Source organism: Pongo abelii, chromosome 1, assembly GCF_028885655.2.
Source record: "Pongo abelii isolate AG06213 chromosome 1, NHGRI_mPonAbe1-v2.0_pri, whole genome shotgun sequence".
In the NCBI taxonomy this organism is placed as follows: domain Eukaryota; kingdom Metazoa; phylum Chordata; class Mammalia; order Primates; family Hominidae; genus Pongo; species Pongo abelii.
The window spans coordinates 51,296,558-51,584,915 of record NC_071985.2 but is presented as its reverse complement, the minus strand read 5'-3'; the positions used below and the strand labels follow the sequence as shown (position 1 = coordinate 51,584,915).

The following is a 288,358-nucleotide window of genomic DNA, read 5'->3' as shown; positions in this document are numbered from 1 at the left end:
GTGGTACCCTTTTGGGAAGGAAGTTATAAATTATCTCTGAAAGCAAAGTGCATATAAGACAAAATTTCCAGTGTAATTTGGAGTAGTGATAGTGACTCAGAACATGCTGTTCAGAAGAGAGTTCTGAGGACAAACATGGAAATGATGTTATAAGTAAATTTAGGAAATGGAGAATCTAAAGGATATCTGAGAAGAGTCTAATGTAATGTTCGCATACAATGAATTTTAGGTGGCATCTTCTTTGTTAACAGAACGCTATCATAGTAGTTATACTGTTAGCTATAATTTTAAGTTTAGAGGAGAATTGAAGTTTATTTAATGAGTCCCAAGCCTATGAGACCTAAAGCAATTTCCCCAATTCACATTAAGTAGAAAGTTTATATGATACTGTTGAGATTAGAACCTGTGTCTCTTGTCTCTTAGTGTGTTGCTTTCCTCAATATTATTTTTTATACATATAGGGAGGTGTGCGCTATTTATTAGCTTTTGTCTTGTTTCTCCTTAGTACATTTATCTAAATTCTCAAGAATTTAGATAAATTCTTGAGACCAGTACTAAATTCTCAAGAATTTAGATAAATTCTAAGACCAGTACTAAATTCTCGAGAATTTAGTACTGGTCTGACATAGTCCAAATTGATCTCTTTAATGATCTATATAGTAGAGTGGCTAAAAATGATGACCTTCAAGTAAGACAGATCTAAATTTTAATTCTCTCTGTGCTATTTCTTAGCTATGCAACCCTGAGTGAGTTAATTTCCCTCTCTATACTTCATTTTTCACATCTGTAAAATGCAGCTAGGAAGAGGTACCTTGTGTATAGGATTGTCTCATAGTAGCATCTACTACATGCTTTAATGCATTTAAAGTGTTCAGTGCATTGTCTGGCCCTTACTATGTGACTCAGTATCATTGTTGTTGTTGCAGTTATGGTTCATGTCACATTATTGCGTGAATTATTTCTTAAGTAGGAATTGAAAGCAAAAATAATAAAGTTTGATTACGATTTAAAAATCTGCTGTCAAACCTTAAATTGCCAATGGAAATCTGTCCTGATGCATTTGAGTGTAAGGAGAGCTACTGCCGAGAAGGCAACAGGGATCCAAAACCTCATGAAGTCCGTTAGCCCATGAAGTCTCCAAAGAGGTGGACTAAGAGAGGACTCCTGATGGTGTCCTAGAGAAGCAGACTCAAATAACAAATCCCTGTGTAACTGCAAAGGTTTATACAAAGTGGCATTCCATGCAGAGTAGAGAATATGATGTAAAGAGCCATCAAACATTATGAGATCCCTCCCCTGCAACACATAAACAAAGTGAGGTGGAAAACAAAACAGAAAGTCTGCATGATAATCCTCAGCAATACACCGCTTCATGAAAGGGCATTTTAGTTCAAATGTGGGAAGCTGTGCCAAAAAAGCTGAAGGCAGGCAGGCCGAGCCAAATTAGAACAGAGTAAAAAATTTGTCATACCTTTGTAATTCACACAGCAGCATATTCAGCTCAACTACAAGCTGTCCAGATGTTGGCCATCTGACTCTTTATAGCTGTGGTCTGTTTTTTCTTTAAAGCCCCCTTTCCTCCTCTGAGTTCCCAGACACTTGGCATTTCTCTTGAAGTGGAACCAAAGTTGAATAAAGAATTAGTCTTCTTTTCAATTTTCAGTCCAATTTATCTTTTTAAGAGAAATATTTTGAAACCAACAAAGTCCTTGATTAAATTTACCTCATAGCAAGAAAATTTTGCCAAGTGATTGCTTAAATTGATAGCCTTGGAGCCAAATAGAACTAGAGTAGAATCTTGGATCAATCATTTACAGGTTGTATAAGTTTAGGCAAGTGATTTAATCTGTCTATGCCTTAGTTTTTTCCACAGTAAAATGAAGATAATAGCAATAATACCTACCTCATTGCCTATGATTAAATGAGATAATGTATTAAAACATGAGCCATAGTGCTTGGCACATAACAAGGTCTCAATGAATGGCAGTTGTTTCTGTTACAGTATATTTTAAAATCTGTTTTCTTCCTAAGATCATTACTTCCTATGAATTCTGCAGACAAAAGCTTCCAAGACAGAGAGAGTAAAGGAAGAATCATTTTGTATCAATTTATTGGTAACTTTGTAATTTAATAAGTATTGACTTCAAAAGAGGATGTAGCTCTACTTTTGAGATGTAAAAATTATGCGTGTGTGTACATATGTATCTTAGCACTAGAATTAGTCACTCGAGAATTCATCACTGTCATATGGCAAAGTGAATATTTACTGCCATGCAGAAGTCAGTTTTCACCATTTGATCAGGGATTAGCCTTGTCCATCCTCCTTTAAGAAAATGGCTTGGAGGCTGTAAGGAAAGACCTGTAACTAAACTCTTTCTATTGATTAGAGGCATGAGGTTAGGGCAAAAAGTTGGGCTGATACTTAGAGGCACAGTCAGAATTTGTTTACGTAGAACAGGTCATTTGATAATTTTGAGCTTGTTTTTATTCTTTTAAAATAATGAGGCCAAGTGCAGTGCCTCACACCTGTAATCCCAGCCCTTTGAGAGGCTGAAGCATGTGGATTTCTTGGGTCCAGGAGGTCAAGATAAGCCTGGGCAACAAAGTGAGATACCATCTCTACAAAAGATACCAAATTAGCCAGGCATGGTGGTACATGCGCCTGTAGTCCCAGCTACTCAGGAGGCTGAGGCAGGAGGATCTTTTGAGCCCAGGAGGAGATTGTAGTGAGCCAAGTTTGTGGGACTGCACTCCAGCCTGGGTGACAGAGTGAGACTTTGTCTCAAAAAATAAAAATAAAATGAAACAAAATAATGAAAGTAAATCATAAAACTCAACTATTTCTTAGAACAAAATTCCTCTTTATCAAAGAAAATGGAGCTCACCCTAAATGCAATGTACCAATGTTAGGTACCTATGTAATTTACGGAAAGCTAGAGAGAAAACTGGAGATGTCTTTTGTGCAGTAAAATAGAACCTTCCCCTTTGATGATGTTAAATGCCATCACATTTCAATGGATAGCATAAGGTCTGACAGCATACAAAATGAGCTCATCCAGTGATATGTGTGTCAAAACAACAGCTGTGATTGTTTTAGGTAATAGAAAAATAATTAATGTATAATACACAATGCTGAGAAGCCTTGCATTTGATCACAAACAAAAATATAACATTCCTTCTGAAGTTTTTAAATATATGAGCAAAGAAAAACAAGTGGTTCTCAAATCCAACTGATCATCAGCATTCCTTAGGGCTCCTCTAAAAAATTCTGGCTCTCAGGCACTGGCTCTGCAAGTGGTTATTCTGAAGGTCTACAGAGAAGCCCAGGGTATCTTTTGTGAAACTCTTCAGGGGATGTGATAATCGTATAGTTAGGAAACCACTCCCTGAACTATACTGTGCTGTCTGCTTAATAGGTCTTACATCTTTTTCTGACCTGTTTCATGGTGTCTTAAACCAAGAGATTTGTGAGTTAAGATGTATGTGTGTTGTCAAAATGGATAATAATTGAAATTTTAAAGTCAGAATATGATGATAACCACTGTGGAACACTTGTTCTCCTCAGTTTGTGTGAAATAACTGGTTAATCAAGTTCGTTCAATAAATAGTTACTGAGCAGTCATCTTTCAGATGTCGTCTATGTGTTAGTGATATACGGTGAATACAAGTGAAAAATACCCCTGTTCTCATAGGCTTAACATTCCAGTAGAGGGAAACAGAAAAGTAAATAAATACATAGGCTATTTAAGAAATAATAACATGTAAAATGTTAAGGGAGAAGGTGAGTGCCAGAATGTGTGTATAAGTGTGAGTATATGATATGGATTTTAAATAGAGTAGCTAGAAAATGCCTCTCCGAAATTATATTTGTTCAAAGACTTGAATGAAGTAGGTGAGGTAGCAATACTGATATCTGGTGGAAAGAAATTCTTCACAGAGGGAATAGCAAGAGATGAGTGTGTTAGTTTCCTGTTTCTGCTGTAAAATTAGCTACAAACAACAGAAATGTATTCTCTCAGTTATGGAGGGTAGAATTCCAAAATCAGTATCATTGGGCTGAGATCATTGGCAGTATCACTGGCAGGGCTGTGCTCCTTCTGAAGTCTGTAGGAGAGAATTCATTCCTCTGGTGGCTACTGGCCTTCCTTGGTTTATGGCCACATCACTCTAATCTTCAAGTCTAGCATCTTCAAATCTCTCTCTCCCCCATCTTCATTGTGTGTGTGTGTGTGTGTGTGTGTGTGTGTGAGCATGCAAGTGTGTGTAATCTTTCTCTTTCTCCCTCTTAGAAGAATATATGTGATTGCATTTAAGGTCCACCCAGATAATCCAGTATAAAATTTTCACCTCAAGATTATTAATTCAATCACTTATACAATGGCTTTGCCATATAAAATGGCATTCACAGATTCCAGGGATTAGGACATGGATATCTTTTGAAGGCCATTTTGCAGCCTACCACAATGAGGATATGTTTGATGTATTTGAGGAATAGCAAGAAGGTCAACTGTGGACAGGGAAGAATAAGAAAGAAGAGTATAAGGAGATCAGATGGAGAGGGAATGATGAGGAGATCCTTAAGGGTCCTTGCAGATCATTTTAAGAATTTGGCCTTTTACTTCAAATGAGACAGAGATACACAAGATGGTTTCAACAAAGAAGTGACATGATATATGATTTATGTTTTAACAGAATTATTATTTTGGTTGCTGAGTTAAGGCTAGTCTGTAGGGGGCAAAGACAGGAGCAGGAAGGTTGGTTAGATGGTTTTAAGAATAACCCAGGCAAGAGATGATGGCAGCTTGGATTAGACTGGTGAGAAAGGGTTGGATTCTGGATATCTTTTAAAGGTAGAACCCGCAGGATTTGCTGATGGATCATATGTGGGGTATGAGTCAACAAGAGATCAAGGATGACTTCACAGTTCTTCGCCTGAGAAAATTTAAGGATGAAATAGCCATTAACCAAGATGAGAAAGGCTGTGGGAGAGCTGGTTTGGGAGATATCAGGAGTTCAGCTTTGCACATGTTAAATTTGAGAAACTCATTGATTTCTTAGAGGAAGCTTAAGGGAGAAAATCAGGCTAAAGACATAAATTTTGAAATCATCAGCATGTGTGTAATATTATAGACTAGGAGACTAACTATATTCCCAAGTTGGTGAGTGTCAGGCCTCTGAGCCCAAGCTAAGCCATCATATCCCCTGTGACCTGCATGTACACATCCAGATGGCCGGTTCCTGCCTTAACTGATGACATTGTCTTGTGAAATTCCTTCTCCTGGCTCAAAAGTTCCGCTACTGAGCACCTTGTGACCCCCACTCTGCCCGCCAGAGAACAACCCCCCTTTGACTGTAATTTTCCTTTACCTACCCAAATCCTATAAAATGGCCCCACCCCTATCTGCCTTCACTGACTCTCTTTTCGGACTCAGCCTGCCTGCACCCAGGTGATTAAAAGCTTTATTGCTCACACAAAGCCTGTTTGGTGGTCTCTTTACACGGACGTGCATGAAATTTGGTGCCGTGACTTGGATCGGGGGACCTCCCTTGGGAGATCAATCCCCTGTCCTCCTGCTCTTTGCTTCGTGAGAAAGATCCACCTATGACTTCAGGTCCTCAGACCAACCAGCCCAAGAAACATCTCACCAATTTCAAATCCGGTAAGTGGCCTCTTTTTACTCTCTTCTCCAACCTCCTTCACTATCCCTCAACCTCTTTCTCCTTTCAATCTTGGCACCACACTTCAATCTCTCCCTTCTCTTAATTTCAATTCCTTTCATTTTCTGGTAGAGACAAAAGAGACACGTTTTATCCCAAAACTCCGACGCCAGTCACAGACTAGGGAAGGCAGCCTTCCCTTGGTGTTTAATCATTTCAGGGACACCTCTCTGATTATTCACCCAGGTTTCAGAGGTGTCAGACCACGCAGGGATGCCTGCCTTGGTCCTTCACCCTTAGTGGCAAGTCCTGCTTTTCTGGGGAAGGGGCAAGTACCCCAACCCCTCCTCTCCGTGTCTCTACCCCTTCTTTGCCTTTCTGGGGGGCAAGAAACCCCCAACCCCTTCTCCTTCACCCTTAGAGGCAAGTCCCGCTTTTCTAGGGGAGGAGCAAGTACCCCAACCCCTTATATCTCTGCACCCCGATCCCTTATTTCTACACCCTAACTCCTTATATCTCTGTGCCCCATCCCTTATTTCCATGCCCCAACCTCTTATATCTCTGTGCCCCAATCCCTTATTTCCACACCCCAACCCCTTATATCTCTGCACCCCATCCCTTATTTCTGTGCCCCAACCTCTTATATCTCTGCACCCTGATCCCTTATTTCCACGCCCCAAACTCATATCTCTGCGCCCTGATCCCTTATTTCCGTGCCACAACCTCTTATATCTCTGCACCCTAATCCCTTATTTCCTCACCCTGACCTTGTATCTCTGTGCCCCAATCCCTTTTCCGCTTTTCTGGAGGGTAAGGACCCCCGAACCCCTTCCCTCCATGTCTCTACTCTCTCTTTGCTCTGGGCTTGCCTCCTTCACTACGGGCAACCTTCCACCCTCCATTCCTCCTTCTTCTCCCTTAGCCTGTGTTCTTAAGAACTTAAAACCTCTTCAACTGTCACCTGACCTAAAATCTAAGCATCTTATTTTCTTCTGCAATGCCGCTTGACCCCAATACAAACTCGACAGTAGTTCAAAATAGCCAGAAAATGGCACTTTCAATTTTTCCATCCTGCAAGATCTAAATAATTCCTGTTGTAAAATGGGCAAATGGTCTGAGATGCCTGATGTCCAGGCATTGTTTTACACATCAGTCCCTCCCTAGTCTCTGTGCCCAGTGCAACTCGTCCCAAATCTTCCTTCTTTCCCTCCCACCTATCCCCTCAGTCCCAACCCCAAGCATCGCTGAGTCTTTCTAATCTTCCTTTTCTACAGACCCATCTGACCTCTCCCCTTCTCCCCAGGCTGCTCCTCGCCAGGCCGAGCTAGGTCCCAATTCTTCCTCAGCCTCTGCTCCTCCACCCTATAATCCTTTTATCACCTCCCCTCCTCACACCTGGTCCGGCTTACAGTTTCGTTCTGTGACGAGCCCTCCCCCACCTGCCCAGCAATTTACTCTTAAAAAGGTGGCTGGAGCTAAAGGCATAGTCAAGGTTAATGCTCCTTTTTCTTTATCCCAAATCAGATAGCATTTAGGCTCTTTTTCACCAAATCTAAAAATCCAGCCTAGTTCATGACTCGTTTGGCAGCAACCCTGAGACACTTTACAGCCCTAGACCCTAAAAGGTCAAAAGGCCGTCTTATTCTCAAAATACATTTTATTACCCAATCTGCTCCCGACATTAAATAAAACTCCAAAAATTATATTCTGGCCCTCAAACCCCACAACAGGATTTAATTAACCTCGCCTTCAAGGTGTACAATAATAGAAAAAAGTTGCAATTCCTTGCCTCCACTGTTAGACAAACCCCAGCCACATCTCCAGCACACAAGAACTTCCAAACGCCTGAACCACAGCGGCCAGGCATTCCTCCAGAACCTCCTCCCCCAGGAGCTTGCTACAAGTGCCAGAAATCTGACCACCAGGCCAAGGAATGCCTGCAGCCCAGGATTCCTCCTAAGCTGTGTCCCATCTGTGCGGGACCCCACTGGAAATCGGACTGTTCAACTTACCTGGCAGCCACTCCCAGAGCCCCTGGAACTCTGGCCCAAGGCTGTCTGACTGACTCCTTCTTGGCTTAGCAGCTGAAGATGGACGCTGCCTGATCGCCTCGGAAACCCCATAGACCATCACGGATGCCGAGCTTTGGGTAACTCTCACAGTGGAAGGTAAGTCCATCCCCTTAGTCAATACGGAGGCTACTCACTCCACATTACCTTCTTTTCAAGGGCCTGTTTCCCTTGCCTCCATAACTGTTGTGGGTATTGACGACCAGGTTTCTAAACCCCTGAAAACTCCCCCACTCTGGTGCCAACTTGGACAACACTCTTTTATGCACTCTTTTTTAGTTATCCCCACCTGCCCAGTTCCCTTATTAGGCTGAGATATTTTAACCAAATTATCTGCTTCCCTGACTATTCCTGGACTACAGCTGCATCTCATTGCCGCCCTTCTCCCCAACCCAAAGTCTCCTTTGCATCTTCCTCTCGTATCCCCCCACCTTAACCCACAAGTATGGGACATCTCTACTCCTTCCCTGGCAACCGATCACATGCCCATTACCATTCCATTAAAACCTAATCACCTTACCCTGCTCAACGCCAATATCCTATCCCACAGCATGCTTTAAAAGGATTGAAGCCTGTTATCACTCACCTACTACAACATGGGTTTCTAAAACCTATAAACGCTCCTTACAATTTCCCCCATTTTACCTGTCCAAAAACCGGACAAGTCTTACAGATTAGTTCAGGATCTGCGCCTTATCAACCAAATTGTTTTGCCTATCCACCCTGTGGTGCCCAACCCGTACACTCTTTTGTCCTCAATACCTTCCTCCACAACTCACTATTCCGTTCTCAATCTTAAAGATGCTTTTTTCACTATTCCCCTGCACCCCTCGTCCCAGCCTCTCTTTGCTTTCACTTAGACTGACCCTGACACCCATTAGGCTCAGCAAATTACTTGGGCTGTGCTGCTGCAAGCCTTCACAGACAGCCCCCATTACTTCAGTCAAGCCCAAATTTCATCCTCATCTGTTACCTATCTCGGCATAATTCTCATAAAAACACACGTGCTTTGCCTGCTGATCGTGTCCACTTAATCTCCCAAACCTCAATCCGTTACAAAACAACAACTCCTTTCCTTCCTAGGCATGGTTAGTGCAGTCAGAATTCTTACACAAGAGCCAGGACCGCACCCTGTAGCCTTTCTGTCCAAACAACTTGACCTTACTGTTTTAGCCTAGCCATCACGTCTCCGTGCAGCGGCTGCTGCCGCCCTAATACTTTTAGAGGCCCTCAAAATCACAAACTACGCTCAACTTACTCTCTACATTTCTCATAACTTCCAAAATCTATTTTCTTCCTCATACCTGACGCATATACTTTCTGCTCCCCGGCTCTTTCAGCTGTACTCACTCTTTGTTAAGTCCCACATTATTCCGGATACCACACCTGACCCTCATGACTGCCTCTCTCTGATCCACCTGACATTCACCTCGTTTCCCCACATTTCCTTCATCTCTGCTTCTCACCCTGATCACACTTGGTTTATTGATGGCAGTTACACCAGCCTTAATTGCCACTCACCAGCAAAGGCAGGCTATGCTATAGTATCTTCCACATCTATCACTGAGGCTACCGCTCTGCCCCCCTCCACTACCTCTCAGCAAGCCGAACTAGTTGCCTTAACTCAAGCCCTCACTCTTGCAAAAGGACTACGTGTCAATATCTATACTGATTCTAAATATGCCTTTCATATTCTGCACCACCATGCAGTCATATGGGCTGAAAGAGGTTTTCTCACTACACAAGGGTCCTCCATCATTAATGCCTCTTTAATAAAAACTCTACGCAAGGCCGCTTTACTTCCAAAGTAAGCTGGGGTCATTCACTGCAAGGGGAATCAAAAGGCATCAGATCCCATTGCTCTAGGCAACACTTATGCTGATAAGGTGGCTAGACAAGCAGCTAGCTCTCCAACTTCTGTCCCTTACGGCAAGTTTTTCTCCTTCACATTGGTCACTCCCACCTACTCCCCTGCTGAAACTTCCACCTATCAATCTCTTCCCACACAAGGCAAATGGTTCTTAGACCAAGGAAAATGTCTCCTTCCAGCCTCACAGGCCCATTCTATTCTGTCATCATTTCATAACCTCTTCCATTGTAGGTTACAAGCCGCTAGCCCGTCTCTTAGAACCTCTCATTTCCTTTCCATCATGGAAATCTATCCTCAAAGAGATCACTTCTCAGTGTTCCATCTGCTATTCTACTACCCCTCAGGGATTGTTCAGGCCTCCTCCCTTTCCTACACATCAAGCTCGGGGATTTGCCCCTGCCCAGGACTGGCAAATTGACTTTACTCACATGCCTCGAGTCAGAAAACTAAAATATCTCCTAGTCTGGGTAGACACTTTCACTGGATGGGTAGAGGCCTATCCCACAGGGTCTGAGAAGGCCACCACGGTCATTTTTTCCCTTCTGTCAGACATAATTCCTCGGTTTGGCCTTCCTACCTCTATACAGTCTGATAACAGACCAGCCTTTATTAGTCAAATCAGCCAAGCAGTTTTTCAGGCTCTTAGTATTCAGTGAAATGTTTATATCCCTTACAGTCCTCAGTCTTCAGGAAAAGTAGAACAGACTAATGGTCTTTTAAAAACACATCTCACCAAGCTCAGCCACCAACTTAAAAAGGACTAGACAATACTTTTGCCACTTTCCCTTCTCAGAAGTCAGACCTGTCCTCAGAATGCTACAGGGTACAGCCCATTTGAGCTCCTGTATAGATGCTCCTTTTTATTAGGCCCCAGTCTCATTCCAGACACCAGACTAACTTAGACTGTGCCTCCAAAAAACTTGTCATCCCTACTGTCTTCTGTCTAGTCATACTCCTATTCACCGTCCTCAACTACTCATACATGCCCTGCTCTTGTTTACACTGCCAGTTTACACTGTTTCTCCAAGCCATCACAGCTGATATCTCCTGGTGCTATCCCCAAACTGCCACTCTTAACACTTGAAGTAAATAAATAATCTTTGCTGACAGGACTATGCTGAATTTCCTTAGGCACTCTAATTAGATGTCCTAGGTCCTCCCAATTCTTAGACCTTTAATGTCTGTTTTTCTCTTTCTCTTATTACGTTTAGTTTTTCAATTCATACAAAACTGTATCCAGGCCATCACCAATAATTCTAAATGACAAATGTTTCTTCTAACAGTCCCACAGTATCACCCCTTACCACAACATCTTCCTTCAGCTTAATCTCTCCCACTCTAGGTTCCCATGCCGCCCCTAATCCCGCTCGAAGCAACTCTGAGAAACATCGCCCATTATCTCTCCCTACCACCCCCAAAATTTTCACCGTCCCAACACTTTGCCACTATTTCATTTTATTTTTCTTATTAATATAAGAAGACAGGAATGTCAGGCCTCTGAGCCCAAGCTAAGCCATCATATCCCCTGTGACCTGCACGTACACATCCAGATGGCTGGTTCCTGCCTTAACTGATGACATTCCACCACAAAAGCAGTGAAAATGGCCTGTTTCTGCCTTAACTGATGACATTGTCTTGTGAAATTCCTTCTCCTGGCTCATCCTGACTCAAAAGCTCCCCTACTGAGCACCTTGTGACCACCCCCTCTGCCCGCCAGAGAACAACCACCCTTTGACTGTAATTTTCCTTTACCTACCCAAATCCTATAAAATGGCCCCACCCCTATCTGCCTTCGCTGATTCTCTTTTCGGACTCAGCCTGCCTGCACCCAGGTGATTAAAAGCTTTATTGCTCACACAAAGCCTGTTTTGTGGTCTCTTCACATGGAGGCGCATGAAAGTGAGGGTAGACAGTGAAGAAAACTGTTGCAAAGACTGAGCCCTGGGGGCATCCCATGTCTGAAAGTTTGCAGAAAAAAGCAACTAGCAAATGAGGCTGAAAGGGGGCCACATATGTAATAGAAAGGACAAGAAGGAAGTGGTGTCCAGGCAGAGAAGTGTAAAAAAGGTTTGAAAAAGGAAATGATAATTATGAAAAATGCTCCTTATAGGTGAAGAAAGATGAGAGCCTGACTGCAGTCAGTGACTGTAAAAGAGAAATGGAGGACAGGAACTGGAGAGATGGAGAAACCAGACAAGACTTTTGAGAATTTGCTATAAAGAGGAGAGAAGACACAGTGGGGTCATTGGAGGGGGAAGTGAGGTTCTTTGAAGCTTTTTTTTTAAAAGATATTTATTGCTAAAAGGAATGATGAGTATAGAAGGAAAACACATGATGTAGGAAAGATAAAAGAGAATGGAATCTAGTGCAGAAGTGGATGGGTTTGGCCTTCCCAGGAGAAGGGCAGTCCATCTCCAGTAGCACGAGGAGACAGATGGTGAGAGGTGGCAGACGAGGTGTGGGAGTGTGCAAGAGTTCTCCTCTCAGTGCTTACATTTTCTCTCTGAAATATGAAACAGGTTACCAACTGAGAGTGAGCACAGCAGAGCCAGTGTTGCAGGTTTGAGAAGAGAGAAGGTATGACATAATTCTCTGGGAGATATGAGAGTAATGTGCTGCGGAAGTGAAGAGTGAATGTCAGCAGTATTATGGACATACGTGAGGTTCCTGGCCTTGACTCTGAAGTCAGACAAGCCAGTGTGATTGTGTGGTTGTTCTCCAGCTACTTTCAGCAACAGCAATACAGGTATGGAGTTGACAGACAGGTACATTGAACCAGAGCTGTGATTTAGACAAGCCAGTTTTATAACTTAAAAGAATGACATGGAGTTGAGGATGAATGTGAGGACATGATGATAATGATTGATCATTGAATTTAAGCTAGGTAGGAGGGAATTGAGGACATGTGAGAGTGTGGTCACATTGGAAAGGTGAGATTGATAGATTGTAGGCCTGGTGTTGTGAAAGGATGTAAAATCAGGTTTACAGAGGGATGTGATAGACTGATTGCAAAAAAAAAAAAAAAAAAAATGGCCCTATTATCAATTCCTCCTTAGACCCACACCTCTCCTCCCATCAAGAGGTGAAGTCTGTGTTTAATTCTCTTATATCTAGGCTGGCCTTGTGACTTTCCTTCACTGATAGAATAGAGCATAAGGCCTTAAGCACTTCTACGTATTCCCTTGGGCATTTGGCTCTGCTGTGAGAACTGAGAGCCAAGCCTAGGAGCAAGGAGATCACATGAAGCAGAACCCAATCATCCTAACTGAAGCCAGCCATGCTAGCCCACAGCCTACATACCAGCTGAACACATATGAACAAGACAATGGGAGATTAGCTAAGCCTAGACCCGCTCAGCAGCCCAGCTCGGGAGAACTGTCCAACCAACTCATAGACTCATGATAAATAATAAAGGACTGTTACCTCAAGTGGCTAAATTTTGGAGTTATATGATTATAAAACAATAGCTAACTGATAAAAAGGAGGAGCTAGAAAGAAAAACTGTAGTAATTAGAAAGTTACAACACTTTCTAAAATTGAGATGATGAAAGCATTTCAGTCTTTGGTAGAAACAAGGTCTAGGGTATAACTATGGGATGAGTGGTTGAGGTAAAGTAGAACATGAGATCAGGGGAGGAGAAGAGCTCAAGAAACTGATCTTCTATGTGTATTGAAATCACCAAAAATCAAGGGAAGAGTAGTGTTAGAGAGTGTTATAACAAATCTGGAGCTAAAATCTTCAAGAAATGAGACAACCTGACCAGACTCTAGCAGACTGATACAAAGGGTAGGAGTGGATGGCAGTCTGGTGATATAAGATTCAAAGCAGGAGTATTTTTTCTGGAAAATGGAGGGAGAAGTTTCTAGAAGTAACAATGAGCAACAAGGAAAACTCTTAACTCATCTCCTGGCCTAGTGGCATATGGTCTATGGAACTAAAAACAGCCACCACTTGAGAAGGCTGCAGGGGAAGCTGTGTCCTTAAAGAAATGTAAGAAAATGAAGAAGACAATCAGAAAAGAGAGACAATAGAGGAGATTTTGCTGATGATGGAATGTTCAATCCAGAGGGCACAATGAATGGGTTTTAGGGGTTGGATATGGGTGGGAGATGGTAGCATAACAGAGAATGTAGAGAGCTTTATGAAGACCGAAGTTTGGGAGGTGAGGAGTTCCTAAAGTTTGTGTGGTAACTGACATACACCAGGTAAATAGGGAGTCCATACATCCTATTTTCCCTCAGTAGTCTTGGTTTACGTTGATTATCACAGTCATGGCCAATTTAGCACTGACCTGGGCAAGTGCTCTGATTATGACAATTTATGTGGGTATTTCACAGATAAAGGGCATGACATCAGTCCTGATAGGCATGACTGCGGTGATGGTGATGGTGAAAGAGTTAGGCTTGTGGGTAGGGAAGAGTGAATTTTCAGCTCTACTAGATGGAGCTATGGAGGACAGAGGGGGTCTTACTCCAAGCATGAGGGGGTTCATACTTAACAAAAGCTAGGAGAGGGATCAAAGGTTAAAAATGAACTTGGAGAAGTTTATGCATATAACAGTATGTATTTATATTTTGCATGAGATTGGAGTTCCTTAATTGAAATGAACTAAGAATGAATAACTTAAGCTTAATTTTGGAAAAACCTTGACATATGCTGAGTCAAATGTAGAACACAAACTCTTCTCTCCCACAGTCAGTAAATGGTACCACCATTCATCCAATTATATAATCCTGAAGCTTCAGAGTCACTCTCGGTTCTTCTCATTATCTCCCTTCCCTCACCCAGTTCATCAGCAAATTTTATAGGCCCTATCTTCAAAATATATCCTGGATCTGGTCACTGTCCACTACCTCTACCACCTCTACCACCACCACCCTAGCCTAAGCCACTGTTATCTCTTGCCTGGGGTTTGGCAAATGTGTCCTAATAAGACCTCTTATTTTCAGATTATGTCACTCCCTTGTTGAAAATCCCCCTAAAGCTTCTTGTCACTCTTAGAACAGAAATCAAAAGTCATTATTATATGCAAGGACGGGGTCAACAAGCTGTAACCTTCAGGCCAAATCCAGCCCACAGCTTGTTCACATTTAAAATGCAAGCTAACATTTTAAATGATTTTTTAAAAGTAAAAAAATAATAATTTTATTGACTCTTGAAAATAATAAGCTATTCTCATTTCACTGCCCATGAAAAAAGTTTTATTGGAACAGTCATGCTCATTCATTTATGTATTCTCTTTCACACTGTAGTGGCAGAGTGAGCAGCTTCAGCTGAGCCCATATGGAGGCAAAGCCTAAGGTATTTCTCAATACTGCCTGGTGTTTTATAGAAAAGTTTGCCACCCACTGCCCTATGAGATGCCTATATTATCTGGATCCTGTAACCTCATCTTCTACCACTTTCCCTTGTTTCTTAAACATATTTTGCCTTAAGCTCTTTGTATTTGATCTTTCTTCTATGCAGTTGGTGTTTCCCCAATGGTTGCGTAGCTTCTAGGTTCTATCATAGTTAAATCTATTACTGTGCTTAGCCTCACCTTGCAAGGAGAAGCCATGGAAAACAAAGTCTGGGGAAACCCATTCTTCATTCAAAACATAGCCTTCAGAGAAAATCAGTTTTCTGTTATGGTTGTTAATAAACAACCCAATCAAATTAAGTAGAAACTTATAGGGAAAAAATGTGATGCTCCCTATGTTAAATACTTTTTAAAATCCAAGTTCAGGTTTTACAAATTTATGATACAATGTGCTACTATCAAAGACACCTAGTGTTTAATGGTGAAGGTCAAGTCCTTAGCCATTGTTTTTCTTAGAATTATTTAGAAATTTAAATTTTAAGTTGGATCCTATAACTTAATCCTAGAGATCCTCAGTGTCTGATGTGAGACATGAACAGACTGACCTAAAATGATCTTTAGGTTTTGCTTCTGACAAAAATTCTGTAAATGTCGGATGTATTGTTTTTAGAGGAAAGAGGTTAGAAAGAAGTTTGTTTTAACATAATAAAAACTTTTTTAATATAAAGAGGAATATACACAATAGTAATTAATGAACAATAAAAGAATCTCTGTCCCAATGATTATTATATATCTTTTCTGCTGGGTCCCAACTGCACTTAAACAAGAAAAGATTCTTGTTTTCCTTATTTGAGGTTTAGTTGACATGCAAGAAACTATTTGCACATTTTAATATGTACAGTTTGATAAGTTTTGACCTAGGCATACATCTGTGAAACCATCACCACAATCAAGATAATGAACATATCAATTATCCCTAAAAGGGTCCTCATGCCCCTGGGTATTTTCTCCATCCTGTCACTCCCTGTATTCCCTTTACCTGTTCCCAGGCAACCATTGATTTGCTTTCTCTAACTGTAGATTAATTTGCATTTTAAAGAATTTTATAACAAGGAAATAATATGATATATACTTTATATTCTGGCTTCTAAATTATTTGCACAGCATAATTATTTTGAATTGCACTCGTGTATATCAGTAGTTCATTCCATTATTATTCAACTGACTTATATAGATTATATGGATACATCACAATTTTTCCATTTTCTGTTGACATTTGGCTTGTTTCCAATAGTTGGCTACAACAAAGCAAGTTATTATGAATATTCATATACAGGTCTTTGTATAAACACATGCTTTTATTTCTTAAAAAAAGTAAATTGATTCATAATATTTGTACATGTTTATGGGGTACATGCGATGTTTTGTTAGATGCATAAAATGAGTAATTATTGAGTCAGGATATTTGGGGTATCCATTACCTTGAGTATTTATCATTTCTATGTGTTGGGAACATTTCAAGTACTCTCTTCTAGCTGTTTCAAAATATACAATACATTGTTAACTATAGTCACCCTACTCTGCTATCAAACATTAGAACTTATTCCATCTAACTGTGTGCTTGTACCCATTAACCAACCTCTTTTTATACCCACTCCCACACACACTCTTGCCAGCCTCTGGTATTTATCATTCTAATCTCTATCTCTATTAGAACAACTTATTTATCTCCTACATATGAGTGAGAACATGTAATATTTGTCTTTCTGTTCCTGTCTTATTTCACTTAATGTAATGATCTCCAGTTCCACCCATGTTGCTGTAAATTACATGACTTCATTCTTTTTTATGGCCCAGTAATATTCCATTGTGTGTGTGTGTGTGTGTGCGCATAGAATACACACAATGGAATGAAATATTGTGTGTGTATACACACACACACTATCTATCTATCTATCTATCTATCTATCTATAGATAGATATATATATATATAGTGGATAAATGGATGAACAAATTTATCCATGGATGGACGAATGGATGAATGGATTTAAAAATGTGATATCATTTAAATAAAATCATCTTAAATAATTTTAAAAAATTAAATCATTTTTTAAATGTGAGATATATTATGCCCTTTATCTGTAAAATATTCCTGTAAATTGTCCTAATCAGAGCACTTGTCCAGGTCTATGTTGAATTGGCCAGGACTCTGTGACAATCGACATAAACCAGGACTACTGAGGGGAAATGGGGATATATGGACTCCCTATTTACCTGGTTTATGTCAGTAACCACACAACTTTTGGCACCCCTCACCTCCAAAACTATGGTCCTCATGAAGCTCTATCTGTTCTCTATTATGCTACCATCTCCCACCCACTTCTACCCCCTAAAACCCATCCATTGTGTTCTCTGTATTGAACATCCCATCGTCAACAAAATCTCCTCTATTGTCTACCTCTTTTCTGATTGTTTTCATCCTTTTCTTGCACTCTTTTGAGGACACAGCCTCCCCTGCAGCCATCTCAAGTGTTGGCTGTTTTTAGTTCCATAGTTCATATGTCACTGAGCCAGGAGATGAGTTAAGATTTCCCCTTGTTCTTGATTGTTACTTCTGGAGCTTTTGACTTTAAGAAATCTTGGAGACTTTTTTTGTGTCCTAACACATGGTCTATCCTGAAGAACATTTCATGTGCTGATGAAAATAATGTATGTTCTATAGCTGTTGGGTGAAATATTCTGTAAATGTCTGTTAGGCTCATTTGGTCTAATGCACAGTTTAAGTCTAATGTTTCTTTGTTAACTTTCTTTCTACATGTTCTGTCTAATACTGAGAGTGGGATGTTGAAGTTCCCAACTATTATTGTATTGAAGTCTACCTCTCTTTTTAGACTTAATAATATTTATATATCTGGGTGCTCTAGTGGTGGGAGTGTATTTGTTCAGAATTGTTATATTTCCTTGCTGAATTTATCCCTTTATCATTATATAATGAGCATTTTTATCTCTTTCTACTGTTTTTTTTTGACCTAAAGTCTGTTTTATATAATATGAGTATGGCCACTTCTGCTCACTTTTGGTTTCCAATTGCATGAAATATTATTTTCCATCTCTTTACTTTTGGCCTTTATGTGCCTTTCAGGTGAGATGAGTTTCTTGTGGGCAGCACATGGTTGGGTCATTTTAAAAATCTATTCTTCCAATCCATATCTTCTAAGTGGAAAGCTTATCCATTTGCATTCAAGGTTATAACTGATATGTGAGGGCTTATTTCTGTCATCTCTGGTTATTTTATATATCCTTTGTTCATTTCTTTCTCTCTTATTGTTTGTCAATGTGATTTGTTGGTTTTCTGTAGTAGTAACATTTGAATCCCTTCCCTTTCTTATTTGTATGTTTGTTCTACCAGTGAGTTTTATACTTTCACATTTTTTTAATGGTAGATATCATATTTTCACTTCGAGATTGAGGACTCCCTTGAGAATTTCTTGTAGGACCAGTGTAGTGGTGATAAATTCCCTCATTTCTGCTTGTCTTGGAAAGACTATATGTCTCTTTCCTTTGTAAAGGATAACTTTGCAGGGTACAATATTCTTGGTACTTTAAATATATCATCCCATTGTCTCTTGGCCTATAAATTTTCTACTGAGAAATCCATTGTAAGTGTGATGTAAGTTCCCTTATAAGTAAAAGCCACTTATAAGGGAAACTGCTAGAGGAAACTGTAGTGAAGTTTTTCTGGGTACTAGGATGCCAAGTGGGCCAGTCCTTTTTTCCCTAGATGCTATCCCCTTGTTGGTTTTAGAATTCTCTCTTCGTCTTTGATTTTTGACAGTTTGACTGTAAAGTGCTGTGGAGAAGACATTTTTGAATTGTATCTGTTTCAAGATCTCTGAGCTTTCTGTATCTGGATGCTTAAATCTCTTGCTAGACCTGGAAAGTTTTCAGCTAGTATTTTGTTAAATAGTTTCTCCAACCCTTTTGTTTTCTTTTTGCATTCTGAGACACCAAAAGTTCAAATATTTAGTCACATAATTGTGTCTCATGGATTCTTCATTAAAATTTTTTTAATTTTTAATTTTTGTGGATACATATAATAGGTGTATATATTTATGATATACATAAGATATTTGGTACAGGCATGCAATGTGTAATAATAACACCATGGGAAATTAGGTATCCATTCTTACAAGCATTTATCTTTTGTGTTGCAAACAATCCAATTGTACTCTTTTAGTTATTTATTATTATTATCATTTTTTAGATGAAGTCACACTGTCACTCAGGCTGGAGTGCAGTGGTGCAATCTCAGCTTACTGCAACCTCCACCTCCTGGGTTCGAGCAATTCCCGTGCCTCAGCCTCCCAAGTAGCTGGGACTACAGACATGCACCACCATGCCCAGCTAATTTTTTGTATTTTTAGTAGAGACAGGGTTTCACCATGACGGTCAGGCTGGTCAGAAACTCCTGACCTCAGATTACATGCCCACCTCAGCCTACCAAAGTGCTGGGATAACAGGCATAAGCCACCACGCCTAGCCTCTTTTAGTTATTTTTAAATGTCCAATTAAATTATTATTGACTACAGTACTTCTGTTGTGCTATCAAACACTAGGTTTTATTCACTCTTAATATGCTTTTTGATACCCTTTATGCATCCCCACCTACCACCCTGGGATCCCACTACCCTCCCTAGACTCTGGTAACCATCCTTCCATTCTCTATTTCCATGAATTGTAGTGTTTTGCTTTTTAGATCCCACCAACAAAAGAGAACTTGCAATGTTTGTCTTTCTGTGCTGGGCTTATTTCACTTAATATAGTGACCTCCAGTTCCATCCATGTTGCTGCAAATAAAAGACTCTCATTCTTTTTTATGGCTGAATACTCCATTGTGTGTAAGTATTACATTTTCTTTATCCATTTATCTGTTGATGGGACACAGGTTGCTTCCAAATCTTGGCTATTGTGAACAGTGCTGCAACAAACATGAGAGTACAGCTATCTCTTCAATATACTGATTTCCTTTCTTTTGGGAATATACCCAGCAATGAGATTGTTAGATCATAAGATAGCTCTATTTTTAATTTTTTGAGGAACCTCTGAACTATTCTTCATAGTGGTTGTACTACTTTATATACCCACCAAAAGTGTACAAGGATTCCCTTCTCTCCACATTCTTGCCAACATTTGTTAGTGACTGACATTTGGATAAAAACCATTTTAACTGGGGTGGGATGATATCTTATTGCAGTTTTGGTTTGCATTTCTCTGATGAACAGTGATGTTAACCACCTTTTCATATGCCTGTTTGTAATTTGTTTGTCTTCTTTTGATATTTTTTCAAATCTTTTGACCATTTTTAAATCAAATTGTTAGATTTTTTTCCCATAAAGTTGTTTGAATGCCTTATATATTCTGGTTACTAATCCCTTGTCAGATGGGTAGTCTGAAAATATTTTCTCCAATTCTGTAGGTTGTCTCTTCACTTTGTTGATTGTTTGCTTTGTTTTGTAGAAGCTCTTTAACTTGATGTGATCTTATTTGTCTATTTTGCTTTTCATTGCCTGTGCTTGTGGGGTATTACTCAAGAAATTTTTGCCAAGACTAATGTCCTGAGCTCCTCAATGTTTTCTTATAGTAGTTTCATAGTTTGAGGTCTTCAATTTAAATCTTTAATTCATTTACATTTGATTTTTGTATACAGTGATAGAGAAGGGTCAAATTTTATTCTTTTGCATATGGATATCTAGTTTTCCCAGCATCATTTATTGAAGAGACTGTCTTTTCCCCAATATATGTTCATGGCATCTTTGTTGAAAATGAGTTCACTATAGGAGTATGGATTTGTTTCTGGGTTCTCTATTCTCTTCCATTGGTCTATGTGTCTATTTTTATGCCAGCGCCATGTTGTTTTGGTTACTATAGCTCTGTAGTATAATTTGAAGTCAGGTAATGTGATTCTTCTAGTTTTCTTCCTTTTGCTCAGGATGGCTTTGGCTATTCTGGGTCTTTTGTAATTCCATACAAATTTTAGGATTTTTTTTTTCTATTTCTGTGAAGAATGTCATTGGTATTTTGATAGGGATTGTATTAAATCTGTAGATTGCTTTGGGTAGTATAGACATTTTAACAATATTGATTCTTCCAATTCATGAACATGGACTTACTTTCCAATTTTTTGTGTCCTCTTAAATGTCTTTCACCAGTATTTTAAAGTTTTCATTATAGACATCTTTCACCTCTTTGGTCAATTCCTAGGTATTTAATTTTATTTGTGGCTATTGTAAATCAGATTAATTTCTTGATTTCTTTTTCAGATTGTTCACTGTTGGTATATAGAAATGCTACTGATTTTTGTATATTGATTTTGTATCCTGGAAGTTTACTGAATTTGTTTGTAAGTTCTAATAAGTTTTTGGTGGAGTTTTTAGGTTTTTCCAAATATAAGATCACAGCATCTGAAAGCAAGGATAATTTGACTTCTTCCTTCTCAATTTGGATACTCTTTATTTCTTTCTCTTGTCTGATTGCTGTAGCTAGGACTTCCAGTACTGTGTTAAATAACAGTGTGACAGTGAGCATCCTTGTTGTGTTCCAGATCTAAGAGGAAAGGCTTTCAGTTTTTCCCCATTCAGTATGATGCTGTATTAGTCCATTATCACATTGCTATAAAAATACCTGCGACTGGATAATTTATAAAGCAAAGAAGTTTAATTGGCTCATGGCTCTGCAGGCTGTACAGGAGGCATAGTTTTGGAGGCCTCAGGTAGCTTTCATTCATGGTGTAAGGCAAAGCTGGAGCAGACATCTTCACATAGCCAGAGCAGAAAGAAGGTGGGGGTAAATGCCCCATCCTTTTAAACAACCAGATCTTATGAGAACTCTATCATGAGAACGGCACCAAAGGGGGAAACCCATCCCATGATCCAATTGCCTCCCATCAGGCCTCACTTCCAACATTGGGGATTACAATTTAACATGAGATTTGGGAAGGGACACAGATCCAAAACATATCAGATGCTACTTGTGGGTCTGTCTTACATGGCTTTTGTTATGTTGTGGTACGTTCCTTCTATATCCAGTTTTTTGAGGTTTTCTTTTATCATGAAAAGATGTTGAATGTTATCAAATGCTTTTTCAGAATCAATTGAAATGATCATATGGTTTGGACCCTCATTCTGTTAATAAGATGTATCACACTACTTGCATACATTGAATCATTCTTACATTCTTGGGATAGATCTCACTTGGTCATGATGAATGATCTTTTAAATATATTGCTAAATTCTGTTTGCTAGTATTTTGTTGAGGACTTTGCATCAATGTTCATCAGAGATATTGGTCTGAAGTTCTTGATGTGTCTGTCTGGTTTTGCTATCAGTGTAATACTGGCCTTGTAAAATGAGTTTGGAAGTATTGCCTCCTCCTCTCTTTTTCTGAATAGTTTAAGTAGGATTGGTATTAGTTCATTAGAAGTTTGGTAGAGTTCAGTTTTGCAGCCGTTGGGTGCTGGGATTTTCATTACTGGGAGACTTTGTATTGTTGCTTCAATCTCATTACTTCTTACTGTTCTTTTCAAGTTTTGGATTTCTTCATGATTAAATCTTAGTAGGTTTTATGTGTCTAGGCATTTATTAATTCCTTCTAGATTTTCCAATTCATTGGCATATGGTTGCTCATAATAGGTACTGATTATCCTTTAAATTTTTGTAGTATCAGTTGGAATGCATCCCTTTGTATCTATGATTTTTAAATTTGGATCTTATCTCTTTTTTCTTAGTCTGGCTAAAGGTTTGGCAATTTTGTTTATCTTTTCAAAAAAACACCTTTTTTTCATTGATCTTTTTTATTGTTTTCTTTATTTGAAATTCATTTATTTCTGCTCTGATATTTACTATTTCTATATGCTAATTTTGCATTCAGTTTGCTCTTGATTTTCTGGTTCTTTAAGATGCATCATTAGGTTACTTATTTGAAACTTTTCTTCTTTTTGGATGTAGGCTTAAGCTATAAATTTCCCTCCGAGTACTACTTTTGCTGTACTCCTTAAGTTGTGGTATGTTGTGTTTTCATTGTCATTTGTTTCAAGACATTTTTCAATTTTCTTCTTAATTTCTTCATTGACCCACTGGTCATTTAGGAGCATATAGTTTAATTTCCATGTGTTTGTATAGTTTCCAAATTTTCTTTTGTTATTGATTTGTAGTTTTATTCCATTGTGGTTTAGCATTTTTTTGTAGGACAGGTTTGGTGTTGATGAAATCCCTCAGCTTTTATTTGTTTGGGAAGGTCTTTATTTCTCCTTCAGGCTTAAAAGATATTTTCATTGGATGTACTATTCTAGGATAAAAGTTATTTATTTATTTATTTATTTATTTATTTATTTATTTATTTATTTATTTTTTCCTTTAGGGCTTTAAATATTTCATAGCACTCTCTCCTGGCCTATAATGTTTCCATGGAAAAGTCTGCTTCCAGGCTTATTGAAGCTGCATTGTACGTTATTTCTTTCTTTTCTCTTGTGCTTTAGGATCCTTTCTTTATCCTTGACTTTGGAAGTTTGACTGTTAGTTGCCTTGAGGTAGTCTTCCTTGGGTTAAATCTGCTTGGTGTTCTATAACCTTCCTGGAGTTAACTGTTAATATTTTTCTCTAGGTTTGGGAAGTTCTTTGATATTATCCCTTGAAATAAACTTTCTACCCCATCTCTTTCTCTACCTCCTCTTTAAGGCCAGTTACTCAGATTTGCCCCTTTGAGGCTATTTTCAAGATCCTGTAGGTGAGCTTCATTGTTTTTTATTCTTTTTCCTTTTCTTTCCTCTGACTGTATTTTCAAGTAGCCTGTCTTTAGGCTCACTAATGCATTCTTCTACTTGATCAGTTCTAATGTTAAGAGACTCTGATGCATTCTTCAGCATGTCAATTACATTTTCAACTCTAGAATGTCTGCTTGATTTTTAACATTATTTCAATCTCTATTAAATTTATCTGATTGAGTTCTGAATTCCTTCTCAGTGTATCTTGATGGATGCTCCCCTATGACAACCACTACTGGGACTCCACTGGGTCAGACCTGAAGCCATTATAGCACTGGGCCTTGCCCAAGGCCCTTCTGTTGAGGGTGGCAACTTCCTCCAGTTCTAGGTGTGTCCAGATGCCACACCCTGGGAACCAGGGTTTGGGGTTAAAACCCTTAGCTGTTTACCTGATATTCTATACTACTGCCACTAAGCTGGCACTCAAAACCACAATACAAAATCCTTCCCATTCTTCCTGCCCCTGTTGACAGGCAAAGGAGCTTCTCCCTGTGGCCAGCACAACCACCAGTCCACAAGGGGTTCTTCTAAGCCACCATCTATGTTCACTTAAAGTCCAAAGTCTCTTCGTTAAGCTTGTGGTGAATGCTGCCAGGCAAGCAACTCACCCTTCAGGGCAGTGGGCTCCCCTCTGGCCCAAGGCAAGAGTAGAAATGCTATCCAAGAGCCTAGGCCTGGACTTGGGGACCCCAATATCCTGCTTGTTGCTCTACCCAACTGTGACCTCACTGGTACCTAGGGTGCAACACAAAGGTACTTTTCCTTTGTGTTGCACCCTTTTGCTTTTCCCTCTGCTTTTCTCAAACAGAAGGAGTCTTTCACCATAGCCACCACAGCTGCAAATGTGCTGGGTCACCCCTGAAGTCTGCATGTCTCAGGGCCCAAGGCCCACAGTGTACTCCATGGGTATCACTGCTGGTTATTTAGAGCCCATGGGTTCTTCAGTCAGCAGATGATGAATCCTACTAGGACTGGTTACTTTCCTTAAAGGTAGCAGGTTCCCTTTTGGCCCAGGGTGTGTCTAGAAAAGTTGTCTGGGAACTAGGGCCTGGAATGCGGGCCTCACAACTCTACCTCATGCCCTATCCTACTGTGGGTGAGCTGGTATCCAAGATGCAAGACAAAGTCCTCCTTACTCTTTGCTCTCCTTTCCTTAAAGAGAAAGTTTGGTTGCTCTGAGCTGTGCTGCCTGGGGTTGAGGGAGGGATGGCTCAAGCACTCCTTTAGCCTCACCAGCTGGTTTCTCCCTAGGTCATGTGTCACCTTAGTTCACTTGCTCTAAGCCCAGGCTAGCACTAAGAATTGCCTAGGAATTGCAGTCCTTGTGTCCTAGACTGCCTTTCAAGTTTACCTAGGACCCTAGAGCTCCTCAGCCCTCAGTTGTAAGGCTTGCCAAGAAACTCAAGTTCTGATTGCTGGGTTGGGCAATTTCCCTCTGGCTAGGACTGGTCCAAATGCTTCCTCTGTGTGCAAGGGTTCTGGCTGAGCCCAGCATGGTTTTGCTCTTCACTGTGACAGGGCAGCACTGAGTTCAATGTAAAGTCCCTCCAAGTGATCCTCCTGAGTAGCTGGGACTACAGATGTGCGCCACCATGCTTGGCTAATTTTTTTGTATTTTTTTTATAGAGACAGGGTTTCACCATGTTGCCAGGCTGGTCTCAAACTTCTGGACTCAAGCAGTCTTCCTGCCTTGACCTCCCAAAATGCTGAGATTACTGGCAAAATGCTGAGCCACTGTGCCTGACCAATATCTATTTCTTTGGTAAATTTCTCACTCATATCCTGAATTGTATTTATTTATTTATTTATTTATATTTTTTATCACCTGCCACTTCAGGAAGGGCTTCTTTATACATCAAGAAAATAAGACATTAAAACAACAACAATGCTTTTCCAAACAACCACAATAAAATTTTCTTTATTCATTTCATTAAGTCCTATTAATTTAATTTTTGTTTTGCTGGACCTTGGGTTAGAAGTCTCATGAATCCTGGGCCTAGTGGTGTGTGCCTGTAATCCCACCTACTCGGGAGGCTGAGTGGGAGGATTTCTTGAATTCGGGAGTTTGAGATCAGCCTGGGCAACATAATATGACCCTGTCTTGTTCTGTGGGCTATACAGGCTGCTGCTTCTGGAGAGGCCTCAGGAAACTTACAATTATGGTGGAAGGCAAAGAGGAAGCAAGCACGTCTTACATGGATGGAGCAGGAGAAAGAGAAAGAGCCTGAATTGTTCTTCTAATTTTTTGTATTTTTTCTATATTCTCTTATATCTCACCAAGCTTCTTTAACATTATCGTTTTGAATTCTTTTTCCAGAATTTCATAAATGTGTTTTTCACTGGGATCTGTTGCTGGAGATTATTATGTTCCTTTGGAGGTATAATATTTCCTTGTTTTTTTTTTCATGTTTCTGTGTCCTTATGTTGATATCTATGCATCTGGTGTAGCAGTGGCTTCTTCCATTTTTTTGAATTTTCTTTCATAGGGGAGGTCTTTTTCCTCAATGTGTATCTATAGTGTTAGTTGGGTAGAGCATTTTGGCTTTGATTCTTAGTGCATGCCATAAGGTAGTCTCTGTATGATTTCTTTGGCTGTAAACAGCATCAGTGGTACTTTTGATTTCCTCAGTGACTTAGGTGTGATTGCTTGTGGCAACTGTGGTGAAGTTTTTCTGGAGACTGGGATGCCAGATGAGCCAGTCCTTGGGCCCTAGTGGTGACAGTGGCGAGCCGGACATGCCAGTAGCTGGGCCTTAGGGTGGTATATGTTGGCAGCAGTGTTAATGTGTCCAACTGGGTTGATTCTTGGGTTTCCAGGCAACTTGCTTGGGTGTCAGTAGTAACAGTGGTGGACAGGGCCAGTGGCTGGGTTCTTGGTCCCCTGGACAGCCTGCATGATGTGAGCAGTGGTAGTAGCAGTGGTAGAACAAGCCTTTGGTTCTGAAGTGGTCTGAACTGGTGTTGGTACTGGTTATGATAAGCAAGGTGGGCTAGTTCCCAGGCCTGCAGATAGTATGTGCAGGTGGGTGTCTGCTATGGTGGTGGTGGCATGAAGTGGTCTGAACTGGTGTTGGTACTGGTTATGACAAGCAAGGTGGGCTAGTTCCCAGGCCTGCAGATAGTATGTGCAGGAGGGTGTCTGCTATGGTGGTGGTGGCAAGGTGGGTGGGCCCAATCTCAGGCCCTGGAAGGAGTGCTTAGGTACCAATGATGATGCACCAGGCTGGACAATCCCCAGACCTCTGAACAGCATGCTTAGGCACTGGAGGGTTGGAGCCAGGTTGCATGAGCCTGTCCTCAGGAACCCCAGTGGTGTGTGCAGGTACTGGCTATGGTAGGCAGGGGAAGGTTAATCCTCATGTCTCTGGCAGAATGCTTGGACAGGGGCAGCAGTGCCTGTGCTGGAGTCCTGCTACTGGGCAGATGGGGTTGCTTCAGTGGCAGCAGTTGTAGACAGGTGGCTGGAAAGCATGCACTTCCCTCATGTTTTGGATCTAGCAGTGGAAGCCCATAGGAGCAGTGGCTGCAGGCAGGTGAGTCTGTTCTCAGGGCAAGTGAAAATGCATGGTGACTCCACTGCTGGGGGAGTCAGGTTAACTGCCAAGGGCTTAAGCTTTGGCACTGGTGGCAGCAGCCAGCCACAGCAGTGGCTGCAGGCAGGAGGTATCAACGGGGCTTCAGGGATGTGGAGACATAGGGGCTTTGGAGCTCCAGGGCAGGATGCAGTTAGGCGGGGCCAGGCTCTCAAAATGACACCTTCCTGTAGCTACTTAGAACTCAGCAGGTGTGTGAGGCCCAGCACAATCTCCCTCTCTGGAGCAATGCTTTTGTGTAGTCTCCACACAGCTTCCCATGTTAGTCTCAGGGCCCAGGAGGATTGAAGGGATCACCTGTGCTAGGATTTCAGGAGTCTATAGTGGGAATGTGGACCACTGGGGATTTCATACCTTTTCCTCACAATGGGCAGCCTCTCAAGGCTCATAGCCAATCCTGGCCAAGCAGGCTGCCTCCCTTTCCACTTCTTTCTTGCTTTAGGTGTTTCCTCTCAGTTCTTTGTGAATTTCAGTGTTCTCTGTTAGATGATCTATTCAAAGAGTGATTGTCTACTCACTATTTTGGTTCTTCTTTGTGGAGAAGATGGGTGCCAGATTCCTCTAGTCAGCCATCTTGAAGACCTCCTCAACATGTGCTTTTATCTCTTGTGAGTATGTACCTAGGAGAGGAATAGCTGGACTGTGTGACTCATTGGTCATATATGTTTTCCTTTTAAGAAACTGACAAACTATCTTCTGAAATGGTTGAACCATTTAACATTCTCATTTGCAGTTTACAAGATTTCCAGTTCCTCCTCATCCTCAACAACACTTGGAATAGCAAATCTTAGTAATTTTTGCTAGCCTAAGGTAGTGTGTAATGGTACCTCATTGTGGTTTTCATTTGAATATTTCTAATGACTAACGATGTTGAGCAACTTTTCATGTGCTTATTTGCCATCTTTTTTGTGAACTCTGTTTAAATCATTTGCTTGTTTCTTAATTGCGGTATCTGTTTTCTCACTTTTAAGTGTTGAGAGCTCTTTATATATTCTAAATGTAAGCCTTTTGTCAGATATATACTTTGAAAATATCTTTTCATGGTTTGTGGCTTTGAAAGTCTGTGGCTTTAAAAATATCTTAAAATAGCAGAAGGTTTCAATTTTGTTAAAGTATAATTTATCAATTTTTTTTCTTTTATGGATTGTGCTTCTGGTGTTCATAGTTAAGAAATATTTGCCTAACCATAGGCCACAAAGATTGTCTTATGTATAATCTTCTGTAATTTGTATAGTTTTAGGATTTACATTTAGGTATATAATGCATTTTCAGTTAAATTTTATATGAAGTGCAAGGCATGGATGGAAGTTTATTTTTGCATATATATATTTTTTTGCATATATATATGCAAAATATATATATATATTGTTCTCTCCAATTGTTCCGGCACCATTGTTAAAAAAAGACTATCCTTTTCCCACTGAATGGACTTTGTGCCTTTCTTGAAAATTAGTTGACCATATATGTGTGGATTTATTTCTAGATTCACAGTTCTGTTCCATTGATGTATTTATTTGCCTTGACACCAATAGCACACTGTCTTGATTATTTTGGCTTTATAATAAATATTGAATCAGGTACTGTTACTCTTCTAACTTTGTTTTTATTTTTCTAAATGATTTGACCTTTCCAGATAATTTGTATTTACATATGAATATTATGATTAGCTTGTTTATTTCAAAAAAAAAATAAAGCTTGCTGGGATTTTGAATGGGATTGGTAAATCTATAGCTCAATTTGGGAAAAGTTGACATATTAACAATATTGACTCTCCTGATCCATGAACAAGGGGTTCATTTATTCAGGTCTTTAAATTTCTCCTAGAAACATTTTTGTAGTTTTCAGTGTATAGGTCTTAACACTTATTAGGCGAATTTATCCCTGAGTATTTCTTATTCTTTTAAGCTACTGTAAATGGTATTGTTTTTTAAAATTTTACTTTCTGATTTTTCATTGCTGGTAGATAGAAGTATAATTGATTTTTGTTTATTGATCTTGTATCCTGCAACCAAGCTAAATTTCTTGGTAACAGTCTTGGGAGATCCCACCAAAATTTTCTGAATAAATATATTGTTTATGAATAAAAACAATTTCAATGTTTTATTTTCCTTTTCTTGCCTTGTTCCACTGGCTAGGACTTTTGGTGGTACAAGTTTAACAAAATGTACAGAGAGCAGACATTCTTTTATTGTCTGCACCTTAAGGAAAGTGTATTTGTATATTTGGTCTTTCGCCATTAAGTGTGATATTAGCTGTAGGTTTTTTGTAGATATGCCCAGCATCAGATTAAGGAAAGTCTTTAGTATTTTTAGTTTAGTGAGAGTTAAAACATTTTCTTTTTTATTTCAGTACTGTTAGGGTAAAGGTGTTTTTTGGTTACATAGATGAATTGTATAATGGTGAAGTCTGAGATTTTACCACACTGGTCACCAGAGTAATGTACATTGTAACCAACATGTAGTTTTTTATCCCTCACCCTCCTCCCACCAAGTGAGAGTTTTTATAAACAATGGATGTTGCCTTTTCTCAAGTGCTTTTTCTGTGTCTATTGATATAATCATATTAAAAATTTAAAAGTTTTTTATTATGCTCAGTTACATTGGTTTATATTTGAACATTAAACCAACTTTGCATTTCTGGGATAAATCATACTTGGTCATAATGTATTACCCATTTTATAGATCGTTGATTTAGATTTGTAAAATTTTGTTTAGACATCTTGCATCTATATACATAAAGAATATTGGTCTATAGTTATTTTTTCTTGTAATGTCTTTGTCAGGTTTTGATATCAGGGTAATACTGACCAGAATAGAGTGAATTGAACAGTATTGATACTGCATATTTTAGAATATAAAATTTAAGCCTTTTTCCATTAAAAGTAATGCAATGGTGTTACAAAAAATGGAACAAGTAAACATAAAGTAAATGAGGCATTCCTCTACAATATAAAGGCATGAGTCACTTTCTTCTGATAGAATTTTAAAAAATAGAGATACTTATGCTTTTTATATATATCACTTATATTTTCTTAAGATATCGTAATCCTTGTTCACATTTCCTTACAATTTTAAAACATCATTTTAAATGTTTGCTTCATATTCTATTGAGTGGATGTAATAAAATTGTACATATTTCCTAATATCAGAATTTCCCTTATTATATTGATAGTATAAATATTCTGTAAAGAATGTCTGAGAGAATATCAGTTTCCCACAATTCGGATTACTCTCTTAGAATAAATACCTAGAAGTAGAATTACAGCACAAAATTTGTGAATATTTGTATGACTTTTACATGTTTTTGTAAAATGTTTTAAAACAAAAATAGGGTGCCAGAGTCCTTGACTCCAATGAAAATGCGTTAAAATATGTAGAATTTAAGGTAGCATTAAATGTTCTATAAGAGCAAATAGAGGGAAATGTTAACAAACTTCCAAAATTCTGTGTATATTTACTGAATAATTTAACTTTGGCTGTATATGTTTTTAAAAATACAATAAATCACTTAATATTCATAAATTTGAAAAACCCAAGAACAGTTTTGGAGGCAAAATTCCCAAACAATAATGGTCCCAATGGATTGATGAACACAAATAAGTAGATGTACGTTATTCAATGCATTAGGCAAGTACGGCAAGCTGTCTTTTGCTAGCTATAGAAGACTTGTTGAAAATTCTTTTTATTATTCTCCAAATTACTTTTAAAAAGAAACTCTGAAAATAGGTCAGTCATCATTAAAGTGTTGGGTAAGATGTCTGAATAAGGTTATTTCTGATTTCTAAAGGTTATTTTCTAGGAATGTCACAGAATTATATGGCATTTAAGTACGTTTATCTTACTTTTAGATATAAAAAGATTCGTACGATTTCTGAAAAGCAAATGGAAATAAGGAGATAACTCATTAAGAGTTTTTTTTAAAAAAAGAATATATTATCTTGATTTCTGTATTAGTCAGGCTTCTCCAGGGAGACACAACCAAAAGGAGATAGATAGATAGATAGATAGATAGATAGATAGATAGATAGATAGATAAAGAGAGGATTTATTAAGAGAATTGGCCTACATGATTATGGAGGCTGTGAAGTCCCACAGCGGACTGTCTGTAAGCTGGAAATCCAGGGATGTTGGTAGTATGCTCGGTCCAAGTTCAAAAGCCTCAGAACCAGGGAAGCTGATGGTGTAACTCTCAGTTTGGGACCAAAGGCCTGCAAACCTGGGGGACCACTGGAGCAAGTCTTGGAGTCGAAAGGCTGAAGAGCCTGGAGTTCTTATGTCCAAGGGCAGGTGGAGAAGAATGTTTCAGCTCCAGGAGAGAAAGAGAGAGAGAGAGAGGGAGAGAGAAAGAGAGAGAGAGAATTTGCCTTTTTACTGCCTCTTTTTTTGCCCCAGGTGATTGGATTGGTGTCTGTCTATATTGAGGGCAGATCTTCTCCACTCAGTCCACTGACTCAAATGCTAGTCTCTTCTGGAAACATTCTCACAGATATACCCAGAAATGATGCTTTGCCAGCTCTCTAGGTATTTCTTAGTGCAGTCAAGTTGACACCTAAAATTAAAGATCACAATTCTACCCCATGTCAAACAGGCACCCATATGCATCTCCTTAAACCACACCTAATCTCAAATAATAATAACAAGGTGATAGTTCCACCTAACATGCAACTATCCTGCATACAACCAGAAATGTACAAGTCTTTTCCCCAGAAAACAAGATGAAGTCCTTGGGCAATGTTTTACTTTTCTCCTGATCTCCGGTAACTTAAATACTATGATCTAAAATTAGCAATATTTAAGTGCTGATATAAAGTCAATAAATTTTATGTTACATGATGAAGGAATAAGAAGATAATAAAAAGAAAGATCTTTGCATAACATATGCATATATTCAAACATATTTCTAACAAAATAAGGAAGAAATGCTTATGATGTTTATAGTCCTCATTTCTGTAACTGGTCACGCAGTTGTAGTTGGTATTTATAACTACTTTATTCCACTCAATCTGTATCTTCCTTGCCTTTAGGCAAGCACCTTAGCTGCTTGTGGTTCTTTACCTGGAATAGTAACCCAACCCTTCATTCCTGGAGGGTCTGGGCCATTCAAAGCCTTGCCTGGATTGTGTTGTTATAATTTCCCATTGATCTTAGTCACAGGACATGATAACACTAAGGGATGCCCTAAGGAAAATCCTGTATTCCAGACATACTCTTCCTTACCTCCATTGCAGAATAGTAGTCCAATTTCCCCTTGGTAGTCTGGATCAATCACCCAGTCCAATGTTGTAACTCCCTGCTTAGCCTATTGATCCAGAGGCATGAGGAACCCAAAGTGGCCAGGTGGCAAAATAATTTCCAGTTCAGGGGAATCATTGTATCTTCTGGTGGAAGCATTCCTCCCTCTGGAACTAACATCTCTAGACCAGCAGAGCATAAAGTTGAGGGAACAGGAAGCAAAAATTTTGCTAGTGGGTCACTAGGGGTAATTGTGAGTGGTGCCATTCGCGTTTCAACCCCATTGATTCTTGGACCTGTGGATCTTCGCTATTGGAGAAATAATACTGTATTATTGGACACTGACACAGGGCATATACAGCCTTCTGGAGAACCTTGCCCCAACCCTGGAAAGTATTGTCATCTAGTTGGTGTCATAACTGTGACTTCAAAAGGCCATTCTACTATTCTATCAAGCCAGCTGCCTCAGGATAATGGGGAACATAGTAAGACCAGTGAATTCCATGAGCGTGTGCCCACTGTCACTTTTCTTTGACTGTAAAGAGAGTTTCTTGGTCAGATGCAATACCCTGTGGAACCCCACGATGATGGATATTTATTGTCTTATCTGTTTTTACAAAACCATTTTCAATACTTAATATTTTAAATTTATATATCATTACCATTCTGTTTTAAATCAAGACACATTTTCTTTAAAGTCAACATGAAAACATTTTAAGTAAAATATGTTATTATAGCATTTAATATCATAATTGATTCAATATAATAACACTAATGGTTTAACAATGACCTTTATTAGAATCTTTATAAGATTTTTTAAAAAATCTGACACTACAAGTTTTTCCCTAATCAAAAAAAAAAAAAAAAAGTAAATGAGGCATTGACGGTTTATGCCTGTAATCTCAGCACCTTGGGAGGCTAAGGTGGGAGGATGGTTTGAAGCCAGGAGTTTGAGACCAGCCTGGGCAACCAAGTGAGACTCTATCTCTGCAAGAAAAAAAATAAGTCACACTGAAAAATTGTTGTAATGATCGTCTTGTCAAAATCATGTATTTCATAACTGTGGAAAAACATTTTTCCCCTTAATGGTATGCATTTATGACAGCCATGAAAATACACCTTGCTGACCTCCAACTATGGGGATTATAATTGACCAAGATTATAACTGACCCTAGCTGCCACCCTTTGAAATCCATTACCATGTTTGCACTGAGGCCACTCTTACCATAGGCTGCTCTAGTTAATGGCTGAGCTTGACAGAGATGTTAAGGCAGACCTGTTATTGAAAGATACTGGGCTCCTCTGATGGCCTGCTTTGGCTCATGCTCCCTAATGTTTTTCATGGAACTTCAGTAGATTACATGGCAGTCTAAGAAGCTGCCTTCCCTTCACCCTTTCCTCTTCCTCTATTCTCCCCTTTCCTTCATCTGTGGGTACACTTGCATCTTGGTTTGACAACTTTTAACTCCTCCCATTTTTTCTCACATGGGATTTTTCCCTAATAAAATTTTTGCATTGTTAATCTCATCTTAATCACTGCTTCTCATTGGAACCAGGCTAACACATCAACATAGAAAAATCTGAATTAAAACCATAAACAACCATAATTGCTATTTGTTTACTTGAAAAATTATACATAGGGTTAAATTTATATTGAACACACACACACACACATATATATATAAATTTTTTTTTTTGAGACAGGGTCTCACTCTGTCGCTCAGGCTGGAGTGCAGTGGCACGATCTCAGCTCACCGCAACCTCCGCCTCCCAGCCTCAGGTGATTCTCTTGCCTCAGCCTCCTGAGTAGCTGGGATTACAGACATGTACCACCATGCCCAGATAATTTTTGTATTTTTAGTTGAGATGGAGTTTGACCATGTTGGCCAGGCTAGTCTTGAACTCCTGACCTCAAGTGATCCTCCCACCTCGGCCTCCCAATATGCTGGGATTACAGGTGTGAGCTACCGTGCCCACCTGAACACATACATTTTTAGATATAGTGCATGTTCCTAAGTCTTGCCTATAGTTTCAGTATGACAGATACATTCATCAAGCATCATCTACCAATTAGATGTCTTATGCTTCTGATTGAAGGTGCATGCTCAATGTCAAGTTCAGCAGAGGGACCTAAACAAAACTTTTTGAAGGGCAAACACATTAACAAAGCCAATGAATATTTTTAAAAACTTTTTTTGTGTCCCAAGATGAAAGAGCCTAGGACTGAGACAGATATGTTCAAATTTTAAACATAAAATAACTTTATGGTGACATACTGCCACTGAAATATAAAGGGATTATATACAAAGGGCTACAACAAGTTACTTGGGAAATAATACTAATTACAAAAAGGGAGCTTTTCTTTCTAATATAGCAATGCTGTGAACTCAGTAGGATTGCTACTCCAAGTTGCTTTTCTGATGATGACTACATTTTGCCCTGGAGCTATTTATCTGGTTTCCTTTAAAACCAGCAATATTGGCTTCCAAGATGGCTGAATAGCATTTGGGTGCAGTCTGTGGTCATGGATCTTTTCTCTTTACACCCCTGTCTTATTCAGTAAGTGCTCAAACTATGACTCACTGTCATTAATAGTGGGCTCTAAGCAGCTAATTAAAAGGCTCACACAAAAGAACTACAAATAGCAAGACCCATAACATTTGTCTGGAAAGTGGGGTGTTTAATGGGCCCACTGTTCCTTCCCTCCAGCCTTTGGCAGGAAAGATTCCTCTTGCACTACCCATCAGAATTTTCTTGGATTTGCCTATAGGCTGTGCAAGGCTTTCAGAGAGAGCAGTAGGTTCAAGGTGATTGTAAAATTAAATTTTAAAAGATTTTTTAAAAGGAACAAAGAGTGATTTTGAGTCGATGGGTCATTTAAATTTTAGAGTTAGTTTCACCATAAAAATTAATCAAACCATCTGGTTTTCACTGAAAGGTATAACATAATACAATTTTAGTTCTGAATTTTAAGTAGCTTGTGTAAATAAACTTTAAAAGCAATGTTACAATTTTACGTCAGGAACTAATTTACTGTTACAATTTTATTGTAGAATTAATATTAATTAACATACCTTAAAGAAATGTCTGGCATTTTCTTAATATATCAAATGTATTAAAAGGTAAAATGGGAGGTTCATTAACCTAGGAGCACCACAAAGATAGTATAAAAAAATCTTTTGTACTAAAAATAATGGAATATGATTTATAATTCTAGGGACAATTCTGAAAATAAAAGCAAATTAAGCATTAAAAGCATCATTTTTTAGCACTTTGGTTGAAGGTCCTCTCACTGCTCCAGTGATACCTGCTTCGCCTTTGTCTCTTTTAATCATCATGTATCTTTCTTCCTCTGGTCCTCAGCATTCAGAGCTGAGAGTGGCATGAGAGGTGTCTCTGAAGCCTCAGGGTGATGTGATAGGAGCTCTGGGTGCCCTCACTGCCAGCACTGCCAGGGGCTTAATTGGCTCAGCTAGTATAACTTAAGACGAACTCTTCTAAAGCTGAGAGTCATGTTACATTAGCCTTAGTGACACCTTTTAATGCATATGGGATTTTTCTCCCTGTATTTCAAAAGTGCTCAGGGATTTGCAGGATTGTGCATAGAACTCAGTTTCAACTACATTCATGTATATACAGACACACACACCACACAAATATGTTTATGTACCTTTCAGAGGAAAATGTAAATTTGGAAATAAAGAATGAAATCAGTATTTTTTAAATGTTTTACATTGTCTTTTTTTCTTAAAAAAAGATTATGAATATAGTTCTATTATTCATTATTGAATTGCTTACTCTCAGTGTCCCCAAAGTTCATGCACGTTGGCTCCAAGAGGCTTGAGGATTCTTTTCTGTTTTTATTACTGTATCTTGAGATTCTGGAATGATGCGTGACACATTTGTTGAATGAATAAATAAATGAATGAAAGAAAGAATGAAGTTTTAAAATGACAGTTATGTAATATCTCAGTTTTCTAATCTTCTAAATGAGGAAAATGATAACTCCCTCACAAAGTTGTGAAGAAGATTAGATGATACAGGACAGGTATGCTCTCAGCCTAATTATTGGAAAAAAAATATTGGTTGCCTTTTCTTTCTTCTAGGGAGTGGTCCTGCAAGTGTTTGACGTCAACCCTGTGGGAGGCATTTTGGAAATTAGTTGGGGAATCCTTGGTTATGAAAGGGAGAAGTCACTGTTAGTGTCAGGGATTCTAGATGTCCTGTACTTCATGGGAGAACTACACACAATAAAAACTGCCCCATGTCATAGATGACTTTTGATTATCTCACTGGACATTCATGTAGGTGAAAAACTTGTTTATACTTATTGAAACTGGGACCTCACTCCATATTACATATAAAAACAAAAATTTGTACTGAATGTAAATTGTCAGAAATGCAACTACCATGTAAGCCAAGCGAAGATTGAACTTCAAAAAAATATTTTCAATGGAGAGCTTAGTATTTGGGGTATTTCAAAATAGTTTTAAAACATTTGAATCATATGAAAGGATCTAAAATGAAAAACAAAAATCTCCCTTCTCTCACTTCTATTCCTAGCTCCAGTCCTAAAGATAATTCTTTTTGAACAGTTTCTGTTTTTTTAGGTCTTTTTGCAATTATAATTGTCATTTCACATAAATGAAACTTAACTGAAATTTCAGTATGAGCTGAAATTTATACTGATATTTCTTAGTTCATCAACCTTCAAACAATATCAGTGTATTTAACACTACTTTCCCTTCCTCTCTTTCTATCTGCTGGTTATCTCTTATTTTTACATTAAAAATTTATAATATACACTCTGTATTGTATGGGTCTTCTATGCTTTTTTTCTGTAGGCCAGTTCTTTAAAATTAAATGAAACTGTTTGAAGTGTAATTTGGATGTAAGTATTCTATATTGCAGGAAAACTGATATGAATGGGCCCATTAAAAAAGGAATGTTATTTTATATTACAATTCTCTGTTTAACAATAATACAGTCTCACAGTCCAATAGAATCCCTTATTTTCCTGTCAGCTTTTCTTGTTCCCACTCATTCTTGTTATCTCATTTTTTTTTTTTTTGTGGGTATTCCTCATGCTTTTCTGGAGTATTTATTCAAGCACTTTTTTCATATGAGTGCATGAAAGGTAATTTTTCTTTAACTTGGCTTTGCATATCCCCAAATATCTTTATATCTTTCTCTCTTAATGTCTTCTCTTACGTTTGATAGTGTTAATTTTGTCTCAAAATGTGGAGAGGAAGTTGCTTCAGAGTGTTCTAGCACTCATTGATGCTAAAGAGAAGACTGATATCTATGAGTTTGTAAGATGTCAGATTTTCTGCTATGAAAGCTTTCTTGATTTTTCTCTTTATTTTTAGAATCTAGATTATTTACAGGTATAGACATTTTCTTCATTTATTATTGGTAGGATCTTGTAATCAGAATATGTATCTATTTTTTAACTCAGAAACTTGGAGTTAAAAATAAGAATTTCTATTTTATTATTTTCTACTTCTATTATTTCTGTTTTCTTATGTCTACAGCTGTTATTACTAGATATTTACACTTTGGAATCTCTATGTTTCTGAACTTTTCTTTTGTCCTTTGGACAAATGAATCATTCTATGTCTCAGTTTCCTTATATATAAAATGGAAATGATAATAATAGTATCTTTTTAGATTGTTCAGTAATGCCAAGTGCTTACAGCAGTGCCTGGCATATATTAGGAGCTAGATAGGTACTCTGTGGCATACAGTAGGCCTATATGTAACTCTGTATTATGGGAGGTTTCCTTGATTTTATCTCCCTGATTAGCTTTACTTGAGAACTGTCCTTTCTACTATTCAAATATTCACTGAATATTATAATAGCAATCACATTAACAAATTCCCAAGTCTCTTATTTTCTTATTGCTATTTTTTGTAGCACCTCTTTTTAAAAAAATTGTTTTGTGATCCCTGTGGACCATATACCTGCACACAGACATATTTAATTAATTAACGTTTACTGTGATTACTGGTATAGATGACTTTAATATAATTTAACAATAATTATTATAATAATTTCAAAATTCATAACAATGTTATTCAATTCCCAACTGCTTCAACTTAGCTTCTTTGTTTTCTTTTCCTGTCTTCTATTAGATTGAGTTACCTCATTCTCTCTTCCTCACACTATTGGTTTGAAGTGACAGATTCCATCCTAGTCTTTTAATTATTACCATGAAATTTTATTATGCATACTTGACATAAAAGTTTAAACTTTATACATTTTGGCCAAGTAGAACAAGGACCTTACAATAATTAAACTCTAAACTTAAATGCTATTTTTGTCTAATTTATTTTTCCTTTTATTTTAAAATTACTCACATGTTTATACATTTCTTTGCTTACTGTTGCTTCTTGCAAACACTTCCCTCTTCTGGGTCCAATTTCCTTCTACTTAAACTATGCTGTTGAGAAGTTCTGCTGCTGCCAGAAAAAGAGGACACCCCAAGAGCGCATTCTTCATTCTTGCACAGGAAGGAATTCAAGGAGAGTTGTGGGGTGCAGTGAGAAGAGGTAGTTTATTGAAAGCTACTCAGTTACAGACAAAGGCGTTCTCGTCTTTGTCTTAAGTTTTTCTTAGATAGGGGTCTTATCTATGTAAAAGCTAAACTAAGCTATATCTACATGCAAGTGGGCTGACGGCATGACAAAATTTACTATTCTTTTGATTTAAAGAAAGCTATCATTGTTTTCTTTTAGTGTATAAATACTTCAAAGCATAACTATAATTATCTTGAAAGCACATACTGTTACGGGTATTAGGACATTTGGGCTTTCTGTTGTTGTAGGAGTGCATCCTTGCAGGTATCTTTAGGCTGTGTCCTCAACTGTAAACATCTTATGACCATAGGTCATGACAGGCAAGGAATGTGCCTTGCTAGTCTCAAGATGGAGCTGAACTTAAAATGGCATTACTCGTCCAGGCGCAGTGGCTCACACCTGTAATCCCAGCACTTTGGGAGGCCGAGATGGGTGGATCATGAGGTCAGGAGTTCAAGACCAGCCTGGCCAAGATGGTGAAACCTCATCTCTACTAAAAATACAAAAAAAAAAAAAAAAAAAAAAAAAATTAATCGGGCATGGTGGCAGGTGCCAGTAATCCCAGCTACTCGGGAGGCTGAGGTAGAAAATTGCTTCAACCTGGGAGACAGAGGTTGCAGCAAGCTGAGATCGCGCCACTGCACTCCAGCCTGGGTGACAGATTGAAATTCCGTCTCAAAAAAAGAAAAAAAAAAAGAAAGGAAAAAAGAAAAGCGGCATTACTCTGGCTCTCCTAGGTGCCTGCTTCCGTAACACTTTCACTGAGAATCTTTTGGCACTAAACTCACTCTTTGAAAGCCTAAAAATGTCTTTATTTTGCTCTTTTTCTTGAAAATGCCCTTGGAGGGTATCAATTTATTGTTTTGGGACCTCTTCTTATTGTCTATTTTTATAGGTAATTTGTCCTTTCTTCTCAACTGAGTTTAAGATTTTCTTTGTCTTTGATATTCTGCAGTTCATCTACAATGAGTCAAGATAGGTACTTCTTTTACAATTGACTTTTGAACAACGTGGGGATTAAGGGTGCTGACCTTCTTGTGTGGTTGAAAATCCACATATCCAAGTATAACTTTCTTTTTTTTTGCTTCAAACTTCTTCTTCTTCCCTTTTTTTTTTGGATTGACAGGGTATATGTCCAGGTTTGTTAGATGGGTATATTGCGTGATGCTGAGGTTTGAGCTTCTAATGATCCTATTGCTCAAGTTGGGAACATAATACCTGATGGGTAGTTTTTCAATCCTTGCCACCCTCCCTCTCTCGCCCATTTTGGACACATATAACTTTTTACTTCCCAATAGTCTACTGTTGACCGGAAGCCTTACTGATAACATAAACAGTCAATTGACACATATTTTGGATGTGTATTATATACTTTATTCTTACAATAAAGTAAGCTATATGAAAAAACTGTTATTAAGAAAGCCATAAGAAGGAGAAAATACATTATAATACTGTACTGTATTTATCAATACCATAAGTTTACATCATCAGCTTTTTGCGGTGATAATGCAATTTACTGGAGAGACACACTGCTCATGTGGAGATGATGAGTATGCCACTGTGTTTTAAACGGATACTTGTAACACCTGAGCTCACTGCAATAGCAAAAAGTGGTGGCTACAAAATTATTACAATAGTACAGTATGTAGTTCAGTTAATTTTATGCAGCTATTATTTAATACTGCATTTTACATTTGTTCACATTTATGTGAACTGTGAATGGCACCATGTATGGTCTATAAGTGTGTGTGTAAATTTTGATAAATTTTAACTTTTTATAATAGATTTGTATGTATTTTACAATAGTAAATAATAAAGGCGACTGGTACCTACATGTATTTTATTCCTCCATGACATACTTAACTTAAAAATTCTTTTTTCAGTATTTCTAGGCAATGGGGTTTGTCTGTGAGGTTTTTCTTTTTTTCAAATTATCACAAATCTCCAAAAAAAAATTTCAATGTATTTTTTTGAAAAAAATCCATGTGTAAAATGGACCCATGCAGTTCAAACCTGTGTTGCACAAGGGTCAACTGTATTTATTTTTCCTTAAGTTTTTGTCTGATTTTATGATTCAAATCATTACAAATTTTGAAAAAAAGTTCAGCAATAATCTTTGAACATTGCCTCTCTTCTTTTTTTTCCTCTTTCTGAAACCCCTCTTAGATACTCATTGGATCTTCACATTTTACTTCCATGCCTTATAACTTCACTATACTATTTTCTATCCTTTCATGTCTCTATTTGAGTATTTTCTAGGTCTGTCTTCTAGTTTACTAATTATATTTCCAACTGTCTAGCATGTTATTTAGCCCATCCATTTGGTTTTAAGTCTCAATCACTATATTGTTCATTTCCAGCTATTACATCCAGTTTATTTTCTAATCTGTTTTTTTTTTAAATACTATCATATGTTTCTTGTAGTTTCTACCTCCTTTTGCCATTTAAATTATTTTAAACTATGTTATGGTCAATTTATGAGCAGTATATTAAGTTCTTGAAATGCTAATCCTTTTGTTTGTTATACCTTCTGACTCTTACTCATGCTCAATCATTTTTGCATGTGTTTTGTAATTTTTGTTCATGAGCTAATCTTCAGTGGATTTTGGGTTTTTTATGACAGTCTCAGGTCCTGTTTGTTGAAGAGTTGAGGCAAAACAGTTTTAGATGTGCTTCTGCCAGGCAAATGGATATGGTGGGACCAGACTGGGGACAACTTTTATGTATTTTTTTTTTTTGCATTGAGGGAGTCTCTCACTAAATAGATTAAATTCTAACTCCAAATTGTCACAGGACTGTGACATGCTTTTTTTCTATATCCCTAAACTCTGGACAAAGATAAATTTTCTTGCTACACACAGGGACTATTGAGGAATATTTTTCTAGTCTTTCATTGAGAAGATAGCCTTTTGAGAAGCCTGGTTTTATATAGGGGACTGAGTTCCAATTACTACATACCTATGCACCAAAGATTTTTTTTTTCTATCCCTGAATGGCTGTTAGAATCCAACTACCTTGATAAGATCCATTTCTTGATGTGACAACATTACTGTATTTCTTTATGGTACTGTTTTTCCCTTCCCTCTTTTGCTTCTGTCACTTGGAAATTTCCCTTTCTTTTCTTTCAAGCCCAATTTTACATTAATTTTTATTGTTGCTGTTTTATTTCATGTAACATTGATATGTATTTTAGCTCCTTTTTATCACTGCCTACCAATTTGCCTCCACAGAAATTCTAATAATTTATACATTTTGAAGTTCATTTCTTTTTTTCTTTAAATTATCCCTGTTTCCTCTGGTGGCATTTTCCCCACTTTCTGTGCTGAGGTATCTGAAATTCTTATTTTTTTGTTTATATTTTTGAATAAAAAATTGGTTGGATTATCATAGGCATTTGATATGGCCTTTCTTTCTTTCTTTTCTTTTCTTTCTTTTTCCTACAGGTTGTCACCTTGTCACTCAGGCTGGTTGGCTCACTGCAGCCCCAAACATCTAAGCTTAGTCAATCCTCCCATTTAAGCCTCCTGAGTAGCTGGGACTACAGCTGTGTGACACCACACCCAGCTAATTTTCTTACTTTTTGTAGAGATGGAGTCTCACTATGTTGCCCAGGGAGATCTCAAACTCCTGGCCTGAAGTGATCCTCCCACCTCAGCCTCCCTAAGTACTGGGATTACAGCTGTGAGCCACCATGCCCAGCCTGGTGTGGGGTTCTTCTGAAGTTTCATAGTTCTGTTTTCTGACATGCCACTCCCTTAAATAGGAAGGCTAATTCTAGACTCCATAATTTTCCCAGACCTGTTGGAACCTTTGTTATTACTACAGCTTTACCATAGGATGGAGTGCTTTAGTGTGTTTTACCACTGGATGGAGCTGCCTTCTCTCTGAATTAATTTCCTCAGTGACTGATGTGATGGTTTATGGTTACCTTTGACTCTATTCTGCTCCTCTTGCAGGCTTTGAAAAATATATTAAATTCTTCTCCAGGTAAAAAAGCAAGTTTGAGTTTATCCTTGAGGGCTAAAACATATACTTCATATACTTTGTGTATGAGGAGGCTATGAGTGAAGGAAAGCTGCCTAAATGATTTGGCTATGCCAACAGTAATTATATATTTAATTGTCACCGTAGTCCACTCCTTCTCTTGGTGGTAGCTGCTTCTGAACTAATAGCTCTCCAGGACCCTTTTGACAAGGGACATTCTTACTTCTGATGTTTTGGAATAAAACTTTTCCTGACTTGTTTTCTTCATCAACTTGAAATTTTCTGGCCCTTCTTCTAACTTTCCAGCCATCTTAGGGTTCCATTCCTCTAAAAACACTGATGTCTTTTCAGTGGGACCTCCTTAATGAGGAGAAGTAGATGCATGTATTCAGTCTGCCATTGTAAATCCAGAGCCCTTATCAATATTTTAGAAGCAAAGCATTTAAATAAAAGAGCAAATGTATTTTAAAGTTTTTATAGTAATTTAAGTAAAGCATACAAATATAAAAGTGAACAAATATAAATGTACAGCTCAATGAATTTTTATGAAGTGAATACCGATGTGTCTAGATCATGAAACAAAATACTGCCAGGATCCTGTTTTGGCAAGGGAGATATATAAGATTTGTTCTCAGAAAAGATCAGACTTCTACAAGTGGATAAGTGACTCTCTCAGCTATCTCTTGGCCAATTTTTGCTCCTTCTCCAGCGGGTAAGTGAACATTTTGAATGTTCTTCCATTTTCTGGTTTTATTGAAAACTATCTTTGCACACTTGCAGGTTGTCACAAGCCATTTCTTCCCTTTAGCCACTGAACCACACTTGCCTGAGAGATTTTGGACTATTTCCTAAAGAGACTATTTTGGTCTTTATAACATATTGTCCTTTTACTGGTCACTGCCATCAGAATGAGTCTAAGTGTCTCTTTCAGTTAGTTCAGAGGTTATAGTAGTTTCATCTTTCTAGTATAGAAATTTGAAAAATTTAGAGATGTATCAGGATTTTATATAAATAAATATGCTGAGTAGTAATACAATAAAATTTTAAATTTCCCCATAATTAGAAAGTTGCAAACATCATAATGCTCTACACGTAGTTGCTAATAACTGTGGAATTCTTTCAGATTTCATTTCCAAATGTTTAGTCGATCCTATCAGCTAGAGATTTCTTCAGGCCCCTTTTCCGCCTAACTCAGTCCATCTTTGGTAACTTAACTATTACATGCATATAAAATCTTTTTTATTGCTCACTGATCAATAACTTGTCATGGCTTTCAAGTTCATTCAGATTATTTGTCATCTTTTTTTAAATAAAAATGTTTTTGGATTATTTTTCATCTTTTAAAGCAAGTGGCTTATGTATAGATTATGATTGAACTTTTCGTTTTCTTCTGAAGTAATTGTCTGCTCTGGGGTTTTCCTTCTTCTCTGCTGCCCATCTTTCTTTTATCCTGGAGGCAAGATTTGTTCATGGATCCAGAAACAATTCCACATAGCAGATGAGAAGGGCATGGAACACAGGGGAAGGGGCAGCAGGAGTTAGCAGTAGAAAAGGGTAGAAAGGCAGGTATTCCAGACCATCATTCAGCTGAAAGCTATGGGACACTACTGAAGGATGTTAAGCAGGGGAGCAGCATGGCATCCCAATTCTTACCCATTCTATATAGAGAAGAGAGAGTCCAAAAACCACAGTTTCCTCCATGCTACACTCTAGTTCAAAAACTTTGAATGCCCTCCTATGGCCTTCTGAATCCACATCAGATTTCCTTCAGATAACTAGGTGGGTGAGGTCACAAATCACTGCAATTAATATGAAAATGTTTTAACAACGCTAAATTATGGTTATAAATAAGATGAACAAGTACTATGACAAGTTTGTGATGTAGATTAAATCAGAATTAGGTCATTATGGGCATGAGCATTCATTAAAGAGATGAAAATTGAGAGTCATATCTTAGCAAATACATGTGTATATATTTATGTGTTTCATTATATTTTGAATAAAGACTGATGTCACTGAGCAGGCAGATATTTCAGGAGGGGAGAATTACATAGACACAAGAGTGGGTGTGAACACCAGATGTGAAGGACAATGAAAACCCTCCCATGATTAGATAGAATTGAACAGACCAGAAGCTGGAGATAGACTGAATGAGAAAAAAGAGGGTCAGTTGATGAAGCCCTTGATCTGAGTGAGTGTACGTTCTTGAAAACAAAATAAAAAATTTTAGAAATTCTTAGAATATATTTTTATTTTGAAATGTAGTGAGGTTCAAGGGAAACTTAAAGGAGAAATCTTGAAGAAAAAGAGATTTAGCCCCTATCAAAAGGCTATATTTTGACAAATGGATACGAAGCTAAAATAATAAATTTTTTCATCAGAGTGTAGGGTACTGAGGTGAAGAGAGGTAGGAAGGGATTGAGAGGAGCTGGGGCAGCTGTAGAGAAGGAGTGCTGATGGAAAAATTGACTCCACTGTAAGTGAGCTCTGAGCAGTGGAGACTACTGGAAAACTAGCGAGGCAGGAATAAAAAAATGTGCAGAACCCAAACAACCCAAACACTGTTTTGGCTAGAACCTTCTCTAAGAGAATTTAACAATGTAACTCATGATGCCTTTAGATTTTCTCAGCTTATAATTCTGAATGTGTCTTTTTTAAAGTCTTTGTTAAAGACATAAAATAAGAAAGTTCAATATTGTCAAAACCAAACAAAAAATAAATCATTCTACTATAGTTATCTGTACCCTCAAACGTGTTTATAATTCACACAGACCTGTGAGAGCCTTATCGTTTATTATATACGAAAGTTCGCCATTGCTCTAGTATTATTTCTCTCTGTTGCTAGTAGAAAAAGACCCATACATACAATTGTTAATAGAAATAAAGGGAACAATATGTAATGACAAAAAAATACAGCTTATGAAGAAAAAAAAACAAAGGACACAAATAGAAATGAGGCATTATCTATACTCTATGGAATGTAATAAACATTTTTAATGGATTTTGTTCAACATCAGTGTTGCTCTTTCTTTTTCCCTCCTCATTGTCCCCTCCCTTCCTCCCTTCCTCCCTTTCCTCCCTCCCTCCCTCCCTCCCTTACTCCCTTCCTTCTTTCCTTCCTTCCTTCCTTCCTATCAAGATAAAAATAATTGACAGTCTTCATCAATGCGAGCTGTTATATCTCCACTCTGAAGAATTAAAAAGAAACCCTAAAGTAGCCTTAAAATTATGCATAGGACACAACTGGGTTGAATAGAATCCTTTGGAGGAAATTATTCATCTGCAAGTCTTGAGAATTTGATGTTTTTGTGCGTGTATGATTTGTGTGTTAGTTGTGTTAATTATACATCATGTTTAGAAAAATACTTTTTTGTTGAACAGTGTAAATGTCAGTCTCATTAGCCATCATTATTACCCATCAGGATGAAGGAACTTTCAATGAATGATAATTTCTCCTCATATTTCTGTGGATGCATACAAATGTAAACTTTGTTTTTTACGTTTGTTCATCTTATTTTCAGCATCAGTAACCCTTCTTTCTTTCAAAGTGTTTTCAAACCAACTTCTAAACTTGAAAAATGAAAATTGGCCTTATAAACTACTAGCTTAAACTAGTTCAGATTAATTCATGGGGAAAAGAGAGAGCAAACTCATGGAAGACCCATTCTTGGGCAACTAAATTCTGATAATGTTAGCAACGTAGTTTGAAAGGTGAATGTTGGGGAGGTACAATTTGATACTGATTATTTAAACTGTCCGGTTTTAGCCTGACCAATGCAAATGACTCTATCTTTACCCCATTTCCAACCTTATTCTCTCTATTTAGACATAGTTGTCAGCGTGCTTTTGCTAAAATATGCTTTCTAAAAGAAACTACCTGGCAGTTAAAAATGATGATATATAAGTTCCTCCAGTCCTCTGGCATTATTATTGAAGCAGGGCTGAAAAAATCTTATGCTTTTCAGGCCAGGAGTGGGCTCATGCCTGTAATCCCAGCACTTTGGGAGGTTGAGCAGGTGGATCACTTGAGGCCAGGAGTTTGAGACCAGCCTGGCCAACATAATGAAATTCCATTTCTACTAAAAGTAGAAAAAATTAGCCAGGTGCAGTGGAGGATGCCTGTAATCCTAGCTGCTGGGGAGACTGAGGCATGAGAATTGCTTTACCCTAGGAGACAGAGGTTACAGTGAGCCGAGGTCATGCCACTGCACTCCAGCCTGGGTGACAGAGTGAGACTCTATCACACACACACACACACACACACACACACACACACACACAATCTTATGCTTTTCAAATAATTTTTGTGTCTGTTTATTTTGACCCCTATAATAACATGCTGAGGTATGATAAGAAACTCTTAGAGAATGTCTCCTAAAATCCTTACCTGTGGTTACACTAAGACCCAAAGAAGGAAAATTATTTGCCCAAGGTTATATTAATAACATTGGCAATTACTAGATACAGTGCATTTATTATGTTGTATATTTGATACCAGGCACATAGGAGATAATAAATATTTGCTAAAGTATGCTGTTCTCATTTAAATATGTGCAAAACTGAAAGACATAAAAAAGTGGTAACTTAAGTGAGGTTTCATAAGTTAATGATAAAACTGGAACTGGAAATTTGAGTCACAGTTCATTTTCTTTTTCTTCTCTATCTCTGGACCTGCCATACAATCGAAGATCTAGATTCATATGACTTTTTTCAAGGCTGGAACTTCTCAAGAGTTATTGAACAACACAAAAAAGGAGATAGGGATCAAACAGCAACAAAATATTGAAAATCAGTTTTCACTGAGGAATATGGCACAACCAGACAAGAGTAGATATTACCTACGAACTGTTCTGTAAGAGCACTGATTCCTGGTCTGGATACCATAATCCAACTGTAATTGTTGGTGTGAATCTACTGAGTTCGGGTTTATCTCCTTAAAAGGTAAAAAAGTCCTTAGGACTTCATCAATGTGACAGAAAGTATTTATCAAGAATGGATGATAAAATGTTCACTAAACAATGAAATGAAATTATATGCTACAAATGTTAAATAATATACAGAAGTGAAGACAGTGAAACTTTAGAGTTAACTTTCAGTCTCTTTTTTCACTGACATACAGGTAAAGAATTTAGCCTGATACATTTAAGAACATTTTTTCTTCTCCTAGTTTATTTTGTAAATTTTTCTATATTTATCATCTCATTCTGCATTCTTGACTGACCTGCCTCATATTGATCTGCAGTATACTGTTGAAACAACCTCGTTGTCTGGGGTGCCACCCAAAGTTCTTTGTCTCATGACTGAGGAAATCAAGGACATGAACACTCCAAGGGTGAGGTTAGAGCAAAAGTTTAATAAGTGGGAGAAAGACAGAAAGCCCTTTGCTGCAGAGAGGGGTCCTGAAAAAGGGTTACCACTTCACAGTGAAATACAAGGATTTTTGTAAACGAGCTAGTGGGGAGGGGTATCTCATCTACATAAGGCACAAGAAAACAGTTAAGACTAGGTGTGTCATTTGCATAGGGCGCGAATCTCCAGCAGCACCCCCACCAACCTTTTATTGCACAGACGGGCCTTTAGCCTAAGTCACTCCATGTTATTTATCTTTATTACTGCACATGTGCTAAGCGGGCAGAACCATCCATGGTGGACATGCCCAGCCCAAGGTAATTCCTCTTACTGGTGCAGCTGCAGACACCCGCATTCTGTGCAAGCTTCCTTTTCTGAGTATGTCCAAAAAAGGAAAGGAATGTGCTCACTAGGGCCCACTGTGCTTACTGGGGGCCACCATATGTACGTGAAGCTTGCTGATTACATAGGAGGCTCCCTCTCTGTGCTGGAACTTGCTTCCTTATCTATATTTGCAGCCTGATCTTCCAGGCTGCTCTTTGTTAGAGAGGGAATTCTGCCAAGGACTCTTTGCCCTCAATATCTGCCTAGCTAGTTTCTTCCTTCTCTCTCACTGTCATTTCCTTGTATAAGGATTTATAAAGTCTTAATTTTTCAAAGTCCATACTACAAATACAAAATATTCAGCAACGGCAGCCAATGGGCATGATTGTGGTTTAGTCTGAGTGTTTTTCCTTTTTCTTTTGGCATCAAACACCCTCAATTCTTCCTTCTGGGCATTTCTTCCCTCTCTCAACTCTACATGGCTCTACCGGGGCTGTGAAGCATCTTCCCTTAACCTCAGCCTTCAAATATTGGCCACAGACTAGACATACGAGTTAGACTTCAGCAAAAAGAGATCTCATCTTATTTGTCAATGGTTTATAAATAAGCATTGATATGGTTTGGCTCTGTGTCTCTGTCCAAATGTCATCTTGTAGCTCCCATAATTCCCACATGTGGGAGAGACCTGGTGGGAGATGACTGAATCTGGGGGCAGGTCTTCCCCATGCTGTTCTTGTAATAGTGAGTAGGTCTCATGAGATCTGATGGTTTTAAAAATGGGAGTTTCCAGCCAGGCGCGGTGGCTCACGCCTGTAATCCCAGCACTTTGGGAGGCCGAGATGGGCGGATCAGGAGGTCAGGAGATCCAGACCATCCTGACTAACAGTGAAACTCCGTCTCTACTAAAAATACAAAAACAAATTAGCCGGGCGTGGTGGCGGGCCCCTGTAGTCGCAGCTACTCGGGAGGCTGAGGCAGGAGAATGGCGTGAACCCGGGAGGCAGAGCTTGCAGTGAACCGAGATCACGCCACTGCACTCCAGCCTGGGCTACAGAGTGAGACTCCGTCTCATACAAAAAAGAAAAAAGAAAAAAAAAAGAAAAAGAAAAAGGGAATTTCCTAGCCAGAGCTCTCCCTTTGCCTGCTGCCATCCATGTAAGATGCGACTTGCTCCTCATGATTGTGAGGTCTCCCCAGCCATGTGGAACTGTAAGTCCAATTAAACCTCTTTCTTTTGTACATTGCCCAGTCTCGGGTGTGTCTTTATCAGCAGCGTGAAAACGGACTAATACAAGCATACAAGCCAAGTTGTAGCCAGGAGTGCTCTTCCTGGGACTTTTCAGGCAGAGTACCCAGGAAAACTGTCCTGCTCACATTTGGGTCATGTAACAAGAAAGTTGTAAATTTGAACATAAGAGAAAATTAGAATATTTAATCACAATAAATAGGAATTCAAAGTTACTATGATATAATAAATTAAAAAGTTACACTTTTCAGTCTTTGGGAAATAAAATTCCCTTTGATGTTTACTTGCTCCAATATTGTGTTTTTCTTGTGATATTGTAGGCATTGTGTAGTTTTTAATATATTTTAACTTTAAAAAGATATATTCTCCACTAGTGTCTGATTTGAGAAAACAATATAAGGTTCTCCTTTTAAATGTCCCAGTAGATACTGGGTCATTAATGGATTTCATGGGAAACTGTTTACATAGTTGCAATAGTTCATGCCATGATTGTTTTCAGTATAGTAAACCTTTCTTTTAAAGGTGATAATTTTATATCCAATGTAAAAATTAATTTTGGCATATAGACTCATTGAGTAGAGGATTTGCAAAATTAGTCTCTTTACTGTTATTAGTCACATTGGATAAGTTGGTATCAGTGTCAAGAGTTTGCAATTTCTTTGCAAAAATAATTATTTATAAACATCCTTGCTTTATCTTTAAAAACGTATTAATCTCTTTGATACTTTCAGGAAAAATGATGTGCAATGAATTTAGTGCTGGCATAACAACTTCAATATCATGCCCAATGAGCAAATAAATTAAAAAAAATTTCAAAAGTGAAACTTTTGTTTGTTTTCTAGACTAGATATGTTTGTTAATATCATTAATTGTTTCTAAAAGTAGTATCCTACCTCCAGTTAATTTTTGGGTGGCATGATATCATCAACTTGACTATCTTGTAGCAGAATCAAAAAAGATTTCAGGATATGTTTGCCCTATACTTTTCTGTTTCATTGAAACTGCAAAGTAGTTGCATAGATCTGGGAAAAGATAAAATGTGGTGGTATCAAAAGGGAACTTATCTGAATTTTTCATTGTCAAATTTACATAACACACACAATAGGAAATGGAGAATGTCTAAATCTTTTTTTTTTTTTTTTTTGAAGATCTCCTTTGTAATCTGTTTCTACACATATTTGTGACACTGTTGAATGCTTGGTTTCTCAAATTAGTTTTATCTAGAAAAAATCTTTAAAAATAGTCCACTAACAATGGCCTCTTTTGGAGCCATGTGTTCTACTGGACCAAATATTTGCACTTTGAAAATCTGCAAATCTAGCAGTAAGTTTTTTTCCAAAAATTCTATATGACCTGTCAGTTTATTAAAAATATTAGGTTATTTTTCTAGATTTTTCGATATTTGTGGTATGTTCACTTTTAAAAATCTGTAATTTGTTATGATTAGTTTCTTATTCTAAATAATTGATTTTATATCTCAAAAAAATAAAAAACTCCAAGAATTCAGCAAAAAAAAAAATTCTACATGGTTTTATATAAGATTGGATCTATAATAATTAAGATCTATTTAATTACTTTGTATCACTCAAAATAATTTCATTCATTGCATCTGCTATAATTTTAATAATTTTGTTTTGTATTTAATTCTCTAAGAGTCATAGTATTATTTGATAATAATATCTGCATTCTTTATAAATGTTCTGCTGTGTCATTATCAGACACTGCTATGGTTTCTGCCAAATGAAGAACATTTCCATTACCAGGCTCATAAAATGTCTTAGATGATTCTCTGGACATCATGGATTGTCTTACCAAAAATGGAATCACATGTGTTATAAATTTGACATTATGCAAATCGTTTCTCTCATTTTTCATGTCGCCTCTTTCTGCAGCATTGTTAGCACACATTTTTCAAATCTGACACTTTTGAATACTTAGCATATTAGTACTGACATGCTAAAATCTGTATTAAATGATGCCTACCACTGCACCCATTCTCATTCTTCAAACTATTACTTTTCATATCCAAACAAGTTTTTTAATGTAAATGAAATGCAGAGTCTTTCGAGGTGGAATAAAGTAACTAGGACATAGGATTATGTGTAATCATCTAGATGGTGCTCGTGTGTGATAAATTCTCTAAAACATCCTCCTTTTAATGTAGTGTCATTTTATAATGTTTAAATTTCTTACTTGAGGTAGATCATTGCCAATCAAATTTTAGTGTTATATAACAGTCAAACTCTATGGTCATATGCCTGTAAACTAAAATACGTTTAGTTTTTAAAAATCTGTGGCTTTTAAAATTTGTGATTTTTTAAAAGAAACCATGTATTTAGTTGACATGGCAGCAGAAGTGAAACTTACCCTTTACTTTTTGGTAGGCAGCATATGTTTATGCTACATTTTGCTCAAAGTGGCAATTATAATGACTTCTCCTTTTATTGTAGATTTACATCTATTTTCACCATATATGTACATATATTGAATATTTCAAATATTTAGAAATTTTCCTTCTGTAATGCTTTCTATGTTCTGTTTTATAATATTAACACTTTAAAATGTAGATTTTTTTTTCTGATACCTGGAGAAAAACAATGTAATGATTAGTATTTTGTTAAAGAATTTTTAACATTTTGAAATAATTATATGTGTGATAAGTTGTTACATTTTAATAGCAGTTTGGTTTCGTATAGATGAATTTTTCCATAACAACAAATAATAGCTGCTGTAATATAATTATTAGATTATCATATAATACTGCCAAATTTATATTCAAATAATACTTTGTGAATTATTATTGCTGATTAATGGTTATTACATAGAGATTTGGAACATAATGACTCTTATAAATTTCTATTTAAATTGGGAATTCAGAAATACTATTCTAGAATAGTAAACAACTGACAGATGATACAAACTGCAATTTGAAACATCTAATTTACCCAGTGCACTCATACACCAAGAGATTTTTTAATTGAGAGATTTACTAATCAATACATTATCCCAAAAAACAATAACATCACTATGTTTAGAAACACAGGTTATTTTAGATGTTGTTAGATCAACTAGGTTTTTAAATTATTTAATTTCATTTTGTAAGTTAAAGTAGAATGACATACATTGATCATATTACAAGATATTTTACTGCCATCTGCCAAAAAATTGTCATAATAAATAAATAGCTTATATTTGGAGTCAATTAAACTGTAATCACAGAAATAAAAGATTCTAATGTAGCTGATGTCCTATTAGATACAGTGCCCTTGTGCAGTACAGAACCTGAGCAATCATACATGGCAGGCTTGTCCCAACCTCATGAAGAAAATCTGTCAGTGCCTGAGCTTTTCAAGCACTGCATGGCAGGTGAGCTAAATTTGACCTCTTTGTCAAGTCCTTCTTCATTGTGGCATAATTTTGCATGACTGAAAAAGACACAGTATTGCCAATATTATGCACTGCCAACTGTGTATATGCAGGACTTTGGGAATACAATGGCCATTGTCTGGCAAATTTTAACTTCAGTCATTCTAGTCTACAGCCATACCACCCTGAACATGCCCGATCTCGTCATTTTAGCCTGAAAAGTTGAAAGGTGTTTTTGCCTGTTTTGAGGGAATCTCTTCCCATTCTTTGCCCATTTGTGAGAAAATTAACTAGAGGGCATTTGGAGCAGAAGAAAAGCCTCCTCTTTGCTTCGGTGTTTCATGGAGACCAACGTTCAAACACTGATCCTCCTGCACATAATCATGGTCTCAGCAGACGGCTTTCTCTTTTCCTCATTAGAGGTCAGTGGTATGGGCAGACAGAATGATATGCAAGAGGACCCGTGGTGGGTGAGGGCCCTGCTTAGGAGGAAATGACTGTGAAGGGAGCTGCCCAGGTCAATTTTTTACTAATGTAACAGTTTGTTGGACACATACTTGTTGCATATAATTTGTTGATCATATATTGCTCAAATTAGATATTACATATATTTATATAAAATATATGTACACGTTGAGAAATATAAAGCAAGAAGGTGTTATTACATTAATTTATGACATACCAGGCCAGGAAAAAAAAATTAGGTATCAGACCAATGGTTCTCATTCACAGCTGTGCATTAAAATCACCTGCACATTAAAGGTAGAGATTCCTAGGCCTTATTCCAGAGATGTTGAATCAAAGGTCTGATATTGTGCCAAGGAGTCTGTATATTTTTAAAACTATAGGGGTGATGCTGACAGACATCCAGGTTACTGGATTTTTCTATTTTTCCCCCAGTATGATTCATCCAACTCTCTTTTATCCTGAAGCACAGAATAGGCCTACCTCTAAAAGCAAGCATTAAAAAAAATTGCCGGCCGGGCACAGTGGCTCACGCCTGTAATCCCAGCACTTTGGGAGGCTTAGGCAGGTGGATCACGAGGTCAGGAGTTCAAGACCAGAACTGGACAAGATGGTGAAATCTTGTCTCTACTAAAAATACAAAAATTAGCCGGCTGTGGTGGTGGGTGCCTGTAATCCCAGCTACTCAGGAAGCTGAGGCAGAGAGTTGCTTGAACCCGGGAGGTGGAGGTTGCAGTGGGCCAAGATTGCACCACTGCACTCCAGCCTGGGCAACGGAGGGAGACTCCACCTCAAAAAGAAAAAGAAAAATTGCCAAAGGTCTATCAAGTACATGGCATTGTCAGCAGTATTATAGAAAATAAAAATATGAATAAGATCCAGTTTTTAAGGAGCTTAGAATCTAGCAGGGAAGAGAAAAGATAACCTGAAAATGGTAAGGCTATGGGTGAAATCATCACATTACATGTTCCATTCTCAAGAAGTCTGAGGTGTTTCTCCAGGTCTTGGTTGTTTTACTCAGTATAGTGTTGTTATTGGGCTTTCTAGCTGACATTCTGAGATAAAGAAGCAAGTGAATTGTTACATGCTAGTTAAGGAAATTCAGCACAACGATCCTTTGTCTTATGGAAAAAGTAGGAATACTTTTTGCTTTATATTAATATAAATAGAGAGCTGTACTTTAGAATTTAAGATTTCATTGAGGCTTAATATGTACCCTTTTATTATTGTTGTGGATATATTGTCTACGTTTATTTAAAAAATAAACATGTCGCTTTCTAAATTGATCTGTAATTTATAAGGACATCATTATAATTACAAATATGGTGTTATTATTCTGCATTCATTGTGTTAGAAGGGTAGCTTAATGCTTATAATTCCTTCCCTATTTTTCCACAACTGATTTATCACTTGTCTGACCCAACTTCCCTCCACTCCATTGTTCTGCTCTCTCCGCACATCCCACTTCGCAGAGGAATGTTAATAATGGAATATGTTATTTACCTTTTCATTTACATGCTTCCAAGCTGCCATTCTCTGTAATTAATCACCGCCATAAATATTCTCATGTGTATGCTTTATATATATACTCTTCTTACTGGGTCACTGAACTAATAAAACGGCTTATTCTAAGCATTGTTGCAAATCACAGCCTATAGTTAGTAAAATGCATAAGGTAAGCATAGATTTGCAAGATATTTTGAGTCAGGTGAAAATGATGAAAATCTTTTGTTTCTCAAATAATACATATTAGTACTATTAGGATTATTATTAGTAGTAGTAGTACTATTAGTACTATTAGGATTATTAGTACTATTAGTACTATTAAAAGTAGCCACTATGTGTTATGTTTAATACCTACTATTGTTTTCACAGCTTTTAAATATTTATAAAATAAAATAGTTCTAAAATAAAATTGAAGATTTTGTGGCTTCTTCTCCATATAAGGAAGTGGGTATGATATTACCTCCAAATAAAAAATTTTACCTGGCCATGGGTCTTTTACTGATGTCAAATAACCTATCAGATATTAATCCATTAAGAGAGCTGTACTTTGAACATTTTATGTGAATTATCTTCCCTCTAACTGCTTTTCTCTTCATCTGCAGAGCAGATCAATTTCTCAAAAGGTGTTGAGCTATAAAGTAAATATATTTTTATTGTCTCTTTGGGGAGAGTTGAATCTAGGGAGCAGCCATATAGATGGGGACCCTCTAATCCTTTCTTCTCTCATGGGTTTAATGGCACTTACCATGATATGGGCAAGAGTTTATTTTCTTCCATTTAAGATGAAAGAACTATCTCTGTGATACTCAGGATACAATCCAGGTCCCAAAATGCCAAAACTAGAGCAAGGATGTAGTAAAAAATCTGTATCAGAGTAAAGTCATCAGATCAGTATCAGAAATATGGGTATCAGAATTTGAGGCTAAGAAAAGGTGACAGAAAAAGTGGTACTAGAAACACAACTTGCTTGAGCGAAGTTAGCTCATCCATTCATTTATTCACTTATTCATTTAACACATATTTATGGATCACCTACACTGTGCAAGGTGCTTCCCTTCATGAAACTTTATTTGGGGGTATGTAGGACATGGTGGTAGAGGTAGACAACATTCAATCATTGTATTAGTCTGTTCCCACACTGCTATAAAGATACTACCAAAGACTGAGTAATTTATGAAAGAAAGAAGTTTAATTGACTCACAGTTTTGCATGGCTGGAGAGACCTCAGGAAACTTACAATCATGACAGAAGGCAAATGAGAAGCAAGTACCTTCTTCATAAGGTGGCTGGAAAGAGAAAGAGTGAAAGAGGAACTGCCAAACACTTATAAAACCATAGATCTTGTGAGAACTCACTCACTACCACGAGGACAGCATGGGAGAAACCACCTCCATGATCCAATCACTTCCCACCAGATCCCTCCCTCAACACATGAGGATTATGGGGATTATAATTCAAGATGAGATTTGGGTGGGGACACAGATCCAAACCCTATCAATCATATATCTTTTTATTTGATTAGAAATGTGATAGGAATAGTAGATAGTACATGGTGCTATATAAAATAGGAACGTAGGAGTTAAGAGAAGGCTGCCTTGAGGAAGCAACAACTAAGATAAACTTAAAGGGTAAACAGGAATTATTAGAACAAAATGCCCAAAAGCATGTGGTCTGGGTCACTTTCCAGTTGGAATCAGTACAATGGGAGGCCAGAGAGTAGGGAGGCATGGGAAGTTAGGTTAACACAGGACAGTGCAGAGTTCAAAGTCTTGGAAATCCAACAGGCAAAATTCAAATCCCTGGTTCACCTTTGTACTAGCTTCTCTGAGCCTCGATTTCTTTAACTCTCATAAATAAATAATACATAGTAAAATAAATACCGAATAATATCTACCTATCAATGGTGTTGGGAGAATTAATTTCACAATTTTTCTACTACTAAGTTATGATTTCATCCACATACCAAGCCACTAATAATCCAGAACTCCTTTGGGCTATTTTTGGAGTTTTTAATGACTTATGCCTTAGTGCTGAAATTGTGGTATTAATTTGCTGTGTAATCGGGACTCTCATTAATAATGTCCATATGAATTCCATAGCACTTTTGATTTTAATCTAAGTTTCATAATCTGGAAAATATTTATCTCCTGCATTTTAGTAAATAATCAAATATGAATACAGAAGTGTTTCAGAAGAAATGAATTGACTTTGTCACTAGGGGGAGACCTAGTCAGGTTTTGAAACTTGCCCCAACTTTCAGAGTGGAGAGAATTTTTTTCTGACAAGTGATGGTGTAGGAAAAGGCACTGAAAAACTTAGCAGTCCTAGCAGGAGGATTGGAGAGTTTCTGTCTCTCTTTTCTTTTAGTGGCTTTTCACTGCGTTATATGCGGTGGAGAATAAACCTTAGGGGATGCAATTAACAACATGCCCAAATGCTGAGACAGTCAGCATGTTTGAATAAATGGTTTGAACATGGTTCTCTAGGCTGAATTTCTGGCAGTGTAGATGCTTGAAAGCATCACACAGGGCCAAGACTTCAGAGGGGAAGCAGGCAAAAGAGAACTGAGTGGCCTGACCTGGCAGCCATCTGAGAGGGTATGTAAGCTTGATAAGCACCATATTTTCTCACTGAACTTTTCAGTAACCATAGTCTGTGTGTACGCATATAAGTACTTTTTTCCATTGCACATTTTTCTAAGTACACTTTTCTGTAATCTTGAATCATAAGTGCTTCTGAAGGAGTAGGAGTAGTTTATCTTGACCATTCTGTAGAAGGAAAAAGTCAAGGAATTGTAGGAGGGGAAATAGCTCTCAAAGGAAATGCTCTACAAATTAATTATCTGAGGAACTAACTCACAGAGGGGTGCTCTGACACAGGCTGTTAGAATTATATTCAGTTAATTATACTTTATCAAAAAGAGATTCAAGCATTAGAACTTTGTTAATAGCAAACGATTTATCTTCTTAGTTCTCTTCAATCTATCAGTGCATATATTTTATTTTATCGAGGACACTTGGAATGAAACTATAGACTTATTTTAAAAATTAAGAATTAATATAAACATGAAGTTAATATAATTGGTCACAAGGCTGTTTTTAAAAATTGTTTCAAGTATACAGTGGATATTAAGTGATTCTAATTATATAATTTATAAACATCAAATGTTAAACCTCTTACCAAGTGTGAATTTATATTTAACAACTTGGCTATTGCCTTACTAAGCATACTTTCTTAATTTGAGTTCCATTAATGTAAAGGTCAGAAGATTCAAATTTCATTAGGTATGGTTGAATTAGGTATCTCTAGAAAACTAATAGAAATACTTTAAAATAGTATTTATTTCTGATTATAAAGATGAATATATAGTAGTGAAATTTAAAATCCTCTATAATTTCTTCACTCAGTGAGAAACACTATTGACATGTTGAGTTATTTTATTCTAGACTTTATTCCACACAATTTTATTACAAGAATTAAATCATGCTATATATGTATTTCAAATTTTGATAATTTACTTTTCCCAAATAACAATGCTGTGTTGTCTCCATAATCTTTCCATTCTACAAATGAAGTACATTTTAATGCTCTCCTTTTAAGCACAAAAGCACTATCTACTGTTTTTTAAACAACATATTTATTTAACCTTTTCTCGTCATTGGATGTCTTCATAAATATAATTTTAAAGGTTACAAGATACTTTATGAGATAGATGAATCACAATTCATTCTACAGTTTTCTTATTATTAGATATTTAGTTGTTTCCAATAAATAACCCTGATGAATATCTCTATTTATAAAATTTTAGCCACATTTCACTGTATTTAATAAGGATCTCTCGCATTGAAACAAAAAACTCTCTTTGACTTTAGCAAGATCAGATTATTGTATTTTTAGTTGAAAACTATAAACCACGAATAGCAGAACTACTAAAAGTGTAAGAATTATGCTGATATAATAATGATATCTTTGAATATTAAAAAACTCATCTTGGGAATTCAATATAGATGTTAGAAGTCCCACAAAATTCTGCCACCTCAGTGATGAGGAGTGTCTTCGTATTGAAGGATACATAATATAGAATCATTATTGCTCTCACTTAAATCTACTTATATGGTGCTAAGCACACTGCTAAGTGTTCTCATTGACATGTGCTCTTTTAATCATTAAAGTAACCCTATGAGATGTATATTTTATTATTACTTAATAAATAATGCCTACTGCACATGGCTGTTATAAGGAGCAAATGAGCTAATACACTTACGAAATGTATCAATACACATAAATATGTATCATGTAACTTTAAATGCAAATAATGCATAGGAAAACATCTGGATGAATATTGCTAATGAAGATTACTGCTGGAGTGAGAGGGGAGGTGAGAAGGAGGGAAACAGGCATGGTGGTATCAGTCCAAGTAGACTTTAGCTTTATCAGTAATATTTATTTTTTCCCAAAAAGAATGTAATTATATATTACTTATTCAAATAAAATCAATTTAAAAAGACATAACTCTGCAATTTACAAGAGAATACTTTTAATTATTAAGTCTTGTCAACCATATTTTAATGATTTGCAGTTCATTACCTCCTTGATAGAGTTGGGGAAAAAGGATGGCAGTAGAAAAATTTAATGCCAAAATTGCAGGAGCCCCTGAAAATTAGTCTCTAAGAAATATGAAGAAAATGAGTCCAAATGGATACTACATATCAAGGGCGAAATAATGTTCTTTGCAACACATTTTACATTCAACTTTTATAGACATTTGTATAAGATTTTATCTTTTCTTTAGTATAAGTTTATTTTTAGGTTATTGCCTGTATCTCCAACACTATATATTGAGAACTCATGCTGTTCCAGAGACTGTTCTAGTGAATAAAACAAAGCCCTGCTTTCACTGAAGTTGGAGAGAGACACAATAAATGAATAAACAAATATGCATGTGTTAGGTTGAGATAAGCTAAAAAGAAAAGTAAGCAGGATAAAAAGATTGAGAAAGGTGAGCTGGGATAAGGTGGAGAGGTGTGGGGGTGAGCTGCTTGAAATTCAGTGGTCAAGAAGATCCCTCTGAAGAGGAGACAGTTGAGCAGTGGCCTGAATGAGGTGAGGGCATGAGCCCTGGGAATATCTGAGTAAGAATGTTCTGGACAGAGGGAATGGTGACTGCAATGGTCCTTAGGCCAGAAGCATTCATGACACTTTGTAGAATGGCAAGGAAGCCAGCCTGACTGGAGTTGAGTGAGCAAAGGAGTGAGCCTGAGAGGAAGCCAGAGGCAAAATAACAGAGGAAACCACAGTGAGAACCAGAGTCAGCCCTTCAGTGGCTCCCTCACTGTAGTTGTGTTTTCTGGCATCATATGCTAAGATTGAGTTTGAGGGTGCAAGATATTGATCAGGGGTCAATATCAATGAAAGGAAGGAGGAAGAAGCAGGATTGAGTAAAGGAAGAACCCAAAGCAGGCTTTACCAAATTTCAGTAGATCCATCAAGAAGCTTATGCTCTGCCCTTGTTCAGTCACCAGCTCTGTGGGACCCTCCTCCGTGGGAGAGGTAACTCTGCTGAGCTGAGGCACACCTTGAAGGAATTGGTAGCTGGCAGTTCTGTTGTGACAGCACTTCTTGCAGCTGGGCAGCAAGGTTTTTCTTGAAGGGAGATATGAATGGTGCATCTCTGTTCTACCATATTAGGAAATTTATTAGTGTATATGCTATAGGAGCAGGTTAGAATTTAGAAAAATATATAAATATTGAAACTTCTTTGATAAAGGCCAGTGGTCATTCTTGATTAATATAGAACCCTAGTAAAATAAGAATTGATTGATATTTTCTTAGTTTGATAAAACTATGTATCTCAAACTAAAATCCAGGGCCATAATTTATAATGATGTATTAGAAGCAATCCTATTAAATTCAGCATGCCCACTACTACCAGAGTTATTTGATAGCTCTCTGGAAAGTCTGATCAATGAAGCCAGAACAGGGAAGGCCTAAAAATTTTCAATAATGGAAAACATGAAGCATAATTACCATTATTTACACATGACTTTTTTTTTTTTTTTTTTTTTTTTTTGAGACGGAGTCTCGCTCTGTCACCCAGGCTGGAGCTGGAGTGCAGTGGTGCGATATTGGCTCACTGCAAGCTCTGCCTCCCAGGGTCACGCCATTCTCCTGCCTCAGCCTCCCGAGTAGCTGGGACTACAGGCTCCCGCCACCACGCCCGGCTAATTTTTTGTATTTTTAGTAGAGACGGGGTTTCACGATGTTAACCAGGATGGTCTTGATGTCCTGACCTCGTGATCCGCCCATCTCAGCCTCCCAAAGTGCTGGGATTACAGGCATGAGCCACCGCCCCCGGCCACATGACATTTTTTTAAATCTAGAAAACCCAAGAAAATTGAAAACGATTAAAAACAGTAAGAAAATTCAGTAGGGAAGTTGCCTATGTTTAAAATATAAAATTCAATAGCTTTTCTGTATATAGGGATTGGTAAACTTTTTTCTGCAGAGGCCCAGAGAGTAAATATTTTAGACTTGTTGTCATACAGTCTTTGTTACAACTTCTTAATTCTGCCATTGTAGCAGAGAATTAACCATAGACAATATGTAAATGAAGAGGCATAGCCGTGTTCCAATAAAACTTTATTTTAAATACAGGCAGCAGACAAGATTTGGCCCATATTGGTAGTTTGCTGATCCCTGCTATATACATTTTAAAATAGAGAAATTATAATGAATAAAAATCTCGTTGAAAACAGCAAGCAAAATGATAAAAATATTACAAAGTTTATTTAAAGAGAATATGTAAGACATAGAGAAGAAATTTACTGGGGGACATGAAAGAAACTTCAAGTGAGTAGAGAATAAAATCTTGCTTTGATTATGAAGGTTCTATATTGTAAAAGTGTCAGATTCTCTTTAATTAATTATAGATTCAAGGGAGTCTCTATTTAAATATTTACATGATTTTTAAAATATCTCTTAGTATTTTTAATTCCTATACATTATTGTCATATGCATATATTATACTTTAGTCAGGCTTCTATTAATAAAAGCTTTGGTGGTGTTACCTTTTTTAGCTACCACTAATAATTTCTGCAATAAATATGCTTGTACGTGCTGGAAAAATCATGAAAGTAAATCCACAGACCAAATCACCAGAAGTGGGATTACTGGATCAAACATTATGTCATTTTTAATGTTGATGAGGTTGTAACAAGCTGCCTAAGAATGTCTTTACTTCACATTTTTTCTAGAACTGCGTGGCATCAGTTTTTAAAAATATTTCTGATGTGTGAAAAATTATATATTTTAGGTTTTTAATTGTTAATATCTGATATTATGAGAGAAGGGAGTTTTCTCCTTATGCTTACTCATTGTCTTAGTCTTTGGGCTGCTATAACACAATACCATAGACTGACTATGTTTATAAACAACAGAAGTTCATTTCAGTTCTAGAGGCAGGATAGTCCATGATCAAAGTGCCAGCAGACGTGATGTCTGATGAGGACCTGTTTCCTGGTTCGTAGATGGTGCCTTCTTGCTGTGTCCTCAGATGTAGAAGAGGTGAATGAGCTTCCTTGGGCTCTTTTATAAAGGCACTAATCCCATTCATGAAGGCTCCACCCTCATGACTTAATCACTTCCCAAAGGCCCCACCTCCTAATATCATCATTTTGGGGGTTAGGATTTCAACATATGAATTTTGTCGGAATACAAATATTCAAGCCATAACATTGATCATAGGTGTTTTTTTCTAAATTGCTTATGTCCTATTTTTGTTTATTTGATTGCTTCTCACTTTCTCGTTGGTTTATGTGATCTCTCTATTAGTTATGAAAACTATCTCTCTGCAATTATCCTTGCAAATGAGGTTATGATTTTCCAGTGTGTATAAAGAAATTACATATTTATTTTCTATATGAGTTTGAAGCTCTGTGTACTTCTTAGAAATATCTAAGTATTTAAATATCCAACCCTTTATATCAATCAGGACTCTGAAAAAAAAAATCATCTTTCATGAGGCTTTTCCTAATCATCTATCTAAAATAGGTAGTATATATTCCAGTAGGTAAACAAGGAAACTGAGTGTCAGGAAGGATAAGTATCTGACTCAAGGTCACACAGCTAGTAGGTAAGAGAACCTGGAGCCAGAATTTAAGTTCAACATTGTCTGACTCCAAAGCCGATTATTGCTATATTATCCTGTCCCATCCTGGCCTTCTCCATCTCACCTGGATAGAAATACAAAATTTTAGGTTTGGAAGAGATTTTTCCATACCGGGTCTTAAAAGATAGATCAGGAGGGGCACACTGATTCTTGGTAATAGATATTTCATGCTCTTCAGTTTAACTGACAGTTACCTCTATTAGAGAAGTTCTCAGAATTATTTGTATGATTATCTATATGATGTATAGAATCTGTTATTTTTACATGCCTTAAGATACTCCTTTTAGTACCATTCCTAGATGTTAAACATTATTATATGCAATTATTATTATTTGCATTAAGCAGGTTATAATTCCTAGCTGGATTTAATAATTAATTCCCATAAGTATAGTATTTATTATTCAGAACATTATGTAGAAGCAGAAGCATCACTTTCAGTAATTAAGAGTTTCTATGAAACTGTTTTGGAATGAATTTTCAGATTTAGTAAAAACAAAAGGCTGATAAATGGCATATTCCTGCTAAATGTCATGAAAACAAAATATATGCTTTCTGTCAGTAAATCAAAATTACTGGCAGCCCAAGAAGAATGCATAATCAGAAGAGCTGGTAACATAATGTTAACTAATTCTTCATATTCGAGTTATTTAAGATGAATTATTAATCTTTACTGACCATAGAAATGATACTATTAGAATTGAAAGGTTGAGGCTTAAAGGTTCTACTTAGCAGGTCTAATTTGTGTTCCCATAATTTAACAGTTAATTGTTGAGTATGGATGAGCATGTTATAACCCTGTATTAGCTCCTATTTTGGATAAAATCATGTGAGATGAGGATTTGCTTAGTTAGGAAAAGGCAAATTATATTTACTGCCGTTACTCATCCAATGTCAGTTTTAAATTCCTTCCTTCAAGTTATTAGGATACAGTTTTTTGTTTTCACAGGTTATTATGACATATAAATTTACTGCATTATTATTCAACAAATATTTATGAACCCCTAAACACTGAAGTAAATGTTGAAGAGAATATGGATGATGAAGAAGACATGGTCCTTGCTCTTGAAGGGAGTGGGAGAGAGCTAATATAACCTGAATGTTATCTGCCATCTCAGTTTCTTGTTCTGCACCCCTAAAATTAATCTGTCCTTTCCCTTCACTATCTGGATACAGAACTCAGAATCTTTTTGCATTCTCCACATAGGAGCAACTTTCACAAAAGTGCTGTGAAAGATGTAGACTTTGCTGATGCTTACAGAACTCAATATAGAATAATAGTTAAGAGCATGATTCCTAGCTGTTGAGTTATTGGGCAAGCAACTTCATGCCTGTGCCTTAGCTTCTCCAACTATAAAGTAGGGATAATAATAGTATTCAACCCACAGGGGTGTGGTAAGGATTAAATAAGTTAATGTGTGTAGAGTAAGCTTCTGTAAATGAGCACTGTAGAAAGAAACATTAGCTATTATGTTCATAGGGGTGACAGACAAGATGGTTTTCGTTACATAGCACAAAGGATGGGGGAAAAAACCTCTAAAATTCCAATTAGATATTTCTGTGCTCTCCAGAAGTAACCTCTGTATCACCTGGCATCGGAGATGGGTTAGGTTCGGAATGAGTCCTCTAATTTATTCTCTCCTAATAGCGTCATCTCGAAGGCTTGGCTAATGAGTTGCACAGGCGCATAGATCACCTAGAGGGAAACTTAAATACAAGTCTGTGGAAAAGGTAAAAAGGTCAGGGCTACATACATTTGTATAGAAAAATTGGACAAATTTCAACAGCAACAGTGAAGAGGAAGGATGAGCAGACAGAAGGAGAAGAGGCTGGGGAAAAATCTTTAAAGAATACTGTTAAAAGTTTTAAACATAAAATGTATACTTCCAACATAAGATGCCAGACTGAGCATGCTCTATATAAGAAACCTCATTAAAATTATAGTAAAAGAAAAAAAGATGTAAACGTACAATGGAAAGAAAGTGTGGTAGATATCAGAGGATGCGGGAAAAGGCAAACTGCTGAAAAAGCGCTGACAAGTGAGGCCGAGTTTAAAATCCCCATAGAGAGGCTACAGTAGAGGAGAGAATAGAGGCCAGCCTGACTAGCAGCACCCTAAGGAGAGGCTGGATTCATCAGATTCCAGATGAATATCAGGCCAGATTCATCAGAGGGTAGGGTGGAGAAGGAGGGCTGAAAATAAGGATTAGTTATGTTTCTATTTGGAACTTTTGACAATGAATCGTAAAAGATAGTGGAGTAATTTCCTCGAAGTGGAGGGAAAATGACATAAGTCCAGAATTCTCTACCTAAATCATTAATCCTTGTTAGAGTTGAGTAAGAACATTTTGTAAATAGGTAAGGGGCCAAAAAGTTCGCCTTTCAATAACTTTTCTAGGAAAGTTATTTGAGCATGTGTCCTAGGAAAGAAAGAAGTAAACCAGGATAGAATAACCTATGGGATTCAGAGAACAGTGTAACAAACTCAGGAAAGCAGTGGAAAGAATTCTTGTTCCAGGATGAGGACTGGGCAGCAAGGCTAGTGGAGTCAGTCTGAATTGACAAAGAGGGCCATAGTGGTTGAGTGTTGGAAGAACTCAAGGATAAGAAAATGGCAGAGTGGGCAAGGGATGAGAAGAGTGATTAGGAACTCCAGGTCAAAATGATAAACTATGCAAGAAAACCATGGCCTGAATATGAAGTAAATGGCCTAGGATGTTGCATGACAATGAATGAAATGGGCGCCTAGGAATTGATAGAGTAAGAAGCTGAAAGACAAAGAAAATCATTTGTAGACAGAGAGATAAAATAATTATACAATAAATTCATGATTCAAAAGTATAACAAACTGAAATGTGACATGATTTTGAATAAATGATGAATAAGAAAGGATAATCCGTTTGAACTTGATCCTGGGAAGATCCCCTCTTGAGAGTGTTCATGAGAGTGGTGTCTTGGAGAGGGGAATTAAGCATACTATAATAGTATGGTGCAATGGTGACACCATCAAATGATAGAACTATTATTAATTGGTTTCAGCCTATGGAATCAAACTAGGCAAACACTGAAGACTTTCTTTGAGTATATAAAAGAATGTAAATGTTATGAACCTTCACAATATAAAAGTAAGAATTTGACCACAACATTGAGAAGTGGAAGGGGAGATGTGAAGTGGAGGGAAGGATACAGGTGATAATATGGTCGCCTTACAAAGGGGGAATAAAGATAACAAGTAGAGGGGTCAATATTAGAGATATAATTCTACTGGGGAGGGAGAGAAAAAGAGAAGCAGTTATAGACGAACTAGTTCTTCATCCGACATGGAAGAAATCAACAGGTAGTATCTGATGCTGATTATTCTAAAAGAGTTGTATAAATGTGGCAGAAGTTTCTAGTTAACTCTTTAATATTTATTCTCATATTCTTTTATACAATAAAAATGAATTGGGGTACATGACCATCCAGGTAAAAACTGTTATTTCCCTTGCAGCTAAGTATGGCTAACAGAGATGTGAGCTGAAGTAAAGTGTGCAATGTTTAGATCAGGTTCTTAAAATAAAAGGAACATGGCCTCCCTTCCTTTCTTGCTCTACCCTCCCCAGGCTGGAATGCAGCTAAAGCAGAGAGCCTGGTAACCATGTGGAAAGAGCTGTATCCTAGGGAATCAAGAATAACAGGATAAAAGAAGCCTGGGTTCCAACACTACCTAAAGTTGCCCTGAATTGCCTACTGAGACTATTATGTGAGAGAAAAATAACTTCTATCTCAATTATACCACTATATTTTTGGGTTTGGTGTTAAGAACAGTCTGACTACTCCAAGAACAGTCCTACTCTTACAAATAATTATGTAGAGACATAAAGGTAAATATGTAAGATTTTTAAAAGAAATGATTGCAAGTTGTTTTCTGGAAAAAGAATTAGTGTGGAGTGGTGGTTGAATAGAAGATATACATTGCTTTTTATTATAAATCTTTCTATGCTATTTAATTTTAAGCATGTGCATGCAGTAGTTTTATAAAATAAAATGAAAGGTAGTTAGGTTAATTAGATAAAAATGGAACATAAACAGTTGCAAAATAAAAAATGGATCACCCACTCTCTTGTCACGTTAGGAAAACATTTTGGTGATTTACTTCAAGCTATTTTTCTATATTCTTTTTTCTTTGATTGAAAGTCTACATATGAGGAATGAACAGAGAAAGAGGACTTCACCCAGGAGACTAAAAAGAAAGATTAGGAGAATTAATGGGTAAACAAAGAGAATTCAGTACCAAGAGAGCCAGGGGAGGGTAGGGATTCAGTAATGACGCATTGGTCAGTGATTTCAAACACCACGGAAAAATCAATAGGTTGAGATCTGGGAGTATGTTAACTGATTTTGATCTTGTAGATCATCAGTTTGGCCATTGATGATCTACAAGAGAGTGAATGTGGTAGAAAAGAGACAAGCTGGCAATGAGTTTAGAGTAATAGAGGAAAAGGAAATAGATCTGCTAGAACTCAGTGTGCAAATAAGAAAATGGTAGGATATGAGTTTGGAGAGGTAGGATGGGTACAAAGTCATGTAGAGCTTGTGAGACATAGGGAGGCTGTAACTTTTATTCTAAATACCAGTTTGAAATATTTATTATTGTACATATATATTATTTTAAATGAACCTGAACTCTTGTGTGGAGAATGAACTCCAGCAAGCAAGATAAAAAGCAACATAACCAGTTAGAAGGCTATTGCAGTTATCCTGGTAGGAATTAATGCTGGCTTGTACTTGGGTAATAATGATGAAAGTAATGAGTGAGTTTGGATTCTGGATACAGTTTGGAGTTTGGTGCCAAAAACTTTGGGCATGCATAGGATGTGGGGTATGAAGAAATGGAAGAGCTAGTGGGTGAATGGGAAGAGAATGATACCCAATAGTAAGAAAGATTTAGGAAGGAGTAGGTTTTAAGTAAGAAATCAAGAATTCCAGTTTCAGATACCTATTACACATTTAAGTGGAGATGTTAAGTAGCAGTTGGATATAATAAGTTTAAAACTTAAGGAGCATTTACTTCAAAATTCAAAACCCTACGGTCATTAATATGTGAGTTGTCCTGAAAGTCAAATGACTGGATGAGATCATGTAGGAAGTGAGGGAGACAAGAAAGAGAAGAATTCCTAGGACCAAGTTCTGGGTCATGTACTATGTAAACATCAAGAATTAAGCTGGATGAAGAGAAAGAGTGGCCAAGACAAGAAGAAAACCAGGAGACCATGTTCTGAAATCTAAGCGAGAAAGTGATTGAAGAACAAAGGAATGCTTGTGTGAAATGCTGCTGTTAGAGTTTGAATGTGTCCCCCAAATTTCATGTATTGGAAATTTAATCCCCAAGTTTGCATGTTGATGGTATTGGAAATGGGGCCTTTTGCAGGTAATTAGGATTAGATAGCATCATCAAGGTAGGGCCCCCATGATGGCACTGGTGGCTTTACAAGAAGAGGAAGAGAGACCTGGGCACACATGCTCTTGCTCTCTCCCCATGTGATGCCCTCCACTGTGTGATGATGCAGTAAGAAGGCCCTCACCAGATGCCAGCATCTTGATATTGGATTTCCCATCCTCTAGAACTATAAAAAATAAATGTATTTTCTTTTTAAATGACTAAGTCTGTGGTATTCTGTTATAGCAACTGAAAACTGACTAAGACAGCTGCTGAGAGGACAAGTGTGATGAAGGCTGAGAGAAGTAGTGATCCATCAAACACCTGACGGGATTACAATAAATTGGTTTGAAAACACAGGTAAAAGTTCTGCCTTGAAAACAGGGTCTTTTCTTCCCTCAAGACCAAAGGAAAGGGAAAACTGGGGGAAATAAGTTGATTTTTTAAAAAATCAATGAAGTAGTTTATAAAATAATATCCTCAAAAAGTGAGACTATGGGGGTTAACAGGAGAAACAGTTTGAGAAGGTTGCCCTGGTGAATTACATTGGAGACAAACTGAGGGCTTGGCAAGTGCACTGTGGCTTGAGGTTATCCATCATGGATATGTAATCAGCTGGATCATGGGACTTTAACCAGTAACTCTCAGTGGCTTGGAAATGAGAGCAGAAATAGATAACTGGGTTAGTCCGTATTATTAAGTTTTAGTAATGTTTGCATGTAAAAATATTTAAGGTAAAAAGTGGTTTTGATGTTCTCAATTATGTAGGTAATTTAGGCATAATGAATATCATATTTACTAGTGGGTCAAATAAATTTGACATGTAGCAATAACAATGTGTTCTCCTTATTACTTATAATTTCTGTTTTTTCCCCATAGAAATTCAGTATTTTTGTATTAATTCTACCAAAGTTATCTGTCTTATGACTTCAGAAAAAAATACTTAAAACTTTTCTTCCACTGATTTATTTGAAAAATCAATAAAACAAAGAAAATAAAATGGGAGACACACATAGACTATATTAAAATGTATATTAAATCTGCTGAGTGATTCTAATTGGACTCATTGACTATTTGTGCTCTGATTATTTTGGACATAAGTTATATGGGCCAGTATTTAGTTTGTAAGATATTAGGGAAAGGAATGGATTGTGATGTTTTTATATTTTCCTCTGACTATGAGGTTGACAAATAGTGACCCTTTATGACAGGAAGTGTTTAGCTAACCCTGTGGCAGCCTTGTAGGGACCAACAGAGGCTGGAGATTTGGTTATAATTATGCTAGAAAATTCTGACATGTTTTCTCTATATCTATGGCATGAAAGGCTAATCTCAGAGACATAACTAGGGCTGCTGAAATGGGGTCAGAATCTGATTAAAAGAAAAATTTTTTAGGCTCCTCACAGCATTTGACTGGGCTTCAGATCCCCTTCCACCCCAGGTTACATTTGTACTGGATTCTCCCAACTTATTCAGCTCTAAACCATACCAAGGAATCTAAGAGTAGTTCAAATAAAGATGTGATTCTGTCATTTCAAGATCACTTGCTACCTTTCTATTATATTCTTCTTTCATACTTTTCCACCTCACTTTGTCTTTTCAAAGCTCTGTAAAGGGCTAAAAAAAAAAAAGTATCGTTTTAAAAAACAGCCAAATGGGTACTAGGTATAGCTACTGCTCAAATAGTCTCTGCAAAACTTCAAGAAACCAAAAGGGTCCTGAACTTATCCATTTGAAAATCACATTACCTACAATTCAAGCTCATGTCAATGTAACGAAGGATTCTGTATCACTGTAAGACAAGTCTTCACACCATATCCTTTCTAGTTGTAAGACATTATTTTAGAGAAACTCCTTGACATCTTTCCTAAGATAATTATCTAAGTGGCTCTGGACTACACAAGGCAAGTGACAGTCCTTCCTTTTCCTTGTCAAAAGTGTTCAACCCATCTGCATAGTGGTCCCCTGCACTACAAAGGTAGCTACAGGTCTCTTTCTACACTTGAGTGGGGCTGTGGGGGAGGTTGTTCCTGATTCTTCATCTTCAGAGGAGGTGATGAGAAGCAGAACCACAGAGAAGCATTGGGTTTCCTTACTCACCACATTGAAGTAATCCTAAATACATCATATGGCTGTAGTACCTAGGATTCTAGAGTTTAAGAACAGTGGCACTATTCTATAAAAAATGAAACAAGGGATTTTATGATATGACAATTTTAAACTAAACCAAACTGACAGCATATAATTGAAGCCTATTTGAGACTTCACCATCTGACTCTGAGCAGAGTACAGAGACCACATATTTGCAGTCTCCCAGGCATGAGTAGTGACTCAATAAGTGTTTGTTTAAATAAACGTTTAAATGAAAATTTATTAATATATTATTTGGGTAATTAGATTTAGTACATTCCCAAATTTTTGAGACTTAGGTCATAAGCCACTAGTTCAACCATTCGTCTGACCCAGTTTCACATTATGGTCTTAAAATTGTGTGCCAGACCTGTTAGTAAAGATAATAAAATTAAACATTTTTTGAGCTAGAGGGGACTTGCAATTTGATTCTAAAATTGAACATTGCTTGACTCATCAAGATATTATAAGCATCTGTGAATTTAGTGACTGATCTCAAAGGAGCTTAAAAATATGTGAAAGGAAAGGTTTAATAGCCTCCTAAGCCCTGAGAATTATTCATGTTGATGAAATTCTGCTTTGGGCTTTGGGCAAATGCTCCATATTCTCTTTTTCTTTCTGATTTACAGGCAATTTTAACACTTCAACCGAAGGCAGTCACACCACACTGTTAACCACATTTCCAAACTGTTAACTTTGCTATAACCTTCAATCGACTCAAACTCAGTAATGCCAGGAAGTAGGAGGGCAGTTTAAAATACTAAGTGTGGCATGGAAATAGATAGTAAAACAGAGAGGCAAAGAAAATGCCTGCTATGTGTTTCAGCTAAGTCAGGCATGCAAACACTTCCGCTGGAAAGATTTAAAAACTGCATTCAGTGCTTCAAAACCATGGGCTCTACTCATCAGTGATCAAATCCATTACACAGTCTTAAGTTTCAAATTCTGCTGCTGAGAATATGGCTTTGTCTATGCATATCGTCTGAATCAAACTGAATCCTGAAGGTTTGCATTATACACTCTGTGGCAGTGGACATGGAGAGTTGGGGTGGGATTGCTATGTGAGGACACATCAAGGCAGCTGTATCAGTGCTGACTTCATTTTACCAGAACAAAGACTCCCAGACTGGAAGAAACCTTTGCGATCATCTAAGATAACTTTCTTACTTGAATATCACTTGCTGAATTCGCGTTGGCTTTTCTATTAAAATTTTGTGTTTGACCATTCCGCATCTAGTTAAGAGTTCTTGTTTCAAGTATTTTAATGCAATGCCACTTGGCAACCAAAAGTCTATGGCATTGGTATGTGAGCTGTAAATTTTATCTTTTAGATGATAACAACCTGTATGATGTAAAAATTAAAAAACAGAGATCCTAAGTAGTTAAATTACCAGCCAGCACCAAAGAGATACAGATACAAAACTAGAAAGAACTTTTCTCTCCTAGCTATAGTCTGGAGCCTTTTATTCTAGTGCCACATCAGTTACTTCTGGTTTTATCTGGCTACCATATGGAAACATTTTATAGGTAGGTATAAGGGTCCTGTATATACTGGCAGGTGAATATGGAGAATTTCTAAGTGCTGTCATCATGTTCTGAGAAATTGAGATTAAACTTCTCATAGGAGAGAAGACAAGACTAACCTTGGTTTCGTGAGAATGGCATAAATGGCATAAACAAATGTGAAAAACTCTTAACAAAAATGCAATCATAGAAGTGTCAATACGGAGCTTGGAGTTAGAAGACCTGGATTCTAGGCCTGGTTCTCCCATTTCTCACAAGCTGGAGTAGCCTGGATAGGTTAAGCCAGGTGTGATAACATTGAGGAACCTAACAGCATACACCCCCTGATCAATGATAATTAGTTTCCCATTATCAACCAGAAGTCCAAGCCCGGTGCCAAGGTTTATAAGAACAAGTTTGATCCTGCTAAACTATCTTAGAAAACCAGTTGTCTCAGGCATTCTTGATGGATTTCAAGTCAGAAATAGGCAGGATTCTTTAAAACAAGCTACTCTTTGTTTCTGGCTATGGGGTTCCAAGAGACTTTGATTATTGTGCTTCATTTTATCCTTCTGTAAAATTCTTATGGAACCATTCCTACTTGTGATAATGACATGCAATGAAGCCTAATTAAAGGGAGGGTAAGAGGAGAAGACCTAATATTTATAGAATAACTAATTTTTCAGCCATTTAAAAAACACTATCTCACTTAAGCTTCAAAAAATTATTGGAAGTAATTATTTTATCTGTTGTATTAATGCAGAAATTAAAACACAAAGAGGTAAACTAACTTGCTAATAAATCGTAGAGGTGAAATTCAAACCATTTCTGTTTGACTTCTAAAATGTAGTCTCTTTTCACTCTGTTCACTTTTCATGCTCTTATACTGTACTATATAGTATCTTGGGCAAAACCTAAGATATTTCATATTTTCACTACTGTATGCAAAAAATAGATTTGGTTGTTAAAGTCTGAAGCATAAGATCACACATAATCACTAAGGAACACAGCAAAGATTAACTCTTTTCTCTTTCAGTTAGAATCTGCTTAGAAATTATTCATTAAGGGTAGGAAAATTAATTTCTTTTTGCATAATGAAAATAAAAATATTAAAATTTTATGGGTATAATTATTAAAAGAAAACCTTGAAGAAGTTCCAAAATACTATATTACATTTAATATTATTATTTTATTATATAATCTCAAAACAGAACACATGAACTAACATATTTTTATAGTAGTCCTCAACTATGTATTTATGTAGTGTTAAAACTCTTCCCATTTTATAGTTGGGAAATATGAGAAAAAGGAAGGGACTTCAATGAGCTTACCAGGTCAGAAATTATCAGGTCAGAAATTAAAGTATTAAACTCTGGTTCTAGCTCAGGGTACACAGATTTTGAGAAAAGACCCCTGTAAACTATACAATACCACACAAATGTTTGATATTTGTGTTATTACCCTCCGATGAGGATGGAGTCCTACGTAGCATATTCAGTTCCTTGTAAGCAGGTGTCCCGCTTGATGACTTGGAAAACTACTGACTTGTCTGTATAGTGTAGAAGGTTATATTTATTATGTGAGTAAACAGTGTTTGGTATATATATTTTTTCTCTTTATAAAATCTCAAAGGGAGCAAAAATAAATAAAAAATAATAATGCACCAAATGGTCATTTCTTATGGCATTCTCTTTTTTTCCCTTTTTTCCTCTCATCAAACTCTCAGCTCCTCCCTTTTTTCTCCTTGTTCTTCCTCTTCAAAGACAGAGATGATATTAGAGATGGGAATGCAGTGGAATTATTTTTAGATTGTAGCTCTTTTGACTTTGTCTCTCCTTGGGTATTCTGGGACCATCATCATTACTGGCTGTGATTTGATGGAGGCTTCTGTGAGCTCTTTTTGGTCAGCCAGTCACCCGGTCAGCTTGGAATTCCAAGTCTGAGAGTGTGACACACACTGCACAAAAGACCCCAGCAGCAAGCTGCTCCCTGTGAATCTTAGATATCACTCATTCTACACAAGCTTTGGTCTTCATTTCCATTAGGGGGCACTTCTGTTTGTAGTTTCAATAAGCCACACTTTTCCTTTTAATTCCTGGGCCCACTACAATTTTAAGACAAATTGACATACAATACAAGATACAATTTGAGTGGTGCTGTAGTTTGATCGTGTCCCCAAAGTTAATGTGTTGGAAACTTGATCCCCAATGCAGCAGCACTGGGATATGGGGCCTAATGAGAGGTGTTGGGGTTATGGGTGCACTGCCCTCCTAAGTGGATTAATGCTATTATCATGGAAGTGGATTCTGAGAGATAAAAATAAAATTCTAAGTCCCCTAACTGATGGAATTGATCCCCTTTCAGCCAAGGGAACCCCAAAGAAACCTTGGAAATTGAATTCATGGCAATTCAGGATGGGAAATCTGGCAGGTTTCATTAGACTCCCTCCCTTGCTTATAGTCATTAGATTTTCTTCCCTAAAGGCTAAGCAGAAACCAGCCATTTCAAAAGCTACTAGTTGATGCTCCCTGGTGGTGTAGTGGTTAGGATTTGGTGCTCTCAAAAGACTACTAGTTTATCTTCCCAGGTACAGAACAAAGACATTAATGATTCCTTCACACCTCACTGAGACATCTGCTTCCTCTATTCCCTTTTCCCCTCAAATGTTCACCTTGTCTTATGTAAAATGTAGATTTACTGGGCACTAACTAAATCTTACAAGTATGTAATCATTTGTCTCACTGCTGACCCCTACAGCCCTTTTTAAGGAAAATGTATAGATACTAAGCCTCCTAAGAACTTCTTGGGAAAAAACAGCCACACATGTTTCTGTGACATGCAATTTTCCTGGGCATACCCTCAGGCTGGTTCAATAAATCTCAGATTTGAGAGTTATGCCCCAAACACTCATTTTGGTTGTCAGTCCTTACAAAAAGATGAGTTTGACCCTCTCCCCCACTCTCTTGCCCATGTGATACATTTGCCCAATAACTTTTTAGTCATTATAAATTATCCTGTCTCACATATTCTGTTATAGCAGCACAAATGGACTAAGACAGAAAACTGGTAGAAAGAAGTGGGGCTGTTGCTATGATAAATACCTGAAAATGTGGAAATGACTTTAGAATTGTGTGATGAGCAGAGGTGGGGAGAGTTTGGAGGCTAAAAAGAGCCTGTATTGCTATGAGCAGAGCTATAAGGGAAATTCTGGAAAGGGCTCAGAAAATAGGAGGGCTGTAGGGAAAGTCTAAAAGTTCTTGGAGAGTATTTAAGTGGTCATGATTAGAATGTTCGTAGAAGTATGGAATGTAAAGGTTATTCTGATGAAGTCTCTGAGAAAAATGAGGAATAAAGTATTGGAAACAGAAGGGAGGGTCATCCTTGTCATAAAGTAGACTAGGACTGAATTGTTTCCATGCTCAACAGCTTTATGGAAGCAGAATTTAAGAGTACCGAACTAGGATTATCTGGCAGAAGAAATTTCTAAGTAAAATATTGAAGGAGATTTTGTATAATCATCTGGCAGATTCTTTTTGCCCACTCCATGGTCAAAACCAATTCATTGAGACCACAGCATTGCTGTATAGAGAGAGTTTAATTGACTTGAGGCCAGCCATGACACATGGAAGACAGAGTTATTACAGAAAACAATCTGAAGACTCAGAGGTTAGGAGTTTTCCAGGATAGTCTGGTGGGTGGAAACTAGGGAATCGGTGTTGCTGATCGGTTGGGATGCCATCATAGGGGTGTGGAAAACAGTCCTTGTGTTCTGAGTCTGCCTCTGTGTGTGAAGGCCACAGAACCGGTTGAGTCATGAGTCATGAGACCAGGTAGAGTTAGCCAATCATCAGGAATGCAAAAGTCTGAAGAGACATCTCAAAGGCCAATCTTAGGTTCTATCATAGTGATGTTATCAACAGGTGTAACTGAGGAAGTTACAAATCTTGTAACCTCCAGAACAATGGCTGGTTAACATTTATCTATGCCTACATCTTAGAGGAATTCAGGCCTCTTTCATAATCCTACTCTTGTGGGCTATCATTAGTTTTACAAAGGTGAATTAGTTTTGGGAAGCACTATTATTGTTCTTGCTTTAAGGTTAAACTATAAACTCAATTTTTTCCCAAAGTTAGCTTTGCCTATGCCCAGGAATGATCAAGGACAGTTTGGAGTTTAAAAGCAAGATGGAGTCAACTCTGTCAGATTTCTCTGTCATAATTTTGCAAAGGTGGTTTTATTGTGTGGATTATTTTAACTGCATATAGTAAAATGGCAGAAGAAATAAATGACCTAAAGATGAAATTTGTAATTAAAAGGAAAATAAAACATAAAAATTTGGAAAACTCACAGCCTGGCCATATAAAGAACAAAAAAGCATGTGTGGATCTGGCAAGTGGCCCTTTGATGAAGGATTAGCATGGATAGAAGGAAGCCAGGTGGTATTCATCAAGACAATGGGAGGATGACTCTGAAGGTATTTTGGAAATCTTCAAGGCTTCTCCTCTCATCTCAGACCCCAAATTCTAGGAGGGCAGAATGGTTTCAGGGGATGGTCCCAGGGTGCCCTCGAGCTTGCTGATCAGGGCAATGCTCCCTGCATTCTGGTGCAGTACTCCTTGGTCACCCCAGCAATGGCTCAAGTAATCCCAAGGAAAGACTTGTCCCAGGAGCAGAGCCACCACAGTGAGTCCCCACTAGAGTAATGCCTAATGAAGCTAAGACTCCAGTACTATACATCCACCGGCATGAAGCCCCAGCCTGGAGGAGCTGCAGGTACAAGACTCCAACCCATTAGAGCTGCTGTGAGAACTGAGGTCAGCAAGGTCACAGAGCGGGGCTGCCTGAAACGTTCGGGGCCTGATCCTCACCTCTGTGTTATGAGAAGGCAGGGCATGGAGTCAAGAAAGATTATTATAAAGTCTTAAGATTTAATATTGTTCACCCTGTTGGGTTTTGGACTTACTCGGGATGAGTTACCTTTCTTTTCTTGCCTATTTCTCCCTTTCGGAATGGGAATGTCTATCCCACGCCTGTCCCACCATTATATTTTAGAAATAGATAACTTGTTTGATTTCTTAGGCTGACAATTGAAGAGGAATTTGCCTCAGTATAATTTATGCCTTGAGTCTCACCCATGTCTGATTAAGACGAGACTCTATACTTAGGGCTTTTTAGTTGGTGCTGAAATGAGTTAAGAGTTTTGGGCTATTGGGATGGAGTGATGATATTTCACATGTACGAAGGACTTAAATCTTGGGGTCCAGGGGTGGAATGTTATGGTTTGAATGCATTTCTCAAAGTTCATGTGTTAGAAACTTGATCCCCAGTGTGGTGGGGTTGGGACATGGGACATAATTGGAGATGTTTGGGTCTTGGGGTCACCATCCCACAAACCTCATAAATGGTTTATGCTGTTTTCATAAGACTGGGTTCATTATAAAAGGATGAGCTCCTCCCCACTTCTTGCCCACATAATGCCTTTTGTCATGGTATAATGCAGCAAGAAGGCCCTCATAGGATGCTGGCACCTTGATCTTGGACATCTCAGGCCCAAGAACCATGAGACAATAAATTTCTGTTCATTATAAATTACCCAATCTCAGGTATTCTATTATAACAGCATAAACAGACTAAGATAAACAGCATGTGAAGAAATCCAAAAAGAGGTATGCATATTTAGAAATTTACTCTCCCATCATCCCTATCAACTTGTGAGACTTTCTACAACCTGTTATTGTGTCACATAGCTGATGATTTCACAGTGAGTAAACAAAATATTCAATACTCGATCTGCACTTGTGAGTTCAGTTTATTTCAGGCTGTGGGATAAAAATGTTCTTACAAGACATTTAGAACTTTCATATTTAACTCTTGGGTAGTTCAGCATTATCAGCCTTGCTGTTGGTGTGGTTCTAATTCTTGGGTCAAGTACTTTGGAACCTGAGTCCCTCCACTGCATGCCTAGTACTTTAGATCCTCTAAAGCTGAAGCCCTACTTCAAGTTTGTCAGGTTTTTACTCTCTTCTCATAAAATTCTAGTATAGCCTGAGGCCCTGCTGTCTCTTGATAAAGCTCCCTAATGCAAAATACCTTCCTATTTTCTGCCATTGTACCACCTGTGGCTACGGTATACCTATGTGGTAGGCAGAACAATGGCTCTCGAAAAGTGTCCACATCCTATTCCATGGAACCTGTGAATATGTTCAGTTACATGTCAAAGAAGAATTAAGGTTGCAGATAAAATTAAGGTTGCAAAACAACTGACCTTAAATAGGGAGATTATCTTGCATTATTATCTAGGCAAATCTAATGTAATTGCAAGGATCCTTCAATGTGTAAGGTAGCAGAAATGTCAATGTTAGTGTAATCCAGAGCGGGAAGGACGTGACTGGCCACTGATGGCTTTGAAGATGGAGGAAGGGGCCCAGGAGCTAAGGAATGCAAGCAGCTTCTTAGAAAGTGGAAAAGGCCAGGAAACAGAATCTTCCCTAGAGCCTTTAGAAGGAATGCATAAACTTTGTTTTAGTTCATTGAAACCCATTTATTACTTTTGACCTTCAGAACTATAAAATGATAAATTTGCATTGATTTAAGACACAAAATTTGTGGTAATTTGCTCCAGCAGCAATAAAACACTCGCACGTCCTGCATGTCCTTCCATGTCTTTTATTTGTGTTTGACCTCCAGTGAATCAGCTACATGGCTGATTGTTTTTGTCTATTATTATTATTGAAAGTGACTATGTCTATTGGTAGGTCTGGGTCACAGTAAGTGTATTCTGTTCTGTTAAGGTTAACCTTCCCATGCCCTTATCATAGCAGTTATGATATGCATAGGCATGCAGTGGAGGGACTCAGGTTCCAAAGTACTTGACCCAAGAATTAGAACCACACCAACAGCAAGGCTGATAATGCTGAACTACCCAAAAGTTAAATATGAAAGTTCTAAATGTCTTGTAAGAACATTTTTATCCCACAGCCTGAAATAAACTGAACTCACAAGTGCAGATCGAGTATTGAATATTTTGTTTACTCATTGTGAAATCATTAGCTATGTGACACAATAACGGGTTGTAGAAAGTTTCACAAGTTGATAGGGATGATGCCCTTATCATAGCAATTAATACTCGAAAGTCCGCCGAATGGAACCCAAGAATCTCAGTCAGGCAGATTATATCTATAGATTCTGATCCATCTAACACCAGCTTCCCCTGTCTGGAATCATGGACAAATAGCTGTGCCTATGTGATCCCAAGTTTTTTCTATAAAATGAATAGTAAATTTCGTTGGAAAGGATTCTTGTGATGATTCAAAGATTATGCTAAAAAAGTGCTTAGCATGGTATAGTACCTGGCACAAAGTAATCTTTCCATACGTATTTCTTTTTATTATTATCATCAACACCTGGCTCATTATTTCTGAACTGGTACAACAGCCATATCTAATTCAACCAAAGACCTTGACTGAATACCATGGAAAACCAGGCATGTGGTTCCCTCTACATCCAAGAACCACTGACTCTGTGTCACTCCAGCATGCGGATCATGGATTATCAAGATGGGGGCCGTGTCTTTGATGATTTAGAAACCAAATTTCAGAAAGACAGGAAGAAATAATTGTGTCATTTTCAACACAGACACTTGAAAACGTGGTGGGAGATGTGGGCTCGAACTCTGGCTCTACCACTTAATAGCTCTGAGTATGGATAGGTCACTTCAGTTGCTGAGCCTTTGTTCTTTTACCTGTAAAATGGAATTAATTCTGTAAGGATTAAATAAAACAACATATATAAACAATGTATATAATTTGTTTAGCCCATGTTTTCCACAAAACATGTAATTAATAAATTATATTTGCATATTTTGTTTTGTTTCATGTATTTGCTATAGTTCTAATAGATTTCTCCAGTACTCTGGTAAAACAATTAAGATTAATTATAAAATTAAAAAACAAAAAACAAAACAATTAAAACAAATTAATTGTGAAATTAAATATACAATTCTCACCTGAAGGTGTCGATTTCATTTTAAGTTCACACTGTCCTCCAAAATCCAAACAGTTTGTGATCCAGTGCAAACAGAAGTGAAATAAATTTTAGTAACACCTGGAGCACATTTTCTTGGACATTATATATTGAAATAAATTTGGTTTTGGTTTGATCCTAAAACTGGTAAGGCAGTTTAGATACAAACTTGGTCAGCAGCTTGCCAGGACTAATTAGAAGACACACTATGGCTTGGGAAATGGAGCCACTGATGGGTTTAAAGAGGCCCACTGTTATGGGTATACCTCTAGTCTAGGAGCCCTGTATTGATACCAAACCACCTAAATATTGTATCTCTTCAATAAACGTGTTTTGGTGGAAAAATAATGTACTGAACACCAATTAGCATGCCAACCAACATCTATCATTGTAAAATATCAAGTGTATTTTCTGGTTTATGTCCATCACACCTGGGTTTTTGTACTGTCAGCCAGTTCTCCCAGAGGTTTATTAACCCTGAAGAAATTAATTATTGAGATTTAAGGTGGAGTGACCAAATATTGACTTACATAAATGTATCAACCATCCCAAGTCCTTTCCCAATGGCAACATTTTTTTCATGATTGTACCACCTGATCCTTTTTCTAGCGCAATTTAGTTAAGAGGCTAGGGTGGGTGTCAGGGGTTTGAGATAACACTGGAACAAATAGAGATGGAGACTATATGTGTATCACATGAGAAAGCCTTGGAGGGTCTGTGAAGACCTTGCTTTCAACCTGAAGTGCTTTGCAGAGCTGAAGAGCCAACATCAGGGATTAATCATTCTGAACCCCTGTCTTGTGACCCTGATGGAATTGTGTCATACGAATGGGAACTGTGATTTCCCGGTGCAAGTCTGAGGTGTACTAACCTTTTGTTTATGAGGAGGAGAAAGCAGACAAAGAAAATGTGCAGCATAACTTCTCCTGGGACCTTGAGATCTAAGTTCCTGACCAAATACAGCACTGCTGAACTGGTGTCATCAGACCAGTCCACTGGCGGCTAGAAAAAAATTTAATCTCTTTTGATATTTTCCAAGATGAAAATCCTATGTATATACCTTAAAAGAGCCTATAAAACAGTGTCCTCATTTTGGCCTTATAATTAAGTAATAATAGAAGGGCTGCACTGTTTTACAAGGCAATATTCTAGTTCCTGAGTGGGTAAGAGATGCAGCTGCTTGCCAAAAATTGTAATTTATTATGACAAGTATCCACCACCCCTACTCCTACCTCATAGCCTGATGAGAGAAAAAGGTCTAGGCATGCTCTGAAAGAGCTAAAATAAAGATACAGAAACTCTTGTGGGTTACCAAAAAAAAAAAAAGCAGGGGCCATTGACTAGAACAAAGTTAAATTGGACTTGCCATTAGTATAGGTGTCTTGATAATGTTGAAAAGGAACTCTGAGGTTAGAAAGTAAAAGGTTTTCTGACTGTTGTCTCTTCTTGTAGATGAGAGACCAAGTAGAAGTAGTGTAGTCCACTTCTGGTCTCTCAGAAACGGCAAGAGCCATGAGAAGGTGCACCATCTTCCAATTAAAAAACAGTAAAATGTGTTTTCATTTTTCCCCCATAACAGTAATTTTTAAAGTATGGTTTGGTTTCCAGACAGTTTTAAGAGCTAAAAGGCTCAGGGGGTGGGGGTAAAGTGAGTTAGGAATGGTAGTAACATTTAAATGTGCAAAAAATTACCTTAACTTGGGTGACTTTCAGGAATAGGATATTTGATACCAACTTTTTTTCAGATCAATAGTTTAATTCTTAAAATATTCATATACTGCAGAGTCCAGATACAACTAAATTATAAAATGAGATATTTGAAAAGCATGTATTTCCAGAAAATATGCTCCCAAAGGCCCACATTTTAGTAAACTTGACTCTAGAAGACCTGCTCTAGGCAATTAAATCTATGTAACTTAACAAAGCCCAGGAGCAAGGCTGCCTTCTGCTATGCTGTTAGAAAAAAATCTCTCTAAAAACTTGCCATTATTCTCTTCTTGAAAATTCTTTGCTTAAACATTATTCAGCATTAAAGATATATAAAGTAAAATTATTCTTAAGTGAGCTCAAATTTATGTAAAAGAAGATGAATTCATCATCTTTGCACCCTTCCCCCTGGAAGGAGGGAAAAGGTAACTTGAATCCATACACACACACACACACACACACAATGTAGTGATTGGCTAAATTCTTTGCTTGGCCCTTCAGAAATTATGTGCATTTCCCAATAGCCTTTTCATTGCCAAAAAGCACAATCCTAAGTCATACATATTTTTTGCATTTGGAAAAAATGGTGCATAATTGAAATGTTTCCAAAAGCAAAATATTTGATTGTATCTTTGGAAGTGACTTTCAGAAAAGGCTAATAAATCTAAAGGTCTCAATGATATGAGAAAGGGATCTAAAAATGTCATTGCATTATTTATGATTTTTCAAGTATTCAAAAATTCCTTTAGACTGAGCAATGATTGGCAGCTCCAGAGACACCCAAACATCTCCTTAGGGTTCCTTTATCAGTCATCTATTGCTGCAAACACCCCCAAACATATGACTTTAAATAGTAGCAATTATTTCTCACAGTTCTTTGGGTTAGCTGAGCAGTTCCTTTGCTGGTTTCCCTAGGTTTATTTATTCTACTCCATCCATTCACTGGACTCAGCTGGGAAAACTGGCCCCTTTTATCCAACTAGTCTCTTGTTCTGGAACGTTCCATGCCGTGGCCATCTAAGGGAGCAGTCCAAGAGGCTCAAGATGGAAACTGTAAGGCCTTTTGATGTTCAGGCTCTAAAATTCAGAGCACCATTTCTGCCACATCCTATTGGTTGTAATAAGTCACAATTAGAGCCCAGGTTCAAAGGTGGTAGAGAAATAGACTCCATCTTTGGATAAGAGAAATGACAAGGTCACATCTCAAAGGAAGGAATTTACTGGGATGGTAAGTTGTGGCTGCTACACCATCTACCAGGGGTGATTTGTAAGACTTGGTGCTCAGGTCAAGCGTAATGAGGGGCCATTTTTTTTTGACTGGGCAAATGCTAATAGACTGCAAAAAAGATGTACTGGTATTTTTACATCCGTGCCCACTGAATATTTGTAATCATTGGATTTGATGAAATATTGAATCTTGGCTCAGAAAGTGGCTGGCACGCTGTAGAACTCAGTAAATATTATATGTGTTGAACGAAGAAAATGTGGATAAAGCATTATTCTTTTTATAAAAATTAATTTGTGAGGAAAGAATGTCATGGTTTTCTTGAAGAGGCAGTGGGCAGAGGTGGAACTGGTTCCACACTTGGAGTCAGATTCAAATTCCCTCCATCACAGTTTCCTGTCATGACACAGTAAAATATGGTGACTGTGTACACAGCAGAAGCTGCTCCTGCTGCACATGCACACACGTGTGTGTTTGTATGTGTGTCAGGGGGCGGTTGGAGTGCATATTTCCTCTTGCCTGAAGACTGGGATCAGTGTCTTTCTGCCTGCTTCTATTTGCACAAACCTGGGTGAAGAAGCTCTAAATTACTGGGTATGTGGCCTTCATCAAATCACTTATTCTATCTCAGGAGCTAAAAGAACAAGGGTAACACCCTTCCCTGATTTCTCACAGGTTTAATGAGGATAGAATAACACTGTAGTGAATTTGGATGAAAATACTCTGCATCTTCTGGAACTGGCACTAGTGAAATACCTTTCTTTTTCTCAGATGAACAAAATTGCTCATAGAATGATAATTGTAATCTATATACCTTAGACAAATATATCTACTATTTTGTAGTTTGTAGCCTCTAAGTCCTGTGTATCTAAAATGATTATTTTCAACAATTGCAGCAATTATTCTCTTGTTTTATAGTATACACTCAATTCCTGAAAGAATAAAAAAGTTTGAATGAAAAAAACAAAGAGCTGAACATTATGAAGACATTCTGCCAAACTAGTAGAATCTTAAATAATAATAATAATTATTTTTTTTGAGACTGAGTCTTGCTCTGTCACCCAAGCTGGAGTGCAGTGGCGCAATCTCGGCTCACTGCAAGATCCATCTCCCAGGTTCACGCCATTCTCCTGCCTCAGCCTCCCGAGTAGCTGGGACTACAGGTGCCCACCACCATGCCTAGCTAATTTTTGTATTTTTAGTAGAGACGGGGTTTCACCATGTTAGCCAGGATGGTCTCAATCTCCTGACCTTGTGATCCACCCGCCTCGGCCTTCCAAAATGCCAAATAATAATTTTTATGAACTAAATGGCTATATGCTATGGAAATAATATCTGTTTTATATTTTATTTTGTTTTACTCGTGACTCCTTTTTCTGATATTATTTTAATAAATATAAGAGGATGAACAGAAAAATACATATTTTCACTGGTGAATACATCCTCCAGGAAAAGTTAAATTTAGCCTGCCGTGCAAATCCTGAGCCTTTCCTTTTATTCTTAGTGATGTGGTCCCCAGACATCACCAGCCTCCATGCTTTCGTGTTCATAGCATTGCTTGGATTCTACTTGCATCAACCCAGATTAAAATACAGTCATTCGCTAGTGGGTATTACAACAAAATAAAACAAAAACTACTTTTACCAATCGCTTCAGAAGTTTAGACATTTTACTAAAGATTTGAAGATTGTAAAAAATGCAGTATTTCCTTAGTTTGCTGTCTTCTTGGTGTTCTTTCTCTATCTCTCATTTTCTACCTTATTCTTCAAAAAATAAAAAAGTAAAAATAGACTAATTGGATTGTATCAAACTGAAAAGCTCCTGCACAGTAAAGGATACAATCAACAGAGTGAAGAGACAACCTAGGGAATGGGAGAAAATAGTTGCAAGCCGTACATCTGATAAGCGGTTAATATCTAAAATATGTAAGAAACTAAAACAACTCAATGGCAAGAAAACAAATAATCCAATTAAAAAATGAGCAAAGGACCTAAATAGATATTTTTCAAAAGAAGACATACAAATGGTCAACAGGTATATGAACAAATGATCAACGTAACTAGTCAGGGAAATGCAAATTAAACCACAATGAGCTATCACTTTACAACTGTTAGAATAGCTGCCATCAAAAAGATGAAAGATAACAAGTATTGGCAAGAACATAGAGAAAAGGGAACTGTTGTACATTGTTGGTGAGAATATAAATTAATATAGCCATTATAGAAAACAGTATGGAGGGTCTTTAAAAAAATTAAAAATAAAACTATCATATGATCCAGAAATCCCACTACTGGGTATATATTCAAAAGAAATGAAATCGGTATGAATATTTCTTTGTAAGTGTTTGTGTGTGTGTGTGTGTGTGTGTGTGTGTATTCAGCCTTAAAAAAGAAGAAAACTCTGTTGTTTGTGAGAACATGGATAAACTTAGAAGAAACGCATTTTGCTAAGCAAAATAAGCCGGGAACAGAAAGACAAATATTGCTTAATCTTACTCCTATGTAGAATCTGAAAAAATTGAACTTGGAGAAAGGGAGAGTAGAATGGTGGTTGCCAGGGACTGGGGATGAAGGGAGTGAGGTGGGAACTCAGGAGATGTTGCTTAACAGGTACAAAAGCTTCATTTAGCAAGATTAAATTCTGGAGATCTATGGTACTGCATGGTGACTACAGTTAATACTAATGTATTTTATACTCAAAAATTGCTAAGAGAGATCTTTAAGTGTTCTCACAACATCGAAAAAGATAATTATGTGAAGTAATGAATGTGTTAATTAGCTTGATTTTGGTAATCATTTCACAATGTATACATATAATCAAAACATCATGTTATTCAATGTTCAATAAAGCTAGAGGAAATAAAGAAACAAAATAATACTTTCCTTGTCTTCTACAGATCAGCTCTCACACGTAGGATTCTAGAGGTCTCTGAGCCCCAAATAAACTTATTAATAAATTTTCCCAACAAAGATTTCTTGCTAAGATAATGCCGATGCTAGACGATAAGTGAATGAAAAATCTTCAATTTTAGTATAATTTAATTTCAAATTTCCACTCTATAAGCTGATATCTATATTCTGTTTTATTCACTGAAATTTCTAATGGCATTAATATTAAAAGATAAAATTATTAAATTGGGAATTTTCTTTAAAATCTAGTGTTATCCAATATTTTGCCTTGCATGTCCAAACTCTCTTATTCTCCAGAAAAACCACTGTACTCCTTCCCCAGCTAACTCCTCTTTCTCAATCTTTGCACATGGCCTTCCTTCCTAAATCATAGATAAAACAGCAGTCATAACATTCCTGAACTTCCTACTCCTTCATCTAAAAACTACTTTATATCTGTATCCAGCCTTACCTCTCCTCATCTGGTCTCAAAGGAAGAGGTATCTCTCCTCCTGCTCAAAGCTAATTCTGCCAACTGTTCTCTTGCTGCAGTCAACTCCTTCTTATCTCAGTAGTTTTTTTTTTATCCATTCCCTTTCCCTCTGACATCTTAAGCTTCCCTGTTTCAGCTGTCTTTTCCTTAAAACTCTCCTTCATTCCTACCCTAGTTAAATTTCACTCTAACTATGGTTCTCTCTTTCTTCTTGCTTCTGCAGCCAAGCTTCCTAAGATGATAGTTCATAATCACCATAATGACTGCTATTTTTGCTGCTAGCTTCCCTTCTGCCTTTTTTTTGTAAATCAGTACCTGATTCTCTCAGAGGAACCATTCCCTCCTGCCTCCTTGTGAGGTAAACCTCATCTAACCAATATGCGATTTACCTAGGCAACAACGATTGATTCAAGGAAGAACAAGTGACCCAAGTCAGATCCATTAGATCCAATCAGACTCAAATTCAGGAATTTTTTTTGAGTTATAAAGAAAGTGCATTTTCACTTGATCTTAGCCAAAAGGCTGAGAAGCAATGAAGAAAGTGTGGATTTTCTTTTCCAAGGGTTTGGAAAATGGAAATACATAGTGCTGGAGCTGCAACAGTCTGTCTGCCAACACAAAGGGGAGGGCCCAGCTGAAAAGGGAGCAAAGAAGAAGGACTAACAGAGCAATGGAGAGAAACTGGATCCTAGTGACGTCACTGGTGCTGCTGAGTCCAGCAGTGATTAAAGCCAGAAATACTCTTGGGTATTTTGGTTACATGAGCCAATGGATAGCTTTTTGCGTAAGTCATTTTAGTTGTATTACTTTTCCTGTCGTTTTCAAACAAAAAAAAAATCTTACGTGATGCCCCTCACAGTTTCCAATTTCTCAGTTCTCATTCATTTCTCAATCCACTGTAAACTGTCCTCCAGTCTCAACACCCCACTAAAAGTTCTGTTGCTAAATTCACCTCCTGTTTGCCAGAGATTATTTCACTTGGCTTTCTGTAGAATTTAAAAATATTGGCTAATCTTTCCTTGTTTGCAATTAACTTACTCCTTGAATGTCTTCATTTTATTATTTATTGGTTTTCTTCCTGCTTTTCTGCATTTTCTTGTTTCATTCCTCAAACCTTAAATCTTATCCTAATCAGAGTTTCATTCTATTCTTATTCTCTAAATATACATTCTTATCTTGTGTGATTGCATCAACTGTCAAAGTTTAAATTATCATTTATATCCTAATAGTTTCCAAGTTTACATCTATAGCTGTAAATCCTCTGAACTATAGACTCATACAGCCAATGCTGTTAAGCATCCTTACCTAAGTGTTCAAAGCTACATTAACATCTTCCCCCCCAAACCTGATTTACCTCTTTCCCGTATTTCCTATCTTTTTCTATGTTCTTGTATTTATTTTGTCAGGCAGTGGCACCACTAACACCACAAATTTACAACTTAGTAACCATCAACTTCTTTCTCTCCTTCCTCCTCTTCTTCTCTGTATCAAATTCATCACCAATTAGTTATATGATTGGGGAAAATGCTCTAGTTTAGTTGTTGCATAACTTCAACAGGTGTTAATAATACTTGTTGAGAAGCCTAAATGAGACAATTCACATAAAGCACTTTGAACAGTGGCACCTGTCACATCTTAAATAAATTTAGCTTTTGTATCATTTACCTATGGAGGTTATAAGCCATTTATCTATTGAGGCCACGCCATAACTTCACAGCTTAAAGCAACAGTGATTTATTTTGCTCATGAATCTGTAAATCAAGCAGGGCAAAGGAGAGGACAGCTCATCTTTGTCCCATGCAACATCAGGCTGGAAGGTACACTTTCAAGATGGCTCACCCAAAAGGTTGGCAAATGGATGTTGGCTATGGCTGACTGAGCTCAGCCTGGGTTGTGGCCCAGAGATCTACATTGTTCTCCATCTGGACTTCTCTGCCAATTGGGTTTCCTCACAGAAGGAGGAATGAGCACCCATGAGGCAGGAAATGAATTCCAAGAACAAGTATCCCACAGGACAGGAAGTGGAAACCATTTACTATATGGCAAATACCGTTCTCGTCCCAGAAACTGGCACACTGTCACTTTCACTATATTCTGCTGTGCAAGCAGTTACAGAAACCAGATTCAAGGAGAGGGGACAAAACACTTCTCAATGGGAAGACTGTCAATTTCCAGCTAAGTTACAAAACCACCCCTGGCCTTTTCCCTCCATACCCCCATCCTCCTTCTCTCCATAACCACCTCCAGGACTTTCCTTTTAGCCTTTATTATATTTCCTGGACTGTTGTCACGAGCTACTAATTTATCTCCTTGCCTTTTTATACTCTCCTCCAATAACTTCCCCACACTGATATTTCTAAGATTATGCTATGTGTACTTCCTTTAAAGCCTTTTAAAGGCTCCCTAAAATATGAGTAATATCCAAATTATTTAGTATAGTACCCACAATTCCCAAACTGTGCACCAAATCGAATCAAACTCACAGTTGTGTGGTAGAATACTTGAAAGTTTCCAGACAAACACAAAGACATCTGTTAGACACTGTGAGTTCTGTTACAGGCTGTCATAGCTCAGGGACATTAACGGTTTCAGTAACAGATCTAGCTACATTTCTTTTGATGACTTTATATCTCTGCAAACCTTGGTTTTGGGTGATTTCTATGGTTAAAAAAAAAAGTACTATGTGAAAATCAGTATGGAACAGGAAATGAGGATGATAGCATCCAGTCTAAATCCAGGATTCTAGAAGTTTCTCAGTGCCCAATAGCCATGCACATTCCATTAATAAATATGATTTAAAATGCAATAAGAATGTTGTTTTTTTCAATTTACATATATTATTTTTCAAACAGCTAGTAAATTGTTAGGACATAACTACTTCGTAAATTGTTTGGGCCTATGTACTTAATGAACAAAACTGTTGAGTAGTATTTTTTATCCTAGGACTACCACGAAAAAATACATGAAGTTACTAAGGTAGATGAGAAAGTTTGGGAAAATTGTGCCATAATATATGAGACAGAAATGTAAGAAAAGATATTTTAAAAACTGTTGGCCGTCTTCTCTTTTTAAAATATCTCCTCCAGCCACTAAGTTACCTAGTGAGGAGGAAAGATGTGTGCTTTAGTCAGGATTACATTACTCTATGCCTCACATACTATTTCTTTCATCTTTACCCAAAATGTCAACCCCTCTGGCCAACTTTATTCTTTCCAGTTCTCAATCTTGTAATGCTTTATGCTTTTCTGTAATCCAGATTGTCCTTCCTCACTTTTCATTGTACCCTCTGGAACTTCCTCCACCATCTAATCACTCTTCCATATCCTGAATTTTTTCACAGCACACATCCTATACTTTAACCAAAATAAATTTCTCCCTAGAGCACATGGCGAGTGGAAGCTCTTGATTTTTTACTATAATGAATATTCCTTCACATATTCTCTTAGTGACTAACTTGCTTTTCATAGACAATAGCAGACCTTTACTTTCTAGTCTTTTGAAACCCTTGTGTTCTGGTGAGACCTGCCATCTCCTCTGCTCACCCCAGCCCCTCTCTGTCATGAAGAGCCTTTTGCTTCTCACTCCTTACAGTACCTTCCCCCATTCATCAGTGACTTTGCCCTCTGGCCCTCAGACCTCTTCTCCACCCTGTCTGGTCTCCATCCTGAGTGACTTCAGCAACCATTTGAATGAGTCACTCCACACCCAGGCCTCCTTGGTCTCCTCATCTCCAATTACCAGCTCTTCCACTCCACATCAGCCAGCCCAGAGTCACAATGTAGCCCAGAGGTTTCAAAGTATGATCATACCCATGCCGTATTGATGGTCTGCTCTTCCACAGTTTCAGCATAATTATTTTTCAGACTGCTCTCATGTCATAACAAGACAAAAGCAGAAAACCTCACTCCCTTGCTCTTACCTCTGTCTCCGGAGCCTAATTTCTTGTAAAAAAAAAAAATCATCTAGCCTTCTTTTCTCACCTCCCACTTTCTCTTTAATTCATGCCAACTTTGTATTTGTCTCAACAACTGCTCGGGCATGGTCTTTACTACAGTCATCAATCACATCATGTGACCAAATCTAGCAGCCATCCTATTGGATCTTCCAGCAGCATTCATACAGTTCATCACTCTTACCTTGTTAATGTCTTTCTTTGCTTCCACCACCCTATCCCCCACCTTTCCTGGCCCCTCCTGTTCTACCTAACTTTAAATGTTGGACTGTCTCAGGTCTCTGTTCTACACATTCTTTCTTCTCATCCACATTATGTTCCTAAGTAATGTCACCTGTTTTCAATTTCCATTTGAGTGTTGATTAAACCACATACTAGGCCAGGCGCGGTGGCTCATGCCTATAATCCCAGCACTTTGAGAGGCCAAGATGGGTAGATCATTTAAGGTCAGGAGTTCGAGACCAGCCTGGCCAATATGGTGAAACCCCACCTCTACTAAAAATACAAAAACTAGCCAGGACCATGGTGGCAGGAACCTGTAGTCCCAGCTACTCGGGAGGCTGAGGCAGGAGAATCGCTTGAACCAGGGAGGCAGAGGTTGTGGTAAGCCTAGATCACGCCACTGCACTCCAGCATGGGTGACAGAGCAAGACTCCATCACAAAACAAACAAACAGACAAACCACATACTAGCTGACACCCTGGGCAAGTCACTAAATTCAATTAATTTTCTAAGGAATATCTACTTTTTAGCAGGCACTATCCTAGGCACAACAAATACAGACTAACCAACGGGCACTTCTTGCACTCAAGAAGATCACAGTCTCTTATTTTTTCTGAATGTTTTTCCTTACTTGGATAACACTGGAAAAATTACTAAAAGGTTAGTAATAGTTCTATAAAAAATACTAATAATATAGTAACAGTAAAACAAATATTAAGTTATTTTATTTCATTTTTTTACTCTGCTAAGTACTTGCTATGTATAATCTCATTTAATCTTACTACCATCCTATAAGGTAGATATCATTACCCTTGATTTACAGTTGAGGGAACTGAGGCTCAGAGACCTAAGAAAATTTTCTCAAGGTCACTAGTGTTAGAAGGTGGCAGAAAAAAGTTTCAAGCCCAGGTCTGTATGACTCCAAAACCCATACCCTTACTTCTATCATAATGATAATTATTATACTTAATTTTACTATTATGCTAAACATTTTTACATTTTATGTTTTTAATACTCATAGTTACTCAAGGAAATAGATCCTAGGCTTATTCCTATTTTACAATGTGAAAACTGGAACTTAGAGAAGGTAAGAAGCTTATCTGACTACAAATGTAGTTCATGGTGGAAGAGATAGCCAGACTGAGTCAGAGCTCTTTGCTGGCAGGGGGTAGGAGGGTACTGCTGCCTCACAATGACCCAAGAGCCTGTGGGTAAGGGATGGGGAAGTTTAGCAGATGAGATTGTCCCTAAGGCCCTAGTTCAATGAGAGCAGCACCACTCCTACCTGCTTTATATATTGATTTGTGTCACAAGATTTCATTTTAAAAATAATAACAATGAAGGAAAAACATTTCATGATCTTAACCATGTGTGATAGACCACTATTATCTCATTTGTCAAGGTCCCTTCATAAAAAGTCACACATAACCCACTTCTCCTGAAGCTAAAACTGGAGGTTAGAAACAGCTTTGTTGATGTGGGGGAAATCTATTCACTTTCTCTTCCTGTCATTGAAAGTTTAAGGCCAAATTCCAACTCAGCAAGAATCTTGTAGCTTACTTATCTAGATTCTTTTCTTTTTGGCATTAACCACCTCATGTTTCCCCTCTGTTGGTCCAGATGCTTTAAATTTTTGTATGCGTTTTCAGTAAGTTGCTTCGGATTTTTTTTTTTTTTTTTGAACAAGATTTGGTACAATCAATGATAATGTATGTGAAACACTTGTGAACCATAACTGTAAATGTATAAACATAGGGAAAGAAATATAAGAGTCATAGTCTTTTTAACAACTGCCTTGTAGCCCAGCTATGTCTTTCTCAGATACGATGAAGTAAAAATTTGAAGAACTAGATAGAGTCCTGCAAGTCCTCACAACATTCTAAGGATGGGAGGACCTACAGAAACTAAGTGTTCATTGTTCAGCAATTCAAGAAAAACAATGGAATGGCTCATTCATTAAGTGCTTGTTCTTTAAAAAATTAATGTACTACTCTTATATAGAAAGAATTTTATTTTGAGGATTTTTCTCCAAATAATCAGCTTCATTTGATGTGTATATAAGTTATTTAAAAATAATATGTGCCTCTGTACAATTGACTGCTCATAATTTTGAAATGACCAAGAGCAGAGTTATATATTTACTTATACAAATTATATAGTCATACAGAAAATCTCCTCAAAGAAAACAGTATAGAATAATACTTTATTTTAAAAAAAGAAATTTAAAGTGGCATTAAATCGACTATCAAATATTTATTGAGTGCCTACACTCTACAGCAGGCACAGTTATAGGCACTGGGGACACACTGATAAAAACACAGGCAAGGTCTCTGTGACCTATAAACTGGATCAACATTTTGCTCAACTCCAAACATATTCCTGTTTTAGAAGGATGTATCCCATTTGAAAATTAGCTTATGTACATAGACTTATGTATTTAAAAAGGATTTGTCTAGTAAGTATGCCTGTGACAAGAAAATGCTATTAATATTATTAAAGAATAATTAATGCCTTTCAGTGACATGTGAGATTCTCTACTAATATTCCTACTGGATAGCTCAGTTTTGCCATATGGATCATTGAGAATTTCCTTCAGTTATTTTTATTTGCTCAAAGGTATACTGGATAAGTTATTGAAATAAATCTGTTTTAAAGAATAAATCAATATTTAAATAGAAAGTATATGAGGCTGTCTTTTTGAAACTGAAGTTTTCTTTTTAAATGATTTATATGAATAAAGGATTGTGTAGCCTTGGAAACACTTGGGAGTGCTGATGTCACACATGACTATAAACTAGCTGCAAGAAGAAAAAAGGGAAGAACTATTGTAAAAAATATTTCAGATGCAAGACAAGAGAACACATTTCCTTTAAATACACAATAAAGAAAACAAGTATGCTTCAGCCACCTTTATCTGAATCACAAGGTTTACTCCTTAGAAGTTTTGCTACTCTATCTCGTTTTTCTAATTTGACTTCACAGTCTTTTCTCTTCTCAATTTTTAGAACTTATTCCCCAACAAAATAAATAATTAAACTATAGATGAACTGTCAAAAGGGAACATTATTTTAATGCAACATTAACATTTTCATAATTAACATGGAAGTTAATGCTTTTAGCAGATGTAACAACATTAGACTTGTAAATTTTAATTAAAGTTAATGGTTCATGATAGCTGTAGGGAGTAGGCATCCTCTCTAGATACTGAAAACATGTCTAATGTGATTAGAAATACTAATTTTAGAAAAAAGGATAGTGCTGGCAATGACTATTCTTTATTTCTTACAAAATCAGTGACTTGAAAACCTTTTAAAATGAGGAACCTGGCAAGCACATAGAAGTTAACAGAAGAGGTGGTAATAATATTTAAGGGACTGAGTAAAAAAGCACACACAAACTGTTCATGTATACTTCCCTTTCTCTATGTTGCTACCTGAGATAATTCCTAGAAAAGCAATGAAGTTATTTCATAATTTTAGATTACGGGCTAATGTTTCATCTTTAATTTTCTCTGGAAAATTTTCTCTGCAAAAATCTTTAATTTTTGGAGGGTTACCTTCCAAAACTGTATGCTCATGGCTCAGTCTAGATTTCTTAAAACAGGAGAGTGAGTTGCTTTGAGCAGCAAACAAACAAACAACTCCTACATAAAAATGTTACTAAAATGTTGAACATGATGGCTTTATAGGGAGCCACACATATTAGCCAGCAGAAAGTATATGGAACATGTAAACTCAGTGCCAATGATAGATGCCTGTTTATTTACAAATGGGCGTCAACATTCTTTTAATATTTTCCCAAGTATCTTCATTTTCATTAAGGCCTTATCAAGGCCACTAATTCGAAACAATTTACTTAAGTTACTGTATTTCTTCAATTCTAAAACACATCTAAGGCACATCTAAGATACATCTATTTGCAAGAATGTAAGCTCCTTATCTAACTTGTTGAAACAGCACTTAAAACAGTATTTGACAAAAGTAGGGACTTAATTAATACAAGCTGAATGGATAAACTTAATTTGATGAAATTAGAATAAATGTATAATTAGTATATACATTTAATAGTGTTTATTAATTACATATTAAATACAGTATATATTTTATATAGAATTAATATTGTCTTGTTGTTTTGTCACCAAATGCTATCTAAAAATCCCTGGTGTCTTACAGTGAGTGGTAGAGTAGATTCAAGAAAATGTAGAAAGGTAAATGTTTCCATCACCTAAATATTTTTTTGAGAATAAACTGAACTCTCCAAATAATAAATTATGCCCTGTATTCAAGTAGTTCTGAGTAAAAGTTTTTCGCAAATCTTCACTGAGAGTACAAAACGCAGGAGACTCAAGCAGGATGAGCTTTAAATACCAGAGACTTTGGATGCTGGCACTCAACCAAAGAAATCACAGAGACATCAGAACTCACTTGTCACTGTCAAATTCCTCATAGTGTAAAGCATGGGACTGGTCATTGCTAAACAAAACAAAACAAAAAAACCCTTTCTCACTCTTTACTCATAACAGTGGTGTGATCTGGACTAAAGAAATTATGGATTAAATAGAGGCCATTTCAACTTATTTTAGCGCACAATTCTTGGCTGGGATTCCAACTTGGATGTAGACAAGCTAATTGGCAGGCCTAGTGAAAAGTGGTAGCCCTGAAGTTTATTGTATATTATAAACCTAATGGAATGTTGAGAATTAAAACTTGCTTCCCAATTGGTTATTCTAGTAAGCTTTCTAATTGGTTACTCTTTAAACTACTTACAAAAAAAAAAATGATGAGAACTACAAGCAGCACAGAATCTGCTGGCAAATGACCATTCAACGTTTCACATTTCAACACATAAAACACTGATTATGTAATATTTTGTTATGAATTTTGAGCTGCTTTCAATAATAACAGTGACCCCTAGGTCAGGCATTTTCTGGTAATTAGTAACTAGCCCAGTTAGGAGTCCAAGCCTCATAAAATATTGTTAAGACGATTTTATGTTTTATAATTTAGAAAGGTCAATCGGTGAAGTTAAGTAGTTCTCTTTTTTCTTCTACTGCTATATATGAACTTATATCTCCATATCACTCTTGTCATTTTATAAAACATGGACTCTTAATGTCACTAGGGACAGAAACATAATTATAGAAATTAGAACTTTAAAACACAGAGAAGGTAAATAATAAATTTACTGGTGAGCAAGAATTTTAATTCAAAACATGATCTGTTGCCTAATCTAGTATAAACATGGTAATTTTTTCCAACCACCAATGTTCAGGTATCTCCTAGCTCTAAAAAGAGTGATAACAATATCTCATCCCAGTGAATAGTTTTACATTCCAGTTGCCAGATTTAGCAAATTAAAAAATAAATGCCCAATTAAATTTGACTTTCAGGCCGAACACGGTGGCTCACACCTGTAATCCTAGCACTTTGGGAGGCCGAGGTGGGAGGATCATTTGAGGCAAGGAGTTCAAGACCATCCTGGCCAACATGGTGAAACCCCGTCTCTATTAAAAATACAAAAATTAGCCAGGCTTATCACAAATGGTGCACATTTGTAATCCCAGCTACTCGGGAGGCTGAGGCACTAGAATCACTTAACCCAGGAGGCAGAGGTCGCAGTGAGCCAAGATCACACACTGTCCAGCCTGGATGACAGAGTGAGACTCTTTCTCAAAAAAAAAAATTGAATTTCAAATAAACAATAAAAAATATTTTAATATAAGTATGTCTTATACAATACTCATATTTTAAAAATTGCTCTTTAACTAAAATTCATATTTAACTAGTCATCCTGTATTTTACATGGCAACCCTACCCCTTTCTCCAGATCCTAGGATTCTTTCTCCACTGATCCTCTCTTCACTTTCTAGTTCCCCAAGTGTTGGAGTTGGGGTAGGGTGGCTTGTGGCAGGTGTGGGAAGGGTGGGAGATGCTGTGTGCATGGCAGTCTCAACACCTTCTCTCCTCCCAGGCCTGCCATACTGTTGTTCACACTTTACTGGTCTGTCCTATGCTAGCACAAAACACTTTGAGGTTCTCTTCCCAGGGCTCCAGACAGGAGGTAAGAACAAGCCCCTGTGCTCTAAGACACAAAATCTATCCAGTGGTCTCTAATAGTACCCCCTCTTAGCATTTGCCACAGTGGGGCAGAAGGCAGTTCAGAATCCCTGATCCTCACGAACATTCTACCTGCCATCCTCTTCCCTCTATCTCCCTTTTCTTCCCCCCTTTATCTCCACTTTATTTCCAGGCTCCCATTTCCAACTCAGGAAGGACGTTTCCCTCTTGTGAGGCAGTGCGTAACTCCCCTTTCAAGATTTGATTCACTCTGTGGCCTAAATTACCTTGCTCTTGAATTGAAAAACCTGGACTTTCCATTTATTGTTCCTGATACGGACTGCAGACATATTTTTAAATGGAAAGACTGAATATTGAGGGTTACTTATTTTCACCTTTAATCTACCCTGAGGCAAAGTTAGTGTGTGGTTAAATGTGGGAGAAAATTACCATACAAAAAAGGACAAAAAAAGAAAAAAATACATTATTGTGCTATTTCACAATATTGTGTAGCTACAATTAGAAGGTCACTGTGACTGAGTGTTTTGAACAAAACTACTCTCGTATTTTCAGACTGAACTAGTGGTTATATCTATGAACTTACAAGTCCTTCAGTTATCTGAATGATCTTGTAAAAAGTAGCTTACCTTTCTAGTTCTGCCTTTTTTCCTTACTCAAAAAATAAGTTATGTTGGGGGAGCGTTTATTTAATATTTAATCGGGTGACCATTATTTGTTAGGTAGTATGAAGTATTTCATTATACACAATACCAAATACAATTATTCCTAATGTACAAAAAACAAAACACTGCAAGATATGTATTTGAAATATAATGAATGGATACAGTATCTCCAAGGTCATTTCTTATTATAAAGTGTATGATTCTATGTGGTGATGTGATCACATTATGTTGTGAATGAATCACAAGGTTTCAGAGTTACAAGCATTCTTAGATTGCTTATTTAGTCAAATTTCCTAATTTCACAAAAGTACAGCTGCCTTTTCCATTAATAGACATGATCAGGAAGTTTTAGAAATAGTTCCACTGTCCTTTGGAAATGTGTAATTTTACATTTCACATTCATCACACTTACCATTTCATATATGTCTCATCAGTAGAATGTGTTACCTTTCAGATTGGTAACTAAATAAAAACATTATTTATCTGAGGTTGAATTTATCTTTATCAGGATACTTACGCATTTTTTCCTCTTAGCTCATAAAAATCTTATAGAACAATTTAATAAGCAGAACTGGAACAGATGATTCTATGGTGAAAATGTATACTAATTATTGATAAACAATATACAATTTTACAAGCAAAGAACTATGAAAACAATCATGATCTTTTTTTCCCTTTTAAACTGGCAAAGATTATAACAATTAGGATATTCTGTGTACATGGAAAAATATTAAAGTGAATCAGAAAAATAAAGCTTGCTCTAAAATGTTGGCATTCTTCAATGGCATTGTCCTATTCCTGCTTCTCTCTTTCCCTTAGCAATGTTATCGACTCTCCTGACTTTATTTACCATCTTTACACCTACGTTTTAAAATCAGTATCACCTCTGTGTTGTTAAACGAAATTTATAGGAGGTCGTTGGTTGGGACTGAGCTTCTGCACTAGGCCCAACTGGTCAAACCAAAATGGCAAAATGGAGTCACTAATGCTGAAATTCCAGGTCCCAAGCTGAAACTAAGTTATCTGACCTTCTAAGAAATCAGGAGAGAGATAATGGCCAAGTCTCCTAACAGATCAGTTTCAGCTAGCATGATAAGGAAGTCCCTTCTGCTTTAACCTTTACAAGGAAAGTAACTTTGAACCAGCCAATCCGCGTTTCATTCCATTTCTGCTTTTTCAGCTCTTTCCTGCCTGTAAAGTGAAGGGGGCCAGCCCCTCCACACCTGTGGGTATTTCTCATCAGGCAGGACGAGAGACTGAGAAAAGAAATAAGACACAGAGACAAAGTATAGAGAAAGAAAAGTGGGTGCAGGGGACTGGCGCTCAGCATTCGGAGGAGCTGCACCGGCACCGGTCTCTGAGTTCCCTCAGTATTTATTAATTACTATTTTCACTGTCTCAGCAAGAGGAATGCGGCAGGAGAGCAGGGTGATAGTGGGGAGAAGGTCAACAAGAAAACATGTGAGCAAAGGAATCTGTGCCACAAATAAGTTCAAGGGAAGGTACTATGCCTGGATGTGCATGTAGGCCAGATTTATGCTTTTCTCCACCCAAACATCTCAGTGGAGTAAAGAGTAACAGAGCAGCATTGCTGCCAACATGTCTCGCCTCCCGCCACACGGAGGCTTTTCTCCTATCTCAGAATTGAACAAATGTACAATTGGGTTTTATACCGAGACATTCAGTTCCCAGGGGCAGACAGGAGACAATGGCCTTCCTCTATCTCAACTGCAAGAGGCCTTCTTCTTTTACTAATCCTCCTCAGCACAGACCCTTCATGGGTGTTGGGCTGGGGGATGGTCAGGTCTTTCCCATCCCACGAGGCCATATTTCAGACTATCACTTGGGGAGAAACCTTGGACAATACCCGGCTTTCCTGGGCAGAGGTCCCTGCGGCTTTCTGCAGTGCGTGCGTTGTGCCCCTGGTTTATCGAGACTGGAGAATGGCGATGACTTTTACCTAGCATACTGCCTGTAAACATTTTGTTAACAAGGCACATCTTGCACAGCCCTAGATCCCTTAAACCTTGATTCCATACAACACATGTTTCTGTGAGCTCAAGGTTGGGGCAAAGTTACAGATTAACAGCATCTCAGGGCAAAGCACTTGTTCAGGGTACAGGTCAAAATGGAGTTTCTTATGTCTTCCCTTTCTACATAGACACAGTAACAGTCTGATCTCTCTTTCTTTTCTCTACAGTAAAGCCCAATCGCCTCCGCTCAGCTCATCAGAAGAATCATGAATAAAAGTCAATTAGATCTTTAAGCTAAATTTGTTGTAATTTTGTCTTTTGACAATATTCAGACCGTATATTCAACTGGTTACTTGATAGCAACTTGGAGAGCTCACAGGTACCTCAAACTCAGAACAACAATGTGTCAGGTCACTGTTCTACAATTTTCTTTAATCTTTTATTGTGTTTTTTCAGGATGTTACATTTATGTCATTAAAAAACTATATCTCAATCTATCCATTTTCTCTCTCCATTCTCACTGTTAATGCTGTAAATGCTCTAGTTCAGGCTGCCATTAAATGTAGCCTGGATTGTTGCTAAGTCTTCCTTACTGGTCTCCTTGTATCCACTCTTGGCTACTTTCAATCTACTTTTTTTTTTCTAATTAGCCAAAGTCATCTTTTAAAAATATGAAATTTAGCTCTTTTAAGTATTAGCTGTATGACCTGCAAGACCTAGTGGTCCCTGGAAAGGAGTTTAAATTTTATTCCAAATGAAAAGGAAAGCCATTAAACAGTCTTGGGGGTAAGGAAGTCACATACAAAGACTCACACTTTCTAAGGTTTCCCTGACTGTTGTGTGGAAAATGGATTGTAGGGGAGCACTAGTGGAATCAGAGACTAATGAGGAGGCTTTAGCGGTAGTGCCAAAGAGAGGTGATGGAGGCTTGGGCTGAGGTAATAGCAGTGATGAGAGGTGGATGAATTCTAGAAATCTCTTGTAGGTTTAATTGACAAGACTTGCTGATGGATTAGATGTAGAAAGTGAAGAAAAGAGAATAATAGAGAATTATGGATGGTGGGGGAAGAAATGAGTTTAAGAAAGCAATCAGAAATTTCATTTTGAGTATGTTAATTTTGAGATGCCCCCAATACATTCAAGTAGAAATTTGTAAGTAGGCACTTGTATAAATAAATCTGGAGCGGGCCGGGTGCGGTGGCTCACGCCTGTAATCCCAGCACTTTGGGAGGCCGAGGTGGGTGGATCACGAGGTCAGGAGATCGAGACTGTCCTGGCTAACACGGTGAAACCCTGTCTCTACTAAAAATACAAAATATTAGCCAGCGTGGTGGTGGGCGCCTGTAGTCCCAGCTACTCGGGAGGCTGAGGCAGGAGAATGGCGTGAACCCAGGAGGCAGAGCTTGTAGAGAGCCGAGATCACGCCACTGCACTCCAGCCTGGGTGACAGAGCAATACTCCATCTCAAAAAAAAAAAAAAAAAAAAAAAAATCTGGAGCTTAGCGAAGGAGTTTACGATAATGAAATAAACTTGAGATTCAGCAGGATGATATTTCTAGCATAAAAATGGAAAAAGGAGATAATATAGGTAGAGAAATGGACACAGGAATGAGTCTAAGGAATGGCTACATTTATAGACTGAGTAACGGAGGAGGAGCCAGCAAAGTAAACTAAGCAGGAATTATCAGGGAAGTAGGAGAAAAACCAGGAGAATGAGGTATTGTAGAAGCCAAGAAATGACAGTGTTTTAAGAAAGAGGAAGTGCTACTAATAGGTTGAGTACACAGGACAGAAAAGTATCTGTTAGACTTGGCAACACAGAGGTCAAGGATAATTTTGATATGAGGTATTATTACTATTATTTACCAATCATACCACATAAGTCTCCTGCCTAAAACCATTCAGTGGCTTCCCTTTGGCCTTATGATGCTGTTCAAAATACTTCCTATGCTTTTTAAACCACTCCACCCTATGCCCAGTGCCTTGTCTCCTGACATCTGTCTCTGCAGAAATACTGGAATTCTTCCCGTTGCAGTTCTGGAAACATGCTATGCTCTCCCTCCTCTCAATGTTCTCACGCAGGTTTGGACCAACAGTAACTTCTAGACTGTATGATATATGAAAAGCAGCACACTGTGGTGGTTAGGAGTGCAGTCTCTAGGGCCAGCCTGCGTGGGTTTGAATTCTTGCTTTTGCTTTTCTGTTTGTACAATCTTAGGCAAGTTCCTTTTCCTGCTTTTACTTTTCTCATTTATAAAATAGGGACATAAGAATACATATTTCGGGCCGAGCGTGGTGGCTCACACCTGTAATCCCAGCAGTGTTGGAGGCCGAGGCGGGCAGATCACGAGGTCAGGAGATCGAGACCATCCTGGCTAACACGGTGAAACCCCGTCTCTACTAAAAATACAAAAAATTAGCCGGGTGGGGTGATGGGAGGCTGTAGTCCCAGCTACTCGGGAGGCAGGAAAATGGCGTGAACCCGGGAGGCGGAGCTTGCAGTGAGCCAAGATCGCGCCACTGCACTCCAGCCTGGGCGTCAAAGCGAGACTCAGTCTCAAAAACAAAAACAAAAAACACAAAAAGGAATACTTATTTCCGCCGGGCGTGGTGGCTCACGCCTGTAATCCCAGCACTTTGGGAGGCCGAGGCAGGCGGATCACAAGGTCAAGAGATCGAGACCATCCTGGCTAACACGGTGAAACCCTGTCTCTACTAAAAATACAAAAACAAAAAATTAGCCGGCGGCAGTCACCTGTAGTCCCGGCTACTCTGGAGGCTGAGGTGGAAGAATGGCGTGAACCAAGGAGGCGGAGCTTGCAGTGAGCCGAGATCACGCTACTGCGCTCCAGCCGGAGCGACAGAGAGAGACTGTCTCAAAAAACAAAAAACAAAAAACAAAACAAAAAAATCTATTTCACAGAATTATTATTATAGGAAAAAAATGTTACATTCAAGAGAATGAAAATGACAAGGTGTCAGACAATAGATGCTAAAAGATAATTGAATAATGCCTTCACAACTATGAAGGAAAATTATTTACCATCTACATTTCTGTCTCCAGAAAAAAATCAGTTCTAAGGGCAAAATAAAAACATCTTTTCAGACATGTAATCATTTAGAAAATTATGTCGCACATTACCTTTCTTAGGAAATTATTTGTGTATGTACTCTTAAAAATAAAGGAATTAAACAAAAAAGGTGGGGCCAAGGAATGCAAGAATTAGTGATTATAACAATGAAAAGTGAAATAGGAAAATCTGAAAAACAGCTGTGTCTTAAATGACAGTTAGTCCTAATTGGAACCAGAGGACAGAAAACTTTGAAAAGTTCCTAGGAAAAAATATGGAATCCAGAGATTTGATCATATTCCTAGACTTAAGGTGTTGGCTGATCATAACAGTGAAATAAATGCTGGTAGTGCAAAAAGTAAACAAGGGTAATGAGATACTCCAGGATAAACATAAAAGGTATATAATATAGTTATGCTACACTAGTTGAATTTGAAATAAATGGGATTTACGTGGTTAAATCATAGTTTAAATTTAAATGACTATTTTTACTTCTAGAATTAATTTACAGACAAAGCATAGAAGGTTTGGTTTTGATTATAGGATTAAATATAAGTGTTATTGTTATGGCCTGAATGTTTGGGTCATGTGTTGAAATCATAACCCCCAATTTGAAGGTATTAGGAGTTGGGGCCTTTGGGAGGTGATTAGGTCAAGAGGGGGTGGGGCTTTCATGAATGGGATTAGTGCCCTTATAAAAGAGGCCCCAGAGACCTCTCTGATATGGTTTGGCTGTGTCCGCACCCAAATCTCATCTTGAATTGTAGCTCTCATTAATTCTTACATGTTGTGGGAAGGACCCAGTGGAAAATAATTTAATCGTGGGGGTGGTTTCCTTCATACTATTCTTGTGGTAGTGAATTAGTCTCACAAAAGCTGATGGTTTTATAAGGGGAAACCCCTTTTGTTTGCCTCTCATTTTCTCTTGCCTGCCGCCATATAAGACATGCCTTTTGCCTTCCACCATGATTGTGAGGCCTCTCCAGCCATGTGGAACTGTGAGTCCATTAAATGTCTTTTTCTTTATAAATTGCCAAGTCTTAGGTATGTCTTTATCAGTAGTGTGAAAATGGACTAATACACTCTCTTTGCTTTCTGCCATTTGAGGGCACAGGAAAGTCTGCAATCTACAACCTGGAAAAAGGTTTTCACCAGACCCAACCATGCTGGCACTTGGATCTCAGACTTCCAGACTCCAGAACTGTGAGAAATAAATTCCTGTTGTTTAAAAGCCACCCAGCTCATGGTATTGTGTTATGGTAGCCTGAGCTAAGACAGAATCAACCATTTATTCTCTAAAATTTCAATTTTAGATGGCTGATGTTGGAAGGGAATAAAACTGATGGGAAAGACAGGGACATCAGCATCATCTGACAAAATGAAGAATAAAGAGATACTGCTATGATTTGAATGTGTCCTCCAAAATTCATGTGTTGGAAAGTTAATCTCCAGTCCAACTGTGTTGGGAGGTAGAGCCTTCTGAAGGGTTTATATTATGAGGGTGCAGTCCTTATGAATTGATTCATGCCACCATTAAAAGGGCTTTCAGGAGTGGGTTGGCTCCTTCTGCTTTTCTGCCATGTGAGGACTCAGCACTCCTCCTCTCCAGAGGTGTGGCGACAAGGTGCCATCTTTCAACCAGAGTCCAAACCTGCTAGCGTCTTGATATTCAACTTCCCAGCTTCCAGAACCATGAGAAATAAATTTCTGTTCCTTATACATTACCCAGTCTGTGGTATTTTGTTATAGTAGCACAAAATGTACTAAGATGGAGACTGTCTCTAGTTGCTGGCATTCAACAAAGGTGTTAGTTGCAAGCAATGGACGGTGACTTCAACTTTATTAAGTAGAAAGACTACCAGAATTAGATTGGAAAGCTAACAATGAGAGAGTTTAGCTCTAGCAGAGCTATGAAAAAAACAAGTTCAAGGCTGATTCTAAGAAAATACCCAAAAGCATGTTGCAGAACAGGTCTGATGATGAAACCCTTGGTGTTTTCCACTGACCACTAGAAGAAATGACCTCTGCTGCCCAAGCAGTTACACTTTTGTGCCAAGAACTTGATCTTACAACACAACACTGGGAAACCACTACTCCTATTGTTGCTACCACCAAAAGTCTCACACCCTGTACAAATGGAATTTCCAGAGAAGCCTGTTTCTTTTCCCTCATATTCATGTATGAATGAAACTTTGCATAGATTGCCAGAAACGAGGTCACATGCTTCTGTTATAGATGAAAGGGAAATGGGACTTGGAGTTTGACTCAAAATGGAGAGGAAGGAGTCACATTAGTTTTTCCCCAAATATGATAATAAGTTAGTTGGAGGCAATGACAGATGTCTACTACATTGCAACAATTCATAAAAGTATATTATTTAAAGTTACAAGAATAATTTAAAGAGAGACTAAAATTATTGCAATATCATTTGCTCCTTCCTCTTTCTGACAACTTGAATCCAATTTATCAGGAAATTCTATTGGCTTTATTTTCAAAATATATTCAGCAAATGACTCTTCAATGCTTCTACTGCTTTCACCTTCATCCAGCTACTGTAGTCTCTGCCCTAAATTATTGCAATAACTTCCTAGCTGGTCTCTCTGCTTCATGTTTTGTCCATTTACAGAATATTCAAACTCAGCAGCCAGAGAGATCTTTCAAGATGTAAGAAAGATCGTGTCATGTCTACCCTCAAAACCATGCAAAGATTTCACAGGCAACTTAGAGTAGAAACCTAAAGCTTTCCAAGAGCTTGCCGTGACTTCATGGTCTGCTGCTCTCTCCTTCTCATCTCATCACTGTAACCTCATCTGCTCCATCATTGGCTGTTCTCACCACTGTGGCCTCTTATTGGTCATCAAATAAGAGTGGCAAAATTTGTCCTTTATATTGGTTGGTTCCTCTGGGGAAGAGCACTCTTCTCCCAGATAGTTGCATGGCTCCTCGCTCATACCTTCAAGAACTCTCTATTTAACACCATTCACATCGCCTTTAGTATTCCCAATCTCACATGCTGTGCTTTATCTTTTTTCTATAGCATGTATCACCCCTCTAACATACTATAATATAATTTACTTAATTATGATGTTTATTTTCTGTCTCAAGAAAGGGAATGATTTTGTCTTTTTTATTAGTTGGCATATCCAGGCACCTAGAAAACCTCCCTGGAATAGGAAAATAATAATTGTTAAATGAATGAGTGGATGGATGAGTGGATAACTGATATAAACATTTTTAGAGAAGAGTGGAGAAAGTTAGTTTACTTAAATCCTTGTTTATTGGAGCAGAAAGCTAATAGGTGGAGTCTAAAATTGATCAATAAATATCAACTTATTATTTAGAATTATAGTAATAACTGCCAGAAGAGCTAAAAACAGAAATATTTTAAGATGATTACATCTGTTTTTAACAGGACTGTGAAGGAATAAGTGGGGCAGAGGACTGAGGATTTTTAGTGTAAACCTTTCTGAACTCTAATTTATAAAACCATGTGTATGCAACACTTTGATGAAAACTTACTGTGTTTTTAATATAATCAATTAGCAAGGAAAATATAAGTGGATTATGTAAATAATTAAAAATACATAATAAATAAATAAAAATACATAATAAAAATTTTATTATATTTTTCCCTATTAGAATTTACAATGAGAAATAGAAATTATGAATAATGAAAATAATAAAATGACTTCAATATTCTTTTTAAAAAACTTGCTAAATTTATTGATTTTTTTGTAATGACAAATTTCAAGCAGAGAATGCATATACACAGGCATACCTCTTAGCTTTGTCAAATCTTAACATTAAACTTATTCTTAGGTTCATATTCTTTGGTTTGCCCTTTGGGTGATGTGACTCCTAAGCATGACACAGTTGATTCCTGAGCTGAGAGGTTTGCTTCTGAAATATTGACAGATGACTCTACACATTCTTTAAAATAAATAAATAAATAAATAAATAAATATTATATATATAATATTATATATAATTATATATAATTATGTATATAATAATATATTATAAATATATTATATAAATATTTATAAATATAAATATAAATATAAATATTACATAAATATATTAAATAAATAAATATAATAAATATATGTATATATGTATATATTTATATATAAATATAAATAAATATAAATATAAATATATAAATATAAATATTTATATATATATAGAGAGAGTATGCTAATTGCTGAACTCTCATAGTACTGGTTTTCACTTTTTAAAAATTATTTTTAAATTTTTATTTTTTATTTTCATAGATTTTTGGGGAACAGGTAGTGTTTGGTTACATGAATTAGTTCTTTAGTAGTGATTTCTGAGATTTTGGTGCACCCATAACCCAAGCAGTATACACTTTACCCAGTGTGCAGTCTTTTGTGCCTCACCACCCTCCCACCCTTTCCTCCGAGTTCCCAAAGTCCATTGTATCATTCTTATGCCTTCACATCTTTATAGCTTAGCTCCCACTTATGATATATATATACACATACATATATATGTATGTATATATATATCACCATCTCTAAGCTTGTAGCTTAGCTCCCCCATATATATACATGAGATTATATACATATGTGTGTCTCACAATTTCTTTATCCACTCGTTGATTGATGGCCATTTGGGCTCGTTCCATATTTTTGCAATTGCAAATTGTGCTGCTATAAACATCTGTGTGCAAGTATCTGTTTTGAATAATGACTCCTTTTCCTCTGGGTAGGTACACAGTAGTGGGATTGCTGGATCAAATGGCAGTTCTACTTTTAGTTCTTTAAGGAATCTCTACACTGTTTTCCATAGTAGTTGTACTAGTTTACATTCCCATTAGGAGTGTAAAAGTGTTCTCTTTTCACTACAGCCCCACCAACATCTATTAGTTTCTGATTTTTGGATTATAGCCATTCTTGCAGGAGTAAGGTTGTATCGCATTGTGCTTTTCATTTGCAATTTCCCTGATCATTAGTGATGTTGAATATTTTTTCATATGTTTGTTGGCCATTTGTATATCTTCTTCTGAGAACTATCTTTTCATGTTCTTATCCCACTTTTTGATGGGATTGGTTTCTTCTTGCTAATTTGCCTGATTTCCTTGTAGATTCTGGATATTAGTCATTTGTGGGATGTATAGACGGTGAAGATTTTCTCCCACTCTGTGGATTGTCTGTTTACTCTGCTGATTGTTTCTTTTGCTGTGCAGAAGCTTTTTAGTTTAATTAAATCCCATCTATTTATCTTTGTTTTTGTTGCCTTTGCTTTTGGGTTCTTGGTCATAAAGCCTTTGCCTAAGCCAATGTCTAGAAGGGATTTTTTCCAAAGTTATCTTCTCGAATTTTTATGGTTTCAGGCCTTAGATTTAAGTCCTTGATCCATCTTGAGTTGATTTTTGTATAAGGTGAGAGATGAGGATCCAGTTTCATTCTCTACATGTGGCTTGCCAATTATCCCAGCACTATTTGTGGAATAGGGTGTTCTTTTCCCACTTTATGTTTTTGTTTGCTTCGTTGAAGATAAGTAGGCTGTAAGTATCTGGCTTTATTTATGGGTTCCCTATTCTGTCCAGTTGGTCTATGTGTCTATTTTTATACCAGTATCGTGGTGTTTTGGTGACTATGGCTTTATAGTATAGTTTAAAGTCAGGTAGTGTGATGCCTCCAGATTTGTTCTTTTTGCTTAGTTTTGCTTTGGCTATGTGGGCTCTTTTTCGGTTCAATATGAGTTTTAGGATTTTTTGTCTAGTTGTGTGAAGAATGATGGTACTAATTTGATGGGAATTGCATTGAATTTGTAGATTGCTCTTGGCAGTATGATCATTTTCACAATATTGTTTCCACCCATTCATGAGCATGGGATGTGTTTCAATTTGTTTGTGTCATCTATGATTTCTTTCAGCAGTGTTTTGTAGTTTTCCTTGTAGAAGTCTTTCACTTCCTTGGTTAGGTGTATTCCTAAGTATTTTATTTTAATTTTTGGCAGCCATTGTAAAAGGGTTTAGCTCTTGATTTGATTCTTTAGTTGCTGTTGGTGTATAGCAGAGCTACTGATTTGTGTACGTTAATTTTGTATTCTGAAACTTTGCTGAATTCATTTATCAGTCCTAGGAGATTTTTGGAGCAGTCTTCAGTGTTTTTTAGGTATACAATCATATCATCAGCAAACAGCAAGTTTGACTTCCTCTTTACCAATTTGGATGCCCTTTCTTTCTTTCTGTTGCCTGACTGCTCTGGCTAGGAATTCTAGTACTATGCTGAATAGAAGCAGTGAGTGGGCATCCTTGTCTTATTCCAGTTCTCAGGGGGAATGCTTTCAATGTTTCCATATTCAGTATTATGATGGCTGTGGGTTTGTCATAGATGGCTTTTATCACATTAAGGTATGTCCCTTCTATGCTGATTTTGCTGAAGGCTTTAAAGAGATTCTGGATTTTGTGAAATGCTTTTTCTGTGTCTATTGAGATGATCATGTGATTTTTGTTTTTAATTCTGTTTATGTGCTGTATCACATTTATTGACTTTCATATGTTAAACCATCCATTCCTGCATCTCTGGTATGAAACTCACTTGATCATGGTGGATTATCTTTTTGATATGCTGTTGGATTTGGTTAGCTGGTATTTTATTGAGGATTTTTGAATCTATGTTCATCAGAGATATTGATCTATAGTTTTCTTTTTTTTTGTCATGTCCTTTCCTGGTTTTGGTATTAGGGTGATACTGGCTTCATAGGATGTTTTAGGGAGGATTCCCTCTTTATCTTTGTGGATTAGTGTCAATAGTATTCGTACCCATTCTTTGAATGTCTGATATAATTCAGCTGTGAATCCGTCTGGTCCCCCCTTTTTAAAATTTTTTTTGGGTGGCAATTTTTAAATTGCCATTTCAATCTCACTGCTTGTTATTGATCTGTTCAGAGTTTCTATTTCTTCCTGGTTTAATCTAGGAGGGTTGTGTATTTCCAGGGTTTTATCCGCCTCCTCCAGGTTTTCTAGTTTATGCATGTAAAGGCATTTATAGTAGCCTTGTATGATCTTTTGTATTTCTGTGGTTTTGGTTGTAACATTTCTCATTTTGTTTCTAATTGAGGTTGTTTGGATCTTCTCTCTTCTTTTTTTGGTTAATCTCACTAATGGTCTATCAATTTTATTTATCTCTTCAAGGAACTAGCTTTTTGTTTCATTTATCTTTTGTATTTTTTTTGTTTCAATTTCATTTAGTTCTGCTCTGATCTTTGTTATTTCTCTTCTGCTGGGTTTGGGTTTGGCTTGTTCTTATTTATATAGTTCCTTGAAGTGTGACCTTAGATTGTCTATTCATGGTCTTTCAGACTTTTTGATGCATGCATTCAAGGCTATGAACTTTCCTCTTAGCAGTGCCTTTGCTGTATCCCAGAGGGTTTGATAGGTTGCATCACTATTATCATTCAGTTCAAAGAAATTTAGATTTCAATCTTGATTTCATTGTTTACCCAATGATAATTCAGAAGTAGGTTACTTAACTTCCATGTATTTACATAAGTTCTGTGGGTTCCTTTTGGAGTTGATTTCCAGTTTTATTCCACCATGGTCTGAGAGAGTACTTGATATAATTTCAATTTTCTTAAATTTATTGAGACTTGTTTTGTGGCCTTTTATGTTCTACCTTGGAGAACATTCCATGTGCTAATGAATAAAATGTGTATTCTGCAGTTGTTGGGTAGAATGTTCTGTAAGTATCTGTTGTCTATTTGTTCTAGGGTATAGTTTAAATCCATTGCTTTTTTGTTGACTTTCTGTCTTGATGACCTGTCTAGTGCTATCAGTGGAGTATTGAATTCCCTACTATTATTGTGTTACTGTCTCTCATTTCTTAGGACTAGTAGTAATTGTTTTATAAATTTAGGAGCTCCAGTGTTAGGTGCATATATATTTAGGATTGTGATATTTTCCTGTTGGACAAGTCCTTTTATCATGATATAATGTTAATATATAATGTCTTTTTATATATAGTGTTTTATATATAATGTTTATTTGTCTTTTTAACTGCTGTGGCCTTAAAGTTTATTTTGTCTGATATAAGAATACCTGCTCTGGCTCACTTTTGGTGTCCATTTGCATGGAATAACTTTTCCCACCCCCTTACCTTAAGTTTATGTAAATCCTTATGTGTTAAATGAGTCTCCTAAAGACAGCAGATACTCGGTTGGTGAATTCTTATCCATTCTGCCATTCTGTATCTTTTAAGTGAAGCACTTAGGCCATTTACATTTAACATTAGTATTGAGATGGTCGCTACACATTCTTGATAGTAAAGGTAACAGCACGTGCTACTCTGGAACGAATCTTATAAATTACAAGTAAACTAATTTTGCTGAATTTGACTAGGCAAAATAATGGTTCATATTTGTATTTCTGGATATTTTAATGTAATAATACATATCAGTCGAATGCTAAAGACAATTTTGTTTTTGGTAACTCAAAAATATGCATAGAATATATAAGACATATATATATACATATGTGAAAGAGTAAGATCTGAACATTCTTTTATAATGCTATGTACTCTTGTACATAACTGAAAGTCAACTTATAACTCTGGAAATCTGTTCTTTACGTGTCGAGTTCATCCTTTGAGTAATAAATCTCAGTTGTTTCCATTGAAATTTGCAACCTTATCTCTAATCTGTGATGTAGAATGCCATTTTGGTAAGAAATGTGTAATAATCCTATTCTCACTTTACTGTAAGGTTCAAATTGCTCTCTAATGATTTTTAGAAACACTTCTCCTACCTGGTTATAATCTACCACTCAGTGAAGACAGTGAGTGTCAGCTGACTGACTTGGGGAACAAGAAAGCCACATTACTCTTGAATCTGTCCTACTCACCAAATTAATGAGCTGTACTACCACCCGCCTCAGGGGAGAGTGTGTGATCAGCTCTCCTACCCCTGATGATGCTGTCATGGTGATGAATGGCTGAGAGATAGATTCTGGGGAAAGAAATCTAGTTTAGTTGAAAAAGAAGAGCACAGCCTGTTTTAATAAGAACAAAATTAGTATTACCACCCTTAACCATTTTGACCAACTGTAATTCTTGAAAATATTAACAGGAAAATCTTAACAAGTTAACTCTTTCTATATGTTTATTGTCCTTGCTAATGACTGATTCAGAGAGACAGCCAGGTTTTAACCTGCCAGTCAAATATAGAATGTGTATGAACAAAGAAGGTAGTTACTAAGCATAGTGGTCCTGTAGACTGTCTAGTGAGCTCTCAGCAGAAAAATATTAACATAAAATTATTGGGAATTATAATATTTGACCCAAGATTTTACTAAAGTTATATGAAGAACCAAAAATTTGGTTACAGAAATGAGAAAATGTTTATTTTCTTCATGTGGAATCCTTAATGCTTAATAATCATGTTAATGCAACTGTAAGATTTTAACATTTACATTTTTTGCCAATTACAAAGCGCAAACTTTAGGAATTATTTTTATTGAAATGGATGTAAGGACTCCATAGACAAAGATCTACAAAAATGTTTTCTTTTCTAAGCTTTTTCATTTCCTGAGGCGAACGCCAAGAAAACCAATCAGAACTAACATGAACTAACACAAGTTTTGCAAATATACATTGGTATAAGAGCACATTTTGCAATACTAGGTTCAAATTTCAACTTGTTAACAATGGTAAATTCTGCTTATTCCATCTCTCTTGTAGTTACACTTACACTCACACACACACACACACACACACTCTCTCTTCCTTATCCTCCTTTTCCTACTCTCCTCCTTCCTCTTCCTCCTCTCCTCCCTCCTGCTTTTGTCATTTTCTTGATAACTCAGTAATTCAAAGTTCAGTTAGAGAATAATGGAGAAAAATAGGAGCGAATGTTTTAAAAAATAAGGCTTTTTTTTTCCTTTTTTTTTTTTTTTGAGATGGAGTCTCGCTCTATGGTCCAGGCTGGAGTGCAGTGGTGTGATCTTGGCTCACTGCAACCTCTGCCTCCTAGGTTCAAGAGATTCTCCTGTCTCAGCCTCCTGAGTAGCTGGGATTACAGGCATTCAGCACCATGCCCTGCTAATTTTTTTGTATTTTTAATGGAGACGTGGTTTCACCATGTTGACCAGGCTGGTCTCCAACTCCTGACCTCAGTCTCCCAAAGTGCTGGGATTACAAACGTGAGCCACCGCACCTGGCCTTTTTTTTTTTTTTTCAATGTTTTTCTTTAGGTCCAAACCTGTCTCACTGACAGAAATCACAATAAAATTTGGAATGGTACAAAACTTTCAGCTAGGAACTTTGACATATTTGTGGGCCTGGATTGTTTCAGTGCCCCCTTGGCATGTATTCACAGTGGCACAGTATTTCTGGCTATTAGGTAAAATATAAAATAATGCTTTCTATAACCACCTAAAATTTCTTATATTAAGTTTTTATCAGTTTACTCAGGTATTTGGAGTCTCCCTGTTTAAAATACTAGAAGTATTATTCAGTTTTTAAAAAAGAAAAAGGAAAAGAAAAAAACTAGTGGAACTTTCCTAAGACTTTATTATCCTGTGGGATAGATTGTTTCCGAAGTTAAATTCTCCTTCCTTGTTTCCCAACACATCTAGTGGGATCTCTCTTAAAGGTGAGGTGACTAATCTTTTACCCTTGGAAAAAAATGATCATGTTAGTGAATGCTGACTCTGCCTTTCCGTTTCTTAGCCACAAATGTCATTTTGCTACGGTTTCTGAAGCCGTTGCTTTGACAGCTTCAAATTGTCTAGTACAGTGCACAGGAAGTTTTCTTGAATTATTGATAAATCTGCATAACTTGGGGCAGTAGAAAATGGCAACTCAGGAGAATTAACTGTTGTTCTAATTCTTTATTCAGGGATATGGCATTTTTCCATGTGTTGCAGAGAAGGAAGATCTCATAACTAAATAGCTTATTTTGTAGAAAGAGTATTTATTTATATAGGGAGATATAAAGGACATTTGGATGGGAAATCTTATTCGTCAGTGTATGCCCTGGATACTCTGTACTTTATAGTGAGTGTTCAACAAATATTTATTGAACACTCACTATAAAGTACATTTGTTGAACAATATGGCTTTCTCTCTCTCTCTCTCTCTCTCTCTCTATATATATATGGCTCTCTCTATATACAAATACTTATTGAACACTCACTATGAAGTACATTTGTTGAACAATATGGCTCTATCTATCCATATATATATATACATATACATATGGCTCTCTCTCTATATATATATAGATAGACAGAGAGCCATATTGCTTGTTCTCAATCTCAGCAGATCCCTAAAATTCAGTTTCAAGATATGATGTCAGCAAAAGGAATGTAGTTTGATCTAATGTTCAAGCTGTAAACTAGCTCAAGGTAGTAGTAGTTCTTAAGATGTCTGAAAAATATTGAGTATTACTGTAATTCCTTCAAATATTTAAAATATTCTTAAATATTCTTACGTGAGGCCCTTTTGGCAATCTCATTCACAGTTTGAACAAATAATGTGTTACCAGCAATAATTAGAATACTGAAGTGTGTTAGTCTGTTTTCACACTACTAGAAAGATACTACTTGAGACTGGGTAATTTATAAAGGAAAGAGGTTTAATTGGCTCATAGTTCCACATGGCTGGGGAGGCCTCAGGAAACTTTCAATCATGGTAGAAGGTGAAGAGGAAGCAATGGCCTTCTTCACATGGACGCAGGAGAGAGAAGAGTGAAAGTGCAGTAAAAACTGCCATTTATAAAACCATCAGATCTCCTGAGAACTCCCTCACTATCGCAAGAACAGCGTGGGGGGAACCAACCCCATGATCCAATCGCCTCCTACCGAGTCCCTCCCTCCACAGGTGAGAATTAAAATTCTAGATGAGATTTGGGTGGGGACACAGAGCCAAACCATATCATGAAGGTACCAATAATTTTCTTAATAGATACATTCAGTTATATTTTAGAATAACATCAAACACTCATTGACTTTTTGATATGTGTTTTTGGAGTTGAAGGAAAAGCAATGGCTATAACAACTAAGGATATAGGAATTGAACATAACCAATGCTTATCTAATCTGTGCCCCGGCATCTGAAAATGACTATCATTCATATGTTTGGTAATTATGACTTAAGGCAATATTTTTATCACAGGCAAAATTTATATATGTGTACATTTCAATATCTGGATATACTGTTACTCCCTTCCCCCCATGTCACAAAGGTGGACATCATCCCCAGAAGGGAAAAAAAATCTGGTCAAGGCAGTGGTTTTGAACCTTTCTATGTATTATAACCACCTGGGAACTCATTAAAAATGTAGATTTCTGGAATCCTAGGACCAATCTCTGAAATTTTATAGTCTTGGAGTTTGGCAATGATAGTTTTAAAAAGCTCTTCAGATGATCTGATATAGACCATCTTTTAAGAAACACTGATACAAGGGACTACTTTTTTGCACAATGAAACAAGTAACAAGATAGATGAGTCTCTTTTATGTATGTCTTATCAATGTGCTGTTTGGCATGTGTGTGCGCATACAGAAGGTTCACATGCATTCTTCCAATATCTAAAGATGATGTTATTCAGCCAATACCAGTTGTACAAGCACTGACCATAATAGTGGTAGAATTTATAGTGGTTCAAAATCATATTATTGAATGTTTTGAATGTTCTTTATATATCTTATTTTTTGTTTTCTTTTGTTTTTTTTTTGAGATGGAGTCTCGCTCTGTCGCCCAGGCTGGAGTGCAGTGATGCCATCTCGGCTCACTGCAAGCTCCGCCTCCCGGGTTCACGCCATTCTCCTGCCTCAGCCTCCCAAGTAGCTGGGAGTACAGGTGCCCACCACCACGCCCAGCTAATTTTTTGTATTTTTAGTAGAGACGGGGTTTCACCGTGTTAGTGAGGATGGTCTCGATCTCTGGACCTCGTGATCTGCCCACCTCAGCCTCCCAAAGTGCTGGAATTACAGGCGTGAACCACCACGCCCAGCCTATATATCTTATTCTTTATAACCCCCAGAGGACTTAACTTTATGTCCCTTAACATTTTATATCACCTGGAGTACGTCATACAAAGTGTTAGCCATAAATAAGAACTCAATAAATATTAATTAGTAATGGTTCTTAATCTAGGTGGAACATTAAGATCACCTGGAAAACACTGAAAAGCTATTAATGTCAAGGACACTCCCCAAACCAATACAATCAGAATATCTGCAGATTGGGGTCTGGTACAGCCAGGGCTGAGAATCACTGAAAATACCCTTTCCCTAGATCTCGAGTGTTACCAATTGCATACATTCCAAATCTATATGATTGGGTTTAGAGTGTATGTGTGTGTATGTACACATGTGTTTGCATGGGTTTTTTTTTCCCAAAATACACAATGACAGATATATAAAACAGTATTTTTTTTCTTTTTCTTGGATGCATGAGGAGAGCTTTCTCCAATTTAGCCAAATATATATTTAAAGTAAAAATTTTGGTCCAGAAACCATGCCTTAGTTAACAGAATCTTAAAAGATCTTTCCTGAAATGCATAAATTGTTTAAAATGAAATATTCACCTTTCAATTTAGCATTTAAGAAATTAGAATTCATTTTCTTTCTTTTTTTTTTTTTTTTTTGAGATGGAGTCTTGCACTGTCACCCAGGCTGGAGTGCAGTGGCGCGATATCGGCTTACTGCAAGCTCCACCTCCCCGGTTCACACCATTCTCCAGCCTCAGCCTCCCAAGTAGCTGGAACTACAGGCACCTGCCACCATGCCCAGCTAATTTTTTGTACTTTTAGTAGAGACAGGGTTTCATTGTGTTAGCCAGGATGGTCTTGACCTCCTGACCTCATGATCCACCCGCCTCAGCCTCCCAAAGTCCTGGGATTACAGGCGTGAGCCACCGCGCCTGGCCAGAATTCATTGTTTTAATAACTGACGTAATAATTGAATGAGATGAGTTTACTGATGAAAATATGATGACTTGAATAAAAATAAATATTAAATTAAAAACACAATGAAATATCACTAGCAAAAATCCTGGGGCTGGCATTCATTAAGCTAGCTTGAATTACAATTGTTTGTTATTCCCATCTGTTCTGGGCACACCCACTAGAGTGGCCAAAAACAAAAAGACTGAAAATATCAAGCATTGGTTTGGATGTGGAGCAACATTGCTGGTAAGAGACACAAAAGTGTACATATTGTAAAATCCAGAATACATAACACTAATTTATGGTGATAGAAACCACGTAGGATGAGGGAATCGGCTGGGAAGAAGCTTTCCAGGCTGATGAAATCTATATTTTGGTTAAACCAGTATACATGTTTGTCAAAAATAATCAGTTATAATCTGCACAATAGTCTGTATAATATTTGTACCTTTTACTGTAAACAATCATATTTCAATATAGTACTCTTAGACATATTACATGAATCAAGTTCTAACTATTTTATAAAGTAAAAAAGTAATAATCTCCAAGATTTTAAGACTGGGGAAACCCAATACGTCCATTTTCTCTTTTATAATAATATTGATTGGGCACTTTACATAATCTCATTTAATACTCTTAGAAATGATTTGTGTTAATTAGGCCTGTTTTAGAGATGAGGAAACTAAGACTTGACGAATGTTCCAGGGGGCCATGAATTGGCTAGAAGGAGGAAGAAACGGAGCCCCTGATTTAACGGTCATGATATTTAGCAGCAGAGGTAGGCAGTAAATGTGATCCCTCGAGTACTCTCAGACAGGCTTAAAAACTTCAGGATATTTTTCTGCTTGGGTCTGCTGCCTAGGCCAGGTGTAAGATGTTGTAGGGCTGTAGGTTCCCTCCGAGGCTTTTGGATTTGGGGAGGGTTCAAGAAACTCTCATCTTGTTCTCACTAGGTCATATTACCAAAGGCTTAAGTCTTAGAACTGATTTTAAGTGTATGAAATTGCCTAAGTACTCCTGCAGAAGCAGCTTTTACATTTCGTTTGAATCTATCTGTTCCAATAGCACACTCACTCTGAAAGCAGAGACTTGCAAGAGGTGCTAAGCATACAGAAGGAACAAGTGGGACAGTCTACCATCTTATTTAAAATGACAAATTAAAGTGGAAAACCAGTGTATTGACTTGTGTAACTGAGAAGTCTACTGAAGTCTCACTTCAGGCATGGTAGAATCAAGGGTCAGGAATCTGTCTTCTTCCAACTTTCAGCTCTTCTTCCTGTGCATCACGTTGTTTTCAGGCAGGCTTCTCTAGTTCTATGGCCAAGAAGGCATTGAGGAGTTCTGGGGTTACAGTCTATTCTTTCTGGATGGTTCTAGCAAAAGTCCTCAGGCTCACATTCATTGAGCTAGCTCAATTGAATGACAATTATTTGTTATTCTCATCTATTTGGGGCATTTACTGTTTTTCTCACTTCATCTGTTGGAAATGTGGAGGTACAGTGTGTCTCACTCCCCACTATTTGCTACCACTTGGAAGAGAGTCTGCTTGGCAATTATTATCATTTTGCTTTTTTCCTGTATACGCTTCCTCATAATTAAGCTGCGCAGCCACTTGGCAGTGAAAGGTGCTTTATTCATAATGACTAAATTACTAGATGTGCTTTATGAAGTGTTATTTTTTCATTAATGTCTTTCCATTATTTCAGATTTTTAAAAATTTACTGAAGCAATGAAATACAGCAAATATTGAGTTGTAAAGTATATAATTCTAAATAGAACAGCTTGTACAAAAATAAGTAGATTCAATTTAGTGCCTTACTCACATAATCCTTATAGAAAATTTACTTACAATTTGCATTTGATACCCAGATTTTGATTAAAATGTTTGTTTCTCTTAAAGTGGATTCATTGTTATGTACCATTGTATCATAGTTCACTGATTCTAGTTCATTGAACATAAAATGCTTTCTAACCTCACAGATGTGAAATGCTAAAAAAAATTGACTTAGAAACGATGAAATGTCGTATTTGCAGATTCCACTGGATTTGTAATGCATGGGAATAACTCAATAAATATGTCTGGGGAAAGAAAGAAGGAAAGAAGGAAGGAAGGAGGAAGGAAAGGAGATTGTGGAGAGGGAGGAGTAGGAAGGAAGGAAAGTAAAACAGAAGGCAGAAAAGAATAAACCATAGGCATAATTCTGAGGCTTTCTTGGTGGAAAATTTTTCCAACTTTTCTTTCCACGGATGGAAACTTTATTAGGTCAACAGCAATTTGGCTGCTCCCAAGTTAATGAAAATGAAGCCACTGAGTAGACATATTTGTATTTCCAGGCCTATGGACTCCTGCATGCTTTTCTTCCATGTGGATGGAAGGAAAAAGAGACGTAGCTGCCTCTGGACTTCAGTGCAGGTGCTGCACCATGCTGGTTCCTTTATACCCTTCAGATATTACTTTAAATGTCACTTCCTCAGAGAAGCATTCGTGGACTGTCCTATCTACAGTATGTTCCTTCTTGTTATTTCCTTTTAGAGAAGCTTATCCTTTGTTCTCTTCAGACTGTCTACTTATCCCCACAGGGGGCTCATTAAGTAGGCTTAGAGTGTAACTCATTTCCAAAAGCATATATAATTTGACAGAGATATCAAAGATCAAAAAACATTTAAGAACCAAAGGAATTAAAGCCTATGTGCAAGTTTCAGATCGAAAAACAAACACATGCACTAAAAGTTATTAACCTTAAAAATAGAAAACTCAAATTGTATCATTACTACATGATAGTAAATGAGAACAAAACTCTGTACCCAGGGCAATGAGAGTGAAGGAAACATGGAAGTCAACTTGACTTACCTACATGTTTCCCTGGTGCTGTACTGCTACTAAGTTATATGTAAGATTATGTGATGCTAGCCCATCTTCTTACTTCTGGACAGGTTACTTTTAAACCAGGGCCAGAGAGATGATCTGTGTTCCTTTTAATATTTTATTAGAGAGGGTGAGAGCCTACCCTGCAAATTTAGGAACTCTTTCTTAGACTAAATTCGAAGCCATAGCTTTTGTAAATTTTTCATGTTTCACTTTAAGACACTTTATTACACTGTCTTTACTGATGAAGGAGAGAGCTGAGTTTATTAGTACACAAGTTTGTTCTCTTGCTATCACAGGACATTATATCTGGGAAAACACCCATGTAGTTTGTGATAGTTGGTACTTCTGTTCTCAGCTTCAGTTCCACCATCTTTTCCTTTGCATCAGTTACAATCTGTCATCCTAGGTAAAACCTAGATGGAAAACACTCCTGAAATTCTACCCCAAAGCTGCACTGCCTTTAGAAGTAATTCATGAGGTACTGCCTTATCATAGTGTGAACATCTGTACATATAGCAACTGATTATCTCAATATGTGTTAAGAAACAAATGGGGTTATTGGCAGTTATTTTTGTATAGTTTATGTAAACATAATTTTAAAGAATCACAAACAAAAAAATACATAGACTAACCATAAAAGGAATTAAAATACTAGGTACTGAAAGTATAGAAGTAGATTCTAGCCCTCAGGGGCTAAACAATCAGCAGCAAAGATTCAGATGATATGATTATTCTGACTTATATAATCTCTCTACATATTTATATTTCAAGACAGCATGATAACCTCCCTAATCATGTATTAATAATAAAGGTTTGGTTATGTAGCAACTATAGGCATATATTTTTTTAAAAAAATTATATAGTAAATTAAAATTAAGCGATACGACTTAGTTCATTTTCATATTTTTTCCAGTCATCTCTATTTACATTATATTCAAACATCCTATTGTAAAATAGTTAAACATACCTGACTATAATCTTAGATAGGAGTCACAGGATGTAGACCTGATAAAACATTAATTTCATTTAATTTAGAACATAAAGAAGTAATATTTTTGTTATTTACTTGTCTTCAGAAAAAAGTTATTTTTTATCTCTCAATTTGAACAAGGAGAGGACAAATAAAAACAGAGGTTTAAACAGTTGCATATTTTGGTTGCTCAAATGGTACATTATATTAATATATATATACATATATATAAAGTATTTTAGAAACCTATATAAACACCTTTATAATAATTTAAAGGTTCTACAGATTAAACATATTTTACATAATAGATAATAATTATGTAGTAATAAATAATACTGATTGGCAAACATAACAATATTGTCCAATTAGGATTGTTTGCAGTTTCCATGAAGTGGCATTCTACTGTTTGTCTTCTACCCCTTGAAAGAACAGATTATCCCATAAGCTTATAGATAAATATTGCCTGGCCTTCTCCAGTGCTTGAAGGCCTTATGAAGTTAAAGGTTCTTGCCCTTACTTTTAAGGAAGAGGTAGCACTTCACGAAGTTTGTAATCATATCTCTTACTTTCCCCCACAGATTATCAAGCTTTGGAAATGACACTGTGTTAATTCTGGAAAATGTTGTTCCAGGTGCTCCTTCCTTTACACAATGCTAACATTTGCATGGAAAAGCTGGATGAGTGATTAAATAATTAAAATATCTCTATAATTTGAATCTTATCTAATGGTGAATTCCATGGCAGAATTATGGAGAATGTCTAGGCTGTTTATGATTAACTAGATTTGTTGTTATAGTGTAGAGCCTGCTTTCAGTATGTCTTTGGATTCGATGTGGCATGATTCCAAATCTGGTTTTACTCACATCCTTCCTGCATTTTCAAATAGACTGAACATTAACACTGCAAGGGAATTGCTGAAGAAATAATTACTGAGGTATTTTAAAGCACACTTCTGCCATTAAGTGGAACAACTGAAAAAAAAAATGGAAGAGATATATGTTTTAAGCAATAAAGGCTTAAGTATGAACAAACAGGGGGGTTCAAAAGATGAAAGCAGTATTAATGCAACTTTTCACTTTTTGTATTTTTTGGGATATTCTTTTGGCTCTGTAGCCAAAGGATAGCCTCTTGATTTAACTATAGGAAATACTAAAAGTAAACAGAAATACTTATAATCTTCTATTTTCTCTCCTATTAAGAAACAGACAATTGTTTCTAATGCTCAGACCTGAGTGGATCTGCTGCAACCCAAGACTGCACTGAGGAGCACAAAAGAGGGTATGTCAGAAGAGAGAGAGAGAGAGAGAGAGAGAGAGAACAGAGAGATGATACAGGACTCTGAAATCTTTACATTTAGCTTTGTGAAATCACAAGATTTTTGTAACATCTCTTCCAGGTAGACACATGCACACATACCAAATATTCCAAAGAAACCTATAATTTAAAAAATTCTCTTTGGGTTTTGATTATTGTATCACCACAGCTCTCTGTTAGCATAGATAATTGAGGGGTGCTTGTGAACACTCGTGACTGAAAATGCCACCATTGTTGAGGAAATTAGGTTCTGCGAAATGGCTTCATGGTTTGGCTCCACATCAAGGATGGGGTGTACAAGAATGAAAAGGGAAATAATTTCTGAATATATTTCCTTCATTGCTGTGACTTACTACTTACTGCATATTGGCCCTTTGGCTTTTATACTATAAAAAAACATAAGTTTGGTTATATTCTGCTGACCAAAGGAAATTATGACATAAACTGCTAGTTGTACTGTTTCTTTCCTGTTTTGCAACCAATATAAAATACTACATTTCTCTACATTAAAAATATACATAGTGAATTGAAATGCTTCCTCAGTTTAATAACTACTATAAAAATAGCCAGGAAAAGCCACTGGTGGTAATGCCACTATTTTTAACCATGAACTGTATTCTCAAAATACCATAACGAGATAATTGGGACATAGGAGAGTTGTCTTTCTGTGATTTTGAATTCTAGGGATTTGATGTGAGAATAAAATTCAGGTCGATTTTATTGTTTTAATGGGAAGTTCGTCTGCATGATCTATTAACAATGAAATGCAAGAGGCCATTAAAGGTGAAAAAGTAACTTCCTACTATTTTTCATGGGTGTTTTCAAAGATAAAGATTTATTTTCTGACTTTGTATAGTGACCACAGCCAGGGCCAGAGAAAAGTGATCTCCCTTGAGTTGTTTGCAGTCTGCACTCTGACTTCCTCCACTTGGCCCAGTTGAGTCCAGACACTTCAACAGCTTGACTAAGCCTCATCACCAGTTAGCTGCCAAATTCAGTGGCTGCCAATACCACTAGTAGCTTTTTAAATACACCTGTTGCCAGCACTATGTTTGAGTCAAGAAGGCTAGAACTTTCTGGTCTACCCCAGTGGCTAAGATCTCTTTCAAAGGAGAATTATTTTTAGTATTACTTCATCATTTTTCCTTAAGAAAATGTTTTTCTAGCAAGCTTCTCTCCTTACAGAGAAATTGCATTTACACTGATCCCAGTTCATAACATCTCGTCTGGGTTGGCCTAGGGAGAAAGAGTAGTTTCAATAATTGATATTACCTCTAATTTTTATTTTTAATTTTGTGGGGCCAGTAAGATATATGAATAACAAAAAAAAACTTGGTGTAACTGAGAGGTTTCAAGTGTAATAATCAAAAACCACTCACAGCAAAGTTAATCTGATAGTTAATGGTATGTATTGCATGGTAATCAGGTATAAACACTAAGTAGTTCATATAAAGGACTATAATTAATGTGTTTCATGAAGCCAAACAAGCATTTTTGGAGCAAGCTTGGTGGGGAGATGAATAGAAAAGCAGTTAAAGCTAGATTCTGCTCTAAAGATCCTGGACCACAGATCCTCTTTGGCCAGGTTTTTCTGCATTTCCATTAGCATTTGCTCACAGCCAGGAGGCCAGTGGCCAGGAACAACTTTCCCTATCCACCACAAAGGTGATAAAAAGCTAAAGAGAAAAAGTGTGGTGGATTCAGTTCTGACAACCTTCCAATCTCTGAAACACTGTATGACTATTTAGCTGTAGCTTAGCAGTACTTTAAGGTGAAGAAATAGGACATATCAGAGTATTTCAATAACTTTGGGCACCATATAGCCACTGATAAGGATTCTTCCTCGACAGTCTTTTCAGCTAGTAGGACTTCACGAGCTCATTTTGATCCATTTGACTATGAGTCAGTGTTCTCAAGGTGTATGTGTTTTGCTTTTACCAACGGAATATTTGATCATGGATAAATCTGTAGTTTATTAAAAAACAAAAAACACCAAACTGGCTGGGCACAGTGGCTCATACCACTTTGGGAGGCTAAGGCGGGCAGACCATTTGAGTTCATGAGTTTGAGGACAGCCTGGCCAACATGGTGAAACCCTGTCTGTACTAAAAACACAAAAATTAGCCAGGTGGGCGGCACATGCCTGTAATCCCAGCTACTCGAGAGGTTGAGGCAGGAGAATCACTTGAACCTGGGAGGTGGAGGTTGCAGTGAGCAGAGATCACACCACTGCACTCCAGCCTGGGTGACAGAGTGAGAGGCTGTCTCAAACAAACAAACAAACAAAAAACCCAAAACAAACAAGAAAACCTCACACATACGTCTGGTCTGAGGTTGACATGTCTTTACCCTAAGGATATCTGGTTATTTTTTTCCTGCAATGTGTGCCTGTGTATGACGCCAGTGACACTGTTTCTATTTGACTGACAGATTTGATTTGGTGTGACGTGATAAAATGATCTGGTTCAAATGCCAATTTCACTGGCTTCGTTCTTGCCTCCTTTCTTACCTGACATTCAATACATCAGCAAATCTTGTTTGCTCTTAGAAATGGAATCTCACCATTTTTACCACCTGCACTCTGGTCTGTCATCAATGTATTTTACCTGGATAATTACAATAGTCTTCTAACATCTAGTTGCTCTTATGCTCAATCTGTTCTCCACAGTGCAGCTCTTCTCTCCCAACCCAAATCAGATTTGGTCACTCCTCCAATGGCTCTCCTTTTCATTCAGAATACATTTTAAAGGTTACAAGGTTCTACAACTATACCCTTCTTGTACCCTACTCCCTCTTCTGATTTAGTCAGCTGCTCTCCCACTGCTCACTGAATTCTAGCCTACACTGACCTCCTGCCTATTTCTCAAACATGCCAAGCCCACTTCCACTTAGGGTCTTTGCATTTGCTGATCCTTCTGTGTAAAATATTCTAACCCTGGGTAGCCAAATGGCTCGTTTTCTCACTTCCTTAGTTCTCTGCTCAAATGTCAGAGAGGCATTCCCAGACAAACATATTTAAAATAGCATCCTCCCTCCCCATGTCTCCTTACCCTGCTTTATTTTTCTATGACTCACTATCTGGCATAGTAGGTACTTATTGGCTTTTTTTTTTTTTTTTTTTTTTTTTTTTGCCTTTCCGACTACAATATAAGCTCTATGACAGCAGGCACTTTATATCTGGGTGAGCTGTTGTATCCTCATTCCTTAGAACATTGCCTAGCCCATTTATGAATATTTGTTGAGCCACATGAATGAAGGCCTCCTCTTGAGATCGTGAACGTTTTCATTTATTTATTTATTTATTTTTGAGACGGATTTTCGCTCTTTCACCCACGCTGGAGTGAAGTAATGCGATCTCTGCTCACTGCAACCTCCGCCCCACCTCGGGTTCAAGCGATTCTTTTGCCTCAGCCTCCCCAGTAGCTGGGATTATAGGCGCCTGCCACCACGCTCAGCTAGTTTTTGTATTTTTAGCAGAGACAGGGTTTCGCCATGTTGGCCACGCTGATCTCGAACTCCTGACCTCACGTGATCCACCCCCTACTTGGCCTCCCAAAATGCTAGGATTACAGCCATGAGCCACTGCGCCCGGCCATTTTTCTTTTTAAAAATAAACTTTCCAGATCTGAATTTCATGGCTTTAACATTTTAAATATTTGAGGTATAATCTACTCATTCTTGGCTCTAATCTTTCTGGCAGGGAAGTTAAACTAGTGGGAGACCTATGAACAACAGCAACAATTTAATGAGCACGTCTTATATGCCAAGCTTTGTGGTTAAACACTTTGCTTTATCTCACTTAATTCTAACTACGGTCCTAGAGGTTGGTATTACAACTAATCTCCTTTTACAGAGAGTTACTGAGACTTGGAGAGGTTAAATAACTTGCAGCCAGGTCACAAAATTAATCACTGAGTTGAGAAGAGAATTTAGGTATGGCCGACTCCATACTGCCTCCTAGCCGTCTCCTCGAGTAGTTCATGCCCTGTTACTGAAGTAGTGAAGCTGCTGGTGTCAAAGCATTCCTTTTGCAGTTTCGTGTACCAGGGTTCTGGGTGATTTTGCACATATTTATTTCAAAGATCCTCCGTACCACACCGGGGAGTTTACATTTTGGAATGTTGTAAAAGCCCCTGTCCTCTATGTTGGGACACTTTCATGCAACGTTTGCTTAGCCAGACTCAGGAAAACGCTTTTTTTCCCCTCATTTCCCTGCACTCCACATTAAACACAGAGGTAGTTTAAATCACCTGGTAAAAGAAGATGGGATCACAAACGCTGTGGTCCAGAAGGGAACATCAGTAAGTCGGTTCACCGCTTGCAAGTGGGGGCACTTACATATAAATGAAGAAAAAACAAGTTCTTAAAAAGCAGCCGACCCTGGGTCCGGTGGGAAGTTGGCCTGAAGCCGGGGAAGAGGGCTCAGGGGACCGGCCGCGGTGCCCCGCACCACGCTAGGCCTGAAAACCGGAAGAGAGGGGCCAGGAGGGGCTCCTCCAGAGCGGCTTCGGCTCCAGTAGGGAAAGCTCCCAGGCTTCCCCAGCTCCAGGGAGCGCCGGGGACGCAGGCGGGAAGCCTCCATCGGGCAGCCGGGAAGCCTCCATCGGGCAGCCGGCCTGGACCCACGGCGCGGGGTGGGGCCGGCGCCCGCCCCGCCCCTCTCCTCGGGGATGCCGGGATGTTTACACTCCTGACAGCGGCGGCAGCAGAAGGAGAATCGGGAGTCGCGGGAGGATGGGCCGCCGCTAGGCTCGCACTCCGGACGCGCCTCGCAGTGCGCAGGGTGGGTGCCCCGCGCCTGCAGCGTCCGCCGGGGCGGCGCGGCGGGAGGTGGCCGACCGGCTCCGGGCCTCGCAGCCTCAGCCCCCGGCCCAGCGCGCTTTCCGACGGCGGCGCCGCGCCGAGCCACCCGCCCGCCCAAGGTCTCTCGCGGACGGGAGAACGGAAAACTCCCAACTTCCTGGTGAGTCGCTGCCCAGGGTTCAGGCGCCCGGACCGGGCAGCTCCTGCCGGGAGGGGCCGCCTGCGGGAGTCGGGCCGGGAGAGGGAGGTCGGGACCGCGCGGGGCGGCCTCCGGGATACCCTCGCTCAGGGTAGGTGGGGCGGGGCGCGCTGCGCTCGAGCCGGATGGAGGTTTCGGTCTTGTTCGTTGGCAGCGGTGGGAGGGGGCGGCAGGAAACTTCATACCTGGCCCCGGCTCTGGAGGCCCGAGGCCGCCAAGGGCGCCGCGGTAACTAAGAAACTTCGCGGCCACGGCGGCGGCGGCAACAGGTCTTTGGTTTCAGGACCCGAGGAACTTAAGCGAAGTCCCGCCTCCCGGCGGATGCTCATTGGCGACGTCGCTTATTTATCTCTCGCGGATTGGTGAAGTCCGTCTGTCAGGATTCGGCAGCAGCCCGACTTAGGAAAGTGAAGTGCGCTGGGAAAGAGTGGGTGGTGGGAGCCGGCAGATAGGGGAGAATCCGAAGTGGCTTCAGAAGTGCAGGGAGCGTGAGAGGTCTTTTGGAGAATGAACTTGGGAGAGACTCGGGATTACAAAATGTCGGAGAGAGGGATTGCGAGGCAATAGCGAACATTGCTGGTGATGGTGGCAATGGAAAAGAAATTGAAAACTGAGGCCAAAGTCAGAGAAGGGGAGCCAAAGGAAAACAGAAAAGTGACAAGACCGTATGACCGCAGAACAGTGTAAGGAAGCGAGCACAACCTAGAGGATGCTGCCTTGAGAGCTAAAGAACTTCTGTTGCCTATTTTACACTGTAGGCCTTCACTCCTAAAACCGCAGCATCCTCTACTTAGTCTTGCACTGGGAGCGTACTGGGGTGGCGGAGAGATGATGTATCAGCCGATGAATCGTGTTCTCGCCTAGCTGTAGTCCTCATTGGGGAGAAATGCTAAAAATATACTTAGTTTACAGTAAGATACATGTTACTGTCCTTGCGCAATTCTGGTAACTGAACTGAAAATCAGAAATACACAGAAATAAAATGATTATTTTCCTTTGAGGTTACTGAGCTCAAGGGTGCAATTGAAAACACCAAATTTCCATAGTTTGTAGAGCCTAATGTACCCATCATAATGGGAACCACTGTTTCTAATTCCTCCTCCAAGGAATTTACAGTTTCAAGGGTATGCACACCCCCGCCAGGCGACAGCAGTATGTCTTGTCAGATTGCATTAGAGAATTAAAGTACAGAGTATGTGTATTATAAATATGTTCTGTTCAGGACCTTGAGCTGCTGGTGGTGTCGTCGAAGAATGGCATAGTCCTTGCACTCAAAAGCTACAGTATGTTTGAGACAACTGGTCAAACCCTGAAAACGGTGAACAGTTAAACAGGAGATACAGTTAACCCTCTAATGCTTTGTGGCAACTCTTGTTGAATGCCCGCTGAGTGTTCTTGGTTTGTAACACTTGGTGATGGCCAAGTGCTCTTGAAACAGTTAACTTAAAATCTCAGCCATTATTTTATTTCCAGAGGAAGGAATCCTCTCTCCCTCGGCGAGATCCATTCCACAGCTTGCTTCACTCCTAGAACAGCGGCATCCTCTATTTGGTCTCGCATGGGGAACTTGCTGGGGTAGGGGAGAGGTGTTAGAGCTTTGAAAAAGCTTTGCCTCTTGGAGGAGTCAAAGGGGCAGTAACTGTATGGGTTGAGAGGAAGGCCTGCGAAATAAAAAGGCAAAGGAACCGTCTGAGGAGGCTAGTTGCCTTCTCGGGGCCGGTGTGTGTGGGGGTAGTGTTAAGGGGGAGGAAGGAGCCCAGGGGACCCTCCCGGAGGTGCGGGCCTGAGATTCCGCTGGGTAGCGGGAGGCTCCGCCCTCCGGAGTACTGACGGCCTTCGCAGCCAATGCGCAGCCAGGACCTCGCGTTCGAGAGGGCGGGTACTTCCTACTCCAGCCCTGGGCTCGGAGAAGGCCGCGTTAGTTATTTCTCCAGGGATGTCTGCGGGAGGGGCGTCAGGCTGAGGGACAGCCTGGAGAAATAAGTAAATAAATAAATAAAGGGGGAAGGGGCTTCAGTTTTCCCTGAGCCATCCTAGGTGTCCCGTTTCGTGAGTCAGCTGCACCTAGAACTTAACTACTTCTACTGAAAGTTTATAGTAGATAAGAAGCGAAGTTGGTCAGCAGACTAAATATAGTCCATGTGACTGAGGCGGGTTTTACTTTGAAATTACCTGAAAATGAAAACTACTAAATGTCGGAATCTAAATCGTTAGGCGTTTTCACAACTTCTTGGGAATCTTTCCATGGTTAAAAATCTTACCAATTTAACAAGACTATTTCCAAGCGTACAGACTCATTTTATAGTCTGAACTAGTATTTAGGTTTATTTATTTAGATAATACATGTAGCACCCACCATTCTTTTCCCCCTTTAATATTTTCCTGTCTGGACAATTTCGAGTTCGTTTCCATCCCAGTAAAACAGCACTTACCCAAAGAATGAGGAAAGCACGTATGGTATGATGGCAGTGTACTGGTGGAGGAGGGGAGATTTGATGCCTCTGTAGCTAACATACCTGATTAATAAATTTTTAAAAAAATTGCATTGTAATGACCAGAAGTCCAGTGCAGTTACAGTTTGTGTAAATAAGTACTTAATCTCATAACGACCTCATCCCCCAAATCTTTCCTGGTGCTTGCAGTTGATAGTTTTGGGCTCTGACTTATTGTAAACATTGAAGTATTCTTTTTTTTTTTTTCCCTCAATTATTGCGCATTTACTGAAATATAGACTTCTTTTTTTCACTTAAATATGTGGTCTGAGATATCATTAGAGACTTTTACAGTGTTTCCAGAACTAAACACTATTTTCCTAGGAACTATCTGATGTTTTAAGAATGTACCTCTGTAGTATTACAAATGTCGCCACCATTCAGGGTACCTGAGAACTGGGCCTGAGAGCAGGGCCCAGTAAGTGTTAGTGATTATGCACTTTTGGGGGAAAAAAAAAGTAGGTAATTCCAAAATTTCTTTCAGGTTTTGTTTCCCTTGATTTTTTTTTTTTTTTTAAATAGGCTTTGGTATTTTAAAAATGCACAGTGTAGTATTTAAAAAATGCACAGTGTAGTATTTAAAAAATGCACAGTGTAGCTGCAGCTGCAGCTGCACAAAACAGCACTCTGTCCTCATTCCCGGTTTCATTCACATTAAAGTATTTACCCCTTCGAATTTTTGTTGGAAAACTACGAGGGTAGGTATTTCAGTGCATCGTCTATAAAACATATCAAACTTAATGTACGACTTAAGGGTGTCTTGGAAATGACATGTATGATTACTGTTTGCTCTGAATTGTTTTATCAGCACTTCATCAGGATTTATATAAATATATAGCAAGATGTTTTAAGACGCATTTCTTTACCCTTTTGAGACTTTTTCAATTTAATTCTCCCCCCTCCACCCATTTTTATAGGGAATATGGATGAGTAACATTTGGTTACATAATTGTAATCAAATATGTGCATTTGTAGAATATAATGGCAGTTCAGAATTTTTAAATTGATACAATTCAATCTCAGAGTTATGAAACTTCTAAACTGCTGAATTCTCCTTTGGTAATTAATAGTTTGATTATTCCTAGGTGTTATGTATTTTCACAAATTTTTTTTTATTGTGAAGAAAACACTTAGTATATTTCATGCTTTTCAGTGGGCAGTGGGAATGAGAAGGACAGATGATCATGAAGCATTCCTTAATTAATATTTTTGAGCAGGATAACTTCTTTTTTAACCTTTGTCAAAATAACTGCTCTGCCATACTGTTTAGGTAATGAGGTTATACAATGAGTGGTTTTGTTGTAATAGCTATCAAAGTGTTAAGCAGAACAATATATAAATGAACAAAACTGATTTTAGTGGTCTATAAAAATTGAGAAATACATGTTTTCTGTTACATAATGGAAATAGGCCTTTTTGTAAATCTTGTTAGTAGTCTTCTGTTGGTAGTAGGTAAGGGCTACTTTTTCAATCCAGTCTGCTTTTTTATAGAATAGTGGTTCACAATTTTTTTCTCTGAAGGATCACATAGTAAATATTTCTGGCTTTGTGAGCCCTGTGATTGCATCTGCTGCCATTGTAGCCAAATACAGTATCTGACCAAGTGGGCATAGGTGTGTTCAAATAAAGCTTTATTTATACAAATAGGTTGGTAGCTTTCCCCCACTCTAGAAAATAATACCAGAGGCCTAAATATGGTGCTATGCCATTGATGTTTGGGTTGATACAGAATTTTCCACAACAGCGTTTTATAATTATTTTTGTCCTTAGACTCTTGTGACAATTTGTTGATCTTCCACAGTTCCCTCAGAATAATGCCCAGCTATCCATTCCCAAATTTTGTGTGTCATTTCAGAGTTTGTCAGCATAAGAACGTCTTTTAGGTTTATCCATGTTTTCAGGTTTCTTCACCATTCTTTGCTTCTGGGGGATCCCACTCCTATCCTGTGACATTGAATGAATGCCTGTCTGTGGCTCCCTGCTTCTTACTAAAGCGACATAGAATCTAATGTCAGTCCTGTGTCTTTACTAAATGAAAACTACTAGACAAAGAAACATACCAAAACTTACTCATATGTTTCTTTGTCTAGTAGTTTTTATTTTAAGCCTACTGGTATGACTACCTTGTCTACTTTAGAGGGAATTTTTGACATAAGCAAGGGGGTGGGCAAATTGTTTTCTTTTTAGGAAACATTAACTTAGTCTTTCAAAAAAGACTCCCCGCCGCCCCAGTAAAAAATATTGGAAAGAGCGTGTGCTTTAGCAGAGGGCCTACAGTCAAGGTATGTTTGGCCTGGGGTAGAGGTACCTCTGACCTTTGCTCTGAAAAGAATTAGCTGTAGACTTAGCTGGGTGTAGCTACTGAGCAGCATACAGCAGAATGGAAAATGCAACAGCTTTGTGAAAATTACACAGTACACTTTCTCAGCTCTAGCCAGGAGTGGGTTTTGTGTGTGCTAGACTTTTGACCCCTTAGCCCTCGGGGAAGCCCAGATAGGACCTGGGACAATCAGAATTCCTGGCTAGTTGCCACCAGCTACAAGCAGTCTCTTCTCTTTATCTGACCCTGCTGCACATATATTATCATTATCTGTGTTTACCATGATGTGGAAAAGACTAGGTAGAAAACTACAGTGTTGTCATTGCCTACTTTATGACCTTGGTTGAGTTGCTTATTTTATTCAGACTGTAGTTGTCCCAACTCATAAAGTTGCCTTGAGGAGTAAATGAAAATATCTTTGTAAATGTATGGTAGCAGGCCCAGTGTTAGTTTCATTTCACTTACTTCTCTATTCTTAGGACCTTCAGGGGTGGGAAACACATCTCCTGTTGTCAGTTTGTTCTGATGACAGGCCCTGTCACCCACTCTGCCTTGGCCCAGTTTTGTCTTAATGGGCTGCTTCCCACTTCTGCCATTTCCACTTCCTCTGCTTGAATTCTCCTTTTCCTTTGCCCTGTGATTTCCATATTCAAAATTTAATGGTTCCTACATTTGAGTTAGTTTTTATGACTTTCTTTGGAGGGTGGGGAGAGCCAGCAATCCATAGTTTCTCTGGCAGAAAAAGGCACAAGAGGCTTGGGGGGTTATATTATGGACTACAAATAATGTGAGTTGCAAAAAGATCTTTAAATACAGATTCGAAAAAATGGCAAAATTAAAAATGTTCTTCCTAGCATGCTTACAATTGTTTTTTTTTAATTGTTGAAATATTTCCCGTATATCCTTATATTTACCTAGGTGAATTACTATACATTTTATTATGGTCATAATCATAACGAAGACATATGTCCTTATATTATGGTTGGAAAAATTGAATAGATGTGTTTATGAAAAATTGTTATACTTCTAAAATGTAATGAATTCCTAATCTTGTATTGCCTTTATATCTAACTGCTGGACCATATAGTAAAATAATATGATACGGGCACAGTGGCTCATACTTGTAATCTCAGCACTTTGGGAGGCCCAGGTGGGAAGATTGCTTGAGGCCTGGAGTTCAAGACCAGCCTGATCAATATAGTGAGACCCTGTCACTACAAAAAATTTTAAAAAAATTAGTTGGGCTTGGTGGCACGCACCTGTAATCCCAGCTACTTGGGAGGCTAAAGCAGGAGTATTGCTTGGGCCTGGAGGATGGCTTGAGCCTAGGATTTCCAGGCTGCAGTGAGCTGTGATGATGCCACCGCAGTCCAGCCTGGTGACAGAGTGAGACCCTGTCTCTAAAAAAATTTAAAAAATTTGAAAAAAAAAAGACACCTAGAATAGGTCATTTGTTTTAGGCAAATAGTATATCTTTATTCCAAACAGTTTATTTCTAGGCATGGTTTGTTAGTCAATAAATACATGTAAATTGAAAGGTCTTATATAGGAAGATTTTTCCGGGGGGAGGATTGGTTTATGGAATGAATTATTTCTTATTTTTCATGGCAACCTACAAATTGACTTCCTTTGTTTTCATCACCATCTTTGTTGTTAGAATATGTTTAGAGTAGTCTGGTGGTAGGTGTGGTATTCAGTGAAAACTGCCATTTTTTTCCATTTTCAAAATGCATTTAAGATAAAGTTTTAATAAGGTATTTACTGTTAAGAAATATTTTTTATTGTTGAATGGCATATTGTTTTCACCTTCACTTTTATGGCTTTGAGTATTTACAATATCAGCTGTTGGCTGGGCACTGTGGCTCACACCTGTAATCCCAGCGCTTTGGAGGCCGAGGCTGAGCGGATTGCTTGAGCCCAGGAGTTTGAGACCAGCCTGGGAAACATGACAAAACCCCATCTCTACTAAAAATACAACAAGAACAACAAATCAGCTGTCAATAAAGATTGTCTTTAGTTACATAGTTCTCCCATTTACTCCTCTAATCTAATCTAATTTTTTTTCTTTAAGTGGAAAGGAATTTGTTACTGAACATTTAATAGTATTTAATGTTTGTGAGGGAGTTTGAGCTTCCAGCAGAGTGTCCCAGTACCAGGCCCCCAAGGGAGTTGCTGCCTCTTCCGTGATCAGAAGGCCACCAGTCTACGGCCATACAGCCACTGCTTTGATCGAGACACAGTTACAGTAAGAAAAATCCTGCTATTTGGGGGACCCTAGAACCATACCCTGCCTATTATGGTCCAGGAAACAATGCTGTGGGCCTTGGCTCTATACAGGCATTATTCAGAGATATTGCAGGTTCTATTCTAGACCACTGCAATAAAGCGAATCTTGCAATAAAGCGAGTCAGATGAATCTTTTGGTTTCCAAGTGCATATGGAAGTTAGAGTTACACTATAGTCTATACAGTTTGCAATAGTATTATGTCTAGAAAATATACATAATTAAAAAATATTTTATTGCCAAAAAATGCTAATGATCATCTGAACCTTCAGCAGTTCATAATATTTTCGCTGGTGGAGGGTCTTGCCCCAGTGTTGATGGCTGCTAAATGATTAGGGTGATGGTCACTGAAGGCTGGTGGCTGTGGCATTTTCTTAAAATTAGACAACCATAAAGCTTGCCACATCAATTGACTCTTTCTTTCATGAAAGATTTCTCTGTAGCATATGATGCTGTTTGATAGCATTTTACCCATAGTAGAACATCTTGTACAATTGGAGTCAATCCTCTCAAACGCTGCTGCTGCTTAAAAGTTTATGGAATATTCTAAATCCTATGTTGTCATTTTAGCCATGTTCACAGCATTTTCATCAGGAGTAGATTCCATCTTAAGACATCATTTTCTTTGCACATTTATAAAAAGCAACTCCTCATCCATTAAAGTTTTATCATGGGATTGTAGCAATCCAGTTACATCTTCAGGCTCACTTTTAATTCTAGTTCTCTTGCTGTTTCCGCCACATTTGTAGTGACTTCCTTCACTGAAATCTTGACTCCCTCAAAGTCGTCCATGAGGGTTGGAATCAACTTCTTCCAAACTCCTGTAGACATTGATATTTTGACTTCCTCCCATGAATGACAATCATTTTTAATGACATCTGGAAGGGTGAATCCTTTTCAGAGGGTTTTCAGTTTACTTTGCCCAGATCTGTCAGAGTGATCAATGTTTATGACAGCTGTGGATTTAAGAAATGTATTTCTTATTCTTAGATAAGAAGACTTGAAAGTGGATTATTCCTTGATCCATGGGCTGTAGAATGGATGTTGTGTCAGTAGGCATGAAAACAACATTAATCGTCTTGTATATTATCCATCAGAGCTCTTGGTGACTAGGTACATTGTCAATTAGTAGTCATATTTTGAAAGAAATCTTTTTCGGAGCAGTCGGTCTCAACAGTGGGCTTAAAATACTCAAAAAACCATGCTATAAACCGATGTGCTGTTGCCCAGGTTTTGTTTTTCCACTTATAGCACACAGGCAGAGTAGATTTAGCATAATTCTTAAGGGCCCTAGGATTTTCAGGGGATGGTAAATGAGCATTGGGTTCACCAGCTGTGTCAGCCCTTAACCAGAGCCTGTTCTTGAAGCTTTGAAGCCAGGCATTGACCTCTGTCTAGCTATAAAAGTCCTAGATGGCATGTTTTTCAAATAGAAGGCTGTTTTATCCATATTAGAAATCTGTTGTTTAGTGTAGCCACCTTTATCAATGATCTTAGCTACATCTTCTGGATAACTTGCTGTAGCTTCTACTTCAGCAATTGCTGCTTCAACTTGCATTTTTATATGATAGAGATGGCATATTTCCTTGGACTTCATGGACCAACCTTTGTTAACTCCATTTTTTCTTCTGCAGCTTCCTCACCACTCTCAGCTTTCACAGAGCTGAAGAGAGTTAGTGCCTTGCCCTGGATTAGGCTTTGATTTAAGGAAATGTGACTGGTTTGATCTTCTATCCAGACCACTAAAACTTTCTTTGTCTCAGCCGTAAGGCTGTTTCACTTTCTTATCATTCATGTGTTCACTGAGTATCACTTTTTTCTTTGTCTTTTTATACAGATGTTTTACTTAATTATAGAAAATTTTAAACACATTCAAAATAAACAAAGTAGTGTAATAGACCAGCTCCGAGCTTCGACAACCACTGATAATGTACCATTTTGGACTAGCACTTTTAATTTCCTTCAAGAACTTCTCTTTTGCATTCACAACTTGGCTGTTTGGCTCCAGAAGCCTAGCTTCTGAGCTACTAGCTTCTGACCTGTCTTGACCTTTGACATGCCTTTCTCACTAAGCTTAATCATTTCCAGCTTTTGATTTAAAGTGAGAGGTGGGTGACTCTTTCTTTCACTCGAACACTTGAAGGCCATTGTAGGGTTATTAATTGGCTTGATTTTCATTATTGTTGTGTCTCAGGGAATAGTGAGGCCCAAGGAGAGGGAGAGAGATGGGAACGGCTGGTGCAGTGAAGCAGTCAGAACATACACACACCATGTATCATTAAGTTTACCGTTTTATTTGGACATGATTCATGGTGTCCCAAAAGAAATACAGTAGCATCAAAGATTGCTGATCACAGACTACCATAAAAGATACAATAATAGTGACATAGTTTGAATTATTGCAAGAATATACAAAATGTGACACAGAGATATGAAGTGAGCACATGCTATTGGAAAAATGACACTAACAGACTAACTTCATATAGGGTTGCCACAAACCTTCAGTTTATAAAAAACACAATGTGTGAAGCACAATAAAATGAGATATACCTTCATTAGTTTCCTGTAACTGCTGTATCAAATTATTACAAACTGGATGGTATAAAACAACAAATTTATTCTGTCACCATTTTGCAGGCCAGAAGTCAGAAGTCAGGGTGTTGACAGTGCCGTGTTCTCTCTGAAGGCTTAAGGGAGAATATGGCTCATGCCTTTCTCTTAGCTTCTGGTTGGTATTGGCAGCAATCCTTGTCTTGGCTTCTGGACATATCACTCCATTCTCTGCCTCTGACATGCAGGTTCTTCCTATGTGTTTTCGCTTGTGTCTCTTCTCTTATAAGGACATCCTCATGACCTCATCTCTGCTGCTTATCACTCTTACACTTAAAATTCAACAAGCAAAATCTATGCTTTTCTATTCAGATTGTTTACTTAGAAAAGATGTTCAAATTTCTGATGTTTTTGGTCTTAACAGCAGATTTTAAGATTGTGCGGGGGTTGCCTCTGAGAGATAAAGGCACCCAAGGCATCTTATATGATATGCACTCATTAACATGATAATGATAATAACAGGAGAGAAAATGCCACTTCAAGCAAGGTGAAAGAAAATAGTACATCTAAGTGTTAGTTTTAGTTCCTTCTCAACCAAACGGTCTCTTGTTACTGGACTGCTTAGGCTGTGTGCTGTTCTCACCATTTTTGGCATTTTTACAAAATTTCTCTCAACTGGGTGTGAAAGCCTACCACTTCCCTTGCTCCTGAGGTGTTTTTTTGCACAGGGGCAAAAGCTCTTTGCCTTGCCACTTAGAGTTTTTGCCTCTAGTTACCATTACCTACCTGTAGTTCTCTATCTTGTTTCACAGCTCCACTGCACCAGACTTTCCTGTCTTGCATGTCTGGCCATGCTGGAAAGTGTTCAAGAACATTATGATGAGTAACCTGTTCCTTTTTCCATGACTGTCTTATTTCCATCTGGGACTTTGATAACAAGTTACAGGTACTTGAGTCCCTTCTAACTTCCCTCCTTGTCAGTAGATACAAGCGTTTGCATTCAAGTGATGCTCTTTATTCAAAAGCCTGTTTGGCAATTTTAAAACTGTTTTCTATCAGCGATTTGTTTTCACCTTTTAAAAAATTTGGAGTTTATAAACAGCACAAGCCCTTGTTGTTTATGACCATTTCCCCTTCTCTTCATTTATTATAAGAAGATGCAGCTTGACATAGAAGGTTTTCAAATCGTGGGTCAAGTCCAGGTGTATTTTTTTATTTTTCAAATGCCAAAGATAGGTTCTGACACTTAATGTGAGCTAAATGTAATATATATGGAACTCAGTTTAAGAGTTGAGTGCCTGGCTTAGGGGAGAGAGTGATTGTGTGGTTAATGATTCAGATAATATAAGAAGCGTGGGCTGTAATGATGTACTAATGGTATCTGGTTAGAAAATGTTGAGACTTTTGTCTCTCAGTGTGTGGTACCTGGCAGGGCAGTACTACCATTCCTAGGCCTTTTTTGTTTGTGTTGTGGGTTGTCATCCCCAGAATGTCAGCATTTCCACATTTTCCAACTTGTGAACTTTGTGGGGTATTTGCATATACATTTTGAGAATGTTTGAAAGATGATCCAGTTGACTGCACAGACTTGGTGTAAAGTCAGTTTCAAATTGAGGTGAGCCTTCTCTGAACTTGGGAGGCATACTTGCCTGAAATTTGAGGATAGACCATGTGATCTTTGGAGCCTTCTGGCAGCTGTAAAATGAGTGACTCTGTGATTACATTCCCTTTATAGTTCATCTTTTTGTTTCTTTTTTTTTCTTCCCATTTTCCAACTTGGTCTTGTCAATCCACAGACCACAGAAAGAGAAATTTGAGAGTTGTTGGTAGGTAGCTGAAAGTGAGTGAAATGATTACAATTAAAAAAGGGACCATAGCGGGAGTGAGAGAGAAAAACCTAGATAGCAGTGGCAATTTTAAGAGAGATGTAATGGCTAGAATAAAGTAGGAGGAAGAAAAGAAACCTTTAAAAACAAAGGAGAGGAGTATGCAGAACATATGGGAAAGGAATATGGGGAAGTAGCTTTCTGTAATGTTTACTCATTTGAAAAGATTATTCTGACATTTCTCTGTATTATAAAATTAGTATATAGGTTGCATAGTTGATTCATGTGCATAATTTATAGTTTAAAAGTAAAGTGGTCAGTACATATGGCTTAGCTTTATATGTTAGTTTTTAAAAAATCTACATTGTTTTGAGTGTTTGGTTATTAATGGTCTATGGATATAACTGCTGCTCAGTAACTCCTTCATCTACTGGAAGGAAGGTCAATTTTTCAATCAATAGAAATAGGTAGCTAAATGAGATGCTTCTTATTTTTGCTTGGAGGTGCCAGGTTTATTTGCCAGCTTTCCACAGTTAGAAAGCACTTTGGATCACCACTGTCAGATATTTAGATTTCTTTTTGAGTCTGGAGGATTGTGTTTCTTATCAAAACAAATATCAAAGTTTATGCTTTAAAAATATTTAAGTTTTTATTAATTGCAGAATATGAGAATAAAGGAACGACCAAATGCCATACCATATTGCCTGACTCACTCTGCCACTAAATGGAGCCCCGCTTGAACCTCACCTGGCTTTCTAGATTATTTATTTCCTGTATATTCCCCTACATTTTAGTCATATCTAACAACTTAGTGGGGTTTTTTTTTTCTTTTTGGAAAATTTTGTACCCTTTCTGGCTTCTCCATGCTATGATTTTCTCACCGCTTTAAATGTCCATTTTCCATATGTCACTGTTCAATCTCAGTGCATTAAAATAATGTTTATCCTTTAAGGCCCTGCTCAAGTATTATACAAAAAAATACAAATAAACCTCTTTCTTCTGCTTCTTTAAGCCTTTAGTATGTATTGAGTCTTGCTGTAGTTATACTTATCTTAGCTTCCTCGCTGGAGCATAAGCTTCTGGAAGGTGTGAATCATGTCCTGTACAGATCTGTGTTTTCTGTAGGGCCTAGGACCATTCTTGTCAGAACTTGCCATTTAAAGAATGGCAGATGACTGCTTCCCAGAGACTACACTTGACAGGAGGTCTAGGCAGGTCCTAGCAGTAAGAGAATGTCCAGAACAATTGAGCTGTTGGTTTCAGGGAAGGTCTAGGATGAATGCCAGGCACATGTCTCTGCAAGGCCCACAGAACATGGTATGAAGGAGGTCTTACCTATTGTTTGAGATAGGTAAAGGTCTAATCTGTGAATGGTCACTGTCAGGATATTCAGGGATCTAGTCTGAGATGCTTGGTTTTGTATCTGAATTTTGAATTCCAAGGTCTGAAAGATCTCAGAGTGGGGTGAGACAGGAATCAGGACTAGGAAAAACGGGTGTGTCAGACATGAACTTGGTGTGAGTGGGGAGGAGTGTGTGGAGACCAGACAGAGACTAGTTTGGCAATTAAGTCTAAGTTAGAGGCTCGAGCAACAGGGAATAAAGTGAGAGATAAGTCCTGGAGTTAAGATATGATGTTAAAACATGACAGGCAGTTAGATTAAATGGACTTGAAGCTGATTTACTAAGCTGTTCACTGCGTATACTTAAATTTCCTTTCCTTAGAGCCCAGTTCATTCCTAGTTCTAGTTAAGTGGTTTGGCTTTCTGTAAAGGGGTAGGAACCTTTTTATTCCTTAAAGGTATGACTATCTATTTGCCAATTAATTCCATGTTCTAAGGATCCCCTCATGGAGAAAATGTTGCATTGAGTTAAATAAGGAAATAACTAGATGAATACTTGAGATTATTCCCTTCATAAGAATAATTACTAATTGTGAATTGATGGTTTGAATACTATGCTAAAACGATTGAACCTCTTTTCTATTGTGAAGTGATTGTGAAGTTACTTGTACCTTTATGTTTTTAAAATTTGATGGTAATAGCAATAAAAGCTTTAGTGCTTTTATGATCTCTTTATTTGGTTGGTAGTTATGGCACATCAGAAACTTGCATCAAAATAGAATCAAGATTATTGTAAAGGGGACCTCAAACGTAGATTTCTTAAAAAAAAATGTTTTTTATTTTCAAGATGGAATCTTGCTGTGTTGCTCAGGCTGGTCTCAAACTCTTGGCCTCAAGCTATCCTTCCCACCTTAACCTCCTGAAGTGTTGAGATTACAGGCATGAGCCACTGCACCTGGCCAAAACATGTATTAAGAAAAGTTTGGTTTATGAGATATATGAAGGAATTAAGTTCAGACTTGAAAGTTCATACGTCAGTGAGACTACAGTGTACTTAAAAATTACCAAGAAAAGGGCTTATGTCTTTTTTTAATAAATAGAACCCTCTGTAATGTCTTCTTTCTTTTTTTCCCTTCAAATTTAAAATTGAGTTGAATTTATTTATGCTTTTTAATTTTTTTAAAGAAATGCTTCTCTAGCCAGTTCTAACTAGGTTTTTTCCTTGCTTAAAGTCCTTCAGTTACTGCTTTCAGAATAATTTCTAACCACTTAGTCTCTTAAAAGTACTTTATGGGCCGGGTGCAGTGGCTCATGCCTGTAATCCCAGCACTTTGGGAGGCTGAGGTGGGCGGATCACGAGGTCAGGAGTTCGAGACCAGCCTGACCAACATGGTGAAACCCCATCTCTACTAAAAATACAAAAATTAGCTGGGCATGGTGGCGCACTCCTGTAATCCCAGCTACTCAAGAGGCTGAGGCAGGAGAATCGCTTGAACCCAGGAGGTGGAGGTTACAGTGAGCTGAGATCATGCCACTGCACTCCAGCCTGGGCAACAGAGTGAGACTCCGTCTGAAAAAAAAAAAAAAAAATCAAAAACCTTTATGATTTTGGCCTTGGCATTTTCCTCTGCTGCATCCCATGTTCCTGTCTTACGGCACTGGTTGTAGTTCCCTAGTTATTCCATGATTGAGTCTGGAATGTCCCTCCTCTTCTCCTTTGCCTGGTTAACTCCCACATGCCTTAAGACTCACCTTGAGTGTCTTCTCTACAAGGCCTGCCTGACCCTGACAGCTTGCTTGGATAACCCTGACATCCTTCGTGTGAACTCTTGTAGTAGCAGTACCCAGTGATGGTGTCTGTCATCATACTTGCTTCCTTATATTGTAAAAGTCTGTTTCTGTATGTCTCCTCTGGGAATAACTTAAGCTATCGGAATTGCCTTAGTTCTTTTTGTATTCCCAGCAGCTCTGTGGTAGACATATCAGTAATGCTGAAAAACAAAACAAACAAAACAAAAACGAGTTAATGAATGAGCTGGAGAAGATAAAGAGACAGGAGTCTAGGTTAGCCCACAGTGTTTTGGCTGGGGTGTGGATTGGTGCTCTGAATAGACCATACCAGCAGTCTTTTCTCCCTCCCCTTCTCTCCGAACTTTGAGTAGCTGTGACTTTTTATTAAAATGAAATGAAATAAAGAAACTAGAAACTTAACTTTCTTGCAGATTCTTTGGACACTTAATTTATGTCTAGGTGTTTCCTGCCTAGTTGAGGACAAGGATGTCTTTTCACCAAAGATAAAGAGCTCTGCTCTCTTCTTCCGTTGGAATATTTTCTAATTCTTTTTCAGTTTTGACCCTGTAGTTTTTCATAAGCAGTAGGAGCATGATCATGAGACTTAGGAGGAACAAACTTTGTCCCAATATAGTTTAAGAAATCTCATATCTTTATACAAAATATGTTTGCAGCTGAACTTTACATACCATCTTGGTGCTAAGACAGTCAGATAGGTCCTCCTGTGTGTATAGTGCCTACAAATCCCAGGAATATGAAAATTGTACAGATTCCTAGTTGCTGGCTAGAGAAGTTAGAGTTGAAATGTTCTAAGATATAAGGAAATGCAGGTTTTGACTTAGTTATATATAAAGTTGTCATCATAGAGCCTAGTGCTGAAGAGCAAAGAAGAAGAAATATTAACCACATCAGCTTAGAATTTAGAGTCCTGTTTAAGCAAAGAGTTTAGAATAACTCCCTCAATTCTTGATTAAATCTATATTGATCATAACTAAGTTAATAATAAGTAACAGTTTCTTTGTGTGGTGGTGAGAAGATGCATCTATGATGCTGAATTTGGAATATCATGGGATATGTAGCTGACACTGTCTAATAGGCAATTGGTTATATATCTCATGCTCAGCAGAGAGGTCTGGCCTGGAGTAGAGCTCTGGTGTCATCAGTAGAGAGACTGATATGTAGCAGCAGAGGAGTCTGTCTAAAGAAGGTGTGTTGGGGGCCTTGTCCATTCTTTCCCACTTAAAAGTGCAGTTTTTCAGATGTGGTGGCTCATGTCTATAATTCTACCACTTTGGGAGGCCGAAGTAGGAGGATTGCTTGAGACTGGGAGTTCAAGACCAGCATGAGCAACATAGGGAGACCCTGTCTCTACAAAAAATTAAAAAATTAGCCAGGTATCATGGTATGCGCCTGTAGTCCCAGCTTCTTGGGAGGCTGAGCTGGGAGGATTGCTTGAGCAAAGGAGTTTGAGGTTATAGTGAGCTATGATTGTGCCACTATACTCTGGCCTGGGAGTCAAAGTGAGACTCTGTCTTTAAAAAAAAAAAAAAAAAAAAAAGGACAGCTTTTTTGAAAGGTAAATAAATGCCCAATGAATACTGGAGGAAAGTAAAATTTAACTTGTTATTTGCTGCCTGACTTAAGTATAATATGTGAGGTATTTTTCTTGTCAACATAAAATACTCATTTCCATTCTTAATAAATCTGTTTTTAAAGCCTCTTAGTATAGACCATCTTTATGACACTTTACCATTCTTTAGTTGGAATATGGATTTTCACAGATTCAGAAGGTTTCTGAAAACAAAATTTAACTGCTGTCAATTATATAATTTCATTTTGAAAGCCTATAGTCAGTATTAATTAGATTTTCATTTATTTGGTCAGAGTCCTTTATAATTAAAGTTTTTTTTTATAGAACATCCTAGATAGCTTTATCAGCATAACATTATATTATTCCTACTTTTAATTTTTCTTATTCTTTGGATAGTATTTCCATAAAATCATAGTTTTACATGTAAGTGTGCCAGAGAAAGTACATTCGTTTCTAGTATATGTTTATGTATGTTAAAAGACATTCACACAGAGTTTGGCATGATTTTATAGTCTGTGCTCAAAAGAGCAAGAGAGAAATTGCAAGATAGTGCAGGTCAGAATTGAAATAATTTGGCAGAGTTTGGTGAGAAAGTTTGCTTAGCAGCTGCCTAGGTTAACTTTGTACCATCCATTCAAAGCATAGTTCAGTTCTGAGGTATAAAAATATATAACCAATTAAATTTAGTTTCCCAGAGGTAAATTTTAAAACATAAAATATAACTTTGATTTACCTTGTAAGTACATTGAAACATCTTGTTATTAAGTACAAGGATAGTTTTATATTTATGAGGCAGTGACTTTTATATACTTCCTTTTTTCCTTCCTTTCTTAATTTTACATTTTTGAAATCTTAATTTGCATTGACGTTTATGCTTGGTAAAAAAAAAAAATCTCAAAGATACAAGTATTATGCTTCTTTGTTTCTTGTGTACGTGGGGAGGTGGGTAGGAGGGGGGGAGGAAGGCAGTGAGTTTTCCAAGAAGTAAAGTAACAGACTAAATTTCTGTTGCTAAACATCAATTGTGTCCTACTAACCCAATTATACATTAAACAGACTCTTGTTATGACTAACTCAGGTCCTAAGAATGCAGTCAGGGCCTAAGTGGGGGTTAGTGAAAAAGTTCATTGCAGAGGACATCAGAAGACCTGAGCTAGAGTCAGTCATTGCTTTACCATTGAGATCAGGGCCTCAGTTTCCTTGTCCGGTTTTTAGCAGCATCAAGAGGAATAATGGATAGGAAAGCATGGGGTTTTTTTTGTTTTTGTTTTTGAGACAGGGTCTTGCTCTGTCACCCAGGCTGGAGCATTGTGGCAGGATCATAGCTCACTGCAGCCTCAACCTCCTGAGCTCAAGTGATCCTCCCACCTTACCTCCTGAGTAGCTAGGACCACAGGTGTGAACCACCATACTGGGCTAATATTTTAATTTTCTGTAGAGATGGGGGTCTCATTGTGTTGTTTCGGCTGGTCTCAAACTCCGAGACTCAAGTGAGCCTCCCACCGTGGCTTCCCAAAGTTCTAGGATTACAGGCATGAGGCACCATACCATGCCTGATAGGAAAGCTTTTAAAACTACTTTATGGTTTGTTGTAAACTGTAGTATGTAAAGAAGAGAGGATTTTGAAAGTTCAGGAATAATCAATGCATAGAACAGTGTCTGTAATAGAGTAGGTATGCAAACAATATTTGTTAAATGAATAAATATGAGCAGTTGATAAGTCTTTCTATAAGGATTAAATGTAAAACCATGTGTTAATTTTGAAAATTCCATTAAATTTTTCTTTTATTTAAATGTGTTTTTCATTTTTGGTGTGTGATTTTTCTGTTATTGAGTACTTGTTACAGACCAAAGGCTTTTAAAAACAAATGACCTTACCATAAATAATTAATACTAATGAAAGTATTTCCAAGTACTAGCCCGTATTCCGTAAGGCCTTATCAACTTCGTTATGATGAAATTCATACTATGAATTATTTAGTACAAGGAATTCAGTAGAATGTTTTTTAAATCTGGTTTTGAAGATGGGGCCAAGCTATTTATCTTGGCTCTTTATGTCAGTTTGGTTGTCATGATTTTTCTAGTATTACAGCTGAATGATTAGCTTAGTGAGCATGTGCTTTTGCCAGACTTTAGTTGTTGCTGTGTGACTAACTGAATGACATATGAAAACGTAAGGGGAATTTGTAATAGCATTCTGTGTCCACAGTTAACCTAAACAAATACAAAGTCTATCAAAAGCTTTTTGGACATACTTTAAAAGGGCTGAATAAGTATCATTTGTCTTTCACATGCTTGTAGGGAAACTCTTCCGTAAAGATAAGCAGAAGAAATAATACTATCTTGCATTTGTGTGCTGCTTAAAACTCTTGAGAACTGTTAATACTTTATTCTTCCAGCCATTCTTTTACAGTAGAAAGTGCCCTGATTCGATTTGTTGTTTCAGAGATAATGATGTGAGACCTTGCTCTGTCTTCTCATGCTATGTACTCATTATGAACCTTCCTTTAGAGGGGAGGGAACTGAGACACAGGGCGGATATGTTGTCTTTAATCGAAAGCAGGTGCTCATGTGAATTTAAACTAAGGTTTCCTGATGGTTAGACCTGTAGTCTTTTAATCTCTCGTTTTGTTTTCTAACTGTGTTTAGTTATTCAACAAAATTTATTGGATCTTCATGTGTGCCGAAGGTATAAAAATGAAGAGCAAACATATTCAGCCCTTGAGTAGTAGTTGCTAATATATAGGTAATGGATAGGGCCTAAGGTGGACAGACAACTGATTCATTTAAATACATGAGACAAATGCTTAAAATAGGTATTTTAAAAAAGGCTACCTGAGTACCAAGCAAGGTTGACCAGGCTGACTAGCTGGGTTGAGTATTTCAGTATGATGCCATTGTCTGTGTCAGAGGCACATAGGTATTAAATAACTTGGCATTTGGAGGAAGTATAAATGGTTCACATTAAGGCCAGAGTATGGTACTTATGTGAGGGAAAGTAGCTGGCAAGTAAGGAGTGAGGTTGAAGAGATTATGTTTTATTCATTAAAGGGTTTTAAGCAGGCTTATGACATAGATTTTCATCTTAGATTTATCATATATATATAATGGGTATGTAGAATAAGAATTTCATTACTAACATCAGGAAGAGCAGTTAGTAGGTTTTAATAGTAGCAAGGATCATGAGGGTCTGGGATAAGCAGAGTGATGATGTTTGTGAGGTAGAATTAGTAGGAGTTGAGGACTTATGTAGAGGTAAGGGAGTAAAAGTTTCTGGTATGACCTAGGGACCATAGGGGATGCCTGGATAACAATGTAGGGGGTGACTGGATGAAAATGCCATTCACTAAGAAAGGAAATACAGAGTAGAAACAGTTTAGAGTGTTCAAGATTTTAGACATGTTGGGTTTAGGATATTAGGCAGAAAGATACAATAGAATTGGAAATGAGATTCTGGAGCTACAGGTTTATAAATCATCAGTATGTAGGAGGCAGGTTATGTCCAGCTGAAAATGTGTGATTATTGATTTAAATAACCAAGGGACTTACCATTAAAGGAAACTTACAAGAGAATCAGCAGACTTGTTTATTGATCACAGAGCAAAAGACACATTTTGTGTAGAAATGATAAAAGTAGATAAAATAATTTCCTTATTATGCTCTTTATGTAGTGATTCACATTGCTAGCTTGATTTACTTCAGGCAAGTACTATATTAAGTAGTAGTAGGTAAACACACGGTTCTGAACCAATAATTGATGAAAGTAAATTACTGTTCTTCAGCCAAGAATTGGAAGGGATCAAAGTGTTCTCTTCAGTACCACAAAATGCCAGAAGTAATGGAACAATTACTTCAGAGACCTAACAAAATCAAAGCAGAGGATTGTGGCTAAAAAAGGGCATACACAGCCAAATTATTGTTCATGTATGATGGCAATAGAATTATATTTTTTTATTTTCAACGTTCAGAGAAAATGTATCACATATGAGCTCTTTAAAAATTATTTGAAAATGTACTAATAAGAGTTTGGGAAAGGGACATGTTTGTACAAAATCGTTGAGAAAAAGCATTGAAATAAATGTAGAAGCAAGACTAAATACTTGTTTTGCAAGATGAGAAATAGTACAAAATGTGAGAATAACTTAAAAAGGGTATGGTTATAAAACTTATAATCTGAGAACTGGGAATGAAATGTTGGGGGAAAGGAAAGAGTGATGGCATGATCAGTTCCTCAGCTAACCTTGGGTTGTGTGCCAGAAGAAGGATTTCAGTTTTACTTTGATAATGAACAAAAGTCTGGTTAAAGGAGGCCTTTAAACAACTTGGAATCACCATTAGTGGAATTAAGATAAGAAAAGATATATGTTTGTTTTCTAAATGGCTAGACAAAATCAAGCAAGCAAACATCATCCATGTGGCAAGAGATGAAAAAAAATAGCACAGAAACATAAGAATTAAGAATATAAAAGACAAGTGTCAACAAAACAATTTGTATACAGTATATTAAATTTCCCTTTAAAAGAAGGACTCAGATTAAAGAGAGATCCTCAACTATGTGCTGCTTTCAAAAGATATTCTTAGAACAAATCAACCTGGAAAGGTTAAAAATAAAAAGGTAGCCAAGATTTATAAGGAAAATACATCAGAAAACACAGAGGAGTAGCAATATAAATTTTAAAGTAGAGTTTAATGAAGAAAATCACTAAATAAGAGAAAGAACAACTTTATAAATTGACTCAAGCCCTAATAACTAATAGACTAATGACTATGGAAGAATTAAAGTAATATTAGCTGCCTTCCCACTTAGACTTATAGTCCTGTTTTTAACATTTTTTACTTTTAAATTGAAATGAATAGGAATCTTTCAGTTCATGCTCTTGAGTTACTACATTAATATCAAAGCCTGCAAAAATTTGGCCCAAAGGATGTTATGTTGGTCAAGTATTGACCAGACTATGTTCAACAGATTACCAGACTTTTCCAAGATAATAGAAATTCTGTAGGAGAATTCTGTGGCTAGACAAGTTTGGAAAAATCTGCATCGGGTACTCTTTTGGGGTTTACAGTGCACTTTAGTGTAATTGGATCCCTGAGAAGTCTTAAAGCTAAGAAACCAACTTGACTTTATTTTGCCCAGTATTTTACAGACTCATTTGTTCATGGACCCTCTCCCTGCCATTTTTTTGTTGTTGTTGTTGTTGTCATGGAATACAGATTAACAACTCCTGGAATTCTAGTGTTTTAAAGAGCAGAGTTTGAAGAGCACTTATGGATGTAGATACACAAAGCTTCAATAAAATTAAAACTAATGGTACAGTTAAAGAGTCATCAGTCATGACTGATGAAGGTTTATCTGAGCATATAAAGATGATATAATGGAAGAGATCTAGCTATTTGATTCATTATCTCATTTGGTTCAGTAAGAAAATTTGTGAGATAAGCTTAATAGAACAGAAAAGCATTTGATATCATTGATACCCCTCCTTTTTTTTTTTTTAAGGAAAAGCCTTTTAGAAAATTGAGACTGTCATTTGATATGGAATATGGTCAATATAAAAACATACTGTAATTTCATATAAGTTTGTCCTTATTTCTTCTCAACTGCTGTAATTTAAACTCATTGAGTATAGGAAATATATTAATCTTTACATTTTCTGTTGCCAATTCTAATATAAGGCCTTGCATTTTTAGGCATTCTATACTATAGTGATTTCTTAAATGAAAACATTATTTGGAAACCTATCCTCATGTAGTTTTCAAGTTACAGTGGATTTTAGGAAATTTGTGTGTTGTGTGTGTGAAACATTTTTTAAAAACGTAAAACATACATGGCTTTTCAAAACTTAAATAGACATTCTTCATTATGGGCCTTTATGTTTGCTTTATTTTTTTATCCAGTAAGCCTTGAATTCTTAAGATGAATTTAAATTTGGTCTAACAGTTAAGTGACAGAGAATTCATACAGATTCTTGAACAGTAAAGTGGTATAATGCTCTAAAAAAAGGATTATTTTTGGTGTAGAGCAAGATGCATGAGGATGGCTCCAACAGAATAGAAGTGTTCATGTAGGAAAATCAAGGGACTTTAGGACCTGAGGCTGGCACAGACTCTCCAGGATGTGGTTGGATTTTGGGCTAAACAGTCTTTCTGTGGTCTTGAGGACTGCCTTTATAGTCTATGAAACCCTAGCCTTCAATTGTGGCTTTACAGAGTTTAAGAAAATTTTGTTTGTATGCAGATTTCTGCAGTCTTCCTGTTGCCAGGAAGAAGCTACAGTTACACAGGAGTGTGTGTGTGTGTGTGTGTGTGTGTGTGTGTATGTGTGTGTATGTGTGCAGACACGTGTGTGTAAACACACAAAGTAGACTGAACTTAAACCTGATTTATAGGAGTCAGGAAACCTGAGTTTCTTTGCTTTCTCCTTGTGTAATTTTGGTTAAGTTGTGTAACTTCTTTCTTTGGAGTTTCTTGTCTCTAATCTGGAAATTATTTCCCACTCACTCCACTGTGATGTTTTCAGAAGATATCTGTGGAAACTTTTGGAAAAGTACAAAATGATAAGTGTAAAATGTCAGTAAAGCATATTGATGCTCATTTTGCTAGAAGAGTACATATAAACATAAAATTTAGAAACCTTAAAAATCACGGCCAGAGAGAATCATGATTTCTAAACCTCCCTTTTTTTGGGGGGGGTGTTTCCAGTTGAAAGTAAGCATTCAGTTTGTACTAATATTTAAAAGCCTTTGCATCATAGAGAAAATTAATCAATAATGAAGTATCATAATTTAGAATCATTATTGTTACTAACATTTTATTCCTTATTCTAAAGTAATTTATTCAGGATGTGTGCTGAGACCTGTTGTTTTAACTGTATAGCTAGATGAAAATATGAGAGAAGAGGTTTGGATGAGGTTTCTTTCCTTTGTAACAGTTTGCTTGAGGAATGGGCAGGCTTTTCCTCACTTGACAGATGGTATAGGAAGGGCATTGAGAAGATTGCATTTGCTTGGTGGTGATAGAGACAGGGCTAGAATTCGTAATTTTTGTTGTTGTTATTTAACACATTTTTCCCCTTTGGGTACAGCATTTTCTTGCTGATAATTTTGACCTTGTACTAATTTTTGATAATTATCATAATCTTTTAGGGAGGTAGTCCAATGATGTGTTGCTTTTGCTTGTGGAAGAATTGCAATGAGAACACACATGGAGTATTTTCAGTAAGAGGACATTTAATTTTTACTTTGAGAAAACAAATTCACAGCCTTATTAAATAAATTATGTTCATATAGTCATTTACTAAAAATAAAAGTGTAAATAAGTAATGGGCTTATAGCTCACACATTTTTTAATGTTGATTTCTAATAGGAAAAACTGTCTATAAAGTGCTTTATAAAATGATGCCTTAAATATACATTCATAATATGATTGACTTATTTTCTAGTGTAAGAGAGATATCTATATGGAAAAGGTCAAAATAGGACCAGTTACCAAACCAAGAAGGTCACCCATTTTCTGTAGTTTTCCTATTAACTTTAAACACATGATAATCACCATGCTACTTTGATGAGATAACTAATTATAAATTGGACTCTTAGACCATAGCATCATCTTTCAATAGTTCAGAAAAACAGCAACAACAAATCCAGCAAACTAAGCATTATCTTAGTTTTTTTGTTAGGTCAACCATATACTTGACATGTAACTCTAAGCAGATAAAAACTTCTTGGTATTTTTGATTTCAGATTAATTGATCATTGACTTCTTTTCAATAGTGCCCTCTTCCATGAAGATTCTTCAGTAAGGGTGTCTTAGGAGTTAATCATGCGTTACTAGTGAGGTTCTGCTCTGGGAGGTAACTAATCCATAGCATCCCAAAGTTCCTGTCAGTAAACTCTCAATGTATACAGCATGACTTGATTATTTATTTCACAAGACTTTAGAATTGAGTGAACTTTTGATACTGGGTATCTATCACGGAATCTAACACCTTCACTTAGTATTTGAAGTAACTAAGACTCAGAGATTGATTACCCATTACACAGAAAGTTATTGGTAAAGTGGGTTAAGACTTTTATCCTCTGTATCATATTCCAGTGCTTTTCCCCCCATGTTATTTATGTTTGTGAGCATCTCCTCAATAACAATCATAAGATTACTGAAGTAAACAACAACAAAAAAATAAACTTCTAAACTTGTGGTGTTGTATGACTTTTAGCTTTCATGTAGTGCCATTACTGAAGAAATGATTATTTGAAAAATTTCACTGGATGATGGACTAATCTATGAACCCAATTTAAAATGTGTTTTGTTAACATTTGACAGAGTAAAGCAAATCAGTTCTTTAAAAATGACATGTGAGGGTAAGTGGTTGAATTGAAGGAGAGACTTCATTAAACTTTGTCAGTTAATGAAATGATTTCATTTGTTAGGATTCTGTTTTTTCTTGTTTTAATAGAAAAAAATGATATATATATAATTTTAAAATGGCTTTATATACTTGATATGTTCAAATATGGGTAGATATTTTCAGGTTTACCTCTGTTGATGGAAATAAAGAGTGAAATAATAAAAAAGGTAGGCAACAGGTAGAAGTGAATAGCAGGGCATCAGAATAATCAACTTCTCAATAGTTGGCTGTAATGAATATTTTTTACTTCAAGATGGTAACTCCAAGAAGAATTAGAGATGTGGATAATGATGGTCAGCTTTCAGTTAGAAAGGTGTTCTTGCACATACATTAATAATGCTTTCACCATTCTTGATTTGTCTCTTTCATTTAGATAATATATTAAATATTAAGTAGTTTGACCTATTTTGGCTTCTGTGTCTAAATGGACAAGGGTGTTTTAATCTCTTAGGCCTTGAACTGGAGAGAGGGAGAATGGATGTGAATAAAAGTGTGTGTATGTGTGTGCGCATGTGAGAGAGAGAGATTGAGCTTTCCTGTTACAGCCCAAAACCATGATTATGGTTCATGACGTGGGGTTGGTTTTCTGGTTTGTATTCTTGCTGCCAGGCCTTTGGCCATTGATTTCTACATGTATTAAAAGTAATTAATCTGGAAAAAAATGCAGGGATTTTGGAATTATTTTTTGGAAACATTACTTCTGTATTCCGGATTTTAGAAACTGTTACTTTCAAACTCTTTGTTCTTTGTTTTATTACGTGCTAACCATCTACTTATAATTTTTTACATACTTTAATGGCTCAGTAAAATATAGTACAACTGATTACAGTTATTTGTTGTACTCGGAGAAGGCTTATTATGGGAAAAAAACTGTGTTGGATATAATGGGAGATTCAGAGGAATCTACTACAGACTTTGTTGTTAAGGACTTTATAATCCCGATTGATAGTAGTCATTAACAATATAAGAAAGGCCCTTAGTGCCACAAGAGTATACCATAGTATAGGCCTTCTACAGGAAGGGGATGTCTCCTTTGGTTTGAATGAGACCTCATGGAAGCATAGGGATTTGTGCTTGGCTTTGAGAGGAGGCCATTGTGGTAGGTGAAATTATAATAGGATTTCTGAAACTCAAAAATGGGCCAGTTTGGCAGAAATAAGTGGGGCATGAGGTTCTGATTCATTCTCTTTATAACTGCCAAAATGGTGGTATTTGTGAAATGAAAAATCAACCCTATAACTCCCATCTGGAAAACCCGTCTTTAGAGGTTGCATTGGTAGCCTGAAACTTCAGATTTTTCTTGATTTTTCATGTGGCGATGTCTCTGGAAGATGTTTTGGAATACTACTACTTCACTAGGCTATGAGCTCTTTAATTGAACCATTCTGAGTACCTGCCTGGTTCAAAGAAGGAGTTTAGTAAATTTCCGTTGAATAGATAGGGGCCTGTAATTCCAGGCTAAGGAATTTATTGTAAAGATTGTGAAGAATCATCAGAAATGTTTTTTTAAAAAAGAATGATACAGTGAAAGATACAATGAAAGAGGTATTCTAGGATGATTTAATTTAATTGCAGCCAATTGAGTATTATGCATGCTGACCCTCTAAATATTATAGTTTGAAATGTTTCTGACTTATAGTAAATAAACATTTTAGTTAATAATGTCCTAAACGTGTGTGTTAGTCAGTTGATACAACAAATGTTCAAATTTCTGCTGCTTTTTTTTTGGACTCTATATTAGCATTTAGAGGCAGCTTTTTACCAATGTTTTTTAAGTTTATCAAGATGAAACAGGGTTAAGCAGGCATTATATTTTCATTCATTCAGCAAGTATTTGCGTGCCTGCTATGTGCCTATGGTGTTCTGAGCATTGGAAACACAGTGGTGATAAATATAGCATGTGACTCTAGGAGACATTTTTAATGGTCTAATGTCATTCATAATTCTGAAGTGGTTCAAGAAACAGGTGAAGAAAACGTAAAAACAATTTTTTTTCTTTCCTTTATTCCGTTTTATCCTAACGAATATTGTAAGTGGATATCTTGGAATGTAGGTGCCTACCCTGGGCTTACTTGAACATTATGTATGTTGGTGGTATCTGGTCCATTTAATAGTTGGATGTTTATTTAACAACAGCTTTCTTTAAAATGATTTTATAATGAGATTTATACATGCCAGATTTTAGAATTTTTGAAGAATGTTTTGTTATTACTGCTGTATAGTGTGAAAATAGTAATTTTTCACACCATATTAGGTACCCTTGTAGTACGCAAGGATTTGACTTTATTCACTGGGCAATTTTCACAAATGACAAACACATTATAAATAAATGTATGGAATCTTTCACCTATTCAGACACAAGAATCCTTTATAAAAATTGGTTTATGACTCAGTGCGATTTTTCTTGAAGGAGTAGATTTACAGTTCTAAATATTATCTCTTCAGTTGATTAGCTTGACTTCCTGTCAATCTGTTTGACAGACAAATTTTACATGGCTATTGTTGGAAAATGTAGAATATATTTTTAATTTTAAATAGTCAGACTGCTTACATATTCATATAACTGTTTCATTTTTCTAGATCATTCAAAGATCTAGGGGATTTGTGACTGATGTTTGATTTAATAATTCTTAAATGAAATTGATTTGTGTTTAAGGCACGTTTACCAACATCAAAACACACATGCACACAATGCAACAACCATGGCAACAACAGTAACAGCAAGATTACCCTTACTTCCATTAATGAAATCACAATATATATATTTTTAAGATGGGATCTTGCTGTGTTGCCCAGGCTGGAGTGCAGTGGTGCCATCATGACTCACTGCAGCTTCAAACTCCAGGGCTAAAGTGGTCCTCTTGCTTCGGCCTCCCAAGTAGCTGGGACCAAAGTTGCACACCACTATGCCTGGCTAATTGAAATTTATTTATTTATTTATTCATTTAGTTAGTTAGTTAGTTAGTAGAGACAAGGTCTCCCTATGTTGCCCAGGCTGCTGTTGCACTTCTGGCTTCAAGTCATTTTCTTCCCTTGGGATCCCCAACAAAATATTTTTAACCAAAATAGAAAGATAGTGGTGATTTTGGGAGTCTTGTGGCAAGACAGTTTTGAAAGGTACTAGGAAAACTTACAGTAAAAACAGTGTCTTACTGTTGTTTTTAGTATACAAGCAAGCATCTAATATAGACACTGAACACATTATTATAGATATCTGCTTTTCCTTTCTGAGGCATTTCTTTTACATAGTAGTCCATGCTCTCTCTATTTTTTTTTTTGGTCAGAAGAGAAGCTTTTTGCTTAGTGATTCTGTGTTTGAACTTTGTTCTTCATAAATAGTGTCCATCAGTTGAGATAAGCCAGATTTTCTGGCAGATATTTGCGTTTTTAAAGAAGGGTTTTCAATGATTGGCGTCTTCTATGGTGTGTTGTCCAAATTTGTGAAATTGAGTAAGAAATATATATATTTTTAACTTTATATTCCTCTAGCAGGGAGCAAGTGAATTATCTCATGTCTAAAAATGCCTCAGTAGAGCTTTATTGGTAGATCTATGAAAGTCTTACTCTGACTTGTAGAACTAGATATCTAATTTAAGTTACAGTGTTCTAATATTTTAAAAATTAGAAATTTGTAAGAAACACCTTATTTTGACATATTGAAAATTGCCAGCCACCTCTGACCATCCATGAAATGTAAGCTTTATAATGAGTGTGAGGACCAAACAGTACCTCCCATCTATAGGTAGTGCTGCCTGGAATGTCCTCTCTGCTCCATTTTCTCTTCTCTCGATTTTATTAAAATTGGGGCAAGGAGTGCTGAGTACCAGGATGGCAAGGACTACTGAGAGCTATGATTTTATTAAAATTGACAGAAGAGGAAATGGGGCAGAGAAGGCATTATTTGTTCAGTTTGATTGGTGATTGGTTGTTGGTTGTCTTCCAGATAAGTTGTCATTTTTATTTCAGTTTCATCAGGCTGTACCAGTCGGCACGTTCTGAAATATTAAAAGTGAAAATGAAAATCTATGAATCATCTTTTTTTGCTAAAACTCATACACATAGTCTTGGATCTAGAAGATAATCATATCTCGAAGGAGTTATGCTGCAGCCCTTAACTAGCTGGAAGATTTATGTTAGCAGATCACCTTTCTAATGGTCATATTACTTAACTTATGGCAAATATGTTTAGAATAGTAAAATGACTAACAGAAATTATTTTTACTTGTGAAAGGATGTATTTGAAATTATTTCTTTAGCTACTGAAATATTTCTGCTTACTTATTTTCTGTTTAGCAATGAATTCAAGTGATGTTAAGGCATATCGGTTGTATGTGATATATGGCAAAATATAATATTGAAACCATTAAAATAAATATTTAGATTTATTGAACTTCCCTTTACCTTTAGAATTTCCTTTAAAGGTTTCAAAGGCCAGGATATTGTGTAAAGAGCAAAAGAGCAAGTTTTTGTTTTGTTTTGTTTTGTATTGTTATTTGCCAGTTATCATACAGGCTGGCAAGGAATGCTGAGACCTACTTTGCAGTTCTTTGACCTACTGGATTGCCTACATAACTAGCTACAGAAGTAGCTCAAAGATAGAGGATGGCTGGTGCATTTGTTGTTTGGCATAGTTGGTAAGGATGTACAAGGATGTTTGGGGCCCATGACAGACAGTCTTTCCTGACAATCTGACCTTTGCCCATACACATTCTTGGTTGAACTCAAGTTTTCATATGAGTATACCACCCCATCAGCAATTCAGATTAGATATGCTGTCAGGTGCTGAGGAAAAATTCATTCAGTTTATCTCATACAACACTTGATGAGGACAATTATCAACAGAATGAGGCCAACCTGCAGTATTCACCTCAACCATGTACCCTAGGATTCTGGACTCAACAAATTGAGTAAAGTCCCAGAGAGTACTAGTAGATATTACTTCAGATAATCATTTAGCTCCCTTCCTTATGGGAAGTATGGATTGTTCCATCTGAGCAGTGGTATTAATTCATACATATCTTGGTCAGCCAGCATGTAGTTTAGGCCAGTATGTTATGCATTATGACTTATGCAAAGGAGTTTTAAGCTGACCTGCTGATTTTCCAGAGTTTGCACAGCCCCGTTGACTGTGGTAACTAAAGTTAAGGATAGATTTCTGACCATTTGCTCTATGGCATGAATTCCACTCTCAGGGAAAAGTACTTGCACTGCTATGTGGAACGAGAAGCCTGCATGTCCTCTGGGTAGTTTAGCCTAGATGAGGCACATGTTGTCTTCAATACCTAAACAGTCCAATTATGTGCCAGGCTTCCTTTTGGTAGGTGGGGGCTGCAGGGTAAGTAATTTTTCCTTTATTGTCTCAGGGCAGTCAGCATTGCTCCTGAGAATTTGACCTCGATGGCTAGTCCCTATATCTCATCAGGATTAATGAACCACCCCTGGACCCTCATGTGAGTCAGCATCTCTTCCAAAGCCATTGCCAAGGGAGAAAGGCTTGTTCCACATCTCAGCATTGATGCAAACAGCAGGAGAATTCAGATACTCCCATGGCTGCTCAGTAAATCTGTTTTGGAATCTGAAAATAAACTGATCTTAATTTTCTGGTACCCAAGGGATTGAGAAAGAGACAGTAGCAATATCCAGGATGGCATACCAGGTGTCATTAGTTTGTGCAGTTGATTCAGTCATGGTCACAATGTCTGGAACACCCAGAGCAACAGGGACAACAACTGAATTCAGTTGGTGAGAATCCACTGTAGGCTGCCAGCTCTCGTTAGTGTCAGTATCTAAAAGAACCATACAAGTTTGGATTGCCCACCTTGACCTTTCTTCCTGAAGTCTTCCCCGTGGGTGGAAAGACTTTGGCTGCATCTCTGGGCCCTTTATCTTTAAAGGATAGCAAATCAGGGTACAAAGGTACAAGGTTATGTAATGGAGGCAATGAAGGAGTAATTTATTCTAAGGTTGCCACTCAGATTCTTAGTTCCTCTAGTAGAGGGGGATTGATTTCTATGGAGGAATCTGACTCTATAGAGGCACTTCTGGTTTTAATCAGACTGCTTTGCTTTCAACCAGCTACCTGCTTCAGGGCTCCCATAGCTCAATTTCTGGCGCCAGTTTTTTGGGTGCTGATCCCATCTATGTTTGCTTAGGGAATCCTTGTTTTAATAGTCATAGTGACATTGCCTTTTGGCTTTCCAAAAAGTCATTGTCTATCTCAGCACACTGCTCGCTCTACCTTTTTTTTTGTTCTTTTGTTTAGGTGAGAACCTGGATTTCATAGAGAATGCAAGGAGTAACACAGTTTTAGAGGAAATGACTAAGTAAGCTGATTGGCTTACCACAACTTCATAGGTGATAAAAGTAGATAAGACTTAGTGATGAAAGCAAGACAATTTTTTAAAGCACAGCAAACAGCAGGAGTATCAGCATAGTAGTACCAGTTTTCTTTCCGATAAGTTCAGTGGAGAGAAGTGATGGCCCTTCATGGTGGTTACGCTTGCATGAGTTGTGTGGCAGCTGAGGAGCCCAGAGCTAAGGGCTCAGTACTTTTTGTAGCAGCTAGCAGGCAAGACTGACACCATTGGCAGGGAGTGAGCAGTTGTACTGAAGTCCCTGTAGTTACCTTGACCTGTGCCACTAGCTATATAGAAAGGGCTCAGGGACAGAAGATACTTAGACCTTGTAGTTTTGTCTGCTTCTTGAGGCTGTGCTGCGAACACTTGGCTCTCCTGATATATTATTATCAATATGAAACACCTAAAATATTATAAGAATAGGTATTTTTCAAATAATGTGCGTGAAATAGTATAGTAATACTGTATTTGAGTTCTGCTTTCAGAGTTAATAAAACACTTGTATAATTTATGTCGCGAAGTCATCCTGACTACTTGGTGAAGTAGGCCAGGAAAGTTGATCATCTCCATTTTTCAGAAAAGAAAACTGATGCTCAGAGAGGGTAAGTGGCACATGGCAGATTATATGTGAAAGTTGTGCAACCAGGCATTGAACCTCATCTGTTTTCTTTTACTATCCTAAATCAAGTGCGCTTGAATGAGTAGAAAGTGATGATTTGTAGGTTATGGATAATATTTACATATCTGAATATTTCAGTAAAATTGTTACTCTCTTGAAACTTCAAAATCCTAAGCTAACAGTTTGCTTAGGAAATACATTGGTGTTAAAATTTAGTTCAGTTTATGTGTGGCATGTTACGTAATTTGAATATAAGTCTGAATTAAGATTTTAATGGTATTAGTATCATATAGGAAAAGAGTGGAAAAGAATGCTATTTGAGAGGATTTTTTAAAAACATTGTTATTTTTGTTTAATTTTCATGTCATAAGTCCCTGGTGGTATGAACTGACATCTTACAATTTGATAAGTTATATTTAAAGCACAATTGAGAGAAAAAGTTGATATTTATTTGCATCTTTCGAGTTAAAAGAACTAAAGATTCATTCTAACTCTGAGTGGTATGAACAGTAAGCAGTAGGATACTACTAAGTAGAAGGTCATAGTAGTCAGGCTAGTGTTAGGTCAGACTTTCCATTATTAATCCTTCTTTTGGTATTTATAACTTTTGGTTGAAAATTCTGAGGAACAATTTGTATACAAATTTTCAGCCTGGGTTGGACAAATATGACCCACTTATAGGCCTCATTAAACATTTGGATTAATGTTAAGGGCTTTTAAGATGAAGGCAAATTTTATGTTTTAGAATATGTTTTCAAAGTATTTGTTCTTTTGGGACAAACAGCTTTAAGTTATTTTATTCATTCCTTCTGGGGCTGCTTTATTTTTAGTATTAAACTCAGAATAGCTACCAAGCTCAAGTGATAAACTTTAAAAACCTATAGATTGTAATCATTATGAATCAAAACAGCGTTTAATCTCAAGAAGCTGTTGGATGTGAATAAAGAATTTGTGTATTAATTGATTAAAAAGTTAAACTTATCTCCAGGTTTCAATGATATTTTTAAAAAGAGAGGAGGGTCATTATTTTGTGGCTACTTAATTATTTAATTTGTATTGCCATATAGGCAAATGTTAAGCATGCAACATCTTGAATAATTCTTTCCTATACTTTGAGTAATTTTATTTTGAAAAATGCTTGCACTTTATTTGAAACACATGAAACAGAAGTATTTTAATGAAAATATTACTGCAACATTAAGTTTTCTGTTCTTGAAGATGTATAAAAAATACCCCATTTTATCTTCCTGACATGATCAGAGTTGCTGTCAAAATCCACTGTGAAAACTTGTCATTTAGTGAATATTAAAGCATTCATCTGGGAACATGTTGTCAGTTTTCAGTCAGTTGCAACAAACAACAGACTTTTAGAGACTCCTCTAAATTTCAGCATGCCTCCATCTTCTTAAATCTATACCTCTGATATTTTCTCACACAACAAGTAAACCAACCTAAACTAGCAGAGAGGTGGAATTTTTTGCCAGTATTTTTCTTTAATGCTTTTGGATGACTTAAGCTTTAATAAAATGAAGATTTATTAAGAGTATACTGTTTTATGGACTTCTAGAATAAAAATACAGTTTTACTAAATAAAATTGAACAGAATTAATCAGATATTATAGAGAAGACATGCTTCTCTGTGTATTTAGAGGATACTCTTTAAAGTCCCTTATAACTCTGAATTTAAAAATCTGTGACTCATTCTGGTCCTAGATCTTTTTTTTTGCATTCTTATAAATTCAAATATATCTGTAATTAAGTAATTGTTAATGGAATTACAAATTGAGAAACTTAGTATCTTTTCCTAGGAATGGTTTGTTTCTTTTTTATTTTTACCTTTATTAGGAGAGTGGCCCTGGAAGAGAAGGATGATAATTTTTTTTGTTTTATTTCCAACAAACATAATTTGTTATAATCTTATTAGAATCTTGGCTTTTCTAGACCAGTAGAAGGATTTTGCTATGCTTCCTATTAGATAAACAGTAAAGAGGTGGTCATGAGTTTTATATAGTATTTTGTTTAGTGCGTTTGCTTTTATTTCATACTTTGATGTATTCATATTATTTATATATTTTTTAGAGTGTTTTGAAACAAGTAGTAACATCAACACTTAAGTTTACAAAATATTTTTTTTTCTAACTCGGTAGATCCAACAGGGAAACTCACACATCAAGGGGTCCTAGGCCTTTACTCCCGCTGGGTCCTGGCAGAAGTGAAATGCTCTTTTCACTATGTGGCTATTATAAACTGTGCTGTCCTGAACGTTTTTGTGTGTCTTTGTGCACATGTTAGAGTTTTTTTGGAGTATATACTAGGAGAAGAATTGGTGGGTTGTAGGTACGTTGTCCTTCAAATATTTCTGCCTGTAGTATATGTGAGTTCCAGCTGTTCCATATCCTTGTTTTATTTTGACAGAATTTAATTTTTTTAGCCTATCTGATGAGTATGAAGTGGTATCCTGTTGTTTAATTTGCATCTCCCTGATTTGTGATGAGATTGAGAATATTTTCATATGCTCTTCTACAAATTACTTGTTAATGTCTTTTGCCAGTTAAAAAAATTAGGTTGACTTTCGCATATTGATTTTTTTCATAAATCCTAGATATGAATTCTAAGTTAACTAACTTACATTGTATGTTAGTTAACATACAATATGTACAACTATGCATTGTACAACTATGCATTGTACATATTCTTTTTATTGATCTGTGACTTTTCTTTGTACTTTTTAAATTACCTCTCTTGATGAACAGATATTTCTAATTTTAACGTAATTGAATTTGTTAGTCGTTTTTTTATAGTTTGTAATACTTGCCCTGAAGTGTATTTTTCTTTACCTAGATGTTGTGAAGAAATACTTGTCTATTTTCTTCAAAAAGTTGTAAAGTTCTACTTTTCATATTTAGTTCTTTAATCTGCTCTGTATAGTACAAGGTGGTAATCCTTTGTTTCTGTGTGTATACATGTGTGTATGTATTTATTGATTCAAAATAATTGATAACCAGCTATCCTGATACCATTGATTGAATAGTCTATACTTCATCCACTTGCTTGTAATGCCACTTGTCGCAAAGGTTTTTTCCTGCATAGTAGTTCCGGTGTTCTCCCTGTCTTTTCCTGCTTCAATTGCACTTTCAATAAGCTTGGATCTCTATTTAGGAAAGGCCCTTTACCTTGGTAAGGGTTTTCAAAAATTTCTTGGCTATTTCTGGCCCCCTTTTTTCATATTTTAGAATTAATTTTTTATATGTACAAATACACATACGTACTTTTTTCAGGAAGTTGTTCATTTTATCTATGTTTTCAGATTTACTGATGTAAAATTTATTTTTTTATATTCTTCCTTTCTTCCCCCCACATTTCTTATTTGGCTGGATTTGTAGTTATGCTGCTCTGTAATTTTTTATTTATTTTTGCTTTCTCCCTTTTTTTTTAATTGATCAGTCTCACCATAGATTTGTCTATTTTTGTCAATTTTTTTTTTAAAGAACCAGCTTTTGGTTTTGTTGAATCTGTCTTTGTTTTCTATTTTCTCTATTTCTGCTGTTTGCTTTTTAATTTATTGGTGTTATGTGGAAATTGATTAGATATGGGTGAGATAGGGTTGAATGAAAGATTACTCCAAGGTTTCTTTGGTAGGGACCAGGTAGATAGTGGTATTTACCAGCTGAAGTGGAAATAGTTGGAGGCAATTTGAGGGGAAGAGGTGTAGTACTTCTCAGCAAATGCAAAAGAACTGAAATCATAATAAACAGTCTCTTAGATCACAGTCCAGTCAAATTAGAATTCAAGATTAAGAAACACACTCAAAACCACAACTACCTGGAAATTGAACAGCCTGCTCCTGAATGACTCCTGGGTAAATAATGAAATTAAGGCAGAAATAAAGAAGTTCTTTGAAACTAATGAGAACAGAGACAACATGTGAGAATCTCTGGGACTCAGCTAAAGCAGTGTTAAGAATGAAATTTATAGCAATAAGTGCCCACATCAAAAAGCTAGAAAGATCTCAAATTGACAACCTAACATGACAACTAAGAGAACTAGATAACCAAGAGCAAACAAACCCCAAAGCTAGCAGAAGACAAGAAATAACCAAGATCAGAGCAGAACTGAAGAAGACAGAGACATGAAAAACCCTTCAAAAAATCAATAAATCCAGGAGCTGTTTTTTTGTTTTGTTTTGTTTTTTTTTTTTGAAAAAACTAATAAAATAGACCGGTAGCTAAACTAATAAAGAAGAAAAGAGAGAAGAATCAAATAGACACAATCAGAAATAATAAGGGGAATATCACCACTGACCCCACAGAAATACAACCAACCATCAGAGAATACTGTAAACACCTCTATGCACATAAACTAGAAAATCTAGAAGAAATGGGTAAGTTGTTGGATGCACACATCCTCCCAAGACTGAACCAGGAAGCAGTTAATCCCTAAATAGACCAATAATGAGTTCTGAAATTGAGGCAGTAATATAAATAGCCTACTAACCAAAAAAAGCCCAGGACCAGACAGTTGAAATCTATGAGAGGTACAAAAAGGAGCTGGTACCATTTCTACTGAAACTATTCCAAACAATTGAAAAGGAGGGACTCTTCCCTAACTCATTTTACGAGGCCAGCATCATCCTGATACCAAAACCTGGCATAAATAAAACAAAAAAAGAAAACTTCAGGCCAATATGCCCGATGAACATCAATGCAAAAGTCCTCAGTGAAATACTGGCAAACCGAATCCAGCAGCACATCAAAAAGCTTATCCACCATGATCAAGTTGGCTTCATCCCTGGGATGCAAGATTGGTTCAACATATGCAAATCAATAAATGTAACCTATAACATAAACAGAACTAAAGACAAAAACCACATGATTATCTTAATAGATGCAGAAAAGGCCTTTGATAAAATTCAGTATCCCTTCATGTTAAAAACTCTCAATCAACTAGGTATTGAAGGAACATACCTCAAAATAAGAGCCATATATGACAAATCCATATATGACAAGCCATATATGACAGCCAATATCATATTGGATGGGCAAAAGCTGAAGCATTCCCCTGGAAAACTGGCACAAGGCAAGGAAGCCCTCTCTCACCACTCCTATTCAACATAGTATTGGAAGTTCTGGCCACGGCAATCAGGCAAGAGAAGGAAATAAAGCGTATTCAAATAGGAAGACAGGAAGTCAAATTATCTTTGTTTGCAGATGACATGATTCTATATCTAGAAAACCCCATAGTCTCAGCCCAAAAGCTTCTTAAGCTGATAACCAACTTCAGCAAAGTTTCAGAATACAAAATCACTTTTGGATACTGAGTTTTATGAACTTTATTGGAAATCTGGATGGAGATGTTTAGGAGAGAGGTTGAACTTGAGATGAAGACTCTATTTTTTATTTTTAAGTTAAATTTGTTTATTTATTTTTTGTCTTCTGGAATTTCTAGCTTTTTGCATTTTCTTTTTCTTTCTTTTTTTTTAAAGTTCGGGGCACATGGCAGATTTCTTATATAGGTAAACTTGTTTCATGGGGGTTTGTTGTATACATTATTTTGTCACCTGGGTATTATGCCTAGTACCCATTAGCTATTTTTTGTGATTCTCTCCCTCCTGCCACCCTTCACCCTCCAATAGGCCCCAGTGTCTGTTGTTTCCCTCTATGTTTCCATGTGTTCTCATCATTTAGGTCCCACTTATAGGGGAGAACATGTGGTATTTGGTTTTCTGTTCCTGAATCAGTTTTCTAAGGTGAGTGGCCTCCAACTCCATCCATATTCCCACAAAGGACATAATCTCCTTCTTTTTTATGACTGCATGGTATTCCATGGTGTATATTTACCACATTTTCTTTATCCAGTCTACCAATAATGGCCGTTTAGGTTGATTCTGTGTCTTCACTGTTGTGAATAGTGCTGCAGGGAACATACAGGTGCATGTGTCTTTATGATAGAACAATTTATATTCCTTTGGGTATATAACCAGTAATGGGATTGCTGGGTTGAATGGTATTTTTGTTTTTAGGTTTGAGGAATGGCCACACTGTTTTCCACAGTCGTTGAACTAATTTACACTCCACCAACAGTGTATAAGTGTTCCTTTTTCTCCACAACCTTGCCAGCACCTGTTATTTTTTGACTTTTTAATAATAGCCTTTTGACTTTTTAATAATAGCCACTTTGGTGTGAGACGAAGATATTGATATTTGATATTGACAGTGGAGAGCAGTTGGAAGAAGGGGGAAGACAAAAGGAGTTTTTTTTGGGAAGCTTTAGTGGGAAGCTTTTCTGGCTTGTCACCATCTGTGTTTCTATTTTATTAAAAAAATTCTGAATTGCTAGGGCACTTGGGCATATATATACAATAACTGACATATAAGTACCTTTCAGTAGACTAAAAAAAAACAGGGAGTTGTCACCTTTGCCTAGGGCCTAGCACAGCTGAAACATTTTAAATGCATTTGTGGAATCAACCCTTGACTCTCCACAAGAGTATACATACTGTTTTGTCATGTACACATGATTTAAATGGAATGTATTATGGATGCTCATTCTAGAGGATTCTAGAAAATTACCATTTAACCATATATCCCCCATTGCCTTGAACTGTTTAATGTAAATAGAGAGCAAAGATTGACTTTTTAAATCAAATTTTAATTTGTCTTTGAAATTTAACCTGAATATGGGCCAGGCACGGTGGCTCATGCCTGTGATCCCAGCACTTTGGGAGGCCGAGGTGGCTGGATCACCTGAGGTCAGGAGTTTGAGACCAGCCTGGCCAACATGGTGAAACCCCATCTCCACTAAAACAAATATACAAAATTGGCCAGGTGTGGTGGTGCACATCTGTAATCCCAGCTACTTGGGAGGCTGAGGCAGGAGCATCGCTTGAACCTGGGAGGCGGAAGTTGCAGTGAGCTGAGATTGCGCCACTGCACTCCAGCCTTGGTGAGTGAGACTCCATCTCAAAAAGAAATTTAACCCGAATATGCACTACTATTTTAAATGTATTATGATTTATATTAATTATAATTTAATAAATAGACATTTATTAATGTATTTAAGGAAGATAAGTAATGTTCTTCCAATGGTCTGAGATATTTCTTTTAATAAAATATATCTTCTGTTATTGTTCCTGCTACCAGAAGACATTTTTCTTCTCAGATTTCGGTCTTAGTATGATGATTAAGATAAAGTTAATAATTTATTAATTGAAAGTGAGTCAGACTCTTATCCATTACTATATTCTAGGAAAATTGGAAAGTTTAATGTTATTAATTCTAAAGCTTAATGCTTCTGAGAAGCTCAAAGGGCATTATTGCTTATAGACCAATGTCTACAAAGCTGTATTTAAAAGTCAGGAAAGGGTTATCACAAGCTTATTTAGTGCAGCAACCAAGTAAAAGATGCACGAAAACAGAGTTCTCAGGTGACTTCTTGATGTTTCTGTAAATTATCTGTCTGGCTTTGGAATAAGCACTTATTTGTGGAAAATGTATTATTTATAGTTTGGAGTAAATGTTCTTAGAAAAGTTACCCAGTTTGATGCTTTGTCGAGAGCTGGATTTAAATTTAAATCTTGGTTCCCCACTTGCTAGCTGTGTGACGTATCTGTTAGGAATGGATTTAGCTTTAAGTAATAACAGTGGCAAAACTACAAAGGGGTTTATTTTTCTCACATAATGAGAAATCTTTTTCAGTGACAGTAATTATAGTAATGTTCAGCGATGCCAGGGCTGGAATCTCTGTGATTCTTTGACCTTTTTCTCATAAAAAAAACCTGGCTGCTTTAGCTTGAGGCATCATATCCACATGGTGGGCTGGGAGAAAGGAGGGAAGGGCAAAGGCAGCTTTTATCAGGACAAGATAATTTTGCTTATGTCTTTGGCCAAATCTAGGTTATGTGGTTAAGTCGAGCTGAAAGACTGGCTGGCAGATGAGTAATTAGCTTTTTAGGGTCTGAGGTAGAGGCATGCAAGGAAGAGTTTGGGAATGGACGTGGGGTTGGTTAGTCTACAGAGTCTGCCACAGTGACTGTGAGTGCCACTGGTAACCTGAATAAGCCTCACTTTTCTCTTGGGTATAGTAATAGAACCACTGGTGGTGGGACTTGGACTTTTTATGTACCACTGAATCTAGCATCTAACACAAGGCCTGGCAGATGTATTTGTTTGGTGAACTAATACATGAAGATTATTATGAGAATTATATGAGGTATATAAGGTACTTGGCCCGGTACTTGGCACATAGTAGTATATAAATGGTATCTACTTTAGTGTTCAAGCTATGTAGAAATATAAATTTCTATAATGTAATTATATTTGTTTTATTAGTCACTTACTGTATAATATTGAAGTTTCATTAGTTTCTTGACAGTTAACGTTTCTAATAAAGAATAGTTTTTGACTGGTGTGGTCTTTGCCTACTATGTAGATGCAGTGACAAAGATAGAGAAATAATTAATGTATGTGAATACCAATATGATAAGATACTGTGAAGTTTCTTAATAAAGCACTTTTCTTTGAAAATGTGGATTGGATATAATTGCTTTTTTAAGAAATTTTTTATCGAAGTGCAACAAACAAATAGTACATTACATATTTAAGTGTACAGCTCAGCAATTTCTTTTCAAACTTGTTTTCAACATTTAGTTCATCATCTTCAGAATTAGCTCCCCTGCTTAACTCATTAGCTGTATGATCTATCCAAGCAGCAAGAAGATGGACATGCCATGGCAATCCTCTTCCCATTTTCCCTAGTCACTCAGGGCTGAACAGCAGGGTTAGGCTCAGGTGGGGGTAGGGGTGGGGAGCACAAGGGCTACTTTCCCCTGGTACGATATGGCATCTGAAGCTCGATGGGAGAACAGAGCTGGTGAGACTTGAGGGAAAGGTCCAGGGCCTGTATTCAGTCAGAGTCACTGATGGAAGAGGAGGAGGAATGCTTGCCATGCTTGTGGTGCTTGTGCATCTTTTTATGAGCTTTCTTCATTTCCTTCTGCATCTTCTCGTCCACTATCACTCCTAGTCCGAACATGCCAGGAGCCAAGGGATTCACAGGAGGCGTCCCAGGGGCAGGCGGTGGGTATGGAGGAGGGTAGGGACCCGAGGATTGGCATCCTGGATACCCTGGCTGTGGCACAGGATGAGGGGGCCCACCTGGGGGGAAAGCTGGATTGCCCTGGGAGAGGAAGAAAGGGGCCTTGGGGAAAGGGTGGATTGATAGGTGGTGGGTGGGCAGGATTGGAACCTCCAGGGTACCCTATGTTGGGGGGATACGGATTTGGCCCTGGCTGGCCAGCATTGGGATTCTACATGTTTAGGTGTGTCCTCCAGCCTTTCCACCATCTCCTGGGCTTGATGCATTCTCCTCAGCTCAATACATTTTTAGAAGGGAACCCCCATGTGACCACACACTAGGTGAAAATGTAGGACATTAAGAGCACCGTGGAAGCTTTCCTTGGGCTTCCTTCCCTTGATCCTGGTTACTAGTCCGGTGGCCAGGAGGTGATAAATCCTGATGGGGCCTGTGTATCCTATGAGGTAGAAGCGTCTGTATTGTCTTCAGGTGAAGGAGGAGTGGGCCTCTTCTGCAGGCCCAGAGAGTTTAAGGTGATCTGGGGTTTCAAGATTTTCAAGCCTGTCGACCCACGTGTCCTTATGTAAAGTCTCAGTCTTGGTTCTTCCGAGACAGGATCCTGTGCTTGGAATAGCAGATTTGCCAGGATTGAGTATTCAGTGTTAAGTATTCAGGGTTTTTTGGCAATTGGTTGCCCTGATAATTAAATCCTTGGCCTGATTCTCAGCTCTTTCTGCTTTCTAACTGTGAGGAAGATGAGAATCTCTTTCCGTTCTCCACAGAGGCTTTTTAACCTTTCACATGTCACCTCAAATGATTCTCAGTTTTTAATTCCCTCTCCCCACAATTTGTCGGTAGCCCCCAGCAAAAGCTGATTCTATAGTCCTTATAATTACTACTTCCTGTCAGCCTTTCAGATGCCTGAGATATTTCACTTCCCAATAAATTTCCTACAGTTGGTATCCTGTCCCACTTCGTGGTTGGTGAAAGTTTTAATAATTGCACTACTGCTTATGCGAGGGGCTATCCATACTTCCACCTACCATCAGTAATGGGACTCCTCATTGCCAACCAGTGATGGAGCTGCAAATTCACATGTTTGAGTCTGCTTTCTGGTCCACTTTAGTAGCAGCTGACATTTAGCTGAATTCTCCAGGAAAGATTCAGAGATGGAGATCTGCATATATGGTGTTTATTGTATAATGCTTTTGGGAAGAGCACCATGAAGGAAGCAAGACTGGATAGAAGAACCTGAACTGCAATATGGTTGCAGTAGAGGTTGCAGCCAGTCCCCTGGGGGCATTCTGCATCTAGAACAGCCCTTCAGGAGGTGGTGTAGACCTTTGTTCAGTCACCTTGACCAGTCATTGGATGCAGCTGCTTAGAGAGAGACACAGGTGCGAGCCATCACTCCCTGCAGCTTGGGGAATGAATGCCTTAGTCCTGGAGGGTGATCTGCACAGCACACCATAGTATCCACTGCAGAAGCTTAGATACTGATTTTCAGATTTTCTTTGTTTTCTAGTGCACACATTTAATTAATTAGTTAATTGTGTGGTTTAACTCCTCTATACTGTACTTTTTTTTTTTATATTGCTTGTTCTGTTTGCTGCTGGAATTGTTTTTATCCCCTTTTAGTACTATTCGTTTTTGCTTTATATATTCTGGCTATGTTATTCAAATGTGGGATTGTTACGTCTTGCTGACGTGTATCTATTATTTTTATGAAATATTCCTCTTTATTTCTAATTCTTTTGGTCTTAAAAGCTACTTTGTCTAATATAAAGTTACGCCAGACTTTTTTTGGCCAGTGTCCACATAGTGTTTCTTTTTCATCTTTCAAAAAATGTTTTTATGTTCTGATATGTAAGACATGTCTTACAAGCAACTTAGAATTAAAAAAAAAGTTAGTTGGATAATTTTTGTTTTTCAATTGGAGCTTTTTGTTCATTCAGTGTCATACTAATATATTTGGATTTGAATCTGTCATTTTATTTGTTTTCTATTGTTCCATCTGCTCTGTGTCCTATTTTGCCTCCTTTCTTGCTCTCCTTAAGATTACTTGAATTTTTTTGCTACCTCTTGCCCCATTACCCTGCTCTTTGTGCATTCATTCATTCTATTGGTGAACACTAGAGACTTCAATGCATCTTTGACTTATTAAAACCAATATTTAATTAGGACTTTTATTGTTTTGTGGACAGTGCATTTTTTTCTTTTATAGATTTCAGATTTCTGAGAAATTCTCTATTTTCATCTAATTTATAGAACATATTAATCATAATTGTTTTAGTTTCTGATTATTCTAAAATCTGGTTCATATATGGGCCTATTTCTGTTCTCCTTATTTTGGTTTCCATATCCAATTTCTTGGCCAGCTTGCATTTTCTTCTAACTGTATACCAGATACGTGTATGAAAACTTGTTGAGGCTTTAAATGGTACCACTATCTCCAGAGAAGATTCAATATTTTTTATTATGAGTATATCCCCTTTAGGTGCAGGCTGGTCTGTCTTCAGAGGTCTTGACTGAATGATGAGGGTGTTTACACAGACCTCTGCTCTTTGGTGCTTTCTTTTCTTCTTTTTCTTTTCTTTTCTTTTTTTTTTTTTTTGGAGATGGGGTCTTGCTCTGTTGCCCAGGCTAGAGTGCAGTGGCATGATCTTGGCTAACTGCAACCTCTGCCACCTGGCTTCAAGTGATTCTCCTGCCTTAGCCTCCTGAGTAGCTGGGACTACAGGCATGTGCTACCAAACCCGGCTAATTTTTGTATTTTTAGTAGAGATGGGGTTTCACCATATTGGCCAGGCTGGTCTCAAACTCCTGACCTCAGATGATCTGCCTGCTTCGGCCTCCCAGAGTGTTGGGATTACAGGCATGAGCCACTGTGCCAGGCCCTTTGGTGCTTTCTATACTGCAGTTTTGTCTCCCTAGCACTGAGTCTGCCAGAATCTTGGCTTTGCTTTTTATCCTGTTAGCAATGCTTTTGCTTTGGTTTCTTGGATTATTTGAGAGATTACAGACTTAATGGGTGCCCACTCTGTGGAGATTATGTGTTTATTCATGTTGGCTTATTGAGATTTATAGGATTTTAGGTAGAGAGTGATTTTTGTGGTACATAATGTGTGGAGTATATTTTCATTATATGTAATTGCTTAATTTCTACTTATGTTTTTTTTAAGTGGAAGAGGGTGCTGTTTTTGTGTGTTGTGTTGACGAGGGGATAACAGAAGCATAAATTAATGAGTCCCACCAGAATTTACTCCATAGGTCATATCTAAATTTATACAGTGGTTGGCTGCAAAGTATTTCAGTTTTATTTTAGGATACACTGAATGGGTCTGTATTCTGTTCTGTCTCTTAGAATTGTTTTATTAGTTTCATTTGAAAAGCCAGGAGTATATAGTGGTTTTTTTTTTAATATATAAAATGTTATGTACTGTGCCTGTTTTTGTAAATAAAGTATTATTGGCACATAGTCACATATGTCCCTTTATATATTTTTATGGCTGCTTTGCCATTAGAGTTGAACAGTTGGAACAGAGAGCATTTGATGCCTGTGAAGCTTAAAATACTTACTGTCTGACCCTTTACCGAAGGGTTGCTAATTCCTGCTTTAGATAGCAAACTAAAGTGATTCAGTTCTTTTTATAGAATCCATCATTAATATTCTAAGGAATTGGCTGTAGCTGAAGGAATATATCTTCTCTCCTTTCCTTTTGTTCTTATATAATTTTTATGCTTTTTTGCTCCCATTTTCTTCTCTTTCTGGAGCCTCACCCTGTTGATAGTCTTTTAGGAAAATCCAGGTGACACCAAGACACACTTGGAGTTTTTGCACCAGAGATTTGTAAGTACAGAGGAGGAGGCATGTCTTCCAACATAGTGACCATAAACAAGAAACACTTGAAGGTCACAGTCAAGCTTTATTTAAAAATATAGCATATATCAAGATTGGTTTGAGAATTGGGGAACCCTTTGTTCAGCAAAGGCTTTTAATAAACTGTGTGGCAATCACAAAGAGCACTGTAGTTTGGATTTAGCACCAAGCTAAAGTTTCGTGTCTTAGGACAGTTTATTACAATCATTCATCTCAGGGCATCTAGTCTGCTGACTCTTTTTGGCTTTACCTAAAAAGTCAGAGGTACTTCAGCCACGTCTATTTCCAAACCAGAAATAACTCAGACGTAGCCTCAGCAGCACTAGAGATCCACATTAGTTACACTGGCTTAGGATTTAAATGTTCACAGGCATCAATCATCATATTAATGTTTCAGTGCTGTTGTAGGTGTTGTCAGGAGTATTAAAAAAAAAAAAAAAAAAGTGACCCAGCCTTTCTTCACAAGGAGGATTGGAGAGGGCTGGTTTGGCGCTTTCCTCACTTTAGCAATCCCCTGTCAATCATTGAGTAACTTGCCCAAAATCCTGTGTGGAAACTCATTACTGTTGAAGGTGTTATTTTTGGATGGAAGCAAATGATTGTAGCACCTCTAATGCTGTATGCACAGCCTCTCAGGCAGGTGGTGTTCCATGTCCATGTTCTCCCTTCCAGTTCACTGGGGAGTGTTACCAGAAATCACAGTGGCTACGCTGGTGCTGCTTTTCCCAGAATCTCTCTGTGTTAGTCTGTTCTGAAAAAAGTCTAATGGAATCACAGTTTCACGTGACTGGGGAGGCCTCACAATTCATGGTGGGAGGTGAAAGGCACGTTTTACATGGCAGCAGACGAGAGAATGAGAGCCAAGCGAAAAGGGAAACCCTTTATAAAACCATCTCACTACCATGAGAGTAACATGGGAGAATCTGCCCCCATGATTCAGTTATTTTCCACTGGGTCCCTCGCACAACACATGGGAATTATGGGAGCTATAACTCAAGGTGAGATTTGGGTGGGGACACAGCCAAACCATATAACTCTCCCTTATCCCAAATGACTCTAGGGTCAGGGATGGGAAGGCTGGAGAAAAAAATGGAAACAATAATACATTGGGAAAACACCTTTCTACCACTTCTTTTTTTTCAGGCTAGAATTGACATATTTGAATTACAAATGTTTTGGAGTAAAATAAAATACTATGACGTTTTCATGAGTTCTCACATGGCGTTTATAACCATCCTTCCCCGCTGCCAGTAATTTCTAAAGTCTGTTAATCTTTGTGATTGGGATGTATTTATATAAAATTGAAGAGGGTGAAATAGATGATACGTCACAAGCCTTCAGATGGAGTGTCACATTAGTTACAGTTCATGTTGGCTTAGGGCTGCATTTCTCAAGCCTGGTGCTTGAAACTATATCTTCCTGGAGCATCAGTTCCACTGAAAATTTTTTTAAAGAAAAATCTTTTGTATAATGAAGAGGAACATAAAAACAACCCATCTTTACAAGAAAAAGTAGATTTTGAATGAATTTCTTACTTACATGGACTTGCTTCTGGTTGCACCCCCAGGTACAGGAATAGACTTTATCTTCATTGCTCATGGAAAAGTTTGAGAAGCAATACATTAAGACAAACACACAAGTACTCTGTTACTTTAATGTCTAGGAGAAGTAGAGATTTCTGTCTGTGGGGTCATTGGTATCTATTCCAGAGAAGGGAAGCTGATTCTGTTGTGACTCAGACAATCTTACTGAATTTTGGAGAATAAAGCCCCTTTTCATCCAGTGAGGACTATGAGAAGTAACATCATGTGTTTGAAAACACTTTCTAGTCAGTAAAAACAGCAGTCATGACAGAAATAATAAAACTAACAAAAGAATGAACCTCACCCCCACATCTAAAGCAGGGGCTGCTAATAATGAGAGCTCAGAAAAAGAGCCATTGGTTTGACCTGTGGCCTAGAAAGTGACAGAGATTGAATTCATTTTTTTTTTTTTTTTTGGTTTCCTTCCTTCCTTCCTTCCTGTTTTCTTTTGTAAAATATTTTTTCATAGATCCTTTTTGGAAAAGTAGTATAGTAGTCTTTGTATTTTGAGGATACAATGGAAAACTTTAGAGATGAGAGCGGCCAGTTGCAGGGGCTCATGCCCATATCCCAGCACTTTGGGAGCCTGATGTGGAAGGATGACTTGAGGCCAGGAGTTTGAGACTGGCCTGGGCAACATAGCGAGATCCTGTCTCTACAAAAAAATTTCTTAAAAATTAGCTGGGCATGTTGGCATGTGCCTGTGAGCCCAGCTACCCGGGAGGCTGGAGCAGGAGGATCTCTGGAGCCCAGGAGTCAGAGGCTGCAATGAGCCGTGATTGCACCACTGCACTGCAGCCCGTGCGACAGAGTAAGAGTCTGATACAAAAGAATAATACAAAAATAAAAAATAAATATGAGAGCAAGTCATAACACTTATTTTTTGCTGTGCTGTAATGTTGTTACATTACCTAAAATGGCATATATTGAGATGCTTGATTTCTTTTTGTTTTTAAAGTTTAATAGGTTAGATCTGTATTTGTTATTTTAAAAATGAAAACTCAGGGCCCGGCGCGGTGGCTTACGCCTGTAATCCCAACCCTGTGGGAGGCCGAGGCAGGTGGATCACGAGGTCAGGAGATGGAGACCATCCTGGCTAACACGGTGAAACCCTGTCTCTACTAAAAATATAAAAAAATTATCCGAGCGAGGTGATGGGCGCCTGTAGTCCCAGCTACTCGGGAGGCTGAGGCAGGAGAATGGTGTGAACCCGGGGGGCGGAGCCTGCAGTGAGCCGAGATCGCGCCACTGCACTCCAGCCTGGGTGACAGCGAGACTCCATCTCGAAAAAAAAAAAAGAAACTCAGGTATTTCATTTACAGATATTGGCTGAAATAACTATTCCAAACATTGCAATTTGAGGAATAAAACACATTTCATATAGATTTGTAACTAATGTGTGACTTGAGATCTGTTTTTTAAAAAAAAGGAATGGGGAGATATTCAAGAGACATCCGCGTGTGCCTGGGAGAGATGTTTGTGCTGCCTCCCAATTTTCCTTCTTCTTTTAAAAGGTAACATGTAATAACACCAATATTAACAACAACTAAAATGCCCCAGGAATAGTCCAGGCCCTTGCTACTGATGCTGCTCCCCTTCCTGCCTTCCTTCTTCTCCTACTTCCACTAAGTAATCATTCAGTGTCTGTGAATAAAAACCCCATTGCTTATTTTTGTTTGGATCCAATTTATACTCAGAAAGGCACTGAGCATGAGCTGCTTCTTTCATGTTCTTTGCCTGAGTCTAAAACAGCTTTATTAGTGGGGCCAAAAACAGCAGCAGTTTTCACAGGCATTGCCAAGTGCGCATCACTTTCAATGATACATCTGAATGCAAAGAACTAAACTGAAAATAGAGTGAACCTCCACTCCTATTAAATGAAAATACTGTGCCAGTCTCAAACCTAACTGTACATGATAATCATCTCTGTACCTTTTTATTTATTTCTAAATACAGAAATGTAGGTCCTACTTCAGACTTATCTAATCATAATCAGGGGTGGAGGTGTTGAGTGGCCCAAGCAGTTATATTTAAAACAAAAAAAGCTCCATGGATGATTCTGATAGCCAAGCAGGGGTGTGAACTACTTGTTCATAGTATGCACTCAGGATTACTTGGCCCAAAATAATTAGGTTTGTATAACTGTATTTGCTCTGGGAGAAACAGATTTAATGTGTAATTAATAAATGAAAAGTATTTACTCATGACATACACTGCACACACATTTTTATTTTTTTGCTTTCTCATACACATCCTAAGGTACAGTCTCAGATTTGAGTTAATCCTTTTGCCTATTTAATAATGGTATGTGGAGTCTATTATTAGGTTCGCAAAGCTACAGAGTAAGAGCGAATAAAAAGATAAGTAAAAAAGCAGCTTACTGTAGCTTTTTTTCCCTTTAAAGTCAGTTTAAAATTTTTTTTTTAATGTTAGGAATATGAAACAAGTTTTTAGAAAGAGGAAAGTACCGCTTCTCTTCCATTGTGTTACAGTGGGTTTAGGGGGAAAGAGGAGGGAAAGAAGAAAGTAAAATTTTAAGGATTTAGTAAGGATGATATATTATTTATTGTCTTATTTCATCAGTATGGGATTTGGGGTTTGCTTAAACAAACAAAAGTAGTACCTTGTGTAATATTTTTGAAGACATCCACATTTTTGTGTTTTTGAGTTCTATTAATATGGCCTACTGGCTTTTGCAGTTTAAGTTAAAAAAAAAAACACTGTAACTTTAGTTTCAGAATTAAGTCTCAGAATTAAGTAATAAGGCAGAATCAAAATAATTAGGTAACAGAGACTTTGAATTAAGTACATTCATTAGGGAGTGAGTTACAGTAATAACCACAACACTGATTTCAGTAAAAATCAGTGAATATGGGAAGTGATTGGCTGATATGTGCTCATTTCGTTTTTGGGTCAGTGGTCCCTTGATTAAAGATTCTGTTTTATGTGCTACAAGCCTTTGTATTTAGAACTGTTAACGTATCAATATGTAGTAAGGAAGAAGATAAAATTGAACCAGCAGGTGTCAGCAAGAACCAAAATAAAAACTATTAATCCTGATTATCTCAACCTTTATTTTATTACTTTTTAGTGATGCTGCAGTGTAAAACAACTTTAAAATGATATTTTAGTGACACATGCCTGCATTCTAATGTAGATTCTTTCTCAGTATATTGCCCTATTGGGAAATGATCAGATATTTTAGAGAATATGTCTGAAATATGGCAACAGCTCCAAAAAGATTTAAAGAAAAAGACAAGTGCTGTGAACTTTTTCTCATTTCAGTGCCTTGAAAAATTTTTTTACATAAATTATCCTATATCAAAAAGCTTATATTTAACAGTTTTAATATTTCTATGGTTATATGTTATGCATTTTTCAGTATTCCATTCCTATTGATTAGTTAATAACCATAGGCATTTTATAGAAATAAGAGTAGCAATTCATAAACAACTGTCCTCATAGTGGGCTTAATTTTCTGATGAAAATATGGCATTTATTTATATGCTTTCAGCATACAATTTAAGATTTCATTTTAAGTCCATTCTAATTCAGTGAATAGTCAGGGGAAGGTAATGTCTGCTTTTCCAAAGAATTGAAAGGTTCATTACATTTCTCAATTTGTCACAATTTTTATTAAAATCCTATTACTTGTTTCTTCTTTCTCACTTGATGAATTGGTGAAAATACAAATTCAGTAGGCAAATATGATATCCAGTATTTTTGATAATCTTATTAGAGTAGTAAGCAATAAAATAATGAGTGACAGGAACATCGCTGAGACCACAAAGAAGGTATGTGGTAATCCAGGCCAGTCTGAAATACTTTCATTCTCTATGTTTTTTATTTCTTGTTATACCAAATAAAGACCTGCTATTTTAGATTTATCCTTAACTTATTAAATCTAATACTACCCAGAAATTTGATTCCTAGGTATTTACCAGAGTGTAGAGTGTATTGAAAACTTATGTGTGGACCGGTATGCAAATATTTATAATGGCTTTATTCATAATTATCCTGAAATGGAAACAATGCAGACCCCCCTCAGTTGGAGAATGAATATTGAGATACGTCCATTCAATGGAGTAGTACTCAGCCATAAAAATGAACAAACTGTGTAACCTTGATGAATCTGAAATGCACCATGCTAAGTGAAAGAAGTCACATTCAAAAGGCTTCATTTATATGATATCCTAGAAAAGATAAAACTATAGGGACAGAATACAGATTAGTAGTTGCCAATGATTGGAGGAAGGTTTGACACTGAAAGGACACAGGGGACTTGTATGGGCTAATGGAAGTGTTCTATATTTTGATTCTAGTGATTGATTTCATTACTGAGTTTGTCAAACTTCTAGAAATTGTACATTAAAATGGCAATTTAATTGTATATAAGTTATACCTTAATTTAAAAAGTTCTAAAAATAAATGTTAAAAAGGGACATAGACTGAAAAATTAAAATGAAATAAAGATAATGTTAATATAGTTTTTCTTTTCCCAGACATCCTAATAGAATCCTTAGAACACTTTAACTTCATTTATCTCTCTATTTATCTGTTGGTTGTCATGTATTTCAATTTTAGATACATTTCTAACATGGCAATCACTTTTATCTGTGGTTTCTTGTAGATGTTTAATTAAATTTGCCCTGTTGCCATGCTCTTCATTTAACATTTCTTCCTATATCTTTATCCTTCTATCTGAGGTCATTTTGATTCTGCCTATTCTCTTTGCTATTTTGTGTTCATGTAGTCTTACTTGCTTGAGTGCCTGGCTATTTTTCATGATGTATTGGATATAGTATGTGCAAAATTGTTTGTACAAATAATCTGGAGTGTAAGATGGTATCCTCCTTGAGATGATTTTTACTTTTTGTCTAGGTAGCTGGGGGCAGTAGCTATCAGAAATCACTTTAATTTTAGGGTTTGAATAAATGTATGAAGTATAATGTGTTTTGTTTGTTTATTTTGGGACGGGGTCTTCCCCTGTCACCCAATCTGAAATGCAGTGGTACGACTGGTGCTGCAACCTTGACCTCCCAAGCTCATGCAGTACTCCCACCTCAGCCTCCTGAGGAGCTGGGACCACAGGCACCTGCTACCACGCCCAGTTAATTATTTTTATTTTTTGTAGAGACCGTGTCTCCCTATGTTGCCCAGGCTGGTAATGCATTTATTAATTAGCTTGATTGAGCTATTGCACAACATGTGCATATTTCAGAATATGTTTGTATGATAAATATATTCAGCTTTTGTCAATTAAGATAATTTTAGTATTTGAGATAATTTAATGCCATGAGAAGGCTTGTTTATGATGTTTAAGGCTTTCGAAGTCCTTAGCCAAATCATGGGGATGTTCACTGTAGTCCCTTTTTGAACTCTAGACTACAATTTCTGTTTCTGTGTTTCCAAGAGACTGTAAGAAATGCCATACAGCCTCTTAGCATCTCAACTGCATTTCCACAGTTTGCATAACAGTCAGTGGAAAAAACATGCTTAGATGTTGGGTTCGCTTTTCTTGGCTTCCTTCAGCCCTCAGATACTCTGGACCGCTAATATGTCTCTATTTCATTAGCTCTATGATGCATTAAAGCATATATGTGTATATACATATACACACACATGCACATATGTATATATGTACACATATATGTATACACACATATGTAATATACATGTATATGACACATATGTATGTGTATATATGTATACTTTTTTTTTTTTGGTAAAACTGTCCTCAGAAGGAGCGCTTGTCTGAACTATTTTGCCACTATGAAAGCAAAGACTGCCTATACTCTTTTTCATACCCATACACACATACAAATGTGCTTTTCTTAAAAACAGTGTTAAGATAATTTGTACATTTTATTATGCAAAGTGATGTTTTTGATTTAATAGATTACAAATTCTTATTAGAATAACTCAGCAAATATTTATTTACTATATGTTTATCCCTGTTCCAAGCACTGTAGGGATAAAGTGATACATAAAAGGATTTCCTAACCTTATTTGGCTTATATTTTGGCAAGGTAGATAGCTTCAACAAATAACTATGCAATTAACTAAATGTAATTTTGATAATGATAAGAATAATATCCTTTGAGTACGTATAACATGGAAATTTGTTTTTGAGTCTTAGTTTTTCATTTCACATTATATTTCATACATTTTAAAATATCACTAAAACATTTAATTTTTCTTTCTTTTTTTTTTTTTTTTTTAAAGATAAAATTGAAAAAAAGTTTATTTCCTGTGGCCTACAACAATTGTACACATTAACCATAATTACAATTGATAACATATGCCAAGACATATCAAATTTTTAGGAATCTCATACAATTTTGGAACACATATTAATAACACATCCACACAAATATATTTAATAAAGAAAGCATGAGGCACATTCTCTTTCTCTTTCTTCCTTTTTTTCTGGCAGTTTATTTAAAAGGTGAACAAAATATCTCTTATTAATACTACATAAAATTCTCGTTTAAACGAGGAAAACTGCAAGGCCTGGTAGCTCATGCCTGTAATCCCAGCACTTTGGGAGGTTGAGGTGGGAGGATTGTTTGAGCCCAGGAGTTCGAAACCAGCCTGGACAACAAAGTGAAACCCCCATCTCTAAAAATAAAGAAATAAGTAAGAAAACCAAATTTTACTTTTATATAAGTGTATTATTAATACTAAAGCTATGTTTATTAAAATCTTACAAACAGATCCATCCAATCTCAATCATCTTTGAACAAACAAAATAAGATTTCCATAAACTTTTATAAACCCTTATATATTTTTTTCTTGTTTTGTTTCTTTCCTCAGGTATTTATATATATTTACTTTTATGTACATGAATCTTTTTTCTTAATTCCTTCAATTTGAAATAACCTTTAAATAACCTCAAAACTTGACAAAATTACTTTTTCTTCAGAAAAAAAATCCCCACATTTCTTTATTAACCTCCCTTACCAAAAACACATTCAATCTCCTTTATATACTCTGCATACGGGACTTTTTTTCTTAGGTCTAGTAGTGTAAAAGAAATAGATTCTTACATTTTTAACTCTTAGTAACCCTAATTTCCCATTGAAAACCTAAAAAGGAAGCAATTTTAATGTTTATGTACTAGATACTGAGCCCACGACAGAGGGCAGAGCTGTATAGACAATGCTTGGAGGATCTGACCCCTCCTAGAATGTCCAGGAGGCAGAGCTGGGCCAGACAGAATGGGGCTATATTGAGCTTGGCTTTGCTCTGCAGCTTGTGGCATGGGTGCTATTGATACACATAAGTCCCCAGGCCTTACCACGGCCACTTGTCTAAGACACCTAATTTTTCTTTCTTTTACTTTCTCTCTCTCTTTTTTTTTTAATGACAAAGATGGAGTCTCGCTATGTTGCCCAGGCTGGTCCTGAATTCCTAGGCTCAAGCGATCCTCCTGCCTTGGCCTTCCAAAGTGTCTGGGATTACAGGTGTGAGCTACCATGCTGGGTCTAATATTTATTTATATTTTTATTTGTTTATTTGGAGATGGAATCTCTCTCTGTCACCCAGGTTGGAGTGCAGGGGCGTGATCTCGACTTACTGTAATCTCTGCCTCCTGGGTTCAAGCAATTCTCATGCATCAGCCTCCCTAATAGCTGGGACTTCCTGGCTATTTTTTGTACTTTAGTAGAGACGGGGTTTCACCATGTTGCCCAGGCTGTTCTTAAACTCCTGAGCTTAGGCAGTCCGCCTGCCTGGGCCTCCCAAGATGCTAGGATTACAGGTGTGAACACTGTGTCTGGCCTATTTTTATTTTTTTAGGGACAGGGACCTACTCTGTCACTTAGGCTAGAGTGCAGTGGTGTTATCATAGCTTACTGTAACTTTAAACTCCGGGCTCAAGTGATCCTTCTGCCTCACCTCCTGAGTATCTATGATTATAGGCACATGCCACCATGCCCAGCTGTTTTGTGTGTGTGATGGGGTCTTGCTATGTTGCTTAGGCAGGTCTTGAACTCCTGGCCCCCCAAGTTTTCCTCCCTTGGGCTCCTGAAGTGCTGAGATTGCAGGAGTAAGTCACTGAACCTGTCCTAAAAATTTTAATAAATATTTTCAATCTAGTGTTCTATTTTATGTATTTGCTGTAATTTATTTGGCCATTCTCATATTGTTAGACTTATACTTTGTTTCCAGTTTTTAAAAACGATAAATGCCTTTTTAATATGTACCTTCTTATATGTAATCCCAAATTTAGTCACTGATTAATTTTTTTAGAAGAGAATTTTGGGATTAAGAGTACTGGGTAAAAGTATATGAAAAAATCTTGATATTTATTGTCTTTTTTTTCTAGAAAGGTTGTATACCTATGTAAGCATTATATATACTTTGTATAATATTTATTATTTTGATAGGCTATCAACTGTATTATATGTCATTGTCCCTTCAATTTGTATTTCTTTATTAGTGACATTCAACATGCTTTATGGTTATTTCCAATATGTATTTCTTTGTGTCTATTAGGTTGTTAATAAAGTTAAGACAAAATTACTCTGCTTTATGAAGAGAAACATGGGGTTAACATTAAAGTAGGATTAGGTCTTCTAATTCTTTTCCAGTTCTGTGGTTTTATTATTTTATATTTGGATTATTATTTTTAACTTATTTCTTTGTTGAGAATACTTTAAAAAAGCTTTTAGCAGTGAGTGACAGGAAACAGATTCCAGAACCTTATTATTACAGGAAATTATGTATTCGATGAAGAATACTACAGTTATCATTGTTACAAAAGAATGAAATATGAAATCCCTATACACAATTCTCTTTTCCATTGATTACACTCACAGATTACGTAGTTTTAAATCTTTGTGAGATCTCAGGCCATTCCAAATGGGTCATTCTGATTTATGATATGTGTGTACACATGTGCTTACTTTTCATTATCTTGAGGTGTTTTAATATTTATAGGGATTTATAGTATCCAAAGTAGCATAAATAATATTTTTAGGAGACAATTTTAGCATAAGATTGAAGAAAGTATAAAAAATAATAGGTTATTGAATTAGAACAGTGATTGAAGAATTTGAAAAATGTTTTATTTTCTGGTATTAATAATATAATTCCAATGGAAAGGAATGCAGTTTTTTTTTTTTTTTGCAAGATGGCGGACTGGAGGCATCGTTAGCATGCCTTTTCCACTTCGAAAGACAAAACTGTGTGTAAAGATTCATGCTGTGAACTTTTTTCCAAGAAGCAACACAGGAACTTAACAGAAAAACTGAAAGAAACCACAGACCTTTTGAAAGACGCAGTGGACAGCAGCACCATGAACTGAATGGAAAACTGTCTTCAGACTGTGACACACACTCCCGCAGGGGAGCGGGACAATCCAGGCCATAGGGGAAGGCCTTAACCCTACCCAGTCCTGGAGCTGATGAACTGAGCAATGAGAAGTCTATGAGAAGGAAAGGCATCCAGATGTGTCTTGCGTGCATTCCCAGACTCCAGTGGGGTGGGAGAGAAGCCATTCCTGATCCTATCTCACAGGGGACCTCACGGAAGTCAGCCAGCTAACTCAGGCTTGGGTCACAGGTTGAGAGAAGCTCCCAACTGAGATTTGTGTAGGGATGAACCTCATTGGCTGTAACCGATGAGCAAACGAAAGGTGTGCTATAGCCACAGGTGCAGGAGCTGGATGCCCCTGTGTCACTGGTGTTGGACCAGGAGAGTCATCGACTAAAGGCCAAAGGGCATGTGGCCTGGGGGCAGTTTTGTGTTCTGAGCACAGGCTGCCTGGAATTCAGCTAGCCGCTGTTAGCAAAACACTGCGGGTGTGAGACCTGCCTTGCCACGTACATGGGAGCAGAGTGGGGCTTACTGCCACCTGCTAATCCCCACTCCCAGTGGGGATTCTTTTGTGCAATAGAGGCAGCTGCACTCCTGCCTTGAACATTACCCTGCCAGCAGCCAGGGAACTGCCCTCTGATCCCCACTGGGGCCACTGCTTGTGCCTGCACGTGGGGAGCCAGAGCATGGACTTGCCTGACCCAGCCCACACCTGGTTTTGCTCCTCTATCTGCCCTTGTAGGGTAACACAATGGACAGGGACATTTGGGAGCTTCATGGCCCAGGCCCATTGCCTGAAATACCAGAGTACCACCCCAACATAAGGCAAGCAGAAAATCTGCTGTTACCACTACAGCTGATCCTCTTTTGCAAGTGCCGCCTCCCGGCTGGAGGCCAACCAGCACAGTCCATTTCAACATCTGCAGGCACAAAAAACACAGCACTTAGGAAGAAGAAAACATTTGCATGACCTCAGCTATCATCATTGCCTGAGTCATTTTGGCTAACCAGGAGATGTTGAGTCTCTCCACCTGCCCAATACCTTACTGTTACAGCTGGTATTTGACAAAGCCAATACACTAAGGCTCTTTCTAACCAAGGAAATCTCAGAGTCTACATCTTCCCGCCCACCCCCATCAGAGCTGGTATGGTACCCACTGCTGGGAGACTAGAGGACAGGTCACACCTCTGGATTCCTTGCAGACATTCCACAGCACCAATCTGGAGTGGGACAGCATCACTTGACCGAGAGTCACAGAAGGATTCACAGTAGTCTGGCCTTTAGGGACTGTTAATCTTAAGGGAAGGGGGAGTGTACCACATTAAGGGAGCACCCTGTGGGACAAAAGAAACCAGATTGCAGGCCTTGAGCCTCTGAACTTTACACTAGTGGAAAGTTTCAGCAGAGGCACAGATGCAGTGCTGGGCTCAGTAGGGAAAGTCTGCGGCTCTACCCCAACAGTCAGGAAGCCCTTGTACTTGTGAAGGGTCTTGGAGAAGGGGGCTTGTTCTCCCCTTTGCCTACCACTGCAGAAACAGCTGGGGCTTCTCCCACAGGAGCTCAGCACGGGTGCATCTGTGGACAGCCTTCCTGGAACACTTCAGGGTTACTCTATCCTCAGAGGAGGAGCACTCTTCTCGTTCAGGCTTGTATGAGAGATAGAGTCACAACCCCTCTCTACATGGAACATCAGCATTCCTGCAGATGAAAAGAGGTGCCTGTCTGATCTCAATAGCCAGAACACTGGGTTAGGAGTGTTACTGGGAGGTGGGTCACTTTCCTGCTGGCCTGGAAGGACAGCTGTGGTGCCTTCCTTCTTTCCCCCTGAAAGATGTCAGTGGATTTCACTGAGCACTTCCCCAGCCACCTCTGTCAAGGGTGGGACCTCTGCCCACCATTGGGATATTGCATTTATCACTGACTTTAGCTACAGCCAGTTTTACCCATGGACATGTCCTACTAGCCTGAAGCCTGAACTGTTCAACCCAGTGTATAAAATATTGGAGAAAAAATTTAAAAAAATGCACATCACTGGGGACTGAAATAAGCTTCATGAGACCTCTGCTATTCCAGCCCCACAGGAGTCAGTGAATCTGCTCATACACCCAGCAGATTGCTACTACAACCACCATCTGAGAAAGCCAGCATCTTGCACAAAGATTCTCTGTAACCAAGGAATTCACACAGTCTTTGCCACTGAAAACCCCCAGAGCTGAAGCTAGATGACAATAAAGTCACATCCTCAAAGGGGAAATAAAACCCAATTGAATAAAAAATAAATACAAAAATAATTAGTAAAAATAGTTTACCCAGATGAGAAGGAACCTGAAAAATAATTCTAGCAATATGAAAAAATAGGGTTCTATAACACCCCTAAAAGATCACAGTAACTTTCCAGCAGTGGATCCAAATCCAGATGAGATCTTCGAAATACCAGGCAAAGAATTCAAAAGCTTGATTATTAAGTTACTCAAGGAGATACAAGAGAGAGATGCAAACCAACATAAGTTTTAAAAACTATTCTGGATGTGGATGAAAATGTTCTAAAGAGATGGATATTTTAATGAAAAATCAATCAGAACTTCTGGAAAAGAAAGACACATTTAGGGAACTACAACATGCAATGGAAAGTTTTAACAATAGACTAGATCAAGTAGAACAAAGAATTTCAGACCTTGAAGCAAGGCTTTCAAATTAACCCAGTCAGACAAAAATAAAGGACAAAGAATTAAAAGAAATGAACAAAGTCTCCAAGAAGTATGGGATTATATAAAATGGCCAAACCTAAGAATTATAGGTATTTCTGAAGGAGAAGAAAAACAAAGTTTGGAAAACCTATTTGAGGGAATAATTGAGGAAAACTTCTCTGGCTTTACTAGAGATTTAGAAATCTAAACACAAGAAGCTCAAAGAACTCTTGGGAGACTTACTACAAGAAGAATATCATCAAGGCATATAGTCATTAGGCTACCTAAAGTCATTGTGAAAGAAAGAATTCTAATAATGGTAAGACAAAAGCATCAGGTAACCTACAATGGAAACCATATTAGATGAACAGCAGAGTTCTCAGCAGAAACCTTATAGGCCAGAAGGGATTGGGGTCCTATCTTTAGTCTCCTGAAAAAGAATAACTGACAGCCAAGAATTTTGTATTGAGCAAAACTAGTTTTTATAAATGAAGGAGAAAGTCTTTCACAGACACACAAATGCTGAAGGAATTTGTCAATACTAGACCAGCCATACAAGAAATTCTAAAAGGAATTCTAAATCTTGAAACAAAAGGTTGATATGCATGAGAATGGAAACCCCTGAAAGCATAAAGTTCACAAGGTTTATAAAACAATAACAAAATGAAGAGAACAAAGTCACTAGGTAACAAGATGATGACTGGAACAGTACCTCACATCTCAATATTTATATTGAATGTAAGTGGTTTAAATGCTTCACATAAAATAAGCTGGTCCAATCCACATCCCATGCACTACATGTGGCCCAGGATGGCTTTGAATGCAGCCCAACACAAATTCTTAAACTTTCTTAGAACATTATATTTTTGCATTTTTATTTTATTTATTTTTATTTTGCTCATCAGCTATCGTTAGTTTATGTGTGGCCCAAGACAATTCTTCTTCTGTTGTGGCCTAAGTAAGCCAAAAGATTGAACACCTCTTACCTAAAAGATACAGATTGGCAGAATGGATAAAAAGTCAAAAGCCAAATAAGTATTGATTTCAGGAGACACACCTAACACATGATATTTCATGCAAATGGAAACTAAAAGCGAGCAGGAATAGTTATTCTTATATCAGATAAAACAGTCTTTAAAGCAATAACAGTAAAAAAAAAGCATCATTATAGGATGATGGAAGGGATCAATTCAACAAGAAGATATAACAGTCCTAAACATATATGTGCGCAACTCTGGAGTTCCCAGATTCATAAAGCAATACCACTAGATTAAAGAAAAGAGATAGCAACACAACAGTAGTGGGGACTTTAACACTCCACTGACAGTGCTAGACAGATCACTGAAGCAGAAATTTAACAAAGAAACACTGGACTTCAACTGCGCTCTAGAACAAATGAACCTGCACTGTAAACAAATGAACCTAATAGATATTCACAGAACATTCTACCCAAGAACTGCAGAATATACATTTTTCTCATCAGCACAAGGTATAACACATTCTCCAGGATAGACCATATGATAGGCCACAAAATGAGTCTCAATAAATTTATAAAAATAGAAATCACATCAATTATATTCTCAGACCACAGCAAAATAAAACTAGAAATCAATTCCAGAAGGAACCATCAAAACTGTATAAATACATGGAAATTAAACAATCTGCTTCTGAATGATTTTTGGGTTAACCATGAGATCAAGATGGAAATTTAAAAATTTTTCAAAATGAATGATAACAGTGGCACAAGTTACAAAATCTCCAGGATACAGCAAAGACAGTGTTAAGAGGAAAGTTTATAGCGCTAAATATCTATATCAAAAAGTCTGAAAGATCACAAATTGGCAACCCAATGTCACACCTTCTTCTTAGAGAAACAAGAACAAACCAAACCCAAGCTAGCAGAAGAAAAGAAGTAACAAAGATCAGGGCAGAACTAAATGAAATTGGAACAAACAAACAAGCAAAAGTACAAAAGATCAGCGAAACAAAAACCTGGTTATTTGAAAAGATAAACAAAATCGATAGGCCACTAGCTAGATTAACCAAGAGAAGAAGAGAGAAGATCCAAATAAGCTCAATTAAAAGTGAAACTGGAGACAATTACAATCAATATCACAGAAATACAAAAGATCATTTGACATTACTATGAACACCTTTATATGCACAAACTAGAAAACATAGAGGAAATTGATAAATTCCTAGAAAAAGACAACCCTTCTAGATTGAATCAGGAAGAAATAGAAATTCTGAACAGGCCAATCACAAGCAGTGAGATTGAATCAGTCATTAAGAAACCAAAAACAACTGCCAAGAAAAGTAAGCCCAGGGCCACATAGATTCACAGCCAAATTCTACCAGACATTCAAGGAAGAATTAGTACAAGTGTACTGAAACTATTTCTAAAGATTGAGAAGGAGGAAATCCTCCTTAACTCATTTTATGAAGCTAGTATCACCCTGATATCAAAGCCAGGAAAGGACATAACTGAAAAAGTAAACTGCGGACCAGTATCTGTAAAACGCAGATGCAAAAATCCTCAACAAAGTGTTAGCAAACCAAACTCAACAGCACATCAAAATAAATAAAAATTCACCATGATCAAGTGGGTTGCAGGGATGGTTCAACAAGTGCAAATCAATAAATGTGATTGATCACATGAACAGAATTGAAAACAAAACCATATAATCATCTCAGTAGATGCAGAAAAAGCATTTGATAAAAGCCAGCATCTCCTTATGATAAAAACCCTCAACAAACTAGGCATAAAGAAACATACCTCAAAATAATAAAAACCATGTATGACAAACCCACAGCCAACATCATATTGAATGGGACAGAGTTGAAAGCATTCCCCCTAAGAACTGGAACAAGATAGGAATGCCTACTTTCACCATTTCTATTCAACGTAGTACTTGAAGACTTAGCCCGAGCTATCAGGCAAGAGAGGGAAATAAAGGACATCCAAATTGGAAAAGAGGAAGCCAAACTATCTCTATATGCTGATTATATGATTTTATACCTAGAAAACCCTAAAGACTCCTCCAAAACACTCCTAGATCTGATAAATGAATTAAGTATCAGGTTACAAAATCAATGTACAGAAATCAGTAACAGTGCTATACACCAACAATGAACAGGTTAATAATCAAATCAAGAACACAATCCCTTTTACAATAGCTACAAAAAAAAAAAAAAAAAGCCCCAAGCCTAGGAATATACTTAACCAAGTAGGTGAAAGATCTCTACAAGGAGAACTACAAAACACTGCTGAAATAAATAAAACATATGGAAATACATCCCATGCTCAGGGATTGAAAGAATCAATATTGTGAAAATGACCATACTGCCCAAAGCAATCCTATGAAATTCCTATGAAAATACCAATATCATTTTCACAGAATTAGGAAAAACAATCTTCAAATTTATATGGAACCAAAAAGCCCAAATAGCTAAAGCAATCCTAAGCAAAAAGCGTAAGTCTGGAAGCATTACATTACCTGACTTCAAATCATACTACAAGGCTATAGTAATCCAAACTGCATGGTACTGGTATAAAAGTAGATGCAAAGACTAATGGAACAGAATAGATAACCTCTTAATAAAGACAGACACTTACAACTAACTGGTCTTTGACAAAGAATACAAAAACATAAAGTGGGAAATAGACACCCTATTTGATAAATGGCGCTGGGAAAATTGGATAGCCACATGTAGAATGAAACTGGATCCCTGTCTCTCGCTATATTACAAAAGTTAACTCAAAGTGGATTAAAGATTTAAATCCAAGACCTGAAACTATAAAAATTCTAGAAGAAAACCTAAGAAAAACTCTTCTGGACATTGATCTAGGCAAAGAATTTATGACAAAGACTCCAAAAACAAATGCAACAAAAACAAAAATAAATAAATGGGACTAAATTAAATTAAAAAGCTTCTACACAGCAAAAGAAATAATCATCAGAATAGACAACCTGTAGAATGGGAGAAAATATTTGCAAATTATGAACCCAGCAAAGGACTGATATGTGGAATATACAAATAAATCAGCAAGAAAAAAATCTAATTAAAAGATTGGCAAAAAAAAAGCATGAATAGACATTTCTCAAAAGAAGATATACAAGTGGCCAACAAATATGAAAAAAATGCTCAACATCACTTATCATCAGGGAAATACAAATTAAAACCACAGTGAGATACCACCTTACCCCAGCCAGAATGACCCTTATTTAAAAAGTCAAAAAGTCACAGATTCTGGCATGGATATGGTGAGAAAGGAACACTTATACACTGCTGGTGGGAATGTAAAGTAATACCACCTCTATGGAAAACAATATGGAAATATTTCAAAGAACTCAAAGTTAATCTACTATTTGATCTAGTAATTCCACTGATGGGTGTCTACCCAAAGGAAAAGAAGTCACTGTATCAAAGAAACACTTGCACATGTATGTTTATTACAGCACAGTTTATAATTGCAAAGAAATGGAATCAACCTAAGTACCCCTCAACTGATGAATGGATACAGAAAATATTGGGGTGTGTGTATATATATGTTTTACATATATCTATTAAAGTTATGTATATTTTACATAAAAAGTTTATATTTAAGTTTCTATTTTTATATATAATTAATAAAATATGTGTATATATATGTGTATGTTTGTGTGTATATATATGTGTGTGTGTGTGTAGAATACTACTCAGCTGTAAAAAAGAATGAAATAATGTCTTTTGCAGCAACTTGGATGGAACTGGAGGGCATTATTCTAAATGAAGTAAATGAGGAATCAAAAACCAAATACTGCACGTTCTTACTTATAATTGGGAGCTAAACTATGGGTACACAAAGGCATACAGTGTGAGTTAATGGACATTGGAGACTCAGAATGGGGAAGGGTGGGAGGGACGTGAGGGATGAAAAACTACTTTTTGGGTACAGTATATACTATTCCGGTGGCAGGTGCATTAAAATCCTAGACTTTACCACTGTACCCACATTTTAAAACATCATTATTGTGTAAAATAAGTATATAGAATTTTTATTTGTCAATTAAAATAAGTTGAAGCAATTCAGGGTTTATATTTTTGGCAGGAATATCACAGAGGTGATGTTTTCTGATAAGTGCATTGTATTTGGAGGCACATATCTGCATGTCCCGTTACTGGTGATGTTAACTTTTGATTATTTGACTAATGTGATGTCTGCCAGGCTCTCTACTATGAAATCACTCTTTTTCCCTTTGTAATTAATATGTGCTTTTTTGGGGTGGGGTGGGGTGGGAAATACTGTGAGACACTGTAAAAACTTTGCTGCACTAATCATCCATTGATGATTCTTGCCCGAATCAGTTATTTCTGTGATGATTGGCAAATATTGATTTTTAAATCCTATTGTTCTTTCTTTATTAGGTGGCATTCTTTTGTAAGAAGTAGGTTCCCCCTTCTCACTATTTATTAATTTATATTGTTATGAACTCATAGGTTCTTACTTTATTCAATGGATTATAATTTGTTACTCTCAAATTGTGCCAAATGTGGCCGATGGGAACCCATTCAAGCTGGCTTTTATGTCTTTTTGACATGTCCGCATTGTTCTTTGAATACTGCCTTGTCTTTGGCACAACAAAATGTTTCAGACTCAGCTTGTACTTTCTCAGCCTGAGTCCTAGAACCAATCATCTCTCCAAAGAGCCCTAATTCCTTTAAATGGAGAAGAGCTTTAAACACCAAGATTGGTACTAGGTTAGTTTAATGTGTTTAACTATAAATGTTGAGACTGGGATACTAGAAACATTCATCGTTCTTTTCAAAGATCTGATAGTTATCCTAGTAGTTCTTAAAAACTCATTCATCATAACACAGAAATGTAAGAATGAACTATCAACTCTAAACACTTATTTTTTTGCATTGTCTGATATAGACATGTCACTTGCTTGATTATGGGAAGTAGTGGATGACTCAGTTAAATGGAGGCAGGAGAGTGAGGTCAGGAATATTCCTGCTGAATGGTGACTTGGGGCCAAGAAAAATATTAGTTCTGGATTTGAGTGTTCAGACTCTGCCAAGTATCAGTCACCATCAAGTTTCCATGATACCCTTTCATTTTTTAGGTATCACATGTACATACAGCTGAGTCAATAATTTTCCTTTGGATGGGAGTAGTGTTGCTACTTAAATATGATTGATCCTCTTTTTTTTTTGTTATTTATGAGCTGTAGTTGTAATCAGTGAAATGTCTTATTAATATTCTCAGAATATTTAAATGGTATATGTAACTAGAAGGAATATTGAAGAGTTTTTGAATAAACTTGAAGATTGAAAAGGCACTTTATTTCAGGAAAAGGAAACTATTAATAAGCTTGGACGAATATGCTTCAACTCTAGAATTCTGAAAAAAATCAGAAAACTAAAAACTTCTGAAGCTCTATTTGAAATCTTGCTTCAAATTGGTAAGCACATAGTTTGATATTTAAGATTTCATACTGTGTCAATAATTCATTTTAGGGAAACTTTGATAGCATCATGGAATTACTTGGAAGCATAAAGAGGAAGTCTATTTAAATAATCTTTGGAAACATAAAGAGGAAGTCCATTTAAACAAATAGAATCTATGGATATTCTTGGTTAAATTGGATTTACATTACATTTTAAATTAAAAGTTGAGTTTGAAAGATTATGAGATTGACCAGTCTTTAAATCTTTCTTCATTAAGTATATACAGAATGAAGTATTTTTCTTTGGTTTAACATTCTTTAATATAATTAATTTTTTTCTGCCTAAAGACCAGTTATGAAGTTTTTTTGACAAAAATTATGATCACAGGTAAAATGCACCAATGATTTTTCTTAAAAACATATTTTTAAGCCTCGTTAAAAAAACCTTTCTATTACACGTTTTAATACTATATAATTGGCCAAGAATCAGATTAATGTTTTGAAATGTATATTGGTTTATTTTAGGTCAATTTCTGCAAAATAAATTTTCAAAGATTAAATTCACTGAAGATGTCTACAGATGTAGATTAAAGCTTCTTATTTTGATTAAGATTTTAGCTAAGGTAAATATGTTAGCTGTAGTTTTTCAATTCAAATGATATTTAGGGAAAAGTGTATACTTAGCATGATTTAATTTGCTGATAATTAGGATTTTAGCTTTAGAAAAATTAACTTATTAAATATGAGACCTAGGAAAGGCATTATTTTCATTTAGGGAACTGTGTTATAATGTTACTTCAGTTTTTAAATGAAGATAGTTATCTAGTATAATGTTATTTAGTATAGTGTCATTGAGAATTATCATTTGTAATATATACAATATATTGTACTTTGTTTAATAGTTTTCTTATCAGGGTCATATGAATTATGAAAATTCAGTCCACTGGCAAGCAGATCTGATGTCTTAAAACTAAATGGTTTTGTCATTTAATTAGCGCTTGTGTCTGATATTCAGATTCCGAATTTTGTTCTTTTATTTTCCATAAAATCTGTGACCATATGCAATAATAGGGTGAGAAGATTGTTTTACTTTAATGTGTATTGGGTTTCTGGATATATGTGAAAATATTTGTAGTACTTAAAAGATTTGGGATTACCATAATATGCTTAAGAGAACTTTTTTCAATCACATTAAAAAGCTTTAGGTGATAAACAACTAATTGGTTTGAGATTTTCAAGACAATATATTGAACTCCCCTTCCCCCAAAGGAATTTTGAATATTATAAAACTGTTCTGTATGGTTTTTCTCCTAATAATTTACAGTTAGGTTTTTCTGTGTGAATCTCATTCTGTACTTTGTCCTTCCTGACACCTGCCCTGTTTTTATTTCCCCTCTATTACCTACTTTCGACGGTGGTACCACCACGTGCTGTTTTCCCCAAGCTAAAATCGTGGAATCATTTATAACTTCCATTTTCCATCACCCACCATATCTAGTCAGTCACAAGTCCTAAAAGTCAAAACAAGCAGTGCTAACATTGATCCTCTATTCTCCATTTCCTTTCATGTTTTATTCATTCAATGATGTTTATCGAGCGTCCATTATATGCCAGGTACTTGCTGATGAATACAGCAGGGAACAAAATGACAGTCTCTCCCTCTGCTACTTACATCATAGCAGAGGAGATAAACGCAATAAAAAAGTAAATAATAAGACAATTACAAATTGTTATAATTGCTGTGTAGAAACTGAAGAGTGAAGACATGAATCAAGTGGGGGGCGGGGGTGGATGGGGGCCGCACACTACTTTGGCAAGGGCAGTTAGGGTAGAGTTGATTTTGAACCAGCCATTCTGGGATTCTGGGCCTAGAGGATAGCAAATACAAAGGCCTGCTGCCAGAAAGGATTTCACAGGTTTCAAGAACAGAAAGGAGTTCAGTGCTGATGGAAGGCATTCATTGAGAGAGACTGGGCTGGAAATGTGGGAGAGGCAGGCAGGAGATTACTTACAGAATTCTACTGTGTTTCAGAAAGGAGTTTGAATTTTATTCTAAGAACAATGAGAGTGTTATAATTTGATTTATGTTTTCAAAATATCACTTTGGAGAGAATAGTAGAAAAAGAGAGATCAATTAGTAGGCTATTATGGTAGTCCCAGGTGGAGACATGGTGATAACTTGTAGGGTAGTATTAGTGGTAATGGAGGAACATGAACAAATTTCAGATATATTTTGGAAGTAGGACAAATGATGCTTACTGATGTGTTGGATGTAGGGAGCAAGTTTCATTTTAAAATGTCCTTGATGAAGTGGTAAAAGAGTATTATTCTTATCAAATGTCAACTTTTGAGTATATGTCTTTTAATATGATGTGTGAAATAGGAAGTATGCTTAAAGTTCTACTGCAGCAAATCAAAGTTGTCTCAAGGAAAAGCATTTGTGCAGTTGTGCAGCAAGGTGAGTAGCTACTGTTTTCGTGGAACACCATGTTTACTTGAAAGCAAGACAATATTCAGACAGGCATTTCATAGATATTTTTAGGAAAACAAACTGCCTATCCTTTAAAGGAAAACAACTGACATTACTTGTTGTTAATGATATTTGAACTTTTAAAGTAAAAATTAGAGTTTTGGGAAACCTGTATTCATCAGTATGACCTTGACATCTTCTTGCTATTTAAAGACTTTTTGGATGAGATTAGTGGTGATGTTGATTAATGTGATTTTTTTAATGGTATAATGAAATAGCCAATATTTAGAAGATTAAATAACTCAGTGGACTAAAAATTTTCAGATGACCAATGTAAAAATCTTGTAGAATAAAGATCTTTGCAAAGGGCAAGATAGACCATTGGATTTTAAGAGTATGAAGGCTCATTGAAATAATTTGAGTCTGCACACTGCAGTTTGGGAACCTGCCACCTGTCAAATTTGGTATAGTATGAAAGAAGAATATCTACAGTGATATGAAATGGTTATTGAAATACTTCTCTTTTTTTCACCTATACATTTGTGGAAGGACATATTTTTTTATTATATAGCCATGTGCCACATAATGATGCTTTATGGACTGCATATAAAACTTATGGTTTCTTAAGATTATAATGAAGATGAAAAATTCCTATTGCCTGGTGATATCATAGGTATTATAATGTTTATAGTGCAATGCATTACCTTTTCCATGTTTAGATACACAAATACCACTGTGTTCGAGTAGTCGATAGTAGTCAGTATAATAACATGCTATACAGGTTTGTAGCCTAAGAGCAATAGGTTATACCATATTGTCTAGGTGTGTAGTAGGCTATACCATCTAGGTTTGTGGAAGTACACTCCATGATGTTCATACAATGACAAAATCAACTAAGAATATATTTCTCAGCACGTCCTCTTCGTTGAGCAACATACGTCTGTACTTCAACCAAAACAATGTGTCTTCAACGATCGAATGCAGAAACTTTTTCTATAAGGATAGACATTAAGTTTGCAAAATGTAAAACAATGCTTCCCTTCTAACTAATTTTTGGAAAATGTAGCTATTTATTTTATATATATATATAAAAATATATAATGGGCTTATGTTATTGGCAAATAAATTAGTATGTATTTTTAAAATTTCTGAGTTTTAATTTCCAAAAATGGAGAATATAGTTGGATATAACCGACATAAACAAAAGGCCTTTAGAGACCTCAGGTAAAGAAATGTGGACACCTAAAAGTTTGAGAATTGTGGAGCTGGGTCAATTGAGTTGACAGTGATACATGTAGAAATAAAAAAAAAACTATTGGAGGAAAAGTAAGTTTTGTAGTGCATGAGAGGTGGAATGCTTTATTCCGGTGGAAACACCAAGTGGACCGTTGGATATAGGTGTTTATAGTTCAGAGCTCAGGATAGATGCCTGTAGTGAAGATACAAATTTCAGAGTAATCATATAACAGTAGTAGTCAAGGCCATGATCCTGGCCAGGCATGGTGGCTCACGGCTGAAATCTCATCACTTTGGGAGGCTGAGGTGGGAGGATCACTTGAGCCCAGGAGTTCAAGACTAGCCTGGGCCACATAGTGAGACCCCATCTCTACAAAAAATAAAAATTAAAAAAAAATTTAAAAGTCATTATTCTGGATGACTTGAGAAGTGTGTAGGTTACAAAAAAAAAAAAAATTCAAGTCTTGGAGCACTCCAGCATATATGTAAGTTAAATAGAAAAGGGAACTTAGAATAGCTAGGAGAGAAAGCAGGAGAATGTGAAAAACAGAACACTTCAGGAAAGTGGGTTAGTTGTGTTGAAAGCTGGTGGGGGATGAGTAAGAGGACCCTCATGATGGCTCTGGTCATCTCTTGTCTGTATTGGTGCAGTAGCCTGTTAACTGGCTTTCTTGCTTGTGGTTGTGCCTCTCTGTCCTATTGCTAAAAAATTGTCTTTCAAAGATAGTGAACGTCTCTCTCTCTCAGCTGCTTAAAACCTAACAATACCTCTCTCATATCAAATGGATATCATAATTTTTTTCCATGAACTGACACTTGTCTATTTTTAGATTAATCTTTTGCTACTAACTCCCCACTCACCATCTCCCACAACTCACCAACTTTAATTTGAAATTACTTATAAAGTGGTGTGTACTATACTTTTTACTGTTTTGATGTGTTCTTTCCTCTTCTCAGAATTCCTCTCTTCCCTAGCTCATCTTTTCCTATTCATTATTTAAAACCCAATTCAGGCAGCACCTTCTTTGGGGAGTGTTTTTTTTTTTTTTGCTCGAAGATTAGTTGCCAGATTTGTTGAATGTGATGATAGTTTTTTCATCATTGATTTTATACTTAATTTGTAGCAATAATTACTTGACTTTTCTTGACATGCATGCATGCATTCATTCATTAAATAAATATTCCTTCAGCCACCTATTTTGTACCAGGTATTGACATAAGCACTGGTGATACAGCTGTGGATGGCACAAATGTGTCCCTGAAACATGGAACTTACAATCTGGAAGATTGAATACATATTAAAATATTTTATATATTAAAATATATTTTTCTTTCATTTATGAAAGGATTAGTGGTACGAGATAAACTATTTGGTGTTCCGAGGACATGATAAGTAATGGTGTTAAATCAGTATGTAAACATTGACATATTCTATAATAACATTAAGGACCCACTGAAGTCTGGGCGTGATGGCTCACCCCTGTAATCCCAGCACTTTGGGAGGCCAAGGCGGGTGGATCACCTGAGGTCAGGAGTTCCAGACCAGCCTGACCAACATGGTAAAACCCTATCTCTACTAAAAATACAAAATTTAGCTAGGCCTGCTGGCACACGCCTGTAATCCTAGCTACTCAAGAGGTTGAGGCAGGAGAATCACTTGAACCCAGGAGGCAGAGGTTGCAGTGAGCCGAGATCACGCCGCTGCACTCCAGCCTGGGCGACAGAGCGAGATTGCGTCTCAAAAAAAAAAAAAAAAAAACCACTTACACATGGAATTATGTTAGATATATTATGCAAATAATTTTTATTCATCGTACTTACTGTAATATGTATATGTTTTCATCCACAGTTCCTGCATCATAACTCCCATAATGCTTGTTATAGCCTTTTGTTCTAATATTGGGGTGCCTCAGGGCTCAGAAGCAGGCTTCAGAAATCAATCTTTCTCTGTGACCTTCTCCTGCCCTTTCACCTCCTTCTTTCTCTCCTGAAGGCAGGAGTCTTCCCCTACCTTTCTGTCTTGGAGATGGCCATAAAGAAATTCTCTGACCTGCTTTGTCTGATTGTAGGTCTTTTTTTTTATTATACTCTAAGTTTTAGGGTACATATGCACAATGTGCAGGTTAGTTACATATGTATACATGTGCCGTGTTGGTGTGCTGCACCCATTAACTTGTCGTTTAACATTAGGTGTATCTCCTAATGCTATCCCTCCCCCCTCCCCCCACCCCACAACAGGCCCCAGTGTGTGATGTTCCCCGTCCTGTGTCCATGTGTTCTCATTGTTCAATTCCCACCTATGAGTGAGAACATGCGGTGTTTGGTTTTTTGTCCTTGTGATAGTTTGCTGAGAATGATGCTTTCCAGTTTCATCCATGTCCCTACAAAGGACATGAACTCATCCTTTTTTATGGCTGCATAGTATTTCATGGTGTATATGTGCCACATTTTCTTAATCCAGTCTATCATTGTTGGACATTTGGGTTGTTTCCAAGTCTTTGCTATTGTGAATAGTGCCGCAATAAACATACGTGTGCATGTGTCTTCATAGCAGCATGATTTATAATCCTTTGGGTATATACCCAGTAATGGGATGGCTGGGTCAAATGGTATTTCTAGTTCTAGATCCCTGAGGAATCGCCACACTGACTTCTACAATGGTTAAACTAGTTTATAGTCCCACCAACAGTGTAAAAGCGTTCCTATTTCTCCACATCCTCTCCAGCACCTGTTGTTTCCTGACTTTTTAATGATTGCCATTGTAACTGGTGTGAGATGGTATCTCATTGTGGTTTTGATTTGCATTTCTCTGATGGCCAGTGATGATGAGCATTTTTTCATGTGTCTTTTGGCTGCATAAATGTCTTCTTTTGAGAAGTGTCTGTTCATATCCTTCACCCACTTTTTGATGGGATTGTTTGTTTTTTTCTTGTTAATTTGTTTGAGTTCGTTATAGATTCTGGATATTAGCCCTTTGTCAGATGTGTAGGTTGCAAAAATTTTCTCCCATTTTGTAGGTTGCCTGTTCACTCTGATGGTAGTTTCTTTTGCTGTGCAGAAGCTCTTTAGTTTAATTAGATCCCATTTGTCAATTTTGGCTTTTGTTGCCATTGCTTTTGGTGTTTTAGACATGAAGTCCTTGCCCATGCCTATGTCCTGAATGGTATTGCCTAGGTTTTCTTCTAGGGTGTTTATGGTTTCAGGTCTAACATTTAAGTCTTTAATCCATCTTGAATTAATTTTTGTATAAGGTGTAAGGAAGGGATCTAGTTTCAGCTTTCTACATACTGCTAGCCAGTTTTCCCAGCACCATTTATTAAATAGGGAATCGTTTCCCCATTTCTTGTTTTTGTCAGGTTTGTCAAAGATCAGATAGTTGTAGATATGTGGCATTATTTCTGAGGGCTCTATTGTGTTCCATTTGTCTATATCTCTGTTTTGGTACCAGCACCATGCTGTTTTGGTTACTGTAGCCTTGTAGTATAGTTTGAAGTCAGGTAGCATGATGCCTCCAGTTTTGTTCTTTTGGCTTAGGATTGACTTGGCAATGCGGGCTCTTTTTTGGTTCCATATGAACTTTAAAGTAGTTTTTTCCAATTCTGTGAAGAAAGTCATTGGTAGCTTGATGGGATGGCATTGAATCTATAAATTACCTTGGACAGTATGGCCATTTTCATGATATTGAGTCTTCCTACCCATGAGCATGGAATGTTCTTCCATTTGTTTGTATCCTCTTTTATTTCCTTGAGCAGTGGTTTGTAGTTCTCCTTGAAGAGGTCCTTCACATCCCTTGTTAGTTGGATTCCTAGGTATTTTATTCTCTTTGAAGCAATTGTGAATGGGAGTTCACTCATGATTTGGCTTTCTGTTTGTCTGTTATTGGTGTATAAGAATGCTTATGATTTTTCACATTGATTTTGTATCCTGACTTTGCTGAAGTTGCTTATCAGCTTAAGGAGAATTTGGGCTGAGACAATGGGGTTTTCTAGATATACAATCATGTCATCTGCAAACAGGGACAATTTGACTTCCTCTTTTCCTAGTTGAATACCCTTTATTTCTTTCTCCTGCCTGATTGCCCTGGCCAGAACTTCCAACACTATGTTGAATAGGAGTGGTGAAAGAGGGCATCCCTGTCTTGTGCCCATTTTCAAAGGGAATGCTTCCAGTTTTTGCCCATTCAGAATGATTGTAGGTCTTAACACCTTCATTTCAGACCGGGTGCTGCCCCATACTCTGGGGGAAGGAATGCTGCACAAAGAGGCCAAGAAGAATCTGAACAGACAGGCCTGGCTGGGTTTCCCCACTCAGTCTGTTAGTATTTGATCATATCTTTTTTGTCCAGTCACATTTCTGTATGGTTGTCAGTCATGCCTAGCCAATGAAATCTCCACAAAAGGCCCAAGCGGCCGGGTTCAGGGCACTTCCGGATATCTGAACACATTGGAGGTTCCTGGAGTGTGGTGTGTCTGGGGAGGGCATGGAAGCTCTGCACCCCTTCCCTCATACTTGCCCAATACATCTCTCCATCCTTATGCTTTGTAATATTCTTTATAATAGACCGGTAAACGTATTTCCCCTCCTGAGGTCTGTGAGCCGCTCTGGCAAGTAAATCAAACCCAGAGAGGGGGTCATGGGAACCCCAACTTGATGCAGGTTGGTCAGAAGTTCCAGAGGCTCGGACTGTGACTGGTGGAAAGGGGGGCGGTGGTCTTGTGGGACTGAGCCCTTAACCTGTGGGATCTGGTGCTATCTCCAGGAAGATAGTGTTGGAATTGAATTGGAGGAAACCCAGCTGGTGTCCACTGCAGAACTGATTATTTGCTTGATGTGTGGAGAGAAACCTCTACACATTTGGTCACAGAAGTCTTATTGTGATTGTTGTGTGAGAGCAGAGGAAAAACACAGTTTGTGGCTTTTTTTTCACTCTTTTTAAGTTTACGTTCAGTATGAGAAATTTATTCAGAATTTTATTTCTGAGCAGAGTCTCCTTGACCTTCTTTATGGGATACCGTAGAAGTGAGTTCTTTATGTAGATTTTTAGAGTAAAACACTTTAAGTTTCTTTGAGTTTTATGTTGCTTTTTTCATGATTTTGTTTGCTTAGACATTGTCACATATCAGTAGCTATAGCAAAACCACTTTATTATAGCCTAGTACAGAATTTCTCAAAATGTCTTCTTTGGATCAGTCAGACTGTGGGATATTTTAAAATGTCACACAAAGAAAGCAAAGCAAAGAAACAAAACTTAAAAAGCTTTTACTAATTGCAGGCCTGCTTGGATCTTTTACTATGCTATTCACTATGAGTCTTCAAGAGAGATTCATATAAAAAATGTTATTTTATAGGGATCTTTGACCAAGAAACTTTTTCTTTTTTTTATGGAATATCTTGTGAAACTGTCTGTGGGACACCAAGTATGAAATGCTGATTTTAATATTGGATTTCATGCTAAAAGATATTTGAATTCGCTGCTAGGATTATCCTTCATCCTCCTCCCCTCCTTGAATCCAATACTGCATAAACATGATTATTTATCATGACCAAGTGGGGTTCGTCCTACAGATGAATACTGCTTTAATATTCAAAATTGAATCAACATAATTCAACATTTTAACAGATTAAAAAAGAAAAAACATGTAATCATTTCAAGAGACACAAATTTTTTTATAAAAATCTAGCATCTATTCTTTGTAAAAACTTCCAGCAAACAATAGAAGGGAATTATCAACCTGATAAATCAGGGCATCTATAAAAAATGTATAGCTAACATAATACTTATTGGTGACAGATTTAATACATTTTTCCTAAGATTAGGAACAAGGAGAGGATGTCTGCTCTCTACTTCTATTCATTGTACTGGATGTTCTATCTATTGCAGTAAGGCAAAAAACTACAGAAAAGCTACTTGGACTAATAAGCAAGTTTAGGAATTTTGCAAGATACAGGGTAAATATACAAAAAATGTTTTATTCCTATATACTAACAATCAGAAAATTGAATTAAAAAAGCCCACCATTTACAGTAGTATCAAAAAATGTAAAACACTTAGGAAATAATCTGAAAAAAGATGTGAAAGACCAGTATAATGAAACTGGAAGCCATTATTGAAAGAAACTTAAATGAGATATTCTGTGTTCATGGGTTTGAAGACCCCATATTATTAAGATGTCAGTTCTCCCCAAATTGATCTTTAAGGTTGACGTAATCCCAATCAAAATCCCAGCAGTCTTTTTTTAGAAAATCGAAATAGGCAGATTGATTTTACAGTTCGTATTAAAATCAGACATGTAATTAAGTAGATATCAAGACTTTATAATAAGCTATAGTAATTAATACTGTAGTTTTATATAGAGTAGTAATAGTACAGTGTAGTAGGTACACTGTAGGGCAGTAGTACACTGTATAGTGTAGTATTGTTGTTAGTGCAAATAAATAGACTAGTGGAACAGCAAAGAAAGTGCAGATACATATATGTGTGTGTGTGTATATACGTCTGTGTGTGTGTGTGTATATATATATATATATATAAACACATGATCATTTGGTATATGACAAAGATGACACGGCAGCAGTGCAGTGTGGTAAAGGATAATCTTTTCAATATGTCATTTGAGGTCAGTTGGATATCCATAAAGAAAAACAAAGATTGACTTTGCCTTATATCATAAAAAAACTTAATTCCAGATGGTTTGTAGATCTAAATATTAAAGGTTAAAAAAAAAAGCTTACATTAGAAAAGAATAGCACTTAGAGTAGAAAAATAATTCATAAATAGTACACAAAGCATTAATCATAAAGAAAAAGTTTAAATACTTAGACCACATTGAAATTATGAATTTCTGTTCATTAGTTCATGGAAAGATACCATTGGGAAGGTTTTAGAAAGACAAGTCACAGGGTAGAGGAAGAAATTTGTAATACAAATGAACCATGCCCAAAATATTTGTATTGGTTTTTAAAGAGTATGATGAAGTGAAGATGTGTTTTAGTTGTTCCATCAGTTAATCCCATTTAAAAGGGATGCTAGTTTTTTGAGTCTTAGATTTTGGTCATAAAATAATATTTACAAAGAACCTAGAAACACGTGGTGTTGAGTAGAATCAGTGCAAATGTAGTTCCTCGAGTGTAAGGGCTGTGTGTCATTAAATATTTCAATTTTTGAGTCTTGTGCGATGCCTGGCATGCAATTACCTTCAGCCTATGTATACTGAAGTAATGGATAAAATGCTTTATAATTACAAAGTATGCATAAAAGAGTAGACACTCATATGAGGACTGGCCTTTTTTAAATTTAAAAAATCACAGTAAGCAGTTGGATAAAAGAAAGTACTAACATTTTTAGACTATAAAGATAAGGTGCATTTTAGGGATGTGAAACATTGAGCATAATTTTAGGGAGCTTACTCTGATACTTAGCTTCTCATGGTGGCAGGGTAGAGGAAAGTATCTTTGATCTAAAAGGCAGAATGCAGAAGAAGGAATGTCATCGCAGGAAACAGGATTTTCTAAGCAAATAATGCTTTTGGAGAAGTGGAAATGGTTGAGACAGTGAATAGTTGTGGGAGCTAACTAGAGCTTGGATTTAGCAAATGGCAAAAGAGTGTGGTATATCTCAGTGAATTTTTGAAGCATCAGGTAAATCTCTAACATTTGAATGCATGTGTCAGGCGTATGATGAATGATGTGAATTGGTAATGATTACATTATTTAAATTTCAACTTTACATTTTTGCAGAGCTCTAAAGTTCCTGTTGCTTCAGACAATGGATGAGCAATCACAAGGAATGCAAGGGCCGCCTGTTCCTCAGTTCCAACCACAGGTAATTTATCCTAATTAAGGTGGGCAGAAGTATATATAATCTGTGTTAAATATGTGTAAGAAAGTTGTACATTTACAGTTCCTTTAGGAAATAAAGTAGCACAAAAGTGCTAATTTTGAATTTCCAAGTTTTAATCAGCATTGTTTTTTTTTGCTTTGTTTTTCAGTTTTGTTTATGGCTTTTGGTATAATTGTTTTAGGTGTAATTAGCACACTTTTTAGGTATAATTATTTGTGTGTAATATATTATTTATTTTTAATTGATACAGTACAATTGCACGTATTTTTGGGGTGCAGTTTGCCATTTTGATAGAAATATTTATTTTAAAATATTGTTTGATAATGCTTAGTTCCCATTTACAAACGTGAAAACAAAAAGGCAGCTTTAGCTTTTAACTTTATTTGAATGACCTGTAAGCTCTGAGCATTAGTATTAGGTTTAGGGAAGGAAGAGGAAAAAAAAAAAAAGGTGAGACTGTGCCTAAGCTTGGGAGTGCCAGTACATTTTGTACTTGCCCCTGCTTTAAGTGGGCTGATCTTGCGTTGCCCACAGCTGCCTTCCATGATGGTTACTTTTCTCTCCCTCTCACTTGTAGTGTATTTCTCCTGTGATAAATTTGCTTGTTTCTTGTATTTAATAACATAAAATTAAGTCAAAAAAATCTTTTAGTAAAAAGTGTACACATATTCATTATTTAGCATCCTGCATTCAATGTGAATACTTGTCATAAAGCTAATGTGTAATGACATGTTTAAAATAACAGTTGCCACCCCATGTCAGGGCAATACCTCATTTTTATTGCTGTTGTTCCTGAAGACTATATTTCTCAGCTTGGTGTTTGAGGCATTCTGCAATATGTCTCATGTATACTCTGCTAACCTTGTCCCAGTTTTGTTTGGATAGTATTTCTGAAAACATTGGGGCAATTGATAAGTGTTCTTTCACAAGAGTTCTGTAGTCAAATAGGTTTGAGAGACTTGGGGAAAACAGTGACTTTGTGGCAGTACTTTCTCAGAGCCTTTCCTACACTAGTGTGCATTGTGAATGAATTTCAAAGAGTGGTATAGGCTGTAGTGTTTTCCAAACTTATTTGTCTATGGAATCCTTTTTTTTTTTTTATTTTTAGTGCATCTATTGACTTCTCGCGGAAGCACTGTTTAGAGAATAACCGTCTACAAAAAACGATCTTTTTTGCTTGTATGACTTTACTGATTTTGTACCCTCCATCTTCCCCTCCAATTTTCTAAATCCTGCCTGTCCTTTAAGGACCAACAACAAAGCCGTCTCTACCATAAAGCTTTGTCTGATCCTCTGAAAGCAGTCTTTCCTTGGAAATGTGGTGGTATCTTCTTTGCATCTCTCTTCTGGTATTTCTGATACTTTGGTGTCATTTTTATCTCTCTTATTAGGTTAAAATCTCCTTGAGGGAAAGGACTGTGTCTTATTTACCTTGGATGCCCTCTGGTACTTCAATTTCTCACCTGTAGCAGGGGCTCAATAAGAATATGTAATTGAAACCAACCAGGGACTCAATGAAATGAGTCCTTTACTTAATTGCACTATTACATTGCTTTTCTTTGTTATACCTGTCTGAATTCTCTATATTGAGTAAAAAGACCCTTTAGCTTAAAGTAAGGCCAATATTTTAATTTCAAGAAGATTGTTTTTTTTTAAAGTCCCCATATATATTTATGTTATGATCATAAATTATGTTATCAAGATTATAATAAACATATGTATTAAACATAGACCTCTTAGGACTCATTTTATACACATACACAAACATTATTGTTTCATATTATTTCCAGCAAAGGCAATAAAAGAACACTTCTAAAAATTAGGTAGTTCATGTTATGATTTTGAGATTCACAGTTTTTAACAACCTTGTGTTTCAAAGAGGAAAAAAAGTAAGCACTTTCATTTTTGCCTCCTACTGACTCACCAACCAGGAAAGGTCGGAGTGGCAGTAGGAGGGAAAAATAAAAGTGATTGTTTTCCTGTGAGACACTGGGCTGCCCCACAGTATAAATTTCAAAATTATAGCAGCGATTCTGCATTTCTTTTCACACTGCTCCTTTCGTTTATGCCTCCTGCTGCTGCTCCTGTGTGGGTGGACTTCTTTCCCTGTTGGAAACAGGCAAGTGTCATCCCAGGTTCTAGCTGCCTTGTGGCAGGTGGGGGAAGGGAGAAGGATTTTTTTTTTTCCCCTCCTCTCTGCATTCACACTGATGGTGTGAGACAGTGAAAGAAAGATTACCTGACAAGAACTTATAGGCATTATTGCTTATTAAGTCTTTGAAAAACGTTACTGCTCTCAGTAGCATTATTTTAGAAGACTGGGAAAGGACAGCCTCTGCTCAGCTTTGACAACCTTTTTTTGTTTTGTTCCACACCACTGGCCTGAGTAATGGGGGTGATATGGCAACATCTGGTTAGCCCAGTGACTTCTTTCACTTTTGTAATAGAAGTCTGGGCATAAACAGAAAACTAAGGATGTCAAGTTTCTGAGTGTCAAATACCAATTCCCTGTTATAATTATAAGTGATGTCTATTCTTGGCATTTCCATTCTTTTTCTTGTTTCAAAATGAATACTCTCACCCCATAATGTATAATATGTGGTCTCATTTTTGGTACAGTATAAGTTCCTTTTGTTTTGTTTTAGAATGTGAAATTTATGTTTCTTTATTAATGTATTTTGAAATTGTTTCTATCAGCTCCACTCCTTCCCACCCTCCCTTCTTTTCCTCCTTTCTTCCTTTCTTGATTCTTTCCACTAACGTCTAGAAGGTACTGAAAGGATATTTTGACTAGATTCTTGTTCTGTATATTTTCATTGCCTTTGGACTCTTGTTTTTGGAACAGTGGATTTAGCTTTTTAAAAATAAAAATAAAAATTCAAACTATATAAAAGGTGGTGGTTGGGAAATAGTAAAATTTTTACTCTTTACTATAAGACTAATTTTAAACAATGGAAGTTTACAATTAACATTTTGTGAGTATTTTGATTTATGGTTATTGGGTGAAGATGGCTATGGTAGAGTCACATTTTTTTCCAAAAAGTTAATTATAAACCAATTATAGTCAGAGTACAATTTTAAGAATTTTTGCGAGTTATTAGAAGGAGGATTAATTTTCATCGTGATATGATCAGAGGCCTAGGTTATTTTTTTTTAAATTTGAAGATAGTGTAATATTTTGGCTACTTATGAAAGAGAAAAGACATGTCACTCAGATCTGTGGGTAGAAAAAACAGATATTCCTTATTCTTACAGTATGGAAAGTATGAAAATCTTATCTTGGAGTCTTGCAACTTAACCAGTAAGGTAGACTGACCATTCCTTTAGGTTTCATGGCAGTTCAGACTGTAATCCATTTACTATTTTGCATCTCTGTGTAGTGACTGTGGAGGGATGAAATAAAGTTTACCTTGAGTAGCATGTTCAGGGTAGTAATCAGGGTTCATTGTAGGCCAGCCGGAAAGTATTCCTCTCTATTGAGTGGGTGTGAATTTTAGACTTGATAACTATATTACCTTCTTTTTTCTCTAGCTTATCTTCTGGAGTTACTTTCTTTGTGAAATAAGTGTCACTTAACTTGTTTCTTTTGATAAACTGATTTTGCCAAGGTGTTTGTCATAGGCATTGAGTAGAGTGCTTCTATTTTTGGAAGTCTTTACAGAAATTTAGATGTTACATTCTCCTAGTAACAGTCTCCTTCATTGAATAACTTTATTGATGGTACAGAAAGAGCAGTAGCTTTTTTGAGGAAAGAAGACTCTTGCTATAGGTTAAATTTATGGCCATGAAACTCAAGCCTAATGCTGCTCAGCAATCATCCTTAGCACATCCACTCCCTACTTTCCTGGCTCCAAACTCTCCCACTTTATATCTTTTCTGTCCTCAAACCCATAACATGTCCTTTCCTCATCCTAGCTCTAAGCTGATGCCCTTGCTCCTATTTTACTGAAGAAACTGAAGCAGTCAGAAGAGAACTTCCACAGACTCCTACCATAGTTATCCTCCTCCCAGAATCTGTATTCACGCCATCTGCCTTTTCTGTTGTTACCAGGTGAACTATCCACACTGCTCTCAAAGGCCAACCCTCCCATGTGCACCCCCCCTACTGGGTCTGTGCTACTATGCTATTATTTCTCCCATCTAGACAACAAAATGAAACAAAAGAAAACCCCTTGAACAGTCTAAGTTACTCTTCCTTCGAGTTGTTAACCTATTTCTCCGCTCCCTTTTATAGCAAAGTTCCCAGAAAGGTTTTTCTGTAATTCAGTCTCCCATTTCTCCTTTCTCTCTAAAGTCTACTCTAATTAAGCTCTCTACCACACTGTGCCACCTAAGCTGCTCCTGTCAAGTTACAGTTACCTCTCCTGCTCCATCCAGTCCAGTTTTCAGGCCTCATTTTACTTAGCAGCTGTATTTGATAGAGTTGATTATGCTCTCTTCTTTGAAACCTGTTCTTCACTTGGCTTCCAGGAATCTTATTGTTCTCTTGTCTTAATGGTCCCTCTATTGATTTCTTCTCACCTTCTGAGAAGGTGACACTTAACAGTGGAGTGCCCCAAGGCTCAGTTCCTTAGATCTGTTTTCTATCTATATCCCTTGCTTAGTGTTCTCTTCCAGTCTCATGATTCTCTGCTGGTGACTCTCTGTATCTCAACCTGGACCTCTGCCCCGAATTCCAAACTCATGTATCCATTTGCCTACTTGGCATCAAATTTGCATGTTTCAACCCTAATGTTGCCCAAACTGAACTCTAAATATTTCCCTCCAGACTGACAATCCACCATCTTCTCCTTCTCAGTGGCAAGTCTATCCTTCCAGTTGCTGAGGTTAAAACTCTTAGAGCCATTCCTAACTTCTTCCTATTTCTCTGGTCTCATATTTAATGTTAGCAGATACTGGAGGCCGAATCTTTAAAATATATTTAGAATTTGAGCACTTCTTTTCTTCTCCACTGCTGCTACTCTGAAGTTACTTAATCTTTCACCTGTCTTATTGCAGTATCTTCCTAATTGATCTCTTTGCTTTCATCCTTGCTCCTTTCCCTTTTAATCTATTCCCAACACAGCAATATTTCAGTCAGTCACATCTGTTTAAAGCCTTTCAGTAGTTTCCCATTGCCTTGCTCATTCATATTCTTCAAGTATATATTTTAATATCACCTTCTCGATCACTCAATGAAAATGGAATCTTCTCACTCACACAGTATGTCAACCCTGCAATATTTTTCTCCATAGAATGTATCACCTTATCACTTATTTTGTTCATTGTTTTTCTTCTCTTAGGGTATAAGCTCTCTCCCTAGTCCCAGAGTGGTACACATAGTAGTCCCAGAGTGGTACACATAGTAGGCATTCAATAAATATTTGTTGAGTGAATACAAACTTGGTACCTGTCCAAACCTGTCCACTTTCTTTATGAGCCCTGTTTTTAAAATGAACATGAAAATACATAAATATCTTCAGAATTTGTCTTTCATTATGCATGTAACCACCTACATTCTCCCTTTCTTACTGAAGTTTTAATTTTTCCCCACCTCCTTGCTTCAATTGGAACACACTTCTCCACCCCAGGACACTGCTTCCCCTGTAACCCTCTCAAGTGGAGGCTACTTATTCTCCCTTGCCCACATACATAGGATCAGGAGGTCAGAACCACAACCTTCTCCATCCACAATGCCTCTTCTAGAACACTACTTCTCCTTTTTCAGAGGGGCAAGGAGCGCGGGGTGGGGTGAGGAACCACAGCTTTGAGGCTTATTCCATTCAACTAAAGGACTTATACGTTCCTCATTGCAGTCATCTTCTGACCTCCTCATTACCTCTCACATGAATTGAAAATTTAACCCCTGACTCACTCTCTTGCCACCTTCATTCTGGACAGTAGTACTGCTGCTACTATCAGTGTTTACTGATTATTGAGCTCTTACAATGTACCTACCATATGCTTACCATTTCGGATAACATTGCCTCATTTAATCCTAACATAAACCATATAAGGCATTATTTTTTACACATTACAAATGAGGAGACTGAGGCTCCGACTAATTAACTAACTTGCCCATGGTCACATAGCTAGTGAGTAGTGAAGCTGGGATTTGACCCAGGTCTGTTTGACTCCAAGCCAATTAGTTTTTAGCTTTCACAGATAAATCTCAAACATTCCTTGAACAGTCTTGTGTCCTCAATTACTGACTCTTGATATTCTTATAGGTACCTTATACTTGTAGTTTTCAAGATGAAATTTATCATATTCTGTTCAAGGTTACACTTTTGCTTGTGATTATTACTTATCTAGAGTTGCCCAACCTAGAAACAAGGGAGTCTTATACTCATGTTTAGGCATTTTCAGTGTTCTCTTGATTTTGCCACTTAAGTAGCTGTTGAATCTGTGAATTCCCTATGTCCTGGCTATAACTCCTCTAGTTTAGAATATTGTCATTTGATGCCTGGATTATTGCAGCAGCTTTGTAACTGGTCTTCTTTCCTCTCATTTTACCATTTCTAGTTCATTCTCTACATTGCAGCAAGAGTTGTCTTTCTAAAGTATACATTTTATTATATTCCTCACCTTATTTCTTCTGGATTCTTATTGCTTTTAAGATGAATTTTACATTGCTTTATATAACTTCAGAGATCTTTATCATCTGGTCTCCTTTGATTCCTCTAGCTGCATTTTGTGCCATTTCGAATTTTGGACTCATTCAGCCATTTCTTGATTATAACTATGCTTTTTATTTTTCATCTCCAAGGTGGTAATTTGATGGATTTAGGTGATATTCAAGGAGATTCAGTCAATAATGAGACATAATGAACATACAGAATCATTATAATATATATTGCCTATAAAAGTGGTTTTATGACAGAGATCCTAAGAAAAATATTTTAGTAGAAGAAACATATAATTTGGAAGACAATAATGAGATTACTTTGAGAAACATAATTATATGGGTGACTATACTAGCATGCTTCTAATAACATGCTTTGTGAGTATTTGTATATCATATTTTATATCAGTGAATACTAGATAAAGGATAATCAGCAAATGTTTTTTAAATGGATAATCTCTAACTGAAAGTTAATTTCTACCTTTTCCACTAAATATTGATTAGTTAACTAAATATTGTTAGTCCCGAGTCACCTAACATCAGCGATTCATTCTGAGAACTGCATTGTCAGGCAAGTTCTTTGTTTTGCAAACACCATAGAGTGCACTTCCACAAACCTCGACAGGATAGCCCACTACACACCTAGGCTATATTGTACAGTCTGTTGCTCCTAGTCTACAAAGCTGCATAGTGTGTTACTATACTGTAGGCAGTTGTAACACAATGATAAGTATTTATGTACCTAATCATATCTAAACCTAGAAAAAGTACAGTAAAAGTATGGTTTTATAATCTTATGGCCAGACATTCCTATACTGCCTGGTGTTGGCTGAAATGTCATTAGATGGCGCATGACTGTATTATTCTTATAGTATGTAGATTTCAGTTATTCTAGAGTTATCTTAGAAAATGACTGTGTGACAATATTGAATACTAAGAAAACTGTCAAATTGGGGAATGACTTCAAAATATTTAAAGTGCATTTGAGTTGTCTTTAAATTTAGATTCATCACACTTATATACTTATGAGTGAGAGTACCTCATATTTTAAGGGAAATGCTTGAGAAATTTACGTGATTTTTGAAAAGAATGAGAACACAGTAAGAATTCTCTTGCCTGCTGCTCTCTTGGAAATTTCTATTTGAATAGTCTGTTCAGAGCGATGGGGCAAAGATGAGGATGAGGCTGATTAATCAAAATAGTCTTCCATCTTCCAACTTTATTTGAAACAGTTTAAGACAGAGTGAGACTCCGTCTCAAAAAAAAAAAAAAAAAGAAATATGCTTTAATAACCACAATGATGAAATCATTCTGTTTTTTTGAAGGTGAATTTGATATTTGGAAATATCGTAAAATTCTTTAGAACCAAGTGTTTACTTGGTTTTGAATAAAGTACATAGTCTTGGTATTCTTTTTTTTGACCAAAATGAGATATATTCTTAGACCAATAATTTTTTTTTTTTTCTTGGTGGTTGTTGTTGTTGTTGTTGAGACGGAGTCTTGCTCTGTCACACAAGCTGGAGTGCAAGTGCAGTGGCACGATGTCGGCTCACTGCAACCTTTGCCACCCGGGTTTAAGCGATTCTCCTGCCTCAGCCTCCTGAGTAGCTGGGATTACAGGTGCGTGCCACACACCTGGCTAATTTTTGTATTTTTAGTACAGATGGGGTTTCAGCATCTTGGCCAGGCTGGTCTTGAACTCCTAACCTTGTGATCCACCCGCCTCAGCCTTCCAAAGCTCTGGGATTACAGGCGTGAGCCACCACTCCCGGCCAAGACCAATAATTTTTATACAATTCACATGCTATTTCTGATTACCATTCTAAAGAAGGAGTTTCAGACATATTTTCAGTAGTGGAAGCCTTCCTGGTGTAAAACCATAGCCTCCCATGGTAGCTGTTTTGAAGAGCAATGTTGAATGTATACATTCTAATGTGTTTGTTAGAGATCAGTGGTATTTACATTTAGGATACCTGTATATTTTGTCTTCCTTTATATTGTTACTATGTGAATATTATGATCTTGTCATATGATTCTTATGTTTCACATAGCTTTCTCACTAAATATTCATAAAACAAACACAAATTTCAAAATTTGATAAGTTTTTCTTGTCACATTCATATAGAATACATTTAATTATGTCTTCTTTTTCTTTAGTAAATTGCATTCAGTGTTGGGGCACAAGTAAATAGAGGAGGAGGATTTTCTACTAGAGTTATGATAGGTGTCCCTTAGGGGGTCAGGGGAGTACCTGGAATTAATTTAATTTTAGAACCAATAAATGGAATGATAAATCAGATTACCTGGAGTGAGTGAGCAAAAATTAGAAAAGAATGCTGAGGATGATACCCTGTGGTGTACCAGCATTTATGGAGAGGAATATGTAGCAGACCTGGAAGGAAACAGAAGGACATAGCTTAGCATGTTGGGTTAGAGCATGAGCTCTGAAGTCATATTGGCTGGGATCAGTTCTTAGTCCCTCATTTCCTAGCTGTGTGATGGAGGGGAAGTTGTTTAGCATCTGTAAACCTCAGTTTTCTTATTAGTAAATGAGATGAATCAAGTTTTTACCTCATAGAGTTGATATGGAGCTTTCAGTATGATGCTTGGCACATGGTTAGCACTCATTAAATGTTAGCAAAAATGATGATGATGACTGCAATGACAACGTGCTGCCAATAATTGTCTTGGCCCACATTTCTCTACCCATTGTTTTCTTCCATATCATATCTTTTATTACATCTTTATTACCTACCTTCTGCCTAGGTGGCTTCTCCTTTAGCCTTGTTTTTACCAGTAAATGGCATCACTATTCATCTGTGTGCTTCAACCAAAAATCTCAATCATCCTTGATTTCTGTCTCTCCCTCACTCCTCATATTCAATTAATTGGCAAGTTTTTTGACTCCATCTCAAGTTATATTCTCATTACATCTACTGTCCTCATCTCTCTAACTCCTCAGGCCACACCTACTACCTCCTGTCCGGTCTCCCTGCTTCCATTCTTGCTCTACTCATCCTCCTTCCCAGTTCTCCATGCAGCATCATGAGTTATTTTTGTAAAATATGTATCAGAACACAGTATGGTGCTACCTTGCTGAAAACCGAGACCTCCTTACTCCTTACTCTTGCTGTCAAAGTGTAATATGATTTTCTCAGTGCTTACCTCTTTTTCTTTCTTTTTTTTTTTTTTTTGAGATAAGGTCTCACTCTGACACCCAGGCTGAAATGCAGTGGTGTGATCTCAGCTCACTTTTTTTTTTTTTTTTTTTGAGACAAGAGTTTCGCTCTGTTGCCCAGGCTGGAGTGCAGTGGCGCGATCTCGGCTCACTGCAAGCTCCACCTCCCGGGTTCAGGCCATTCTCCTGCCTCAGCCTCCCGAGTAGCTGGGACCACAGGCGTGCGCTACTACACCCTGCTAATTTTTTTGTATTTTTAGTAGAGATGGGGTTTCACCATGTTAGCCAGGATGGTCTCGATCTCCTGACCTCGTGATCCACCCGCCTCGGCCCCACAAAGTGCTGGGATTACAGGCGTGAGCCACCGTGCCTGGCCAATCTCAGCTCACTTTTTGTATTTTATTTTTAGTTTTTATATTTTTAAATTTTTTTTGTTTTTAATTTTTTTTTTTTTTTAAGTAGAGATGGATTTTTGCCATGTGCCGTATTTTCCAGGGTGGTCTTGAACTTCCGAGCTCAAGGCCTGTCTTGGCCTCCCAAAGTGCTGGGAGTGTAGGCATGAGCCACCTCGCCAGACTGCTCAGTGCTTACCTCTTTAACTTCATTTCTAACCTTGGTCTCCCTTGCTCACCGTACTCCAGCCACAGTGTCCTTTTTGCTGGTCCTTGAACACATCGAGTTCATTTCTTCCTTAAGACATTTTCTCCAGATGTTTTTCTCTGCTATGGCTTCTTTCCTTTCTTTTTGTTTTTTAGTCTCTGTGTAAATGTTACATCCTTAGCAAGATCATCCCTAAATTAACCAACCTGAAATAACTATCCACTCGTTTTCTGTCACATTCTATATCACATCACTTACTTTGTTTCTCTGCATAGTGCTTCAGTATGCAGAATAAATATTAGATATTATTATGTATTTGTTTATCGCCTGTTTAGTGTCTTTGTGCTATATCCTCCCTCAGTAATACTTGTGGAATAAATGAATAGATTTTTAACAACCACTTTTTACTCTCTGTCTCTGTCTTTCAGTAAAAGGCTTTTTCTCTCCATATTTAACTTTGCCAGGTGTAGCTGGTAGTTTTCATAGGGAAGTAAGGGAGATGGGAGTATCTTTGACATTAATTAATTATCTTGCTCATGATAACAGGAGAGATAATCAGTATTTTTGGTTACATCATTTGGATGTAGTAATTATTATGCTGGTAATATAACTAATGATAATTAAATGCTACAAATACCAGGGTCTTATAAATGTTTAATTAGATGACTGGTTATATTTGGTCACTCATTTTTCTTACACAATAGTAAAATTTCCTCCTTTGATAAAAGGCCGGTTTTAATGATTAATGGCATATTGTCTAAACTGATGTAAGTCTCTGACACTTACGAAACTTTAGGAATAGGTTACATTTGACATTTGACATAGTTAAAAAATTTAGGGAGATAATTTTTCAAATAGGAAGAAACATGAATAATTAGGTCTTGGTGGCACATATGGTGTTTTTTTGTTTATTTGCCTTTTTTGGTTTCCAGTGAAGTCTGTAGAAAATATGACAGAAGGTCTATAGAATACATGATAGAAAGGATATTCTGGTTTGTGTAATTTGGAGGTGGGTAACACCTTTTTAAAGAAAAAAGATAAAAGCATGAGCTTTATTGCTAAATACAATTTGTAAGATATTTTAAAGTTTTGTTTTAAATTTTGGAGAAATCCAACAATATTAATATAAAATGTAAGGTAGTTTATTTAACTAAGTGGCACAGGAAAATCACCAGTAAGAGATGAATTTTCAATAACAATGAAAACCTTATTAATGGTGTTAATTATTGTAATTAATACCAGCTTGTATATTAAATCATTGATAACAATACCTCAAGGAATTATCAGTACATAATTTTCTCTCTGGGGAGACTATTGAGTTCATGCTGTGACTCTTCTAATTTCCCCAGAGAGGATTATCATCATAATGTTATCCTGAATTATCTTATTGCTCAGTAAGTTTCCTTGCCTTCAAATTTAAAGCAAATTAAGAAAGTAATTTAGTCCTGGGAAGTTATTGTTTAAGGAGTCTGCACCTGTGAAAATATGAACCAGTGGCAAACAGAAGGAATTTTATTTTCAAATGAAAAGTATCTATGTGAAGGAAGCTCAGTAAACACAGACCGATATGTAGAAGTTAATCCCAATTAGTTAGTAAGATCTCATGTTAATGTGATTAGAGTGTATCCACATCAAAAAAATGTTTGTTAGTAAGAACCCAGAGCAGTATACTGATTCTCTACTAGATTCTACTTAGAGCTTGTAGATAATTATAGTCATGCTCTATGTATTTTGGGCCTTTTACATTCATTTAGTTCTTTCGAATACATTCACTGAGTTAGTATTTATTCTCTACTTCATGGCATTTTGATAAAAAGCTGAAAAAAAAAACCCACTTTGGTCTCTACCTTTGAGAAACTCAGTGTCTGGAAGGAGAGAAATGTATATACATAATTGACCCTGGAACAACAAGAGAGTAGTTTGTGCAGCTGAAAACCCATATATAACTTTTGACTCCCTAAAAACTTAACTATAAATAGCCTACTGTTGACTAGAGGCCTTACTGATAACAGAAAGTCAATTAACACATGCTTTGTATGTTTTGTGTATTATATAATGTATTCGTACAATAAAATAAACTACAGAAAAGGAAATGTTAATAAGAAAATCATAAGGAAGAAAAATGATATTTAATATTCATTAAGTGGAAAGTAGATCTTCATCTTTATCCTCATTGTCTTTGCATTGGGTAGGCAGGGGAGAAGGAGAAAGAGAAGGAGTTTCTTGCTGTCTCACGGAAGGGAGAAGTAGAAGAAAATCTACATATAAGTGGATCTGCACAGTTCAAACTTGTGTTGTTCAAGAGTCAACTGTATAAACAAGTAATTAAAAGCCTGTGTGATCCAGGACCCAACATGGTGCCTGCGTTTGTATGCCTCTTTATGGAGTTGAATGACTACTGTCAGTTGCTACAGAAACAGAGGTAGAAGCCAATAAAGCTGCCTGAGCAAGCTGAAGATGATTCCTTAGAAGAGCTGAGATGGAACTGAATCCCAAAGATGAGCTGTGGTTTGCTGGGTATGAAAAAGGAAGTTATTCAGAAGGCATGGGAATAAGCAAGTGCAATGCCATGGGCATGAGGCCAAAGTTCACAGTGCACTTGGGAAATACATGGTGCAGCTGATGGAGGGGGCCATAGCGAGGTGCAAAAGTGACTTGAAAAGCCTTCTGTCATAGATAAAGCATCATTATCCTCATTTGACAGTGGAAGAAACAAAGTGGGTTTTTACTTCCATAAAAGTTGAAGGTCCTCTAAGTGACTCACCTCAAATCTAAAAGCCATTTTTTGCAGCTTAGAAAAAAAAACCTGGGTCATTAAGGAACTTCAAGAAACTGAGACTCAGTTTACGCTCCAAATTGAGAACAGCAAAACATCAATTTAAGTGATTTTATTTGGTTTATATTTCATATTGATTTGAATCTCAGTATTTTGCTGAGTTATTTTATTCCCAGTAACTTAAAACATACGGGACATAGAACATCATTCAACCAAGAGAATATAGCTATTTCCTAAAAATAGTTCTTTACTTGAGTGGGAACCCATTTGATGATACTATTTTTTATTTAAAGCACCTAATGTAATGCTACCTACAGTGGAATGTAACTCAGCAAAATGAAGTATGGCATTGAAAACAATATACTATAATCGCTACCGAAGTATATAGATATATTACCTGCCTGATGATCTCCTAAAGGAGACCTCCTCTTACACAAGCTTATTTTTATACAAATTGCAGTGTGGCAAAGAGACCCAAGGGTAGTTGGAGATGTGCAGCTATGCTCCTTCTCATGTCAGCTCTCCACATCTACAGTGGGTGACAGGACATGGGAGCAGATGAGACAAGCTGTCACTCACCCACACTGCCCTTTGAAGAAAGGCCATGGGGGGAAAAAGGTGCCGCAAATGGGCTGTGAAGTTTACATACACTGCCCACTGTTAAACAGATTACGTCTAATGAAGTGTCTAATGCTCAGGCCATATCAACCTAATCCTTGGTGGCAGTTCATCCCTCAACTGCCAAAAAACACCGCCCTCTGGCCCTCTTTCGCCACTCTGGCGGCCAAGCACAGGGAGGTACCCAGTCTTAATAAACCAAGACAGTGTGTGATCTGACATGCAAATGTAGGTCATTGCATATGTAAATGTGTGATTACAAACCTGCATGCCAAAACACATTAGTGAGACTTTGCTCTCAGCATGCGGTTGTCACACTGCCTTAGCAGTTCACGCTAATATTTGTCAAGTTATTGTGCAGACAGAAGATGGAATTCCCAGTCAAATTTAAAGTATCTGAATTGTTTGATAATGTTCCTAATGATGAAGCTGTATTTTGCTGTTGAGATTGACAAATCTTCATTAAGTGAAAGAATGGTCTCTGTGTGTGGGAGAAGGATTTATACTTATTAGATGACACAGACTATTCTAGTGCATCAATATAAACAGTTCTTAGGAAATCACAGACAATTTAAAACGTTTCCTTTTTAAACAAAACCTTTATTTAAAGTTAAAAATGTAAAAAATTGCCAAATATCCATTGGCTATATCTGAGAAGTGGTACTTCGTGAGTTTCTTTGTTACATATATATCATTTTGTCACAGTGACACTTAATTGTAAATTCAATGGCTATGAAAAGAAATCCATTTACAAATGAACATCATGGCAAGTTATCTCCCTTTATTTGATAATTTTATTTTCGTTCTATGTTTCTTATTGTGGAATGCTTTTTCATCTTCATTTTAAACGCGTTTCTATTCCATTTTTGTCTTTATTTTTGTTTTTTTTTTTAGTCAAAAGACTTAACATTGAAAATATCTGTGGATCATCATGTAGGGTCCCATAATGTTGGGTCATATATAAGGTGACTTTGCTTAATAACCTGGCAGTGTGGCATAGGCTATACTTGGGAATCAACTAGACATTTACTTGGTTTGATGACATCTACGTTATGGGATTGGTGAGAGAATTGAATTTGATGGCATTTAAAGTCCTGATATACAGTACCTGTTAAGTTGTGGGGACAAAAATGGGACCTTCTATCATTGTTGTAGTAATTATAACAATTATCTTATGATCCTATACTTATGAAATGAATTTGAGAAATTTGAAAAATTTCTTGTACTCTGGTTATTTTGCGTATTTTAAAGGAAGCATGATCTTTTTCTTGACAGTATTTTGGACTTCTAGAAGAAGAAAACAATGTACAATAACAAATTATTGCTTCTTTTTTTTTAAGAGAAAACATTGGGTTTGAATTATAGTGACTCTTTGGCAGAATTTTACAGTTAGATGTAGTGAATTTTACATGATAGATGTAGTAAAATTAAAAGATAAAGTGTACTAGGTAATGCAAAGTGTTACCCATATATCAAAATAGCCTTCTGCGTAAGTCTAGGATATGGGGTCATCAGCCTTATCAAAGGTTTCTTTGAAGGACTAAGAGTTTAAGCTGAATGTAATATGCTCATGAACCAGTGCCATCTTTGCATTAATAGGTCTTTAATATTCAGTTTCATTAGAGGGTGCGCTAGCCTGGCCCCACAAGAATGTCATGTTTGGCTTGGAGAGTACAGAGGGGACTGCAGGTGTGAGGAGAATGGTAAAAGGCATGGAAGAGTGTGCTCATCAGTACTCCAGGAATCTTGAAAAGGCTCAGGCATGTCTAGCCAAAAAAGAGAAGATATAAGGGCGTGTGATAGTTTTAAATAGGCTTTTTTTGTTATATTTTAAACAGCTAGAGATGCTAAAATGAATGCCATCAGGAATGTAAAAGGTGATATTCCAACTTTAGCAATAGACAGTGTCTGACGGTAGTAGATGTTCAGTTATTGTTTACCCCATAACTGAAGATTGAATGAATAAGTCCATGAACAAAAAGTGAATAAAAGAACTAGGACAATCAGTAAAATTTATAACCTGAATTTTGTCTCAAAATAGGGATGGCCACTGTGCCCCTGCCCCCAATGTCTTATAATTATTTCTCTTATAGCACAGTGAAGAGCCTCTTCTATGTATTTGGGTAAGTCGTTTGAGAGCAGAAAGCATATCTCATTCATCTCTTATTTGCCTAGCAGCCAGCATAGTGCCTGGCATATGGTAAATATCAAAAAAATGTTGTTTAAAAAAAGAAATGTCTTTTTCCATGATAAAAAAACAACAGAGTATTGTTTAAAATGTTATGATGCGGTAGTAAACTTCTTGCCACTGGACATATTCTTTGCAGAAGTTAAATAACTGTCAGAAAGTTAACAAGTGTTTCATGCATTAGTTGAGAGTTTGGACTAAATGATTATGTATTTTTGTAAGGTCCATTTCAACTCAAAGATCTTTTCAAAAGAAAAGAAATAGAGAAATACTAGATTGGGTGGGACAAGTTTATATTCTGTGAACTAAAGACAAGTTACAAGGAGTTCTTATCTAAAAGTTCAAACTCTTCATCCCTATGTTGTATCCTTCTTCCTTAATTAACTTTCTTTTTAGGCTTTCCTATCTCACATACTCTCTCTCTCTATGTATATATATATGTATGTTTTATATATTTATTAAAACATATATGTATGTTTTATATATTTATTAAAACATATATGTATGTTTTATATATTTATTAAAACATATATGTATGTTTCATATATTAAAACATATATGTATGTTTCATATATTTATTAAAACATATATGTATGTTTTATATATTTATTAAAACATATATGTATGTTTTATATATTTATTAAAACGTATATGTGTTTTATATATTTATTAAAACATATATGTGTTTTATATATTTATTAAAACGTATATGTTTTATATATTTATTAAAACGTATATGTGTTTTATATATTTATTAAAACGTATATGTGTTTTATATATTTATTAAAACGTATATGTGTTTTATATATTTATTAAAACGTATATGTATGTTTTATATATTTATTAAAACGCATATGTATGTTTTATATATTTATTAAAACGCATATGTATGTTTTATATATTTATTAAAACGTATATGTATGTTTTATATATTTATTAAAACGTATATGTATGTTTTATATATTTATTAAAACGTATATGTATGTTTTATATATTTATTAAAACGTATATGTATGTTTTATATATTTATTAAAACGTATATGTATGTTTTATATATTTATTAAAACGTATATGTATGTTTTATATATTTATTAAAACGTATATGTATGTTTTATGTATTTATTAAAACGTATATGTATGTTTTATGTATTTATTAAAACGTATATGTATGTTTTATGTATTTATTAAAACGTATATGTATGTTTTATGTATTTATTAAAACGTATATGTATGTTTTATGTATTTATTAAAACGTATATGTATGTTTTATGTATTTATTAAAACGTATATGTATGTTTTATGTATTTTTTAAAACGTATATGTATGCTTTATGTATTTATTAAAACGTATATGTATGCTTTATATATTTATTAAAACGTATATGTATGCTTTATATATTTATTAAAACATACATATATATATATGTATGTTTTAATGTATTCCTTGTTTATTCCTCTCACTAGAATGTAAGTTCCTCAGGTGGAGGGATTATTGTCTCTCTAGTCTGCTACTGTATCATCAGTGTGTAGGACAGTGCCTGGCATAAGTTCAGTAAATATTTGTTGTTGAGTGAATGGATGTTTGCAAACTTACCCTAGGTGTCACCTACGTATATGAAAATGATCAGTGATTGTGTGTATTGCATGTATATTGTGTGATTGAAAATTTTTCTGACATTTTTAATTACAGAAGGCCTTACGACCGGATATGGGCTATAATACATTAGCCAACTTTCGAATAGAAAAGAAAATTGGTCGCGGACAATTTAGTGAAGTTTATAGAGCAGCCTGTCTCTTGGATGGAGTACCAGTAGCTTTAAAAAAAGTGCAGGTAAGATGATTTTAATTATATAAATCAATGTAAAATTATACTATGTGAATTGTAGATGAGAAAAGTATATCCTGAATGATTGGGTACTGATAGCCTTAAGTTGAGAATGCTGGGAAAGAATGAACGTTGTATTTTAAAAGCCAGAATCAAGTGTAGTATGGAGTGGAAGTATTAGTTTTAACACTATTTCTAGGCTTTAAAAATTTAGCTCGTATTGAACCTCAAAAAGCTTTCACAACTCTAGATTTTAAGAGGCAGATTTGAGTCATCACCATTACTTCTACCTGGACATTTAACTAGATGTTGAATACTCACTGAAGTTCTGCAGCTATAGGCACTGTAGTCAGAAACTAGAGTCACAAAATGTACTGCCCGAAGTTAGTAAATGGCAATTAAACTATACCAGCAAAAAAATGAAAGGAAAATGAAGTGAACTTTATTTACTTGGAAATAAAAACAACGAGGCAGATAAAATTAGAACATTGATACCTAACTTTAAAATCTCTTATTGTATTTGTGTCATTCTGGAATCAGATTTGCTCTCTAATCCAGACCCTTTTCTGTCTTCTCGAATTCATTTATCTTGCTCCAGCTCCTCTTTCCAAGTCCTGCCCTAAACCTGGAGTTGCAGTTCCACTGAGCTACCCTGGAATGCTCACTTGCCAGAGCCCTGAATGTTTCACTTGCCCTAATGAGATCCTCTGGCCTAGAAAGTACTTGTCTTTTTGCCTTCCAGTGTGTATGACATCAAACAATAAATCACATGGTGAATCATACACTTTTACTTCCCTTTTTCAATTATGGTAATAGTTATTCTTCACATGTGCTACAGCCTATTTTGCTTTGCAGCTGTTATCTTTTTTCTGCAGAGACCTGTGAAATCTAAATGTCTTTTTTTTTTAAACTTCTTAAGATGATTAGTATACTTGTGACAGCCAATATAGAGATGAACAGTTTTAATTTACATTTAAAAATGAAACTAATGATTTATAAAAGGTTTTATGTGGTATATGTGTTAGATGTAAACAACAATAGAGATACCCCCATATCCACAAGCCAGCTTAAGAAATAAACATTAAAAATATTTTTGACATGTGTGTGCCAGTCCCTTTCCTCAGAGATAACCATATCCCTGAATGTAATGTTTATCATTCCTTTGTTTTTCTTCATTGTTTTTCCTACATTGGTATGAATTTCTAAAATAGTCTATTGTTTACTTTTGCATTTTTTTTAAACTTTACGTAAATGAAGCATGTTTTATATATGTATTACACACACACACACACACACATACACACACACACTCGCACAGAACTTGCTTTTTTCACATAGCATCGTGTTTGAGCAATTAGTCCGTGTTGGTGCATGTGCTGTAGTTTATCCTTTTTGCTACTGTATAATATTCACTTGTTCTTGTTGATTGCTGTTTAAATTGTTTACAGTTATTTGCTATTACAAACAACGCTTCCCTGATATTCTCATGTCTTTCCTAGTATACAGATACAAGAATTTCTCTCTTGTTTGTGCTTAAGAATGGAAATGACTGCATCCCACAGGGGATGCATGTGTACTGCAAGTTAATGCCAAGTTGTTTTCCAAAGTTGCACTGGTGTAAGTTTTCACCAGCAGCGTGTAAGAATTGCAGTCTTCTATGTTTTAATATGCCACTCAGAGCTTAAGAAAACACAATATGGAATGTAGTTATTAGTGTTTATGAAAGAGATTACTTTTGGAACGATTATTCCCTTACAAAAGAACTCTTTTGATTCATTTTTAAAATGGATTAAATTTCTACTATGATCTCTGAGCACCCAGGGAAATAAAAAAGAAACTAGTGGTATTATTCCTGCCCTTCAGGGGAAAAAGAGTCTATTACAATTTAATGTTAAACCCTGTGGCATGAGTTCCTGATTTAAATAAGAGTTCACAGAATGGAGATGTCAATTTGAGCTGTTGGAATTGGTGGAATTGGAACTTAAGCCAGCTATAAATGTGAGCCCAGATTGTGGTGAGCATTGGAGCCAGACAGAGGAATTTGAACCATAGGCAATCGAGGATGCACTGTGGACTCTCAAGTAGGGTAACAATCTTCAAAATCCATTATTTTCAAAATAAAATTACAAGCTCAACATACAGAATAGAGTGGAGAGAACATAGCTGCCAATCTGCCACAGATTGTCAAGATGGGAGGTTGGATGGATTGAGATCCATTTGGAGGTCTCTGGGGACTCTTGGATCCCTTCTCTGATTCTGAGTGTGGAAAACAGGGCTCAATTCTGTCTCTAGTGATATTTTTTACATTGCGGAACCTTCTCATTACAAACAGAAAGAAAGAAGGGAAGAAAGAAAGAAACAATGGAGGAAGGGGTGGAGGGAGGAAGAAAAAAGCTCTTGCTGCATTTTTCTATTGATTGGAAATTTGAATAAGTGTGAGTTAATTTGCACAATTGTATTTCCATTCAGTATTAATTGGATATTACCCTCTAGCTGCGTCTGTTTTACGCTGTGATAAACCTCAAATTACTGTAGGAAGTTAAAGTTTATTCTTTTGGATTATCCTATTCCTTTCTGCTTTAGTGTTGATATTGTGACATCTAGTTTAAACCTAATTTCTTCATAGAAGACAGAAATGATATTGTGAAGATATTCTTACCTTATTTATTAGGGAGCAACGCCTTAAACCTTTGTAAGGAGAAATATATTTGCATTTTAGACATACTGATTCTTGTGACATATTACACTTGTGCTGAACAGGAAAACCCATGGTTCTTTCTTTTTAAAAAGTCATCTCTGCAGCTTAAAATACAAAATTTTATAATATTGCTGACCAATGCCTTTCCTTTTTGAAGAATGCTAATCTAACTTTTTTAAAAAACCCTAAAGAATTAAATATTGAATTTCCTCATACAGCTTGTTATTTTAAGGCTATATTACTTGTCTCAAGAACTGTATTACTGTTCCCAGGTCTACTAGACTCCTTCTTGAATACTTCGGTTGAGTTCATAAGCTAAAGTACTGGTTTTATCATTCATTTCTCTGCTCACAAATTTTTAATGAGATACCATCCAGAATCCTCAGCTTAGTTTTTAAGGCCCTTCCCTACTTTGTGCCACTCCATTTAGTTCACTTATTCAGGGCTGTTAACAAAGGATGTGTTCAGCTCTGGCCATTTTCCTGCAGGTTTGCCTGTTACCTGTATGGGAAAGAAGAGTATGTGCGCTAAATGCATGTTACTTCTTGGAAATCATAAAGGGATCTGAGAGCCTACAGTATATGGCAACATTAACCAATCTTTTTGAAAATTTACCTGTATCCCATCATGGTTCATTTGCAAAAAAATAAGATGGTACCTTAACTAATAGAACAATTTTGAAATTCTCTGTACCAACTTTGCTTTTCTCTCTTGCCTCCTTCAGTGCTTCCCTTCCTGCTGATCATTGAATTCATTCCTCCAGTATTTATTGACCACCTAGGTCAGTGTCTAAGGCTTTAGGAAGATTAAGATAAACATAATGAGACTCATGGGATTCTGGTGGGGGTGCAACAAAGACACCTCTAACATAATGAGATAGGCACTGTGATAGGAGCAGCCTTGAAGAGAACAGGTGTGAGGAGGAGCTTAGGAAAGAGGCTTCACAGAGTTTGTGAGCTGGGTCTCAAAACTTACGTTCTTTATGTTGGAAGATTATCAAAAACTTCTTTTGATCTGGTATATGCAATCTCTATTTTATTATATTTTGCTCATTGATTAGCGCTATAGGATTGAAGTTGGTTTTTATTTTATCAGTCCGACATAGTGTTACAGTAGTGTGAATTTGGGGTCTCGCTGTTTCTTAGTTCTTTGACCATTGTTACTCTCATTTTTAAATAATACGTGAGCTGTTTTGATCCTTTGTTCATTAATGCTTAATTTCTCTTTGCTTACTCTTAACTATATTTCTAGATAACACTATTTTACTGTGTGGCAGCCATTGTCAGTGAGATTTTTTTTAGGAAGAAAAGCTAAAATAATACTTTATGTATTTATACAAATAAACATAAAGTGATAATATCGTTCAGATTCACCTTTTGATTCAGGTGATCTCAAAAAGTCTTCCCCAAAGTATTCTTTGATATTGAATGCTTACCTTTTATTTACTTATGTTTGTTAGCTGCTTTAAAGTATTTTTCAAGCAAATAACTTTTTAATTTCTATTAATAAGTTACTTTTTACTCATGTTAATTTTAGATTCTGCATGTTTGCATATAATTAGAAATTAGGATTATATATGATCAGAAATTTGTGGACAATGATAGCACTTCCATAATACATAGAGTGATTTTAATATATTCATAACCTCTGTGGCTCTGCATTCAATCTCTTTTTCAGTGTTCATTGTGATTAATAAATTTATCTTGCAGCTTTTATGAACTTCATTTAATCTCTATAGACTTCCTTTCAGATTTCCAATTGTTATTTGAATAAATGAAAACTAAGCATTTGTAAGAATAATTCATAAATGACATTTAAAAAATACAGAACAATTTGGTAAATTAGTGTTAGTTTTTACTTGTCAAGGTGGAATAGGCTTTTATCTTTAAAATTAAAGCTTTTTAATTTTAATTACTTGTACTTGCAATCTTAAGCATTTCTAAGCAGATAAACAGAAAATTTCCAGTTTTATGGAATGTTTAACATTTTGGGGTTAAACTACTATATGGCAGACACTGTACTTGACAATAGGGACACAATAGTGGGACACAATAATTAAATCCAACAATTTTGTGTGGAAAATAGACAATAAATCAAATAATTATAGCAAAAAATAAGTCAAATAATTATAGCCAAAAAGGAAATGACTATGCTGTGGTATTAGAGACAAACTAGAGGAGGAGAGCATTTTAGATAGAGTGTGCAGCAAAGGCCTCTCTGAGGATGTGAAATTTAAGCAGAGGTGGAGGAGAAGGAGTCAGTCATCTGAAGGGTAGTGACAGGAAGGTTCCAGCTGTAGAGCCGGGCACAGTGACTCATGCCTGTAATCCCAGCATTTTGGGAGGCTGAGGCGGGCAGATGACAAAGTCAAGAGATCAAGACCATCCTGGCCAACATGGTGAAACTCTGTCTCTACTAAAAATACAAAAATTAGCTGGGTGTGGTGGCACACGCCTGTAGTCCCAGCTACCTGGGAGGCTGAGGCAGGAGAATCGCTTGAACCCGGGAGGTGGAGGTTACAGTGAGCCGAGATCACGCCACTGCACTCCAGCCTGGAGACAAAGCAAGACTCTCTCAAAAAAGAAAAACAACAACAACAAAAACTTGCTTAGTATATATTTTTAAGTACTTCGTTTTCTGCATTTTAAATGGTCTTTCTTCTAACAACTTGACATATGCCTTTTTAAGGGGATATTTCTGTTAAGTTACTAGAAGCATTTCATTTCCTTTTAAAGAAATCTAGTGTTAACCTTTTCAGTTTCATTAGCTATGAGTAATTTTGGCAAAATTTTAAGATGACAAAAGAAAACCTTTAAAATGATTCAGAGAATACCAAGAATTTATCAGTCATTACTTGCCTAACCACAGCTCATCCCTTGCTCTTACCAAGTATAAAATGAGTTTAAAAACCTGAAGAAACTTTGGTAGAGCTGAATGAAAATGATACCTCCTGAAGACTTGTTTGTACATATTATATGCAAGATGTTATTACAAAGTCCATATTTTCACCCAAGACATACTGCTTTTTCTTGCTCATGAAATCATCGGACAGCTTTGAATCTGTGTTTGGGAATGATGTAATCTAAATATTCATTATTATTTATTTTTGTCTTGACTTGTTGGCTGAGAGAAAAAGAAAGATACTTCTGAATTTCCAGTTAAATGTATTTGTAAATGTATTTCGCTCAGAATTTAGTTTTGCTTTAGATGTGCCATCAATGCTTATCTCTCCCTGCGTTTGAGGAGTGACTTTTGATATTATTGAAAATTCAGTTAAAAATAAAAGTCAATTTGTAATTCTAAATTAATTTTTATAACTTGAATTAAAGATTTTCTATGTAGCATGTTTCTGTCTTGATATGTTGTATCTCGTTATGGTTTCCTAAAACTCTTATACATCTATTATTCATTCTTATCTCATTCACCCTCTTTTGTTTTTTACAAATGTTGTTCCACATCATAGAGACATTGATTACTGAGAGATTAAATACATGTATGTCTCCAAGTTTGTGATTTTCTTCATTTTAATTACTGGTACTATATAGGCATTATTCTTTCTCTGCCTCCTAAAACAAACAAACAAAAATACCAGGAATTCCATCAAGATCTGATATACTTACAATTTTGTGCTTTCCAGTGTATCTTTGAGTTATCTCAAATTCCTTGTAAATAGCATTTCCTGAGAATGGCATCAGCACTCACGATGCGTCAAGAATCAGTTATTTCTCATGCCATTTTGATTTAAAGTGCAAGTAGTCTGTGTGTGTGTTTCATACCTATAACTAATATCAAGTTCAAATTTTTCTATTTCCATTAGTGTTTGTTTTATTGTTTAACATGTTGATGTAGCAATCCCTTTGGGGAAATGAATGGCATTTCTATGTGAAATTGCTAAATGTAAAGCTTATTCCTTCAGTTCAAGAACTTTCGATTTTACACACACACACACACACATATATATTTTTTCCTGAAGGGCATTACGCATTCCTGCTTATATAAATTACTTATTGAGAGCCCTTCCAGCCAGCCATGCTCACCCCCATTAAGGTTCTTACATCACGTTGAACAAGTAGCACTTACAAGTTGCGTGTTAATTTTCTGTGTTGCAGTCTGCATTCTTCATCTGACACTGTGCATTTTAAAGGACTGCAAGATGGTTTTCTTATTTGTATCTGTAATAAAATCTGATAGTAAGATGGCATTCGGTGTGGATTTTTATATGTAGAAAGGGTGGACATTAACAGTTTAAGCTTGTCTGTACTCAGGATCAGGTTATTTATATTAATCATTTGTGTGTAGAGTTAAAACTATGATGCTCATGGAGAAAATTTCCACAAGGTTTTTCCTTCCTTCCATAAATGGTGTCCTATGGTTTGTTCTTTAATACTGGTAATTTTTTTAACCCCTGCTATTGGTGTCCATTTATATATAGCTCATTTTGTCAAAGCTTCATGTATACAACAGCTTAATGTTAGCCAAAACATATCTTACTAGATAGGTTATGCGAACTTTGTGATAGTGATTGATAGTGATTTGCCACTCATAGTCCTTTCCTTTTTTTTTTTTTTTTTTTTTAACCCCTTTTCCTTTCCTTGCTGTTGTTTCATTGTGTTGCATTCTGTTCCATTCTGAAATCATGGTAGTTAACATGAGTTTACTGTGGCTGACATGGTTAGAATTACTGCTAATGGAAAAAAGAGAAGTTAACTCTCTTTAATATATGTACCGGCATACATATTTCTTCTTCTGTTATTTGATTAAGTGGGAGAAACTTTGATGTAATCTAGTCTGTCTCTTTTTGTAAACCATTAACTAAGCTAAGGCTTTATATTTTTTCAAATCTTAAACAGTATGCAGTGCTCAACTATTTTACATTAAAAGTTGCAGAACGTAAATTTGACACTTGAAGTTTTCATTAGAAGTAGTAGAAGCAAAATAATGTTAGTGAAAAAGCATATATATCATTTTATATACTGCTATTTTCACTGTGTAAAAAGCACATGCATTTGTACAAGAAATAGAAGGGACTGAGCCAAAGCTAAAATTCTTTAAGGCAGTGAGTTTATGGATTTTATTTTTGCTTTATAATCTTATCTAATATCTTCATATGGTTTTTTTTAAATTAAGAAAAATTAGAACTTTGTGTATCTTTGGATATTAAGAATGATACCTAGAAAAGGTGCCTCTTATAGGCTGTAATTATACACCCTTATTCCATATTTACTTTTATGCATTAGATATCTTTTGTTTCTGGCTGGCAGAATCCTATAATTCTTTCAAGTTTCACCTCTAATGTTACCCGCCACCCGACATGGGAGGAATTTCTTCCTTAGGTTTCTAATACTATACTTTGTACACACATATATTTTAATACTTATTAGCTAGTTGTGTATGCATTAGACTTTTTGACAGCCTGGCTCATTGAGAAAACGCTGACTATGGAGCTAGAACAACCTGGCTTCAAGTCCTGATTCTGTCCTTTACTAGTTTTATGATCATAAGCATATTATTTGATCTTTTTGAGCCTCAATCCTCATCTTGTTATTGCGGCCAATACTACCTATCTTATAAGATTGCAATGAAGTTTAAAGCATCACGTGTAAAGAGGCCAGCCCTCTCTGGTAGTGTCTAATAACTACTTCTCTAATTAAAAAGACTTGGATTCTGCCACTCCTTTGACATTGTACCTTCTTTTCCTGGAATGTTAGCTGGCTGAATCAGGAAGACTTGATCAAGCTGATTACTAAAAATGTCATTAATTTTTTTATTTGTTATGTAGCTAGGGTTTTAATCAGCTTGCAGTACTGACTTAGATTTTTTTTGCAGTCTCTAAGATATTGCTTTTTTAAATGTTATTTTCCACACACTTAGAACCTTGAGAGATTTGTGTTTTCAGAGACACATGAAATATCTTTTTGATTGTATTTTTTATTTTTATGTTTTTAACAGTAGGTTAATATTTTTCAATCTTTTCTTTGTTATCTTCCCCCCAAGCTGCCTGTTTAGACATTTCTTCCTAATTACCTCTACCCATGAAATTTTAATTCCACAAATACGGTATATATGTTTATGTGCAGTACTGTATGTGTATCTATACTTTATACTTAATAGAGTAAAATTTTATTACCCTTCTCCTCAAAGAACCAATTTTCACCCCCTTGGAATGATATCACCCTTGTCAAGAATGCATGCATCAGACCTTTTAGACATGATTTGATGGAACAGATTAATGGTTCAGTGCTTGGGTTCTAGACGGATAACTCTGAGAATGAATTCTGCTTGCTCTGTTGATTAGCTGTGTGACATTTTGTCAGTCTCCTTAGCTTTCTAAAGCTTCTCTTCTTCATCTGTAAAATGGGAATACTACTATTATCATCCTCATAAGGTTGTGCAGTACATTTAGCATATATTAATTGCTCAACATATATTAGCTATTACTTTATCATCTTAATAATCACAACTTTAATTTTGTTCATTGGAACTTAAGACCTGAGTGTTAAGGGATATCTAACTGTTCTCTTTATCCATTTTTTAAATACTGACTGCTGAAAATGTAAGCATTGTTGGTAACATAAGATACCTACAGACCTCCTTAATAAAGAAAAGCTAATCAGAAAGAAAATTCCTTAGTGTACATATAATTACATGTAGAGTATTAAAATGAATTTACACAATAGCTTGAACAATAGGTTATTTTATTAAGTAATTCTGGGTTCTATTTTTAGATATTTGATTTAATGGATGCCAAAGCACGTGCTGATTGCATCAAAGAAATAGATCTTCTTAAGGTAATTAATGAACTATTGACTCTTGAACATAACGGTGATAAAAGTGATTTACTAAAATATCACACTTAAACACAAAAAGGTTTTTAAGACTTATGCTACGCTGATTTCAAGTAATATTATATAAGGTTAAATTTCAGTATACTGAAGAATGTAGTTATTTTTTGGATTTATTGTTAAATAATATAATCAGAACATTTGTAAGATCAGCTTTTTTTTTCTCATTTCAAAGTAGGAAATAGATAAAATGGGCATAAAACATTGAAGAATTTTTTTCTTGACCACCCCAGCAAGACATATTCTAAAGGTTAAGTAATATAATTAGTATTATCTCACCATGTATTATATTGAGAATGTGGACTAATCAAAATGGTTCACATGCATTTTCTAATGTTTCAATACTTTTTCCAGACTTAGAAAGAGTGCATGTAAAGAGTATGCCAGGAATTAGCTTTTTAGTTTCTCATGTACTAAGAATATGACTGACATTTCAGTTATTTCTGCACTGCTTCTTTTACAGTGAAGTTTCTTTTGAGAAATGCTGTGGCCTATGCTGTATTTGTAACTTTTAGTTAAGACTCGGCTGTTTTTTTATGCCATCCGTTTGTGTTAGTGCCTAACCAGATTTATGCAAAAAGGAAAAAAGTAAGGTCAAAACAATGTTTCTGACTATTCTGTTAGTTGTAGTTATTTCTTGGCACATGAAGTAGCTGGCTTAAATATATGTAAACTTTTACTGTGGAAATAGCATGTCATCATAGAAAATTTGCGGCGAAAACTTTAAGTAGAAAGAAGAAAGTCACCCATACTTTCTGCATAATTTCTCTGAGAAACAATTCATCTTGTATTAATGTGTTTAAAGATTGAACAAAAGGATTGCAAATGAATAGGGACTGATACATATATTTCTACAAGGTAAAATTTTTCTTAGGGATGATTTTGTGAATTGGCTCACATGGATAAGTCCTGTATGTTATTTGATATAAAAGCAATAGTTAGATATAGTATAGTAGATACCAGCTGTGTTTTGTCTACTAGCTGGAGTTATTCTAGGACCAGCCATAACTTCCAAGTAGGAGTAAAAATGGATACTTTATTTATCATTGAGTGTTCCTAAATGGAAGTTCTCATTTTGAGGATGTAATTTTTAGCAGTTGGTGACCTATTTCTATCATTTACTTCTTGCATCTGTTGATATGCTTATTGGGCATAGCAGTACTTTTAAATTAAGATTTAAATGCAAAATATATTATTTCTAATAAAGAATATTAAGATAAATTAATTTATACCTAGTTTTACTTTTAATAATTGTAATATTTGTTTCACAATTCACTAAAGAAAAGTATACTGTCATGTTAAGATTTCTGTAACTTAAAAAATACAGTTAAGTTTGTTCTTAAGTATAAAACTATAAGTGACTCTTGGATATTTACAGTAAGAAAACTTTCTGATGCCTGTTTTATTTTCTCAGCAACTCAACCATCCAAATGTAATAAAATATTATGCATCATTCATTGAAGATAATGAACTAAACATAGTTTTGGAACTAGCAGATGCTGGTGACTTATCCAGAATGATCAAGGTAAGTTTTAAAAAAATTGTCTTAATGTTTTGTTTTGTTTTTTCCTAATAGAATTGTCTGTTAAACACATAGGGATATTAGATATTTTAAACTAAAGACCTCAATGCAAGGCTTATCTGGTAGATATGTAATAAATAGTAGATGGTTAGTGATCATAATTCTGAAACTGGTTTACTTGGTGATGTTTACACTGATCAGCTTAAATATCTAAACACCCCAAAACCAACTTGGAAAGAGGCCAAGATACTTGTCTTTTGTAAGTTGAGTTAAAGTTTTGCTGTTTGATTCTCTGAGCAGACCATGCTTGATCCTGTGTCTCTGGACATGAGTAAAAGGAGGCAGAAAGAGACTCTAGAGCAGCCTGACCTGTTTCTGGGGGGGATCCATCAAAGAAAGTGGGATTTGCAGTCAGACCTTGGATATCAACCCCACATAAAAGTTGTTTAACCTTCTTTTCTAAGGGCATATTAATTCATAATTAATATAATTAAGTTGTTTAACCTTCTTTTCTAAGGGCATATTAATTTGGTTTAAGTTCAGCTGCAATTAATAGAAACCCTTAAATAATAGTAGCTTAAAAACTTTTTGTCCTTGGGCCAGTTACTTCTCTGTGTCACATTTTCTAAAAAACACAGTAATAATAGAACCTACTTTATAGGATTGTTGTAATGATTGAATTAATTAGTATTAATTAAGAGCTTAGAAGAATGCCTCACACATTGTAAGGCTATGTAAATTTATCTGCTGCTGCTATTATTATTGTTATTGTTATTATTTCTCTGTCACATAAAAGTCTGGGGCTAGTATGGTAGCTCTGCTCTATCAAGAGTATTTTAGAGACCCAGCCTATTTCTAGCTTATCAAGTCACACTAGGCTTGAAGGGACAAAGAGTACATGCTGGCTTTATCTTAAAGCACATTCCTGAGTGCTGCCTGTCACACAACATTTTCAACTTCATTCCCTTGGCCAGAATGTAGTCTCATGAACCTATCTAGCTGCAAGGAAGGCCGGAAAAGAAAGTCTTCATTCAGCTGGCCATGTGCCCAGCTAAACTTCTGTTACTATGGAAGACAAGTTGAACCATATAGAAACAAACAAGAATAACCGAATGAGAAAAACAAAAGCTATTTATTCGAGCCTGCTGTAGCAAGGGAGTCAGCCAATCATCACTTGCATCTTGGCAGAGAATTAAAAGCAAGCAAAGGAATGAAAGGTTTATAGAGGGAAGAAAAGGGAAGCCTTTGGGTATGCCCTGATGGGAGGCTGCTGACGTAGAGAAGCTATAGACCGGCTGACTAGAAACAGGACTTCCTTGTGATTAGTTAGGAGTACGTATTTGGCTTTCTCTGGTTGGTCCTAGTTAGAGGCAGGAACAAAATTAGGGAAGTTGTCAGTTATTTATCAATTGTTATGGAAGTTACTGTTTAGCTTCCTAGATTGTCACTAGAGATAGCAGTCTGGCTTCCTGCAAGTCTAACTTATAGCACGCTGGCTTCCTGTGTTGTTTAGTGTAGATAAAGAGTTGATTTCCTGGCCAGGTAGGAAAGATTGATATGTGGTTGGATATATGTACATACATTAGTACATATGCCTTTAAATAGATGAATGGATATGTGTACATACATTAGTACATATGTCTTTAAGAAGTATACATATAAACATAACTATATATTATATTACTTAACCATCATAATAAAACTATATGACCGGTATTACTGACCCAATTTTATTTATATGGTCCTTCCTTTTTCTCCCTCATTCCCATGTCCCAGAAATAACCTCTAACCTTTATGTGCATAAAACCTTCCCAACTTTACTTACTATCTTTATACCCATTTAAATATAAGAATATATACTAATACATGTATTCTTTCTCAGACACATCACGATTTATTTTATTACTTTGTTAATAGATAATTGGATTGTTTTCATTTTTTATTCCTACAGAGAAATCTCAAGTACAAAGCCTCATCTACATCAATACAACTATATCTATACATACTTTATTGTCTGTTTCTATCACATAGATTCATATAAATATTGCTAAGTAAGAGTATGCACATTTTAAATGATAATAGCTATTGCCAAATTAGTCCCTTAAATAGTTAATACCAATTTGTAGCTTTTAAAAAATAGCTCTAGATTTTATTTTTTCATTTATTAGACATTTACTATGTGCCAGGTACATGGTTCATGGCTTTTTGGAGCTCATTATCCAGTGGGAGAAACAGGCATTTAACTAATACTAATATAAAACTATATACCTGCAGTTGTAATAAGTTATATAAAGGAAAAGTGTGGGTTATAAGGGATGATTATAACACGACCTCTGAAACTACACTGGTAAATTCAGATGGCAATTAAAGGATTTTAATCAGTTGTCCTAGTTATTTAATCTTAATGATTGAGCCAGTTTCTACATCAATAAAATTGGGTCAGTAATACCTGTCTTACAGTGTTGTTATGATGGTTAAGTAATATAATATATAGTATGTTTATATATATACTTTTTAAAGACATATATACAAATGTATGCACACATACCCATCCATCTGTGCCTGTATGCATGTGTGATATCTGATAGGTATTCACATTTTCTTTATTCCATTTAAACCTCTGATCACTACTCTTCTTCTAGCGTCCTTGCATCATACAAATCTACCCTTTTCTACTCTTCAAAGTTGACTTTATTCCTCCAGTTTTACAGAGTATTTAGAAGTCACTAGACAGGAGCACCCTTACCTTCCCATGACTGAACCTGCTAGACCTACTTGTGTCTGTTACTGTTCTCTCCTCCTTCTCTCCTGTTACCATATTCTTGTTAGATAGGAGGGATTGTTATGTGTCCCTCCACCTGGGTTCTCTATCCTTTCTCTGCCTGTATTCTCAGAAATCTTAATTCCTATCATTATCTGTTCCCAGTCCTAGATTTATAACCATTGTGCACTTCTGAGTGCCTTCTCTCATCATTTAAATATGCTCAGGTCACTGTTATTTTAAACGTATTTACATGTATATACATGCACACACGCTTGTTCCCCATTCATTCATTCATTCAAGAAACTTATTTTCCAGTGGGGAAGTCAAATAAAATTCTAAAAGCAAGTAGAATATATTATGTGCCAGATGTTGATAAATCAATGAAGAAAAATTAAATAAGGAGTTTGGAGGAGGTGTGTTGCTATTTTATTTTATTTATTTAATTAATTTTTTTGAGATGGAATCTCAGTCTGTCGCCCAGGGTGGAATGTAGTGGTGCGATCTTGGCTCACTGCAACCTCTGCCTCCCAGGTTCAAGCAATTCTCCTGTCTCTACCTCCCTAGTAGCTAGGACTACAGGTGTGCACCACCACACCCGGCTAATTTTTGTATTTTTAGTAGAGATGGGGTTTCACCATATTGATCAGGGTGATCTCGAACTTTGACCTCAGGTGATCCACCTGCCTCAGCCTCCCAAAGTGCTGAGATTGCAGGTGTGAGCCACTGTGTCCAGCCTGTGTGTTGCTATTTTAAGTAAGATGATCTCAGAAGACCCTCTTAAGTCCTACCACCCTCACCTCTGCCTGCCTTTTCCTTCAATTACTACCCTAGTTCTTTTTTTTCCTTCATAGTCAGACACTTAATCCTGACCCTCTTTCCAACCTACCACACGTAATGGCTCTTCAATGACCTCTCTCATGAAAGCCAGAGGACTTTGTCCAGTCTTCATTCTGCTTGATTTCTCAGCAGCATTTGGCTCTGCTTTTCATACTCCTCTTCCTAAAACACTCCTCCACTGGCTTATTGAGTCCCACAATGTCTTGATTTTCTTCCTACCTCTCTAGAGACTATCATTTTTCTTAACTGACTCATTCTCTTCTTCCTGGCCTTTAATGATGGAATTTTAAGTTTCAGTCCTTGACTTTTTTTTTTTTCTTATGTTCTTACGTTATAGCCGATCTCATTCTTACCTATGGATTCAATTACTCTCTATACTCTTGTTGACTTCCAATTTTTTATCTTTAGCATGGAGCGCTCTTTAAAATTCTGACTCTATATGGCTCAATATGTCTGTAAACAAATTCCTTACAGACTACACATCCTCCCATGTTCCCTAATTCGAGGCCTGGCACCAGTTTATCTAGTTGTGCACTCTGGAAACCAGGACTTTTTTTTGACATTTCACTCTCCCTTACCTCTTCTTTTCAATCTCACCAGATTCTGTTTATTTTTTCTTCTAAATGCCTTTCAAATTTCTCCACCCAGCTCCCTTTCCATTTCTCTCCCTATCATCTCTCATTTGGAGAGAGCGAGAGCTTTTTGTCTCCCAGCATCCAGCACCCGTTCCTTAAATCCGTTTCTCCACTGGTCTTTAAGATGTTAGAAGGGAGAGAAACAAAGAAAAAAGAAAAACTTCCTTTCAATCAAATCTTTCTAGGTTTTCACTTTAAGGGTAAAGACTAAAATGTTTGGCAAGATTTAGCAAGCCTTGTGTGATACAGAAGATACGCTCCCTCAGAGAGGGTCAGAGTCCGTTTTGTGTATTCACATATCCCAAGTGCCTAGAGCAGTGCCTGGCACAGAGCTTGTGCTCAGCATATATTTGCTATGGAATCTGACTCCTGCTCTTGCTGTGGCACATTGGCCTTTCATTTCCTTGAATGTGATTTTATTTTACCTGGGATGCTCTTCTTCTCCATTCTTGGCTGACTTTATTTCTGCTTGTACTTCAGTTCTTTACTTAGGTATCACTTCCTCAAGTGTTTTCCTTTGACTCATAGAGTACTTTATGGTATAAGTGCTCCCAGAGTACCCTTCCTACATAGCACTTAGTAATATAATCATGTATTCATGTGTGTAATTATTTTATTGGTGTTTGTATTTCCCATTAGACTTAAATTTCTGTTGAGCACAAAGACCATGCTGGCTTTGCTTGCCTGGCTATCTTCAGCTTCTAGCTCATAGCACCAACTTCAATAAATATGTAGTGAATAGATGTATAGAAGTTGGTTGTTTTACTTCTATTACAATTCTCTGTTCCAGGGCTCAGTAGATAACATGGGTGATTGTATAACTGTCACAGCAGTTTCCTGCTGCTTTATGCTCTCGTCTCATAGAGAGTTGCTGTGATATTCAGTGTATTTTTTTACGGGAGTGGGGTTGGGTAGTTAAGAAATTCTAAAATTGTTTTCTGAACATGCTTATTAGTTCTATAAGCAGTTCTTTATAAAATAGATTATATCAGGAAAAAAAAATCGTAGGAACTTCTTTTGTGAAGGAATAGAACAGTGCCTTAAAGCTTTACAAAGGACAGCAGTGAATGCTTGAATTGTAATGAACATGATTCATTTCTTTTTAGTGAGTAATATTGTAAATCATTGTGCATCATAACAATATATTTCATTCTCTCAAGTCTTCAGCTTAATTGGGGTACAAGAGGAAATATAGCTTCTGGTCTGTATTCCAGAAATGAACCTCTGGATAGCATTGCATCAAAGATTTTTACAAGTAAATAATTCATTGGTTCAGAGCAGGCTGACAAATATAATTAAGCAATTTATAGTTGAAATATTCAGTATTTCTCTAATTAGTGACAAAGGAATACCTGAGGCTGTGGTCAGATGAAATACTTCCCAGATGAGTTTTAGGATAAAAGGAAATCTAGAATTTTTCATCATAATTTCTTCATTATCAGCAATCAGAATTTTAAAGGAAAATCGACTCTTACAAAACAGATTTCAGTTAAATTGTGCTGCATATGCCATATATTTTCTTTATTGTAGTTAAATTGGACACATACATGCTCCATTTTGTAGTATGTCTTATTATACTGGTTATTTCACTATTCTAATGTCAAGAAACATATTTGGTGATGAAGACCCAGTGTAGAGGAAATTAATCTCAAAAATATATAAATAAGAGGATTTTAAAATTTCAAGTTGTCAATAGAAATGTTACTAAAATATATTTTAAATTTTCATAGTTCATTTCACAAAATATACTTCATTCATTGAACTAATTTGTAAGTGCCTGTATTTATAACTACCTATTGGTAAATCAATTTGAGACAAATAGAAGAAACTATAAATGTGTGTATTTAATATAACATTTTTAAAAATTGTTTTGCTAGACTAGCAATAAAACAAAATGTAACCTAATATTTTGAGAAGAAACTCAGAGGTTTGTTATCTGCCAAGAGAATGTCATACCTATATCACAGTGGCTAAGGAGGAAATGAATATTATTTTTATAAATTTTTTTAGTGAAATATGCAATACAAATAATTTAAATGGATGTCTGTTTCCTGCCAGGAGTTTGGTACTGCACAAAATAAATAAATAAGACCATCATTTCTTATTTCTAGGATATTTAGGTATAGGCTATCTTCTTAGATTGCTGACTTTGTATTTTCTACCTTGTTACCACCTGTAGGTCATTCCTTCTAAATTTGCTAGGAGCCTTAAGACTCTTTTTCTTTATACAAACATAAAATTAATTTTACATATTGATTTTTCATGTGTTTACAATTGTATTTTGTATTAATTTTTTATTGCTGCATAGCAAATTACTACAAATTTAGCAGCTTTAAGCAACACAAATTTATTAACTCTAGATTCCTGTGGGTCAGGATTAGTGGGTTCTCTGCTGAAGGTCTTAGAAAATTGAAATCAAGGTGCCATCTGGGGCTGTGAGCTCACTGAGGTTCAGGGTCTTTCTCCATGTTCACTGGTTTTTGGGGAATTCAGTTCCTTGAAGTTGTATGGCTAAAGTTCCTACTTCCCTTCTGGTTGTCAACTGGGGGTATCCTTAGGCTCATGAGGCTGCTGGCCATTTTCTGCCCCATTCATCTCCACAACCTGCCATTGTGTTCCGTTAAGACCAGCAGGAGAGTTTCTCTGGGTTCAGATCTCTCTTGACTTTTTTGAATGGCTCACCCAATTAGGTCACGACTACCCATGCTAATGTCCTTCTTGATTAACTCAAAAGTCAGCTGATTAGGGACCTTAATTACATCTGCAAAATCCCTTCTTCTATATAACATCATATGAAATGGGAAGAGTAATTCATGATATTCACATGCCCTACTCACATTGAAGAGAATGGGATTATACAACAGGACTTGAGAATTTGGGGGAGTGAGGTACATCTTAGAATTCTGCTTATGACAGACATTAATAAATTAGCTAGAATGTCAACCATGTTTTGGAGATAACTGTTATCTTCAAATATAACTTAAAAATCTTGTTCACCTACTTGGTTTGGCTGTTTTTACATTTGCAGACACATTTTTATATGTCCTTATCCAAATGTAGAGGTTGTATTGGAAATAAAATCACTTTGAAATGTCTTTTACACTCTTGGCCTTTGGATCCTTAAAGCAATAAAGGTTTCCCAGCAGTCCCATCTCTCTTTGATAACTCTGATTTATTGTTTACCAGGATACCTACACTTTCCATTTCAGCATCTGGACAAAGTGTATAGCCCATGTCAGACAATTATGAGAACTGTCAGTGATTCCAAATGCAGTTTCCCACTAAGTCTTTTGTATAAGATCGTCACCTGTCTTATATTTCATTTTAGAATTATTCTGAAGTCCTAAGGTTGCAAGTTAGTAGCACTATCTGAAAAAACTACACAGGATTGAATATTATTTTATACATATATATAAATTAAAAATATATATTTTAGATATATATATACACACACACACATAGATACATTTACTTAGGTACCTATACATGATATATGTACATCTATGTGTCTATATCTGTATAAATTTATGTCTACATATGGTATGTATATGTAGGTGTGTTATATATAATTATTTTTTTAAGAGCAATGTTACTGATAAAATATCACTTGGGTTTTCCTTGATACTTAAGTAGTTTGAAGTCGAAGCAGTATAGAACTTAGAGATTTTAGAAAATTGAACACTTTATACCATGAAATTACCATTATTTAATTCTGTGAGCATAAATAAAAGGTGATGTATGAACTTTGAACTCTGTTTGCTTGGAAAAAATTGAAGATAATTTTGAAGGAGCTTATTGCTCCTTACATTTGAAGATGATAGTGATATAAAGCTCCCTTTTGTAAACCATGTAATACCATCATGAGCAGTAGTTTTAGACACTTAAGTAAAGACAAGGGATACAGACACCATTATGTTAAGCATCTTAATTTCTCTCCTTTAGATTTCAATTGAGATACTTTTACTGTTCTGCTGTGTTTTCTTTGTTCATTATGAAAATTAAAATATCTCTTCACCTCTCTTACTGTTGTCTAGTATAACATAGCAAGAAAGAATTTATTAAAGAGGGAAATATTTCTGTTTATCTTTGTGACCTTCTTTTTCTCCTCGAAGACTGACTGACTGTTCTTTTTAATCTCACTTTATCTATCACTAGTACTCTGATGCAATAGAGAAAACATTTTAAGTATTTCCAAGTATTTTCTCGTCAGTTTTAGTAATGTGGAAACTTCTCTTAAGAATTATTCACATGGCAGCAATGCAGGGACCATTCTTTGTAGTAATTCTGATGCATTCGTGTGTTTTTATTGTTGATCTTTTAGTTTTTTAATATTCTAAATAAGTTGCCTTGATATTGATGTACCAGTTTTCAGGAGGCAACTGTTTTGGGGAAGTTTTTTGACTTTATGGGTACTTAGTTTTCTTGTTTGCTAAATAATTTAAGAGGTTTTTTTCCCTCAAGGTGTAATTGCTCACGAAAAATATTTTGTTTCACATTTTCTACCCTAAGATGTAATATATTTTTGGCTTGCATTAATAACCTGCACAATTTTAACTTTTGGGAATGAATTGATTATATTTATATTCTATTATAATTTGAAAACAGCTTAGCACTCTTAATAGATTTTCCAGCATTACAGGAAAAGACAAAGACTAGTAGACCTTGGATAAGAAGATAAAATGAGATGCTAGTGATAAGTATTCTCAGTGATCTCATGACTGTCAGGCCCATCCTACTTTACACCTTCTAATGCAACTTAAGGTATCTGAATTTTATTCATTGTGCCAAGAGAGAAAATACTTATGCACTGTAAATTAGTGTTACATACCAAAATTTTAATTTTATATAATTTCCCACAATTGTGTATAGCAAATATTTGTGAAGTTTAGTTTGTTGATACCTCATTATGCCTTCCAAAGAAAAATGTTTCCATAGAAAGATTAATAAATGATAAAAGTCACACTTAGAACTGTCCATTATACTTCCAGAAGCATTCTATCTTTTTCATCACCCAGTCTCTGTGCATTAATTCTTTGAAATAACCATGACAAAATATAGCCTTATAAAATTGCATTATAATTACAGTGCTGTGTTTGGGAACTTAACATCCCCTCTGATGGTAAATGTTTGACCTAATTACAAGCTTATAACAAAGAACTCTAACTACTTGTCATCTCATGTTAAGACCTTTTGTAGTATTAAATGGACCAATAGGGATCCCTGAGGTTTTTTGTTGTTGCTTTGTTTTTACTAATTGGATATATGAAGGATAAGGCATATCAAGAAACTATTATTTTTAAGTATGAAATGTGCCAAACAGACACTTATTATTTCTGTTTTATTTGAAACTAAGACTGTAGACCCACAGATTGTATTTTAGAAGTGGTGGAGACGTCATAGATCATCTCCAAACTCTGTTTATAATAGAGTGAGGAAGCTGAGACCCATCAAGGTTAAATGGCTTGTTCAAGGTCACACAACCAGTTACTGTCAAACCTTATAATCAGGTCTGTTATTATAAGATGGATATGGATTGTGTTAGTGGCACATTTAAACATTTGACAACACTCCAAGCAGGAAATGCTTCCTTATATTTAACATAAATCACTTACTTCCTCTTACTAGATACTTGGAAGAAATGGAGAGCAGCTGGTGCCTGTAATTCTAGTTCTCTTATAACTTCATTATTTCTCATCATTTAATTAACATTTTTCCTAATCCTCTTCAAAAACACCTTGCACACCAGGATTGCATTTTTGTTTTGTTTTGTTTTTTATTTTTTTTAACCACAGCAGTACATTTCTAAAGGATGCTTAGTGTATGATTCCCTGGGTTGGCTACACAATTGCAAGTCCCTTTGTTAAAAATTAAAAATTTGTAAGATGGCAGTAACAGAGCTTTAAACCAAGTGCCAGACCTGCATAACACAGGTTTCCTGCCCATGAAGCTGACCCTGATAGTTCCAGATATTTTGCCTGAAATTTTCTTTTTTAAAGATTAACATGTCAAACTGTATGCTTAAATGTTTTGATATGCCACAGAGAATAGTAATTTTTTTGTAAAATAAGATCATTTTCTGTTCTTTCTCTGTTGATGAGGTTATGCTGGGTAATATTACTGAAGCTCTTCCTGAGATTTCTTGAGGAAGAATATTAGAATTATATAACTCAGAAATAAGCAGTGTATATTCTACTGGGAGTTGTAATGTCTAGAATGCAGGAACCAAGTTACCCAATGGAGTTCAAAAATGATACTTAGATATTCAGTGTCCACTATATAATTGGATTTGGTCTTGGTCATTTAATTTGTAGTGGGATGTTTGGAGATTAATAATTTTAAAAAGAGTGTGTCTATTAAGATGTGACTGTTTTCCCAAAATCTTTGAAAGGAAACAGCTTGGATCAGCTATAGCCCTTTTTATATTAATATAAATCACTTAGATGGTGATGCAGATGGGTTTTACCAGATATGCTGAATTTCACCTAAGTGAAATGCTGGTAATCTTCTTACACATAAGTCAGAAATAATATAATCTGTTGTTTGTATGTACATACTTTTATATGTAAATTGATTAGCTTTTTGTCACATCTGATTTTTCTATTTGAATAATATCCAGTATTTATTTGAATAATTTTGATAAAAGTGGAAAAATTGCTTTTAAAGTAAATAGTATTTCAAGATTTGCGTAAAGAAAAGACTAGCCTACTTAAAAAAAAATAAGACTAAACAAAATTATGTCCAAGTGATCAGGTATATCTGGGTGTTTATTTTTGCCTGCCCATAAATTTTTGGATACTTTATTTTCAACTATAAAAAAGTTGCAATTCTATTTCGTAGCGTAAATATTGTAAAAGCGCCCTGTCACATATTCTTTCATTTTCTTATAAATATTTATATTGCTACCAACTTTTAGATGTATTGGTTACATTATTTATTGCTATATTAAAAACTTACTATGTAACAAATATATGTACATTTTTACTTTTTACATGTTGGCATTAGATTTTTTGTTTTTAATCAGAGCTAAACATTTATATAGGGCTGCCTTTTTTCAAGGGAAACAGGATTTTCAAACAATAATGCTCTTTGGCTAGATGATTAACTTTTAAAAAGATATGTGTTTATTAGAATAAATTTTAAGAGAAGGTTGTTCTTTCTTTTTTTAAATTCTTTGGCTTTATGGAAGTTCCTGCTTTGTAGTGCTAATATACATTTTACCCATAGTAAAAAGAGTTCGAATTTTCATTCCCTTTTTGCTGTTCATCCTCTTTTAAGAGATAGCCAACAGTGCCACCATCAGAACAGACAGGCTTTTCTCATTTTAAGTGTTGGTTTTCTCAAAAAACAAAAAAAAACAAAACCCAAAAAACCCTATACTTAAGGAATGGTTTAAAAACCACGTATGTTTAAACACACACATTAAAAATAATGAGAGATACTGATGGCATAATGAAACTGCCTTTATTTTATGAAAAAATCAAATTCATGTTATTCTTCAAAGGCCTGTAACTAATTTGGATACTTAACTCTTAGACCAGGTCATTCTGAGTAGTAGTATATTGAATTCAGCTTATTGTCGTCAGGTTTAACTTGTAAGTTACAGTCTCAAAGAATAGAAAAACATGAAAATAATCAGATTATCTTGGTCCGGTAACGTCTTCCCTATTGTGCGATTTGGGGGCAATTTTTAAATTATGCCTTTTCTTTTAGATTTGATTTCTTTTTTATAATGGTATTTAAAAAGTAAACTGCCAACTACATTATAATTATGATTTCAAAATCTGTATTAAAGCATAAAAATTTGTTTTCATGGTCTCATACGCACATGATGTGGTATATTTATTTTTGAATGAAAAGAAACCTGGTCCCCATCTTCCTGTTGACATCAAACAGTCCTCTGATATGCTAATCCAGCATCAGGGAGAGCACATATACAGGGTTTATTTGGACTCATTCCAAGTCTGAAAGAAAATTATGTGTAAAGAACTGATTTTGTAGCATTGCCCCCTTTGAATGAAAACTGATGTTGACACAGTCTGCAATTAAAAAGACTTAGTATTGAAACATGATATGGGAGGTTTCTAACATTTTAGTAAGACACTGATTTGCTTTTTAATTACCTGGTCATCTAATTGTTATTTATTCTTTGGGATGTAATGTTACTGAAATTGCTAATAAATTTATTTCTGTAGTATGTGTTATAAGAAAGATTAACCTAAGATTATTAGCTTTTCCTTAAAGATTTATACTTTGGTACATACCTTGAGTACATATGAGACAGTAGATATAATTTTTTGCTAAGTATGAAGTAGGGATATCAGCAGATTTCCTTGTGCTGTTTTTCCATTCAGCCTGCCCTCAGCTGGTCACAGGTGTAAAAACTGAAAGGTAGCTGTTTTAGAATTTTCTCAAGTATAGTTCCTCCATATTCAATAACAAAAAATCAATTTAGTTGGACTTCTCAAAATGTCTTTGGGTAAATTGCATTAAAGTACATATTTAAATTTTAATATCTATATATATTTTAAAACAGTTAAAATTATTAGAAAATTTTATGGAAACCTATTAAAATGCAATATTCATGTTGGTCATTTATAGGTATTGTTAAATGGGAAATCAGTTGCATTTTGTTTTTGAAAAATAATTTTTATGTGTTGAATCTTTTTAAGTCTTATGAAGCTAAGAACTTTGTCCTTGAAGTAGTATATTATTAGTATAGTCTTCTAGCAGATTTATTGTAGAAAAAATGAGCATAAATAGGTACCTCTGGTTTTACAGTTGTTGTAGTATTTGCCCTCTTATGTGCAAGGACCCCTCTCCTAAGTAGCCTATTGGTGCTGTCAGATTTTTGCCTGGGCATTCCTGTAAGGTTTTTCTTCCATGGAGTTTAGTTTCATTCATTCAAAGCAAAGTACAAGTTTGACTTGCATTGTGCAGTAGAAATATTCATGAAAACTTTCTACATAAATTCCTTTTATTTATTTAATTTTTAATAAATTGTGATATTTCAAATCACCAGGGTGGTTCAATATTTAAAAGGAATTCTGTAGTGAAACCTTCTGCCAGGAGAAGAATTGTCTTTTAATGAACATAATTACCTACAGGTATCTAGACTTTTTTGTTCTGGCTCTTCTTAAAATCAAATTTGACATCTTCCTTTTAAGACAAGAAATTGTTTTATATAGATGTTAATTTTTTGAAATAGTGGGACATCACAAAAACGTACTGTTACACAGTTTCCACTAACCTTAGTTATAATAGGAAAAAACTTAAGCCATTATGTCAGATAAAATTCTTGGAATCATTTCAGTATAAAGATCATATGCTTTTTAGCTGATAATGGTAGATAAAATTAGGTGTTTTTCTGACTTATGGATTTTTGCTTATCAGAATCCAATCTTGAGAAATTTTAGTTTTTATAATTCTTATTTTTAATTTTCAAAAAGCATTTTAAGAAGCAAAAGAGGCTAATTCCTGAAAGAACTGTTTGGAAGTATTTTGTTCAGCTTTGCAGTGCGTTGGAACACATGCATTCTCGAAGAGTCATGCATAGAGGTAAGATAAAATCATTAAGAACTTTTAATCTTGTTTTAAGTGATATAAGTTCTTCAAAGTAAATGTCTTCAAGTCAGTACATAATACCATACTTTTTCAGGTAATTATTTTCAAATTATAATTATGCTAGAATGTTAAACCTTTAAATAAAGCACTACTAGGTTTTAAATAAGAATGTAAATTAATCTTCTGCTTGACTCTTTTGAGCATCTTACTAACCAGTAAGATGCTGTTGGTAAAGACAAGACAGCAACCAAATATATATAAGGAAGAGTTTTTTGTTTCTTCAGATAAACAATGTGTATCATAACCACTTAGATTTTTAATATTCAGTATTAGCTCAGCATTCTTTTCAGTCAAGTGGTTAAGCAGAGTGTGTTAACGTTACATCAATAAGTAATTGATCCACTGATACTGAAGTGTGAAAAATTTTAATACAATTCATTTATGCAATTAAGATTTTTAAAGCCATCTAAGTAAATAATTATGTGCTTTATAGTGTTGTCATGATTTTATATTTTATGCAAATCTACCAGTAAGTTAATTTTTAGTAAGATATTTTATTTAAAATTGGTATCAAAAGGACACGTGTATTTTGTGCTTTGAATTTCACAGGTTTTTTGAAAATGGAAAACAAAATGCATTTGAGATAGAAATTAATAATCATGTTCATCATGCTACATTGATGATTAGCTGTCTATCAGAGAATCGAGAACTTCTAGGTATTAGGATCTGTCAGAATTATTCAAAATAAACTAATTGGTTCATAATTCAAACTTTCATGATTAAAATAAATTTTAAATTCTATCACGAAACGTAGTTGTTAATTCCTTTAAAATTTCTAAAATGTTTGTCATCTTTTACCTGATCCCTTCATTTATTCACAGATATAAAACCAGCTAATGTGTTCATTACAGCCACTGGGGTGGTAAAACTTGGAGATCTTGGGCTTGGCCGGTTTTTCAGCTCAAAAACCACAGCTGCACATTCTTTAGGTAAGAGACGCAATATAATTTCATTCAGTTACTTTGTGTATGTGTGATTAAAAGATAAGAGGTGTACCAATTACATGCCAGCTCTTACATTCTTAATAAAACTATTTAAAAAATCACCAGGTCCTGAACAGATGCCTGCAACTCTCTATTAGGTGTAAGGTTTCCTCTAATATGAAGTTGGATACTTCTGTTAACTTGACCTCAGGCAGACACTGAGTTAAAAAAAAAATGCTGATAAATCTGGTTTAACTATTGTCATAGAAAAGTCCTTTTATTCTACATTTAATAATAGATAATATGGTGATTAAGCTGTCTCTTGGAAGAAGACTTCACCTGACCATTTAAAAATACAATAGTAGTTTGTAAATTTTTATTTATTAAAATAAAATATATGGTTGTGAGTGTTGTTTAGAATTAATAGAAATTACTAAAAGAGATCATTTTTAAATTGAATAACTTTAAAGGAGTGATAGGGCTTATCTTAAAACTCCTCAAATCATATATTCTCCTTGTAAATACAGGACTTAGATCGAATGGTGACAATCAGAATTAAGTAAAAGTTATGTTAAAAATAAGTTGGCTTTAATTTAGTGGTGCTCATCTTTGGTGTCGTAATTTCATTGAAAGCCTTTTTTTTAATAAAATTGTTTTGAGATATGAAATAAAAACCTTTTAAATGGGCTGATGAGGAATAAATGAGTTATACTAAATAACAAAGTAGTGAAATGAGCATCTGAATTAGTTGACTAGAGTTTTTAAGTTTTTCTGGCTTTGTTACCTAAGGTTCTGTGTGGCCTTGAACCTGTCATCGAATTTTTCTATATTTCTAAAACAGTACCTAAAACGTAAGTAGGTACTCAATTAATATTTGCTGAATTACAAAATATTGTATCCTAATTTCAAGAGTGTTAGAAAGATAATGCTTTGCATTTTTAACAGGATTTCAATTTTGTCAAGTATTTTGGGAAAATGAAATTTCACAGTGATGCTGAATAACATAGTTTTTTTCTCCTTTCACTTCACATTTATTTTCATAGAGCGTTGTAATTTTTCCTGAATAAAGAAATTTGACATGAAATTCCATAAGAAATGCATAAGTTTGCCCAGCACTTTAATAAAGTTTTATTGGGGAAGTTACAATACATGCAATACAAAGAGTGGAGGAGTTCTATAGAGAAAACCTTAGACTGTTCCAAGCCAGTGCCATTTATCACTAGTAGATAGCATGTTTTCACTTTATATTACTCATCTGCATAGAAGAATGTCATAAAAGCATTCTAGTTTAGTTAGAAATGCCAGGCTACAATTACACACACACACACCTGCACATGCCCATGCTCATGCACACACATATGTTGTTTACATGCTGCTTTGCAGACTATCTCTGAGCCTGCTGTAGTCCAGTCCGAAGGATCCAGCATTATTATATGAAACCCACTTCTTAACCGTTTTGTTTGGTTTGCCTGATACTGCCTCTTGTAAAAGTTCTAAACAGAATTTAAGAACATATATGTATCTCCAAATTGAGGTGATATGCTAGTAGAAATTATAGAGTAAAATTAATTTTAATAGATTTAATAATTCATTATGAATTTCTCTTACCAAGTTTTATCAAAATCAACTCACCTAGGGTCATGTAATTATATATACATAATATATATACATTATGTATATTTATATAATGTATAATATATTGTTATATATATATAATGTGTGTATATATACACATTATAAATAAACATATGCTCATGCCCATAATTACTAAGCATTCTAAGACATACCTGAAATACAGCAGTGAAAAAATAGAAATGAGACTGTTTTCTTAATGGATGAATCATAGAATATAATTTTTTTCACAAGTATTTTTTGTTTTACATATTATTTTGAGAAAAAATACCTCCTTAAAATAAGAAAATTTCCTTTATCCCTTGTCTTCTCTGTGAACTGAAGATTTTGATTGTTTAAAACTAAAGTTCACTAAGCATAGTGCATTGAATACAAATAATTAAAATTTGGACTCCGGTCTACTAAGGCTCTTTGGACCCCATAAAAATCCTACTTAGAAGAATCAAAAAAAATTCTTTGCTAACATACAATATGTATAAAATAGCAAGGATAGAAATCCTGACAGACATTCTTGATGACAAATTGACCCTAATTTTTACTTTTGGAAAAGTATTACTCTGCTATGTTGTCATATATTTTTAAGAGCAAATTTAAGTTTTTTTCTCAGAGTCAGCACTGAAAAGTAATTGAAATTGTGGTGACTTATGCAAATTTATTTTGCTTATAGAAAACACAGTAGAACTATAGATTTTATTGTATGTTGATTCATTTTTTAATTTTACTGAGGATACAATCTATAGGTCATGATTCATCCATAGAGCAGGTATAAATTTCAGTGAAACTATAAATAAATGAAATCTCTATGTAGTTCATAAAGAAAAATCTGAGTAAGTTTACTTTAAGCAAAGTTTGTACTGGAGCCAAATTTCTTTTAACTTTGGAAAGGAGGTATTTTCAGGAATTTAATTTTTAAATGCAAAGATATATAGGATTTTAAAAATGTCTTATGCATTTATATTTTCAAAATATATTTTTGTTGAAAAATCAAGATACGATTTTAACTTATTTTAATTCATTAATAGGATTGTGCACTTCCAAAACTATTTTGTATTTAACAGTCCTTAAGAGATTGGCAAGTCTTTGCATTTTCAATTGTCTATTCATTTTGTGTCTCTTATTTGTATCTTTTCATTCCATAATAAATCAACATACGATAAAACCTGTAGTTCTGTCTTCTGTAGCAAATAAAGTTGTATAGGTGGTCACATTTCCAATTAGTTTTCAGAACCAGTTCTTAAAAGTATGACAACATAGCATAGTAGTAATTCCTTTAATATAAGGATTGAAAATTACAAATACTAAATCTGATATTGCTGCATGTTCAAACTATGTTTAGATCTTCAAAACAGAAAAATATCCTAACAGGTCTTCACTTGTTTTTCTGCTTCCTCCCTGCTACCACCACATACATTGTCTCAAAATATCTCTACTTTCCGTTCCCTCGTCCTTACTGGATAATTACTTCACATTTGGACTAAGAAATTACCCTCTTTTGTTTCTGATATTTTTCTTCATAATCCATTCTGTATGTTTCCACTAGAGTTATCTTCCTCAAAGACACTATCTGATTATGTTACTTTCCTCAAAATCCTCCTTGGTTCCTTGTTGCCTGAAGAATGTCATGCAAGGTCCTTGGCCTGGCATTCAGCGCCCTTTACAGTTTGGTGTCCTCTAACTTTCCACTCTGATTATTGACTGACTGTATCTCCCCAGCTCATGATATGCCAGCCATGTTTTTCCTCTTGCTTTCTTGTGAACATGAGAAAAAGCATGATGCTTTGGGAAGAATTTGGGATTTGCATGCTCTGTAGGACCTTTATCAAGCCATGTATTAGCTTTTCTAAAACTCAGTGTCTGGATTTATAAAACTAGAAATGCAGGTAGTAACCATCCTATGTTGTCCCTTAACTCCTAAACAGTCCCTGACCGAATAATATAATGAATGCAAGTGTTTTCTTAACACTGTAATGAACTATATAAATGTTCAATTGCTTGTGGTGGTGGTGAAGTGATGGAGATGCAGAGAAAGAAAGGGGGAAGTGGAGAAGGAGTTCTCCAGGTACAATTTATTTATTTATTCTCCCTGAACTGATTGATTCAAAAAATAGTTTTCATACCTGTTATATGCAGGTGCTATTCTAGAGACAAGGAATGTAGCCTGAGCAAGACAAGTCCGTGTCCTCAGGGAGCTTACCTTATGGTGGGAGGAAATAGATAATGAAGCAAACAAAAAACTAGGGTGAATTATTAGTGATATGACAGAAAATGGCCAGTTGGGGAACTAATTTGGAGAGAGTGAGGTGGGGCAAGTCCCCACTGAGAAGGTGATATTTAAACTGAGATGTAAAGGATATAAAAGGGGCAGCTATGAAATAATGTCCCAGGTAGACTGAAGAGCATTTCATACAAAAGGTGGATACAGGATGAGCTCTGTCTGCTGGAACTGAGTGAAGAAAAGACAGGGCTGGATGTCGGAGCAATTCACGTTTTATTCTAAGTGCAGTGGCAAGCTTTCCCAAGGTTAAATGTAATGAGGAGAGTGATGTGATCTGGGTTGAAGACAGCAGCCACGAGCCTCCTTCGTTCTTCTTTGGGCTAAGCATGCCCAGTGTAGTCTCCTATCTTCAGGGTCTTCTGTGTCCTGCGAGTCTGCATCTTTTCCTCTCAGAGTACCCTTAGTATGTGCTACCCAGAACTGAGCAGAGTACACCACACTGGAACTCATTAGCCCATAGAACAGAATGTTTACACTGCCCATGATCTGTGATCTAAAGAGTTGTTTGGTTTTTTTTGGTCTCCTTATCCTCCTCCCACCTTCACTTTTGTTTTTACACGAAGTTATGTTAGGGAAGATTTTCATTTGTTGTTTTTGTATTAATTTGGATGGAGGTGTGGCTAGGGAGACTAATTGTAGGATATTTTATATATATATGTTATATATATACACACTTATGAATTTTGCCTTATTATTTGTCAAACTTATAAAAATATGTTAAGAAACTTATTGTCTATATCTACATCTTTAAAATTTATGATGAGGTCACAACTTTCTTAAGCTTCCTAATCGTGTAGGTCAGTGGCTTTCAAATTTCTTGACAATGATGCAACTGCATTACATTCTGATATTGTCTGTTCTATTTTATTTCACTAGAAATCACACTGATTACAGCCCACTAAATTGATTTCACAACTCATTAATGGGTTGTATGACCCACAATTTGGAAAACATTGGTCTAGGTCTGCAGCGCCTTCATGCTGTTTCATTTACTTAAATGCTAATTCCCATTTTCTACCTACTTTTGGACATTCTCCAGACTTGTTATCTGGCCTGTTTAATTGCTCAATCATAAATTACTCATTTACACAGCTTCTTGTGCTTCTGGAGGGATATAATAACATTTATCATAGTTCTTTACAGTTTGCAAATCATTCAACTCTCTAAAATCCTTACACATACATGTGAACTATGCACATGAGCTGTTCGTATTCTAAAGTTGAGAAAACGAAGCAGAGAAAGGTAAACAGCTAGAAGATAGTGAGTAGGTCTGTGGCTTCCTAGTCTGGGTTTACTCTCGCATGCAGTCTGTTTTTTCATTATGTCAGTTCCTTGTGACATTTTTTCTTTCTTTATACTGTTTTCTGATTTGTTGTTATTAGATCTAGAAATACTATATTTGGCTTTGTCACATCGCTTAGGAGCCTACATATGAAGACATAGTTTGCTCTCTCTCCTAGAATTGACTACTTTTGCTGCTCCAAGATTCAGAAGTAAACAGGAAATAGGCCTCTAGGATATCAAAATCTGTCTTCATGGCCATCTGTCCACCCTTAACTTTAGCTGATATTTCTAAAGAAGTGGCTATTTTATACTGAAAGCTAAAATTTCACCAAAACTTGTAAAATTGGAACATGGCAATCAAGTAATAAATTTTCTCATATCGTATGAGGCAAAATATACTTTTGGTATATTTCTGTTTCTTAAGTTACTCTGAGGTCTCCTTTCAGCAAATAAAAACATTCTGACCCAGAGGCAGCTTACTAAGAGATTAAGTATCTTAATCATTGAATATTTAAACATATAAACAGAATATCAGAACAATTTTATATATTCCAAATATATACTATTTCTAGGCAAATCATATCAAACTTCCCTTATTTCCTATAATAGTGACCCAGGAGAATCCTCTGTTGCTACTAAATATTAACAATAACAGCAATGGCAATGAATACGAGTACTGTATAGCATTTAAAAATTTCTGAGCATTTTAAAGCACGTTTTCTCCTCTGTTCCTCAGTGTTGTAGGTACATTGAGTGTTGCAGGTGAGAAAACTGAGATCACTCTATTTAAAACTGAACCTGACTGCCCCCGCTTCACTCCCACTCCATCCCTAGAACTCCTAAACCTTACCCTATTTTCTTTTTTCTTTTTTCCTTAGGACTTAGTATCTTCTGACATGCCGTGTAATTTACTTATTATGCTTTGTATGTATTGTCTCTCCCAGCTAAATGTGTTTTATGAGGACAGAGATCTTTGTGTATTTGGTTCCCTCATGTATCCTAGATACCTAGAAGAGGGGATTGCTCATAATAGATACTCAATAAATATTGATTAAATGAATGAAGCTTAGAGACAGACTACACACATAAAGGGTGAATCTGACTGAGTATATCAGTAAGTATAGGTTAGATTATGCTGCAAGAAGAAGCAATACAAAAAAGCCTCAATTGCTTAGCAATGAAGTATGTTCTAATCTTTTGTCACCCACAGTGAGTTGTAGACCTTTGTTGGTCTTTAAGGTAGCTGACGTCCCTTCATGTGGTGACTTGGCATTCCAGGCAGCTTCAGTCTTGTGTTATCTTCATATCGACATACATTTTTGTAATCCCATGAGGGGAAGAGAGCATGGAGAATCACTTACTGGCTCTTAATTAAGCCCTTCTGCTTGAATGTAACAGATTACTTCCATTCACATTTCATTGGCCAAAACAGATCTCATGGCAATGAGTATCTCAAAGGGACAGGGAAATGTAATTCTCCTATTTGTTCAGGAAGAGGAGAATCAGAAATAATGAATATGAGTATTGTTCATGGCTTTGAGATAGAGGAAAAATACCTAATTTCAATTTTTTTTAAAAAATACTGCTTGTATCCTTTTTCTACTTGTTTATTTTTGTGACATATTTGTAGCTATTGCAACCAAAGGGTAATTAACTCTCTTAATGGAAATGGGTGGTAGTGGTGAATGAAGAGTGAGCCGTTAGGAAATTTACATCTTTCTAAATTGGAAAATTCTAAGCAGAGAAATTATCTTTAAATCCAGAAAGATTCATGAGGTTCACTGGATTATTGATCCCTGGTGACTTTTCTCTGGATCAGTAAATCTGCAGTTATCCCTGCTGGACTTGCTTTTGATAAGAGCTTATTTTGGTCAATTTAAAACATTTATAATAAAAAATAGTTACTTATCAAACTTCAAATACTCATATGGACTAAGTGCCATGTAGCACATTAACTGATTTCTATTCTGCATCTCCTTGAGATAGGTATGATTATCAAGTTTAGATTTCTGTCAGTTAGTGACCAAGCCAGAGTTCATTTAAATTACAAAAGACCATAATTTTAACCTGTATACATTGCGTTATTAACCATATTCTTCTTCTTTTGGGGAAGGTATTGGCTTCTCCTGCTCCGCCACCCCTCACAAAAAAAAAAAAAACACCATCCCAAAATGATCCAGTGAGCTTTTAGAGGTCAAACATTTTTTTTTTTTTTGAACCATAAGCATTTTTCTCTTACCCCCTCGGTCCTTACATAATTCTTGGTGTGAGGTAGGTCCATACCACATAGAATTGAGTGTTTCATTCTCCCACTCAATGCATGAATCATTAACACGTTTGTATTTATTTTCAATTGCTGCCCTAACACATTACCAAAAACTTAGTGGCTTAAAACAACAGAAACGTATTATTTTTCAGTTCTGTAGGTCAGAAGTCCAATATGACTCTGACCAGGCTAACATCAAGGTATCTGTAGGATTGCAGGACTTCTGGAGGTTCAGTTCATTTCTTGTCTATTTAGATTATGGCAGAATTCAGTTTTTTGGTTTTGTAGGACTGAGGTGCTTGTTTCCTCACTGGCCGTGAGCTGAGGGCCATTCCCAGCTTCTAGAGGCTGCCCTCATTCCTTGGCTCCTGGCTTCCTTCCTCCCTTTTAAAAGTTAGCAGTGGTGGAGAGTCCCTCTCACTTTGAATCTCCCCTGCCCCTTCTGTTGCATCTCTTACTGATAATCTAGGGTAATCTTCGTATTATAAAGTCTTCAACCTTTATGGCTGCAAAGTCTCTTGCCACTACCGTAACATAAACAGGTATAGCACCAAGAGGCGAAGATCATGGAGGCAAAATTTCTGCCTGTAACGCCATTTTAATAGACTAATTTAATAGACATTTTAATAGACGCGACAGCTGGGGAGACATTGGTATCCTCCTCTAAAGCATAATTAGGTGAAATTGTTTAAAAGCTAGAGAGGTTCTAGGCTGGGCGCGGTGGCTCACACCTGTAATCCCAGCACTTTGGGAGGCCGAGGCGGGTGGATCACGAGGCCAAGAGATCGAGACCATCCTGGCTAACACTGTGAAACCCCATATCTACTAAAAATACAAAAGATTAGCCGGGTGTGGATCGTGCCACTGCACTCCAGCGTGGGCAACAGAGCAAGACTCCGTCTCAAAACAAAAACGAAAACAAACAAACAAAAAAAAGCTAGAGAGGTTCTGTGGAAGAGGTTCCAAAATTAGAGGAAGTTTACATTTACTGAAAATAAATATTTTCTTTTTTGAAGAGATATTTTGACTTTAGATTTTCACATTTTTATTATAGGTCTTTATAGGTACTTTATTGCATTGTAATTTACATTTACTTTTCAAGGGAGAAAATGCCACACTTGGCTTAATAAAAATTTATACACAAATCATTTTCTTTCATTGTTAGCTTACTGCATGTTTGTGTGTGAGTTTACTTGTGTGCGCTTGTTGTACATCCTAAAAATGAGATAGATTTTTGCTTTTAAAAAAAAAAAGCCAACTAAAACTCTCTGATATTGATCCTTGTGCTAAACAAATATTTGAAACCTCTTGGGAGGAAATTATGTTCTTGTTTTTGTTTTTGTTATAGGATTGCTTGAACTCCTGTTTACCTTTCTCAGTGAGACAAATGGTTCTTTGATTTTGTAATATTGCCAGCAGAGTAAATGCATGGCCATCATTCAAGCTCAATATCAGAATTTTCACACTAGAGTCTCTTGAGTGTACAATTCGTGTTCCCCACACTATTTCCAAGTGTGATAGATCCTCTGATTTCAACTTAGAAAATTAGTGTTCTTGAACCAGGCATTAAAACAGTTTCATTTTTGGTGCCAGGTGCCACCTGTGGTCACATACTTGTTTTTCCCACACCTTTCCTAGCACCTCTCGATAGATCTTTGTTTGGCTTATTCCCCTTTGTTGTTCAGGGTGGTTTAGAGCTGTAAAGGCAGCATATGTTCAGTCAGTACTATAGGCTGCTTTCACTGATTTATTTTTAACTTTCAATCCCTTCTTGACTTAAGTAATTGCTCTGGTAAGAAGCTGTTATCTAATTTTAAACTGTGCACGTTTAACCTCCCAGCCGCCATAACAGGTATTTATTTAAATCAGCGTAGCTGCAGAGTAGCATAATTTTCACATGTGGCCCATTGAACCTGGGCCCTTATTCCTGGTTTTTCTTATGTACATGCTGTGACTTTTAGAAGATTTCTCTGCTTCTTAATTTGGAAAGATACAGATTTTTTTTCAGTTGTATTTCACAGTGGTCAGTTATAGTGAAATAACCATCTGCTTAAATGCAAGAGACAAGAACTACTTGGGTTTGAATTCCAGGTCTACAGCTTACCAGTTTTATGATCTTTGGCAAGTTACCCGACCAACTTCCCTAAGCCTTCTCTCTCAAGCAGTATAATAGTTGAAACATCTCATAAAACTACCTTATAATAGTCCCCGTTTTCACTGGACTGTGAGCCCCACAAGATCAAGGATTTGTCCTGTTTACTTCTGCCACCACAGGACCTAGAATTGTGTATGCCGTGCAACAGGGCATGGTAAACTTTTGTTAAAAGTCAGCAAGATAATGCATAGAATGCACTGAACACAGGGCCTGGAGCACAGCAACAATAACTATAAAATATGCTTAGGTGTTTTTCCTCAGCGTTATTAAAGCTCTTAAATGTTATCGGTTGCACTTCAAAGATGACAAATTTTATTTTATAAATGTCTTTTGCAGAAGAAATATTGATCTCCTACTCAGCCATTCTATATTGACCTCAGTTAATACTACTTACAATGAAATAAATTTGGTCTCTCTCCATTCTGTCTGCCAACATAATTCCTGGGCTGACTCATGAGTATGAAGGAAAGAATGGAAATTAAGTCCTATTCCCTGAAGTGTGTGTGTGTGTGTGTGTGTGTGTGTGTGTGTGTGTGTGTGTGTTTATATCAAACTGGGGTGTAAGATGACTTGTTTCCTTTTAATTTTCCCAACAAGGAATATTCAAAGCTTTCTTTTCTGTAGTTTGCTCTGATTCTAAGAGAAAGAAACTATATTTCTAAACTCAGTTCGTTTGTTTGTACTCTCTGACTTAAAACACTCTCACTCAGCTGTCCTAAGTAATAGTTTAAAAAGGACTATTTTTTTTTCCATTTTGTTTTCCAGATGGATTTTTGTAGAGTTTCTATAAGTGCTACAGAATTTGACAGCAAAAGGGACCTCAGAGATCAGCTTGTCTTTCTCATCACTTTATCTTACAGATGAGGGAAGGAAATAAAAAGAGAAGTTAAATGGTCCTAACTAGTTAGTGGCAAATGTAAGATGTGAAAGAGATTTATCTTTCACTGGTTTTGTGCTGCCTCCCTTGTTTAAAAAACACACAAAAAAGCAATCCAAAGCTAACCGCATATGAAGATGCTTCAGTCATTCTGTTTTCTTTTTTCATTCAAATCTTTGCAGAGATTACAGTGCTAAAATGTTAGCTAAATATTCTGTATATAACCTGCTCTGATGAAAATTATTAACTTAGTGATATCTTCCATAATAGCAACATGTTAGCAGAACTTGTTGGTTCTCTTAAACATATTACAGAACTTCTAAATATCAGTCTTCATTTTATTCAGGATAAAGATTAGAATATATTTATTGTTTATGGAGTATATACCATATAAAACTTTTCTCATATAGCTAGAATAAGTCAATGTAATGAAAGGGATTTTTACATATGGATGACTGCCTTAGTATATTTTAATGTAATATTAATATAGAATAAAGAAAGGTCAGGTAAGATTTTTAGTTGTTACCAGTTTTCCTCTAATGTCAGCCTCTGTTTTTTATAATGTTATCATCCATTTCCTACTTTTATTCATGTCCGAAGGTTAAAGTGGCATAAGTATCTGCTATTGCAAAATGTACTTTCATTTTACCTACAATCATAAATTCTTGAAAGATAAGTGGAATTACATGTGCTGTAGTCTTCAAGCTTCTCAATACATAGGACAGTAATTCGCATGATCATTTTAATGTCTAATCATATCACTCCATAACTCTCTTTTCTTGTACAGCTGTTAAAAGAAGTCACAACATTCTTGAGGCAACAGTAATTGTAGACACAGCTGTCATGAATCTCTGAAAAAGGTTTTTGGAAATAATTATATCTTCATTAATTTTGAAATGTTGAAAACGTATCACTGCATTTAAATGTACTGCAAATTTTCCTGAGCACTTAAACTTTTAGGCCTCTTTGCTAGATAGAGAGAGGTAAGGACGAATCAGTTTACATGATGGGGCTGAACCTCTTTGCTCAGTGTCAGTCAGCGTAAGAGTCCTTGTCCAGAACGGAGGGGCATATGAGGAAGCATGTCAGGAGACAGTAGAACCTCCCTCTTAGGCCTGTGTTCCCTAGTGAATTATGAATTTACCCTATTAATAATTATAGTGCAGAATACAAAGTTACTCATCTTATATAATGACTGTTGGAAATTTGTTGATCAAAGAGGTGAGTAGCATCCTTAGCTTTACATTTTAATATATACTAACGAATATATGTAGTTTAAATATTGAAATAAAGCATGCTTATTTAATATAAAGAGGCTTGTTATTTATAATATTAAGAATCAGTATCTAAATTTAAAGTATCAGTGTTAACTGAGTGTCTAACTTTTTGCAGTGACCTCCAGCAGCTCACTGAAAAAGGATTTTTGTACATTAACATTTTTTATATTTTAAGTTTAGCTTAGTAGAATTCCTAATCATTCTTTTCCTCTGCTCCCTTCACTTGGGTCGTCCTTGAGTTCAGTTTGTGTTGCAGTTAAGGTGTTATGCTGGGGCTAATCTCTGTAAAATGCTAGCATTTGTTCTTCTTTTTCCTTATCATCAATCTTTCACACTCATATCAAACCCCTAATGTATCAGCAGGTTTCCCAGAGCTACTGGTTAAAATTACCTTTGCTTTTGGTAAACTCTGAACCTTCAAGCCTCAGTGTTTTCAGTTGCCCCCCTGTGGATTCCGTGAATCCTCTCTCTGCACATTCCTCACTGCCAGTCACTTGCTTTATGTCCTGAAACCAGGAGCAGAGCCCGTTTATTATTCCAACTGTACCTACCATCCTTCCTTAAATGGAGAGAATGTGTAAATATTTCCAATAATTGGTGTCACTTATGCAAACTACAGGTGGAAGTAGTTAGAACTCCCAAAGCTAGATAGCTTGTGTTTATTTTACACAGTAATAATACAGATTCTTTAAACCTAGCTGTTTTCCAAAGTTCTTTGCTTTTCTGACACTATAGAAATTGGCATATTTACCTGTTTGTCTTCAAAGTAAATGCTACAATTAAATAATTTATGTCTTAAAGTTTGTCTCATTAATTTTCGTATATTAATAGTTCGTATTTTATTTAAGTTTCTTATCCTTCTGTTTGCATACTTTTTTTTTAACGTTTCTTCATCACTTTCATAAATACTTTTCTTTCATCCAGTCTGACTAGGGCTATGCATGATTAGTAAAAATGGATTCCGATATGGGTAGGATATCATGGGTCATGGTACATGATGTTTTCACCTTTAGCTTAGTATAGTTTCCACACATAACTATTAGGTTATAACTTTATTCTTTTGGCAAACTGACTCCTGCCTTTGAATATAGTGCTTTGATTATTGGTGTGAATCTTTTTGTTGCTTCTGACTAAAGACCCCTATTCAGTCTTGTTAGTCTTATTTAAGATTTATAGTAAACACCTGGGGAGGTCTTGAAAATTAATAGAAAAAGGGAAATGCCCTTTTCTCTTTGAGTAGCAACATATTTTTGGTAGCCCTTCCCTCAGGTAAATAAGATTCTAAATGTTCTTAAACTTTGACTTTCTATTTGGCAAAAAGCCTTAGACTAATGATGATGAAATAGCCATCTGAGTTTGAAATTAAAGATACTCACTTTGAAAGTCACTTAAATATTTTTACACTTCAAAGTGTAACATATATGCTGTTGTTTATTTTCAAGTGTTTAATAGCATCTTCTAAAACAGTCATAAAAAAAGAAAAAGTATTAGCACATCAAAGCAAGCAAACAAAAACAAAAATTATCTTGAGTGTCTTGTCTCTAAAAAGGTCTCAGTAGTAACAGTAACTCAAGACATTTTTCCAGAGATGCCAGTGCCCTTTCACATTTGTTATTATATAATCCTTTGATGTACAAAAGTCTGTGGTATTCTTTCTAAAGTGGAAGTAAGGCATCAAGTGTTACATCATTTGTTAACAGCCACGCTGTGTTCTAAAGGATGTTTCTGTAAAAGTTAACAAATATGATTTATTTACTCATACTCTACTAAATTGTTATACTATTTATTTTTAAATAAATTATCATGCTTAATTATTTGGGATATTCAAGCCATATCTTTTTTAAAAAATAAAGTCAATGTGAATCATTTAAGTAGGTATTCTTGGCAGAATTACTTTTTTTCCCTTAGTTATGCTCTGTTGGTTCTTCCTGGATTGATCAAAAGGAAATAAAGTTTAACCCACCACATTGGTTAGTGCAGTTGTTAATGTACTATTTAAGGGTCAAGGAGTAAAGAAGAAATTAAAAAGTTTTTAGTATTCTCAAAAACAGCTTTCGATCCTAATGAATTATTTTGGTGATGTTTTTAAATTCAAAATTTTGTATGTAGTTTTATACCACAGCTGCATCTTTATTTTTATATACCTCTTATTTTATTTGGTTTGTTTTTTTGCAGTTGGTACGCCTTATTACATGTCTCCAGAGAGAATACATGAAAATGGATACAACTTCAAATCTGACATCTGGTCTCTTGGCTGTCTACTATATGAGGTAGGTAATGTTGATAAATTCCAAATATTGATGCAGTTTTACTTAGTATATTTCCTCTATCCTTATAGTATATACTTACTTTTTTCTGGATGTTTAAGAATCACCTTTTTAATTATGAAGAATTTTCGTTGGGTTAATAACTTTGTATAATGGAATTTAATAACTATACATTCCTACACATCTAATATATTTTTAAATTGTGTTCTTTTGATGAGAAGTTTATTTTTAAAGCATTAACTTTTATGTTAATATAACACCTTTCTGTATATCTTGCATTTATAAAAATATACGTTTGAACATCTGTAACTCTTGATCCATGCATTACAGGAGAGGCATAATGGATTGGATTTAATACATGAAAGTGTAGTAAATATCTTTATCAATATTTTATTTCCCTTTTACACAGGTGTAATTTAGCATTAAGGATAGTATGCAAACAGATAGTTCTTCTAGGTTATCAATTTAGTTTCCGTGAGTAACAATTTGTATTGGTAAAGCTCAGTGAAATACTCTCTCTTTTGTTCTACTGGTGATCATTTATCAAAGGAAGATGGATTCATGTAGGTAGGTCCTCTAGAAATGTTGCACTGTAATAATTTGGGTGGATAAAAGAAAGCATGTTAGTAACACATTTTACATCTGTGTTGGTATAAAAGTATCTCAAGCTAGTGACTTCTGTAATTTTGTTTTTTTAATTGAATGATAATTTTCCTAGGAATATAGGCTTTGAGTCAAAGCTGTTAGTTAAAAATTAGTCTATATCTAAGTAGGTTTTAATAAAGTGAGGAAATGTAATACATGGAAGCATTTTCATATCCCTGTGTAGGAATCATTTTCATATCTCTGTGTATATGAGAGAAGTCTAAAGAGGATAAATAGAAACCAATGCATTTCCTACTATATATATTTCCTGTCTCTTGTCCTTCAGAATTAAATGAAATATATGATGAAGTCATCTATTTTAATTGTGCCACCATTACTTGGAAGTAGAGCATTAGGAGGTGTTTTTTTGACTTTTTAAAAATGTATGTCATGATCTTTTATTATTTTATTCATTGCAGATTGAAATTTCCTTAATTTAAGGAACCTGAAATTATTTGTTTTGTCCTTCCTACTAAAGTGACTAACAACTACTTAAAATGAAAGGATTTTTAAATATTCTTAAATAAACTCATACTTTGGATAATTTTTGTTATGAAAAATTATGAGTCAGTAATGTAACAAAACATGTTTTTGTTACATGCACATGAGATTACAAGAAATTATGCTCACTGTGTTATATTTTGTTAATAATTTGGTACAATCCTAAAAAGAACTGGATTGTTTATATTGCTACTATAATGTTTAAAAGTTAGTCACTGTGTACATTTAAAATATTTTATATTTGTTTAGTTAACCTTAGATTCCTTTAGGCCATAGTCTGATATTATCAAAGCAACATTTTCTCTTCAAATCCCTAAAAGTAAACAGCAAATTGGTTTCCAATAACTAGATTAAATTTAGCAAAAAAAAGAAAAAGTTCTGTTGAGGTAATAAGTGGTTTTTGAGAGGAAGTTTGCATAATTCTTTTAGATCTAGCATACTCATGTCAAAACTGAAATAATTTATCACATTTTGAATTTGCCTTTGAGAGACGGTGTCCCATTTTTGTGTGGACTTAAAATGCCACAAAAATAAAAATAACATCTTTGGACATTCATACATCCATGAGTTATACGTACTGTGGATGATTTTGAGTTAAAGTATCTATCATGCTAATGTTAGTTTTCATCTCAACGCATTTTCTTGATTTCTCCATGCAAATATTTTAGAAGAACTAGAATTTTTCTAAAGCTTTAATTTAAATTTATGTTCTATTTCCTTTCAGTTATATTTCGATGTACTGTTGATAGAAATACCTAACAGTTTGGCTTTTAAAAATTGGTCATAACATCATGTATTTTGTATTGTACCCACTAAAAAATTACTATTAACAATGAAGACGTAGGAAGCCTTTTTTGAAAATGTATTTTAAACTCAGAAAATTAGACTTTCAAATATTCCTGAAACCTCAAAAAAAAAAAAAAAAAACCTAGCAGTACAGTTTTAATTGATATGCAACAAAGTAGACTTTACTAATTAAAATCAAGATGCTGTGCTTTTGCTACACGGACCTTTACATGGAAAAGTAGGTTTTACACATTTCCTTTATTGTTCAGTGCAGCAATTGCATCCTTACAGGGTTGTAGGTTGGTGGCTTACAGTTCAAAAAAAAAGAGAGCTGCCACCAGCCCCGAAGACAGACAGTGGGCTTTCGTCCCTCCGACACCCCCAGAATACTAATCAGGAAAGTCAGACCCTGGAGGTCAGGGAGTAAGTCAATCATTCTAGCGATCGTCTCAGTGTGGAGGATCAAATTAGCCTGAAAAATTCAGCTGCTGGGAGGAGAGGGCGAGCAGCTGTCAGGGGCAGCATCGAGATGCACTAATGAACCAGATGAATAGTGCAAAAGCTTGAAAATAAAAACAGGACAGTTGACATTTTTCATCTGTCAAAGCAGGAGATGCATGAAAATATACTATTCCTGTTTAACTCCTTAGGGGACATTCAGATTTTTTTTTTTTTTTTTTAACACTGCAGTACTGAGAAAAAGGACTATAATGAACGCCTAGAATATGCTAATGAATATATGTACATTTACTTAAGGTTTTGCAAACACAGAGAGACTATAGTTTATATATACAGTGTATTTTTAAGGTAACATTTATCTTAAAGTGTCCTTGCATTTAAAACAAAAACCACTATTATTATTATTATTATTATTATTATTATTGTAGTTCTTTTAGAAATTTCCTCTCAGATTGTTTTATATGATTAGGGGCATTCAGATTGTTTTTAACTTTTTTCTCGTCATGTGAAACAATTCTTCCTAAGGTACTTCTATATAGTTGTGTGCACGTTTTATGTAAAACATAGGCAACATAAAAATGTGTTGAGCTACTTTCCAGTTTTGATTTCCCATCCCATCCCCTTCTCGTCAAGGCTCTGAAGGAGTTAAAGCTCTGTCTGGAGCACAGAAGACAGATGAGAGCCATTTTCAGCTTGTCCTGTCCCCACTGACGCTCACTGAGTAGCACAGCATGGACTAGCGTGTTTCACACACACTCTGCCTGTCTGGGGAATGTACACATTGTCCTTCCAAAATCAAACTTATTAGCACATGTAGAAAAGGGTGACTGACTTTGGGGCAGCCTGGCACTCCGTGTTGTATTCTTGCTGCTGCGGTTCAAAGATTTAGAAGGTTTTGAACAGGATGCGAACATTTTAAATTGAATTTTTAGTTTGTAACACAGCTTACCACAGTACTTGCTTGCACTTTAAATGTCAAGTTAGAACCTTGTCTTAAAATAAATTTAAATTCAATAATGTCTTTTTTAAAGTTGTTCATCCTTTGGGTCATGTTTTTCTGCATAAAAATCTCATTTGGAAGCCTTGAATTACAGCTATGACTCATAGAGCTTTTGAACATATTTAATTTAATGTTTTTGAGACATTATCAAAAGAAAAGAGTTCTAATTCATTGTAAACTATTTGGGGATCAATTATTGCATTTAAATTGAAAAGACTGTTTTTCCTCAGAATAACCTTTATCTTCAGAAACTATTATGCAAGAGAAAATGCTCTGCATTCTCTTCCCTATGCTAGATTATAATTCAGTTTTAACTTCAGTTTCATGTTTGTTCTGTATGGTTGAGCTACACCTTGTGATGACTGTTTCGTTGTGAGATATAGTAGTAGTTTTTGTGTCATTATAGGTACAAAGAGTTTTTAAATTATGTGTTATTTTTCTTTATTGTTTTATGTTGCATTTGTATATAAAGAAATGTGCTAACTAATTCTCCATTTTAGGGAATTTTAAATGTTGGGAAAAAAATAACCAAAAGTTGCAGTAAGATTTTTAACTCTTAATAAATTTCCTCAGAAGAAGATATTCATAAAAATCAAAATGCCCAGATAACTGTATTTAAAATATTTGTAATTATTTTCTACCCTCATATAATATACTTGATGAAATCACCTTTTAAGTTACCATCTAACTGTATCAGTTTCATTGGGGGCATTTTACAGATGGCTGCATTACAGAGTCCTTTCTATGGTGACAAAATGAATTTATACTCACTGTGTAAGAAGATAGAACAGTGTGACTACCCACCTCTTCCTTCAGATCACTATTCAGAAGAAGTAAGTCATTTTCAGTCTACATGTTCTTCTGTTGTCCATTTTGCTAACATTTTTATTTTACTAAGAAATTTTACTTTATCTAGAAATGAAAATGAATGATATAGGTAGCAGAACTAGCACTTTTTAATTCTGTTTTCATTCTCTTGGAGACTTGCTGTCTAAAGAGTTGACTCTGCAATTGATAATGTGTAGTGCAACACAACACAGCGTGTGGTGTAAAATTGGCCACTTTCTAGGTGTGATAAGAATAGTAGCTGACTCTACGGTGTACTGAACGGTGCAAAGGGCAGAATTAATGCTCATACTTAGGCTCTAGTTAATCATCATGTCTGATGGCCCTTCCTAACAGGGCTAACTCCTTATTCTCACAGTCTCAGACCAGACCAGCACACAGTTGTAATTTTCTATTTTGGCAGAACTTCCCTTTCGTCCATGTTTTCCAAAACTCAAAACACGCATCTCTTAACTACATATCTCTGAGCCTTATTATTTAAGTTTTACCTTCCCTCCTTTGCAGTACCTGTCCTATCATCACCTCACTGCTATACTCAGATTCTACTGGGGAAATGTTTTGAGGTTATCATTGTAGACGTGTTTAAAAAGTGTGTTAGTTGTGGCTGAAAATCTTAGAAGGCTACCTTATTAAGATCTGAGTCTGAATGCTTGCTTGCTTCGGTAACCCATTGAAGTGAGTTGTTTTGGCTCTACCCAATGTCCAGTCTTTCATTGAACAAAATATCTCCTATTTTAGCCTAATGTATCATCATTTAACCAATATTTAAGGAGGATGTATGCAGAATAGCAGTATCTCAGGTCAACTAAAATGTTTCATATTAGCTCTTTATGGAATACTCATCAGGGACCTACCCAGAGAAAATAGTGTATTGAGTTAGGACATCGCACCTTCTCATGAGCAACAGATTTTTTGCCTCAGGAAAATGGAAAGGAGAAAAGGAAAAATATAAAACAATTATAATGTTCACTTATTAGGTAATCACGTCAGTCTTTCTATTGTGAAACGAATAGCATTGGGTCTTAGTATTATGTAAGGAAATTTGAGTTCATGTAACTTGAATAATAAATATCTCTAAAGAATTTTCACCACATGTAAAGGATTTGTGTTCCTAGAATATAATAGGCACTTTTGCTTCTGGTAGTTTTGATACTGATAATCAGTGATGCCTGTTTTTTCTCCATAGCATTTGTATTTAGGTAATTAGAATAAACTGTTACACAGCAGTGATGATAATTTAAAAGTATTATCTTTATTTGATGTTAATACTATTATGTTAGCCATTTTTAATTACTATTTTGGGTATAGACTATAAATATGGCATTTCACAAAACCAACTTCAGAACTACAGGCCTGGAAATACAGTAGGGTGTGAACAATAATGCAAAATGATAGCAAGAATGTCAGGGGCCTTTCTTTGTTGTGTCATTCATGCTGTCTTCTTTTTTCCATGAAGCGCATGAATATTTCACATATCTGCATCCTCATCCCCTATTCTTCTTGACTAATTTTCAGACTGTCTGAATTTGCATTTCACATGGTAGCTGATTAGGAGATGCCGAGTGCAGCAGTGAAGCCTCAGCAGGCGGTTACCATGGTGACCTTCAGCAGGATTTTAATGATGATACCACTAGTGGTTCGTTGAAGTCGGCCTGCCTGCAGGGCTACTTCACTGCAGCTAAGTGTGAAGTTGGATATGCGGATTCTCAGCCAAGGGGCAAATATCAAAGTCTGGCCCAGATAGAAGGTCTTAGAGTTGGGAAAGGAAAATAGATTCCACTTTTTACTTCACTCTGTATAGTTACCAGTTTCGAAAAGAGCTGTAAAGCAAAACACATTATATGGTGTACTTTCCAAAAAAATGTGATTCCTCGTATTGGTAAAATCTGTTGTCATTCCCTGATGAAATAGAAAGCTGTAGTTTCTAGGTAAATGTGGAAAATAATTCTTACTAAAGAAATGAATATAAAAATATGCAAACTGTATAACAATGTTACTTTAATCTATTTAGTTATGTAGAAGAGTTCTCAAAACAAGAGCTTTGAAATGCAGATGTGCTAATAAATATTTTCTCTCCTTAAGTAGGAACTCAATTTGTAAAATAATTATTCAGAATTCATGGTAGCCAAAAATTCCCAAATTTGGTAGTGCTATAATGTCTTAAATTTTTTTGATAAAGTAGACTTTTTAGATCTTTTAAAAATCCAGAATACCATTTAATTTGTTAGTATGGCAAAATACAGGAACTAATAAAAAGTGAAGTACAGAGTTTTTCAACAGTGAACTTTTAATTAAAAGACAGTTTATTTTGTCAATTTTATAGCTACAATGATAACAGAGTGTGTAACTATTTGAAAAATAAAAAAATTTAAGCAAATTAACTTATCAAGTATGTATTTACGAGCTTATCAAATTTATGTAGCTACTGCCAAATTTTTAAGGTTACTGCCAAAAGAAGATTTTAAGGGAGGATTTTGTGAGAATACTAGCCATACCTGCCAATCAGCCTCAGTTGATAGGAATCCTCAGGAACCTTACACAATTTATTTCTAGATATAGTCATTATATTTAAGAGCCCAGAGTTTAAAAGCTTGGGATTTTTCTTTTTAATTTCCTATCTTATATTCTAAAACATATATAACAGTTAAGCATTAAAACAAAAAATGAGAAGTTCTAGAAAAATAAGCCTGAATGTCAAATCTTTTCTTTTGAATTATGCTAGTCTTCGTGTGTAAAAATAATTAGGGTTCTAGATTGAAATATTTCAGCTACACATAAGTGAAATTAGGGAATCTATATTTTATGGCTGACTTAAATATATTTATTTCTGATTTCTTTTGGTGTTTTGTATTTTTTCCTTTTCTAGTAATGATCTCATCCATGTATCAATGGGCAATTACTATATTTAACAAGAGTCCTGGGTTGAAAATATAGATATCTTTCCTTAGATGTCTCTTAGTTTAAATGAAACTTGGTATTGTTCGTGACAGTGAAGCAAACATTTACTTATGTATAAGGAATTGTGATTCAAAAGGCCCGTCGTAAACTGACCTGGGCTCCTCTCTCAAGAATTATTGATCATCGGATATTCTTTTCTTCTTTCTCTAACTCTTATCAATGCAAGTTCTACTAGAAGTTCCATGAATTTTCATGCTTTTATAGATGATGTTTCCTCTTTCTGAAATACCTCTTTTTCCTGTTCTTTTCAAAGAAACTCACTCTTTTCCTTTCAAACATAGCTTGGACATAAAGTTTTCCTGCATAGTTTTCTCTGACCTCCTTTCTTCTCTCCCCATCGCCTCCTCCCTTGGCAGTTACACCATGTTGTAGTAACTTCCTTGCATGGATGCCTCCCCCTGCAGACTGTCAAGCTCCTGCCCTTGAGGATCAGTAACTCTGCTGCTTATCTGTATATCTCTAGGGCCTGGGGCCTGACACATTTTAAAAGGCTTAGTAATTGTTTGATTGATTGATTGAGGGAATGAGGGTAGGAATCTCAGAGTTAGATTAAAGGATGAACCAATAAATGACTATTGAATGAGTGAGAGAAACTTCTCCAAAGGACTCTCTGTAGAGTAAGGCAGAAAATTACTCACAAGATAGGCCAGAGGATGTGATAGTTTTCTTTTATTGATATTACTTCCTATTTTACATAGGCATAATTTTCTCTGTAATGCCAGGTGTCCATTTACTGGGAAATAAGATAAATAGACTGTTTTCCTTCCATTTCAGTATTTAATTTCTTTGAGAGACATTGGAGTAGTCATCAAAATTGTCTATTTGTTCACAAACTCATCTCATGAAACTCTAAAATAGTAAATAGCTATATTGTTAATTATTTAGAAATTTAACTGATACTGTTAAAATGTCAGCGTTAATATCAAACAAAATATATACTTCGTTTCTTTCAATACTTTTTATTTGTTATTAAAAATTCCTAGTTTAAATAGAGAAGGCATAAGAAAGGTTGACACAGTGGTGCCTCAGTGGTTGCTTTAGCATAACATTTCTGGGCCGGGCGTGGTGGCTCACGCCTGTAATCCCAGCACTTTGGGAGGCCGAGGCGGGCAGATCACGAAGTCAGGAGATCGAGACCATCCTGGCTAACACGGTGAAACCCCGTCTCTACTAAAAATGCAACAAATTAGCCAGGCGTGGTGGCGGGCGCCTGTAGTCCCAGCTAGTTGGGAGGCTGAGGCAGGAGAATGGCGTGAACCTGGGAGGCGGAGCTTGCAGTGAGCCGAGATTGCGCCACTGCACTCCAGCCTGGGCAACAGAGCGAGACTCCATCTCAAAAACAAACAAAAAAGCATAACATTTCTTTTCATGTTAGGTTTGAGGAGGTAGATTTGGAAGAAAGTTCTGTAAGTTGAGTACAGTGTTTGCAGATGAAAGTTTAAGAAATGGAAATGGAAAGAAGGATAAAGGGTGCCCTTCGTTGAAGAAAATTGAGTAGAGATAAATTGAGGACTAAAAACAATGCTTTGAGTGAAAAAGAAATTTAAGCATCTATCAAACATTGGAAAGACGGTTAAAATGTTTTTAATAAAGTAGACTATTATTACAAAAGTGCTTGCTGATCTGAACTAGTGGCTATGGCAGATGTTTATTTAGTAGTAATTTTAAATGTATTGTAAATAAGAAAGACTATTGAAGGATACAATATTTGTGGTTATTGTGATTATATTCTGATTATATTTTCAAAAACTCGATAGTTTAGTAAGTCTCATTAACGCTTTTTTAGGTGAAGAAACCAACAAAATGTGATTTTGGAATCGGAATTATTAACCTAGTGATCGGTTTCCACATTACTTAATGTCTCTTTTGTTTTACCTTAAGTTTCTGTTCATTTTATGACTTTATACCTCCAGCCCACAGATAGAAAACTATTTGTTTTTTTAAAAAAATCAAGTAATGAGCCCACTCAAAAAAATTAACCCATAAAATATCAACCTGAAAGGTCACATTCTATCAAATAACTAATATGAATGAATCATAAACTTTTACCTCATAAGTGCTAATAAATATATTTTGGTTTTATCTCCTTTCTGTTATTTTTGACTTTCTTTCTTAGGTGGACAGTGTCCCTCTCCTTTTTTTTTTTTTTTTTTTTTTTTTTTTAAAGTTAGAGAAATGGAAGGCAGGAGGGGAGGGTTCTTTCTGGCTTCTCCTGGAATAGTTTAGCAGTGCAGCCTGATAATATCTTTCCTGCTGCTTCACTCAAATGTTTAAGAATTTCTGGCATCATTTCCTATATTGTCGAAACAAGAAAAGTCTTGATTTTCTGGAGTATTTAAAATGAACACAGGGATTAAAAAGTACAGGTTTTTTTTCCTATGGTTGATTATGTGTGAATAACAAAAATAAATTTTTAATTGAACTAAACTGATTTCAGATATTTATAGGTTATTGGAGAGTATAACATATTTATGTGGCTTTGAATAAAATTACAATACTGAATTTTTTTCAGCTTTTGAAATCACATTTTCTTTAATGCGATCATCAATTTTCCTGTTAAAGAAGGGCAATGGCATCATTTCCACTTTACATATGAGTAAATAGAGACCTAGACAATGTTTAGAGCAAACACTGGACATCACAGTGGTACCCATGCGGCATGGCATCCCCCTGTTTGTGTTACAAGAACACAGAGCCCAAAGTAAACTCTCAGGTGTTTTATGAATGAGCATTTCATGATTTTTACTCTTAGACTTACTAATTCTTTATTTTTCTCCTCTCTGTTCTTAACCCTTTCACTCACCATATTTATCTGGAATCTCCTTCCCTAGAAGCATAGCAGGTTAGAGGGCAGAGGCACAATGAGGCATTTGCTTAGAACGCTCTTCTGGCTTATGGTAACTCAGGGGCAGTGTAACATTGAAAGGAAAGAATGAGGAAACGGCAGAAGGGTAGGAATTATTTCCATATATTTGAGTATGAAAAACCAAGCATATATCTCAAGATAGCAAACATGTTGATCAATAATATATTGAACAAAAAAAGTTACAGTTTGTCATAATTTTACTAATACTTTGTTTTCAAATGGCTACTGTTAAGGAAAGGAAATCACTAAATGAAAGCTTTAAAAATATAACTGGGTTTCAAACCGAATATTTATAAATAATTTTTGTTTATTTTTAAATTTAGAGTATATTTAAAGAAGATTTTTAAGGGAGTTAAGTCAGTAACAAAAACCATGACCTTTGTTTTGGTTCATGAAAATAACTGCTTTATATAAATAAGAAAAAAAAAACAAGATGAAACTGTCATGTAGAGATTATTTTTGCATCTTTGAAGTTAAGTTTATAAAACTTTTTTATTCATTTGAGCAGTCCAAATATTTTTAGTTTGTAATTGCTAGATTTACAAATTTTAATAGATCTATGTAAGTTTTCTGGAGTTGTTGCTGGAAATTAACCACAGTTGTTTAAGTTGTTGTTAGAGGGTTTTTTTCTAATACATTTTCCCAAGATTATTTAAAAGAAGGACATTATTTTATATGGCACAAATAATGTCTGAAGGTAATTCTGTACAAATATTTCTGCAGTCTCTGCAAACATGTAATCAAATGCTGAGGTAAGAGTATTTTACTTTAAAATGTAGAGAGAGATATATAATAAAATCAATAATATATAATTGTGCCATTATTTATTAAAATTAACAGTATTATCTCAAACACTATTAATAACATTTGATTTTCTTTCCTATAAATTGTTTTAGTAAATTTAACACTCTCATCACTTACAATATCAGTTGGCCACCTTGCTGAAAGTTGCCATGTAAGATTAGATCTTTAAGCTTTGAATGTTCTATTTTTGTTTAAAAAATATAGTTAAGCAGTCTCTTTGTTCACCTATGCTTCTGAAGCGACACTGGGGACTTGCTCCTTGATGACATGAATCCAAAACGGTGTCCTATATTTCACATGTCCTGTGGGATCCTACAAAATCATGTAACTTTCTGTAAGACTTTCACAGTTTTCAAAAGACACTGAATGATCTTCAGTTGTGAAATATAGACATTACATTACTTATATCTGTGTAAGATTACTTTCTTTTCCCTTTCCCTTTACCCCCAAGTCAATCACTAGTGACACTTTGGTGTACAAGTTGGATACACCTAATCATTTTGTATAAATATCTAAAGCTCCAAAATATAGTGTACTTTAATGTATTAGACCCACTTTGGGGTGCTAAAATGTGTCCTTGGGTAGATGGAAATTGGGTATATCCGGGAGGCTGACATAACATAATTGGTCTCAGAGGGATTAAGATGGGGGTGAAAAAGAAACAGTACCAATAGCACTAGTCTTTATTATTCTGTTGAGAATTGTGTTAGTGACCTAAAGCTATAACGCACAAAGAGCCCTATTGTTATTACCTGTACGTGACTGAACTTGATCTGTAATTGGGTTATCACCCTGACAACAATGACTGTTAACACTGTCTTCTTTTTAATATTTCTGGTATCAACCTATTTGCTTTTATATCTCTTTAGAAATATACAGATCAAAATATATTAGTATTTTCTCTACTTTATTGAGAACATTCATTAATTTCCTTACAGTTAATGACCTCGTAATCCCTTAGGAATGTTGTAGAGAATCCATTTTATTTTTACTTTATATACTTTGTTTCATTTAAGTGTTTCTGTGTTGCTTTTTAAATTTTTGTGAAGCATCTGAATTAAACAGTTTTCTCTGATTTTGCAAAGGCTTTTGTATATTCAGACCTTTACTTTTGCCTTATTTTTAACATATAAAACAATTTTTATAAAAGCAAGAAAGTAGACATTTTTTACAAACAAGTAGAAAGTGATGCAAACTAAATTTTCTGAGATAACATAAACCATGAAATGCTTACTTAGTTGTATTTATTCTTATTAATGTTGTAATATCTACTGATATTGGAATTATTTCTAAAATTTAAAGCAATAAGTAGAAAGCTAACTCCCTCAATTCAAGGATAAGAAATGTTTTGAACAAGTGATTGACTAATACTATTAGAAATTGAAACCTGACATGACGGAATAGATATGAAATTCTTAATTTTATTATCTGATCACATTTTCCTTGAACATGGTTAAGAATGTAGTACTTAGAATCATTGCACAATATGGGATAAATGTTAAAAGTTTTTAAAATAACTTTATTCCTTCCAGAGGTTAACAGAAACTTTTAAAAAATGTAAAACACTGAGGGAGATGTCTAAGATCTTTATCTCATTTTGATTATTTGATATCTGGAAAAAAAAACTTAGCGGTATTTCTTATGTTCATCAGGTCACCATGTAAGTTTGTAATCCGGAGTAAAGAAATTGTTCTGTGACAAAAATCAACTATATTTCATTTGGAGGGAGTTTACTGCCATTTCATGAGTCAGATTAGAAATAACATTAAAATTATCCCTCTAGTCATAATAATCTGAATATTTTGGTGTCATCATTTAAATATATCCCTCACAGATAAAGTAGGCCTGTATCTTATTGGGAATTTTGCAGAACTCTAGAGAAAATTTTTTGGTTTGTTTTTTGATCAGAATTGGCCTATGAAATGTGAAGGCAGATCCATTAATTTTAGAAACCCGAGGAACTGATGTTACAGCTAACATTCTTTTGAAAATCTAATAACCTAACAATCTATCTTTGTGTGGAAGGTCACCCCACCTTTGTGCAGAGGTGGGCGTGAGGGACCCTGCAGATCAAGTTGGAATTTTCCCGGGCAGTATAATATAGTACTGTATATAAAAGCTTGGGCGCTGGAGCTAGACTGCTTTGGTTCAAATCCAGACTTTGCCCCTATGTCTTTGTGGCCTTAGAAATTTTACTACTCTATAAAATTGTACATACCAGTAGTGTCCACCCCATAGAGTTTTTATGAAGATTGAATAAATTAAATCATGTAAAATGCATAGAATCGTTCATAAATATTAAATATTAGCTTTTAGGAAATAGTTTTTCTTTAGTCAAGCATTGGAACTAGCATTTAGTTGAAACCCTAGAGTTATCTCAAAAAGCATAAGGAGATATATTTTGATCTGAAAATGTTCAGGGGACTATATTTTCAGTTCTCCATCGGAGTCTTAGAAAAACTAGTAATTCTGTGGAATATCTAAGTCTAAGTACTATATAACCCCAGGTATGTTCACTAGCTGCAAAAAGTAACCCCCTAGTAACCACGAGTCAACCTATTACGTATATTTAACATTGTAAAAATGGGTTTTTCTCTTCTTCTAATTAATAAATTTTAAACCCTAGCTCTTAATACAATTCCTGGTTTATAATACACAGGTGACTATTTTATCCTCCTATTCATGATGGCAGGAGCACAAATAACTCTACAATCTTAAAGTGGTATTATAATTTTGTATTCATTAAAAGAAGGAGTGAGATGTGACCTTGTTTATAATTGTTATTTAGTCTTACAAGAGACTATTCATGGATCCATATGAATTCACATTTTTAAATCAAATTATTAACATTAAAGGCATAAAACTTAGTCTGTGGTTGTTTATAACGTAAAAGTAGGTTACTTGTGATTTTTCCCCTTATTATACCAAAAGACTTTTGCAACTTATTTTACCCCCACTAGAGTAACAGGTCTATTTAAGTATATCTTTAGAACAACAAATAGTTATTTCATAAATACCAAGGAAAATTACATCAAATTCAGAATTCAGCCTATATAAATCTCCTATTCTGTAATTTACAATCCACTTTTCTTTAGAAATATTTGAGACAATTTATTGCAATGGACATGACTTACCTGTTGTTAGAAAGGACATTTAAGTAAAATTCAGAACCAGGGATAGAAGGGAATGTAAATGTATACGTGTTATGACCAACAGACTTGCTGTGATTGAGGTTCTCATTTAGTTATTGCTTCCTTTATCTCATGGCACAAAGGGAAACACAGTAAGCAAATTAGTTTCTGCTTATAAGGGGGAAATATACTATTAATAGTTCCTCACAGAAGACAAAGTTTTCTCCTGCTAAATTATGGTATAAATATCTCATATGAAGATCTTTGAGTAATGTACTAAGCAGTGTCTTCGACATCAATTTTACAGCAAATACCTAAGTGATGTTTGATAAAATCCAAAAGCAAGTATCAAAGCACAGTTTTGGAAAGGCGCTTTGTCAGCAGGATAAACAAATGTGCTCCCAGGATGCAGCCTTCTGGTGGTCTAATTTAATAAAGGATAGAACTTAGATTACCCAAAGTTGTAAAGATGACTTTTATTCATTACAGAGTCTTCCCTAAATTTTAATTCTCAACAAGAATTTGATAGGACCCACTACATGGCACACTATTTAAGGTTATATACTCTTTGACAAGAACCTGGATTCTATTCTGCCGATTTGCTTAAGGGAAAACAAACAACATGTCAGGTGGACACCCTTAGTGAAATTTGAACCATCTTATCACTGTGTTCACTGAATAAAAGTCAGACCAATCTCTGAGTGGAATAAACTATGTTACTTTCTCCATTCTATGATGACCTGTTAATATCTAGTCACTCATGTCTCCTGACTGGAACTCAGATGATACCTTAAATCAAGTGGCATCCCTTTATAATGGAAATGATTTGAAATTAGTGTTACTAATAATCATCATGTATATATAGCTGTATTAAGCATCATGAGAAATTCAAACCAAAAGAACAAGTAGGTAAAAGTAAAAGTAAACAAGCTGTCAACAATGGCAAGTGGTAAAAGACCTGCCTGAAAAAAATCAAATGCCTTGGGTTCCAACTCAAGTTCCACCATTAATTTTTTTAATTCATTCTTGGATTTTTCATCTATAAAATGAGACTGTTGTGGGAGATTATGGTGCTTTAAAAATAACTGTTAAAATTATATGGAAGATTTTGTAAAATGGTAAGTTCTATATAAATATGAAATATTTTTATCCAGAATGATACCTGCCATTAAGCAAGACTAAATCAACACATGAGTATTGAAGAGAAGCATATAATTAAAAATGATTGTTTAACATAGGTTAACAACTTTTTACTTGAGCTGTCTCCTTTATCTTCATAATCTAGATCTGGTAGACTCACGAAAGTTATTTAATGTATACAATTCAGTTATCTCGATATGAATGCAGAATTAAACCCAAAATTCAAGCATTCATATTTCTACTCAAATCTCAATGTGTCAGTATCTCAAAAGTGATGACTTTAAAAACTCAAAAGTATCCTTCTTGCCCTCTCCAGGCCACACCTCCTTTAGTGTTACCACTTCTGTTATCCCATTTCAGATACCCTGGTGAATACTTCTGATGAATGCTATTTCTTGCCTGAAATCTTAGAGGAACTTAATTGAGCATTCTGCTGGCATTGTTCTCTTTTTGTCTGTCTTTGTACCAAGAAAATATGTGCTGAAGCACAAGTCTAATGATTTCTCCCTCTTGCCTTAAATACTGATTTCCCATTGTCTGTGTGAATAGATTTGAAACCCCTTAGATCTTTCTTTTCTTTGACCTCAGCTTATCATTTCATCCTTGTTGCTCCCCAGTCATGCAGAAGTACTTGCCATTGCTTTCACACACATCATACTTTCTTCGGCCAAGAATCAAGGTTCCTTCTGTTACCTCTGCTTAGAATTCTCTCCACCCCTTTTATATATTAAGATTATGTTCTTGCTTCAGACCTCAGCTCAGATACCACCTCCACAAAACCTTTTCTTTTTTCCTCAGCCAGAAGTTACCCATTCATTCTTTCATTCATTCAGCAAGCCAGTGAGCACTTACTGTTCATCCAGTATCCATCCTCTAGATCTTGCAGTTTAATAGAAGAAAACAGACATTTAATGAAGTACAATAAAGTGTTATAAGGACTTTAATACAAGTATGTGAAGGGTACACTGGGGGCCAAGTAGAATAGGGTAAGTTCCACGTAGCAAACACAGTAATGAGGAAGGACTTTAGAGAAGAGATATACAGTGAGGAGATGCTTGGGTAAGGCAGACAGATGAGAGAGCTAGGGGTTTTGAGGGAGGTGTTAGAGGAGCAGCATAAACAAAGATATAGGGGCATAAAGCAGTTTGGCAAGCACAGAACTACAAGTGCTTTATTACGGTTAGAAAATAGGATGGGGTGGGGGAAGGGAGAAGGAGTTTGGGTCTAAATAGGAGCCTGGAAAGGGAAGCAGGAGACTGATGTTAGTGGCTCATATTATGCCAGGCTAAGGGCCTTAGCTGTTCTAAGAGGTATGAGGAGCCATTGAAATGCTTAAAGTTGAAGCATCACCTGGCTAGTTAGGCAGTGCTAGGGAAATTGGAAGACAACCGAAAGCAAAGCCATCAGCTGGAAGACTATTCCAAGAGTGTGGCAATGGAGATGGTGTGGCAGGAGCAAACACAAGGTTTAAGGAGCCTGAGACCAATAGGACTGGTTGCTGATGGTTAGGCAGGTGGGAAGGAAGTATGATGAGATGTTTTGTATGAATTCCAAATTTTTGACTTAAGAAGTTGAAGGTGCTGTTAGGAAGAGCCGGTTAGGGAGAAAAAAATACTAATATTTCAGTTTTAAACATGTTTAATGTGAATATTTACGTGTAGCTCTACTCAGAAGGCAGTTGGAGGTATGGGAACAGAGCCTGCAAAGAGGTCTAGGCTGGAGACAGATAACCTGTGTTCCTCAGCATGTTGGTGGTTATTGAAGGCATGGGAGTAAGTGCAGTTGTTGAAGATAAGAAGGAAGAGTGAAACGGGAAAAGACTTAAGGAAAGGAAAATATTTAGGGCGTACCAACATTTGGTAGATTTTTCAAAGGAAGATAAACCTACAAAAGAAACTAGGAAGAAAACGTCAGGGAAGTTAAGGTCTAGGCCGGAATTGAATGATGTAAATCCAAAAGGATAGAGCTGACCAGGATGAAAGGGATTGGAAATGGTCTCAGTCAAATCAAACACAACCATACTGGAGGAAGGGAGGGAGAGACACAGAAGGACGGGAGTGTGTGCTTACATTTCTGATGTGACACAGCATTTTAAGAAACAGGCTGTGTCCTTGGAAGACAGAGACTAAATTGGTATGAAGGTGAAGATTACAGCCAGGTAATCAAAGAGATTTGTATTGATTCACATCAAATAAATGTGAAAGTGACCCAAGATGAGGGTTGCAGTACTTAGAATGGAGAAGGATACTGTCAGCTGTGTGGGTATCGATACCTCCGTGAACGAGGTGCAACAACTCATAGTTAAACAGATTTTAGAAAAAGAGGAAAGTAATTATTTCCTCCTCTGGGCAGCTACACTTAATCTTTACCTTTATCTCACAGATATCTCTTGAGATACCTATCACTTTGTAGTTTATAATATAATTATTTTTATGATTTCCTCACTTTCACATTTGTTTCTTTGTTCTATCTTCCGCTAGATTGTAAGCTGTTTAAGGGCCTGTGCTGTGTATTTTTCATTATTGCTTTATCCTTAACCACCTAACAAAGTGTCTGGTACATAATAAATACTCCATTGGAAACTATTGAATGAACAATTGAATGAATGGATGAAAATGGAAGAGAGGGGCAAAAAGAAAGAACAAAAGAGTCAGATGGTTAGAAAGGAAAATGAGTCATTCTCTCACTTCTTATCCTGGACAACAAGCCTTCCCTTGTGGACAGGTCCTTTGTCTTATCCGGTGCCATCAAGTATCACCAGCATAGTGTCTCTTGCAGAGTAGATCATCTAGAAATGTTGCTGGAGTGGATAAGTGGGAGCATTCCCAAAGCATATCTTAATTTCATAGGTTTTCTTTCTTTTTATACTTTATTAATTTTTTAATGTAACAAATAATTGAGGAAAAGTTATCAACAGATTGATTCATAAATATAGTAAAGTATGCATATTCTGTATTTCACATATCTGATTTTATATGGTGATAGCCCTGTTGATTCTTCTGGAAAAGGAAACTCTTTATGACAAGACACACTTCGTATTTGGTGGAGATTGAATCAATAAGTGGGGAGGGAAAAGCAAACTCCACAGTGCTGTGGCTCTGCCTGCCACAAGGTTACCAGTTGACCTGTCATCCCTTTGAAAGGCCATCCTTAAAGGAGCAGTTTAGAAGCAGCTGCTCACTGGCACTCCCACTACCTGTTTACCTTATTCTTTGTCTTTCTCCCTTTTTGTTATTCCCAATTCTTGTCTTTTTACTTTGGTGAACTAGAGAATCACTGTCTTCTTCAGCTAAACTTGCATCATTATATCTCTAATCTTGGTTTTTCCTCATGCCAGGAGAACTTAAGGGCCAGTCATTCATTCTTAGTGATTGCAAATTCTACCCTATTCTGAATTATTACACAGGAAAAGTAAGGTTTCTGAACCAGCTTGAAGGATGTGGCAGTGTTAGGAAGTCAAAAAATTGTTACTGCAGGCATCTAATTGTATTTTAGCTAAATATAATGAACTTTTTGTGCCACGGTTATCTTTTCCTGCCATTCTTTCTGCTTGCTTTCTTGTTTTTATCTCTAAAGAAAATATCTGACAGCTAGATGACCCATTAGAACACATTATCTTTTAAATTATGTGTTATTATAAGTGCTTTTCCCCCTTTCTTCTGCATTGTGTATGACTGAATATATTTATTTTTGTTTGTTTTTTTGGTAACCTGGTAAAATGCCAGTCTCTTTCTGATGTAAATTTCTCTTAGATCACCATAATAAAATGCCTTGTGTATTGCTGTACCCCTTGAGGGTTTTTAATGCTGTTCTCTGCTCTTTTGCAAGGAATATAAATTCAAATCTTCAGGCTCTCCCAGTGGGTGTAACATTACTATGAAACATTGTTGAATTTCCAAATGTAGCTAAAATTGATTCATTAAATTTCATTCTGCTAGAATCATAAAATGTAAGAGATTAGGACGAGAACAGCCCTTATAGGTCATCCACTCCAACCTCCCTATTTAATAGATGAAGAAATGAACCTCCAGAGACAGTGACTTACCCAAGGGCACAGAGCTACAAAGTGCCTTCAACAAGACTGGTTTCCATTTCACTGTACTCCTTACCAAACTCTGACCCTTCATCTGGCAGACTCTTTGACTCACCTCCTCTTTCAGAATGACATTTCTCAGTGTCATTAGCCTTCTCCATAGCACTAGCAACATCTTCAGCCCACGCTTTTTAATCATCACTTGTATTTTCTCTGGTTGAAAGTTATTTTATGGTAGAAATTGAGAACTATGAAGAAATTGTGCTAATTTGAAAATTTACTAAGTGCTAATATCATGGCCAAAGTTAATGCAAATTCTCAAAATGTCTAAACTGTTCCTAAAGAGACCTACAAAGCAAAAGAATATAGTTTTTCCTCTTAGTTTATTGTCTATGAAGATCATATACAATGTTACATTGACACATAGTTTCATAAACTGATGGAAATTAGAATTGAGAATAAAATCCTATATTCTTCTACCCGATGGATCGAGGACCATATAGGAGGGTACTTTCTTAACTTATTGAAATCTGCTTTTATTCTATGATATAAATAGAATAAAATAGTAAACCTCAACTCTCTCATCTATAAAGTGAGGACATTTAAATACTCTATACACAATTAAGGATTGGAATAATACTTATAACTTCCCTTATAATTTACTATAATTAGTTTAAAGGAGTGTTTTTTTCTCTAATACAAAATTTAACATAAAACTTTTAATATATATTTGTACAAAATGGTTCATTATAAATGTGTGTCTACTCTAATTGCCTTCTATTTAAACTTACAATTAAGTCTGTTGTAGTAGATTCTAGATCAAATATGTATGTGTGTATTTACAGTTTTTTTGGAGACTTACGGTTACAAGCCTAGTGTCCTCAGTGACTGCTATCTTCTGATTAAACTCTGAAAAAAAAACAGAGTCCATTTTAAAGCCTCTGATTGTGGAAAATACTTCTTGCTTGACATTAATACTGTCCATTCAATGCACTTCATAGAACATTTAACTTATTGTAAAATCATTGGCAGCAGTCCTATATATATTTCTAGTACAGTGAATGTTTAGTCAGAAAATGTACTTCCCTTGTAAAATCTATAGCTATTCATAATTTCTTCCTTTCAGTAAGCTAACCAAAAATAGTTGTCTTAATCAGGTTTTATTGTTTTTCTTCACAGCTCCGACAGTTAGTTAATATGTGCATCAACCCAGATCCAGAGAAGCGACCAGATGTCACCTATGTTTATGACGTAGCGAAGAGGATGCATGCATGCACTGCAAGCAGCTAAACATGCAAGATCATGAAGAGTGTAACCAAAGTAATTGAAAGTATTTTGTGCAAGTCATACCTCCCCATTTATGTCTGGTGTTAAGATTAATATTTCAGAGCTAGTGTGCTTTGAATCCTTAACCAGTTTTCATATAAGCTTCATTTTGTACCAGTCGCCTAAATCACCTCCTTGCAACCCCCTAATGACTTCGGAATAACTGAATTGCATGTTAGGAGAGAAAATGAAACATGATGGTTTTGAATGGCTAAAGGTTTATAGAATTTCTTACAGTTTTCTGCTGATAAATTGCGTTTAGATAGACTGTCAGTGCCAAATATTGAAGGTGCAGCTTGGCACACATCAGAATAGACTCATACCTGAGAGAAAGTATCTGAACATGTGACTTGTTTCTTTTTTAGTAATTTATGGACATTGAGATGAACACAATTGTGAACTTTTGTGATGATTTTATTTTTAAACGTTTGAAGTACTAGTTTTAGTTTAGCAGAGTAGTTTTCAAATATGATTCTTATGATAAATGTAGACACAAACTATTTGAGAAACATTTAAAACTCTTAGCTTATACATTCAAAATGCAACTATTAAATGTGAAGATTTGGGGACAAAATGTGAGTCAGACACTGAAGAGTTTTTTGTTTTGTTTTAATATTTTTGATATTCTCTTTGCATTGAAATGGTATAAATGAATCCATTTAAAAAGTGGTTAAGGATTTGTTTGGCTGGTGTGATAATAATTTTTAAAGTTGCACATTGCCCAGGGCTTTTTTTGTGTGTTTTTATTATTGTTTGTACATTTGAAGACTATTCTTTGAATAACCTTGTAGTACTATATTTCAATTTCTTTATAAATTTAAGTGCATTTTAACACATAATTGTACACTATAATATAAGCCTAAGTTTTTATTCATGTTTTATTGAAGTTCTGATTGGTCCCCTTCAGAAATTTTTTTATATTATTCTTCAAGTTACTTTCTTATTTATATTGTATGTGCATTTTATCCATTAATGTTTCATACTTTCTGAGAGTATAATACCCTTTTAAAAGATATTTGGTATACCAACACTTTTCCTGGATTGAAAACATTTTTTTAAACTTTTTAAAATTTGGGCCACCCTGTATGCATGTTTGGTCTTGTTAAAGAGGAAGAAAGGATGTGTGTTATACTGTACCTGTGAATGTTGATACAGTTACAATTCATTTGACAAGGTTGTAATTCTAGAATATGCTTAATAAAATGAAAACTGGCCATGACTACAGCCAGAATTGTTATGAGATTAATATTTCTATTGAGAAGCTTTTGAGTAAAGTACTGTATTTGTTCATGAAGATGACTGAGATGGTAACACTTCGTGTAGCTTAAGGAAATGGGCAGAATTTCGTAAATGCTGTTGTGCAGATGTGTTTTCCCTGAATGCTTTCGTATTAGTGGCGACCAGTTTCTCACAGAACTGTGAAGCCTAAAGGCCAAGAGGAAGTCACTGTTAAAGGACTCTGTGCCATCTTACAACCTTGGATGAATTATCCTGCCAACGTGAAAACCTCATGTTCAAAGAACACTTCCCTCTAGCCGATGTAACTGCTGGTTTTGTTTTTCATATGTGTTTTTCTTACACTCATTTGAATGCTTTCAAGCATTTGTAAACTTAAAAAATGTATAAAGGGCAAAAAGTCTGAACTCTTGTTTTCTGAAATCTAATCAGTTATGTATGGTTTCTGAAGGGTAATTTTATTTTGGAATAGGTAAAGGAAATCTGTTTTGTTTGTTTGTTTTTCCTGAGGGCTAGATGCATTGTTTTTCTCACACTCTTAATGACTTTTAACATTTATACTGAGCATCCATAGATATATTCCTAGAAGTATGAGAAGAATTATTCTTATTGACCATTAATGTCATGTTCATTTTAATGTAATATAATTGAGATGAAATGTTCTCTGGTTGGAACAGATACTCTCTTTTTTTTCTTGCAATCTTTAAGAATACATAGATCTAAAATTCATTAGCTTGACCCCTCAAAGTGACTTTTAAGTAAAGATTTAAGCTTTTCTTCTCAGTGAATATATCTGCTAGAAGGAAATAGCTGGGAAGAATTTAATGATCAGGGAAATTCATTATTTCTACATGTGGAAACTTTTTGCTTCGAATATTATATCTTTTTAAATCTAAATGTTCATATTTTTCCTGAAGAAACCACTGTGTAAAAATCAAATTTTAATTTTGAATGGAATAATTTCAAAGAATTATGAAGATGATTTGAAGCTCTAATTTATATAGTCACCTATAAAATGTTCTTTATATGTGTTCATAAGTAAATTTTGTATTGATTAAGTTAAACTTTTGAATTGATTTGAGGAGCAGTAAAATGAAAGCTATATCTATTCTAAACCTTATTTAGACATTGGTACCAGTTACCCAGGTGAAAATATGGAGTAACTTTGTTTTGTATGGTAAGGTTTAGGAATGGTGGATGAAGGGTATCTCTATATAAATAAAGTGCTCAACAATGTGCAATGATTGTAAATTTAGTAAGATATTACAGCCATTTCATGAATGCTTTACCATTCAACATAGTATCTATTACAAAACACCTTTCTTGTATCCATATACTTCAGGTGTTGCTGTTAACATTTACTATGATATTTATTTTAACCAAAATGTTATTCACGTTAAATGTTTATTCTTTAAAATGAATGTATTATGTTTTTAACCCACAAATGCATACTTACCCTGTGCCTCATATTTCAATAGTACTGTAATATGGACATCTTTTGTGAAATACTTTTATTTTGTTATGCTTTAAATATACATACAAAAATTTCTGTTATTAGCTTTGAAAATTGTACAATATCCTAATATAAACAAAAATATAAAAATAAAAATGAATACAGTAAAATGTCTGGGTATCTATGATTTTTTACCCTAAAGTCTTCCATTTTTTATTTTACTTAATATACAGAAACAGTTCTTACACATTTTCATAACTTTGCCATTTTGGAGAAGCTTAAGAATTGGAATAGACAAGGGTGATAACAGAGATTACACGAATCCTAAAAAGTAGTTTTATCAACATGCATTAAACTAAGGACATCATTTTCTGTTTTTGAATGAGAAATGTTTTCTAAAAGGTAAAAAAAAAAAAAAAGGAATATTAATCTTACTGCTTTGAATCTTTAGAGCAGGGGTGTCCAATCTTTCTTTTGGCTTCCCTGGGCCACATTGGAAGAAGAAGAATTGTCTTGGGCCACACATAAAATTTGCTAAGACTAACAATAGCTAATGAACTAAAGAAAAAATTGCAAAAAAAATCTCATAATGTTTTTTAAAAGTTTACAAATTTGTGTTGGACTGCATTCAAAGCCATTCTGGGCCGCATGCGGCTCATGGGCTGTGGGTTGGACAAGCTTGCTTTAGAGTCTAAAATTTACGTGACAGATTCAATTCCTGTCATTGTAATGGGCTGCTAAGAATGTTACAGATGGTTTATCTTAAGTGTTATCTTCACATAATAAATGAAGGTTATTGCTATACCTGAAAACGTGAGTGAAAGATCTTAGCGGGATGAAACCTACCAGACTGATGGTAGAGTGAGTGGATAGACCTTACACATCAGAATTATATTCCAAATATACCGTCATGAAGAATGACCCATTTTGTAATAATTTTAGTCACAAGACAGTGGGGCTAGTTATGAATTTTTATTTCAAAAAAGTATACTTGTTTTTAGGCATGTGTGTTTAAATGTATTAATTGGTACAGCTATAAGTACCATTAAATTGATGCAGTTACTTTTTAAAATCAGAATGATGACATTATTAACAAAGACAACTGCAGTGAATCCCTTGAGTTATCGAAAGACTTCCATGAAATTGTTGCGTTCTTTTTAATTACATATGAATTTCTGGAAAATTAATGATGATTAACAGACAAATATGTGAATGTTTGCAAAGTTTATATTTAATTGAGAGATTTATTTGAGGGAGTTTTCTTTCTGGTCTTCTTAGATACCAATTTTAATGTTCGCTTGGGTACGTAAATCTATTTTTAAACTTTAAAAAAGAAAAAGTCGAAGGAAACTTTAAAGTTAGGATTTGTAACCAGGGGGTTCGAGTACCTTATTTTTACTATGAGTGTTACAATGCATAGGAAATCATTTTTTCACTCCTTTCTCAAAATGAAATCCTGTATATAAATTAGTTAATTGCTCATATCCTCACTTTCTCACATATATTATAGGGATATCATTTCCTAACTCTACAGGATAATTGTAATGCATTTTATAATGACTAAATGCAATGCTGCATATTCTCTTCTACACTCGTGTAATAAGAGCTACATTTATCAAGCACTAATAGTGATAAATGTAGCTCTTCATACACGAGTGTTGAGGAGAATTTGTGTGTTTCTTCTCTCGCTATACTTCCATCTACTTTTGCCTTGTTCTCTCCATTAGTCCCACTGGCCTAGTTTTTCAAAGGCCCCAAGCTCTTTCTCACATTAGGAACACAAGAGCTTAAATGGCTCTTCCCTTTTTGCTAGCAAAAAAATATCCAACTAATCTTTCAAAGTTGACTTTAAATACCCTTTTTCAGGAGCCACCAAGTACATTCTGTACTTTTCCATTTAGTGCTTACCCCATCTGTAGCCAAGTGATTACTTGCCTGATTCTTTAATTTCAATCTCCCTGATAAATAAATGCTAGAATGAAAAATACTTCCTGAGTTGTTCACTATGGTGTTCGACACTTAATAACACAGTGCCTGATTTGTGGTACTCAGTTTATTTTTGCTGAATTAATAAATGAGCATTATCCAAGCACCACAGAGTGTTGAACATAGATGCAAAACATCAAAAATCAGGAAAGACTGGGACAAAGAGGTAAGAGATGCAAAAACAAAGAAGCTAAACCAAAAGAAAATTTTGAAGTTATCATTTTCATGGGTTGCAAAGAAATTGAAAGTAATAAGGACTGAGATTAGGCCCCTGGACTTAATGAGAAACACATCGTAATGTCTTCAGAGCAGCCATGTCAGGAGACTAGAATAGGAAACATTGGGGTAAAAATAGGAATGATGGCATATGGAGAAAAATCAGATGATAATCGGAAGTGGTAGCAGATCTTTTTTTAAAAATAAAGTTTAAAAGTTAAGAGAATTAGCAAATGAAGAATAAACTGAAGGTTTTAGTGAGGGAGTGCAAAAGGTGGTAAAGAATGGGATCTACAGAAAGGATTGGTCTATTAACCACAAACAATTATCAAGTAACCTGTGTAGTAGACCCACATGTACAGTCTTAAGCAAAATGATTCTGTTTTTATGTACTTAAAAGTCAAGTCAAGAAGAAACACATGTAGCAGAAATATAAATGTATAAATGCAAGTTTTGATGAGTACTATAAAGGAAGAGAAAGATCGAGAAAGTGACATTTAAATTAAGATTCCTAAAAGGACTCAGCCAAAGAACAAACAAGGGGAAGTTCATGCCAGGCAGAGGAAGAAGACCTGTGAAGATCTTGGGGGGAGCGGTAACTCTGCTATCTAAGATGCAAAAGAAGATGAAAGTGGGTGAGCAGGGGGTGGAGTAACGCAAGGTAAGTTTGGAGGTGTACCTTTCCTCTCTAGCAATAATCAGTAATTTAAATGGGGGAAAATCATGATAGTTATAAAATGCTTAGAAAAATGATCAAGAAAGGTGTAAGACTTCTATGAATAGAATTGTAAAATCTTGTTGAAGGACAGAAAGCAAATCCTGAACAAATAGAGAAAGAGATCATGTTCTTGAATGGGAAGATTAATATAAATATCAAGCATTCTATAATATTAGTATTGCAGTATCAATCGGACTCCCACTTTCTTTTTGGAACCAAATAAAATGATGTTAAAGTTCATATGGAAAAATATATTAAAAAGAATAGTGAAGAACATTTTTAAAAGCAAAAATGGGATGAACTTATCAAATATGAAAACTTACCATAAAAATAATCAAAACAGTATGGAATTGGCAAGGAATATAGGTAGATAGAGTGGTGGGGCAAAAAAGGTCAAACATACACCCAAGTATTATTGGATCATACATGAAAGAGAGGACTTCTGTTTATGGGAAAAGCTTCTATGTGTATTTCATTAAAAGGTACTGGTACAACTGTTCACTGAAAGAAAAAAAAGATTCCTAACACTACACAGAAAAGTAAATACCAGATGAATTAATGATGTAATTTCTTTTAGAAAGCAGAAATTATTAGGAGAAAATTTAGAAAGCACAACCTTGGGAGTGAGTGACCTATATAAGGTAGACAGAAAATTCGAAAAAAAATGAATAAATGGCAATGGATAGGAAAAATCAAAATACAAGAATAAACTGAGGACCACATACAAGCAAATATCCTCAGATTGGTAAGTGAAATAGGTAAGAAAAAGGCAAGCAAATAGAAAAAAGGAACAAAAGATTTAAGTGGACAATTTACAGTGGAAGAACATCAATAGTCAATAGCAGAAGAAATCAGTCAATAAACATGAAAAGTTATGTCTTCCAAGGTTGGAGAAGATGGAGGAAATGCACTCTTCTGGTTGTTGGCAGTGTGAATTGTGAATAAAAAGTAATCTGGCATTATGTGTTAAATGCACATATTCACTTTGACATAGCAATCTGGAGAATCTATTCTACAGAAACAAAAGCAGCAGCTTATAAAGATTCTCTCTCTATTTCTCTGTTTTTCCACAAAGATTGTTATTGCTGCATAGTATACAGTGGAAAAAGAACTGGAAGAAGAGGAATGCTGAATTGTCTGTGAATAATAGGGCATTGATTGAATAAATTATTTTACACTCCTGTTATTAATAAAAAGATGGATTTGGCTTTATATCTTTTCCTTAAGTCCATGATGCTTCTTTCTGTAATAATATGAGTTCCAAGGCAATATATGATGGTTCCCTTTAAAAACAACAAAACTAAGTGTGCTTATGTTTGAATGTGTTCACATTAACATACAGGAAGGTAAGAATGGACACAAACTAAGCTGCTAACATTAATCATCTTAAGAGGATAGATGACAAAGAACGTGACCAATATAGTTATGTTCTTCTTTATACATCTTTGTAATTTTTTTTTTGTTCAGTACGAAACATGGATTTTTTTTTTTCCTAATTAAAATAACTCTTGCCTGGGTGCAGTGGCTCACACCTATAATCCCAGACTTTAG

At 36.2% G+C, this 288,358-nt stretch overlaps 1 protein-coding gene and 1 pseudogene across 2 annotated transcripts; one reads left to right on the top strand and one right to left on the bottom strand.

Annotated features, from left to right (window-relative positions):
• Nucleotides 1–126,616: 126,616 nt before the first annotated feature.
• NEK7 (NIMA related kinase 7) lies at nt 126,617–284,057 on the top strand. 2 transcript variants are annotated; one of them, XM_002809656.5, is made up of 10 exons: nt 126,617–126,899; nt 202,938–203,022; nt 220,694–220,834; nt 230,252–230,314; nt 231,783–231,893; nt 245,573–245,681; nt 246,569–246,676; nt 260,612–260,706; nt 264,814–264,927; nt 281,052–284,057. In XM_002809656.5, the coding sequence occupies exons 2-10, from the start codon at nt 202,966–202,968 to the stop codon at nt 281,160–281,162; spliced, it is 909 nt and encodes a 302-aa protein (XP_002809702.2). In that variant the 5' UTR covers nt 126,617–126,899; nt 202,938–202,965; the 3' UTR covers nt 281,163–284,057. The 2 variants fall into 2 exon arrangements, with proteins under 2 accessions (XP_002809702.2, XP_054379661.1); XM_054523686.2 differs by lacking the exons at nt 126,617–126,899; nt 202,938–203,022 and adding an exon at nt 205,052–205,159.
• On the bottom strand, nt 167,418–167,826 carry LOC112128816 (proline-rich protein 13-like; annotated as a pseudogene).
• Nucleotides 284,058–288,358: the final 4,301 nt, after the last annotated feature.

Excerpts from the sequence above, each read along its gene's own strand:
- NEK7 (XM_002809656.5), top strand. The coding sequence starts at position 202,966 with ATGGATGAGCAATCACAAGGAATGCAAGGGCCGCCTGTTCCTCAGTTC. Across the intron at positions 203,023-220,693 it reads TTCCTCAGTTCCAACCACAG|AAGGCCTTACGACCGGATAT; the intron begins GTAATTTATCCT and ends TTTTAATTACAG. Across the intron at positions 231,894-245,572 it reads ACTTATCCAGAATGATCAAG|CATTTTAAGAAGCAAAAGAG; the intron begins GTAAGTTTTAAA and ends ATTTTCAAAAAG.